This window comes from Ostrea edulis, chromosome 5, assembly GCF_947568905.1.
Source record: "Ostrea edulis chromosome 5, xbOstEdul1.1, whole genome shotgun sequence".
NCBI classification, from domain to species: Eukaryota; Metazoa; Mollusca; class Bivalvia; order Ostreida; family Ostreidae; genus Ostrea; species Ostrea edulis.
In genome coordinates, this window is record NC_079168.1 from 31,048,338 (window position 1) to 31,336,695 (window position 288,358).

At 35.3% G+C, this 288,358-nt stretch overlaps 6 protein-coding genes and 3 long non-coding RNA genes across 24 annotated transcripts in view; 4 read left to right on the plus strand and 5 right to left on the minus strand.

The window, feature by feature from the left end:
* Positions 1-1,323: 1,323 nt before the first annotated feature.
* Positions 1,324-34,726, minus strand: LOC125649901 (codanin-1-like). The gene is made up of 26 exons (XM_048877749.2): positions 34,569-34,726; positions 31,068-31,813; positions 28,863-29,180; positions 26,935-27,128; positions 24,377-24,475; positions 24,160-24,238; positions 23,209-23,329; positions 21,482-21,594; positions 20,900-21,065; positions 20,561-20,658; positions 19,827-19,986; positions 19,080-19,136; positions 18,183-18,326; positions 17,718-17,884; positions 17,508-17,583; positions 17,289-17,384; positions 15,554-15,608; positions 15,214-15,341; positions 14,755-14,955; positions 9,638-9,720; positions 8,972-9,117; positions 7,071-7,357; positions 4,576-4,639; positions 4,230-4,375; positions 3,777-3,884; positions 1,324-1,918 (listed from the first exon to the last, which is right to left on the minus strand). The coding sequence occupies exons 1-26, from the start codon at positions 34,668-34,670 to the stop codon at positions 1,523-1,525; spliced, it is 4,350 nt and encodes a 1,449-aa protein (XP_048733706.2). The 5' UTR covers positions 34,671-34,726; the 3' UTR covers positions 1,324-1,522.
* On the plus strand, positions 13,694-30,904 carry LOC130054837 (uncharacterized). Its single transcript, XR_008803167.1, has 3 exons — positions 13,694-13,975; positions 30,447-30,594; positions 30,761-30,904. It is a non-coding gene; the product is annotated as an uncharacterized LOC130054837 (long non-coding RNA).
* A 186-nt stretch (positions 34,727-34,912) lies between the features above and the next one.
* On the plus strand, positions 34,913-48,085 carry LOC125649928 (nuclear nucleic acid-binding protein C1D-like). The gene is made up of 5 exons (XM_048877793.2): positions 34,913-35,178; positions 42,165-42,231; positions 44,846-44,901; positions 46,906-47,092; positions 47,733-48,085. Exons 1-5 carry the CDS (start codon positions 35,038-35,040, stop codon positions 47,810-47,812), a joined length of 531 nt encoding a protein of 176 aa, XP_048733750.2. The 5' UTR covers positions 34,913-35,037; the 3' UTR covers positions 47,813-48,085.
* LOC130054838 (uncharacterized) lies at positions 38,125-41,286 on the minus strand. The gene is made up of 2 exons (XM_056165760.1): positions 40,222-41,286; positions 38,125-40,100 (listed from the first exon to the last, which is right to left on the minus strand). The coding sequence occupies exons 1-2, from the start codon at positions 40,573-40,575 to the stop codon at positions 39,228-39,230; spliced, it is 1,227 nt and encodes a 408-aa protein (XP_056021735.1). The 5' UTR covers positions 40,576-41,286; the 3' UTR covers positions 38,125-39,227.
* A 3,493-nt stretch (positions 48,086-51,578) lies between the features above and the next one.
* On the minus strand, positions 51,579-67,004 carry LOC125649910 (cilia- and flagella-associated protein 36-like). Its single transcript, XM_048877768.2, has 8 exons — positions 66,859-67,004; positions 64,133-64,197; positions 63,871-63,981; positions 59,240-59,481; positions 58,234-58,390; positions 57,801-57,917; positions 55,315-55,554; positions 51,579-54,675 (listed from the first exon to the last, which is right to left on the minus strand). The coding sequence occupies exons 1-8, from the start codon at positions 66,959-66,961 to the stop codon at positions 54,391-54,393; spliced, it is 1,320 nt and encodes a 439-aa protein (XP_048733725.1). The 5' UTR covers positions 66,962-67,004; the 3' UTR covers positions 51,579-54,390.
* Positions 67,005-67,272: 268 nt separating this feature from the next.
* Positions 67,273-145,142, plus strand: LOC125649900 (protein unc-79 homolog). 7 transcript variants are annotated; one of them, XM_056165761.1, is made up of 51 exons: positions 67,273-67,425; positions 70,812-70,932; positions 71,364-71,524; positions 71,859-72,029; positions 75,906-75,992; positions 77,152-77,207; positions 79,446-79,575; positions 79,706-79,770; positions 80,325-80,483; positions 81,738-81,952; positions 82,445-82,631; positions 83,870-83,936; positions 84,838-84,875; positions 85,979-86,082; positions 86,907-86,994; positions 87,636-87,724; positions 87,832-87,961; positions 89,466-89,774; positions 89,885-90,182; positions 94,138-94,253; positions 95,068-95,216; positions 95,387-95,544; positions 96,501-96,682; positions 99,278-99,479; positions 104,807-104,980; positions 107,672-107,713; positions 109,995-110,108; positions 110,256-110,377; positions 112,611-112,664; positions 113,034-113,116; positions 114,169-114,211; positions 116,117-116,299; positions 117,809-117,956; positions 118,230-118,516; positions 119,225-119,660; positions 121,113-121,266; positions 124,151-124,384; positions 126,869-126,907; positions 127,009-127,124; positions 127,215-127,300; positions 127,952-128,191; positions 131,136-131,246; positions 131,371-131,475; positions 133,276-133,455; positions 135,434-135,609; positions 135,897-136,086; positions 140,502-140,552; positions 141,055-141,195; positions 141,421-141,441; positions 142,579-142,701; positions 144,225-145,142. In XM_056165761.1, exons 1-51 carry the CDS (start codon positions 67,404-67,406, stop codon positions 144,396-144,398), a joined length of 7,131 nt encoding a protein of 2,376 aa, XP_056021736.1. In that variant the 5' UTR covers positions 67,273-67,403; the 3' UTR covers positions 144,399-145,142. The 7 variants fall into 7 exon arrangements, with proteins under 7 accessions (XP_056021736.1, XP_056021738.1, XP_056021737.1 ...); XM_056165763.1 differs by having other exon boundaries at positions 67,279-67,425; positions 99,278-99,458; XM_056165762.1 differs by lacking the exon at positions 141,421-141,441 and having other exon boundaries at positions 67,279-67,425.
* On the plus strand, positions 72,627-74,733 carry LOC130054839 (uncharacterized). The gene is made up of 3 exons (XR_008803168.1): positions 72,627-73,068; positions 73,939-74,024; positions 74,125-74,733. It is a non-coding gene; the product is annotated as an uncharacterized LOC130054839 (long non-coding RNA).
* Positions 145,143-155,485: 10,343 nt separating the features above from the next.
* LOC125649376 (regulator of G-protein signaling 7-like) lies at positions 155,486-241,601 on the minus strand. Of its 10 annotated transcripts, none has more exons than XR_008803170.1 (17): positions 240,123-241,558; positions 212,868-212,964; positions 206,583-206,633; positions 203,082-203,188; positions 191,313-191,364; positions 189,433-189,574; positions 179,935-180,016; positions 179,570-179,656; positions 176,752-176,838; positions 175,038-175,099; positions 173,417-173,530; positions 171,879-172,010; positions 169,976-170,050; positions 168,355-168,469; positions 167,672-167,764; positions 159,026-162,614; positions 155,486-158,714 (listed from the first exon to the last, which is right to left on the minus strand). XR_008803170.1 is itself a non-coding variant. In XM_048876883.2 (17 exons), exons 2-17 carry the CDS (start codon positions 240,252-240,254, stop codon positions 162,543-162,545), a joined length of 1,500 nt encoding a protein of 499 aa, XP_048732840.1. In that variant the 5' UTR covers positions 240,255-240,803; positions 241,403-241,601; the 3' UTR covers positions 155,486-162,542. The 10 variants fall into 10 exon arrangements, 8 of the variants coding, with proteins under 8 accessions (XP_048732840.1, XP_048732841.1, XP_056021743.1 ...); XR_008803169.1 differs by having other exon boundaries at positions 158,904-162,614; XM_048876883.2 differs by having other exon boundaries at positions 155,486-162,614; positions 240,123-240,803; positions 241,403-241,601.
* Positions 241,602-284,013: 42,412 nt separating this feature from the next.
* The window catches only part of LOC130054840 (uncharacterized), a 7,942-nt gene continuing 3,597 nt past the window's right edge, over positions 284,014-288,358 (minus strand). The window contains exon 2 of the long non-coding RNA XR_008803171.1: positions 284,014-288,358. This exon is cut by the window's right edge and continues 794 nt beyond it. This is a non-coding gene — a long non-coding RNA (uncharacterized LOC130054840).

Consider the following 288,358-nt stretch of genomic DNA (forward strand, 5'->3'; position numbering starts at 1 on the left):
ACAAAATAGATAGTTGAGCAAACATGGACCCCAGGACACGAGAGACATGGAATCAGGTGCCTAGAAGTAAGCATCCCCTGTCGACCGGTCACACCTGCTGTGAGCCCTTTACCTTGATGAGGTAAACGAAGTTATCCGTAGTCAAAATCTGTGTGTCAAGAATGGTCTATCAATCTATGAATATGAAAGCTCTACCTTAAATAGTTCAGGCGATATTGAATAGGTCAGGGTTTTTTTTTCTTAAAAAAGTAGGCCAAACTCCAAGATCAAACACCATTGTGTACAAGGTCTTGTCATAAAGAATCTACGTGTATATACAAAATATGAAAGGCCCAGCTCAAATAGTTCCGGATATATATCTAATCGGTTATGTTTTCTTAAATGTAGGTCAAATCAAGTTCAAAAGTCATTGTATGCAATATTTTGCCACAAGAAATATACAAATTAAATATACATACAAAAAACTCTACCTTAAATAGTTCAGGACATGTTGAATAGATAAGATTTTTATCCAAAAATAGGTCAAACTTCCTGGTCACACACCATTGCATTACACGAGGTTTTCCATAAAGAATGTATACACAAAATCTGAAAGTCCAAACTCCAATAGTTCAAGAGATATTTTAAAAGATTTTTCCTAATACTTTGATCCCTTATTGTGACCCCATCCTACCCCCAGGGACCATATTTGCATCTACTCTGTGTCGGAAAGCTTTCATGTAAATTTCCATTTTCTTGCCCTGTGGTTTTTGAGAAGATTTTTAAAGATCTTCCCTATATACTCGCATGTAAAACTTCGATACCCTACTATGGTACCAACCTACCTGGGGGCAATGATTTTAAATCTGCACTATGTCGGGAAGCTTTCATGTAAATTATAACTTTCCTGGTCCTGTTATTCTTGAGAAGATTTTTAAATGACCCTAACCTATTTTTGCATTTTCTTGATGTTCTTCTCTTAGAAGGGAGCATGGACTTTCATATGATCAAACTTGAATCCCTTTCACCCATGGATAATTTGTACCAAGTTTCATTGAAATTGGCCCAGTGGTTCTGGATAAAAAGATGAAGATGTGAAAAATTTACAAACAAATGGACAGACAGATAAGGTGATCAGAATAGCTCACTTGAGCTTTCAGCTCAGGTAGCTAAAAGCTTGTGAACTTTTGATTCGAAACTATATCTTGAACAGACTTCCCAAGTTTGATGACTATCGATAATGAACAAAGCTTTCTCTTGCTGGCCGAAAACTTCCCTGAAAATGGCAGCATGTATCGCATTTAGTACATGTTGTAGAAGTGAAATAAAAGCTTCACAATGCAATTCATTTCATAATCAGTTTACTTTATTGCAATACAACCATACCGATAAAGAAATGTAACATTTTCTCTAAATGAAAGACTTCTTTAGTAATCTCTTCTGTCACAGAACACGGACTAACCATGCACTGGTATCTCAGTATCCGAGCTGTCCAGTCTAAGACTAACCATGCACTGGTATCTCAGTATCCAAGCTGTCCAGTCTAACAAGGAACTCCTTCAAGGTGTTCACTATCATTCTCTGGACATTCACTTGTTCGATCACATGATTCTTTGTCCCAATTTTCACAGCGTAAAGACATGGTTTGCACAATACATGTTTTGCTTGTGATGCCGTTTTTATCTTGATTGTCCTGTAAGGTTTCCACTACACTGGTTTTCGTAGTGACATTGTCATTATCCAACCTTAAAACCACACAGGGCGGTACATCCAGTTTCAGAGTCTGAAGTATGTACTGTGAAATTGGGGCTTCCACCCCACAGATCTGGTAGATCCACTCCAGAATATCTCCTAAATCACATTCCTCCGTAAACTCAGGATCACTGTCAAGTTTCTCTATTATGTGGCACAAACAAACAGCTAAATTTACAATGATGTCCTGGGGAGAAAAAAGAAGAAATTTTAAATCTACATGGTCATGTTGTTGGTTTTGTATTTGTAGCACACAGAAAATATGTGTCACAGCAGGTGTGCATGATAAATATCCTTCCCTGCTCAAAGGTCATAATCACCGAGCGTAGGCCTAAATTATGCAGCCCTTTACCAGCAATGGTGACATTTCCATACGAGTGAAAAATTCTTGAGCCGGACATTAAATAACATACAACCAACCAACCATCTACAGCCCCCCCCCCCCCCCCCCCCCCACATGTATTTCAATCCAAATATTGACTTGTATTGCATATGTATCCCCCCCCCCCCCCCCCCCCCCATTAATACATATGTTCCTAAATTTTTGTCACTCTTCTTGTCAGGACACTTAAGGTAATTCCATCCTTCTAGAATTATAGGTTAAATCTTAATATTTGATTGTTTATTCTTCAAATAATATATCTTAGAAACAAATAAAAATTATAAAATAAGTATTTTGAGGTATTAATAAAATTTTTTTTTTTATCAATTACTTTAATTAGCACATATATACCTGTATCAATGTCAGAAAATTGCAATTTTCCTTAAACAGCATTATCAAAATTTCACAAGAACTGGTTAAAACAATATAATAGTATTCAAAACAATTCAATCTAATTAAAATCAGACTTCTTAGATCCACGCCGTATACTCTGCGTAAGTAGATCTGACATAACCCGATTAGGGGTCATGTTCAGATGAACTTTATGTCAGCCAATCAGTGCGTCGGCTTTGAAATTGTCGGTGTTCACAGTTCAAGGAAAATGGCTGTGATTGTGTGGTTTGAAAGAAAACACATCGCAGCTAGATGCGATGTCACAATGCACTGTTTACGTCGACTGGCGTTATATTCCTCACGTTATTTAAGTAAACCATCTTAAAAACTATTCAAATCGTACCTATCCCTATTCGTACACAAATCGGAATTCACAATTAATTTAATTTGGAAGTAATTCATATCGTACGTTTTGTTGTTTGTATGAACGGAATAGATTAGGCATTACTGCGAAAGTTTAAAATTCGTTATGCGAGAATATACAATTTTACAGTGTGGAATAAACTTCGTGGGAGAGGGGTTACAGCAATTTGTTTACGAATTGCCAAGAACCGCCTAAATAGCCATCATTGTCTGTATGGCGCAATCTGGCTGGCTGATAGTTCTCATGAATATTCCAAGCGAAAGGTCATGTGGACATGACCAACTATGGGGTTATGTCAGATCCTATTGTAGCGATTGTGAGCGTATTCTAGGATCTGATTTTAATTAGATTGCAAAACAATTTTATGAAACTGTTTCTTATAAAATATATACTAAATGTTTGTGAAAAATAAAGGAAATTTATCACAAAATGGACTTGATAAATAATTTAATGATAACAGAGTTATTACCCTTAGATTCACTATTTTGAAATATATAATTGATTATTAGTATATAACTTCGACTTTTGAAATATTTCATGGTTAACAAGATTTTTTACAATAGCTATTGAAAAAGACTCCAACAAAATTTATGTTCCTGTCATACGTAAATCTTATTAAATCATTGACTTTGCAGAATCTTATGACATCATAGGAGGGTGGAACTACATTAAACAGCGCTGTTGTATACATGTACCTGTGACAACACTTAAACAGCGCTGTTGTATACACGTACCTGTCAGGACACTTAAACAGCGCTGTTGAATACACGTACCTGTGTTCCTGTCAGGACACTTAAACAGCGCTGTTGTATACACGTACCTGTGTTCCTGTGACAACACTTAAACAGCGCTGTTGTATATACGTACCTGTCAGGACACTTAAACAGCACTTTTGTATACACGTACCTGTGTTCCTGTGACAACACTTAAACAGCGCTTTTGTAGTTCACTTGTACTCAGTAACATCAGCCGAATCAACCTGAGGAGCAGCTTCTCGAACTTCATCCACGCCACCTACAAAATGGAAACACAATGCTAGAGCTAAATTCATTCAGACGGCAGAGATGACCTTGGCCTTTAGCAATAACCAACTTTTACTTTGATGTTTAAGTTCACCAATAAGAAGCCATGATCTTGTATAGTTCAAAAAGTTATGACCAGGGCTCTAGTTGCACACAGACAAAGACAGAGTACAATAACTATCTTTATTTCAAAGCATATACAACATAAGTTTACTCCAAGTAATACATTAATGAAATTTTCTATAAAATATGAAGTTTGAAATATCTTGATGAAAAATTATCCTGTGTCATCTTGCAATCAATAATTCCACACTTAGTCTATCATGCAGACACAAACCTTTGGATTTGGAGATTCCTCCAGCATTTTCAGATAGTGGCTGCAGACCACTGAGGAGAAAGGAATGGCTGAATTTAAAGGACCTGTCCACAGCTCCTCAAAACCCCTCAGATTCTCAACTCTCCAGTCCTCAGGGAAGTGACACACTGAATAGCCAACAAACTTCAATTTTAACTTCTTATTAGTTCAATCTCGTAGTAGAGATGAAGAGGCCATTTAAAGATCTTCATTTCAAAGATTTTCATTAATCATCAAATCAAGTGTAATATTGCATACATGGTCCCTAACACTGCAAATATCAAAATCTCCTCGAACAGTTTTCCTTCAAAATAATTTATAATCTTACTCAATGAAAGACAAAGGTCCAATACCAGTTGGCCAAAGGATTTGAAAATTCCAGGGAGCCAGTCCTAAAATTGGAAAAATAAAGGTTAAAATTAGAAATATGTCCGTAGGACATGAATGCCTCCGCCCGATGTAACATTTGTAATGCAATATGAAAGTAAGAGACTCATGAGTCAACTTGGTCCATATTAAAAAAAAAAAATCTTCATTATATTTGCATGTAAAGTTTTTATCCCTTATTGTGATGCCAAACTACCCCATGGGCCATGATTTTTACAAATATAAATCTGCACTATGTCAGAAAGCTGCCATGTAAATTTGAACTTGTCTGGACTAGTGGTTCTTGAGAAGATTTTTAAAGACTCTTTCCTATATATTTTCACGTAAAACTTCGATTCCCTATTGTGGCCCCACTCTACCCCTAAGGGCCATGAATTTAACAAACTTGAATCTGCACAATGTCAGAAAGCATCCATGTAAATTTGAACTTTTCTGGCCCAGTGGTTTTGGAGAAGTCGAAAATGTAAAAAGTTTACAGACGGACAAAAGGTGATCAGAAAAGCTCACTTGAGTTTTCAGTTCAGGTGAGCTAACAATGGAAAGTTTTGATCAGAAACACTCTGACACATTATTGAGCCTTTGGCTCAAGTGAGCTAAAAAACCCAGCCTAGAGATTATCGGTACCTTCTCGTGGCCCGATATTCTCCCCCATTCACAATGGAAAATAGGTTGAATTTTTCATTTTGTGGGAAAAATGAAAATAATTAACACTTTTTTCTTTTAAGAAAATTATGCAGATTAAGGACGACCACAAGTGCGATTGAAGGGAAATATCTTCTTCATGTAAAAAAAACTTTATATCTTTTTAATGGAGAGGGAAAATCACTGCACACTTTTCCATTCACCTTATCATGAATTAGAAGAGAAATGCAGTGCTTTCACAATAGGGAATACACTTTGTTGTGTTAGTATCAGGGTTTAAACCTTTAGTGCACTTAGTCTGGTGTGGTGCTAGCCTTTATACAGGTAAATCTGAGCTGTGGTCAAGTCATATCACAAATGTATGCAATATAAAGAGGACCTTTGAAGTACTCTACTATATGCCCTGGTCATATTCAGAAAGGGACAAAAAATTCTTCATTAATTGCTTTGAAACTGAGCTAAACACTAAAATAGAAAATCAGGGTGTCAAGTCACTTTTGGTCTAAAAAATAGAGGATTATAGGAATTTTTTTTTGCAATTTATAGGGCAAATATAGGGATTTTTACAGCAGATTTATAGGGGAAAATGGGAGTTTTATTAAAGAATTTGTTTAAAAGTTTATTGTTTCTGTATAAAAATCTAGCAAGCATAGTATCTTACTGGAGAAGAAATAATATCAAACATTAACAAAGATGAAATCCTTTCAGATGTGGAGTTTTCCATCCAATAGACAGTTCTTATACAATCATCAGAGTATTCTCTTCATAACAATCCAATTAAATATCAATCTGGCATCAGCTCCTGGATTTTTTGGGGTTTTATTCTCTCTTTTTTTATTTTTTTTTATTATATCATTTTTGAAAATAGGACTGTCATTTTGGGGGGGGGGGGGGGGGGGGGGGGAGGGGGAGATGGGGATATATAGGGCTTTATAGGGATTTTAATGACTTAAAGGGAAAATATAGGAACCTTTAATTTTATAGGAAAATATAGGAATAAATAGGAACTTGACACCCTGAGAAATGGTGAGGTCAAGGTCATAAAATAACACCACAGTTGAATAGTTACCACTAATGTATCAGTGTAAGAGTTTTCATAAAAATATTGTCAATAGTTGCTTTGAAATTGAGCTAAACACCAAAATAGGAAATAGTGAGGTCAAGGTCACAAGGAATGTCAAGGTCATAATATAATGCCACAGTTGAATTGCTACAATTAATATGTATCACCATTTGAGTATATATAGTCATAAAATTTCAGTAGGAGGCCACAGTGATCTATATTTGGGTTGTGACACAGTGATCTATATTTGGGTTGTGACACATCTGTCTCCTAAGACGCATCAGCTGACCAAGTTTACACAGTCATAGGTCTCACAGTGTGAGTGACCAAGACATGAAAAAGCCGACCGACAGATGGAACAACCCAACCACAATACGGCCACACGATAGGTGTAGTATAACTCTATGTTCAGGAAGTAAAATGTACACTTCACATTAGGCTCATGGGCTGACTTTGAGAATCGTTGCTCTTTAAATATGTCCAGTTTCCTGAATAATTTTTCAACATGAATGAACGAAACGCAGACAGACATGTACACACAGACAGACTAAGTGAAATCAATCAATAGCCCCAATAACAGATGGATGAACATGTACATGGTGAAAACTGTTAACCCCCTAAACTTGTTTGTGCCAATGGGGGGGGGGGGGGGGGGGGGGTAGATACTGGTAAAATTCCCCCTCCCACCAAAAAATCATGAAAAAATGACATACAACACTCCTCATCCTAACCTGTCTTCCCTCCAGTATAATTCTAGTCTCCTCGAGAAGTTCCCTCACGGCTTTCTTCCCAGGGTTGACATTCTTCAGTAAAATGAATTTCAACATCTCTTTTATGTCTATAAGGACATCAGAGGGAAACCTCGTATTGTCAGCATGCTCCGTGGCAACAACCTCAAAGCTTGATTCAGCATTCCCTGGGGTCAAAATCTCTGTGGAGGTTAAGACCCGACTCTGATTCAGGAGCTGGGATTTCAATACTCTCTCCAATTCCAATGTCAACTCTGACTGAAACATTTCTAGAAATAACAAAAGGAATTTTCATTTCTTAATAAACCCAAACAACTCTAAATTGTCTTGCATTCTTTATCTACATGTACATACTGTACTCTCCTTAAGAAATTCAAAAGATGAAATTCAAAAGATGAGACGAGATTCCCAAAACCAGGAAATTCTCAGATTATTGTGAACTTCGAATCTTACAGGAGCACTTGTTTAATTGCAGTAAACTATATTATAAAATCAATCATTCAGCCAGTCTTTTTAATTTAAACGGTATCATAAAATCAATCATTCAGCCAGTCTCAAATGGGTTTTTTATTTCTTGTTAAATGACTTACGGACTGTGTTGTGTAATGACGTATGGACTGTGTTAAATGACTTACAGACTGTGTTAAATGACTTACGGACTGTGTTGTGTAATGACTTACGGACTGTGTTAAATGACTTACTGACTGTGTTAAATGACTTATAGACTGTGTTAAATGACTTATGGACTGTGTTAAATGACTTACGGACTGTGTTGTGTAATGACTTACGGACTGTGTTAAATGACTTACGGACTGTGTTGTGTAATGACTTACGGACTGTGTTAAATGACTTACTGACTGTGTTAAATGACTTATAGACTGTGTTAAATGACTTACGGACTGTGATGTGTAATGACTTACGGACTGTGTTAAATGACTTATGGACTGTGTTAAATGACTTACGGACTGTGATGTGTAATGACTTACGGACTGTGTTGTGTAATGACTTTTGGACTGTGTTAAATGACTTACTGACTGTGTTAAATGACTTATGGACTGTGTTAAATAACTTACATACTGTGTTAAATGACGTACGGACTGTGTTGTGTAATGACTTTTGGACTGTGTTAAATGACTTACTGACTGTGTTAAATGACTTATAGACTGTGTTAAATGACTTATGGACTGTGTTAAATGACTTACGGACTGTGATGTGTAATGACTTACGGACTGTGTTGTGTAATGACTTTTGGACTGTGTTAAATGACATACGGACTGTGTTGTGTAATGACTTACGGACTGTGTTAAATGACTTACAGACTGTGTTAAATGACTTACGGACTGTGTTAAATGACTTACGGACTGTGTTAAATGACTTACATACTGTGTTAAATGACGTACGGACTGTGATGTGTAATGACTTACGGACTGTGTTAAATGACTTACGGACTGTGTTAAATGACTTACGGACTGTGTTGTGTAATGACTTACGGACTGTGTTAAATGACTTACAGACTATGTTAAATGACTTACAGACTGTGTTAAATGACTTACGGACTGTGATGTGTAATGACTTACGGACTGTGTTAAATGACTTACGGACTGTGTTAAATGACTTACGGACTGTGTTGTGTAATGACTTACGGACTGTGTTAAATGACTTACAGACTATGTTAAATGACTTACAGACTGTGTTAAATGACTTACGGACTGTGATGTGTAATGACTTACGGACTGTGTTAAATGACTTACGGACTGTGTTGTGTAATGACTTACGGACTGTGTTAAATGACTTACAGACTATGTTAAATGACTTACAGACTGTGTTAAATGACTTACGGACTGTGATGTGTAATGACTTACGGACTGTGTTAAATGACTTACGGACTGTGATGTGCTTGTTGATCCAGGAGTGAACCTTCTCCTGTGACAGCCTCGTGGATATCGCGGTGGATGTCTGCTTGACATAATCCGACTGCTCGTCTGGCAGCAGTAATTGCACCAGTGCTCGGATTCTTTCTTCACAATAACTGAAATGAACACAGTGGTTAGATACTGACACCCAGTTGATTTTTAGACCATGTTTAGTATATGCAGGAAAAATCTTGAATTTTAGAAACCATTAAAAAAAATAAATTCACATGCTGCACTACTTTACTATGGGATCCACCGGCTAATTTTCTATGACTATGCCATCTAAATTTAACCATTTCAATAAAATATTACATATATATTACTACTCTCTCTAAACATGCTTTCAAATTACTGACAATATCTTGCATAATACCGGTGCTATTTCATAAATGTAAACTTTCGTATTCTACCCAGCAGTAGCTATTTTTGTTTGAATTCTATTTCTCAAGACGCTAACAATCACATTCATGTCCTTTGTTACAATAAAATTCACTTTTTCTGTTTTTAATGTTGTAAAGTGCTTTGGATAAATTTCTCTTCTTAAATCAGGTGTGGTGTAAATTCTTTTATTATTATCACTATATTATTTTTGATCCTTATTAAACTTCAATATTTCCTTCAGAATCTTACACTAACCTGCCCACTTCCTCAGACACCACTGCTTTTGCCTGTATAACATGATCTTGTGCAATCTTCAAAATATCATGCTGCAATTTGTCCTGAAAATAAAACACAGATTATTTTTTTTTCTTTCTACTTCTACAATTTTTTTCTTCTCTTGTTTCATGGTTATTTTTATTAGTACATATATATTTGATTATCACCAGTGTGAGATCGACTTTACCCATGTGAGACAGCCATGTGAGATTTTTCTGTCTCACACTGCTGCGACGTCATTTGATTGTGACGTCATATATTTTCTATGATTTATGTTACACGGTGAATATTTACGTTACACGGTGAAGTAAAAATATTCTGCATTGTTATCTTTAAATTTTAATGTATATAGCTGGACAACCTTGGGTTTTTTAGTTTACACTTATAGTGTAAACCATTTTTGGGTATGCTCTTTCTGCCTATCTAATTAGTTTTTCCATCAAAGTTCAAATGAGGATTTTGATAATTTAGAATTTTCTCAAAGCTCCTAAATTTATACACTAAACTGTAGGTAAAATGTGAGAAAAATAATCCTTCATTATTTACTCGTGTGGGAAAGGGAAATTCCACCTCTGGAACAAGATTCACTGTCTAGGACTCGGCAAAGCCTCGTAATAGACTGCAATTCTATTAATCTCTTGTATTCATATATTATATGTACATAAGTACATGCGTTTGATTCATTGTGACCTTGATGTAGGGAGAGGCTGAAATAAGCTATGCCTGCTGCCTGATCCCATTCACTTATTAGTGAATAAAATATTGTTTAAATAAAACATAGATATATTGGGAGTTTTCAATATCATCTAACCTTCTTAAAAAATGCTAAAACTTAAATCCTTCCTTTCTGCTACTGAAAAAAATATATTAAATTGAGTACTTTGATATTAAAAGATAATACAGGTAGACTATAATGGGTAACTAGTATGAAGTATAAAAAAATAAAAATAAAAAAAATGCAGATAAAGACACACATGTAATTGAGCAAGTATACACCAAATCCACAATCAAACAGATTTTAATCATACCACACTAATGGTTTCCATTGCTCCATTCATATTAAAGGAGTCAAATTATACCTATCATACAATAGCTATGGAAAGTATGTAATTGTTGTAATCACATAATTACAAGCTTAATCCCAACACATCAAAGACAACCCTGTCCTCAGATCTACCTGTGGTATCTTTTGATGTGTTATTGGTTATTTCTACAACCCTGTCCTGTGAGCTACTTGGAATATCTTTTGATGTGTTAGTGGTTATTTAGACAACCCTGTCCTGAGACCTACCTGTGGTATCTTTTGATGTGTTATTGGTTATTTAGGGTTTGGTTTGAGTAGTAATGCAGTGCAGGTATAAATTCAGTACTACCAGTCAATTCCTTCATTATTTGGAATTCATAAAACAGTGTACAATGGAAACTAAGCAGCTGGTGACCTGTGCCATTGAGCTGAACAGTCTACTTGTAAAACATCAAAAAGCTGAACAACAACTGAAATCTATAGGTTTGATTTTAAAACTCCTTTTCTCATGACACAGTCTACTTGTAAAAAACTAGAAAGCTGAACACAACTGAAATCTACAATTTTGATTCTTATATATCCTGTATGTGTAATTTCCTCCATCCTAACAAATGAATCCTGATTGTGAATTTGATACAAAATGATGAGAACTGATTGTAAACTAATACCTTACTTAAATGATCGCCACAAAATGATGAGAACTGATTGTAAAGTAATACCTTACTTAGATATTATTATTATTATCACCACAAAATGATGAGAACTGATTGTAAACTAATACCTTACTTAGATATTATTATTATTATCACCACAAAATGATGAGAACTGATTGTAAAGTAATACCTTACTTAGATGATCGCCACAAAATGATGAGAACTGATTGTAAAGTAATACCTTACTTAAATGATCGCCACAAAATGATGAGAACTGATTGTAAACTAATACCTTACTTAAATGATCGCCACAAAATGATGAGAACTGATTGTAAACTAATACCTTACTTAGATGATCACCACAAAAGTTTTGTTCAAAATACTTTTAAAAAGTCAATGAAAGCACATGGGAGTAATTTACCACTAAAATCTCCATTCACAGACTCCTACATTGACAGTTTGTCTGCACGGATTTTCGCCTCTCATCTACAAGAGCAGGAAAGTATGTACACCAACTTACTTATGAAGAAGTCAGTGGCAAGTGGTCTCAAGAAAGTCTACCGAAACTTCAAAGAAAATACCAGGAGGAACATCAATGCCTTATCTCATGAAATTATCAGTATTCTACAACCAGGGATCCAGCTTTCTTCTGTGGAGGATCCATTAGAGGTGTTGTCAAGTTTCAGGGATATTGACGATTTTGTAGGTCAAGCAACAAGGACTTTCCTCGTCTTTTCACGCAATTCATAAAATATCCAACCGAGAAACTTTAACATGTGAGAGCCCGCTGGAGCAGTGTGTAAATGTTAGCAGTTCGATGTACAAAACTTTAACATGTGAGAGCCCGCTGGAGCAGTGTGTAAATGTTAGCAGTTCGATGTACAAAACTTTAACATGTGAGAGCCCGCTGGAGCAGTGTGTAAATGTTAGCAGTTCGATGTACAAAACTTTAACATGTGAGAGCCCGCTGGAGCAGTGTGTAAATGTTAGCAGTTCGATGTACAAAACTTTAACATGTGAGAGCCCACTGGAGCAGTGTGTAAATGTTAGCAGTTCGATGTACAAGTATAAGTGGAAAACCTTTAATTTGTGATTACTAGTGCTTTTTAATTTCTCTGTACTAACTATACCGTTCAGTTTTTTTAAAATTAAAATTTGTAATTATGCAATTGTTATTCTAATTCCACAAGACTTTGTATTAGTTCATTCGTCAAGGAATTTCACACATCTGATTATGATGAAAAAAACTTAGCTACCACTAAAATTTTCAGTATTAGTACACCTACATTTATAAAGCTCGAGTATCTAAAACTCGTCACAAAAAAATCAGTGTAGAATAAGGCAGTGATCTGAATCTCACTTTATCACTAAACGATGTAGTGGTCTCCCAATCACCTTTGATCCACCACAAATAATGTTGAATCTCTATACCACATAGTGGTTTGAGCAGGGAGGGATTTTTATTGTGTTACACCTTCTGTGACATGGGGCCTCAGTTTTTGCGGTCTCATGCCCCATTTAGTCACCTCTTATGACAAGCGAGGGGTACGAGGATCTATTCTAACCCGCAATGAAAGAATGTAAAAGTGATTATAAAACAATTAGTTGGAATGTCAAAAGATTGACAATTACAGATAAAAAAAAACCTCTCCGAGATCAAATGGGTACAGTAAAATAAGGTCATTGTGAACCTCCAAGGCCAGCAAAAAACAGTTCGTTATAACCAAACTTTGTTACAGTGGAACCCCGTTATTACGTTTTCCATTTTGTCACGATAAAATAACGTAATACCGGGGGCAACGTAATAAACGTTCCCAGTTAAATCCATTAAAAATATCATTTGGAAATTGTATATCGTTCGTTGGTACTCCGTGAAGGGGTGTGTGAATATATCTTTACTGTTTCTTTGTTTAAAAGACTATGATACTTTGTTTTATTTACATCTTATCTTTAATGTTCGTAATTCTTCATGTTCTTATCCCTTTTCTTTATTTCGGTGTACGATACATAAGGATGTTTTGATAAACGTTGCTTTTTCTGCATTCGTTTGGACCGCCATTTTGTTCAACTTTAAAACAATGCGTTCCTGTAAATTTCTCTCAATAACTCGTTCCGGTTCGTATTCAACATTCGTATTAAAAAATAACAAAACATCGTTTTTATTAAGTTCTCTAATTACACAATACACAACACAATAAAAAAAATCCCACCCAAAAAACAACAAAACTATAGACACAAAACGCACACGATACCCAACACTTGCACACTTCTCACCAACGATAAACATGCACGGAGAACAATTTAAGCGCAATCCACATAAAAAAAAAAAAAAAAAAGATGCACGAAGATTTCATTTATAACGTTAAATGATGGCACTAAAATCACGTGCGCATCAAGGGATTTTAAAATATTCACTGAGGTAAATGCCGTGCACAAATCGGCCGATAGATTGGTGTATGTATGGACAAGATTTACAAACACCCAAGCTGCATGTCCAAACAACGAACAATTTTTTTAATTGAACACCTTTAGTCACCTATGTCCAAGCAGTTACCCAAGCGGTTGTAACATTGCTGCAATAAATTTTGTCTTTCTTGTTTGGTACCAAAGCTGTCTGTGAATAGAGTTTTAATAGCGAAGGTAATCACACTATGCTGAACACGCAGGTGGTTGAGAAATTATTTCTTTGATTATCAAAATATGAAAAATGAAGTAAATTTCATAGAGTACAATTTCTAAATAAACATTATTTAATTGTTTATCACTGGCTTCTATACGGGGTATTCACCTGTATTGATGTCGCTAGATCTATCGAAGCGTGATCAGTCAAGCGTCTCTAATCCCCAAACAGACCAGGAAATTTATGTGGTGACTGCCTCAGGCAGTCAAGGTGTGAATGGCTCATTATTTTGAGAATCACTATTGAATAATTAGGGGTTTATTACGTTTTTGTCGGAATATTTACAACGTAATACCGAGTCCCGGCATTTTAGGACAACGTAATAACGAGGTCTATTTTATATAGGTTTGTTAAGAAATGGTTTTGTGCTTTGAAATTCCAACGTAATATGCGGACTAACATAATAAAGGGGGAACGTAATAACTGGGTTCCACTGTATATCCAATAAATAAAAGTTTTGTTATTTTCCTCTAATGGGGGGAATGGATATCACTTTGCAAAAAGTGTGATTTCATTATAAACATCTTCAATATAAGTACATTTTACAGTAAACATTTATGTCACTTAGATGCAATTTCATTCAGAACAAAAGACAGACAGATGTCAGAAAAAAGAGATCACCATGTCTCACCAACAATTGCAAGGACACAAAAATCAACTGACCCTAGCGGCCTATCTTTGCTTTCCCACTAGGGGACCCCCTGTCTGAGACATCAGATGGATGTTTAAAGCGGCCTACCTTTGCTTTCCCACTAGGGGACCCTCCAGCCTGAGACATCAGATGAGTGTTTAAAGCCCCTTTACTGTTGCTGAGGGACTTCTGCAGAGAGGTGGAGCGAAATCTTTTGATAAAGTTGGAGGCTGTTCTCTCGGCCACAAAGTCTACACATCTCCTAAGGGAGGCGGGGTGATTGTGGAAGAAATTTTCCTCTAGTTGTAGCTAAAAGAGGAATGAAACAAAATCCTTGCACAAAAATTCAATATAATTATTTTTTTTTAATTCAATGCATGTTCTCTGAAAAAATAAGACCTCTGTTCAACTCGAAATCAATTGTCAGAAACAAACTAGCCTTTTCTCTAACCACAAACAAGTTAATCAGCGACATAAGCAGATACATCAGCTGATATCAGCTGTTATTATACATGTATATATGTATCTGTCCATCACGTGTCCTACAAACAACTGATATAAACTTACCTGTATCTGTACATCAGAAGGCTTACAAACAGTCGTGTCATCAGCTGATATGGGGGTAATTTTTCTGATGGTTGAAGTTTTACTGCTGCATCCTACAGCAAACTCTGTCAACAAGGTCCTGAGTTCTACTGTTTACAGAAGACAAAGTTCTGAGTTATTAATACAAAACAACGTTCTGATTTCTACTATTTACATAAAACAACTCTATTGTTAACATACACATGGCTCTTGATAGTTCAACAGACCTGATGATAGACATTTGATATTGATAAACTGAGAGGTATCTACATCATTTAAATATTACAATATTAATGACACATTTCTAATACTGTTTACTTACATAAGTATGGACAACAAGAATAATACGCGCTCTGATCGATAAATCCCAGCATATCCTGTGAAAATATACAGCCATTAACTAAGTTATGTAAATCCCAGAGTAACCTGCTCAAAAACAAAGATATACAGCCATTAACTAAGTTATATATTCCAGTCCCGTGGGGATCCGGGTTAGAATAGGAATAGGCCACCCCTTGCTTGTCATAAGGAGACTAAATGGGGTGGTCCTTTGGATGAGACCGCAAAAACCAAGGTCCTGTGTCACAGCAGGTGTGGCACAATAAAGATCCCTCCCTGCTCAAAGGCCATAAGCGCCGAGCATAGGCCTAAATTTTGCAGCCCTTCACCGGCAATGGTGACGTCTCCATATGAGTGAAAAATTCTCTCGAGGGACGTTAAACATAAATATAAAATCAACCAATATACAAATCCCAGGAGATCAGATATACGAGGGTTGTCTAAAAAAGTTTGTGGACATGTATAATTTATTTCTTCTAAATAATGACAATAGCAGGAATGTATATAATCTAATATAGGCCATAATACTTTAAATGTGTAAAAATTAGCACAATGCATATTCGTATACCAAAGTTATCAGCATATTTACTATGCCTATGCAAGCTGCATGGCCCAGTCTGATGCTGAAGAAATCAGCGTATTTGTAAAGTCAATGTCCGATATTTTTCTGTTCCCTGTTCGGTTCATTGTTACATGTGCATCGCTGACGTCGGTTTTTTTGGGAGTTTCTTAAAACATTTTTTTTTTTACAGTGTTTTCTTTCAAAATTCTTTAATTGTGACATAACCGAAACTAACAAGGTAAAAAAAAATGACAAAATCTAAGTCACTAAGAAATTTTCTTAGGTTCCAACATGTGTTACAAAATCTGTAACCATTTACATCAAATTTTTTTTACCCTTGGCCGTGTGCACCTTCTTGGGGTCTTTAAGACACTGATTTTTTTCACTCAAGATTATTAAAATGATTAAAAACCACTGTATTTTGAATTAGAATTTTACAACAAACATTTTGGTATACAGAATATATATCTGCACCCAATAAAAATGACAAAACGAAATTGTCCAAGAACTTTTTGGACAATCCTCGTACAACCATTAACTATTAAAGTCATATAAACTGAATTGGTGAAATGACCTTAACTGAAGACATTCCACATCTCTGGGTGACGGGAAAAAAAAAATCACTCTCAAGTTTTCAGTCCCTCCATACTATTGTTGACATAATTTGACTTCTGAGAGTTGTGACCTTAATTTAAGATCACGACAGACACATCTTTGGCTGAAGGTGCAACAACATACTCAAATTTGTAGTAATTCCATGCTATGCAAGGATAGCAGATCTCAAAGTAATGTCCAGAAACCAAAATCCCCCCCCCCCCCTCCATGTACAGCAGCATCATTTGTACTTGTTACCCACATATCCACTACTGATGAATACTAGTCTACTTATCATATCATATGAGTAGAATTTTTAGCAAGGATTTAATTTTAGCATTATTAGCGACAGTGTTGAGATCGAATCTCGCTAACAATTTATTCTGCATCATAGGTAATAGTTATCTTTCTTGGAATTAAAAAGTCGCTAAAATTAGCTCTTGCTATATTTATGGAAAAATCTCTAAATTTGTGTCTTGCAAAAAATACCACTTATACATCATATTATAAGAAATTTTGGAAAGAAAGTTAGCAGACTTCTGCAAGAAGAGAAAAATCGTACCAGCTGTGTTCTAGGTTTTCTTCTGACTGATGACACAACGTCTGTCACATCCTTAGGAATTTCAACAAAAAAGAAGCCCTCCGGAATCACTGAAATCTGAAAATTTACAACATACACATTCAAATAGGATGGTTTTCTCCCAACAGTCAACAATGAACATTTATTTCTGTATTTTCTTTTGAAGATCACCCAACAATAAACAAGAATATGTCGCCTTACATCTAACAGCCAGCTGATCATTGTAACGATGAGGAGGTAACCATAATTCTCACGCTCAAGGCTTCTCCAACACGATCTTCAAAATATACAAAACTTTAGTATATACAAAACTTCAGTATTTTCAATGCACTATCAACTTTAAATTGAAATTCAACAGCTGTATAAGAAAAATGTCTCCGTTGTGTGTAGTTTTGATTATTTTGTTCTCACCTGTGAATAAGCAAGAGTAAGAACAGAGTGTGTTGAAAGTGGTCCATTTTAGGGGCCACCACATCCATCATGCTGAGGAACTCCACTACCCAGGGGACCGTGAGGGTAAGGCGATGAAGGGACATGGCTTCCTTAATGCATTCCACCAAATCCAGGTATGGCAGGTGCTGACAAAATATCAGTAAACCATGGATAAACTACATTGTACATATACACACTGGTCAAGTCTATTGACTATGTACTATACACACACAGGTCAAGCCTACTGGAGAAACATGTGGGTATATCACAGATAGTTGGAGAGTTACATGTATCTGGACAAAGTCATTATTACTGGGTTCTAGTATCTTTCATGTGGGACATCAACTTTTCAGGGGCATTCTATCCACTGCCCTAAGTCTAAAACACACTAATACAGATTTATATTTGAATACTTTTTTTTGACAGAGTTTAGATATTACTCACATTCTTCCTTAGTGACAGATATGTAGCTTCAATTTCATCTGGCAGTTTTGTAGTGGTTTGATATGGTAGAAAGGTCACAAATCCCAGAAACTTCCCCAACAATCGCAGCGTAAACAGACTAGAAACGAACATTTCCTTATGTTCCTGTAAATTACAATAAACTGTAACAATCAGGTATTTCACAACAATCGCGGCGTAAACAGACTGGAAACGAACATTTTCTTATGTTCCTGTAAATTACAATAAACTGTAACAGTCAGGTATTTCACAACAATCGCAGTGTAAACAGACTGAAAACGAACATTTTCTTATGTTCCTGTAAATTACAATAAACTGTAACAGTCAGGTATTTCACACATCTTCCAAATCTTATTTACCGTATATACTCACCTATAATTCGGTTGTGTAGTTTTTAGGTTATTTTGGAGGGAACTGCCATTGACTCATTTATAAGTCGGTCTAACTTTTTTCAAGAATCAGTTGACAATTTCAAATCAATGCTCTAATATTTTTACCTGTGTTTCAAATAATATATTTTGAGAAATGTGCTGATATTATTATTTTATATTTTTTCCCCCAACAAATCAATTTCATATCAATACTCTTATGTATTCATCTGTGTTCCAATAACGTTTTGGGATATAAAATCGAAATTTCACTTTTTATTCTCAACAAATTAAACAGTTACTATTTAGTTTATTTCGTCCATGTTTAAAAAATACTAGGCTATACATTAAGGCCATCCAGAAAAATACTAATCTTCTTAGGACACTCCTGTAAGTCGGACATAGAGTTTTGGACCAAAATTTAACTCCCAGAAATGCAACTTATAGGCGAGTGTATACGGTAGTAGATGTGTGGAGACATGGTAGTGATGGTGCAGATTTCACAACTTACATCATCTGAATCTTCATTTCCAGCATCCTCTTCCGGGACAAAACTTGCTGAGTTCAACTACAAAATTGAATATTTCATTCATGCGTATAATTATGTACATGTATATGTGTGTGAAATAGCACCAGAAATTTAATACACAAGTATCCAAGGTATTCTTCCTCCCCATCTTAACTCTCACTAGAGGAAAGAAAATTACAACTTTCACTTCTTAAACGAAGGAAAAGAGAGTTTATCATACTGTAAAAATAAACCAATATCTCCCCCATCTAATTTTGAATAATTTCTATGTCACCAGAATACTGTATTCTGATTGGCTAGCAAGCTATTCGAAATAAACCAATACCTCCCCCATCTAATTTCTATGTCACCAGAATACTGACCTGTATTCTGATTGGCTAGCACACTATTCAAAATAAACCACACTCATGGCTGAAGTTGAAAGTAAATAAAATAAATCTGATTTCCAATACATGCAAGGTTAAGTTATTTTTCTACACATTGCTTTTTGCTCATTGTTTTATTTCTGAGGAAATTTGTTACATACATGTATATAATACATTATGAAATTAATTCATAATTTTGGTCACCGACAAAATGCTTTCGTCACAAAAGTCTAATTTCATATCTATACTCTTGGCCTTTGGGTGTATTAAAATACAACTAGGAGTAATTTAGACCTAGACACATACAACTGAAAATACAATCATTCAAACATTTTCTAAGACTTTCAAGACATTTAGAGCACACCTCCACAATTTTTGATGCAAAGGTATCACTCAAGTGCTGATTGAAAATGGTGCTTGATGCGGCAATGATGAAATCGCGGAAGAACTCCTGACATCCAGGAAATGATGGGACTGGACAGGGTCCTCCAAAACTTAATGGCTTGAAAAACCTCTCCTGGAGTCTGAAAGGGTCATAAAAACAACACAGTTTCAGCAGGAAGCAAAATGTACAGTGACAGGGTAATCAATGTGTACAAATCAATTGTTAATGCATCTTTAAATCTTTCTATACCAGTAATATGCAATTACAGTGAAACTTCTCTAAACCGGCTGGCTCTCAGACCAGAAAAAAAAAAAACCCCAAAAAACAAACCTGGCAGCTTTAGAGAAGTTTCACTATCCAAATTGACTCTCTGATTTTGAATGGCACTGTACATTTTTCTTCTGTCCATTACATGAACTTTTGATCACGATGAATTGGTCAACACATGAAAATTAAAATTTGTTATGACACCATAGAAAACATTCAGGTTAATTATGATTTAAATTAAGCATTATCTATAGGCCTGGTTGGTTTGACCCATTTATTCAGAAAAGATGATAGAAAATGTATGACTTAAAGGGCACCTGTTTACACTGATCATATCCAATGCTGCATTACAACACTGTGTGTCTGCACAAACTGTATAATAGTAATGTCCATCCGTGATTGCTAGAACTACATACAATGCTTTAGGATTTACTCTGATGACTTACTTTTTAAACTTTTCTGGATTGGAACGCTTTAACTGACTCAACAGCGCGATATCATCGTCCCCAGTGTCTGCCATTACACCTCCGTCTCCTTTACACATCTGTCAAACAACTCAGACAGTTATCATAAAATTTCAACATAAAACGTCAGAGCAAGAAAACTGATGACTTAACAAGCTTACAGCGATGAGCTGCAGAAAACTGTCCACTAAACAAGCTTACAGCGATGAGCTGTAGAAAACTGTCCACTAAACAAGCTTACAGTGATGAGCTGTAGAAAACTGTCCACTAAACAAGCTTACAGCAATGAGCTGTAGAAAACTGTCCACTAAACAAGCTTACAGCAATGAGCTGCGACTGGAAGAGCCGGGCAAAGTGAAGATGATTGGTGAGTTCTGTCTTTGAGCTGACCAGTGCCCGAATCCTGTTCCCCAGAACTTCAGTAAAGGACCATCCTGGGACCATGCGATGCCTCTCCCACTCACGCAGAATCTCGTAAAATCCATCCCTGAAATTACCGGTTTTGTTAATGCACTCAAGAAGGAGCAGATGATCTCTTTGCATGAAATTTGTATTCCCATCATGAACACAAGTCATTTAAAATGTGTTTTATATCAATGTGCTCTTTCACAACAATTTCTTTTGGTACATTTCCTGCAATACTTTGCCTAACAATTGAAATTCCTTTGTGTGGTTTCGAATGAATTTTCACAGAAACTTTAGTTTTACCTTTGTTTTTTGAACAAATGGAATGCCTTGTCATCAGGGAAATTCTTACCTTTGTTTTTTGAACAAGTGAAACGTTCTGTCATCAGGGAAATTCTTACCTTTGTTTTTTGAACAAGTGAAACGTTCTGTCATCAGGGAAATTCTTACCTTTGTTTTTTGAACAAGTGAAATGCTTTGTCATCAGCAAGTTCTTACCTTTGTTTTTTGAACAAGTGAAACGTTCTGTCATCAGGGAAGTTTTTCCTGTTATCCGTTTCGGCTTGGAAAGACACACTGCCGATGGGAGACTTGGGGTATACAGGACCAACCTGTCAAAATATAGTATCATGAATGCATACTGTGGATGCATCTATTTTTAAGGATCTTAAAATTCATGGATTTGTACAAAAACTATGCTTTTGATGATACAGTACTTGTACTTTATGTTGTAAGTTTATGAGCAAGAATTGTATTTTGTTGATCACTTGATCTCGTAGACTGGCACAGTCTCAAAAGCAAACAAAACTGATAGTCAACAAAGATGATAAAATCATAGCATTACAAATTAGGAAGGGTAATTTACTTCATCTTTCCCAAACTGGAACATGTAAAAACAAGAATAACACTCGCGCTATATACATGTATATACCCATTCAATATATTTAGTAATGCAACAGTAATCAAAGAAAGGATAATGTCCAAATAAGTCATTCTTTGGTATAACAAAGAGCTCTGCGAGACAAGGCATTCTCAAATTATCACCGGTATGAGATCGACTTTACCCATGTGAGATTTTTCTGTCTCACACTGCTGCGACGTCATTTGATTGTGACGTCATATATTTTCTATGATTTACGTTACACGGTGAAGTAAAAATATTTCGCATTGTTATCTCTGAATTTTAATGTAGTATAGCTTTCTGGTGGACAACCTTGGGTTTTTTAAGTTTACACTTCCAGTGTAAACCATTTTCGGGTATGCTTTTTCTGCCTATCTAATTACATATAGTTTTTGCATCGAAGTTCAAATGAGGATTTTGATAATTTAGAAGTTTCTCAAAGCTTCTAAATTTATGCACTAAACTAGGTAAAATGTGAGAAAAATAATCCTTCATTATTTACTCGTGTGGGATTGGGAAATTCCACCTCTGGAACCAGATTCGCTGTCTAGGACTCGGCAAAGCCTCGTCCTAGACTGCGAATCTTGTCCCCTCAGTGGAATTTCCCTATCTGACATTCGTAATAATGAAGGATTCTATTAGTCCCTCGCAATGTCGGCAATCAGTATATATACATGTAACTATCTTGCTAAAAGCAGATTTTGTGACCTTGACCTTTGGACCCAAAATCAATAGGGTTCCTCTCTTGATAACAAAGCTATGTGTGAAGAATAAAATCAATCAAGCTAACAATGCAGTTCTAGAGAGTGTCTACAAGCTCAGCGTTACATATACACATATTCATCCAAATAGGCAAATACTGATGGTCCCGTTGCCATATCACCCGTTTACAATGAATTGTGAGGAGATAAAAATGCCTCTGATACTTTTCTTTTGACACTTCCTCCAATATCCGAGAGTATCAATAAAATGTTAGATCTAAGATGGCCATGTTTAAAATATCGAATTAAAGATGAATGAAATTCTGCTGAGTTGCATATATGGCTTACATTTAAAAGTCAAAACTGATTATTCCAAAAAATAAGATAGATTCGTAAATGGTGAAATTTATTGAACCTAGAAATTTGCGGAAGCGGAATTGTTATATAATAATAAAGAACAGATTTTTCCAATCCAGAAAGCGAAATTCCACTTTAAAGTGGAGAAAAATCATGTCTGTGTATAAAAAGAAACATATCATAAGAGTTCCCGGTGCTGTTCCCATTATGACATCAAGGGGAACAGAAAACATTTTCTTTGTATCCTACATGGAAGCACCACCTACCAGTTGATTTCTGCTTTCAACAATGGTTGTCAACCAATCACTAAAATCTGGAGAAAACTGCACAATTCTGGTATTTTCTGACAAAAGTCTCAGTGTTCCTTTATCTAGGCAATGTAGCAACCTATAAACAAAAATTCATTATTCACTTTCAATCACCATAAATATACACATATGATGCATTTAGTACATTTCTCAAATTCACATCTATGTGTTGCAATAATCATTTAAAACAGAAAATCGACCTTACTTATCATAAATAAGAGGAGCGACATAAACAAATTTTTCCTTATATAACTGGTACCGATAAACGGTACCATTCCCAATGCCAAAAACCATTGATTTTTCCCAATTTTGAGACTAAAAATTCCCAATTTACTTGCCGAAAAATAGACCGCTGACATCGTAATTTACTTAGTCTGACACGTTGTACAAGTTAACTTAAAAATGTTCACTTCCAGTATTAAATCGGAAGTACAGATCATGGCAGTGCGCGTGTTTTGTAGAGCTATGACGATTCTAAAATGAGGATACGATGATTCCTTATGTATCACAACAGCAAATATTACCGTAAAAAAGTTTTTAGAGGGATGACTACTTCTTGTTTTGTTCTCTTTTTTCTTTTCTTTTAGTTGAAATCATTTGCCGATACATTGGTAGAAAATTCCCAATTTGTTCGATTTTGACGCTACTTTTTCCAATTGAATGGGTACCGGTACCAATACCAGTGAGTAGAAAAAAATCCCTGATAAAAATAGCAATATAAAAATAGTATTCAGAATCACTGTAGGTGCACTGTACATTTTGATTGATTACCTTGTCATTGTACATTTTGATTACCTTGTCACTGTACATTTTGATTACCTTGTCACTGTACATTTTGATTACCTTGTCACTGTACATTTTAATTACCTTGTCACTGTACATTTTGATTACCTTGTTTTGGTTGATTACCTTTTCTGTTGTTGTAGAACACAGATAGCAAAGTAGACAGCATTGTGGACGGTTGAAAAAAAATTGTTCTCCAAAACATCTGAAAAGATTCCAGAAGACTAAGCTACTCAGTGTAAAGCTGAAGATTTTTTTTAAAATCACCCAATATTAACTAGTGAAAGAAAAACATACAAAACATCATCATAGAGGGAGACAAACAGCATCCTTGATTACATACCTTCACCACAGACAGCTATCAGCTCCATATCTATGCTGCGTGACGTCAACAATTGCATAAGAAAGTACAGCTCCATCGACAGATTTGGAAACAGATTTTCTGTGAAAACAGTAACAAAAACATTCAATATATATATACATGGACTACTCCACATTAACAAAATAAACTAGGGTTAAGACTCATTCTAAACTCAACAAGTTTTTAGAAATTCCACTCAGTGTTCAAACCAAAAATACACATGTACCAAAGAATCAAAATTCAAATGTTGCCATCCCACCCACCCCAACCCCCAGATACAAGTCCAACCTGGTAATTGCCTTTAATTTACCAGTGCAAAATCAGTTGTTAATTTCCTCTATTTATAAAACTAAACGGGGAATGTGCACTACGAACACAAATCTGATGACAGTAAATTGTATGTGTTCAGTTTATACAGCTGTTACTTCTATACGTGTAACTGGAACACAATTGTAAATATAGATTTAAAGCCAGCCCTAATATACATTTTACTTGAACAAAGTAAAAACTTTGTGTCTATGCTTTGAAAGAACTTGAAAAGCTAAATCTTCAGTGATGGGAATTGGTGAGAATTTCGTAATTGAATTGCTGAAAGTGTTCATAAATATTTTCCGAGTGTACAGTATTTGATTTTTCTTTAATTTTCTTACAGATACAAATCTTCATACTGTATACAACTGAGAGATAAATTTCATTTTCAAAAACACATGAGGGTATTGTGCTTCATGAAATGTATGTGTAGTTCACACCCTCACACATTTTCAAATATGAAATTCATTTCTTATATTTACATTAATTTCATTATTCGTGGCTGTTAAAATAGATTCTACTTATCGAGATTCATACACGTATTATTCACAACTGCAGAAAATGGTTATCATTACAATTTGTACAGATAAATATATTTAAAAATTTGAAATGTAAATATTATCATGATAAAGCCCCATTGAAAGTATTTTCCATTCAATACCAGATATACCCTTCTACAAATTCCATCAAGTCAATTTCTTAATCACAAAATTTAAATAAAAAATAAATATTTATTCTGTATATACATACATACAAACACACATACATAAATACCAAGGATAACCCATGAAAGCTCGAAAACTTATTTCCGATGGGGTCCTTTGATGCACAAATGTTTGCGCTAGGGAGTCATTTATGTGGGAGGAAACCGGAGATCCCGGAGGAAACCCACGTGTCCAAGCGGGCGACCGCCATACCCTCTCACATACAACCACTGTCGATCAAGGGGATCGAATTCGGGTCGCAGAGGTGAGAAGAGAGAACGCTACCTGGACATCCTAATTTCTTTGTTTGGACAATAAAATTAGTATTACTTAACAGGAAGGAACAAAATTCAACAAAATAAGTAACTTAATAGTAAGGAATAAAATTCAACAAAATTAGTAACTTAATAGCAAGTAATAAAATTCAACAATATTAGTAACTTAATAGTAAGGAATAAAATTCAACAAAATTAGTAACTTAATAGTAAGGAATGCAAGGTGAAGATAACGAACAGTGATCAATCTCATAACTCCCACAAGCAATACAAAATAGATAGTTGGGCAAACACGGACCCCTGGACACACCAGAGGTGGGATCAGGTGCTTAGGAGGAGTAAGCATCCCCTGTTGACCGGTCACACCCGCCGTGAGCCCCATATCCTGATCAGGTAAATGGAGTTATCCGCAGTCAAATCAGTGTGCCAAGAACGGCTTAACAATCGGTATGAAACACGTCAGACAGCATATGACCCAATGCGAGGTTGTATTGACGAACTAGATCGTTATAACGACCATAGAATTTGCGAAATGCTGACTTCAATCGAGACTGTTGAAATCCCTGTACCATCAACTTGTTTGTCAGTAGCTTACCTCGATTTAAAAACTAACTATACCCAGAACAAGCTCTTGCATATCGAATCAGTTGAGATATATAAACACCATATGCAGGTGATAATGGAATATTGCTACATAAATGTGGGAAGTTGACGATGGAGAAGCTGAAATCATCCCGTTTGTCATACAGTTGAGTTGTCAGTTTGCCGTTAATGTCTACTTTCAATAAAATATCTAAGTATGAAGAAAATTCAACAATATTAGTAACTTAATAGTAAGGAATAAAATTCAACAATATTAGTAACTTAATAGTAAGGAACAAATTCAACAATATTAGTAACTTAATAGTAAGGAACAAAATTCCATAAACAGAGCACATCCATATGTGCTTAATTTATCAAGTATGAATATCTGTCATTCACTTTCATGTGTACTGGTATTATGATTTATAAAACTGCTAGCCTTTTAAGGGACATGGACACAATTTGCTTCAAAAACCCATGCTCGTTGAGAAAACAAAAAAACCCCTAAAATCTGGTTGTATGAAATGAACTGATTTTCAATCATAATTGATAATAGGTACATAACTATAAATCTTAATGACTAATAGTAAAGTATTGAAACAGAAAATCTTTTCTACATACACTGTAGACAATAGAGAAATATCCAATCGATCAATGACAGTTTTCTTACCGCTGAGGCACGACGAGTAGAGCTGTACCAGTTTATCGAGCTCGAGTTTGTGTGTCACCTCGGCAACATCAGCGACTACTATTTCACTGATTGAGCGGTCCAACCCCGGCTTCGTGGGTGTACAACACACAGGGAAGTGGGAACCGTCTGGCTTGCTTTCAACTTTGTTTTGAAGACGTTTCTCTCTCTCTTTCCTAAAACATTAATTAAGAATTAACCCTGTGGCTCATATTTATTTGAATGATTAAGGTTATAACCAAATTGTTGGCCAGAAAACTATCAGTGACAAGGTGCATTAGTTTTCCGTCCTATTATACAATCAACCCTAACTGCACTAAGAGGCATTTCTTACCAATTCATTCCCTAAACCAATATTAGACCCATAAGCAGTAGAAGTACTTCATTAGGATGTAAACATTCTGAACTGTCCATCCTGTGGTGTGATGTTTTACAATAATAACATTCTGAACTGTCCATTCTGTGGTGTGATGTTTTACAATAATAACATTCTGAACTGTCCCATCTTGTGGTGTGATGTTTTACAATAATAACATTCTGAACTGTCCATCTTGTGGTGTGATGTTTTACAATAATAACATTCTGAACAATAGCATGATATCATAGCCCATTTTCCATTTGATGTACACTATAAGTATCAGTGATTTTTTTCTATCCACTGGTACTGGTACCTATTCAATTGGGAAAAACTAGCGTCAAAATCGAACAAATTGGGAATTTTCTACCAATGTAACGGCAAATGATTTTAACTAAAAGAAAAGAAAAAAGAGAACAAAACAAGAAGTAGTGAATTTGTAATTTTTAGTCTCAAAATTGGGAAAAATCAATGGTTTTTGGCATTGGGAATGGTACCATATGATTCCGAAGGTCCATCGGACATTGGCAAATGTCCGGTAATATTTGTTTTGGTCCGATCAATATCAGTTGTTGGCCGGACCAAGTGTCCGATAATTTCCCCCCCCAATGAAATACATGATTAGATAAATTTTCAATTTTTAGCAGCATATCCCAAAATTTATTCTGATCTTTAATCATTGCAAACAGAAAACGTGTTTCAAATAATTACCCCGAGAGGGTGATAATACAATTGAGCGATATCCCGTGAAACTACAGACGTTTTTGAAGCGTTTGAATTAATTAGGTAATAAATAACACGTAAATAAAGCATTTAAACTATATTCTGATCAAGAAGTACTTGAACGACATGGACATGTTTGATTGAACAATTTGAGTTACGCAAATTGCTCAAGTTTAAAAAAAACCCATGTATTTCATAACAATGTTGTTGAACACAGGATGAAAATGTTTACTCCACTGACGAATCTGAAGTGAAATGCTTGGGTTAATAAAGTACGTCGCCGATGCCATTCTGGACCAGAAAGTTCAAATTTACATAAAAGCTTCCTGACATTTTCTTAAAATCATGGCTGCCGGTGGTAGGGTAGGGCGACATTAGGGGATCAAAGGTTTACATGGGAATATATAGGGATCATCTTTAAAAATCTTCTTCTCAAGAACCAATGGCCAGAATGTTCTTACATGAAATTTTAAGCTTCCTGATATAGTGTAAATTCAAGTTTGTCAAAACTATGGCTCCCAAGGGTAGGATGGGGCCACAATAGGGGATTAATTTGCATATAAAATTTTGGTCTGGTAAAATGTGATATGGTCCAGTAATATCTCAACCATTACAGGACCAAATGTCCAGTAAGTACCAGAAGACCTTGGGAAGCACTGTACCAGTTATATAAAGAAAAAAAATCGCTGAGTATCAACAATTTTTTTCAATTGATCAGAATTATTGTATCATTGTCATCTAACTAAAAATAAGATGTCTTTTTAATGCTAAATGGTAATCTGATCAGTAAACATAGGCTACCTCCCATACACTGGGTCTATGTACACTATACCTTAATAATTCTCGCTCCTCTTCTAAGTGCCCCTGATCAGTGGTAACACGGGTTTCCTTGTTCTTCGTGTCCTCTTGTTCTGTGAAGACATTTGTCTGTGTTCGGAATGGTTTCCCAGACACTGGCGTGGGGTTAATTCTTCTGGAGGGTGTGGCAGAGGATTGTGACATACTCTCCTGCAATATTGTGGTGAAGTTTATCCTACGAGACTTGGTGATGGGGTTAGATTTCCCTCCATTTGAAGCATTGTCAAAATTGGGGGAATTTCTTAAAATTACACTCGTCAGATTTCCCTTTTCCACTGCCAGGTCATGCCTTCTGCAAGAATAAAAAAGCTTTCTATTATAAGATGCTTATATACTGTACAGGGTTTGAAATTACCCCATGTCCATAAGTCCGAGAATTGGAAAAAACAGGTTGGACTAGTAAACTCTCTATGACGCTAGTCTGCATGGACTAGTGAAAGTCCAGATATCAATCTTGAATTGGTTGAGATTTTAGCAAATATATTCGAACCTCTTAGATGACTGAACTCACGTTCAAATACATGCATACTTAAGCATTTGACTTGCTGACCTTCCACACATGTGGTGGTTTATAAGAGGGGGACTGCATTACATTATGACATGCAACCCACATCTTCATCTAATTGCACGCCAGCACTCTCTATGAATGAAATTTTATCCATTATCTTAAGATGCAGAATGTTGAGTCATAGGAAAACCTGCAGTGCATATATCTAAATTAAATTAATCATTATTACATAATCAGTTATAAACCACTAGTAGAACAATGTCTTATAATTGGTATTCATCATATCCATTTCAATAATTATCTATTTTTGTACTTGTAAAACAAAACATACTTTTGTTAACTGGTATTTATCATAAATATGTAAAGTATATTTAATATGATTGAAGTGTATACAAGCAACTTTCACAGATTCACAAAATACTGACATCTTTTGCCCCACGACATACTGTAAAATCCTTTTATTTCTGTGGGGGTTTAAGTAATAATTTGTATTTGTTGTTTTCTTGTTCCGCACATATACATACCTTATACCCCAGCCCCAATAAGCAAGAGAAGCTACAAAACTATAAATGACTCCTAAATCACAAGATCATCCCCCCCCCCCCCCCCCAATGTCATGAACACATTTATTTTTTGCAAATCATGAAAATTTTACCCCCACAAAATTTAAGTGATTTTACAGTATAATTTGTATATATAGGTAATCAGTATCATTTGTTTTTAAAAGTATTAAGTATCCGCAAAATGAACAGATCATTTGTTGACAAAAGTATTGAACGTAAGTATTCCGCAAAATGAATGGATAATTTGTAGACAATAGTACTGAACGTAAGTATTCCGCAAAATGAGTAGATCAGTCTTTGAAATTAAGCGGTAGTCTGATGACCGTGGCTAGTAAAATCGGAATCGGGCTACCAAAAATTACTAACGAGCATGCCCGGTGGGCCAGTACATATTTCCAGCGGAGAGTATGATTCTATATCAGTATATGACTATTAGAGTACGATTCCTGGTAGGAAATATGTGAAACAACCAGTTTTTTTTTTACAGAGGAACAGAAAGTTGGCGCTAAGAAGTATGAGGAAACAAAGTGACAAAGAGAATGATCAGAGTGTTTGGCAGAAGAACTGCCCCTGACTTGAATACATTGATGGTCTCCTATTTTGCATCTGGTGCAGAAAGGAAAGCAGTGCAAATTGTGAGTTTGAGTCTGGCTTGGATAATTCAGAATTGATTCTGTAAGTGAACACGAAAATAGAAAATGGCGTAAGCATTTTACCCCCACGTAAAAAACCAAAAGTGGCCTCATCAGACCTTCAGAATGTATGAATATTAGTTAATAGCCCTAGGTTTTACTTTTTTAGGATGAGAGTGTTGATGAAGAACTACAAGAATTAAAACATTGAAAGATTCCGGAGAATATGACAGAATTAGAAGTTGAAAGAGGGCTTGAACTCTCGTCTTAAACTTGTATTGTAAATACTTAATAAAAATGTTCAATCTTGAAATTTTGAATCATTCTTGCATAGCATTTGGGCTACCAAATATTGCACTCTTACTTACCCGATGAGCTTGTGGTAAAAATCATTAAGCGCGAAGATTGGTAGATCATTTGTTTACAAAAGTATTGAACGTACATGTAAGTATTCCGCAAAATGAGTAGTTACTGACCTTGGTGTGACTAGTCTGACATCACCTCCTACAGGCGGAAACTCGTCAGTATTACCCAGGCTAAACACGGGCGCTGGGGAACATGGTCGACTATTTTCTGACTCTGTTGAGAGCCGCTTCTTGTGTCCAGACTTTGAATTTGTTGGAACAGGGGAGGGGGTGTTCTCTAATGATCTATCATTCTTCCTTCCTGAAGAATACGGGGAATTCTTTTTCTTGCTGGAGGAAGTGACGTCTGGCGATATGATAAACTCACCCAGACTGAGTTTGTGTCGAGACCGGCCATCTTGATTACTTTTGTTCCCACTATGTGAAGCAGTGTTCCGGCCTGCTTTAGACCCCCTGTGCTCCACGCCACCACGTCCTGTAAATGATGAATTACTTACAGGAGTAGATTTCTTGTCTTTTTCAACATGGCTTAGACTTGTGGGGGTCTTCAAAGTCGGAGTTGTGATATCAACAGATGTATTTGGTGAAAAAAAAGAACCATTTGCAGGTTTAATGTCATCGTTTCCATCTTCAGGACTAGCTCCAAACAGCTGAATTCTCTTCGACGAGGATGAACCCTTTTTGCCTTCGACACTTTTCTTAAGCTTCTGAGCAGAAGGAGTTTTGGCGGGGGAGGGAGTAGATGATCTGGAACTTTGCAGAAGATGGATAGTTTGATCTCGAAGGTAATTCAGGAAGAATGGAATAAATTCTTGGTGAATGTGTTGAAAGTCTTTCACCTGCTTTGGAATGTTCTCCTGAAATTAATGAATAGTCCTCATTGTTTTTAATTTATACAAGACTTTTAATATTCAACATGATTACAAAATTTTACATGTCTGAAAGCAAATTTTCCATAATGTATGAAACTTTTTTTTATCTCAATTTTAACTAAAATTTAGATTTTCATTTTATAATCTTGTAAGTAAGGAAGGTACATCCTCTAGAATTCCACATGATGACAGAATTTGACCTAACTGCAATAATGTAGCCCTCTCTAAAAAATTTTTTAATAGAATAAACAAAATTGTAGAGGGCTACATTATTGCAGCTAATTTTGATCCAACTGCTCTTTGATATTTAGGATGAGATACATTTCATTATTAACTTCACATAACCTGTATGTCTATATCATTTTTTTTCTGCAATCCTAATCCCAATTGCAATTTTCTAATTTACGAATGTTTAAATTGTATACGTGAGTAGGATCTGTATAAAGTTATTTAAAGCAGAAATGGATTAAATACTGTCCTGCAGCACCAACTCTTGCTTCTTTTAAATGAGACGTCCATGGGACACATTGCTCAACTGAGTCACATTAGCCCATGTCGTAAAGATTTTCCCTATATATTTGTTAAGTAAAACTTTGATCCCCTATTGTGGCCCCAACTTACCCCGGGGGCCATGATTTTTACAAACGTGAATCTGCACTATATCCGGGAGCTTTCATGTAAATCTAAACTTCTCTGGTCCAATGATTCTTGAGAAGATTTTTGAAGATTTTCCCTAGATATTTGTATGCAAAACTTTGATCTCCTATTGTGACCCAACCCTACCCCAGGGGTCGTGATGGTAACTAACTTGAGGTGAGCAAAAAACAATTTATTTTGCAACTATCTAGGTCTTTTTAAAAGTGTGACGATCTTCAGGATCTGCATTCTGATTATATTTTGATCAAATTGGCAGAGAAACAATGGTTAGGAAATGAGTCAGAATGTTTGGCAGAAAAACACTGGTTAGGAAATGAGTCAGAATGTTTGGCAGAAAAATACTGGTTAGGAAATAAGGCAGAACGTTCGGCAGAAAAACGATGGTTAGGAAATGAGTCAGAATATTCGGCAGAGAAACAATGGTTAGGAAATGAGTCAGAACGTTCGATAGAGAAACAATGGTTAGGAAACGAGTCAGAACATTCGATAGAGAAACAATGGTTAGGAAATAAGGCAGAATGTTCGATAGAGAAACAATGGTTAGGAAATGAGTCAGAATGTTCGGCAGAGCAGGGCTCGAAATTAACATATGTCCGTCAGTCTGTGACTGGCTAAAAGTCTGGCGGACTGACTGACATTTGCTTTAGTCAGTCCGATGGGACTGGTTAATTTTCTAAAGCATCATTTTGGAAAATATACTTAATATGAAATTTCATACACATTTGGCATGCTTCGATCTGTTTAATCAATCGGACGAATCTGATTCGTAAATATAAATCCCACATTTAAGTGTTACAATATTGTCTAAGGCATAATGAGTTAAATTTCATTTTAATGATATCAACAAAATATATTTGATTATTTCTGGAAAACTCTGTTGGACTGGTAATTTTTTCTGCGGACTGGTTAAAATTATACCCCATCAGTCCGGTGGACTGGTGACATAAAAAGTTAGCTTCAAGCCCTGCAGAGAAACAATGGTTAGGAAATGGGGCAGAATTTTCGACAGAGAAACAATGGTAAGGAAATGAGTCAGAATGATCAACTGAGAAAGACAAGCTTAATGTTGATGATGGATGATTGGTGTATCTATTAAAAGAACAAATGTTCGACAGGCTTTGCACAATCTACTGGATACTTATTTGATTCTGCAACACATTGTAAACAAAAAATATTTCTTAAACTAATAAGTCCCTTTATAGGGAGAATTTTGATTCACAATTGTCAATTTAATGTTTGGGATTATTTAAAAGTTGTTGTGCAACAGTTATCCAATCTTCAGAATAGAATATATAAGTCATTGAGGATCAACAGAATAATGGATTTTTCTAAACTGAGATCAAATTATACATTGTAAAGTCATCATACTTATCTATGCTTCAACGCACACAGGATAATGGACAGCTAACAACACCAAAAAATTCTCTTTTTATGAAAAATCTTAAAAGACATAGTGTTGTTATGAACTTTAATAATTTAGAGTACTTTGTGCTGTGGTAATAGTTCAAATGTATAAACACATTAAAAAATTATCATGCGACTTTTGCTATACTACTGCACTGAGAACATTCAATCTCAGTAAATCTAAACTAGCTTAATCAAGCTATATATAGCTAAATAAAAGAGATTCAGATTGTGCTGGACCTGGTAATGGCGACGCGACTCCCATTGCATTGTTTACATCGCCATTTTCAAAGCAAAGCTTAATGAACAGATGGAAATTAATATTACTGGTTGAATTCCTATCTTGAAAAGATTAAGATTTGAATGAAATTTTTACGTTTCAGCTAACTTTTGTGGGGAATTGCTTAATTGATGTATAAAAGTGACATAATATTTTGATCAGACTGTCGAAATATGGGCACGCAGGATATCCGACATGTCCGGCTGGGTACTAACTAGGCAATATATATGTAAATCATCAGCCATCTGATCATAATGTATCTAACTGCGCTTGCAGTAATAGTAGCATCAACAGAGTGAAAAGTATCACCTGTAAACCGAGTCCCTATTGCCGTATTGGTTGCCACATATGTCCCCCCCCCCCCTTTTGTAACAACAAGTTTGCAGATCCGTGACTTACTTTACATACAAATCCATCATTGCCTGTGTCCTTTTTCAAAAAAGACACTAACGTATCCACATCGAGTTCTCCACTCAGCACATACTCTAACACAGATGCCATATTTCTTCAAACATAACAAATTACTCTTTTGTATTCCCGCCATCACCACATAGGTAAAGCTACTTCCGGTATTAGACTAGTCGTTCTTTATTTAATGTAAGTTTTAAAATCGGAATAACTCACCAATCAGATGCTCTAATTATTTTTTTTTCAATCATTCATTTGATAATTTCCTAAATGTATATTTTATGTGGAGTGTCTTGAAATGATATCCGTAATGTTAGATCTAAAAAGTCTAAAATTACTTAGCATACAATATTTCCGGTAATATGTTACATTACATGTGCCTGTTCTGTATTCAATCATTATGTTTCTAGAAATGGACCATTTTTACAAACAGCGATTGGAATGATGATAAAAGTCAAACATGGCCAAATCTAATGAAAGTACTTCAAATATCCCAGATGAATTGAAAGAGAAACTGGCATCTTTAGATACAGCTTTAACACAAGTCGAGTCTATCTTCCAGCCTTTGCTGGGAACTAATCAATCTGAGCTCTACGAAAAGGTAAATTTTTGCAGAAATGCTTAATTACTTATTAGTGATTCAAATGTAATTTGTGTTGGTCCACAGAACCGGTAATTTGTCTGTAATATGTCTTGCGGCGTGACTGTTTTTGAGGGCGAAGCCAAAGTATTGATAGTTTTTGTGGAAATGAGGGGGTTATTTATATTCGGTCTTTCCTATCGATTGGAAAGACCGAATATAAATAACCCCCCAGGGCTCAACATTAACTTTTTTCCTACTTGTCCATTCGGACAAGAGACAAAGATATTTACTTGTCCGAACTTCAACTTCACTTGTCTGAAAAATTTTCTAAAAAGGATATAATATCGTCAACTTGAAAACTGTATTTAATTTACTTAATATATAGTCTATTTTTATACCTGCTTGATTGATTTTTTAAAATCTTATTCTCTTGATAAAAACAACAAACGCATAAAACAAAATTTTATCTAGACCTCCCATCTTGAATCAATGACTTCGTAAGATCCATGGATGCATTCTCTCACCAGAGGGTGCTCTACGTGGTGGAGAGTAGTGTAACGCTCTCTGGTAAGAGATTGCAATGGGTGATTGAAAGTAGTACGCAATAAGTGAACACCAATCCTGATTGAGTTTGACTCAGCTAGTTTACATAGCGATCAAAGTTCATTTTCCATGCATTATACATGTACTTCCGACTCTCAACTACCGATAAACTTTTCACAAAATTGTTTGGAGACTTCTTTACATAAAAAAGCACTTGTCCAATCGGACAAGTGCCCATCAATATTCACTTGTCCGAAATGTTTTTCCACTGGTACCGGACAAGCGGACAAATGTAAATGTTGACCCCTGCTCCCTCGTTTCCACAGAAATTAAAGTATTGACATCTATCAGGTTGGTAACACTTCCCCTATAGCGAGATATTCTTGCAAAAACACGATTATCCCTCTCTAGCAAGAGTAAATATATCCTGTACAATAGATAAAAACACCCATGGAGTACATCTCTTCGTGTTTCGCGTGAAAAGAAGAAAAAATGCCAAAATGTCCGATACTTCTGCAAATATATTAATCAAAACAAAAACACACACGATGTGCATTGGATTTCAGTCTCCTTCCCTCTTACGCCGCAACTTTGATATGAAGTTTCTTGACTGTGTTGTCAATTTTATAGAGACAATTCGCTTCATGCAGAGTTGTGGAAAACATTTTTAGATAACCAGTCATTTGGACTGACAAGAAGGCAACATAAGCCAGTCCGAAATAATTTAACTCAGTCCGAAATCTAAAGTTACAAAATTAAAAAAACAAAACAAAAAGTACACATTCAACATTTATTTCCTTTATTAAACATCGATATACTTCATAATTACATTTACTCAGTCTCCATTTCTATGCTTGTGAAATCTCCACAGCTCCTCGGTTAAGAACAGAATTTTCATGATCTCTTATAGAAGAGTACCTGTATTTTAATGAGGCGATGATAAAATTTTGTAAGCGGTTATTTGGTACGCAGCCGGCAGTCTGTCAATGCAAATATTGCATGCCATTTTAACACCATCGAATTTTAACCATTCCCGCCCCTCTGTCCAATTGTGTTTGAATTCTCTTTGTCGAGATCTTTCGTATTTAACCTTGTTAAACCTTCATCTGTTAGTTTACATTTTTTACCTGGTTTCGCTCCAGCTGTAAATTGGGCCACACGGCCATGCTTGTTTCGCTTTCATCAGCCTCGATCTTTTTAAAGGAAAAAAGTATTACGCAATTGCATTTTAGTTTTACAAGATAATTGCGCTGAAAAATGCTCCGATGCTTGCAGGAAACAAAACAAAAACAAAAAACCAGGCCGGTCATTTGGACCGACATCAATGGCGTTTATAACGGTCGCAAGCATTTTTAATCGGTTTTGCCGGCATGACCGGCAGTTTTCCACAACTCTGTTCATGCTGAGTGTGTGTCGCACTTATTAGGCATTGTTTACATCTCGCTAAAGAGGGATAATCGTGTTTTAGCAAGATCTCGCTAAAGGGGAAATGTTCCCAACCTGTCTATAGCCATATTAAACAGGAACAAAAATATCCCATAGTTAGCACTAAATGTGTGAAGAAAGCACCCTCCTAACTTTAATAGACATTTGATCCGCCTATTCATTGAACGCAGGAAACATAACGCAATTGATGGAAACAGTGCATTGTGACGTCATATTCAGCGTTGGTGTTTAGCAAATTCACAAACATAGGAGACATATGGTACAATCGCATTAATCGAGGAGTGATTATATGGCTAAGAAAATAAGATTTACATGCATGCTTTCATAGATTTTACGTAACATCTCAGAACGACGTGAACTTGGGTACACGAGATTCAATATGGAGAAATACATGTCCATGTGCTTGCATTCGAATCGGCACCATTTGGACCAAAATTTTCAAATTCCATAGGTATGGTTTAATTTTTTGTTAGTTTTCTATATTTTCCTTAAAACATGTTACCTATAGGGAGAGCTCCCTTGAGAGGGCTTTGCCCTCTAATAATAATAGGGCATTAATTTAGGGGTCTATTCCATACCAAAGTTAAGGAATGAGTTTTACTCAAAACTTTGATTCAAATATATCTCTAAAATTCATTTTTCAGGCACCTCAAACTTCTCTCTGATCAAGTCATCCCTATGTTTATCCAGGGGTGACTTTGGTTCGTACTCGGGATTTGATGAGGTTGGGTCTCGGGAACACTTCCCCTATAGTGAGATATTCTCGCTAAAACACGATTATCCCTCTTTAGCAAGAGTAAATATATCCCATACAACCGAGAAAAACACATGTGGATTACTACTACATTTCTTCATGTTTCACATGAAACGAAGAAAAAGTGCTAAAAATGTCTGATACTTCTGCTAATATATGAAATTTATCAGAACAAAAACACTCACAATGTGCATTGGATTTCAGCCTCCCTCCCTCTGATGCACGAAGACTCTTCTGTGAAATTATGTGACAAAGAGTTTAGATTTGTTGTTTTTGGTCTATTATAATGAATTCTGAAAATCATTAAGATGTAGCTTTCTTTAGTAGGGAGATATTTCATAAAGATTAACAAATCTTCTCAATCCCTCGGAGCTGCCAATGACGTCAGTAGAGGGCAGCACTGATGCTGTAGGACACATTGTAGTCAGCACAAAGTGAATTAAATGTGGGACATCAGTTTGAACCTGATTTTACAGAGGAAGAAATCGTTTCTCAGAATGATATGCCTCTTGGCCAGCAGTTGATTTTAATGAGAGAGGAATTTCCCTTGATGTGCTTGTGGAAATTGTAACTATGTACATTCAAGTGGTGTCTGTTGTCATGAGTTTGAACATTTTGTGTCAGATTACATAGATATACACATAAAGTGCAGTTCTGTTCTGTGTGTCTATAAAGTCCTGTATGGTGCTCCTGATGAAATTAGACCGTATTCTTTTGAACCTTTAATTCGTAATGATTTAAACCTTATTGTATTCTAGTTTTTGATTGGCCAAATTCAAATTGAAGAACACAGGTTATTAAGGATATGTAGCCAGTATGAACATCAAATTTAACTCAGGTTCCAGCTTTATATATTATTTATTAATTATATGTAGAAAAAACTTGTAAAATTCACATAAAACATACACAGGACAGACATAGACATTTTATATTTGCTGTAAATTAAACATAACATTTTCTTATACTGGGACACCCTGGAGAAATACAATGCTTTTGTCTTGCCTTTTGAAGGCAAGGTTAGGCTGAGAGTGCTCGGGTAGAAATTGTGCAGTGGGAAAAATGCTACTAGTTGCATGTCTGTCATTTGATTGGTCAGTGAGTTCTTAATCATATATCACATGACACACACCCACTATTTACATCAGATACAGATATGGGTACAAATTCTCAAACATATAACTTCTATTCTTTATCGTTTTCTCAATCAACCACCTGTCATTCATGACCCCCCCACCCCCCCCCACCCCCCCACTATGACTTCAATACTGTATCATTTTCTCAATCAACCATGTACATTACAGCCAGCATGGGAGTGTTTCTCTGGCTATGGCACAGCTTGTGACTGCCATTTATTGGTGTGACCATTCTCACATTTAGAAACAGTTGATATCATGCTGCCTTTGTTGTATACAATAGAAGGAATACATCGACCACAACATATCTGACATACAGACAGCAGCTTATGAAGAGAACTTTCAGAAATCATATAATATTTTTCTTCAGATGGATTTTCTGTGGTTTGTAGTCTGTAATTACATGTTGCCTCCTCCTCATATTCTTCCTCAAACTCTGATAATTCCTCATAGTCACTCAGGCTAAAATCCGGATCTTCCTCAAACTCTGATAATTCCTCATAGTCACTTGAGCTAAAATCCGGATCTTCATCTCTGTTAATAATGGAATGACCTTCATCATCATCGCTGTTAAAATCTTCATTTTCTTGAATCTCTTCATTTTTCTCAAATTCCAAGCTTTTCTCGAATTTTTTATTTTTCTCAGATTGTACACCTTTTTCAAATTCAAGATTTTTGGGGCATTTTTGACACAAGAGACTGCCATCACACTGGACTTGACATTTGTGACACAAGAGACTGCCATCACACTGGACTTGACATTTGTGACACAAGAGACTGCCGTCACACTGGACTTGACATTTGTGACACAAGAGACTGCCGTCACACTGGACTTGAGAGTCAGTCATATGGAAGTGGATGAAGGACTTTCCAGTTTGTATTCTCCGTGTCCGGGTTCTGACTTTTGTGTCAGGACTGGATACCTGCACAGCTTTATCTTCAGTGTTATAAATTTCTGAATGACAGGAGTCTGTTACAGGAGTTGAAAGGTCAATTGAATTGTCAGATTCTAAAGCGCCATCTTCATCAGCATTTTCTCCTCCTTTCATTACTTCTTCTAACACCTGACAATTTATCATTCAAATATAATGAAAATTAGATACTAAATATAAACTTTAAGATGCATTTTGGAAAATCTTTAAATATATATTGCTTTTAAATCAAAATTGTATCTTAAATAATTACCTCTAACTTTCGTCTTTTTCTGTATGTTCCGCACGACGCTGATTTTTTCTTATTCTTTATTCTTGTACTTTTGTTCTTGGTTACCCATGGTACATCAGGCGCAGCATCTTGTTTTAGCTGAGCACGGGCGTTTGGGTACCCAAGTGCAGCTAATCTGGAGGGATGTCTTGAGTATTGACTCGGAGAAAAGTGCTTGCTACATATCTTACTGTGCTTTGTCACAACAAAATCTCTCCTTCGACAATAATGAATCCATAGTTTTTGACGAGTATTATCCTTTGGAAAACCAAAAAATGACACATTCTTATCTACATTTGAAGAGGTAGAACAATTATAAACCACACAGTACACCATTTTTACTACACCAGAAAGAGAGAGGGGATTTCTCAACTTAATAAAATCTTAATCCTGTTTATTGCATGGGCTCTAAAACCATAAGTGTCTGAATTAACAACATTTGTTTGCTCTTCAATAATAGGTAGAAATAATTTAGTATCTTTCTTGGTGGAAAGATGCAGCTGCTCTGCAGCTTTAGTCAAGTCTGACGTCACACTGGGAATTTTCTGATCTTAGAAGCTACAGATATGCATATTGAGGTTGTGCGTCTTATCAATTTAAATCAGTGATACAGCAACAGCTTTGAAGCAATCTGGAAGTGTATTTGGGGAAACTATGCAGAAATTTTATCACATATACATTTTCTGATATGTTGTGAAGTGTTTTTGTGATTATGTCACATGTCCTTTAAATAACAAGTAAGAAAAACACCAAAAAAAATGAAAAATACATTCTGTATTCACATGTATGTAAATCTATATAAACATAACATGCCTTTTGTACGTGTGATAACATTTCCAATTACTCACACAGGTGATAGAATACAGTAACAATTCTGTTGCAGACATGCTATCAAGATTTATGGCCTACAGACAGTTTATCAACTAGGTCAGATGAAGTCAGCTTCTTGGAGAAAAAATCAAGTGGTTTTACCCTCATTTGTTTTGACGAAAATTAAGGAAGCATTTCCTAAAGGACACTGCAAATGTGAAGGGTCTCTCTGATACAGATTCTGAATAATTTAGTATTTTTTATTGTGTAAAATAATTGATATAATTGTTAATTACATCACCAAAATTTACCTGTGGTTGGCCATGTACATCGATTATTGTCAATATATAAATTACATGACAATATTGCAGTACTTTTACATATGACATAGTCACCTTAGTTATCTCCACATATTTTTAAATCTAATAAAATTAATTGATTTGGAATCTTGAAATATACACAGTGATTCTGAGTAAGTTCAGAAGTTGGAGGAGCTGGAGATATTTTGTGGGGGTGTTTTTTTTCTTCTTTTTCTTGATGCATTATTATTAGATTTGGTTTCAATTCTTTTTACTCAAAAACTGTATCCATCAATTCTGATATGAATCCATAATCTTCTGCTGTAACAGCATTGAATGTGTCGATCGATCATCTATGTCAGAGCACAGATGCATGCTGGGAAATAATGGATGACCTTCATAAACCTTTCACTTAGAGTGTTTAATTGATCAAATTATCATGATAAAAACTGTAGCTCTCTTATAAAATATTGGGACAGATCAGGGATATCTCTGATCCAATATTTTCTCAGAACTACTGTAGAGATCTCTGATCTGTCCCAATATTTTCTCTGAGACCTATAGTAGAGATCTCTGATCTGTCCCAATATTTTCTCAGAGCTACTGTAGAGAGATATCTGATCTGTCCCAATATTTTCTCAGAGAGCTACAGTTCCACATGTCCTAAGGTGATATTTTATTGCTTGACGCAAGTTGTATTTGATATATCATTTAGAAACAAACATTAAAGGTTTGACTGACGTTCCCCACCTTCATTAATGCTGAAGACAAAAAAAAAACATGGATAATTTTGTAATTTTGTATTTTGTTTTACAGTTAAATGCAATGGACAAAGCAAAATTAGAGCTGGCAGGAGTGTACTCCATCAACTCATTGTTCTGGAGTAAGTACCGAATGTAAAAGTAGAATTAATGTTTTAAGATTGGTAATTTAATTGTCTCATTCTTAATATGCACTTCTTGAATAATTGATGTTTAGATGTTAAATATCTAAACATTGATAAACATAAATATTGATGTTTATTGTAAATATTGATGTTTGTTGGTATATTAAATGTGAATATTGATGTTTATTGTAAACGTAAATATTAACATCTTTTTGGTAAATGTAAATATTGATGTTTTTATCAATGTTTATTGGTAAATGTAAATTATTGTTTATTGGTAAATGTAAATATTGATGTATATTGTAAATGTAAATATTGATGTATATTGTAAATGTAAATATTGATATTTATTGTAAATGTAAATATTAATGTTTATTATAAATGTAATATTAATGTTTTTGGTAAATGTAAATATTGATGTTTATTGAACTTTTGTGGAGTGTAAATATTAGTGTTTAAATGTTTTCCTTTCAGAGTATCTAAAAATTTGTAGAGTGTAAATATTGATGTTAAATTGTTTTCCTTTCAGTGTATCTAAACATTTGTGGAGTGTAAATATTGATGTTTATTGTAAACGTAATTATAATGTAGTAGTGTTAAGGTGGGTCCTTAGTCCTGGATTTTTGGGGTTTAGGTAGCATTTTTTGGTTTGGAATCAATGGATTAACATTCAGAGTAATGAGAAAAGGCAAATTAGTTAGGGATTTCCATATTAATTTTCATTACAGACACTACTGAAGTAATGTACCCCTATGTAGATTTTTATGAAATTCGTTGGAAACAGTTATCTGTTGTTATTTTAAAATAAAAACAACAACAAAAATTTAAATTGCATTTATTTATCAGGAAACATGTCAATAACTAAAACACATGTCATTTTCAATATGTTCATCTAGTTTTAGTATAATAAGTGCAAAATTATTGAATTAGCCTTGTTCTCCAAAATGTTAAAAAACAAACAAATATGGACACAATTTCCCTATAGCATGGTTTACATATCATTTTTTCTGTTTATAATAGTAGATGTACATCTGTTATAGTTATTTATGGAAAAAAATCCATACCTTTCCTTAATAATTTCAAATCTATAGCTTCCAGAGTATGTATACCCCCATAAAAAACCTAAGCCTTGCACCATACAGCTGAGCTATTCAAAACCATTCATGGATTAAAATTGTATGTAATTTCATGAAAAGACAGGGATAATAATTCCTTATCACCTTGGTAAAATGTTTGTGAAAAATATAGGTAATCTATTGCATAATGGACTTGATAAATAATTTAATGAAAACAGAGTTATTGTCCTTGGATTCAACATTTTGAAACACATCATTGACTATTCAAATATAACTAAGACTTTTGAAATATTTTATGGCTAACAAGATTTTTTACAATAACTATTGAAAAAGACTCCAACAAAATTTATGTTCCAGTCATTAAATTATTGACTTTGCTAAATCTTATGACGTCACAGGAGTGTGGAACTACGTTAAATCTAGGATCTAGAGAGGGCACACATATATTATGTTCAAAAGGGCACTTTTCGTCGCGGTAAGACAATTTCGGGGCACTTTCATTGTATCATACTATGATAGTAATAGAATAATCATTTAGCCTCTTTAAAAGTTAATACGTGCTGCCTTGATTTTAAACTTTTCAATCAACCTTGTGAAATAAAGAACAATTGTTTATATCAACAAATATTTTTAAAAATAGAGAAAAAAGGGCATGGTGCAATTAAAAAGGGCATGGTGCCAGCCAAAAAGGGCATGGTGCAGCGCCTTGCTAATTTGCTATAGATTTAACACTATAATGTTAATGTTTTTGGTAAATGTAAATAATGATGTATATTGTAAATGTAAATATTGATGTTTATTGTAAATGTAAATATTGATGTTTATTGTACATTTGTGGAGTGTAAATATTGATGTTTATCAGTGTATCTAAAAATTTGTGGAGTGTAAGTATTGATGTTTTAATGTGTTTTCCTTTCAGTGGATCTAAACATTTGCGGAGTGTAAATATTGATGTTTATTGTACATTTGTGGAGTATAAATATTAGTGTTTAAATGTTTTCCTTTCAGAGTATCTAAACATTTGTAGAGTGTAAATATTGATGTTAGGATATTTTACTTTCAGTGTATCTAAACATTTGTGGAGTGTAAATATTGATGTTTATTGTAAACATAATTATTGATGTTTAGATGTTTTACTTTCAGTGTATCTAAACATTTGTGGAGTGTAAATATTGATGTTTATTGTAAACATAATTATTGATGTTTAGATGATTTACTTTCAGTGTATCTAAACATTTGTGGAGTGTAAATATTGATGTTTATTGTAAACATAATTATTGATGTTTAGATTTCAGTGTATCTAAACATTTGTGGAGTGTAAATATTGATGTTTATTGTAAACATAATTATTGATGTTTAGATGATTTACTTTCAGTGTATCTAAACATTTGTGGAGTGTAAATATTGATGTTTATTGTAAACATAATTATTGATGTTTAAATGATTTACTTTCAGTGTATCTAAACATTTGTGGAGTGTAAATATTGATGTTTATTGTAAACATAATTATTGATGTTTAGATGTTTTACTTTCAGTGTATCTAAACATTTGTGGAGTGAACCCAAAGGAACATGGTGTAAAACAAGAATTGGTAAATAAAATAATGCATCTTCATTTTTTTGATGTCCTGGAAATTGAAGACTGCCTACTAAACTATTTGTCCACACTTGAAATTTGGTCATAACTTTTGAACTATGCTATCAATTCCAGATTTAGAAATCGGAAAGGTGAAAGTGACATGTAGGGTAAATTTCAAATCTGCTGCAACAGACAGGGCCATGGTATTTCACAAATCTGGCTGTTCCAGATATGTCCCTACTTTTTATACACCCGTCTTTAGCAGTCTTCACGAAAACTCAGTGGTCCGAAGACCGAGGCCAGTGAATTTTACGGTCGGGTCAGTGAAAATAAAAAATCAGGAAGTCCGATGGGCTTGTAGACTTTTTGTAAGTCACATTAAATATAATATTGGATTTAGATATTCTAAACGTCTTATTTGCTTAAATTTACCATCAAAATAAAAATAAATCAATAAATAGCACATAGAGTAAGTGTTTGGACATCGTGGTTTGTTTCCTTAAAGTAAAGAACGATAACTATACTTGTAATTGTCAAGATAACTTGTACCTTGATCACATGAATATTCAACGAACATCTACACACCAGTATTTGCTGCTTTATTGCATTGTCCAATTAAAATAAACTTCGTCAAATGCAGTTATCTCTGATTTTATGCAATTTCTATAGTTTAATATAGAATTAATTGTTTGCATTTGATGTTGGTAGAGAAGGCTACTCCCTAAGGTGCACTCGGGCTGTTTTCATGTTTGTAAAAAATACGTGAATTTGTAGTATTGTTGTTTGCGGCGGAGAGAGAGAGAGAGAGAATACCGTGTACGGTGTTGTTTTTCTGGTATCAACAGAAAGGATGTCTTAGGGTGGATATGAATACGAGTAATAACCTTAATTTCAGTAAATTAATCATACAATTTTACAATGCATTCCATAATGTATGTGATAAACATGTACTATGAAAATTTGGGGGGCCAGTAAATTTTACTGTGGGCCAGTAAATTAAGACAGTTCACTGGTCCGACTGGCCAGCAAGTTTTAAATGTTTTCGTGAAGACTGCTTTAGACCATCCGTCCGTTTTTGTTTGTTTGTTTCTAATTGTATTTCTCTGTCTCATGTCAAGCTGAAACTTGCTATGTAGCTTCTTTGTGGATCATTCTAGATCTTGTTGCAATTCTTATCCATTTTGACCTCTCTTGCAGGAGTTTTGCCCCTTTCATTTAAAAATTGTGGCAAGGATTTTAATTTTCTAAAAATTTTTAAGAAAATTACAGGTTGTTGAACTTAGTCCATTTTTAGGAAATATTCATATTATGCAAAGAAAGTATATGTTACAGTCTGATGATGGCTGATACTACCTGAAGCAAACTTCTACAAATTATGGCTTTAAAAAAAACACCCTATGTAAGCAATTTCACGAGCGTATTATGTACCGTTTGTGGTACTCTTGTTAAATGATTGATATAAGGCAGTAAAGGACTGTGTATTTGTACTTGTATTTCGCTTCCCCATCCAAATTGATGGCCTGATAAATGTATTGTTTTTATGCCCCATTTTTGGTGTATGTCTGTTCACAAAATCTTTAACCTTGACCATAACTTGAATAGTTGGTGATAGGGCTTTCATATTTCACATGTATATTAAGTCATTTTGACCAACCTTTTATAAGATACGTAGCAAAAGATTTAACCTCATGACTTTGACATTTGACCTACTTTTGAAAACTTTAACCTTGGCTATAATGTGTGAATAGTTAGTGCTTGGGCATTCATATTTCACATGAGTATATTCCTTGTGACAAAACCTTTCTATGTGAACAGTTAGTGCTAGGGCTTGAACATTTCACGTGATTGCATATTCCTTGTGACAAGACCTCTCTTTTTGTACCAACATTTTTGACGTCATGACTTGGAGTTTGGCCGTACATAGGCATCAGTGTTTTCAACGTTTTGCTGTTTCTGTATTGAAGTCTAGACAGACGATTATGTCAGGCTGGATATCAATGATTATGTCTTCTTGTAGGACAGGGTTAGGAGTTACATGGACAGAGCAAAAAACATAAAAGACAGGGAAAAGGCTCCAAGAGTGGACAAGGCAGCCTCCAAGAGGTTCGTCAAAAGTGCACTGTGGAAAGCTGCTCAGAAACAACAGAATCCTGCTGAGAGCGAAGGGGAGAGTACTCCAGGTCCATCACAAAACGTGGAAGAGGGTAAGTTACGGACAGGGCAAGATTTGAAATGATGTTAAATTTGCTAACATTTTTTAGATGGTGTGGAAATAATGTTTGAATGTTTTACTAATCATGAAGAGATTAAAAAGTTCTATTTTGATTTTATGGTTGTCAATCCATAATGAATATTATTTCAATGTGTAATGGAAGTTATTTAAAAGAAAATTGAAAGTTGTTATAGAATGAGTAAATCATTTCAAAATTATATTCTTTTTATCATTTTCACATGTTTGTTAGGGTGAACTATCAAGAACTATCAAGAACTTTTGGCATGTACTATGTTTTTTACATGAGATGTCTACCCTTGTCAAAACAAAGCTATCTCTTTATATATTTTGATATTGGCAGAATTTGTGCTTTTCTTGTAAACTTTAACATTAAACCTGGGAATCAATCTTCATCATCAACCGGAAGTAAAATATGGCCTGTATGGATTGATAATGTTAAATAAAATTGCAATTAATATTGCATTAACTGTTTAGATGCAGGATTCGGAACTGAGCAATTCACTTTCACAATATACAGCACACAATAATTGATTTTTGCGTGTGCATGATTGTATGAAATCCTGTTCAACATTTCATATTCTGAAAATGTTTTATTTCTTTGTGATTTCTAGCTCCTTCCTCTTCAAAAGCTGACACACCTCACACGGAAGACACCACAGAACCACCCACCAAAAAAAGGAGGAAACAATGAGCCTTCTCTTATATCAGTGCCAATAAGATGAAAATTCCTTGTTCCATGATGCCATGTTTACATGACGCTATAATTTTTAAAAAATCGTGGATAATATTTGTTTGACATTATTGCTAAGATCTCTAGTTATTTCACTGAAGCTGCTTAACCAGGAGCACGAGATGGGCATTGTGTGATGTATGAACAGAACATGCCATGAAATGAAGTCCAGACTGTATTGTTTAGTTTGTTTATACATGACTAAATAACTGTACATTAAATATTACAAGTGTTGTTTGATTTTTGGCAGAGAAGGGCAGAATATTCTATGGTTTTTTAATGTATAGGAAGTGATATCTGATATATCTGAATGCACTGTTCCATCGAGTTTTAAGGAAGCATTGGTTAGACAGCTGCTTAAAAAACCAGGCTTGCAAAAAGGTAATTTAAAAATTATCGACCTGTTTTGAACTTACCTTTCAGTCTAGTTCAAACGCGAAAGTAAATCAAGGTTTTGACATAAAAATCTATATACAAAATATTAATTCTATTCCTTAAATGGTTTGGGAGATATTGATTAAATCAGGTTTTTAAGAAAGTATGTCAAGGTCACAGGATCAAATACTATTGTATCACAAATTTCTTATGAGGATACTTTTAGAAAAGAAGTCTGGAAAACTGTGTTGTGGAAGGACAGACATGCCTCGACCACATTGTGGTGGGGGCATAAAAATTGAAGCCCCTCCTAAAATGGCTCCAAATATATTTGATTGTTTTTTTTATAGTAGGTCAAACTCTTGAGTTCAAAGTCAAAGGTCATGAAATGAAATGAACTGTCTTGTGATAAGAAATATACAAAATATGAAAGATCTACCTTCATGACGTATTGAGTAGGTACTAAGATTTTTATCAAAAGTAGGTCTAACTTCCTTGTCAAGGTCACAAAATAACACACCATTTCATCACATGAAAGGCCTTTCAGTTAAAAAAAAAAATGTGAATACAAAATATGAAAGCCCTAACCTAAATAGTTCAAGATATATCCTATATATAAAACAGATTATAACACTTGTGATCCCCTACTGTGGCCCCACCCTACTCCCGGGGTTTCATGTAAATTTCAACTTTTCTGGTCCTGTGGTTTTTGAAAATATTTTCCTTATATACTTGTATGTAAAACTTTGATCCCATATTGTGGCCTCAACCTTTGATTTCCATTGTGAATTTTGCAATTCAAGGGTTTTGACTCTAGGACAGGTCCTATCGTACAAGTGTTACATATACATGTATTTTGTTATGTCATCGGTATAGGCACTTTTGGGGGCATTTAAAAATTGAGAATACATCTTGTTTTAGACTTATTTAATATATTGGATGCAGAACCCCCATATTTGTTTAATTGATATACAGGGGTATTACATGTTAAAATTACCTGTAAATTAAAAAAAAATCATGATATGCAATAATGCACTTGTGCAAATAAATAAAACAATTCTGCACTTGTTATATATTTGTTATCTTGTTATATATTTGTTATCTTCTATTATGTGAAAATCATCTTCAAAATGTCTATTTTGGCCAAAAAATGTAAATACAGTAAAATATCTCTATCTCGAAGTCCGAGGGACCTCGAAAAAACTTCGAGATATCGGGGGTTCGAGATATCCAAAATCGATCTTGGGTATTTTTTTAAGGAGGATATTTGATGCATAGTATGGGATTCGCATTATAAACAATATAAATATCCAATTGAATCCACAATGTGTTTCAAAATTAAGATGATCGTGCCTATATGCTTACTTTAAGTTTACTGATGTCCAGGCTCGACTGGTATGTAGTTTTTGCGTTATAATGAAAGAATCCATCATGTAAGAAACAAAAAAGACGGATTTAAAAAAAAACAACTTTTAAATGTCTATTAAATAAATTTTCGTGTTTTCTCTGTACTAGTTTTAATGATGAAGCGTGTATTATTAAATGCGATATCGTTATTAAGAGTGTAAGCTTCAAGCGTACTTCGACGATTTTGTGCGTTTATCTAACCCACATGTTAATGATAGGGCATGCGTAATTCAAAACACCATACCTGGAATCGGGTGATTTAGTTCATAATTGGCGGTGAACTTTAGCCGTAATGTTGGATGGCTTCACTAATCACCCAATCTGTTGGACTATTTGATGCGACCTGGGTCTGCTCTGAAAAGCGAGTGTGGATTAGCGGTCATTAATTATAATTGATGTAGCCGCGGGTGTGAATGTGTGACTTAACGACGCCAGGTATGGTAAGCAGAGCGGAAAATTGACTGCACTTCGAGATAAACCAGGTGAATTTAGGGTATGAGACCTTGAAAATACTTCGACATAAGCGGAGTATTCGAGATTACCGTGTTCGAAATATCATAAGTTTTTTAAAATCATTTTATAGGGAAAACGGCCGGGACTGGCGGTCGATTTCGACTCAAGCGGGGTATTCGAGATAAACCATATTCGAGATACAGATATTTTACTGTATAAATTGAGATGCTGTGAAAATATTATGCTGAGAAAGGGCAGATTTTTTAAATGTATTTTAACAAACATTCATATATGAACATAATATGCGAGTTTGAATGAAAAATGTGACAGGAGGTAGATGGAAAAACCAAGAGCTCCGTGTAAAATATGTATACTAGGTTAATGTCTATGTACCTCTCCATTCTGTACAATAAGGAAACGCTTGCTAAGAGAGAACTTGGATGGACAAACCATGCACTCACTTCATATTATACCTCAGTATGAGAATTCTATGCAACGCGTAATCTGATTGGTCTAGACAGTCATGTGCCAGGGATGATAAAACTTCATATCTCCCTCTCAAACATCATATCTTCCCCATCATATTTACCACTTGGGCAGCCTCGTGCATTTTCCATGAATTGAACGTCAAGATAGACGAAGTGTATTGCGATGTCACAACAAGTCCAAGTCGTTCTACTTTCATAGTTCGTAATTTTTTAGGCACAAAATATGCGGGTCTACAGTTTTAACGCCCTCGGGGGAATAAGATTTTTCTTGGGTGAATAAATCTTCATATCTCCCTCACCATCATGCAATAAATGTATAATATTTCCTAAAAACTGATCAAGTTCAACAATCTGTAATTTCCTAAATAAAAAAAAGAGGAAGAAAATCATATTTCTTGCGACATGTACATCCTCAATACCCATAAAACAATTCTGTAAAATGAAGTTCTCCCATAAAACAATTCTGTAAAAAATAAGGTTCTCACTGGGGGATATATATACTAGAAGGACAAATCATGTACCCTCACTATAACCATAAATTAAAAATAGTGGCAAAACTCCTGAAGGATTAAACTTGAAACACGACCTCGAAAGTAAAAACCTCAAATGAACAGACGGAGGAATTAATGTACATCACTACTGTACCACAATACGTCTACAGACAAGCGTATACTGCATTACATCCTGTCTACAAGACAAGCGTATACCACAATACGTTCTGTCTACAGACAAGCGTATACCACAATACGTCTACAGACAAGCATATACTGCATTACATCCTGTCTACAGACAAGCGTATACCACAATACGTCTATAGACAAGCGTATACCACAATACGTTCTGTCTACAGACAAGCGTATACCACAATACGTCTACAGACAAGCGTATACTGCATTACATCCTGTCTACAGACAAGCGTATACCACAATACGTTCTGTCTACAGTTAATTTTTCTGAACACAAAAACATAAATTCAGAAATGAAGTAATATGAAAACAAACTCATATAATTTCATTTACATGTATTTATCACAGAGTTTTATAAAGTTGGGAATGTTGAAACAAAAATTCCACACAATTATGCACAATCATTATTCACACACTGCTCAAATACATGTGTAATTTCATATAATAATGTAAATATATGCATCAAACCTATAAAGAAATATATATTACACTAAGAAAAAAATTTATTCCACTTTTCAGTTTCTTGCAAATATCTCTTGGACAGCACTCATGATCAAAATGTGGGAGGGGGTTACCAAATATACCTTTCTTTGCATATGCAAGTAACAGAAAATGGACATTGTTAAAAAAAAGGGGGGGGGGGGGGGGGCAGGTCTGTTCTTTATAAGACTGTTCAGACTGGAGGGGGGAGGCCTGTTCTTTATAAGACTGTTCAGACTGGAGGGGGGAGGCCTGTTCTTTATAAGAATGTTCAGACTGGAGGGGGGCGGGGGAGACTGTTCTTTATAAGAATGTTTAGACTGTCACTGCTGGAGATTTGCCTAATGACAATATATTCATCCATCATTAAGAGTCAATGAATGTATGAACAAATTCAATATCAGAGAGAAAGATATTCAAACATCGATGGCACATTCCCTTTGTCATGTATACTGACAACTTGTACAACCATAGCCATGACGCAAAATAAAAATGCGATGAAGCACCATGTTACAGAGGTCTAGGAAAAGAAATAATAAAAATCTGTTTTACAATAATCAATCAAGTTCTTAAACGAATGTTGGAACTGAATCTTTTTCCCCCCACTTTCATGTCATTTTCCTCTTAAATCACTCTCACAATGCCAAGTAAATATGAATATATCAATGAAATGTAAAATAAACAAGAGTCCAAATTAAATAAATACCAAAATAAATATTGTTAATTAGTATGGATGGATTCTGGAGATATGTGCAGAAAAATTCCCACATCATTTCCGTCTCAGGAACAAGCACTGCAGTCCAAAACAGTACACCGTGTAAAATTACAATGATTAATATTGCAAATACTGATACCAAAAGTCTATAAAAACTTATTCACGAGATAATTCTCTCGAAAAAAAACATGACAATGGACTTCTGTCTGAAGCACAGCAAATGAGCATCCCTGATGAAGGAATCCGTCAACTTAAAGTTGTATGGTCCGAATTATGACAATTTTTTTTCATCTTGTAAAAACGCAATTAAATCATCGCACGGATGTAGTTATGAGACTGTACGACATATCATACATTATTTCACCTGCTTTAATCAAATTTATCTGATTTCAAAATCGGTGTTTACAAACAACTGCGTCACTCTGCCATTTCAAGTGACAGTCACATGACCAGTTCAAACTTTCAGATCAATGGTCTTATCTGTGTAAAGCTGTGTATTTTGTTACATCAGTACCGTGCCATAAGTTTAATAGTAATAAAAATATCAAATACCTCTTAGTAATTTGTTGTTTTACACTCTTTCAGCCTTAAAATTAGACAGTTGCATCTGAGTTCATATATCATGTTGGGATTCCCCTGAAGCGCATGGGGCTATTTAAAGACGCTTAAAAAGGTATACATGTAATTTATGCGCCATCTGGAACACTTCAAGCCTCTCACTGAAAAACACTGTGTTTTCGGTGAAAGACCCGAAGTGCTCCGGATAATTTTATATGTACCACACTTGTTTACTTTCTAAATAATCTTCTCGCTGTTTTCTTTTACATGCAAATGTTTTCAATCATATAATTAAGGAAACGTTTATAACTTTTAACACTAATTAATCTGCATGAAAGTAATTATGTACAAAAATAATACATGAACATCGGATCATACAGCTTTAAGCAGTTAATGCACTGTACCCTTTGATTGTAAAAACTAAACTAATGGTTTTAATATGGACAATTCACTCAATGGAAAAATTTAATTTGCTGACAAATTTAAAAGGATATGTGAATTGGGACGGTTTTCGGGATACATGTATTTCTAACTACGAATAACAAACATTGCAGGAAATTCTACAAACAAAAGAGTATAAATCCGATTAATCTATACCGTCAATCATTCCCATACATACACAATGCAGCTGATGAATTATCAATTCGTACTCTAAACCTACTGTAAAATAAGTTACTAGGTACTTTCAATGAAAAGGTGTGGATCAATAAATTTTTCTAAGGGGGGGGGGGGGGGGGACTATTTCTAAAAAAAATTCCCAGATTTTGGTATTAGGGTTCTACAATTTCATATTTTACACCTGAAAGTGCTAAACAAAGAAGCAAATATGGGTCCGCTCCTATCAAATATATTATACTATTTCAATCCAATAAATTCTTTAAAAAACTCGTAACACAGAGTAGGAACCCAAAACATGAGAATATCACCTAAGACAGGACTTCATCACTAGTATGTACCGGTAATTCATTTTAAATATGTACAACAATAAAATGATACACAGGCTTCTACAACCACATCAGGATTTCCATGGATTAACCATAATTCAACCAGACTCTCAATCAGACCATTGAATGAACATTGTCAAGAAGTTCTAATGACTCAATATTTCAAAGTAACAAAGCACAGTGGCTTGCAGTTATTTGTGTCAATTGATCTCCAAGTGGCAAGGAGTCAATCTTGCATTAAAATATTCATCAAAAATCAAAACTATCCATAAAATGATACAAATTCATTTATCATCCTCAAATTATCTTGACACGTCATTCAATTAACTCACATTCAATGTATAGAAGAGGATTTAATGCATTCCCTTCTTCACAGCTCTAATATACACATATTACAAATTAAGTGTTTAATAACACAATCAACTTTCCTCCCCTATTTTCCGAGCATTTCAGCCTTTAGTCGATCTGCAATTGCTTTTCTCATGGCCATTTTTTTCTCTTCCTCAGGACTAAGTTTATTGGACCCATCCGTTGCTCCATCTTGCATGGCTGATTTTGCCATGCGGGCAGACACTGGGCGTTTTGGCTGCGACTTTTCGGCAGCCAACAGCTGCTTTTCCCTTTCTTTTTTCTTCATTTCTAGCAGTTTGTCTCGCTGTTGCTTCAGATATTCTTGTCGCTTCTTCAGTTCCTCTGGATTCATGTTTGACATGGCCACCTAAGTTTGAAAATGGAGAGACATGGTAATAAGCCAAGATGTTCACAAGTCTCTAATTTTTGACTTCTTTAAATTTTTTGACATTTTATATGTAGAATTTTTAGCAAGACATAAATTCAGTGATTTTTCTATAAAAATAGGTACATGTACATATATTCAGCAACTTTATAATTTTAGAAAAGATAATTAATATCTCTGATATAGAATAAATTGTTAGTGATATTCAATCTTAGCGATCTTATCGCTCTCCCTAATATTGCCAAAATCAAAGCCTTGCTAAAAATTCTGCTTATGTACAGTTGTTGGTAACACATTGAAACAATGTCAAAACAAAATGAAGATCTCTCTGTATTTCACAAAGCACATAACAATAACATAAACACATTAATTGGAGCATAACAATAACATAAACACATTAACTGGAGCATAACAATAACACAAACACATTAATTGGAGCATAACAATAACACAAACACATTAATTGGAGCATAACAATAACATAAACACATTAACTGGAGCATAACAATAACATAAACACATTAACTGGAGCATAACAATAACACAAACACATTAACTGGAGCATAATAATAACATAAACACATTAACTAGAGCATTGTAGAACATGTATGCGTAACTCACAGCGGCGGCTTGCAGGGCTGAAGACGAGGCTTTGTTTTGTGTGGGCGTGTCGTCAGACTGTTTTAGCCAGTTCGCTGCAGCCTCAGCACTGGACACCTGTGGCTTCTGTTGACCGACTGGCGGTAATTTCTGGGAGGCGATGGCAGCGGTGACACTAGCGGCAGGGACTGGATCTGCTGGTTTTGGGGTAGGGGTGGGGGTGGGGGTTGCGCTTGGAGCAGGTGTTAATGTTATACTGGGCTGAAAAGATATACCAATCTTACTGTCATTTATAAATCATGTTACTTCATGAAAGGTGGAGATAATGAACATTTATCAATCTCATAACTCCTATAAGGAATGCAGAATAAAGAGTTGAGCAAACAGACCCCTGGACATACCAGAGCCACATGGGATCAAGTGCCTAGGAGTAAGCATCCCTTGTCGACCATTCATAAAATCAAATCACAAACATCCGATCAGAAATATTAATGATTATAAAAGTACAGTCAAAACTGCCATAGCGACCCACTGTATTAAGCGACTCACTGTCGTATGTGACCATAAAAAGTTCCCCCCAAGACGTTACTCTATATATTGCACCTGTATTAAACGACCACCTGTCTGACGCGACCAACGACCATGATTTTTACAACCTTTTCGTGTATTTTAACGAAATTTTACCTCTATTTGACGACTGTACATTTTTCGATTACAACGTGATTACTACTTTCGATTTCGGTTGAGCCGACTATTCTGGGAATTATCGCCCCTAATACTTTCGTTTTCAAACGCACGACTATTCTGGGAATTATCGCCCCTAACACTTTCGTTTTAATACGCACAGTTTGGCGATGATCTTGATTAGTCGGCCCTCTGAATAAATCATTATACCTAAGCTGTCAACATGCAGTATCCTGTGTGGTTAATTAATATAACCCTCATTGTTGTTTATTTAACAAAATCAAGGATCAGGGAATCAAGGCCGGTGTATTTGAAGGTGTGAATTTCGACAAACTTTAAGAAGTGCCGGGTAGGCTAGATCGGAAATGAAAATCTACCACTTGTTATACCATTATGATCAACAGAGTAAAAAATTTGCCCGATTGCGATATAAATCAGGTAAATATTGTGCTCAGGACTAAAATTTTAAACGGAGTATTCACAGTTTTCCTGCATGAGATACTAGAGGTTTCCAGAATAATGACCGGAACTAGCGGCTCACTTCGAAATGTCCCGAGTATATGACATGTCCGAGTTCAAATAAAATTGCCTGCATTAGTTCTAAGCTTAAAAGATTTGCTGTGCATATACAATGGATATATAGTGATTTATTTAATGTTTCTCAAATTGAATAACATTTTTCCAGCACGTATTGTACAAAAGGAGACGCAACACATCACCATTTGTTTTCTTACCACTAGTGCTGCATTTTTTAGTTACACTGTACAAGTAGGCTATACATGAATACCCTTTACAACAAAGTGTTTATAAGTTTTAGAAAATTTACATGCAGTTCATAAATAATTTTTAAATCTCATGTAAATGTGTAATATGAAATGCATGAAAAGTTTATCATTCTTAAATAGATTAAATGTAATTTTGATGAATAAAAAATTATGATACAACACATTGTATTCTAGATTTTTAACTACAGTGTATTATTAATTTTATTTTACAACTATTAAAACCGTACTTGATATTCTTAATGATAAATTCCAAATACATGTAGTCATTTACTCCATTGTATAAATTATTTGTGAAATTTTATCCATTAACTGCGGAAAATAGGCAACCTGTATAAGAGACCACCTGTCATATGTGACCTTTTTTCCATTCTCCGTTGGACGGTCTCTTAATACAGGTTTGACTGTATCAACACAGGTTCACCAAAACACTAGCTGAATAGACAGTCTTTAAGATTTACCTCACCATAGACTCATACACATACAAATTAGAAAACACATAAAGCTTGGACTCCCTGTAAAGTGATGAACAATGTCTCTGCCTGTCCCGCCCACTAATACACATGGTACTGTGGACTGGTTAGTAGTGATAATGAGATGATAAAGACTGTCTTTCTACGATGAGAATGTAGGCGTGTGAATGATGCTCGGAATAACTGTTATGTTACACAATCAATTACTACACACACTGTAACATTATACCTAAACATTTTCCTCAACACTTGAAGACCAGCTGTACCTCTACTGATGAAGATGGCCCTTTTTTTATTTTTAAAACAATGGGTTTTTTTTTTATTGCTTTCCTTGTGTTTTTCTGTCTGTGGTTTTGCTGGTGGTGTCCCGATGGCCTATTCCCTGATGTTTAGTATTTTTATACTTACCGCTGACTTGAGATCTGTCTGTGGTTTTGCAGGTGGTGGTTTTGAGCTTTCTACTGGTGGTTTAGTATTTTTATACTTACCGCTGACTTGAGATCTGTCTGTGGTTTTGCAGGTGGTGGTTTTGAGCTTTCTACTGGTGGTTTAGTATTTTTATACTTACCGCTGACTTGAGATCTGTCTGTGGTTTTGCAGGTGGTGGTTTTGAGCTTTCTACTGGTGGTTTAGTTGAAGTGGTGACTTGTGGGGCTGATTCACTCAAAGAGAGTCCTAACAGAGCCTATAAGTATTGGATATCTTGTTAAAAAAATAATGATGTAAAATTTAAAACTTCCGGATGATCTACCTTTGAAATAATCTTTACATTGAAAAGGTGAAATTCTGAAAAATGTAATAGCTTTGGTATCTATTAAAAAATAATTACAAATTTTCATAGAAATTATCCATGAATCAAATTCATTATGAATACAAAAAGTAAATTGCTAATGGAGACAAAACTGTTCAAACATAGAATAAAAAAAAAAAATGCACAACTCAGTTACGAGGAATTTGACATGCATACAGTGGAACATTTTTCAATGTTGGCGTATTCTGACCTGGTCTAATTTGGCTTTCTCTTTATTTTTCTCCTCCTCCAGACGCGAGTTTTCCACCTGGGAAATCTGGATTATACTTTCCATTTCTTTTTTCGCTACCTCCTCCTCCTTCGATTTCCTCTTCTTCTGTTCTTCCTCATATTCTCGTTTAGACTGTCTAGTAGGGAAAAAAAAAAATGCTTGCTTTTCAACTTGATGACAAAAACATGCAAAGGGCTTACATGAGCAGAGTCCAATTGGTTATGTAAATAAATACATAATATCAAATAATCTAAATAAAAACAAATGGTATTCAGATATCATTATAATCAGAATCAACTTCTGACTAAAATCTGTCTCACAGATCCTGTTAAAGCAATAAAAGAATGTTCTTTTGGGAGATTTTCCAAGTTTCTTCTTTTAAGGTATTCAATGTATAATGACCATATTTCATATCTAATAAATGGATGGTGGAATTTTTGTAATCATGGTATCATTTTGAAGTGTTCATCAAATAAAAATAATCCACCATAGGAATTTTCAAAATGTTGTTTACTGCTTGATTTATTTCACCTAGAATTTAACATTGAGGTATATGGGAAAAGCATGTTTTATTACAATATTTTAAGAAGAAATTATATTTTCACACAAATCTCTTGGTAGGAAGTTACATACACTTTCTCTTAATGAAAATATGAAATAAAATTAATCATTGACATCGCACATTTTTAGAAAATTAGATTTTTCTTATTTTTACAAAGGGCAGACAACTCTTCCAAAAAAGTCTTAAGTGCAAAAAGGTCAGCTTCTAATCATATTTACTAATCATGTGAATTTCATCTGCTTCACTTTCATCATTATCTAACAATAAACATTTATGTTGATCTAAATCCTTCAAAAATGTTCATTATCCTTTCATTATACATGCAATACCTTAACATGTGACGTATACATTAATTACCATGTTTTTAAAACCAAACTAGAATGATTACATTCAAGATAATCCACACGAAGGATGACGACTTACTCTAGGACCGCCCTTAAGATTTCTTCCTCATTCTGAGCCCCATACTGTTCGTTGGATGGGGCCTGGGGTGGGGGTGGGGGACGAGGAGCCTCAGACTTCCCATCCCTCAGGCTATCCGGGAGTCCTCCCTGAACCTGCATGATCATCGCCAGAGCCTGTTGTTGTAGCTCGATGTTCTTCTGCACCATTAGACGAACAAAAATTCGATAATCCTCGGCAGCAAAGAACTGCTCAAACAGGCTCTGTAAGGGGAAATATATATGTGTGAGAAGTGATTCAGGGGTTTCTGCAGAAGAATTAATCTGTTAATTCCTCTAAGTAAACTTTCAGTCATGATGCATAAGCATAAATTATATATATATATATATATATATATATATATATATAAAATCCAAATAGAAAGAGTTGATATCACACAGTCAAAATAATTAATTCAATAAAAAAAGCAGGAAAATATACAGTTCCGAAATATATTTAAATCACTAGCGCTTTCTGGATTTTAACATCCATCCTCAGGTGAATACAAATTAATAATGTATATTAATATATTTTGGAACTGTATATTTTCCTGCTTTTTTTATTGAATTATATATATATATATATGATATATATATATATAAAACCCTCAAACAGTATTATTTCATGCCTTTTTCTATCTATTTATTGTTCTTTGTTTTAGTTTGTTTTTATTGTTTTACAAGTAAAGCGCTTCAAGGTAATTGTCTTAACTAGATAAAGCGCTATATAAATGTATGATAATAATATTACGACATGAGGCTTAATTGTGTTGTTAAAAACAGGTGATTATATATAAATATCAATCAGGAGACAAATTCAAATCAAACTTTTAGCACGATGTGTTTGTGAAACACTGACGTTTCCATAAAACTCCAAGATAATGAGACCAAAAATTTAAAGAAGCGTCTTCTTAAAAGGAATACACATGTGAAATGACAGCCCCTAGCATTAACCATTTAAAAGTCATGGTCAAGGTTAAAGTTTTTCAAACGAAGGTCAAACCCCAAGGAAACGGTCACAAGGTCAAAAATTTTGGTATTAAAAGAGAAGTCTTGGCACCTGAAATACCAAATTGGAAAAATGAAAGCCCATCACTGTCCATTCAAAAACATTTTGCAAAGGAAAAAAATAGAGGCTGAAAAATGGATAGATAGGCAGATGAAAACTATAAATGGTGGTCTATTTATAGGTCACGGTCAGCAGACAGCAATATACAAAGTCAGAAATGGTGGTCAATGTAATGGTCAAAGTCAGACATGATTCAGGCAGACATTTATCTCTCCTTTCTATAACTAAAATTCAAAGTTTTAGAATTCTATCGTCAAATAATAGTAAAGGTATGAATTGATTTTCAAGTCTGAAATGATCAGAAAATAAATTATGTTTATTTGACTTTTAATGCCTAAAGCCAGATAGTTTTTCTTATAGTTACCATGAAAGGTGAAGATAATGAACAGTGATCAATCTCATAAATTCTATAAGCAATACATATTAGAGAGTTGCGCAAACACGGACCCCTGGATATACTAGAGGTGGGATCAAGTGCCTAAGAGGAGTAAGTATCCCCTAGCCCTATATCTTGTTTTTAGGGAGAGGGCTTAAATAGGTTATGCCTGCTGCCTGATCCCATTCACTTTGTGAATAAAATATAGTTTAAATTAAATATTTTGTTTTCATTTAAAACAGGAAATGTTTTCATTTCAAAAGTTTTTTTTTCCTGACAAGCATTTGATGCCTGTCCAGCTTTTACTGTTTAATACATACAAAATAAATATATTTCACAAGCGAAATGCAAAGTACTGCAGTCATTTTAAATCAATCTCAGAAATGCCGAAAGACATTGTGATCTAGACACAACACACATGTATAAAAGACGACAATTAAAAGTTATTTGTCAGTGAGGAAACATCACTCAGACAAAACAACAAAGTGAAAAATGTACAGCTTAATCTTTTAAACTGCTGAATAGTAGACATACAAATTTGGTGAACATCAAAGACTCACAATTTATCGTGAAATTTTTTAACACAGGTGTTTGACTTACTCTCCAATACTCCATCTCTCCCTGTTTTTTTTTAATACATTGGAAACTAAGTTTATTGGTGTTCTTTCTATCTATAATAATTTCAGGCCTGGATTTCTCGAAATAAACTTAAATCGAGACTCGGATTTAGGTCTGAGATTTTACTCAAATTTTGGCTTCTCAAATAAAAGAAAACTTGAGAAATCCAAACCAGAAATTTTAAACAACATCCCCTCTTTATTTTTCTCATTCACAATATTGGAATCTTTAACAGACTTTTAAAGATTTATTATGGTTAATTTATATCAGAACAAATCATGCATCATGTGTAATAATACTGTACAGTTCCGGTGAACATCATAATGTGCTCAGAAAGTTAATCATTGAATAGACTTGTAAGTCAAAGTATTACCAAACCCCGCAAAAAGGGAATTTTCCCCTTATATCTAAGTTCATAAAATTTCCATGTCCTTTCCAAATTTTGTTGACTAAAATACAAACAAAAAATTTCAGGACAAATTTGGTGCTATTTTTTGTAAAATTGTTATTTTACCCATTTCTAAAAAAAACATTCTTTCCCTTTTCTTGGCTTGGTTAAACATCCTCCCCCTTTCACTTCTAAACCTTTTGTGATCATCATTCATGATTACATACTTAGTGTAAAACACGGCTACTGGTATGTATACTTAATTCTGTGAGTGCTAGCTAGGTATCAATATCATTGGTACATAGAGAAACTTACAGCCCTTTACAATGAGTACTTTGACGAGATTTATTGCGAACGTGAAGAATTCCTGCAGGGCACAATGGTCTAAGAGTTATTGAGTCCCTTAGTTTATTATGCAAGAAATCAATGCAAACTTTCAAACTGTCATCTCTATCTAATGGACATCTAAGTAGGTCAATTAATATTGTATGAGCTAATAACAGGAATGGAATCAGGTCACTATGAAGTGATGACTGAAATTCCATTTCAATGAGTATTCTGCATTTAATCAACAAATTGCAATCACTTTCAAATCAGAAATTCTAGTTTGAAGAATAAACTCCGAGTTATTTGATTCATTTGAAACACTTATGAAAGTACAATATCACAGGCAATTATATCGCTCGAGTTTGAATTTACTATTAAAGAGCACTCTTTGATGGTAAATTCGAACCTAAGCGATATACATGTAATTGTCTGTGGGTACAATGCAAATTTATTGAAACAAGAAGCTATTTTTTTTTTACCTAATATCTCTTTTTTAAATCTAGAACACTGTCACTCTCAGTGTAAGTATAAGAGAAACAAGAAATGTGCTAAGAACATGAACCCTGTGTAGCAATATCGAAAAGGATCAACTTTAAATTAAGGAGGTATACTACATCGTCATAATGACTGACTTCCTTTTAGAACATGAATGGAAATATAAATATCAGCAATATCTCTCTACTCTGTTTAGATTTAATTTACCTAGCTGAGTAACTCAGTAGGTTAGCATGTTGACTGCTGATTTGTAGATTGCAAGTTTGAGTCCAGCAAAGGTTTCAATTTTTTCCCCAGATTACCTTCTACTAAAACTGCATTTTTGACAAAATAAAGTAATTTGTAAGTTTTCAATTTCAAAATATTGATGTTCATATCTTCTACTTTTCATCCATATAAAGTTTTTCTGGTGTAGTATTCCTCCTTAAGAATGTCTGTAATGATAGTGAAACATACAAGTTTTCTACTACCCAGAATCTCCATCATACAAAGGGTTATTCTCTAAATACTGAGCAGATCCCAATAACCAGTCATTTGAATCATGACATTTGACTTTGTGATGTGAAAAACCAATGGGGGGTTATAAATCTAATCTTTAAGGGGGATGCCAGTGTAAAAAGTTTGATGTCGTTCATGCAAAGCAGGGATTTATCAGTACCTTCTCAGGGGCCGATATTCGGCCCTATTCCCAATCGAAAATAGGCACAAATTTTCCCAATTTGCAGCTTAAAATTCCCAAAAATAAAATTTTGAAAAAATTGTGTTGTTTTTTAATCGCAAATCGTGCATTCTGTTTCCTGGAACTTCTTTGCATTGTTCATGTCTCTACCGCCTCTGTAGAGAGAGGCTTTTCCTCAATGAATATTATTTGCACTCCATGCATTAATAGACTTGTAAACACATATCTTTGGACAGTATTATTAGAATTTGCTTATGCGGTTTGACCATGTACTTAACACTGTGTTGTGTTTCTGTAAAAATTAAAGGTTATGTTGGAATTTAATCTGAAATACATATGAAAACAAGTATATATATAATTTTGTTATTTTTCCCAATTAAATTGTCGATTAAATTTTCCCAATTTTGAAAAAATGGCGTTTCCCAAAATAGGCTGATAAATCCCTGCAAAGGGTCAACAAGATAATGATCAGAAAACATTTTCTGATGTCAAGAGTAATTTTGATTCTTGACCTTTGACTTTATGACCTCAAAATCAATAGGGGTTATCTTCTCCTTAGGATGTACCAGTGTACCAAGTTTGACACCTGTCAAGCAAAGGGATATTGAGCAGACAACAAGTTCAATGCAAGTCTTGAAATTCTGTTAATTACAAGTTCTCACCTGAAACATTTCTTTGATGTCTTGCTTTCTATTCATGTCATGAAGAGCTTTAATGATTTGATCATGGCTGATGCCTGTGTCTTTCATAAAGGCATCCAGCAATTTCTGAATCTGGAGAATATATTTCGATAAAACAATTGGATTTTGAAATTCTTTCGGAATGTGTAATTCATTTAGATTATCAAATATACCTGTACCCATATTTTACAAATATTATCAGCTAATCAGTCATTTGATACTTCCATTACAAAATGATACTTACAACAGCTTTGTATTCTTGATGAACTGTTTTGTATTCATCACTGTCTTCAGTACTTGGGTCAAATACTAAAATGTAAAAAATAAAATTAAAACAGACTGTCAATATCTACTTATGTAAACTGTTATGGAGGGGGGTGGGGGTGGGGGGGTGGGGGTGACAGACAGACATTTTTTTTATGCTAATTTGGTTCGCAAGTTTTCTCAATAGTTCTGCAAAAATAGGCATCAGTTAGTTAATCCCTATATCTACACATTCCGGTAGAATGATAAGAATCAGAGCACCGAGAACTATAAGTACACTCAGCAGCTGGAATGACAGGGTAAAAAATGGAATATTGTTTAAAATGACTGTTTTTCATATACTGGGTATCATTCTGGTCATTCTATGCACCCCAATTCAATACGCAATTTCCGAGTTGCCCAATAGTTCTTTCCCTTTGTGGAACTCTTAGGAACAGTGATACACAAAACATGCTATCGTCCACACGCAGTGGGTACAAATGCTTATTGCTGCCTTCATATATTGCCTAAAGACCGATTATCAGACATCATGCAACAACCCAATCTGCAGGGACACACAATATTAGTAAGTTTGTAGTATTTAATAATAAAAAATAATTTCAAACTTAACTTAATGGCTTAATTCAAACAAATATTATAGTTGATATGGACAGTTTTAATGTATACCAACAGCTGCAGTCTTCACGAAAAACTTTGTGAAGCACCGGCCCTTCGGGCCTCCCAGTATAATAATTTTGCAAGCCCGAACAATATTTTAATGGCCCAAAATGTTTTTTTTTTCTAATTCGACCACTTGTCATTTGCAAGGTACAAGCATGTTCTACTATAGGAACCATGGTTAAAGAACAACTGACATTATTATATCTTATTTTATTTTTCAACAGATGACATCAAAAGCTCATGTTCTACTGTGTTTTGTATACACCACATACAAAACATCGTTTTCTCCTGAATTAAATCTCAACAAAGGCCCACCCTCGGTCCAATGGGGCTTAACTTTTCGATCTCTTTTTCTCCTTGTACTACTGGTTTTTGTTTTTGTTTTTTAATTTCTTTGGATCTGATGGTTGTGATTGTGAAATACGCTTGTGAGGTTTGGAATTTCACTGATGAGCCCCCTCCCTACATGGGTTGAATATTATTATATGTCCCTGTTGAAAATATTTCACTCATATGGAGACGTCGGCAGTAGGGCTACGTAATTTAGGCCTATGCTTGGCGCTTATGGCCATCGAGCAGGAAGGGATCTTTATCTTGCCACACCTGCTGTGACACGGGACCTTGGTTTTTATCATCTCATCTGAAGGACCGCCCCTATTAGTCGCCTCTTACGACAACCAAGGGGGTACTGAGGACCTATTCTAATCCGAAACCCCACGGGAATCCCAACACGGACATTGGAAGTTAACGTAAATATATAGTATGTGCATGTAATTTTTATATATGCACATACTATATATTTACATTAACTTCCTGGACCAGTGCTGTGCCTCCCTATACTTCATAAAAGGCAGGATGGTTGATCATTTTTTCAATGCGAAATTTCATTGCTACATTCAAGTCATGACAAAGTCTGAGTCAATCTCACGTTATATTTGTAATATATACAAAACATACAATAAAACATTTACAGGCCCTCCGGACTCCTGGGTTAAATATTTTTAGAAGCCCGATCCCGATCTTACTGGCCTCGGGCATCGGGCCACCGGTTAATGTCGAAGACTGCAGCTGATATAAACAAAATTTACATTTTCATTACCTTTATCAGTATTTACATAGGTAGTCTATAGTATAAGTGTATGTCTTGTACCCACCCAAGCGTTCAACAGAACACGGAATGTACCTCCATCACAGAAGAGCTGGTATCTTGGAAGTTGCGTATTATTGAAAAAAGTATTAAGAAAATACACTTTTCTTTAGCTGCACGTTTGGTAAGGATATATATGCATGATAATGAAATATAGGGGGAAACAACTAATCATACTCATTGATCCAAAAAGGGAAATAATTTTTGCATATGTGTGTAAATCCGCTATAGGCCTATATATATTTTCTGCATGTCCCCTGTCCCAGGTTTACGTTAACTGGTCTTGGGAGCTGTCACAATGGGGGACCAGTTAAGAGAAAAGTAGGCTGACGTAATCAGAGTAGTGATTTAAACCCGGGACAGGGGCATGTTGAAAATGGATTAAAAGCAAGTAAGTGTTGATTTCCTTGTGATGGTTTTGTGCATTGCTGTTAAATGTTTGAAAACGTTGTATATTGTGTAAATCCAGGCACATCTGGGTCGAAACGTCGGTCGAAGCATAAACCGTCACCGACTCTGGCATTTACACGTTTTTCAGAATCAAAACATGAATTCTTGCAAAGAGAAGTCGATAAAGGCTATGCCTCTCGACTTCTCTAAAGAGAATGTAGGCCTATATAACGCATACAAGTCACCTCTTTGATTACATTGCATGGTTACATTTAAACTCTAAATCATGTCAAAAGTACAAAAACTTAGATAATTAGAATCACTCAAAGTCATTTAATAAATTAAAAAATTAATTAGCCTACATTCTATGAGATGATTTTCAAGCAGGATGAAAAAATCGATGACATGCACTATATAGCCTGCAATTTGCAAATACAATGTCACGTCACGCGAATGTCATCATCGAAGTACATTAAATTAATATCTCAGCATGGAATGTAATGTCTTACTTAAACATTTGGACTCCATAAAAGTTAAGACAGGAACCTGGAAGAAAGGATTGCCCAAGAAACACAGCAATTCATCGTAAACCCAATCACCTCGTTTCGCCATCTTGTCAAAATGACGCCAAGTCTCGCGTTTCTAGGGATTTTATTCGGAGTTTTTCTAGATTTTTTATGACACGCACTTTGCATTTTGATTAACTCGTTCAAAAATTATTCGTGTTTAATGTAAACTATTTCTATCTTAGAATTACGTATTTTTCTGTACATGACAAAAATCAATTTTTAAACACATTATTCTTATATTTCATTTACTTTCATGCTGGACATAGTCTTGTGAACAGGTATTAACTCCAGGATACATCGAATATCGAATCCCGTACGGTGTGTGCGTTAACCTCAGTTCCAGCATCAATCTTTCGGAAACCTCTCGTGTTTTCATTTATCTCTCCTTTTACGAGAAAGTAATGAGATGAAGATAAACACAGGTCAATTTTTGCGATTGTTCTGAGATTCTTGGAATGAAATTGAAGTGAGAAAAGAGAACAAGAATGACCACCCGCGCAGCAACCTGTATGTATTTTCAAATGCAAAATGTTGCATAATGTATCGTTCCATTTTAGGAGTTTTTAATCAATTTACAAATGAGAAACAAGCATGAATCCTACCAATGAGCTTCGTATATTTTCTTTTTATTGATAATTTTTGCCGAGTCCTGTGTAGGGATATTCCTACATATATTGCTATTGCATTTACACTGCATCCACAAGCTCTGTGTGCAGCAATATGTGACAGAATAATCATATGTTTAGTTCAAATAACGTACATTCTAAATGCAGATCTTTGCAGGGAAACAAGGCTGTTAATCAGGCCAAAAGTAATGAATAATCTCAAGATGATTATTCTGACCAATTTTTGAATCCAATGGTTTTTACTTATAAATTACTTAGTGTTTATACCATGGGAGCTAGTGCAAGAATGAGTTTACTTCTAATATTCTTGCACTCCCATGGTATAAACACTAAGTAATTTATAAGTAAAAACCATAGATGTTTTGCACACTCGGTGCCGCCATATTTAATTACCTAATTATATATGCGTGTCAAAGGTCATAGGGGAAAAAACGACGTAATCATGGACGCAGCCTTTTGACAAATCAACGATGTATGCTTTTCCCCCCAAAGTTTTTAATGATTTATCTCTTATATTATGATAGAATTTGTTTACATAATAGATAAAGAGGACCAAAGGTTTACTTTAGCATATCTTTTATGGAAAAGTTCCTTTCTAGAATTTCTATGAGAAACTATTTATTGGCACTAAAGTTGCTTTTCATACCCATGTTTGAAGATTCCATTTCATAATAAACAATCATTTTTACACTAAAAATCTTAATTCTGAATTGTACAAAAATGTAAAATTTCGATAATAGAGTCTACCCCTCTACCGACTACTGGACCCATTGTATTGTGATGTTTTTAGGGACAGGGGGTGTTCATTATTAATGGTAATTTTACAAAGAAAATAGATTATAATGCATTACAACAAGTCACGGCAGTATTATCCAGGCACATCATAGCGTCCCATATCAAGGGGAGGGAGGGGGGGGGGTGCAAAATATAAATATTGACAACTACTATGATCTATACAGATAATATTTTTAAAAAGAAAATTTTACAAAAAAAAGGGGGGGGGGGGCGAGATTATACGCACGACGACAAATTTTGAAAAGCACTTGTAGTCTATATAGTTAGTGAAAGTCAGGAATAATTCAGGGCTTTTCCAACCCCCTTCTCTCCTTACACTCGTCAAATATACCTCCATCTCTTTACATTCGTCTAATACAAACCCTCCTTTCTTAGAATCGTCAAATCCCCCCTCCTTTTCCTTACACTTGTCTTACACACCCCTTTCTCCTTACACTCGCAAAGAGAAGTCGGTTGTTTAAATCAGACGGCTGAAAATGGATTGACTAACAGTTGGGTATTGGGTGGTGAACCTAAATTGCCTGGTTTATAATTAGTATCCTTATTATTTGCAATAAAGTTTCTAGCTTTAATATATATAGGCCTACATATGTTATACCTAAAAGTGAACTTTGAACTGGTCATTTGTCAAAGTTAGAGATAAATTAAATAATTGTGTAGACATCTCGGTTGTTTTTTTTAAAATATTGTCAGAAGCTTATAAGATTTAAAATCATACAAATGAAATATATCTCTCACTCTGTCTCATGGGCTAGTAGAAGAAATTTATAATTGGGAAAAGAATATCGTGCTGATAGGAGCTCTAATATAAGCGCGACCGTCGTTCGAATATTGAAAATGATTGGCACGACAATGATGCTGATAGACACTTAAAAAAAACACCCAACCAAACAACTCGTAAAACTTACTTCAATCCAAACTTCAAAATCCTTAATTGTGTGAGGGGTGACTTTAATTCATAGGTTCAAACTTAATTACTACTCAGTACTGCATACCACAGAAGAGAGAGAGAAGAGGGGGGGGGGGGGGGTATGCCGATAAATCAAACGACTTTGTCATTTTAAAAGAAAAAAGACACATTGTCAATAAAATTATTGAACTGTTATCACTTCTCTATGCAATGTACTACTTCACTGGGTTAATTTTAGAGAGCTAATGACTGTAATTCGATAGAAAACATCGCAAGTGAAAGTAGCGAGCAGACATAAACAACCTATACTTCACCAGCTAAAATTAAACAGATGTGAATGAAACATTCTAATCTGCAACTCTTAGTGGTAACTTTAAAGTGTATTTTTTACGAATGTTATATTTTTATCATCTTACATGCTTAAACAAAGTATATCTCACCCGTAAAATGTTGGTGAGTAGCCGTCGTCGTTCGCTGTTTCACATTGACAAAGGACCTGGATGTACGATTTTTTCCCCCTATGACCTTTTGACATAGCATGACGTTAGAGTGTGCAAAACATCTATTGGATTCAAAAATTGTACATGATGATTCAAGCTAGTACTTTGACATGCAGGGTTTGACATTTACTTTTTTGAGCACTAGACCAGTCAGGCTTTTTCAAATGATTTTACTGGATCTGACCTTACATCCACTAGCCCTGACCAACTTTCCAGAAAAAAAACCCCTGATAGATTCTCCATATATATCTAAATACTTAATTCAAATTACAAACATTAAGTTTGAACTAAAACGTATTTAATTGTCTCAAACAATCTTTAATCTCATCATTCAATTTGATGCTTTTATTTTCAAACACGTTTCTGTTTCTTTAAATTCTACCCGTCACGGAAATTCTTTTGTCCATTTAGAATAGAATGACCTCAACCTTTCTTCTTCTTCTTTTTTTATTTCTACTTCATAAGCCCTGCTTTGTTTCTTCCCAACTTTTACCTTTTTTTTTTTCTTGTGGGACATCTTTCCTTGAGGAAGAGAAGTCATATTTGAATATAGAAACATCCCCACACATATTTCAACAATGATAAATGGCTGTTTAGGACGTAATTTATTGATTTGATAAACACTTTCTTATTAATATTTAATTCAATTAAGCTGGGTTTTTTAAAAAATGAAAATGAATTCAATTTATATCTATTTATCTGAAACATAACTTTACACACATTAATATCGAGTAGATGTCGTAAAACATCACTTCCGACCACGACTTATTTATTAGAGCTAAAAATAGAGATTATGACACCAATCTCAAAATTGCTCTCAAACTCTTTGCAGTTATTTTTCTAGTAAATATCTTCTGGTTTAAAGTAAAGTTTCTTGTTTATTTTTCTAACACGACCAGTCAGACTAGTAAATTGACATTTTACCCGACCGGACCTATCATTTATTAGACTCGGTCGGTCGGACGTGCCTTAGTGTCAAACCCTGACATGGCACACTGTTTGGTGTTATACAGGGCCCATGCACTATTTACATTATTATCATATATTTCATTTCATCTTCAGTCAATTCAAAGATCAAGAACCTGAAAGACTACAGATTTCGGATACTGAACAACTTGACTCCTCAGCCCACTGGAATCGAAATCGAGAACACCCTTAAATATTTCTCACAAACTCTGAGAAGGTATAACGTAACGTATGTGCATGTGGATCTATTTCTCTGTTATACAGGGAGAAGACATCCTATGTTACAGAATTATGTGTAAATGCCAATGAAATACTGCAGTACATATATATAATTATACTTATTTTAGCAGGATTCAAATTTTTGTGGCTTTGGCGGTGAAGCAAGATTGCTACTTTATAGATGTGCTAAAACATGAAAATTTCTCTTCATCCATTTACATGCACAGAAAAAATGCTAAATCCTGATTATACAAACTAGTGCAATAGCTCTGACTGCGCCATTAAACACGCTAAAATAATTACAGTATGTTTAAAACAGCATCTTCACCTCTCTTGCATTTGCCACATTTTTGTGGACAAAAAAGCAGAAGAATGAAATAGTTTGAAGATGGAGATGACATTACAGCAATTTGTTGTATTGTTTTTTAGTGTACTTAAAGATGTCCCCAACATTCCAGCGGAGAGCTATGGACCCCGACAAAGAGACAGTGTTCGACAGTCTGTGTTTCCTAATCTCAACTACACAGGGTTATACTATGCCATTTTGAACATGATAGACATTGTCCCAACAATGCAAATGAAACAGATAGGTACATGTACAATATATTGTTTATCTCGAAAGTGAAATGTATATCAATCACAATCCAATGTCTATGAATTAAAGGCAGTGTATGTTTCATTTAATTTATCTCATAATGTGATGCCTTAAAAATGGTTAATCTCTTCAACTGTAGTTTAGTCATTTATAGAATGATAATGAAAACTTTTTTGGTCTGTTTGAAATACTTGGAAAAAATACTAGAATATTACTTTCAGAAATAGTAAAGACTTACAGAAATATGAGAGTATGTTGTATATTCAGAAATAGGACAGTATGTTATAAATACTTACAGAAATAGGACAGTATGTTATGAATACTTACAGAAATAGGCGAGTATGTTCTGAAGGTGCTAGGCTGTCTTGTTCCGTTCCTGGAACACGACCTACTGGACTCCCTTCCTTACACTGTGGCTTCCACTCTTGCCATTTTTCCTCCGACATTACACAAGGACACAATCGATCTGCTTTGTAGCAATATGCTCCCAATGACCCTGGGTAAGTAGTCGTATATCAGTACTTCTGCTGTAAAACATTTCTGAATTCGCATACGTAATGTACAGGTTACCGAGGTATCAGGGTACTGTAGACCTACTTATAGTCATGACGACTTCATTCAGTGATTTTTTTCTACGTACTGGTACCGGTACCCATTCAATTGGGAAAAATAGCGTCAAAATCGAACAAATTGGGAATTTTCTACCAATGTAATGGCAAATGATTTTAACTAAAAGAAAAGAAAAAACAAAACAAAACAAGAAGTAGTGAATTGGGAATTTTTAGTCTCAAAATTGGGAAAAATCAATGGTTTTTGGCATTGGGAATGGTACCGTTTATCGGTACCAGTTATATAAGGAAAAAAATCGCTGTCATTTCACAATTTACCAGTAATGAACTTGTTCATTGTGACTAATTTTCGAGAACAAGTTTATCTTAAGCAAATACAAGAGACATTAAAGGATTGTTTTGTGGCCAAAGTATTTGTGACATCGAAGTTCTCATGAACCTCGTAAGCATTTCTCTCGCGTGAATAAAAGTTGGCTTACAATATCTCATTAATGCATGCTACACATTGAGTTGAGTTAAGGTGGCGACGGATAGCAACCACGTGATCAGTAAAAATTGTGTATTTTCACGTGAATTCATTTTCCGGAATTCCTTACTCCGTCATAGAATAGTCGAAAAACAAAAAGGGGTTCCGAAAGTGTTCTGTTGCTGTGACTGACTCGCCTACAGAAAATATGCACATACCACATAAGTATACGTCAATGTCTGTAATAATGGTAGATCAAATGTTTCATCTGTGTGAAACTTTTTGCTAATCGAAATGTTAAACCAACCACCAATCCATGTACATTGATGCATGATGCGCTACGTAAACAAAGTTGTTGATTGATGCATCGTAATGTCCGAGTGCTGCATGCTGCGAGATTAAATACTGTTTATACAGTCATTTAGAGGCTAAACAAAGTTTCTTGCAAGAAGAGGAAGTTGGTGGATGCATTCAACTTGGACAACGAAATCATAGTTTTGTTTGGTGAGTGAAAAAAAATGCCATAAATTTGTATTCAAAAGTTCAACTCACATTTCCTCTGCTATTTCACAACGCAATTTATAATAACATATGTAAGTTTAAACACACGACATACAGTAGATGCATTATTTTGTATGTATCCATGTGTGCATAAAATATAACTCCCACCTGTGCATGTGATTGTAAACGAACGGATGTCATGTAAATGTATACCACATTTGTAAACATGGGCTCTCACAACTCTTTTATTAAGAAAATATCGTTATGAAAATAACCGTTACGAAAATAACATACCTTGAACTACATGTATAAAAGTAATAAAAAACAAATGACTGTATAGACCTACTATCTAGGGGTATGAGGGAACCGGATAAAAAGTGGAAAGGGGGGGGGTGGCATGTGATGAATTATAATTCCCTAGACTATAGTATACATATACTATTACTTTGAAATTTCAGTGACCTAAGAAATATATCAAACCTGAGGTTTCGTGTTTCACACAAACATGTAGGTTGGCAAAACCTTTTTAAATAATGTAAATTAATCACAAGTCTGCATATGCCCTCTCATAGGCAAATGTATGCACTGTATGTATAAGTAAGATATGTATACTACACGTATGCCCTTCTCTTGACCCACATTTTGTAAATAAAACAGATATGATAAGTCTATGGCAGTTTATGAAAACATATATACATGTCATCTCATATTGCAATTTATGATTTTGAAACATCAGTATTTAAATTTTAACTGAATACATGTATGTGTTGAGACACAGTTTTAAAATTCACATTGTCTGACACAGTCTAATTACTCAATGGTATAATATAGACCTAACTGTGCAAATATCAATTATGATGATCTTTTTTCTAGGCATCAGCCTGAAGACCGAGGGAGGTTAGATAGGACCAGTGCAGGTTGAAATGGATTTCGAGTCAACAAGTATAACAGCAAGAGAGGTACTATATTTTCTTTTGATAAACATTTATAAAGACAATTCTGAGTATATCAGATATTCATCTTTTTTGCTATATTTAAATATATTTATATTTTGAACAGGTACTCCATTTACAGTGATGATGACATATCCCCTGGACCCCCACAACTCCATAAATTTAAAAATGTTTGATCAAGTTCCGAAGATTAAAGAACTACTGCAAAATTTGGGACTGGATGAAAAACATTAATTCACTTATATGAGCTCAGAGCAGTGGATGTTGTACAACATACTTTAAACTAAATTGTGAATTTAAGGGAAAACAAGTACATGTACTCGTATATTACATGTACATGCCTTTTGAAAGACAATAATATTGCATAGATGTAAAGGAAATTTCAATGTTGATTATTCTTTCTTAGATATATCAGTAATAAATGTGCACATGATAGAATATCAATTTTATAACTTCAATCAATGTGTTTGAATTTTCCTTGTAATTCAAAATTTAGTTGAAACATACATCATTGATACATTAATGTATATCAAATTTTTAGAAAAGTTTCATAATGGAACTAATTCACCCCCCCCCCCCCCCTTATACATACAGTGAACATAGACCTTCACCTGGGGAAAACTTCAGTTAGTTAATGCAATATACATGTACATGCATTCTCAGTTATCCAATAGTGAGTTTTTGGTTCATTTTGAAACTACAATTAGAGATCTTAAACTTATGGAAGACACACCTATCTGTGAGGGCAAGATGACTCAGATGGACTTGCATGTAGTGATCCATGGGCAGTCCATGGGTCTCTTTCCATTGATATAAATTATTTATTGAAATATGAAATGGTTATTTAAACATATTTGGTGTATTATACTGTATAGTGATATAAATTTCTATCAAAAAATATGTATAGGTAATAGATTTGGTCCAGTTATTACAAGAAATTGTATGAAAAATAACTAAATATTTAGGCAATCATTGTGAGTGCGAAAAGGTCAACTGCAATAGCACACACTATATATCATTCTTAAATGGCTCATAGAAACTTCTAGTATTGTGAGTTTGAATGCTCAATATTGTAATTTGGGAATGCTTAATCATTTAAGGTCAATAGTTTATCTCTGCTGACTGTATCTCTTAAAATTCATTTCTAGAAGGGAGGGGGTAGGGTTACAAAATCTGACATAGTTTCAGATTAAACCTCATTTGGTATATTTTTTTCTATTCAATATTTTAGATACTATTTGACTTATTGTAAAAATGAAATAAAATCAAAAATTTTATGAGCAGAATTTTGTTGTTGTCAGAAAATGTATGCCTGATAGTATTTGAGAAACGCCATATTTAGGGTAAATTTGGCCAATTGCCAAGTCGAATCATCCCAATGTTTTCCTTAGATGCATTTTGAATTTCTAATCAATGTTGATATTTTATCTGTTTGTGTTTAATTTACATAACTATATATGACAAACAATATTTCTGGTGTCAATAAAATTTTTATTGGCTTTTGTGTTAATTTGCTCAATTTTGGCATTTTTTGCCTTTATGGGCTGCAAAAGAGGGGATTTCAATCTCGCTTTCCTCGAAAATTAACCTGATTACGTTTGTTGATTTTTTGATATGTTTTAGGATAAAGTCAAAATGTTATAATAAATAAAATTGAAAAAAATTCAATGAGCGGTTTTTTTGGGGCTAGCTATCAATAGCTACCTTAATTAATTCATAATTATGTACACACATTTCACTGTTTAGTGTTTATGAATTAAAAATATGTTCCTGTATTTTAATCGGAAGATTTCAAAACATCTTACATTGTGATCTTTCATGGGTTTTAGACTTAAAATTATTTAGTTTTCTAATTTCAAATTCAAGTTCGCTATTCTTACATTTCAGGTTATGATGGCTGTTTTGAGCCGTCGTATGCCAGTGAATCAGCAGCTGCTATCATAACAATGGTTCTTCAGCACACGGATAATGGATGTAAGTTCTCTATATAGAAAACAGCACACATATAATGGATGTAAGTTCTCTATATAGAAAACAGCACACAGATAATGGATGTAAGTTCTCTAAATAGAAAACAGCACACAGATAATGGATGTAAGTTCTCTATATAGAAAACAACACACAGATAATGGATGTAAGTTCTCTATATAGAAAACAGCACACAGATAATGGATGTAATTTCTCTATGTTAAAAACAACACACAAATAATGGATGTAAGTTCTCTATATAGAAAACAGCACACAGATAATGGATGTAAGTTCTCTATATAGAAAACAGCACACAGATAATGGATGTAAGTTCTCTATGTTAAAAACAGCACACAGATAATGGATGTAAGTTCTCTATATAGAAAACAGCACACAGATAATGGATGTAAGTTCTCTATATAGAAAACAGCACACAGATAATGGATGTAAGTTGTCTATGTTAAAAACAACACACAAATAATGGATGTAAGTTGTCTATATAGAAAACAGCACACAGATAATGGATGTAAGTGTCTATATAGAAAACAGCACACAGATAATGGATGTAAGTTCTCTATGTTAAAAACAGCACACAGATAATGAATGTAAGTTCTCTATATAGAAAACAGCACACAGATAATGGATGTAAGTTCTCTATATAGAAAACAACACACAAATAATGAATGTAAGTTGTCTATATAGAAAACAGCACATAGATAATGGATGTAAGTTCTCTATATAGAAAACAACACACAGATAATGGATGTAAGTTCTCTATGTTAGAAAACAACACACAGACAATGGATGTAAGTTTTCTATGTTAAAGACCAACCAATAGATAAATAGTAAATCTAAAAGAAAAGCATACACAATCTGGATTCAAATAAAAAATATAGGATGCAGATATTGTTTATCAGTTGTTTATTTTAAAACTTACTACTTGTTATGTGAAATGTTTGAGACTCTCCAGTACATGTACATGAATTTCTTGCATGTATAGGTCTGAGGTATTGATGATAAATGATAAATTCTAAGAGATAGTAAACCATTCTGGACAACATTCTTATTAGAAGTCACTTCTCTACTGATTTTCAGGAGAGTTTAATTAGTAGAAAGAATTAATTGAAATGAAATAATTTCTGATGAATGGAATTTTGTGTTGCAGCTTTTCACTCCCAGATTCTGGAGTGTTTTATGAGCATCAAAAGAGACCTGATTAAGGTAATGAAAATTGAACTTGTTTTCACTTTGGAGTCCAGAATTTATATTTTAGCATTTTCACAAACTGAATGACTGACAATATGTAGTTTCCCTTAAAGACCCAATTTTAAGTTACTACCCTCAAATTGTAAACTGCCTGTAAATCAAACATTTAACAATAGATCTCAGGTGGAGTGACATCTGCAGACACAGGTCTGGAGCTACCCCAGAGAGGTGTTTTGATAACAACAGCCAGTACCAACAGGCATTCTTTATATCTTGAGGAAGCCCAGTATACCTGAGTTTTAATAGCATTGACCTGTCCACAACTGCTATTTTCTAGTAATTCAATTGTTTTTAAAAAAGACCCCTGAACAATACAATTTCAATATAATTGTAATTTCCCCCCTCTATATACATGTATTATAAATTACACAATCAGAAATCAAACAATAATTTGCACAATAATTTCTAAAACTTGTAACTCATTGAAACAATTTATCTCATCAGTTTATGATACCTCTATATTCATAACGGAAATTATTCATTGAGTCAATGACTGAGAGTAAGAGCGAGAGAGAGAAAGAGGGGGTGGATATAAAATGTGTCAGCTACCCATAGGAATACAACCATTATTCAAACACTGACCACAGAAACTCTGCAGAGGTCCCTGAAACAGGTCCTATGTACATCAAAACTATAAAAAAAGCAGGTAGATTTCTACCATGTTCTGTCTCTTGTGTATTTCTTTGAGTGCCATGGGATATAGCAATTAACACCTTGGTAGACCCTGGCCACTCCAGGTAAATAACATCTGTTTAGATTAGGCTCCGCCTACATTTTCACTGACCATATGGTCATGAGATGGGCCTTGAAAAGGTCCAACAAAAAGTTGATCAGTTTTCTGAGATATTTTTTACTACAGTAAAACATGCTGATAATGAATACATTCAAGCCTATTACTGTGATATTTATTCTCCCCATGAAAACAACAAAAATCTTACATTATCTATATGATATAATGAAGTTTGGTTACAACAAAATTTTTCACAGGTCCTGGAGGTTCACTATAACTGTGTTTTACTGTATAACAAAGTCTGGTTAGAGTAAACTTTTTTGCTCGTCCCGAAGGTTCTCTATAGCCATGTTTTACTGTATAATGAAGTTTGGTTATAGTGAACTGTTTTTCACTGGCTCTGGAGGTTCACTATAGCCATGTTTTACCGTATAATGAAGTTTGGTTACAGCGAACTGTTTTTCACTGCCCCTGGAGGTTCACTATAGCCATGTTTTACTGTTTAATGAAGTTTGGTTATAGCGAACTGTTTTTCACTGACCCTGGAGGTTCTCTATAACTGTGTTTTACTGTTTCCTTTTATTTCAAAAGAAGATTTTTGTAGTCTGCTTATTGGAAGAAAGTAGTGCAGATTTGAATCATTTCATGAGACATGCATACAACTTTAGTACAAGTAAATTTTAGCTCAAGTACTAAAAATGCTAACATCATGTAGAATTTATATTCTTGATATCGATCTATCAATGTAAATGCGATTCACGATTGCTGGAAACATAAACAGAGACAGAGGACCGTATAACACGACTTTATATATTGTTAATCAGTGTTATCATTTTGTAATGTAATACATATTGTATTATTGTAGGTGATATAGAGGGGGTATGTACACTGCCCACTATAAATAAGTATACACTTACCAAAATAAGTTACTTGCACATACAGAATATGGATTACGTCATAGATACAGGTTTTCCTATGCAAAATACATAACTCTTAAGTATGAGTAGATGACAGGCCTTTAACTTTTTATATCCTCATTTTTTATCAAAATACTTCATTTTCTGAATTTTTGAATTTTCTATAAAGAGATATTATGCAAACTTTTATCTTGAAACCATTTCAAACTAATTACTCATAAATATTATTGTGTATTTAATGTGTACTGTTATAAGACCTTTTGATTTTTCACCTTGAATAACTCCATGTCACAATTTAATAGACTAAGCCAAAAATATTGAATGTCCATTATTGTTTCACATATATTGAAGTTGTACCCTTAACTGATTATTTTACTGAGATTAATTGAAAGTTATACACGTGAATTCAGCTCTTTTTCATTATATTGCATATATTTCATTCCAAAATGTGTAAAAATCTTATGTGTATACTTATTTGTGGTGGGTAGTGTATACTGTATTATTGTAGGAGATATACGAGGGGGTATACATACTGTATTATTGTAGGACATATTGAGTATTGTGGCATATGGTCCATTCACTGCCAGAGCACCTGCTGCTAACCTGCTGTTTTATTACTGGCCTCAACTAAATCCTGCACTGACTGACAGAAGAGGAATTCATTATAAATACACAGGTTGGCCACCTTAATGTTCTGTATATCAATAAAAATCCTGTCAAATCTTTATCATTAGATAAATAATTCATTGAATTTGAAAATGAAACTTCAAACATTTTAGATTGAAAAATTTGTTTGTGTATTCCAGCTTGGCCCCCGGTGCTGTGCCAAAGACAAGGCTGTGTAAACTCAGGGAACTGTCAGGCTGTCAAGGTAAGATAAAACTCAGGGAACTGTTAGGCTGTCAAGGTAAGATAAAACTCGGGGAACTGTTAGGCTGTCAAGGTAAGATAAAACTCTGGGAACTGTCAGGCTTTCAAGGTAAGGCGCAGGCAAAACTCAGGGAAGTGTCAGGCTGTCAAGGTAAGGCACAGGTAAAACTCAGGGAAGTGTCAGGCTGTCAAGGTAAGGCACAGGTAAAACTCAGGGAAGTGACAGGCTGTCAAGGTAAGGCACAAGTAAAACTCAGGGAAGTGACAGGCTGTCAAGGTAAGATAAAACTCAAGGAACTGTCAGGCTGTCATGGTAAGATAAAACTCAGGTAACTGTCAGGCTGTCAAGGTAAGATAAAACTCAGGGAAGTGACAGGCTGTCAAGGTAAGATAAAACTCAGGGAAGTAACAGGCTGTCAAGGTAAGATAAAACTCAGAGAAGTGTCAGGCTGTCAAGGTAAGATAAAATTCAGGGAACTGTCAGGCTGTCAAGGTAAACAGTATTTTGTGAGCATTTTCTTTTTTTAATATTTCACCTTTCTGATTATATTGTAGATGTGTTTAAATCCTGCTCTAGCCATTCACTCCGGGGACAAGCCTCCTCCTCTGTACATCTGTAGTGACTGCGCCGACGAATTGAGAAAGGAACACAGCGAATACATAACTGACATTCTACTGCCAATGTCACATGTCTCGACTGTATGTGAGAATAAGGTAAGTCTATTCTGCTAATGTCTCGACTGTATGTGAGAATAAGGTAAATCTATGCTACCAATGTCACATGTTTCAATTGTATGTGAGAATAAGGTAAATCTATGCTGCCAATGTCACATGTCTCGACTGTATGTGAGAATACGGTAAAGGTGCTTTAGTATAGACATATGATTATCTGATATAAGTGTTGTAGTTTAGTCATATCATCACCGGTTATAATCCCGTGAGGATCCGGCTTAGAATGCCTCCTCAGAACCCCTTGCTTGTCGTAAAAGGCGACTAAATGGGATGGTCCTTCAGATGAGAGCGTAAAAACTGAGGCCACATTTCACAGCAGATGTGGCACGATAAAGATCCCTCCCTGCTCAAAGGCCATAAGCGCTAAGCATAGATCTAAATTTTGCAGCCCTTCACCAGCAATGGTGACGTCTCCATGTGAGTGAAAAATTCTTGAGAGGGACGTTAAACTATATACATGTACATGTACAACCAAACAATCACCGGCATCAGTATTATAGTATAGTCGTATGATTACCTAGTATAAGTATTATAGTATAGTCGTATGATTACCTAGTATCAGTATTATAGTATAGTCGTACGATTACCTAGTATAAGTATTATAGTATAGTCGTACGATTACCTAGTATAAGTATTATAGTATAGCCGTACGATTACCTAGTATAAGTATTATAGTATAGTCGTAGGATTACCTAGTATAAGTATTATAGTATAGTCGTACGATTACCTAGTATAAGTATTATTGTATAGTCGTACGATTACCTAGTATCAGTATTATAGTATAGTCGTACGATTACCTAGTATAAGTATTATAGTATAGTCGTACGATTACCTAGTATAAGTATTATAGTATAGTCGTACGATTACCTAGTATAAGTATTATAGTATAGTCGTATGATTACCTAGTATAAGTATTATGGTATAGTCATACGATTACCTAGTATAAGTATTATAGTATAGTCGTATGATTACCTAGTATAAGTATTATAGTATAGTCGTACGATTACCTAGTATAAGTATTATAGTATAGTCGTATGATTACCTAGTATCAGTATTATAGTATAGTCGTACGATTACCTAGCATCAGTATTATAGTATAGTCGTATGATTACCTAGTATAAGTATTATAGTATAGTCGTATGATTACCTAGTATCAGTATTATAGTATAGTCGTATGAATACCTAGTATAAGAATGATACGTGTATTGTAGTGATATTTTATCTTTTCACATGTAGAACTGTAAGTCGGAAGACAATCTAGCAGTGTGCACGTGTTTCTCTATTGAGTGTGCCAGCTACAATGGTAATCGACCAATCAGATACTGCGAACACTGTGACAATCAGCGACACAACTCGAAGAGAGGGGAGCTACACATTTATCACCGCAGTATTCCGGAGATTTGGGACTGCAATATGGAAGTTCAGAGATACTTAACTGACGGAATCGTAAGGTGATCATTTCTTTGACTGGACATTAAAGTTTCATTTCATAAATGTTCGTTTTGCATTTGTATTAGATACTGAAACTATAGTATTCATAGATATTTACATTTACAATGGTCTTGTGTTTAGTGTCTATACAAATTTTATTGATAGTCATTTCCTCATGAATGTGATGCAGATGTAAATGATGCACGTATGTATACAAATAAATATAATATGTCTATTTTAACCGCTGGGAACAGAAATGAACATAAAATATAAATTAATATAAAAAATATGTATTTTTGAAAGTACATGAGGGTATAAACTGCAACACTTCACACCGGCCTACTTTTATGAAGTGCTAATGCTCATGTATTTTCCAAGATGAAATCTATTTCGTAAGGATCCTTTTCCGTGGAGTATAGGTAATGTAAACAAAAGTGAATATATTTCACACTCTGGACATGCATTCTGTGGGAGTGTTTGACTGAAATTTGAAACTTTGTCTTTCTCTTCAGCTTACTGAAAGAGGCTCAACCAATAGAATCCAAGCGTCTGCTTGAGATGGGTGAAGACTACCAGCAGACTACTGCAGAGGAGGAACAACTGCTGCTGATTGAAGAGGCAGGCGAGAGAAAGTTACTGAGTCGATATGGAATCTGGCTGCTGGTGGAACTGTGCACTCCGAGAGACGACATCTCAATCGTATGTCAGAGAAAAAAATGATAAAAATGTAATAGAGAATGTATGACATGGTCATGTGAAATAAGTAATGTCAGAAATTTGGAATAAGTACCTACAGCATTGTTATAGAATATACAGTAAAACATGCTTATAATGATCATGCTTATAATGAATTCACACTTATTCTGAAGGGATCTTTATTCCTCTATGAGAGGAAAATAATGAAAATTCTACAGGATATAATGAAGTTTTGTTATAACAATTTTTTTCGCTGGTGCTAGAGGTTCACTGTAACCATGTTTTACTGTATAAATTGGCTGCATACACATCAAATTGTACATGTAACTTACCCTATTCTGCATGTTCAAATAGACAGCTGGTTTTGCAATCTGTAAAACAAATGCAGATCTCAGATAAAGTCAATGAGCAGTTGCAAGAATTCATTTCACCATAAGGGGGAAGATATAAAAACAAGTAAAATGTTATTGGCTCCATCTGGATCTGTATGATTTAAACTGGTATGGATCCCTTTGTTGTTGACTTTGGCATGCAGTAGTAGTAGGCTCTCCAGCTTTATTATCGATGGGTCTCTCTCTCTCCTGTCTCTTTCCTCTCTCTCACTCTTTCCTCTTTCTCTCTCTCTCTCCTCGCTCTCTCGCTGCTCTCTCTCTCTCTCTCTCTCTCTCTCTCTCTCTCCTGTCAGTTCCTGTCTTTCTCTTGCTTTCTCTCTCTCTATGTATAGACTGTCTCTTTTGCATCATCTTAATATTTCATTATTATTTTGCAAAATTTTCCTTCAGGATGTAGATTTCTATTCTGTTTCAGTTTGCATGATGATGTTTGTAAATGTGAGATTGTACCTGAAGTTCGTAGTCTTACAAGGTAAAAAAGGTCTCTGTCTGAGCCATATCCTGAATAAATATGTCCGAGTTATTCTGCTGTATTCAGTAAACTTGTGAAACCTACACAGAAACACAACTAATTAAATGGTGTTGTCCTGCAATCAATGGCTTCTTTAACCAAACATGTTATTTTTTGTGTCTGTAATTTTAACATGTAAAACTATTACTGTAAAAGTGGTTATTTGCGCTGGGTTAAGTACGCAGTAATGGAATATAATACATATTACATCGAATATTTATAACTATACGCACGGGGAAATTTACGCACTTATTATGTGACCACGTGATTAGTGTAAATTTCCCACACACTTAAATAACTACTTAAACAGTATGTTAGGTTTTGTTTTTGTTTTGTAGGAGGTGCTCGGGCGGTTATTGGGGATGCTGTTTCAGTGGTTTGATGCGACCGCCTATCTTCCAGATGGTAAGACTTTACTTTTTAGCTCACCTGAGCTGAAAGCTCAAGTGAGTTTTTCTGATTGCCTGTTGTCCGTCGTCTGTCCGTCCGTCTTTCTGTAAACTTTTTACATTTTCAACTTCTCCAGAACCACTGGGCCAATTTCAACCAAACTTGGCCAAAAGCATCCTTGGGTGAAGGGCTTTCAAGTTTGTTCAAATGAAGGGCCATGTCCCTTTCAAAGGGGAGATAATCACCAAAATACAAAAATAGGGTGGGGTCATTTAAAAATCTTCTCAAAAACCACTGCCAGAAAAGCTGAAATTTACATGAAAGCTTCCTGACATAATGCAGATTCAAGTTTGTTAAAATCATGGCCCCCGGGGGTATGATGGGGCCACAATAGGAGATCAAAGTTTTACATACAAATATATAGGGAAAATCTTTAAAAATCTTCTTCTCAAGAACCACTGGGCCAGAAAAGCTGAGATTCACATGAAAGCTTCCTGATCTAGTCCAGATTCAATTTTTGAAAAAATCATGCCCCCGGGAGTAGGTTGGGGTCACAATAGGGATAAAAGTTTTACATGTGAATATATAGGGAAAAAATTTAAATATGAGCCAAGGTGACTCAGGTGAGTGATGTGGCCCATGGGCCTCTTGTTGTTTGACTGGTTGCCTATCTGCCTGATGGTAAGATTTTACTTTTTGTTTGACTGGTCGCCTATCTGCCTGATGGTAAGACTTTACTTTCTGCTTCTAATTACACGAACTGGTCGCCTATCTGCCGGATGGTAAGACTTTACTTTCTCTTTGTGACTACATGAAATGGTAAAGTTCGCAATACTGTATTATATAATGTTTTTGCAATTTGATACATACCACCTACATTGTTTCCTGAATTCAATACATTAACATTTCTTTTCAGACAATGTTGGGAATGCTTTGGAGAGGTTGAAGGATGAAGTAAGTTAAAGTTTTAGTTCTCAGTTTTAGAATGGTTGGTTTATGGGAATATAAGAATTGTTTTCATTTTTCATAAATTTATGTTTATATCGATGATTTTGTCAGCTTGATGAATGACACTTAGCCATATTTTGTTTACCATATAATCTTTAAGCCCTTCACAGTCATGATCGGTAGAGAATTATATATATGTTTGTGTGATCAGTGACTTTCACTAAGGACTGGCTAAATTGTCACCAATATCTGCTCTTTTACAGTATGTGTGTGACTTGCTAAATTGTCATCAATATCTGCTCTCTTACAGTATGTGTGTGACTGGCTAAATTGTCATCAATATCTGCTCTCTTACAGTATGTGTGTGACTGGCTAAATTGTCATCAATATCTGCTCTCTTACAGTATGTGTGTGACTGGCTAAATTGTCATCAATATCTGCTCTCTTATAGTATGTGTGTGACTGGCTAAATTGTCATCAATATCTGCTCTCTTACAGTATGTGTGTGACTGGCTAAATTGTCACCAATATCTGCTCTCTTACAGTATGTGTGTGACTGGCTAAATTGTCATCAATATCTGCTCTCTTACAGTATGTGTGTGACTGGCTAAATTGTCATCAATATCTGCTCTCTTACAGTATGTGTGTGACTGGCTAAATTGTCACCAATATCTGCTCTCTTACAGTATGTGTGTGACTGGCTAAATTTTCACCAATATCTGCTCTCTTACAGTATGTGTGTGACTGGCTAAATTGTCACCAATATTCACTCTATTACAGTATGTGTGTGACTGGCTAAATTGTCACCAATATTCACTCTATTACAGTATGTGTGTGACTGGCTAAATTGTCATCAATATCTGCTCTCTTACAGTATGTGTGTGACTGGCTAAATTGTCATCAATATCTGCTCTCTTACAGTATGTGTGTGACTGGCTAAATTGTCACCAATATTCACTCTATTACAGTATGTGTGTGACTGGCTAAATTGTCATCAATATCTGCTCTCTTACAGTATGTGTGTGACTGGCTAAATTGTCATCAATATCTGCTCTCTTACAGTATGTGTGTGACTGGCTAAATTGTCATCAATATCTGCTCTATTACAGTATGTGTGTGATTGGTTGGATGAAGTGGCTAAAACTCACTTTGAGGTCATTGTGTCCTGCCTATTGCCACACCCAGTGGAGTATGCCAGGGTGGGAGGATTCTGGTAGGCCTGTTTACACTGTTATTCAATGTACATGTCCGTAAGATTAATTTTATTTTAGTGTGTCCATGGGAAACAATTTTCATGTCGTAAGATTAACTATGTTAAGTTATATGTTCAGTATACAGTAAAACTCGGTTATAGAGAAGTGCTGAAGATTAACTATGTTGTTATATGTTCAGTATACAGTACAACTCGGTTATAGAGAAGTGCTGAAGATTAACTATGCTGTTATATGTTCAATATAGAGTAAAACTCAGTTATAGAGAAGTGCTGAAGATTAACTATGTTGTTATATGTTCAGTATACAGTACAACTCGGTTATAGAGAAATGCTGAAGATTAACTATGTTGTTATATGTTCAGTATAGAGTAAAACTCAGTTATAGAGAAGTGCTGAAGATTAACTATATTAAGTTATATTTTCAGTATACAGTAAAACTCGGTTATAGTGAAGTGCTTAAGATTAACTATGTTGTTATATGTTCAGTATACAGTACAACTCGGTTATAGTGAAGTGCTGAAGACGAATAATGTGGATTTGTTTTAAACATGATTTGTTATATACAATAAGTTCATAATATGTTTTGTAACTACAGGGAATAAAAATCACTTCACTATAAGTGTGAATTCATTATAAGAGTGCTCACTGTAACTGTGTCCTGCTGTAGTAAGGTAGATACATAAGTTGTTCCCAGTTTGAATTCCAGTGGGATCACTTGATTTTCAGTGTGATTTCCTTTTTGCTTATAAAGATAAACTTATCCATACAGTATTTTACATTGATAATGTTCAGGAATTTAAATGTACAGGTATTTCCTTTTGTAGGGACACCTTGTGTTCCAGAACTGTGCAGATCAAAGAAGGCCTCAACTGTTTCTTCTGTTTGGTGCCGTATGATGTCATCACTTTTGAGGCATGTTGAACAAATAATCGTGTATTTAAAGAACTCCTCGTTTATTTGTTCCAAATACAGTTGAACTTCGATATCTGGAACACTGATATCTCGAATACCATGGATATGTTGAAGTGATTCGAAAGTCCCAACCACATATTCTTTAAGTATTTTATCCTCGATATCTCGAATACTCAGGTATCTCGGAAGTTTATTTTTCTTTCACATTGAGTTTGGGATAATGAGGTTTGACTACATGAAACCAAACACTTCAAAGCACTGTATACTTCTGTGTATATGTACTCTGCGATTAAAAGGTCATTTTGTTTGAATTTTTTAAGATTTAAAATGAGTCCAAACGACTCATGCAAATAATTTCCTGTAAATAATAGCAATTCTATACATTTATCTGCATTTATTTCGTTGTTTAAAACAATTATAATTTTCAAATTACATCCCCTGAATTTTGGCCTCCTGGACAAAATTTCAATCTGCTATATAAGTGGGCTCCTATTGTAACTGAAGCATGTAATCATTTCCAAATTGATAAATATTCATTTATATATTTTTTTTTTTTAAAAGTATTAGAAATAGATAAAATGATATTAGGTAAAAGAGAAATAAAAAGATCTCTACCATCTCTTTAACACATTGTCTTGTAGATGTGGGACTATGTGATGCCCTACTGGTTGGAAGCCATCAGAACAGAAGTTCCCTCGGAAGACCTGCGCCACCTCAAAGTCCTGCTGAAGTTTGTAATCAACACAGGAACTAAGTCTCTAGAACAAGCTGTAGTGTGTTTTGCTTTCATGTTCTATTTTCAGTCTTGATACAATAATTTCTGGGTTTTTTTTGCAGTAAATCTTTCGACATGGACCTCTGTCCCCTACCCTTCGGAACAGATTCTGACAAGATGTACCACTTTATTTCGGAGAGATTTGATGATAACAGTGCATATGTACAAGAGCAAGCTTTACAATGGCTACAGGTTTGTCATCAGTCTTAATGCAGAGGAGATTAGTTGCTGAATGATTTATCTTTAAGAACTTCTTCAAACCAGAACAGTAGATAAAAAAAATTTCATTTTAGATCCTCTCCTTGCTAGATATTGTCTTTGTTTTAGATCCGCTCCTTACCAGAGATTAACTTTATTTTAGATCCGCTCCTCACTAGACATTGACTTTATTTTAGATCCGCTCCTCACTAGACATTGACTTATTTTAGATCCTCTCCTCACCAGAGATTAACTTTATTTTAGATCCGCTCCTCACTAGACATTGACTTATTTTAGATCCGCTCCTCACTAGACATTGACTTATTTTAGATCAGGTCCTCACTAGAGATTGACTTTATTTTAGATCCGCTCCTCACTAGACATTGGGTGTGTTCAGAGTACTACCATTGGTTGACATAAGGTACCATTGGTACGACAATGGTACCAATATTTTCCAATAAAATTTGCCAATGGTTAACATTTCTGCAGACAACCTAGAGCTCTGTTAGCGTTGGTAACTCTATTTATGACGTAATCAAAAATGACGGGCATCGCATACACACTGAAAGAAACCGATTTTGTATCACATCTTTCCCCCTTATATCATCGTAGACATCAGCTAAAGACAATTTCAGGCATATTGCTTCAAACATAACCCTGCATCTTCATTAGCCAAAGGGTTTTTGGTCCACCCCGCTTCGCATTTATTGACTGAAAACTCTTGGATAGCAAAAATGGAGAAAATAATCTGGAGTAGAAAGTATTTATATAGGACATCAAATTATATTTCTAAACGCATCTTCTTGGTGCAAAATTATTCACAAAGGTGATATGAGCGTATATCTTTGACATTTCGTACTAATTGATCAGTTAGTGGTATACCGATGGTACCATTGTTGGATTTCTCACCATTTGTAACCCAAACTCGTTCAGAGTACACAAGGATCCAATGGTACCAATGACTTAAATATTTACCATTGGCAAATCGGTGATGATACCATTGGGTTTACTCTGAACCTTTGACTTTATTTTAGATCCTCCCTCACTAGACATTGACTTTATTTTAGATCCTCCCTCACTAGACATTGACTTATTTTGGATCCTCTCCTCACTAGACATTGACTTATATTGGATCCTCTCCTTACTAGACATTGACTTTATTTTAGATCCTCCCTCACTAGACATTGACTTATTTTGGATCCTCTCCTCACTAGACATTGACTTATATTGGATCCTCTCCTTACTAGACATTGACTTTATTTTAGATCCTCCCTCACTAGACATTGATTTATTTTAGATCCTCCCTCACTAGACATTGACTTATTTTAGATCCTCCCCTCACTAGACATTGACTTATTTTGGATCCTCTCCTCACTAAATGTTGACTTTATTTTAGATCCGCTCCTCACTAGACATTGACTTTATTTTAGATCCTCTTCTCACAAAACCTTGATTTTATTTTAGATCCTCTCCTTACCAGAGATTGACTTTATTTTAGATCCTCTCCTCACTAGACATCTATTTGCCAATCCACATGCTACTAAGTATGTTTATATCGGGGGTGCAGAACATGACAGTCACCCTTAAACAGCAAAATACAGCCGAGTCTGATTCATCCTGTCCCAAAGAAGAGACGAAGTCCTCCCATCACCAATCTTTCCCCCAGAATTCCCCGGAGGAGGAGTGCCCTCCACCCCTCAGTCCTGCGAAGACTCACGTGGTGGTAGAAGCATTTGAGATTTATGATCGGGAGACAGAACTTGTGCTCCCATGTTACATCATGATGCTGGATCTAATCCTGAAACAGGTTTTAATTCATTTTTAAAAATTGACATATTCTTATAGATATTAAATTTAATCTAAGTAAATCATTGTTGCCTGTGTTGTGTAATTAAAAATGCATTTGAAATGTATTAGTTGGAGCTGCAGAACTTCCCTAAATACCTCGGCCTGTACAACGAGACGAGTCGGCAGATCATGCAGCTGTTGACGCTGATGCTTGGAACTCCCTGGGATGGCACACACATCTGTTCAGATGAACAGCAGGCCAATAGTTGTATGTTCTGCCAGAACACGGCCCTGTGGCATCAGGTCACGTCACAGGTCATGCAGAACTTCTGTCCCCTCAGCCAGTTAAAAATTCCAACAAAGGAAATCCCACGAGTGGACGAGTCAAAACGGATGTCCTCCACCCCGATGTGCATGTCCAGAAAAAGTGAGTAGAGGACAAGACTTGTTACAAGTCTTACACTGGCAGTTCTATAATTAGACTAGCAATTCTATTATTAGACTAGCAGTTCTATTATTAGACTAACAGTTCTATTATTAGACTAACAATTCTATTATTAGACTAACAGTTCTATTATTAGACTAGCAGTTCTATTATTAGATTAACAGTTCTATTGTTAGACTAGCAGTGCTATTATTAGACTAGCAGTTCTATTATTAGACTAACAGTTCTATTATTAGACTAGCAGTTCTATCGTTAGACTAGCAGTTCTATTATTAGACTAGCAGTTCTATTATTATACCCCCCGCAACAAGTTGTGTGGGGGGGGGGGGGGGTATACTGGAATCTGTCTGTCCGTCCGTCCGTCTGTAGACGCAATGGTTTCCGGGCTCTAAAGCATTATCCTTTCCACCTACCATCACCATATCATATATATGGACTACCCATGGGATAAAGATGTTCCCTATCGATTTTGGGGTCAAAAGGTCAAAGTTCAAGCGCACTGGACATCGAAGTAGCAATATGGTTTCTGGGCTCTAAAGCGTTATCCTTTCCACCTACATTCACCATATCAAACATATGGACTACCCATGGGATGAAGATGTTCCCTATTGATTTTGGGGTCCAAAGGTCAAGCGCACTGGACATCGAAGTAGCAATATGGTTTCCATTTAAATTCTTTAACGGCTTTTTTCATCGCATGGAGATGCTGTGTTCCTAGATACCTTTTGGATCATAATACTGAAGTTTTACCTGTTACCAACACCCTTTGGGAGATTGGGGTAAGCGGGGGGTATTCTTAGTGAGCATTGCTCACAGTACCTCTTGTTAAACTAGCAGTTCTATCGTTAGACTAACAGTTCTATTATTAGAGTAGCAGTTCTATCGTTAGACTAGCTGTTCTATTATTAGACTAACAGTTCTATCATTAGACTAGCAGTTCTATTATTAGACTAACAGTTTTATCATTAAACTAGCAGTGCTATCGTTACACTGGCAGTTATGACTTTTGATAGTTTTAGCATACTCCAAGGTTTCTCAAACAAGAATTCAAAGCAATGACTTAGGATGTGCCTGTCTCTTTCAGATTTGTAATTCACAATTACCATAAGAAATGAAGTGACAAAGATCATATTGTCATTGCGAAGTTAGTACTATCGATATACAGGGGTCTCCATCATTTCAAATTTTACTGTGTTGCAGACTGCATGCGAAGTGGTTCATGACATTTAGAAAATTCCAAAATCTTCTTCTCAAGAACCACACACGTGTAAGAAAAACTAAATGCATGGAAGGCCTTTACCAAAATTGTAAATTTCATGATCCCCGGGGTAGGGTTTCTGACCCCATGGTGGGACCAAACTTGGTATATAGTGTTTATGTATAAAACACTTAAATAACATCTTCTTTAGTGCTGTTCATACTATATTGAAACTGAATAGATATTTAGAAAGAGCAGGTAGTCCTTTACCAAAATTGTAAACTTGATGATCCCCAGAGTAAGGGTTCTATAGGGTTTGGTGGAGCCAAACTTAGTATATACATGTAGTATTTATGTGTAAGTTTGCTGATACTGTATAAAATCTAAATGCATACTTAGGAATAGCAGAAAAGGATGTACAAAAAATGGTGAATTTCAATCAAAACCCCAGGGTTATGACTTTAGGATGAGTCCAAATTAGTCATCTTTTGATGTTTTAATGTTAATACACCTTTTATTTAAAGCCTTTCATCAGTGTATGCACTTTTGAAGGCAGTGAAGTTTTAAGAACTTATCTTTTTTTATACTGTTGCTGAACATTAGAATTTAGCTTAGATACTCAGAACAGGAAATTTTTTCTAGTAGTGATACTTTTTCACTAGTATTCAGGTGACCGATAAGGCCTGTGGGCCTCTTGTTCTGCGAAGCTGCTGTGAATGTCAATTATCTATTTCAACAATTCAAAATGAAGTGGCTAGTACTGTTCCTTTCACACCTACTTAGTACTTACTGTGTATAGTATCAGTGGAGTTGTTCTCCATTACGTAATATCACCGCTCTGAGACATGGACCACTGTCCCACACTTGAACTCGAGTCCACTTTAATGTAGTAAACAATAAGGATTTTCTCTCGTTGCCCTAGTTTCATTCACGATCGACGTAGATCTTACTGTATTTTTAGCTCTTCTGAGCCGAAGGCTCAAAGAGCTAATCATATGGCCATATGTCTGGCGTGCAGTGTGCGTCAACTTTTTGGAAAAAGGGCTATATTTAAAAAAAACCTTGGCCAATTTTCGTCAAATTTGTCACAGGGTATCCTTGACCCAAGGGCTTTCATTTGTACTAAAACTAGGGTTGTGACCCTTTAACAAGGGGAGATAATTAGGAAAATGCAAACAAAAGTAGTGGTTGCTAAAAATATTCTCAAGAACCACTGGGCAAATTATCACCAAACTTATGCATAAGGATGAGGATAGGTTGTAGATAAAAAATTGTTCAATGCATCATCCTGGGGCAAAGGGTGTGGTCTCAAGGTCACTTCAAAGTTGACCTTAAAGTTCGTTTTGTTAAAACTTTGATATTTTGCTTAGTATAAGGACTAGGATCATCAAATTTTGTCAGTTGATGCATCTTAGGACCAAAATATCATGTTGTCTCAAAAGTAGGTCATGGTGACCTACTTTTTGAATTTCGCAGGTAATTATTATTAAATGGATTTTGATGCATATCTTAGACACTTTTGAGCCTTTGATCATCAAAAGTTGTCAGTTGATGGATCATGGGACCTTGAAGTGCATCATGTGAAAAGTATGTCACCATGACCTACTTTCTGAATTTTATGGCTAATCATTTATGAATACATTTTAGGTTGTTATTTCAGATACCGAGAGGTTTAGAATCATCAAACCTTGTAAGTTGATGCATCTAGAGGCCTCAAAACATATTTATAAAAAAGTATGTCACAGTGACCTACTTTTTGAATTTTGCAGACATTCAAATTTCACATTTTCAATTTTAGATGCATATTTTGGACACTATGAAAGCTAGGATCATCAAACTTTGTCAGTTGATGCATCTTGAGTCTTCATAGTTTGTTGACCAAAAAGTAGGTCACCGTGACCTACTTTTGAAATTTGACGGCTATATTTTGATATTTCAGATACTATTTGACTTACAATTATCAAACTTTGTCAATTGATGCATGTCGAGTCTTCAGAGTGTGTTGACTAAAAAGTAGGTCACCGTGACCTATTTTTGGATTTTGACGGCTATATTTGAATATTTCAGATACTATTTGACTTACAATCATCAAACTTTGTCAGTTGATTGGTCTTGAGTCTTCAGAGTGTGTCGACCAAAAAGTAGGTCACTGTGACCTACTTTTGGAATTTGACATTTATATCTGAATATTTCAGATACTATTTGACTTCAATTATCAAAATTTGTCAGTTGATGCATCTTGAGTCTTTGGAGTGTGTCGACCAGAAAGTAGGTCACTGTGGCCTTCTTTTGGAATTTGACGGCTATATTTGAATACTATTTGACTTGACAGTTGATGCATCTTGAGTTTTCAGTGTGTTGACCAAAAGTAGGTCACCATGACCTACTTTTGGACAGTTACATTTAAATTTTCAGGTACTATTTGACTTAACATCATCAAACTTTGTTCATTGATGAATCTTGGTTAGTGAGAATTTTTGCCTGTTCTACAATGTATCAGAGGAGCAATTCTAGGCCCATGGGCCTCTTGTTAATTTTTTTGTGTTGCGTACTGTGTTACATTGCCACTGTGTCAGGTGAAAATTGTATGGTGTCAGAGCCGCACAGTAAAAACCATGATGGAGAACCCTGAATATGTATGTGTTTTTTATAGGCTCAATGACTTAGAACCCTGGGTATGTATGTGTTTTCTATAGGTTCAATGACTTAGAACCCAAGGTATGTATGTGTTTTCTATAGGTTCAATGACTTCTAATGATGACGTGGAAAGCACAGTAGAAGAGAAAGAGGAGGATCCAGGATTTGACATGAGCAATATGCCACTACACCTGCAGCTCCACCATGCCTTCCTACAGGTAAAGTGCCCAAAAACAATGGCAGATGAAAAAAGGCTTCATTTTCACATCTGATACAAGAATTGAATAATGGCATGAAACTGGTTCTAAGTATTGTTGTGGTTTTCTTTCCACTCAGTAATTAAAATTTAGGAAAATATAGTCAAATCTTGAACATTTCACTTTTTAAAAGGCTAAATCAGGTCCTTATCATATCTAGTTCTTTAATGGAAAATGAAGGTATGATGATGTTTTATTTTGTTAGGAGCTTGGTAATGTGACAGACTCAGATGCAGGATTTGTTGATGTTTTATTTTGTTAGGAGCTTGGTAATGTGACAGACACAGATACAGGATTTGTTGATGTTTTATTTTGTTAGGAGCTTGGTAATGTGACAGACACAGATACAGGATTTGTTGATGTTTTATTTTGTTAGGAGCTTGGTAATGTGACAGACTCAGATGCAGGATTTGTTGATGTTTTATTTTGTTAGGAGCTTGGTAATGTGACAGACACAGATACAGGATTTGTTGATGTTTTATTTTGTTAGGAGCTTGGTAATGTGACAGACACAGATACAGGATTTGTTGATGTTTTATTTTGTTAGGAGCTTGGTAATGTGACAGACTCAGATGCAGGATTTGTTGATGTTTTATTTTGTTAGGAGCTTGGTAATGTGACAGACACAGATACAGGATTTGTTGATGTTTTATTTTGTTAGGAGCTTGATAATGTGACAGACACAGATACAGGATTTGTTGATGTTTTAATTTGTTTAGAGCTTGGTAATGTGACAGACACAGATACAGGATTTGTTGATGTTTTATTTTGTTAGGAGCTTGGTAATGTGACAGACACGGATGCAGGATTTGCTTTGTTGACTTCGATGAAGTATCTCATTCTGAATGGAGAATGCCTGAATTACACCGTGACACAATTTCCTGATTATGTTAAATTCTCACTCAGCAAGTACTTAATTCCCAAGTAAGTCTAATATTGATGCAAATATAGCGTTTAAAGTTTTGCTAATGTCGACCTATCAAAGTCGGACTTTTTGTCTCGATATAGAAAATGTGCTGTATTCCGTCAACTTATACAAGAAATCAAGACTTTTGAAGTTCTGATTTTTATTTAAAATTTATGATCTTGTTTAGTCTGTGGAAGCTGCTGAAGGGGAAGCAGTCCCAGCTGGCCTATGTAGCTGTCCCCCTCCTCTTACACTGCCTGACCCTCCCCACTGGATCGGATATTTTCTGGAAGCTAGTGGAAGAGGATTTTACAAATGAGGAGTGGAAGATCAGATTTGCTGCAGGTAACGAATGCTGTTGTCTCAGCATTGTAAGATAATGATTGGTCACAGTGCATTATATTGTACATTGGAGGTTATGTACAGTGAAACATGTTTATAATGGACACACTGATAACGAATTCATGCTTATTGCAAAACGATGTTTATCTCCTCCCATCGGGGAAAAATAACTAAACTTTGATTATATTTAATTATAGTGAATTGCTATTCCCTGGCCTTGAAGGTTTGCTATTACCATGTTTTACTGTATAATGAAGTTTTGTGATAAGGAAATGCTTTTCCCTGGCCTTGAAGGTTCGCTATTACCATGTTTTACTGTATAATGAAGTTTTGTGATAGGGAAATGCTTTTTCCTGGCCTTGAAGGTTCACTATAACCGTGTTGTACTGTATAATGAGGTTTGGTGATAGCGAACTGCTTTTTCCTGGCCTTGAAGGTTCGCTATAACCGTGTTTTACTGTATAATGAAGTTTGGTGATAGCGAACTGCTTTTTCCTGGCCTTGAAAGTTCGCTATAACCGTGTTTTACTGTATAATGAAGTTTTGTGATAGCGAACTGCTTTTTCCAGGCCTTGTAGGTTCACTATTACCATGTTTTACTGACATGGTAATGTGCTGTTATTGATTTGTGTTTTTGTTTTCTTGTTTGTCATTAGAAACTGTGAAATGATATTGTTATAAAGTTATGTTTACAACATTGTTTTTTTTTTCACATTGAAAATAGTGAAGATAAAATGGCAGGAAAAACTTTAAAAGCTGTATTCAGTGTGTCACTATATGTATACAGTGTCACAGTGTGTCATTTGAAATCTATGATGGGAATAAAATTCACCTCCTTTTTCAGTGTTTTTCTTGATTGTAGTGTGAAATGATCACTTTTGTGTTGTGAAATAAAGATTTATTTAGAAGAGATGTTACAGTGTCAGGAATAAAAGCCTGTTCTTTGTTCTGATTTGTAGTGGAGAAAGTGACAGTGCTTTCCAGATTTCTAGAGACCGACGGACTACAGTGTAACCAGATTATACAGACAGCCCTGGCTCATGCATTCTGTCTCCTGATTGGTTCCGTGGAAGATATCAACACAGCTGTAGCACAACGGGCCACTCAGTATCTAGAGACGATCAAATCCGCGGCCATCAAGGTACTGTGTACATTGTCACTCAGTGTTTAGAGACCATCAAATCCGCAGCCATCAAGGTGCTGTGTTCATTGTCACTCAGTGTTTAGAGACCATCAAATCCGCGGCCATCAAGGTGCTGTGTTCATTGTCACTCAGTGTTTAGAGACCATCAAATCCGCGGCCATCAAGGTGCTGTGTTCATTGTCACTCAGTATTTAGAGACGGTCAAAGCGGCCATCAAGGTACTGTGTACATTGTCACTCAGTATTTAGAGACGGTCAAATCCGCGGCCATCAAGGTGCTGCGTTCATTGTCACTCAGTATCTAGAGACCATAAAATCTGCAGCCATTAAGGTACTGCGTACATTGTCACTCAGTATTTAGAGACCATCAAATCTGCAGCCATCAAGGTGCTGTGTTCATTGTCACTCAGTATTTAGAGACGGTCAAATCCGTGGCCATCAAGGTACTGTGTACATTGTCACTCAGTATTTAGAGACGGTCAAATCCGCGGCCATCAAGGTGCTGCATTCATTGTCACTCAGTATCTAGAGACCATAAAATCTGCAGCCATTAAAGGACACATCGCATGTTTTTAAACTTTTTAATTTTTTCAGCAAAATTAATTCATTTCATGCCTAAAACTACTTTACATGTGTTTAAATGAAACAGTTTGCGTAGTTTTCGAGTTTGAAAGCGATGAAATTCAAATCTTGCGATATGCACATTTTCTTCGATATTTTACGCGCCATTATCTGTGACGTCATATGCGACCTCGAGTGAGAAGATTTGAAAACAGTTGATAGCCATTTCATAAACAGATTAGATTTAATTGACAAACAAACAATTATCACATTAACAGCTTGTAAATAACACTGCATTAGGGTGTTTTGTGCCGTTTAAGGGTGTACTTGCTGTCAGTAGAGAGGATTTGGACTGTGTTTTTTTCAATTTTCGAAGGAAGGTATAATATTTTTTGTCGGCACAACGACTTTGCCATAAAAACCCCCAGTAGGATTTGTCCCTGTACTTTTTCAAACAAGCACTTGGACAAAGACGTAGATAAACTGCGAGAAAATTGTTCTATCGAAGCTACGCACTGTTACATATAGGCCTACGGCATATGCTTTCCGTTCTGCTCTCGAATTCAATACACACTCGCACCAACTGACCTTCACCTTGTAACAACATATAGGCAGAACTTTGCTAGCAGTGTCTACCAACTGGTAGTTTTAAAAAAGAAATTTAAAGATAAAAGATAATTGAACTTTCAATTATAAATAATAAAATATAGTATTTCCCGACTTTGAATTGAATTATAATGCTTTCTTCTTTTTTTTTAAGGAACGCGTACGTGTTTACAACAACAGCACGCTGCATACACTGCGCTCCCACTTCTTAAGTAACAACGTGTTGATAACATAAATAATGATTAGGCCTAATAAAATTGCTTTAATAAAATAATTTAAAAGTATTGTGATTTTCACAATAAGTTTGATCATTATTATTATTCCCCCCCCCCCCCCCCCCCCCCCCCCCCCCCCCCCGCGAAATGCACCCGTGACAGTAGGCCTAGTTGTCAATGATACATAACCGTATCATAATTTAGGCCTATCTAACTTCTCCAAAAATAAATTTAATAATTATTGCACTGTTTATTTTAGAAAAACAACAACTCTAATTACAGTTGTTTACAGAAATGGCATTACCAAATTGTGTTTAGACAGTGATCCCATGTAAACATTATTTACTCGCAAATTTATGCAGATTTCATACTCGCTTTTCTCGCTACATTTGGGTCGCTATTTGTATGCACTGGTGGCTAAAAGATATAAGACTCGGGAAATTTGTCAACATCGAAATAAATGTTATCCATGGTAAATAAATTAGGCCCCTAAAACCCGAGTTTTTAAAAATATCTAACACTACTTTTACAACAAGTTGATCGACAAAGGTCGCATATGACGTCACTGTACCACGTGACTACCTATCTAATTAACTAGGCTTTTTGAAATCGGGGCTTAGATTTAAGTCCGTATTGTGGCTAATTATCGCAATACTTCAGCGAACGAACTATTACAATTAATTTCTATAAGCATAAGGAAGACAAAATGCATATAATTCTGCATATTTTGAAAACACGAGATGTGTCCTTTAAGGTACTGCGTACATTGTCACTCAGTATTTAGAGACCATCAAATCCACAGCCATCAAGGTGCTGCGTTCATTGTCACTCAGTATCTAGAGACGATCAAATCCGTGGCCATCAAGGTACCGCGTTTACTAGTTTAGGACATTATGTACAAGGCGTTGTCACTTCGTATCTAGAGACAATCCATCTGTCCTGTACTTGCACTAATGCATAGCATTACCATTCATTATGTGAGACATTGTCAAGCAATGTTGGAGCATGGGGTATGTGAGCTTGCTCATTTTTTCTTTCATTATGTACAGTGTACAGGATTATTTTGATAGTAGAATGTTTGTTTGTAAAGCCTTCTAATACTTCTATAACATACGGTAATTATGTACAGTGTCCAGGATTATTTAGGTAGTAGGGTGTTTCTTTGTAAAGCCTGCCAATAGTTCTGTACCAGTCTTGTGATTACTTTTCAGTGCCTGTGTAAGTGCCTGGAGTTCCAGTTTGATCATGTGATCAGCGATCGGATCATGATCCTCCAGAGACTGCACCTGCTGTCGAACATGCTGAGGGACTGCGACATCCTCAACTGGGAATTTTTCTTGGCGCGGTTTGATGCTCTCTCCCTTGAGGCTCAGATAGATCTGGAAAATAGTGGTGAACTAGCTTGTCTTACAGGTTATAATGATTACAACAAACTCCCAGGAAATGGTCTGGTTTCGGGTTTTTAGCTTTGGCGTGATGTTTTTCTTCTAAATGGTTTGCTCTCCTCTGGAATTTTTTGTCTCCATTTAGAATGTAAAACAGATATATCCTTGGTGTTTTGCTGGTTTGATTGGACATTCTGGCTGTCTTCAAGTCTCTGCATGTATAAAAAAAAAAAAAATATTACACCACACACAAATCTGCAAAATACATCTGGAAGTTTGCATAAAAAACACACATGTTTGTAAACACGAATGGAAAGTTACTAGTATTTTCATTCATGTAAATTTATTTTTAACACAAAGAAATATCCAAAACTTCCATCAAAATCTGTCTTAAATACTCCACAGTACATGTCTATAAATACCTATCTGTTACGTAGCACCTGTGTGACCCAGCTGCTGTCTTTATTTAATGTCTTCTTTTCCAACATATTTTGGATATGATTAGATAAATTAAATTGCTTTATATCAATGAATTACCATCACAAAATCCAGATTGTATTATAAGTTTGCTATATAAATTCAATATACTGAATTAATTTTCTTTAAAAAGCATGTTATGATTTGAAATGAAGAAAATCAAATGTGTCTTTGTTCATTATGTTGTCCTTAATTGTATAATTTCTTAAATCATAATTATTCTACTTCAAAGTTTTTCCCCATGCTCTAGGATTTAAATCAATGTTTGATACATTTTGAAATAAGCAGTTGAATTAGATTGACTGTAATATGATAACTGTGGTACAGCCATGTCAGATTTGAAGAGTTCAGAATGTCCAGAACACTGCATATATCCATTTCTTGTGATTTGTTGTGGTTAAATGAAGTCTCAACACTGCTGCTTGAAATTCAGTATTTATTCCAGGGAGTCCCCATTTGGTGAATATTTAATGATATAAATTTTTCAATTGGGTTTGAGGCAATAGTCAGTTTGTCAGCCTCTTGACACAACCTGTTGCCCTAGGGCCAAAGCAGTTCTTGCATAGAGGCTGACAAAATGTCTATAGCTTAAATCCAATTTTTCATAAGTTCCTTTAGTTTTGTTGACTGGTATGATATTAAATTGTGTGTCCGGGTAGGGTAGTGGTAAACACACGTGCTTCTCACCGCTGTGACCCGAGTTCGATCCCCTGATCGACAGTGGTTATATGTGAGAGGGCATGGTGGTCGCCCATTTGGACACATGGGTTTCCTTTATTCATTCACAGAGAAAGCTGATTGCAAAATTATGATTTTCATATTTTATGCTGACAAATGTTTTATAATGATATAAATGATTCGGGGATTTTTTTTTCTGGTTGTACGGCGAGTGTTGAGATTTCTCTTGATGTTTTTTATGACGTTTTTGTTACAGTAACTGTATCAATATTGATTGATTATGAAATGATGTTGCAGCAGATATTATTGTGATAATCTGGAAGCATGCTAAGTGAATGAACAAACTACATCTAGCGCCAGGTAACAAATTCTATTATTTACTTATAAATACAGACTTTTTACTCGTGTGATATTAGGGACCTTACAATCGCTATATCGAGTCTAATAATAGCTATATCGTGTCTAACAATAACTATATTGTGTCTAACAATAGCTATATCGTGTCTAACAATAGCTCTATATCGAGTCTAACAATAGCTATATCGAGTCTAACAATAGCTATATCGTGTCTAACAATAGCTATATCGTGTCTAACAATAGCTATATCGAGTCTAACAATAGCTATATTGTGTCTAACAATAGCTATATCGAGTCTAACAATAGCTATATCGTGTCTAACAATAGCTATATCGTGTCTAACAATAGCTCTATATCGAGTCTAACAATAGCTATATCGAGTCTAACAATAGCTATATCGTGTCTAACAATAGCTATATCGTGTCTAACAATAGCTATATCGAGTCTAACAATAGCTATATCGTGTCTAACAATAGCTCTATATCGAGTCTAACAATAGCTATATTGTGTCTAACAATAGCTATATCGTGTCTAACAATAGCTCTATATCGAGTCTAACAATAGCTATATCGTGTCTAACAATAGCTATATCGTGTCTAACAATAACTATATCGTGTCTAACAATAGCTATGTTGTGTCAGATCGGTATGACGATTCATTATAGATTTGTAATTATACATTTTGTAAAATTTCCATTTCAAACTCTTCCATTCTGGTATTAGTCCATTAAGGTTGATCTTGTGGTGTTATTATATTTGAACTTTTCAAGCAATCTGATTAAAATAAGATCTTTGATCCGCTCCGTTATAGTTATGTCGCTACACAAAGCGACATAACTACATGTATAATGGAGCGGATCAAAGATCTTACTTTAATCAGATTGACTTTTCAGGTTTTATATTTCCATTAAAGAGGGAATTTAACTAAATTCTGAATCAGTTAGAATTTTGATAGTATTTCTTTTGTTTCTGTTTATTTAATTTTTTGTTGTAATGATTATTATTAAGTATGTAATAAGTATTAATAAAGCATTTTTTTCTGCATCACCCCCCCCCCCCCCCTTTATAATCCTCAAATTATATCACAGAAAGATTAGATGATACTAGCAATCTATGATTTTTTGTTCTGTAGCATGTGTTTCATACTGTTTGTGTGTAGAAGTGTCTGATTTTGTCATGTCTGTCCCTGCTAGTAATGTACCTGTATGTTATAAAATATGTATAAATCTACGTAAGATGCAAGATATGAAATATGTATAATTCTACATAAGATGCAAGGTATGAAATACGTATAAATATACATAAGATATAAGGTATGAAATACGTATAAATAAATGCAAGATGCAAGGTATGAAATATGTATAAATCTACATAAGATGCAAGGTATGAAATACGTATAAATATATGCAAGATGCAAGGTATGAAATATGTATAAATCTACCTAAGATGCAAGGTATGAAATACAATGTACGTATAAATATATGTAAGATACAAGGTATGAAATACGTATAAATCTACATAAGCTGCAAGGTATGAAATACAATGTACGTATAAATATATGTAAGATACAAGGTATGAAATATGTATAAATCTACATAAGATGCAAGGTATGAAATACGTATAAATATATGCAAGATGCAAGGTATGAAATATGTATAAATCTACATAAGATGCAAGGTATGAAATACAATGTACGTATAAATATATGTAAGATACAAGGTATGAAATGCGTATAAATCTACGTAAGATGCAGGGTATGAAATGCATACAGATATGTGCAAGATGAAGTCAAGGTAACCATACCAAGATATTTAGTAATAAAGACATTTCATTATCACCATAAAAAAATGATACCTAAGTAGCTCCACCCTTATGTGCATTTTAGGTCTTTGCAAATTCTTTATTTAATTAAACTTTGTGCATGATAGAAATATATCTTTTGGGGGATTTGTATTCACTTGGTAAAATAAAAAAAACTTGGTAAACTATTTGATGCTGAAAAGGTTTATATTTTCTATAAATAATCAATTAAATTTTATATTATTAAAGTGTAGTCAAGGGTAATAACTCTGGTATTTTCGCTATTGTAAATCTGTTATATCATGATTTCCCTGATATCCATAATTCACAGGTTTTTGAAAATGTTGAAATTAAAAGTTTGTCCCAGATTTTGATATATATTTCTAATGAAAATGTGCGATTTTCTGATGTTGACAATAATCTGTTTATAAGTACAGATAACATATACATTTTCTTTGGTTGTTGATTAAATAAAACTATATTAAGAGGAAATTGATACTGTTTTTCTACTCTGAACCATTAAATAGATCGTTAAAATTCACAAGAGGTTGGAGCTACTGCTGATACTATATTTTCATTCATGGTTTGAAAGGACTTAATACCACCGCGGTGGTCTAGAGGTTAGAGCGTTTGTCCCACATGCGAAAGACTGAGGTTCGAATCCCAGCCGCGACAGACCTAAGTCGTTAAAACAGGTAGTGACAGTTCCATTGCCAAACACTCTGCATCAGGTGTGAATGTCACGGGTCCTTGGATATGACCTTAAAAACGGAAGTCCCGTGTCACTGTAGGTGTGGCACGCTAAAGAACCCTCACTGCTCAATGGCCGTAAGCGCTAAGCAAAGGCCTAAATTTGAAGCCCTTCACCAGTCTTGGTGACGTATGTCTCCATATGAGTGAAAAATTCTCGAGGGAGACGTTAAACAAGATGCAATCAATCAATAGAAGGACTTTATTCAACATTAAATAGAAATCTTCTCAAACATGATTTTTTTGTGTATTGTAATTGGCACTTGTTCTTTCATCGTAGAAAACCCACGGCTGGTCTCGCTCTGTTAACCTCCCTTAAACGGAGTGCAACCGACCGTGGGTTTCCAACGATGGTTTTCTTTAAATCATACATAATAATGATGTGTCTACAGAATGATACGCGGTGAACAGTGTAAATTTATAACAAACCAGGAAGAAGAGGGGGGAGGGGGGTAACATGTTATTAAAATTAAAGAATCTCGATCACCAAGACTCGGGGGGGGGGGGGGGGGGGGGGGGGGGAACCCACACAACTCCATGGATATAAATCATATCATACCACAACTATGGGAAATCCTATATATATAAACCAGATATTTCATTAATATGAAAAGGAGGGTTTTTAAAAGTCACTTGACTGAGATTATACACATATTTTAAACAACTCTAGTTATTTGTAGATTAGACACAGTGTGTTGGTTGTTTATTTGTGGCTGTAGTTCCATTTTTCCTTTCTGCGTAAATCTAAGATACTGTTGTTTCATCAGTTTTCATGGGCATGGAACTTCCTACATTTATAAAACACTACAGAGTCATAGATCCATCATTTCTCGAATCTTTATTCCATGTTCTTCCTCACAGGCTCTCAACGTTTTAGATATCTCTTATTAAAAAAAATGGCTTTACATAAACAAACTATTCACTATTGAATAGCTTGTTCATAGGAAGACGATTTTTTTTTATTATTGGTTTTCAAAACGTTGAGTGCCTGCAGTGTTTGTGCTTTTATTTCGATGACTTGATTTCGCAGTCAGGAACAACCGTGTAAAATGGTATCCAACGAAAAAAATGATGAAACTACAGTAGTGCATCATTAATATGTACACCTATACATTATATACCATTGTATGATCTATATAGATAATGAACATACTTAAGATATGTGTGTTTAGACACTGCCTGTTTTGCATGGGATGTGTGCATTTTAGTTTTTGAATTTCACAGTAAATCCTTGAACAGTGAATCTATATATATGTGGTGTGTATCAGCAGGACGTTTTTTTTATCTCCTGCAGACTTGACCAGCAGTGAACGAGACAGCGAACACTTCCTGAGGAAGTTGAACCGTGCTCGATTTGCCTTGGCAAGGACAGACAGCATCCGTTCCGTCAGCAGCAGCGTGAAGCCGCCGTACAGACGAGCAGTGTCCGTTCCCATGCACTTACTGACCAAAACTACCCCTCCCAAAGGTACAGAGAAATCATAAAACACAAACTACTCCTCCCAAAGGTACAGAGAAATCATAAACACACAGGATATGAAATCTTAAATACTTAGCTCGCTTTTTTCTCAATAATTAGATTTGTTCAGATTTATCACTAAATTGAATAACTATTGTGCATTTTAGGCACCTGAGTTTTTAGCTATTGCAGTTGGTTTGCGTCCGTCGCCATGCGTCATGCATTATCAATTGAACATTTTTAACGTCTTAATAACTGCCATTCCAGTTCTTTTCATTGGTATGAAGCGTATTTAGGATGTCACATTGGGGACATACATTGTAAATTTCAGGACTCCTGCATCCCTGGGGCCTTAGGAGTGGGTTAAAAATTGACCAATTTTCAAAAATCTTCTTTACAACCACATATATTTTAGAAAAACTAAATGAATAGTGATGTGGAGCAGGAAGGCCTCACCAAAATTGTATATTTCATGAGGTTCTGAATCAAGGGCAGGGCCAAACTTGGTATATATAGTGTATATGCGTAATACAATGATGCTATTGATACTAAATTGAAACTAAATAGATATTTAGAAGGAATAGGTAGTCCTTTACCAAAATTGTAAATTTCATCATCCTAGGGGGTAAAGGTATTGGTTCCGGGGGGGGGGGGGGGGAAGCAAATTACTATAGTGATTATTGGCCATATCATTTGAAAGCTTATTAAGTTTGCTGATACAGTATAAAATTAGGAAAAGCAGAGGAGGATGTACCAAAATTGTGAATTTTGCAACCCCAGGGTTTTGATCCTAGGACGAGTCCAAATTGTGAACATGTTAATACATACACATGCATTATATTATTCTTTCATCAATGTATGCACTTTAAAGGGCGTTGAAGTTTTAAGAACACAATCTTGTTTTTTGCTGTTGCTGAATATTAGAATTTAAATAGCTTAATAGATATTCAGAACAGGAAATTTTTTCTAGATTTGATAGCCCTTGGGACTAGTGAAACTTTTACTAATACTCAGGTAACCGATAAGGCTTGTAAGCCTCTTGGTATTTTATTTGGGGGGTGGGGGTGTATCAATATGTATGTGTAGATCTTGTCTTAAAGTATGCTTTTGTTATCAATATCAGGTAAATTTGGAGATGATACATTCATATATTTGCAAATACATTTAATTTAGTTTAATCTATGAAGAGTTTGAATTGGATTTTTAAAAAAAACATTCCTGATCTCGTAGAGTTCTAATAAGTTGTTTTCTTGTCATAGTGGATTATGTTTTTTACCTTGTATGTGAGATAATAAGTTATTTATATACATGTAAATCTGACCGGACAATGATTTACTAACTGCTTTGAGTATTAGAAATTTATTTTCTTTAGTTTGTGATTTTCATTTTTTTTCTCGTCAAGTAGACGTACATGTATTTGCTAATATAAACTTCAGATCTGTTTTTTAAATTCCATGTCATAATTTGAAATTTGTGAGTGTCATTAATCAAATTTAACTAACATTTGTTTACATGACCAAATTGGACTCGCTTTGCAGTGACAACTAAGATTGAATTGTAGTTTTGAGATGATTTTAAATTTTTGTGTTGCTATCATACAATGATTACTTTAAAGGGATAGTAAAAGGTCATTTTGTTAAAAAAAAATTGAAAGAATTAAAATTGAAACTCATACACATTATTTTCTGTAATGAATAACAATTTTATACATTTATAACAATGATTACCACCTTTAAATTATTTCCCCTGAATTTTTACTTCCTGACAAAATTCCCTCTGCTCCTAGCGTAACTTGTCGAACATGCAGTCATTTCGAAGTTGAAAAATATCATTCATATATCTTTTTTGAATTATGTTAGAAAGGAATATTAAGATGATTTGAGCTGAGAGAAAAAAATCATTAAAATGAGCTTGACAGTCAGGGGCATTGTTTTTCCTCTTTCAAAGGAAATCCTCTGATTGGCTCAATTTTCGAAAATATTAAACACCCTGGGTTTGATCTTAAGTGACAGGAAATTATTTTTTTTTTGTTTGAAAAATTATCATGAGAACCATCTGTAATTATATAGTAAGATAAAGCTAAATTGTTCAAACTCTGACCCTTGTAACTAAGGCAGAGCCACAAGAAGGTTTCAAAGTTAATATAGGATTATAAAAGTTCTTTTTGAGAAGCACAAAATTACAATTTGTCAATGTGATATACATGCATCTATATTCAGTATTGAGTTTCACCATGACTCATGGGGGTCATGATGGGTCCACAATAGGGCTTTAAAGTTGACAGGAAAAATAGTTTTAAGATCTACCAGGAAAATTGTTTAAAGATCTACCAGGTACTCAAATTCCATGAACATACCTGTTTCTTGATCAGCAAGCATCCTATTGTAAGGTAGATTCAAATTGACCATACCATGATCTCAAAGACCAGTGGGGGGGGGGGGGAGAATACTAAATAGGGGTTTACTTTTATCAGTTATCAAAATTTGTTTCCGCAGAGCAAAGACAGATTACATGGGAAGATGCTTTTGCACAAGTGAGCAATGTGGCCTACAGGCCTCTTGTTGTTTAGTCAAGCGAGACTGATTGGCATGTTAATAGATATTTGTTGACCACATAATTTTTGACAGAGAGTAGTTTTTGTCTGTACATGTTAACTTGTTAATTGACACATCAAACTGTAGCTTGTGACCTTATTTGCAGAAACTCATAGTAAATGGAAGCTGCTTATGTATAAGGTCCTGCGTAAGTCTAACATCCTGGTCTTCTTTTAAAAGCTTTGGCTTTCCAAATCTAACAGCTTATCAAAATCAAGACTTGATTGCATGCATCGTTTTCCAGTGCAGAACCATTTCCTAAATTTTTGCTGATTGAATTCTGTTTGTGTTATTAGTTTAATTGATTAGGATCTTTATTTCATCAAATTTGTGTCAATTTCTAGCTCACTTCAGCAATATTATATGGACATACATAATTAGTAATGGAATAATTAACCAAGATTGGAGAATTGATGTTCAGATAGATATTGCTGTGTATGTCTATATATAGAAATATTATAGATACAGAGGATAAGGGTTGTAACTGTTTTATCATAAAATGCTATGAGTGTATGTATTAGTGCATGTCTGTGTGTTTTAAACAAGTTACTGTTTTGTGATAAAAGTAACTTACAAGAATTCAGGGCTAGCGTACAAACGAAGGTACATCATGTTTCATAAACTAGCGAGTTTTATGTCACACTCTGTGTCTGAAATTTAGCCTTGTTTGTTGATTTTTCCATATTTTATACGACCTTTCTTCTCTAGAGCTTCTGAACTAAACTCAAACATTCAGAATGAAGGGCCACACCTCCGTAAAATGGGAGGTCATTAGGATAGGAAAAAAGATATAGTCAGATATCTTCTTGTGTTAGTGTTTCTGGGTTATAATAACTTTGAGTGAGTTACTAGGTACAATAACTTTGAGTTGAGTTTCTGGGCTGCAAAAGCTCTTAATTTGAGTGTCTTGGCTGCAGTAACTCTGAGTTGAGTTTGAGTTGTTTCTGGATACATGCAGTAACTTTGAGTTATGTTTCTGGGTTATATTAACTCTTGATTTGAATGTCTGGGTTACAATAACTCTTGATTTGAGTTTCTGGATTATAATAATACTGATTTGAGTTTCTGGGTTACAATAACTCTGAGTTGAGTGTTTGGACTACAATACCTCCGAGTTGGGTTTCTGGGTTACAATAAATCTTGATTTGAGTTTCTAAGTTACAATAACTTACTGTCTAAGTTTACATACATGTATACTGTCATTCTGATCTGTTGAATGATATCTTTAAAGCTGTATGGTCCGAATTACAATATTTTTTTCCATCTCGTAAAAACGCTATTAAATCATCGCACGTATGTAGTTATGAGACTGTACGACATATCATAAATTATTTCACCTGTTTTAACCCAAATAATTTGATTTTAAATCGATGTTTACAAATAACCGCGTCACTCTGCCATTTCAAGTGACAGTCACGTGACCAGTTCAAACTTTCAGATCATCGATGGTATCATCTGTGTAAAGCTGTGTATTTTGTTATAACAGTACCGTACCATAAGTTTAATAGAAATAAAAATATCAAATACCTCTTAGTAATTCGTTGTTTTACACTCTTTCAGCCTTAAAACTAGACAGTTGCGTGTGAGTTAATACATCATGTTGGGATTCCCCATACGCGCGTGGGTCTATTTATAGACGTCTATTATGGAATGATTTATATATGTAGCCACTATATTTACTTTCTAAATAATATTCGCACTGTTTTCTTTTACATGCAAATGTTTTCAAGCATGTAATTAAGGAAAAGTTAATAACTTTATAAAGTAATTAATCTGCTTGAAAGTAATTATGTACCAAAAAAATACATGGACATCGGGTCATACAGCTTTAAATTCAGTTTTAAAAACAACAAACTGACAATTGGTCAAATTGATATGCTTTCTGATACAGTGTAGATATTTAGTGTGAGATTATCTCAATAGGGTCACTGTTAGAACAAGGTCATTCTGACAACTCAAGGTCACTGAATCTTTAGTTACTGTTGTTATGGTATCAATATACATGTATGAAAAAAGATGGGGGAAAAGTTTGAACTTCTAATTTAATTGCCATGTCGACTTTGCTTGCAGTGAAACTTGCCAATTTCAAGTCAGTGTGATTTGTGATGTGTTAGGCATAATGTTTTAATATTATAGAAAATGGAGATATGGATGTGTTGTATGCTGAATCTGATTATCGTATTGTTCCTAAAACAATTCTGAATTGACATTGTCCATTTTATTTATCGTGACAGGACTTAAAAAATGTTCTTTGTTTGATCGTCCATTTATTTTAAATGGTTCATGTATATTGTGTCTTTTTGTTTGAATTCATAATAATGCTATTGATTCATACTCTCTATCCAAAGCAAACCCAGCGTGAGTGTTTTGTGTCAGAATGATTTGGTTTAAGTGTAAATTAATAGTGAGAAATGTCTTGCTGATTTCAGTTGAACAAGCCAAAGAGAAATCGTGTATCAGGCAGCAATCAGCTCCTCATTTTAATCTGGGTCGACGAATGACTACAAGGATGCAGTTCGGAGCATTTAGCAACATATTTCCAGGTGAAGTTACCCACTGCAATGGTGGAAAATATCGGTTATCATTCAGTTTGAAGCAAGCAATGCTTCATAGATATTATAGTAAATGTAGTATTTCAAAAGATAGAATGACAATAAAAAGAGATGAGCTGGAATGCATTCATTTGATAGGGGGGAACATTAAGGAGTTTACCGACGAGGAGAGTAATTTTACCGCCCTGCTGCAGAAAGCGATGGACCTGGAGGGGGTGGACAGAGACACTGTGTACCAGCTAGTGGCTTTGCTGATGAGGGTGGGTGTTTGTGTGTATTCAGATGAGGGTGGGTGTTTGTGTGTGTTCTGATGAGGGTGGGTGTTTGTGTGTGTTCTGATGAGGGTGGGTGTTTGTGTGTGTTCAGATGAGGGTGGGTGTTTTGTGTGTGTTCAGATGAGGGTGGGTGTTTGTGTGTGTTCTGATGAGGGTAGATGTTTGTGTGTGTTCTGATGAGGGTGGGTGTTTGTGTGTGTTCAGATGAGGGTGGGTGTTTGTGTGTGTTCAGATGAGGGTGGGTGTTTGTGTGTGTGTGTGTTCTGATGAGGGTGGATATTTGTGTGTGTTCTGATGAGGGTGGGTGTTTGTGTGTGTTCAGATGAGGGTGGGTGTTTGTGTGTGTGTGTTCAGATGAGGGTGGGTGTTTGTGTGTGTTCAGATGAGGGTGGGTGTTTGTGTGTGTGTGTTCAGATGAGGGTGGGTGTTTGTGTGTGTTCAGATGAGGGTGGGTGTTTGTGTGTGTGTGTTCAGATGAGGGTGGGTGTTTGTGTGTGTTCTGATGAGGGTGGGTGTTTGTGTGTGTGTGTGTTCTGATGAGGGTGGGTGTTTGTGTGTGTTCTGATGAGGATGGGTGTTTGTGTGTGTTCAGATGAGGGTGAGTGTTTGTGTGTGTTCAGATGAGGGTGGGTGTTTGTGTGTGTTCTGATGAGGGTGGGTGTTTGTGTGTGTTCAGATGAGGGTGGGTGTTTGTGTGTGTTCAGATGAGGGTGGGTGTTTGTGTGTGTTCAGATGAGGGTGGGTGTTTGTGTGTGCTCTGATGAGGGTGGGTGTTTGTGTGTGTTCAGATGAGGGTGGGTGTTTGTGTTTGTTCTGATGAGAGTGGGTGTTTGTGTGTGTTCAGATGAGGGTGGGTGTTTGTGTGTGTTCAGATGAGGGTGGGTGTTTGTGTGTGTGTGTTCAGATGAGGGTGGGTGTTTGTGTGTGTTCTGATGAGGGTGGGTGTTTGTGTGTGTTCAGATGAGGGTGGGTGTTTGTGTGTGTTCAGATGAGGGTGGGTGTTTGTGTGTGTGTGTGTTCTGATGAGGGTGGGTGTTTGTGTTTGTTCAGATGAGGGTGGGTGTTTGTGTGTGTTCAGATGAGGGTGGGTGTTTGTGTGTGTTCAGATGAGGGTGGGTGTTTGTGTGTGTTCTGATGAGGGTAGATGTTTGTGTGTGTGTGTGTTCTGATGAGGGTGGGTGTTTGTGTGTGTGTGTTCAGATGAGGGTGGGTGTTTGTGTGTGTTCAGATGAGGGTGGGTGTTTGTGTGTGTGTGTGTTCTGATGAGGGTGGGTGTTTGTGTGTGTTCAGATGAGGGTGGATATTTGTGTGTGTTCTGATGAGGGTGGGTGTTTGTGTGTGTTCTGATGAGGGTGGGTGTTTGTGTGTGTTCAGATGAGGGTGGGTGTTTGTGTGTGTTCAGATGAGGGTGGGTGTTTGTGTGTGTTCAGATGAGGGTGGGTGTTTGTGTGTGTTCTGATGAGGGTGGGTGTTTGTGTGTTCAGATGAGGGAGGAAAAAACCTATTGTTTTTCAAGGTCATACACCAAAGATCAAACTTTCATTGGTAACTTCTTAAGACATTAAAGAAATTAGAAACAGTAGTGTTAAGGCAAGGATAATCAAACCGCTGATACACACTGTCAGCCGATACACACTGTCACCCGACACACACTGTCACCCGATACACACTGTCACTCGACACACACTGTCACCCGACACACACTGTCACCCGATATACACTGTCACCCGATATACACTGTCACCTGATACACTGTCACCCGATACACACTGTCACCCGATACACACTGTCACCTGATACACACTGTCAACCATCATAAACAGGTTGTATTAGGTTCTCAGTATGTCTGTCTGTTGTCTGTGCTTCCATCAGCATCTTGTGGGAAGGATAAAAAGAGTTCTAATAAAGCTAGGATAATCAAGCCTCATACATGTTTCCCATGGTGAAAGAAAGATGCTTGTTATTTGTCAAGGTCATATGACAAAGGTCAAGGTTTTACTTCATGGGTAGTAATCATACAGGAATACTAGTACTAATATATATTCTATAGTTCTGCACGTATGCATTCCTCTCTGTATGAGATGATTTATGATCAACATGATCGGATAGCTGTATCTTCTTAATTATGACAATGGTTTACACTCGGCATACATATAGACTAAATGCAAATATAGCCGTTATGAATGTTTGATGATTTGTATATTATTTATTGTTTTAGTTTATGGTGACAGTGAAACAAGATGATGACAAAAAGAAGGATAATAGAATTCAGGTGAGTGAAAGTTTAGAAAAGAAAAACTAATCAAAATGCATCTTTGATGAATAACTTATATTAAGATTTTTAATTGTTTTAGAACATCGTACTTCGACATTTGAATGTTTTTGATTGTTTTAGAACATCGTATTTCGACATTTGAATGTTTTTGATTGTTTTAGAACATCGTATTTCGACATTTGAATGTTTTGGATTGTTTTAGAACATCGTATTTCGACATTTGAATGTTTTCAATTGTTTTAGAACATCGTACTTTGACATTTGAATGTTTTGGATTGTTTTAGAACATCGTACTTCGACATTTGAATGTTTTCAATTGTTTTAGAACATCGTACTTCGACATTTGAATGTTTTCAATTGTTTTAGAACATCGTACTTCGACATTTGAATGTTCTTCTGGGATACAACCAGACAGAGAAATCCTTCAGCGTACCGCCGCACAAACTCAGGTACAACGGCTAGAATCGTTCTGCACATTTTTAGCTCACCTGAACTGAAGGTTCAAGTGAGCTTTTCTGATTGCTTTTTGTCTGTCTGTCTGTCCGTCAGTCTGTTAAACTTTTCACATTTTCGACTTCTTCTCCAGAACCACTGGGCCAATTTCAACCAAACATGGCCAAAAGCATCCTTGGGTGAAGGGCTTTCAAGTTTGTTCAAATGAAGGGCCATGTCCCTTTCAAAGGGGAGATACATGTAATCACAAAAATGCAAAAATAGGGTGGGGTCATTTAAAAATCTTCTTCTTAAGAACCACTGGGCCAGAAGAGCTGAAATTTACCTGAAAGCTTCCTGACATATTGCAGATTCAAGTTTGTTCAAATCATGGCCCCCGGTGGTAGGATGGGGCCACAAGGGGGGATCAAAGTTTTACATACAAATATATAGGGAAAAACTTAAAAAATCTTCTCAAGAACCACTAAGCCAGAAAAGCTGAGATTTACATGAAAGCTTCCTGACATAATGCAGATTCAAGTTTGTTCAAATCATGGGCTCCGGGGGTTGGATGCCCGGGGCCACAAGGGGATCAAAGTTTTACATACAAATATGTAGGAAAAATCTTCTTCTCAAGAACCACTGAGCCAGAAAAGCTGATTTTTACATGAAAACTTTCTGACATAGTGCAGATTCAAGTTTGTTCAAATCATGGCCCCCGGGGGGTAGGATGGGGCCACAAGTGGGGGGGGGGGGGGTCAAAGTTTTACATACAAATATAGGAAAAATCTTTAAAAATCTTCTTCTCAAGAACCATAGGGCCTAAGAAGTTGACATTTACATGAAAGCTTTCTGACATAGTGTAGATTCAAGTTTGCAAAGGGTAGTTTGGGCTATAATAGGGACTAAGGTTTTACATGCAAATATATATGGAAAGTCTTCAGATATGGGCCAAGGTGACTCAGGTGAGCGATGTGGCCCATGGGCCTCTTGTCATAATTCCATCAGAGTTATAAAAAGTATTTTCTGGTATTTACCCATACTTAATCAATATTTATTCTTGTTTCAGATCCTCTGCTGTTTTTAACGCTTTCCTTAGTGGAGTTCCGTTTGTATGTTTTTCTCTTTATTCCAATAGTAAGAATGTAAGACTGCCATTCTTTTGTCATGAAATAATGATATTTCATTTTATATACAGTCAAACTTTGTTATTTCAAACTTGATTTTGGCTGAGAAAAAACTTTGAGATATCCGAGGGTTAGAAATATTGGGTTAACATACATAAAGAAAATGTATTTGGGAATTTTGATTGGGTAGATTTTGAAATTAACATGATGACTTTATTTCACTATGATCACAATTCCACAAAATTAAACTCATAGTGAATGATATGTTAAAAATATTTCAATGCATTCATAGTCAAAATTTTATAAGTAGATTTTCCTGTATCATGAAATTAAAACCATGTTAAACTTTTCGTTTACATAGAGATAACTTAATTTATTATATACCCATCAATGTATCGTTCTTTGATACTGTGGATTTCACAGCGTGTGATCCGGTTTTCCGGATCACCACACTGTGGTTTTCTGATTCCGTATCAGTATCCTCTGAAACTGATGCCGTCACAATGACGTCACAATGCAACAACGCAACGTTATTTGTGGAAAATATTGACCACGTCACAAAACAAAAAAGTATATCTGCGTACACAAAACATAATTTCACTGTATGTCTGTATTTTTTGATAATTTGGATTACATTTAGTATCTTATAAATGCGGATTTAAAACACATATAATAAATTTATCATTACTACAGTAACTTGATCCGAAGAGTTGGATCACGTCTCATTGACAGGCGCGGATCATCAGATCAAACTCGACGCTTTGCGTCTCGTGTGATCTGATGATCTGCGCCTGTCAACTCGACGTGATCCGACTCTTCGGATCAAGTTACTGTAGTAATAATAAATATAGAAAATATGTTTAAAGCAAAATGAGATGTGACAAACACTAGAGACTGTTTAGTTGTGTTCAGAATTCACTTGTAAATTGAAAATATCTGCTTTAAACGAATCTTTTGCTAGACGTATATTTATCCTATATAAACAAAAACATGACACAAGCTTTGTTTACATAACAAAGAATTGTAAGATCTGTATCTCTCTTGTAACTCAACAACTGACATTCAAATTTTTGCTGACCATTAGAAATGCCTTAATTTAGCATTGTAAACATTAAAAATGGAAAAGTAAAACTTGAAAATTTTCAGTATTTTCAATTGTTCAGTTATCTGAAAGATTGTTTTCAGTATTCAAAGTTTTGAGATTAACAAAGCTCAACAGTTACTATACAACAGCAAGAACTGTCCAGTATAAAAACTTCTCATGTTGACATTATTGAAATGATGTGTGCTTCTCTATCCCTGAAAATTGCAGGTCCTAGACTGTAACTTTATCCCTGACATTGCAGGTCCTAGACTGTAACTTTATCCCTGACATTGCAGGTCATAGACTGTAGCTTTAACCCTGATATTGCAGGTCCTAGACTGTAACTTTAACCCTGACATTGCAGGTCCTAGACTGTAACTTTATCCCTGACATTACAGGTCCTAGACTGTAACTTTAACCCTGACATTGCAGGTCCTAGACTGTAACTTTATCCCTGACATTGTAGGTCCTAGACTGTAACTTTATTCCTGACATTGCAGGTCCTAGACTGTAACTTTGACCCTGTCATTGCAGGTCCTAGACTGTAACTTTATCCCTGACATTGCAGGTCCTAGACTGTAACTTTGACCCTGACATTGCAGGTCCTAGACTGTAATTTTATCCCTGACATTGCAGGTCCTAGACTGTAACTTTATCCCTGACATTGCAGGTCCTATACTGTAACTTTAACTCTGACATTGCAGGTCCAAGACTGAAACATTGACCTTGACATTGCAGGTCCTAGACTGTAACTTTGACCCTGACATTGCAGGTTCTAGACTGTAATTTTATCCCTGACATTGCAGGTCCTAGACCGTAACTTTGACCTGGGCAATCAGATCCTTCCGATCACGCTGTTGCTGCTGCAGTACGGCCCCTCCCCCCAGAGATACGCCAGTGACTACCAGCCCCCCAACTACACTCTGTGGTACCTTGAGCCCCACACCCGGATCTCCTGGCTGACAACACTACTGGTAATACTGTACAAGGTGGGTGTCAGACGGACAGGATTAATGTGCTTACTTATACTGTACAAGGTGGGTGTCAGACGGACAGGATTAATGTGCTTACTTATACTGTACAAGGTGGGTGTCAGACGGACAGGATTAATGTGCTTACTTATACTGTACAAGGTGGGTGTCAAACAGACAGGATTAAAGTGCTTTATAAAGGACTTAGGAACACTATGGTGTCCACAGTTAGGGCGTTCAATGTCAGAGAGACCTCCCAACTTCTCTTATAGAACTGGTACCGATAAATGGTACCATTCCCAATGCTGGAATACTATTGATTTCTCCCAATTAATAGGCTAATAAAATGCTCAATAACAAAGTTAAGTGCTTTGACATTGTAATTCGAGGCTTGTAATTTGCTTTGTATGTACAAGTTACCAACATCTTCATTTTGATCCTCTTAAATAGAAAGTAGAAGTCAATAAAAAAGTGCGTGTTTGTAAAATTGTAAACAATGAACACTGGTTTATTCTTTAATATATGGCTTATTCAGTGTTAATTTTAATGTAGATTTCGTTTGTTGATATGAAAGAAAATTCTTAATTTGTTCTATTTTGACACTATTTTTCCCAATTGAATGTGTATGGGTATCATTTTCAAACGATGGGAAAACACCTGCTGCCTTCAAATCCGCAGGAAACTGGTTTGGATCCTTGTGAAGATCCCCGGAGATGGTTTGGTCCATCTCTATAAGTGGGTGAGGGTTCCAAGTGATACACTCATGATATTTTTGGCAGAATAAGAAAAGTAGGGGCTTGTGCTTTTGGAAGGGAAGAAGTTTTGAATGCTGCAAATTTGCAGGAAGTCAAAGCTTACACCTGCTATCAGATTTCAAAACTTTTTTATGAATTATCAAACAATTATTTTTTTGTTATTTAAAATCTTCAAACCCCCCCCCCCCCCCCCCCCCCCCCAACAAAACCAACAGCACACACAGAAGATGTGCTCAGCAAAGAAACACAATTACATTTAGTGAAACCCCCCCCCCCCAACAAAACCAACAGCACACACAGAAGATGTGCTCAGCAAAGAAACACAATTACATTTAGTGATTTAGAGATGTTTTCATGTGGAATAATCTTTTAGTTTACTAAGTCTTGGGAGGAGAAATCTCAGGAATTTGAAATACTGCCAATATACAATTTATCACATGTAATATACAAATTATAACATGCAATATACAATTTATCACATCCAATATACAATTTATCACACACTATATACAGTTCATCACATGCAATTTACAATTTATCACATGCAATGTACAATTTATCACATGCAATGTACAATATATCACATGCTATATACAATTTATCACATGCTATATACAATATATCACATGCAATATACAGTTTATCGCATGCAATATACAATATATCACATGCTATATACAATTTATCACATGCTATACAATTTATCACACACTATATACAATGTATCACATGCAATATACAATTTATAACGTGCCTTTCTTTTCTCTGACAGTACCAGTTTTACACATCCCCAGTGTCTGCCATTATTCAGACCCTGGTACGAGTTGTCATCAATACAATTGATGCTCAGCATCACCGCTGTACGAAATCTCACGAGGACGGCTTCCTCCCACCTAGTCCCTCGATGCTCAGAAGTAAAGGTGGGTAGAAAATTAGTGTAAAAAAACAAAATACAGGTACTCAACCTCATACATGTATTGGGCAAAGTGGAAACTTCGAAACACTTATGGAGTTCATGGCTACATTTAGGTATCAATGCTCTGCCTTTTTTCAAAGTTAATTTTAGATTTTTTTCCATATGGTCTCACAAGTTTTTCAAGAATTGTGTTAACATTCTGCTGTGATGTAAAATTTGTGATCTGTCTTGCTCATTTCATGTCAGGGAATGCTACAATTGTGATTTTTTGTTTCAGATTCCACAAAACTTAATGACTTGGAAAATATTCAGGAAACTGACACACCTCCGCAAAGTCCAAAGGTCAAAGACACAGTGGAGGTCAACTTGGTGTCACCTCCAGAGTACAGCACTGTCCAATACAAGACAAATAACACAGAGGGCGTGTCTGCTTTAGAAGAGAGCCACAGACAGGTGGTGTCTGAAACCCCAAAAAGACCCTCCAAGCAGAGGAAACCTAGGAGAATTGTGGAGTATACAGAGCCGGAAATGGACAAAAATCTCAAAAGAAAACAGTCACCAAGGGTAATATTAATTCTAAGATTGTACACAGGCGTACACACTCTTAGCCTTAGATAATGTTCTCACACTCCTTCTGCAGTAATGAATATAAATAAATGAAATAAGATGAAGATAAAATGTAATGAAAATAAAACAAAGAATACTTACATTCATGATAACATAGACTAAAAGTTTCGCTGCTGAACCTGTAGCTGGCTGGAGCACTGGCATACTGTCAAATACCATCAAATCTACAACTTCGTAATCCATTTCACAGAATTTCAACCCTAACGCTCATTCCCAACTCTCTTTTCTTTCCTAATTTCTTTACACTCTGCAACCCAACATCTTATTTAATCTGTCATTTGTCTCCCAGCATACGTCGGATAATGCAAGTTACTCTGCATATACAGTTGAACTTCGGTTTCTCGAACACCGATATTTTGAATACCATGGATATATCGAAGTGATTTGGAAGTCCCAACCACTTATTCTTTTAAGTATTTTACCTTCAATATCTTGAACCCTCGGATATCTCGAAGTTTTTTCTTGGTCACATTGAGTTCAAGATAACAAGATTTGACTATATTTAGGTATTTTCCAGACCATATTGTACTAAGTCTAAGCTTATGACCATCACTGACTACCCTGTGTGAATAGTACATCAAACTGCAATTTCTTATCAAATGTGTAAAAACTGATTTAAAATTTACACAATTTGTGGAATTCTAGAGAGCTGCAGAGATTAGAAGGGGTCACCCGAACATTCTGCCCGCTCCTGAGAGATCCTCCTCCCCGGCTCTAATAGAGGCTACCCAAACTTTTGAAGAAAAGACGGACATCCCTTCTGTAGACGTTATCATGGCCAAACAGTTGAATGAATTCTGTAAAAAGGAAGACCAACCAAAGATCAAGGATACATTTATTGCTAGTCCCCAGATTTCTCAGGTAACGGACACCAGCAAAGTGACCCAGTTTAGTAGCAATGATGCCTCAAGCACACTGACGGGGCCCACCACCACAACAGAACGCAGCAATGACCTGACATCTGAGGTTGAAAGTGGAGCAGAAGACAGTGAGAAGCAGACGACGTCGGACACAGATGGAGAGAAGTACACAGGGGGAGCCACAGATTCTGGGGACGCTGACACGCAGGAGGAGGGAAAAGGTAAATGTCATGAACTGTGTAAATCTAGATTCTGGGGACGCTGACACGTAGGAGGAGGGAAAAGGTAAATGTCATGAACTGTGTAAATCTAGATTCTGGGGACGCTGACACGTAGGAGGAGGGAAAAGGTAAATGTCATGAGGTGTGTAAATCTAGATTCTGGGGACGCTGACACGCAGGAGGAGGGAAAAGGTAAATGTCATGAGTTGTGTAAATCTAGATTCTGGGGACGCTGACACGCAGGAGGAGGGAAAAGGTAAATGTCATGAGTTGTGTAAATCTAGATTCTGGGTACGCTAACACGTAGAGGGAGGGAAAAGGTAAGTGTCGTGAAGTATGTAAATCTAGATTTTGGGGACGCTGACACATAGGAGGAGGGAAAAGGTAAGTGTTATGAGCTGTGTAAATCTAGATTCTGGGGGACGCTGACACGCAGGAGGAGGGAAAAGGTAAGTGTCATGAACTGTGTAAATCTAGATTCTGGGGATGCTGACACATAGGAGGAGGGAAAAGGTAAGTGTCATGAAGTGTGTAAATCTAGATTCTGGGGACGCTTGACACGCAGGAGGAGGGAAAAGGTAAATGTCATGAATCTAGGAGCCTTACCCACCACAGGTACACAGTCCATACAAAGAATCACAATTATACTCCATCTCAAGGAGAGGATACTGTACTTCCATTTATCAGGTATTTCTGTATCTATTTTTATAAGAAACTACATATATTTTTGGATAAGAAACTACATATATGAATTATAGCCTCTTTATATTTGTTACAAGTGTGCTTGCATTATTTTGCAGGCATTGAATATTGTATGTTTACATGTACAATATATACAGGTGACAGTCTATTTAAGAATTAGTTTGTTACAAACTTTCTCTTGTGATGCATTTTCTCTTCTCCTTTCTTTTCATATAATGTACAGTAAAACATGGTTACAGTGAACACACTTATAATGAAGTCACACTTACAGTAAAACATGGTTACAGTGAACACTTATAAGGAATTCACACTTACAGTAAAACATGGTTACAGTGAACACACTTATAATGAATTCACACTTACAGTAAAACATGTTACAGTGAACACGCTTATAATGAACTCACACTTACATTAAAGCACAGTTGCAGTGAACACACTTATAATGAATTTACACTTACAGTAAAACACAGTTACAGTGAACACACTTATAATGAATTTACATGTACATTACAATAAAACACGGTTACATTGAACACACTGATAATGAATTCTCTCTTTCAGGAAAGTGATTTTCATTCCCTGAATTTTTAAGAAATATGGTGAACTTCTTGGGTATAATGAATTACATATATAATGAATCAGAGTCATTCTTCCCCAGCACTTCGCTATAAGTGTATTTTACTATACATGATTATACAATTTGAGAGGATAGGTACATAAAGGCTCATGCTAATTGTTATCTCTATCCAGGTTTATTACCCACAGCAAGCCTGTTGAAGGGTACACAGCCCAGGTTCAGAGCTCGGAAGCCGAGGAAGACTGGCTTGATCACTGTAGAGCTACAGAAGGCTTTCCCAGAACTGAATGAGCAACTCCAGGAGGAGGCTGTCATCAAACCGGGAGGGTACTTATTGTAGCTTATCTCACAAATCAGAAGGGTACTTATTGAAACTTATCTCACAAATCAGGAGGGTGCTTATTGTAGCTTATCTCACAATCAGGAGGGTGCTTATTGTAGCTTATCTCACAGTCAGAAGGATACTTATTGTAGCTTATCTCATAATCAGGAGGGTACTTATTGTAGCTTATCTCACAAATCAGGAGGGTACTTATTGAAGCTTATCTCACAAATCAGGAGGGTGCTTATTGTAGCTTTTCTCACAATCAGGAGGGTGCTTATTGTAGCTTATCTCACAATCAGGAGGGTACTTATTGTAGCTTATCTCACAATCAGGAGGGTGCTTATTGTAGCTTATCTCACAAATCAGGAGGGTACTTATTGTAGTTTATCTCACAAATCAGGAGGGTACTTATTATAGCTTATCTCACAATCAGGAAGGTACTTATTGTAGCTTATCTCACAATCAGGAGGGTGCTTATTATAGCTTATCTCACAATCAGGAGGGTGCTTATTGTAGCTTATCTCACAATCAGGAGGGTACTTATTGTAGCTTATCTCACAATCAGGAGGGTACTTACAGATTATCTCACAATCAGGAGGGTACTTATTGTAGCTTATCTCACAATCAGGAGGGTACTTATTGTAGCTTATCTCACAATCAGGAGGGTGCTTATTGTAGCTTATCTCACAAATCAGGAGGGTGCTTATTGTAGTTTATCTCACAAATCAGGAGGGTACTTATTGTAGCTTATCTCACAACCAGGAGGGTACTTATTGTAGCTTATCTCACAACCAGGAGGGTACTTATTGTAGCTTATCTCACAATCAGGAGGGTACTTATTGTAGCTTATCTCACAATCAGGAGGGTACTTATTGTAGCTTATCTCACAATCAGGAGGGTGCTTATTGTAGCTTATCTCACAAATCAGGAGGGTACTTATTGTAGCTTATCTCACAATCAGGAGGGTACTTATTATAGCTTATCTCACAATCAGGAGGGTGCTTATTATAGCTTATCTCACAATCAGGAGGGTGCTTATTGTAGCTTATCTCACAATCAGGAGGGTACTTATTGTAGCTTATCTCACAAATCAGGAGGGTACTTATTGTAGTTTATCTCACAAATCAGGAGGGTACTTATTGTAGCTTATCTCACAACCAGGAGGGTACTTATTGTAGCTTATCTCACAATCAGGAGGGTGCTTATTGTAGCTTATCTCACAATCAGGATGGTACTTATTGTAGCTTATCTCACAATCAGGATGGTACTTATTGTAGCTTATCTCACAATCAGGAGGGTACTTATTGTAGCTTATCTCACAATCAGGATGGTACTTATTGTAGCTTATCTCACAATCAGGATGGTACTTATTGTAGCTTATCTCACAATCAGGATGGTACTTATTGTAGCTTATCTCACAATCAGGATGGTACTTATTGTAGCTTATCTCAACTGCAAGTATATATATAGTTATATATGTATATATTTAGGACTTTATTGTAATTTTCATGTTCCCCCGTATAGGTGTTCTGACCGCAGGGCAGGGCCAAACTTAGTATATTGTGTTTATGTGTAAAACAGTTAAATAACATCCTCTTTAGTGCTATTGATAATAAATTGAAACTAGAAAGAGTAGATAGTCCTTTACTAAAATTGTAAATTTGATGATCCCAGGGGTAGGGGTTTTGGTATCAGGATGGGACCAAAATGGTCAGTTGTTAAATGTGTGAACAATAGAAATTTTTAACTTCTTGATAACTATAAATATGATAATAATATCCTTTATTTATACAGGATTGCACAATAAGTTATATTAACTAGTTTACATTGTGGTCCTGTCTATAACATATATACATATCGAGAACATATATCACAAAGCATGGAAATATCACAATTTATATACATACAGATAAGAACTAAATGAAAAGAGACAATAAACACACGAGTATCATTGAGGATCAAAATAATGTTTTAGATAGGGCGATTTGAAAGATGTGGTAGTTGTGCTTTTCTTATAAAATCTGGTAATGAGTTCCATAAAATTGCTGTTGAAATGATAAAAGGTATTCTAAAATATTCTGTTTTGGCTCTTGTAACATAAATAAAATTAGTAGAGCTCTGTCTTGTATTTCTTGTGTTTACTTCATTCACAAATCTAAAAACATGCAAATACTCTGGAGTCATATGATGTAAAACTTTAAACATAAGAATAATTTTTCGATAAATAAAATAGTCAATCAAAGGCATCCATCTCAAATTCGATAGCATGCAAGAAGTTGACACTGAATGAGGTACTTTAATATGTAAAATGATCCTTGCTGCCGTCTTTTGTAATTTAAAAAGCCGATCAATATTTGTCTTGTTCTTTGTGTCCTGCCATACTGTACAACAATAACTAATGGAAAAGTGCCTCCTTTGACATAAAAGTACTCAATCTCCTTAAAACACCTAGTTTCTGACTAAGTTTTTTACATAAGGCATCTGTGTGATAAGACCACGTAAGACATTCATCGATGTAAACACCTAAAAGTTTGGCATATTTGACATTTTCTATAAAAATTTCACGAACATTAATACAAAGGTTTCTACATTTCGATAATTTCTGTGACGTTCCTATCAAAATACATTGTGTTTTCTTTAAATTTATTGTCAATTTGTTCTTATGCATCCATTCCATAGAATTTATAAGATCATCCTTTAACTTTTTTTCAATCACATCTAAAGATTTTTCAGAAATTAACATTTAAGGGGGACATAAATTGTAAATTTCCAGGACTCCTACACCCCTGGGGCCTTAGGGGTGGGGCAAAAGTTGCCAAAAATTTACCAATTTTCAAAAAAAATTATTCTGTACACCTGCATATCTTTAAGAAAAATTTTTATTAGGAGAAGAGCCAGGAAAAGTGAATTGCTGTCGAAACAAAAAGCTGCCAAGAAGGCCTCCTCCTCAAGATACGGAGACAACATAATGGTGGAACGCTGCCCAGAATGTAGTGCTATTTTGGAGGAGTATGATGAGGATACGATTGGTTATTGTGTGGTTGTCTTGGCAACCTTTATACACCGAGAACCTGCCCTGGCTACACCGCTGTTGCTGGAAACATTACAATGTGTATCAAGGTGAGGTCTAGTGAATTATTATATTTATCTAGGTGAGGTCTAATGAGTTAATTATTATGTTTATCTAGGTGAGGTCTAGTGAGTGAGTTATTATATTTATCTAGGTGAGGTCTAGTGAGTTATTATATTTATCTAGGTGAGGTCTAGTGAGTTATTATATTTATCTAGGTGAGGTCTAGTGAGTTATTATATTTATCTAGGTGAGGTCTAGTGAGTTAATTATTATGTTTATCTAGATGAGGTCTAGTGAGTTATTATATTTATCTAGGTGAGGTGTAGTGAGTTATTATATTTATCTAGGTGAGGTCTAGTGAGTTATTATATTTATCTAGATGAGGTCTAGTGAGTTATTATATTTATGTAGGTGAGGTCTAGTGAGTTATTATATTTATGTAGGTGAGGTCTAGTGAGTTATTATATTTATCTAGGTGAGGTGTAGTGAGTTATTATATTTATCTAGGTGAGGTGTAGTGATTTATTATATTTATCTAGGTGAGGTCTAGTGAGTTAATTATTATGTTTATCTAGATGAGGTCTAGTGAGTTATTATATTTATCTAGGTGAGGTCTAGTGAGTTATTATATTTATCTAGATGAGGTCTAGTGAGTTATTATATTTATCTAGATGAGGTCTAGTGAGTTATTATATTTATCTAGGTGAGGTCTAGTGAGTTATTATATTTATCTAGGTGAGGTCTAGTGAGTTATTATATTTATGTAGGTGAGGTCTAGTGAGTTATTATATTTATCTAGGTGAGGTATAGTGAGTTATTATATTTATCTAGGTGAGGTCTAGTGAGTTATTATATTGATCTAGGTGAGGTCTAGTGAGTTATTATATTTATCTAGGTGAGGTGTAGTGAGTTATTATATTTATCTAGATGAGGTCTAGTGAGTTATTATATTTATCTAGATGAGGTCTAGTGAGTTAATTATCATGTTTATCTAGATGAGGTCTAGTGAGTTATTATATTTATCTAGGTGAGGTCTAGTGAGTTATTATATTTATCTAGGTGAGGTCTAGTGAGTTATTATATTTATCTAGGTGAGGTCTAGTGAGTTATTATATTTATCTAGGTGAGGTCTAGTGAGTTATTATATTTATCTAGATGAGGTCTAGTGAGTTAATTATCATGTTTATCTAGGTGAGGTCTAGTGAGTTATTATATTTATCTAGGTGAGGTCTAGTGAGTTATTATATTTATCTAGATGAGGTCTAGTGAGTTATTATATTTATCTAGGTGAGGTCTAGTGAGTTATTATATTTATCTAGGTGAGGTCTAGTGAGTTATTATATTTATCTAGGTGAGGTGTAGTGAGTTATTATATTTATCTAGGTGAGGTCTAGTGAGTTATTATATTTATCTAGATGAGGTCTAGTGAGTTATTATATTTATCTAGGTGAGGTCTAGTGAGTTATTATATTTATGTAGGTGAGGTCTAGTGAGTTATTATATTTATCTAGGTGAGGTCTAGTGAGTTATTATATTTATCTAGGTGAGGTCTAGTGAGTTATTATATTTATCTAGGTGAGGTCTAGTGAGTTATTATATTTATCTAGGTGAGGTCTAGTGAGTTATTATATTTATCTAGGTGAGGTCTAGTGAGTTATTATATTTATCTAGGTGAGGTCTAGTGAGTTATTATATTTATCTAGGTGAGGTCTAGTGAGTTATTATATTTATCTAGATGAGGTCTAGTGAGTTATTATATTTATCTAGATGAGGTCTAGTGAGTTAATTATCATGTTTATCTAGATGAGGTCTAGTGAGTTATTATATTTATCTAGGTGAGGTCTAGTGAGTTATTATATTTATCTAGGTGAGGTCTAGTGAGTTATTATATTTATCTAGATGAGGTCTAGTGAGTTATTATATTTATCTAGGTGAGGTCTAGTGAGTTATTATATTTATCTAGATGAGGTCTAGTGAGTTAATTATCATGTTTATCTAGGTGAGGTCTAGTGAGTTATTATATTTATCTAGATGAGGTCTAGTGAGTTATTATATTTATCTAGGTGAGGTCTAGTGAGTTATTATATTTATCTAGGTGAGGTCTAGTGAGTTATTATATTTATCTAGGTGAGGTCTAGTGAGTTATTATATTTATCTAGGTGAGGTGTAGTGAGTTATTATATTTATCTAGGTGAGGTCTAGTGAATTATAATATTTATCTAGATGAGGTCTAGTGAGTTATTATATTTATCTAGGTGAGGTCTAGTGAGTTATTATATTTATGTAGGTGAGGTCTAGTGAGTTATTATATTTATCTAGGTGAGGTCTAGTGAGTTATTATATTTATCTAGGTGAGGTCTAGTGAGTTATTATATTTATCTAGGTGAGGTGTAGTGAGTTATTATATTTATCTAGGTGAGGTCTAGTGAGTTATTGTTTCTTGAGTTATTGTGTTTTAGGAGGTATAGAGTTGTTTTCGGAGAAATTAAATCATTCTACAGACTTTTGAGATGTTATTTTTATCTTTCCAGAATTGCTGCTAGCAGTCCTTATGTTTGGCAGGTTGACAGGTAATTTACAGAACAAAACCAGAGACTTTGTACACTGTCACATTAATATAAATAATTACACATCGCTATGTCGTTTTATAAATGACACTGGGACCTTTCAGTAATGTTATGGTGCCGGGAAACAGTGTAAGCATTGCCAGGCAGTTCATCAGATGCGTTTTACATCAGCTTGCTCCCAACGGAATCTTTCCCATACTCTTCCAAAGCAACTTTGAGGGTAAGAGTCTCCTTAAAGGGGATCCTCATACTAAGCTGTTTATTGACAAATGTAAATTTGTTTCTATGAGACCATAACAATCTTTTGCAGATGTTCACTTCTTTAAGACCATGGCAGCTGCCTTAGCTGACTTTACGGAGCTGCCCTGTCATGCCCCGATACAGCTTCTTCTGGAGGTCTGTGTGTCGGTTTAGCTTCTCACTGGAAATGTAGATCAGGATTGTTTTCTAAAGTTTATCCAAGTAAAAACGTTGATGATGATGCTCAATAAATCATGAAATTTCCTGATTCCCATGTAGATTTTAAATGAAAATGGAGAAATAGAAAAAACATCTGGTGTTGAAGATGTTTCAACACCAGTGCAGTGGTGATATTTAACCCACTGTAAAATTACATCTATTGGCTAGAAATGAGAAGGAAAATAAAAGAAGAAAATGTTTTATGCTCCATGCAGTGGTAGGATTACTATTCAATAAGTACATTATGGTACACATATTGCACTGCAGGTACCATATACATGTAAGTGGAATATTTAGCGAGACATAAAGTTAGCGATTTTTTCATAAAAATGGTATACAATATAATTATATATTTAGCGATAATCAATCTATTTTATAATTCCAGAAAAGGTAACTATTACTTCCAATATGGGAAAAATTGTTAGCGATACTCAATTTTAGTGACCTCATTACCCTCGCTAATAATACCAAATTAAATCCTCGCTAAAATTTCTGCATAAATACGGTATTATACCGAGCAAAGCTCGGATGGACCAACAGTCGTACCATATATACATATACATATATACATATTATTGGTGTACACAGGGACTGAACAGCAAGAAGAGTGTGCCTGCAGATACCATTATCTTGCTGCTTAACAATCTGGCTGACTACATGAACTGTATCTCCCTGGAGACGTCAGCTCCGATGTGGAACAGCATTGTGGGTAGTTTTGAGATCTTCCTGAGGAAACTGCACACAGTGCTTCTAACTCCTTTTGATCCTTCATCACTTCTGAACATCATGATTTCTATCCTGAAGGTGTCGGGGATTAGTAACTACAGGGTAAGAATGGAATCAACTTATCAAATTATTCACGTTAAGGAGGTACTCTACATCGTCATAATGGCCGTCTTCCTTTTATAACAATTTTCATTGCCTAGCTGTGTAGCTCAGTAGGTTAGCTTGTTAACTGAGGAACTGTAGATTGCGGGTTCGAGACCAGCAGGGGTTTTAATTTTTTTTCCAGATTGTTTTCTACTAAAACTGCATTTTTTAACTAAATCAAGCAAATTTGAAAGTTATCAATTTCAAATATTGTTGTACATATCTTCCACTTTTCATCCATTTCAAATTTCTCTGGTGTAGCATACCTCCATAAGTTTAGAAAAAGGTGTCAACTCTATCTGTTAACTCGTACATGTATATTTAATAAGTAAACAGTACATGTATATATATATATATATATATATATATATATATATATATATATAATTCAATAAAAAAGCAGAAAAATATACAGTTCCAAAATATATTTAAATATATTTTGGAACTGTATATTTTCCTGCTTTTTTATTGAATTATTTTGACTGTGTGATATCAACTCTTTTTATTTGGATTATATATATATATATACAGACCCTGAAACGTGCTATTACACCTTAAAAATGAACCGAACCGTTCCGTGCAAAAAACGAACCGTACCGTTCAAGAAACGTACCGTCCCGTTCAAGAAACGAACCGTATCGTTCAAAAAGCGTACCGTACCGTGCAGGATAATATTATGCAAACCCCGCCCCCAAAAGCCCGAAAGCGTACCGTACCGTGCAGAAAGCATGCAATTTATGTCACGTGACCCACTTTTTCAGCCACAGTATATTATTTTCACAATGGCGCCCGATGGGAAAGGAGGTCGTAGACTATCGCTGGCTATTCGAAACTTTATCCTCAAACATCACGAAGCTGGGTTATCAACTGTGAAAATCACCGAGATGCTTAAAACAAAGTACGATTTCAAAACTACGCGGCAAAGTGTTAGAAGATTAAATGTGAAGTGCAGAAAATAATCATTGTGTCATTTGCGACTTTAGTGTATTCAAAACAAAATTCACTTCTTCTTAAAAACTTTTCCAATTTAGGCACTGTAATTTATATCCGGAAACTTAATACGCTTTGTTTTTACACTTACGCATGCCCATGTCGGGGAGCAGTTCATGTAACAACTTTTTATAAAATCGTAAATTAATAAATGTCTGATGAGAAATGAAAAACAAATTGAAACGTAATAACAACCATTAAGACTTAGACTTAAGCAAATTCTAAAAACTTTTATTCATAACTTTTATGTACGTTATCAATATGGAATTATTCCATCGAAGCAATCAAAAATAACGTCTCATTTCCCCATGTGCACATTCTAACACAACCACAAATCCTGCAGCCGATAATCAAAGAGCCGAATAAGACCGATCGAGTGAAAACAAACTATCGAAACGTACAATTTATACGAAGTCAAAGCGTTCAGGCCACGCCCACCTCATTAATAAAACGTGCAAACCGTTCACAAAGCGTGCAGCTATTTTTAGCAAACCGTACCGTGCAAGAAGCGAACCGTACTGTTCAAGAAGCGTACCGTACCGTGCAAGAAACGAACCGTACCGTTCAAGAAACGAACCGTACCGTTCAGAAAACGAACCATACCGTTCATAAAGCGTACCGAACCGTACCGTGCAACTGGTGTAGTAGCATGTTTCAGGGTCTGTGTGTGTATATATATATATATATATATATATATACACCAATATGATCAATTATTATTAATGCCTTCTCTGATAGATGTGTGGACCAATCACCACCCCAGTTATAAGTAAAGTGATCTGTTCATGTCCTTGAGTAGTCATCAGTATAGTTGAAATAGAAACAGGGTATAGAACGCGATCATTTCAAGACTGTTTACAGAAGGGTGTGGAACGCGATCATATTAAGACTACTTACAGAAGGGTTGACTTAAAAATACCTGGCTTTTGTCAATTATCAGCCAGTAAATGTAAATAAATACACCCCCTTGGTGGTCAGACACTGCTGGAATGGATGTCTGGATGGGAAGTAATGGTTGTTAAAAAATGGACTTGAGGAGAAAATTTCTTACAAAATTGAACAAGTAATCTTTTGGACTTAAAAAATGTTTCATTTACTGCAGTAAATCAAAGTTTTTAATGTTTAGTTTTTTGATTAAGAAATATATACTAAGATATTTTATCATTAGTACCTGTCCACCAATTTTGTTCTCTCATAAAACAGAGTATCACCCCCCTCCCCCCACACACAGTAAATAAAAGTAGCCATTGTATACTGCAAAAGTTTTCATGACATAAACCAAAGTATCGCGAAGTTTCTACAGAAATGTGAATAAATACATTTATGTTTTTGACATGTCTTTGAGTCAATACTGGGGCCCTTTTAATACATTTATGTTTTTGACATGTCTTTCAGTCAATACTGCAGCCCTTTTAATACTTGTATGTTTGTCTTTCAGTCAATACTGGGGCCCTTTTAATACTTGTATGTTTGTCTTTCAGTCAATACTGCAGCCCTTTTAATACTTGTATGCTTTGTCTTTCAGTCAATACTGGGACCCTATTAATACTTGTATGTTTGTCTTTCAGTCAATACTGGGACCCTATTAATACTTGTATGTTTGTCTTTCAGTCAATACTGGAGCCCTTTTAATACTTGTATGTTTGTCTTTCAGTCAATACTGGAGCCCTTTTAATACTTGTATGTTTGTCTTTCAGTCAATACTGGAGCCCTTTTAATACTTGTATTTTTGTCTTTCAGTCAATACTGGAGCCCTTTTAATACTTGTATGTTTGTCTTTCAGTCAATACTGCAGCCCTTTTAATACTTGTATTTTTGTCTTTCAGTCAATACTGGAGCCCTTTTAATACTTGTATGTTTGTCTTTCAGTCAATCCTGGGGCCCTTTTAATACTTGTATGTTTGTCTTTCAGTCAATCCTGGAGCCCTTCTCTAAACTGTTAAGTTTCATCATTCTGAACTGTGCATTCAAGCTACAGCAGGTTCTGGATATCTGCTCCTTGTGTAACAGAGTCTTCTCAAAGGTAAGAGAAAGTGATGGTCGTAGAGCACGTCACTACAAACGTCAATTTTCATTCATTTACGATTACAAATTCTATTCTTTAGAAATGTTTTTGGTGATAACTAATATATGTATTTGCTCTACAGGAGAGAGACAAATTATACCTGACTAGAACAGTTATCTTTGAGCTTGTCCAGTCTCTGAAATTCAAACACAGCTTGCCAGATGAAAACTTCCTGCTCTTGGTTCAGGTAAAAAAAAAATTAAGTAAAAAGGAATTCAATACTACACAGTAAAACACAGTTATAGTGAACCTCCAGAGCCAGCAAAACATAGTTCATTATAACTAAACTTCATTATACAGTAAAATACAGTTATAGTGAACGTCCAGAGCCAGCAGAAAAAAACCCTCATTATAACAAAACTTCATTATACAGTAAAACATGGTTATAGAAAACCTCCAGAGCCAGCAGAAAAATGTTCATTATAACCAAACTTTGTTACATAGTAAAACACAGTTATAGCACACCATCGAAAGACAGTTCATTATAACTAAACTTCATTATACAGTATAACATGGTTACAGTAAACCTCCAGAACCAGTAGAGAAAAAGTTCATTATATAATCAAACTTTATTATACAGTAAAACACAGTTATAGTGAACCTCCAGAGCCAACAAAAAAAGTTCATTATGACCAAACTTTGTTATACAGTAAATCAGTGATAGTGAACCTCCAGAACCAACAAAAAACAATAATTTGTTATAACCAAGTTTCATTATATCCAATAAATTTTTGTTATTTTCCTTTCACAGAGAAATAAATATCACTTCACAGCAAGCATGAATTCATTCTAAGCTTAATCGTTATAAGCGTGTTTTACTGTAGTACAAATTGTAACAACGAAATGACCCATCGACATTGTGAGTGAACTGATACTTTATTTCTCTCTTGTCACAGTTTGTATTGCTGGACGCTGGCGGTACTCTGGGCACCACTAACATTATTCTCTTGTTATAGTTTGTAGTGCTGGACGCTGTGGTACTCTGGTCACCACTAATATTATCATTCTCTTGTTACAGTTTGTATTGCTGGACGCTGGCGGTACTCTGGGCTCCACTAACATTATTCTCTTGTTATGGTTTGTAGTGCTGGATGCTGTGGTACTCTGGTCACCACTAATATTATCATTCTCTTGTTACAGTTTGTATTGCTGGACGCTGGCGGTACTCTGGGCTCCACTAACATTATTATTCTCTTGTTACAGTTTGTAGTGCTGGATGCTGGCGGTACTCTGGGCTCCACTAACATTATTATTCTCTTGTTACAGTTTGTAGTGCTGGACGCTGGTGGTACTCTGGGCACCACTAACATTATTATTCTCTTGTTACAGTTTGTAGTGCTGGATGCTGGCGGTACTCCTCAAACATTATTATTCTCTTGTTATAGTTTGTAGTGCTGGATGCTGGCGGTACTCCTCAAACATTATTATTCTCTTGTTATAGTTTATAGTGCTGGACGCTGTCGGTACTCTGGGCTCCACTAACATTATTATTCTCTTGTTACAGTTTGTAGTGCTGGATGCTGGCGGTACTCTGGGCTCCACTAACATTATTATTCTCTTGTTACAGTTTGTAGTGCTGGACGCTGGCGGTACTCTGGGCACCACTAACATTATTATTCTCTTGTTACAGTTTGTAGTGCTGGATGCTGGCGGTACTCCTCAAACATTATTATTCTCTTGTTATAGTTTGTAGTGCTGGATGCTGGCGGTACTCCTCAAACATTATTATTCTCTTGTTATAGTTTATAGTGCTGGACGCTGTCGGTACTCTGGGCTCCACTAACATTATTATTCCCTTGTTACAGTTTGTATTGCTGGATGCTGGCTGTACTCCTCAAACATTATCAGTCTTATGTCACAGTTTGTAGTGCTGGACGCTGGTGGTACTCTGGGCCCCTTTAACATTATCATTCTCTTGTTACAGTTTGTAGTGCTGGACGCTGGTGGTACTCTGGGCACCACTAACATTATTATTCTCTTGTCACAGTTTGTAGTGCTGGACGCTGGTGGTACTCTGGGCTCCACTAACATTGTCAGTGAAATGCTGATGTTGTACAACCTTCAGAGTCAGATGTTGATCAGTACGTGTGCTGCGGAGTGTATGAGGGACCACCTGCACGAGTGTACAGAATTTGTAGCAGATCTTCACACACTGACCAAAATCAAGGCAAATATTTGGATATTCTGTGTCGCTTATCAGTGCTGTCTGTAGTCAACTTTTTATGCCCCCGAGATCGAAGATCGGGATGCATATTGTTTTTGTCCTGTCTGTCATTCTGTAATTCTGTCATCCTGTCTGAAACTTTAACTTTGCTAATAACTTTTAAACATTAAGTGCTAGAGCTTTGATATTTCTCATGAGTATTCCTTGTGACAAGACCTTTCCGTGGGTACCAACATGTTTGACCCTGTGACCTTGACCTCGGAGTTTGACCTACATTTTGAAAATTTCAACCTTGCTAATAACGTTTGAATAATAAGTGATAGAGCTTTGATATTTCACATGAGTATTCCTTGTGACAAGACCTTTCTGTGGGTACTAAACCTTTTGACCTTGACATTTGACCTACTTTTAAAATGTTTGACATTGGTCATAACTTCTAAATGGTAAATATTAGAGCGTTCATATTGCACATGAGCATTTCATGTGACAAGATCTTTCTACTGGTACCAAGATATTTGTCCTTGTGACCTTGGCCATCTTTGGAATTGACCATTATTGTGGGCATTTGTGTTTCACAAACACATCTTGTTTGATATTTTTCAATTTTTAAAATTCTGATAGATCAATTTTCACTGAAAATAGTGAGAAGTACCTTTTTTTTCGTAGGGGAACAAAAATTGTGAATTTAATGTTTCCTCCCCAAAGGGCAAATATGGAATAAAATAGATGAATGTAGAAGTATAGGAAAGTGAAATGGAATATCACAAATCTTGGCTGGTCACATCAGCAATGGTCATTTCTGCATGAAAACCAAAGCTAGAGCTTTATACAGACAATGCACATAAACCTTAATGCCTAGCGTGCTGTCACATGATGCAATTTTTATGCCCCCATAATCGTCTGTCTGTTTATTTGTTTGTCTGTCCGCAAAAACTCTAACCTTTGTTATAATTTTTTAATGGTTTGTGATAGGGCTTTCATATTTCACAGGTCTATTTCTTGTGGTAACACCTTTCTTTTGGTATCAAAATGTTTGACCTTGTGACATTCACCTTGGAGTTCGACCTACTTTTGAAAAACTTTAACCTTGTCTATAGATTTTTAATGGTTTGTGATCCTACCTCTGGTGTATCCAGGGGTTCATGTTGGCCCAACTCTTTATTTTGTATTGCTTATAGGAGTTACGAGATTGAACACTGTTCGTTATCTTCACCTTTCATCGGGCTTTCATATTTCACATGTGTATTCCTTTTGGCAATACTTTTTTATGGTAACAAAATTTTTCATTGTGACCTTGACATTGGAATTTGACCTAGGAAGCATCAGTGTTTCACAAACACATCTTGTCAATTGATATTTCGGTTTGAGTCAGTTTCAGCAAAAAATTGTATCACATAAACACTTTAAGGAGAATCTAGTGAACACCTTTATTGTGACGTGTGAACACCTTTATTGTGACGTGTGAACACCTTTATTGTGATGTGTGAACACCTTTATTGTGCCATGTGAACCCTTTATTGTGCCGTGTGAACACCTTTATTGTGCCGTGTGAACACCTTTATTGTGCCGTGTGAACACCTTTATTGTGCCGTGTGAACACCTTTATTGTGATATGTGAACACCTTTATTGTGCCGTGTGAACACTTTTATTGTGCCGTGTGAATACCTTCATTGTGCCGTGTGAACACCTTTATTGTGACACATGAACACCTTTATTGTGATATGTGAACACCTTTATTGTGCCGTGTGAACACTTTTATTGTGCCGTGTGAATACCTTCATTGTGCCGTGTGAACACCTTTATTGTGACACATGAACACCTTTATTGTGCCGTGTGAACACTTTTATTGTGACGTGTGAACACCTTTATTCTGATGTGTTAACACCTTTCTTTCTGACTTTCCTAACCTAGTCATATTAGAAAATCATTATCATGATACCACTCCATTAGAAATAGAAATATATTTGTTTATATCTGCAGAACAACATGAAGGGTGGAGTCAGCAGTCTGAATGAGGACACACTGGGGAATCAACTGAAGTCAGGGATAGCTCAGTTTGTTGCCTTGGAGATCACTAGAGGCAATGGTCGAGACAATAGAGCCATTTCTCGTTATCTGCCATGGCTCTACCACCCGCCATCTACTGTACAACAAGGGTGAGTGTCAGACGATAAATTATTTCGTAATTATTTTATCACCCGCCATCTACGGTACAACAGGGGTGAGTATCAGACGATAAATTGTTCCATGATTATTTTATCACCCGCCATCTACTGAACAACAGGGTGAGTGTCAGATGGTTGAGTTTTCTGTCTTGAGGTGACATTGTGTTCCATAATTAGTAACAATTTTAAATGTTATCAAAATGAATCCAATTTGAAAGAAAATTGTTGATATTTGTGTGTATATATTGTACTAATACTGCTCTGTTCTATTTTGGCAGCCCAAAGGAATTTACAGATTGTATTGGTCACATCCGTCTTCTGTCATGGCTTTTGATTGGTTCCCTGACCCATACAGGTATGACAGAAGGAACTGCCCCTATTTCCTGTCAGCCAATCCCATTGGATGCCAGCTCCTACATTGCAGAACATGTGTTGGTTATCATGACTGGATTTGACGAGAGATCAAAGGTTAATAATCTACGATTTCATTATATCATAAAGAGCTACTGGTATATGTGATAAGGGCCTAAAATTATGATTTGAAATGTATTTTTTCAAACCCCAATTCTCTGTTGACAAAAGCGTGATATTTACAACCAGTTTCATGCCATTTCTTGTAAATTGACATCACAAATGAAGTATTTTTTCATCTGATATGGGCTCGATCTCTTTTTAGTGTTTGTTGCTTTTAACAATGTACAGTCAACTCGGGATAAATCGAGACTCAGAGGACCAGCTATGTGTCAATATTTTTAATATTTCCGAAGTTCAACATAAGGGAAGTAACTGTTGATGTCTCTCATCCATTTTGGAAAAATAAATCCTGATTTAATAAATATATACAAACTGGAAGCAAATTGGTAATGGTACCTTCACATTCACAGATTTTTTTTTACAGATCCTTACATATTCCACAAATCCGTAAAGGTACACGGATTGTTACGATTTAGACACAGATACCGACAAGTGATTTACGAATGCTTGCGATTGACTACGAATCGGAGATCCGTAAGGACTCGTAAGAAAAATCCGTGAGTGTGAAGATGGTATTAATCAAAAAGTTTAAGTATGCACTCGTAATGTAATCATGTCTATACGTAAAGCGCTCGTAATGACTCTAAACAATCCGTAAAGCGATTGTAACCCAACGCGAATGAAATTGTAAATATCACTTAGGCATTCGCAATAATTCGTAAACAACTCGTAGACTATCCGTAACATATCGTAAACGAAACTGCAAAAATTCGTAAAAAGAAAAACGTTAACGGATTGTTACGAGCACTTTACGTGTTCTTCCGACCAGTTTACAATACTTACGGATTGTTTCAAGTTATTTACGGGTTATTTACGGAAAATGAAATCCGTGGTCAATCATGAAAAATTGCCCCTACTTTCATGGATCCTTACGAGTGTGTGCGAGTCGTGACGAGTTATTAACAGATACCAACAAGTGATTTACAAATGCTTGCGATTAACTACGAGTTGTAGATCCATAAGGACTTGTAAGAAAAATCCATGAGTGTGAAGGTGTTATTATATATAGTCACAAATGTATTATTTTGTAGACATATTGTGTAAATCAAGTAAATTAAATCAAGTTTTCCACTTAATTATATTGAGTCCAGATAATCATCTGCATCAAAATGCGTAATGCATCGGTACTTTGGGAATCGGTATTTCTCACCGGTGTGTTGAAGCCAAGATGAAGCAGCAATCAGTGAACAACAAGTAGCCTTTAAGAAATTAATTGGAATTATAAAACATGCCATAAAAAGGTCTCAGGTCTTGGGACAATTCTCTGCCTTCATGATTACAGATCCCGTGGGGATCCAGGTTGGAGTAGGTCCTCAGTACCCCTTGCTTGTCGTAAGAGGCGACTTAATGGGGCGGTCCTTCAGATGAGACTGTAAAAATCAAGGCCCCGTGTCACAGCAGGTGTGGCATGTGAAAGATCCCTCCCCGATCAAAGGCCTTAAGCACCAAGCATATAGGCCTAGATTTTGCAGCCCTTCACCTGCAATGGTAACGTATCCATATGAGTGAAAAATTCTTGGGCAGGAGTTAAACAATATAAAAATCGTGATTACAGATTCACTGACCATGATGATGACCGATGTGTAGTATTTGTCAATAGAGCCGTTATAAAAACAACTCGCCGTGAACTCCGCAGATTGCTACATTGCTTCAAATTAAGAGTTATTTCTATATTTTAATACAAAGAAAGACTTGTTGAGGAATTACACTTTATATTAGAAATGAGTGATATTTCAAAATAACTGACTTCAATACAGAAAAGTAATCTTCCGATGGTGTTCTCCAGTTTGTAGTTTATTTGTAGAATATTGTAAAGTATGTGGAACAAAAATTTAAATTTTTCATCAAATATTTAAAAAATTCTGTGTAAGGCCTTACATTTATGATGTCATATTTTAAGATCACCGGCATTTTCTATGAATGACAGAAACTGTGCATACATAAAGACAACTTCAAAAACTTGCGCAATTTTGAGGGGACAAATTAGGTTCATATCATATATAGTCCTTTGAATGACATGTGAGTTAAATGCAACATTAGCATAAATTTGTATACTTTATTTTTGTTTGATATTATGTATATTTATTATCACTGAAATTTAAAAATGCAGATTTTTATTTTAATTTGAACCATTCCACTTTCATATTAAAGGACATGAAGGTATGAATGATATTGTATTCTTGTAGTCATTTTTAAGTGTACTGCACCACTTTAACAATGACATTTAAACCACTGCATGTCAAAAAGGATCAACAAGTTGGAAAATAATTTCTATAAATGTTCTTTTCCCATTGCATTAATAAAACTGAGAGTTGTTTTCTCAGAAATTTTTAATAGATATGCAAATTTATAGCTCTCCTGAGCCTTTATCTTTTCTTATCAATATTTGTCTCTCTATATAGGTATATGTTATGTTGATTTTCTGCATTTTTGACATCTCCGGAGCCAGTCTTAATTGTACTTGCCACAAGGCATACTTGGGGGAATGGGATGCCTTTTTGCAATGTCCGTGTCATGACTTCCTCTCACGATCCACTAGGCCAGCTTCAATGAAAATTGGAACAAAGCATATTATCATGTTTGTTCAATAGATTTGGGCCATGCCCTAGTTCAGTGGAAGATAAAGAGAAATGATGAAATTCAAAATAATCTATCAGGAACCATTTATACAAAAAATGACTAAACTTGCTTAGAAGCATTTTAATATATTGTGTATATATACAGTGTATATATATATATATATATATATGTAAGACTCCAAAGTGCGATGGAACTCCAAAGTGCGATGGTCACGCCAAACCCCGATGGTCTGCGCCAAACTCTGATGGTGTGACACGCCAAAGAGCGATGGTCGACACTCATGCGCCAAAGTACGATGGTCTGACACGATAATGTGCGATGGTGTGACACGCCGAAATCCATTGGTTTGTAAACGACACAGTGTTTTGGTACAGACTGTACCAACCGTGTGTTGTTTCACTAAAATATCAGTGCAAAATTCATGCATAAAAAATAAGAAGTTCAACTCATTTCATTACCATCTAGTTGTCGTGTTATTAAACACAAAATTTTCCAACGCGAAATCGTTTAGAATGTTTTGCATTATAGCATATCCCCAGGATTTTATTACGTGTACGTCACAAGTAATAAATGATCATGAATTAAAGAATGTTTGGGCAAAGCAGATAGTTCGACAACGTATGTACTTTGCCGTTCTCACTATCCTCAGTAGTGTAAACCTTGCCGTTGCTGTCATCCGTGTTGCATTCATTCGGTTTCATTTTGAAAGAATGACGTCACAGTGACGTGACGTCACAAACGTTACTGAACTCCACACCATCGGACTTTGGCGTGGCCATCGCACTTTGGCGTCCGTAACGTTAAGAAACCATCGCACCTTTGGCGCAGACCATCGCACTTTGGCGTGACCATCACACTTTGGAGCGACCATCACACTTTAGAGTCTTACATATATATATATCTATATCTATATATATATATGTGTGTGTGTGTGTATGTATGTGGGATTCCTGTGACAGCTTCCTCATCTTGTTAGTTTAAATGATATCCCCCCTCCCCCTCCAGCTTTGACCCATAATGAGAGAAGTAGGAGTAATTGGGGGAAAGTTTTAAAAATATGTTAAATTTAATTTTAGTGTAGATTCAAATGAATTGAAACTGAGACCCTTTGGGTCACGGTAGGCCCACAGTATCAGTTTGAAGTACATGTATATGTATATGAGAGAAAGAAAATCTTTACAATTTGGCAGAGTAATACTACACTAGCATCTGTAGCACAGGCACTGGTTTCTGTAAATAACTTATGACCTCTGTATACTAATAATAACATTATTGAGTTATTTACAGAAACAAGTGCCTGTGATCTGTAGGTACAGACTGTGTAGGAGTATATTTATAACAACTTATGACCCCATGGGCCAAAGTAGGCTTATTGCAGAGATCCAAAGAGATTGCATGTAAATTGATGAGCTTTAGTAGAAATACAGTCTTTACAGTTTGTTGAAGTAATATGGATGCATCGTAAGAGGCGTATTGTACATCATTGTCAAATACTAGCATGTTGTGGCTTAGTGTGGAGCTATTATTAGTATTCCAGTCTGATGATTCCTATTTCTGTATGAGGTGCCTCAGGTGAGTGTTGTGGCTCATGGGCCTCTTCTCATTCTGTGCTGAATGTAAACCAAATCAAGATACTAGGATATATATCATTGTACGGTCACTTTTGTGGTGAATCATGGCCGCTGGTTATCTTCCAAGCTTTCACAATATTTGAATGACATTTTGCTATCAAGTTGTTGTTTTTTTAATTTACATAAAATTAATTTCAGGATTCTGTGTTGCACATGAGTTCTCTCTTCCATGCCTTTATTCTGTGTCAGGTGAATATTAAGTACATGTTTATTCTACGTCAGGTATTGTAAATATTAATTACATGTTTATTCTAGGTCAGGTATTGTGAATATTAATTACTTGTATATTCTGCATGAAGTAGAAAGAAAGGTGATAATGAGATTTTATCCCAAATTTTTTTTTACTTCACAAAGTGAGCACTTTTTTTATTACAAGAATTGAAATATATACTGTTAGATCAAGTATTATTATGTGCAAAAAATATTTGTATCCCTCTTCAACTCCAGATACAGTGTTTGTTGTAAGAACCAGTCAAATTAAATGTTTTAATGTTGCCTTAATGGTGCAATCATGCTTTGTATAAATCCTTGCAAATCAGTCTTAATTTATAGCATTTCACATACTCGTATATGACAGTACGGAATGAGAGATGTATTTACAGCGTGGTGCCCTGCACATCGCCTGTATCTAGTGTTAATCCACTCTCCTGGTGAAGTGTAGTCAATCTTGATTGAATTATTTTTGCCATAGCTGTGGACGATGTACTGTGAATCTACTGCAGCCCAGTACCCGATAGACACCGAAAGCCACAAAATGGCCTCTACCATGGTGATGGACTTCTGGGGGCGTGTCACTCCCGGCATTTTACAGATGTTGAATACACCCAAAGAGGTTACAGTTGTTTTTATTCCAGCCTGGTGTAATTTATACTGCATTTTAAAACTGCTATGCACTGATTGTCACATATTAAAACACAACGTGCTAATTTTTGAAATTTCCTGTATGACCAGCCTTCTTCTGACTAAACGGTTTTTCTTGGAAATGAATTTTAAATTCAGAAGTTTTTGAGTATTTAAAGTTTGTGTTGATCTTTTAATTGCATCATGGGGTTAATAGCATGAGCGCCCACAGCGACAGGTTTGTTTGATGTTTTTTTGCCCAGTGAAATGCATGATGGTAGACGAGTTTTTAATTAATTATGTCATCCTGTACAATTAATTGTAGCTTAGAAATTAGTGTATTCTGTGTTTTTAATTTTTTTCACCCCAGATGTATTGTAATAAAGTATATTAGATGAAGAATTTAAAGTAGAACCATCAAGTGTGTATAAGAATTTTAATTTGGATTCAATTAATTTAAGTGTTTATTCAATAAAAGAATCTACTTTGGACCCATTTTATATGATGTTTTGGGGCAATTCAATCTTGTAAAAAGCATGAATTGCCCTTAAGGGAGCTCACTACATTAAGATTTAGAGATTTTATGACACTACATCACAAGATGCCAATTTAAATGTTTTGTGAGTTACTTGCATTGATTGATTTGTTTGTATATAGATCTGCGTTATGCTCAGTGGATAGGATATCCGATTTACTGACCCACAGATCCCGAGTGTCGGGTCACTAACCCACAGATCCCGAGTGTCGAGTCACTGACCCGCAGATCCCAAGTTCAAATCTGCCAGTGTCTTTTGTGTTATTTAATGAAAAATTTTGAAAATTGCATATTTAATGTCTTTTTGACCTATATACTTATCACATATAATCACATCTTTCATGATTTTATCATTTTGTGCTGATTTGATCAACTCTTTCAAGGTGTAGTGAGCCACCTTAACCAATTTATATCATATAAAATGAAATTTCATTAATTCCTCATAATTCAATTCTTAAAATGAAATTCAGCGAAAGAACATTTTATTTTATTTGACATAGAGCAATATTGCCATAGCAACAAATGGAAACAGGGGAGCCAAATGTAACTTTTAGAATGTTATTCAGCGCGACACAACTTCCCAGTTTATACAGACATATCAAAGTGCATGAAATTTTAAAATGATGAGAAATCTGAAATGACAACATCAAGTGTTATGTCAATTTTTGTAATCTAAATATGGCCAAAAAAAATCTTGCATATTTTCTTAGATATAATATTCTGAACGCAGTTGTTGTGTCCATTTACTGTATACGAGAAAGAATGAAGTTATTGTAAGCTGTGTTCTTGGTTAACTAAGGGAGCTAACTGTGTTGTGAAATGTATGCTGTGTGTTTACAGTTAGCAGAAATGGTGAATCTTCATTTCCTGAGTTTAATGGAGGCCTTACGGGAATGCAATTCTTCTGTTCTGGCCAAACTTTATCCCATGTGGACTTCAATTCTGTTTACCTACCATTCTCAGGTAAATTTTTCTTCCACTACATTTGTAAGACAGGGTGTCAAGTCCCCATTTATTCCTATAATATTTTCCTACAAACTTGAAGGTTCCTATATTTTCCCTATAAGTCATTAAAATCCCTATAAAGCCCTATATATCCCCCCCCCCCCAAAAAAAAATGACTGTCCTATTTTCAAAAATGATAAAAAAAGAAAGAAACAAAAAAGAGAGAGCTGATGCTAGATTGATATTTAATTAGATTGTTATGAAGAGAATAACTATGATGATTGTATAAGAACTGTCTATTGGATGGAAAAATGTCCATATCTGAAAGGATTTTGTCTTTGTTTATGTTTAATATTATTTCTTCTTCAGTAAGATACTATGCTTGCTAGATTTTTATGCAGAAACAATAAACTTTTATACAAATTCTTTAATAAAAACCCTATTTATTCCTTTAAATATGCTGTAAAAATCCTTATATTTGCCCTATAAACTGCAAAAAAAATTCCTATAATCCTATATTTTTTAGACCAAAAGTGGCTTGACACCCTGGTAAGATAATATGTTAGGGTATGTAGATGAGAGAAAATAAACGTATAGTCAAAATCAAGTAATTGCATAGCAATGATGAGAATTGTTCTTAGTCAACTAACAGAATTTATCGATAGTCAGAGGACTAACTATGACCTTGGAGTTTAATTGTCAAAGGATAAGCCCATTTTCTGTCCCTTTAGTCAAATAAGACTTGTATTACTCACTCAGGAACTTAATTATCAAGTAATTGAGCTATTTCAACTCTCAGCCAATAATAGCCTTAAAGAGGAATTTTTATGCTTCCCGGAAAATTTCGAGGGAGCACATATACACTGTCATGTCTGTCCGTCTGAGCTCATATCTCCTAAACCTTTCATCAGAAATCGATATAATTGATCACAAATGTTACTTGAGACAAGGAATAGGAACAAGGTGATTATGGAAAGGTCAAGGTCACTTAGAACATATAAGTTCCTTATTTCAACAGTTTTTGATATAAAGATTCCCATCTCATAAATTGATCACAAATATTCTTTGAGATGGGGACTTTTGGACCAAGATCATTTTGGAAAGGTCAAGGTCACGCAGAATATATACCTTATATAAGTAAAAAGTTCTTTATTTCAACAGCCTTTGAACATTTATTGACCATACATCACACAAATAAGTAATAGGCAAATGGCTTTTAGACATAGGTCACTCAAGGTAATTTTTTAAAGGTCAAGGTCACTCAGAACATATATCTTATGTATGATAAAATACTTCATTTCAAAAGTACTTCAACAGTTAAAAATCATTACGTAAGTCAATTAGTCATATGAAGTAGTTCATTGGTTAGATGCATTTTGGGGAGCATCCATCAGTTTTACTGATATTCTTGTAGTTCCATGGTACTTGTTTGGAACCAAGCTGTTTGTGCAAGCATATTTAACACTGCTGATCCTAAGTACGGCTTTTTATTCAAACATTAAAGTTGTACGCAATTGAACATTTTGTAAAATTTTTCACAGTTGCCTGGACATCTGCAGGTGAGGTTACAGACTGTGGAGAACTGGAAGCCACCCAGTACATCCAAAGACCAGCCCTCCTTTAACATCCTACTGACCTGGTTAAAGCGGATTCAATTTAAACTCGGACAGGTGGAAGTTCAGTCTTCAGCCGCAACACAGTTTTACTCAGTGTGAACAGCTATAACACAGTTTTACTCGGTGTGAACAGCTATAACACAGTTTTACTCGGTGTGAACAGCTATAACACAGTTTTACTCGGTGTGAACAGCTATAACACAGTTTTACTCGGTGTGAATAGCTATAACACAGTTTTACTGGGTGTGGACAGCTGTGACACAGTTTTACTCTTTGTGAACAGCTGTGACACAGTTTTACTGTAGTGACGGACATATGGGGCTCAAAATCTTATTTTAAAAATGAAGAGAACATATGTAGAAACACCTGGAGACAAACCAGTGTTGTTCAGAAGAACAGATGAATATTTCACTGTGGGCTCTTCTCGGAGCGGTTTATTAATTGTTAGAATTGTTAAGATAATGGTATATATTTGTTTGTTTTGGAATCGAGAAATTTTTATATACATGTAAGATATAAAGTTGATGTACCGTAATTAATTCTATATTGTGCAATAATTAAATCTATTGACCCATAATCAAATTTATTATACAGTGTATGGAAACAAACATCAGCACAGAGGCAGTGCATTCAAAAATGCAGCTAGTTTTAGCTGATACCCATACTAAATTCAATACTATTTTTAGAGTAGTGTGGTATTTTTTTAGTAGTTGTCTTTCTGTAGAATTCACTGTTATTTGTTTACATATTTTACCGAAGGTTGTGCAATAATACATGTAGATGTAATTGTTGATGTGTTGTGTTAAGAGAGGACATTTTAGAATTAAATATTTGTCCCATGCATCATTGATTTTGTTGATAATTTGATAACGGGATATTTATGTGTATCACTTCCTACGGCAATATTGACTTACAATCCGTTATCCCCCACCTGATCAACCTAATATTCTCAAGTATTTGTCTAACTCAGTTGTTCACACATCATTATTTAGTGTAGCTTTTCCCCCCCATTTTAGTACAGACTACAAACAGTACATGAATTTCTGTCCATCTGTTCAGGGTTTTCTGTTTTTATTTTTCTGCGTAGCTTCTTTGTGGGTTTCTTTAGACCATTTCCAGTTTTGATCCATTTTGACCTCTTATGCACGAGTTTTGCCCCCTTTAGCTCCCCTGAGCCTAAAGCTCAAGTGGGCTTTTTTTTCACTTTTTGTCTGGTGTTGGGTCAGACCATAACTTTTTATGAAAGTATTCGTCTGAGAGCTGTTGATGAGCTTATCTTTGTCCATAACAACAGCCTGTCTTTTTATGGCAGTATTACCCCAGTTTTTCAGTCTGTCTTTTTATGGCAGTATTGCCCCAGTTTTTCATAGTCTGTCTTTTTATGACAGTATTGCCCCAGTTTTTCACAGCCTGTCTTTTTATGGCAGTATTGCCCCAGTTTTTCAGTCTGTCTTTTTAAGGCAGTATTACCCCAGTTTTTCACAGTCTGTCTTTTTATGGCAGTATTACCCCAGTTTTTCACACTGTTTTTTTTTTTGGGGGGGAGGGGGGGGGGTTGCAGTATTACCCCAGTTTTTCACACTCTGTAAAGCTGACATTTCTTCTTCGTTGAGAGCGTTTTGTTGATTTCTTCCTTAAACGCATCAATATAAGACTCCAAAGCTCTGTGTTTGTCTGGAGGTGGTTCTCGAGTACTTTTCGATCTGTACAGAGAGGGTGCTTCTCTAAGATGTCAATTGCATCTTGGGATTGGAATGTTAAATAGTGTCCACTCATGACTAGAGCAAGATATTCAGATTAATGAGCTTCAAAAGCCAGGTACTTGTGAGAGAGAGATCCTTTGTTTTACTAAATGCAGTATCATAATTGATTGATTTGCGAGTCTATGGCTTTTTTTCAAAGATTCATTATTTCTGTCTGTCATGGATTCGATCACACTGGGATTTCTTCTTTTGGACCTTGTTGTAGATTGTGACAATTCCTGAAGAAATGATGCTAGTGAAGTTATGTCATTTGATCCCAAGAAAGAGGGACACAGTTGTATAGAACACCACCTCGGTATGGAGCTCCAGCGTCTATATAGGGCGATTTTCATTGTGACAAAAATTAACTTGCAAAGTTTGATATGGAGCTTGGTATAAATGATTTTATGATCGTTTTTTAATTCATTTGAAGATACCGTTAATTATTTACAACGATTTTGTGTGAGGAATAAATTCATGCAAGCATCAATTCTTTTAAAGAGGGCAACAATTCAATTAAAGACTTTGTAGATATATGAGATATGTGACTATGTTGAATTGAAGATATCTCTTATCAAATAATATTGCTCTCTCTTTAAGAATTATTGCATGCATTAATTGATGTGCGCAATAATTCGATCATTGTGCACATCAATTAAAGTGCTGATATCAAGAAGAGAGCAACAATCCCATAGAGCACAACAATTCAGCAGAATAATTAATGCTATTAACAATTCAATTAATGCACGCAATAATTCAGAATTAAAGGCATTAATCCTTTTAAGAGATCTTAAATTGATTTGTTGCGCATATCAAATGAATTGATGATTTTTTAAATAATCAAAGATATCTTCTATTGAGTTTACATTAATTCGGGGCTCCATATCAATTATAGTAGGCCTATGCCTATTTATAACGACTAGTAGGAATTCCCATAGGAATGGTTTCTTGAAAAGTAGAATATAGATCTAGGTAGGTTATATAAGAAAATATACATTTATGAAAATGCATGATGGTATGAACTGCAATGCTTCAAGCTGGCATACTTTCATGAAGCGCTGCAATGCAATAGCAGTTCCGAAAATCCATTTTGTGCAAGTTGAAGCAAAACGCAAGCTGTAACTGACGGTAAATAAATTGAAAAATATTTGAAGAACAATTCAATAGAATGACATATTTGTGATTGAATATATTGATCAGGGTGGGTTTGAAGCAGTAAACCCGTCAAATCAGCAGAAAATATCGATTCATTCATAATTGTCTTTTAGACGGTAAATTCCAGTTCGTAATCTATTCTATATCCGTCTGAGGTTATGACGGTTTAAATACAAAACAATATTCCCTTATTTATTTTGCTGAATTTTTCATCAGATCTTAAGGATTATAACATTTATACCGATAGGTATTAATTGATGCATACTTGGAATCCCCCCTTTTTTCATAAAATTTTGCTTAAAAAAGTAAAAGGGTGGAACACCCCAACCCCACCCCCTTTTTTTTTGAAAACCTAAACTGATGATAGGACTCCCCCCCCCCCTTTCAAAATTTTTTGGATCCGCCTCTGCATGGATAGTTGAAAAATATCGTCAGTTACAGCTTGTAGTGCTTTAAATTTATCAGTGGCGGATTTAGGGGGGAGGGGGGCAGCCGGCGTCCTCCCCCCTAAATTTTTCAAATTTAAGGTAAACCGTGGTCTCTTGTTTAGAAAAATGTAAACGATAAAAGAAGCAATAATATCTTCCACTCTCAGAGAAATAGAAGACAAAATCTTTTGATCACTTTTATTGGAAGAACTTGCATTTCCCCCCCCCCCCCCCCCCCCCCCCCCCCCCCCCCCCCCCAAAATCCCTTAAAATTTGAGCCATTTTATTAATTTCCCCTTATTAAAGATGACAATAGTAAAAATGACTACATAGGAGACATATTTCAAACCCTATAAATTCTGTAAAACCCAGGAGCCTCAAGGCGGCCCCCAGACCCCCTGACTCATAAAGTTGCGCCCTCTCCCTAACCGCAGTTCCTGGATCCACCCCTGTTTATAACAACAGACGGCGTTATTTGGAAGAAATATTATACGTAACCCACGCCGGTTAATAAGACCTGTGATGGGCAATAATTTTATCTGTATTCTGGTGTTGAAAAATCCAAGTATGGAATTTCTTTGGCTTCTTCAAATTACCTATTCAAACTTTCTGTAGAACGGAGTAAAAGTTTTGTGCGAATATGATGGAGAAGCAATATTTTCTGTTGACGAGTAGTAAAACTGATTCAAGTATTTTGTTTTTAGCACCTGAGCTGAGATAACATTTCTGTTGCAATTAGTTTGAGGTTTTGCCAATACAATGTATATGGCTAGATAGACTATTCTAATCGCCTGTTGTCTGTCCGTAAACTTTTTATATTTTCGACTTCTTCTCCAGAACCACTGGGCCAATTTCATCAAAACTTGGCAAAAAGCATCCTTGGGTTATCAAGTTTCAAATGAAGGGTCATGCCCCCTTTAAAGGGGAGATAATCACATAAATGTAAAAATATGGTGGGGTCATTTAAAAATCCTCTTCTCAAGAACCACTGCACTGAGCCAGGAAAGTACAAAATGAAAGCTTCTTGACATAGTGCAGATTCAAGTTTGCCAAACCCATGCATCCCCCCCCCCCCCCCCCCCCCCCGAGGTAGGGTGGGGCCACAGTAGGGGATCAACGTTTTACATACAATCAATCAATACATATAGGGAAAAACTTTTAAAATATTATTCTCAAGAACCACTGGGCCAGAAAAGTTTGAAATTACATTTACATGAAAGCTCCCTGACATAGTGCAGATTCGAGTTTGTTAAAACGGATGTCGTCCTTGGTACCTCATTGTGACATAACAATAACGGAGCGGATCAAAGATCGGATTTTAATCAGATTGTAGGCACCGGATCCCACCTCTAGTGTATCCAGTATCCGTGTTTGTATTCCTTATAAGGCAGGGGATTATGAATATATGGAAACATTGTGTCTTAATTAATCTAGTAATCTTCTCGTTAGTTGTCTGTCAAATGTGGTACTTAAAGTTGGACTGTAATGTTAAAATTTTTCTAGAATTTTAACCCTCATGGGCAGTATACTGTATATCGTTTTGCCACTTTAATCATCAAGGGACATCTATATACATGTACATGTGTATTGATATCTCACAAGCGGTCATCTCTAAAGCTTACAGAAGGTTGAAACTGACTATTCAGAACGACTTATGAGGGTGATCGGTGGGGAAATAACATATTTTGGATAAATTATTGGTTCTGTATAAAAATAATTTCTTTCTATAGAAGGGTGGGGGTGTACATAAGATCTATACAAGCTATATACCCTTTCTGAACGACTTCAGGAATGTATTTTATAGTCTCCTATGTAATAATTTTACTATTTTCTGTCATTCTTAATGAGGTGAAATTAATAAAATGACACAATTTTTGTTTTTTGGAATAAAATAAAAGTTCTCCCCCAAAAAGTAACAATAAATCAAAAGATCTTGTCATGTATTTCTCCGAGAGTGAAAAAATGACTGTTTCCAGGGGTGGGGGGATGGGGGGGGGGGGGCGCCCACAGGTATTGTATTTCCATATATATATATTATATATAGAATATTTTCTCATCTCCTCTTCTTCCTTTCTTAGGAAATTTTCTGATATTTGTAGTAGAAATAATTAATTGTATGCAGAGGAACTGTTCGATGTTGATAGCTGAGGCTACTTCTTGAGGTACACTCAGGCTGTTTACACACACGTGAAAAACACGTGGGTTTGAGAGTGGTTTTGTTTGCAGGTAATTTTTTTTTTTTTTTATAAATGCCATGTTGGGTGTTGTTTTACTGGTGTCGACAGGCAACATAAAACACTTCCGACTGCGTTATTAGGCATCAATTTTACAAACGGATTTTTTTCCCTCTGTAGTAATATATGGTGAAAATAATTACTGGTGTGATGCATGTACCTTAAATGCACCACTGTCTGTAGTTTTCATTCCGAGTACCTCGATTTTTTTTTCTCGCCTCGAAGCTTTCAGCAAAAGGATATACTGTATTCAATGATTAAAAATGCATAATGTAATTTGAATATTGGACACTATTTTTTTTTTTATAATGTGTCACACCACTGTCAACCCTCGACCAATATCAGCGATTGGACTGAAATTGAATCATATCGGGTTATCATGGTGTGCAATACAGATTTTGCTATAATTATTGTCTATATCGAAATAAGGCGTCTGTCCAGCCGGATTCCCTCCTTTGTTGAAATCAAACAAGAGGCCCATGGGCCATATCACTCACCTTAGTCACCTCCGTCCTGCCGTTGTTCAAGATCAACACAAAAGTATAACAAGGTCTTGCCATAAAAATTCTCTATACAAAATATGAAAGCCCTACCGTAATTAGTTCAGGAGATATCAAATAGGCCAGGTTTTTCTTAAAGTAGGTCACACTCCAAAGTTTAAAGATAAAACACCATTGTGTCACAATGTATTGCCATGACGAATCTCTATACAAAATATGAAAGCCCTACGTAAAATAGTTCCCGTTATATTTAATAGGTTATGATTAAAAGTAGGTCAAACTCAAGAGTTCAAGGTCAAAGGACAAGACATGAAATCAAAGGCCTTGTCATAAGAAATTTATATACAAGATATGAAAGATCTACCTTTGTTAGATCAAGACATACCATATTGAATATGTCAAGATTGTTATCAAAAGTAGGTCAATCTTCCAGGTCAAGGACCATTGGATAATATGAAAGGTCTTTCCATAAAGAAAGTATACACAAAATATGAAAGTTCTAGCTTAAATAGTTCATAGGATATCTTTAAAGATATCAGCATATAAAACTTTGATCTCCTATTGTGGTCCCACCCTACCCCCGGGGACCATTATTTTAGCAAACTTGAATCTGCACTTTGTTAGGAAGCTTTCATGTAAATTTGAACTTTTCTGATTCAGTGGACCTTGATAATTCTTTTTAAAATATGACCCACCCAATTTTTGTGATCCCCCCCCCCTTTTCTGAAAGGAGCATGACCCTTCATTTGAACAAGCATTCTGAGAGTATTGCATGACAATACATAGTCCCCTACAGGTTGCAAAAATTACTGTACCACAACAATATTCAAAGTTCATTATGTAGGTTATGGTAAAAGGTAAACTAGGGGAACAAGCATAGGAATGGTTGGAAATCAACTACTATTCGAGCAGAGACTAGACCAAGAAAAAAGATAAATTTATAATTAGGTTTAGGTCTTTAACCAAGTCAATAAACTGTGACATGCAGATGATCATGAATAATTTAGCTATATTGTTGCATTACTATGCTAGTTTTAATGAGTGTAGTATTCTTAATTCTTATCTACAGAGATACACATGTAAGAAACTTGGATATAAACTAAGAATTCATGCTATTTTTCAAAGTCCAAGGGCCATCACTAAGTGAAAAATCAACGGACTGAGACGAAATTCAAACTTGATCTGTAACTTGTTATAAGAAAGCAATGTACCAAATATCAAATTAATATCTGCAAGCACAACCAAAAAAAGTCCGGAAAACTGATAATCCATGCTATTTTTCTAAGTCCAAGGGCCATCACTAAGTGAAAAATCAACGAACCGAGACGAAATTCAAAATTGATCTGTAACTTGTTATGAGAAAGCAATGTACCAAATATCAAATGAATATCTGCAAGCACAACCAAAAAGTCTGGACAACTGATTATTCATGCTATTTTTCTAAGTCCAAGGGCCATAACTAACTGAAAATCAACGGACCGAAACGAAATTCGAACTTGATCTGCAACTTGTTATGGCAAAGCGACAAACCAAATATAAAATAAATATCTGCAAGAACAGAGAAAAAAGGTGCGGAAAACTAGACTGACAGACAGATGGACGGACGAAGCGCAAACCTAAAGTCCCCTCGACTTCGTCGGTAGGGGACTAATAAACTTAAATCCCTTTCACCTAGGAATGCTTTGTGCAAAGTCTGGTTGAAATTGGCCCATTGGTTCTGGAGAAGATTTTTAAAATTTCGCTGTTATCTCCCCTTGGAGAGGGGTGTTGCTCTTCATTTGAACAAACTTGAACCCCCTTTCCCAAGGGTGTTTGTGCCACGTTTGGTTGAAATTGGCCCAGTGGTTCTGGAGAAGAAGTCGAAAATGTGAAAAGTTTACAGACTGACAGACAGATGGACGGACGAAGCGCAAACCGGGTGATCAGAAAAGCTCACTTGAGCTAAATACTTAGGTTCCTCCCGCGTCAATCAATGGTGAAACAAACTATATCTACACGTTAATTCGTACGTATGTATGTATAAATATTTGATGTAAAGAATTAAAAATAACTAGAAATATGTCCATTTGGACACGAATGCCCCCGCCCAATGTGACACTTGTAATGCAATATGAAAAATTCAAATGATTTATTGTTACCTTCTCATGTTCCAATATTCTGCCTCATTTACAATGGAAAATGGGCTGAATTTTTCAATCATGTGGAAAAAAATTACAAAATTTCTTTTAAAAAAAGAAAAGAAAATTATGCAGATTGAGAAAGACCATAGGGGCGATATCTCCTTCATGTAAAAAAAACCCCCAAACCTTTATAGCTTTTCAATGGATAAAGTTGCTAAACACTTAATCATTCACCCTTTCAATGAACGAGATGAGAACTGCAGTGCTTTCTTAATAGAGAATTCACTTTGTTGTATTAGTACCAGGGTTTAAACCTTTAATGAACTTAGTCTGGTGTGGTGCAAATTTTTTTTTTATATGTAGATAATATAAATCAGAGTTGCGTTCAAAGTCATGTCACAAATGTATACAATATGGAGAAGCTCTTCTCCATTGTTATTTACTAGATTTATAAGCTAAAAGCTATAATACAGTTATATCTCATTTATCTACAATTCAAATCACATAATATAGATAAACAAGAGGCCCATGGGCCACATTGCTCACCTGATGAACCTTGGCCCTTCCGTTTTTCAGCATTTGTGTTTTGTCTAACTAAAGAATCAATCTTTATTCCCAAATGAAATTTTTCACCCGATATTTAAATAGTTCTGAAGATATTCAAGTAGGTTAAATTATAAGGTCACCAGGTCAAAAAATGAAATGAAAGATTTTGCCATCAGAAATCTATAAGCAAAATATGAAAGCCCTACCTTTAATAGTTCAGGAGATAAAGAATAGGTAAGATTTCTAAAATGTAGGTCAACTCTAAGGTCAACGTAACAAGTTCCAACTACCTAAAATAGTTCCAGATATATTCAATTGGTAATGTTTTCTTAAAAGTATGTCAACCTTCGAGTTCAAGGTCACAAAGCCATATGATAGTTTTTTTTGTTTTTGTTTTTTGCCATGTGGAGTATATATTCATAATATGAAAGATCTACGTTTATTAGTTAAAGTAGTCCAGTGGGGACCCGGGTTAGAATAAGTCCTTGCTTGTCGTAAGAGGCGACTAAATTGGGCGGTCCTTCGGATGAGACCGCAAAAACCGAGGTCCCGTTTCACAGTAGGTGTGGGACGATAAAGACCCCCCCCCCCCCTGCTCAATGGCCATAAGCACCAAGCATAGGCCTATTGCAGTCCTTCACCGGCAGTGGTGACGTCTCCGTGTGAGTGAAATATTCTCGAGAGGGACGTTAAACAATATTCAATCAATCAATAGTTAAGGAAACACTGAGTTGGTCAGTTTGTTTTATTCCAAGCCAATGTCACATGATCATGCACCATTGGATCATACGAAAGATCTTGCCGAGAAGAATGTATATATACAAAATATGAAATCCCTAGCTTATATAGTTCAAGAGATATTTTAAAAGATTTTTTCCTATCTATCATCATATGTAAAATTTTGATCCTTATTGTAGCCCCATCCTACCTCCGGGAATCATGATTTGAACAAACAAACCTACGCTATGTCAGGAAGCTTTCATGTAAATGTAAACTTTTCTGGCCTTGTGGTTCTTGAGAAGATTTTCCTTATACATGTATATTCGCATGTAAAACTTTGATCCCCTATTGTGGTCCCACTCTACCCCCGGGGATCATGGTTTGAACAAATTTGAATCTCTACTATGTCAAGAAGCTTTCATGTTAATTTCAGCTTTAAATTTATGGTCCAGTGATTCTTGAGAAGATTTCTAAATGACCTCACCCTATTTTTGTGATTATCTCCCCTTTGAAGAAGGATTGGTCATTCATTTGAACAAACTTGGATCCCCTTCTCCATGGATGACTTATACCAAGTTTGGTTGAAATTGGCCCAGTGGTTCTGAAACAGATCTCCACTGTGTAAGGAAGCTTTTATGTAAGATTTCAGCTTTTCTGGCCCCGTGGTTTTTGAAAAGATTTCTAAATTGCTCCATCCTATTTTTATGCTTATCTTCCCCTGTAGGGGACATGGAACTTTATTTTAACAAACTTGAAGCCCCTTCACCCAATGATGATTTGAGCCCAGTTTGGTTGAAATTGGCCCAGTGGTTCTAGAGAAGATGAAAATAAGAAAAGTTTACGCCAATTACAAAATTCGATTAGAGAAGTTTACTTGAGCCTTTGGCTCAGGTGAGCTAAAAAGAAAAACTTTCAAACACTCTCCCTTATCAATCTAATGCATTGTTTCTATGACAAAGTAAGTGTTCTAATTAAAAATGTCACTTTTTCCTCAAAATGTTTTTTCTAATTTTTAAACTTTTTGACTAAAGTATCATCCATTCATTTTACTCTTTTAAATTATTCAAGTTACCAAATTCTAAGAAAATTGCAATAAAGCATTTTACATTGGTTAAATGTTTCCTAGCTATCAATAGAAAGGTTATCATTATTCAAAATGACTTCCAACAAAAGAAACAAAAACTCAATTTATACTCACATGAAATGCAGATCATGGATATCACAAACGGACATGACACACTCAAAGGGCAAAAAAAATCTTCATTAATTGCTTTGAAACTGAGCTAACCACCAAATAGGGAATAGTGAGGTCAAGGTCACAGGGAAGGTCAAGGTAAAAAAAAAATTCCAGTTCAAAAGCTACCGCTAATATGTATCAGTGTAAGACTTTATCAGTGTAAGACTTTTCATAAAAATATTGTCAAAGGTTGCTTTGAAATTGAGCTAAACATCAAATATGGAAAAGTGAGGTCAAGGTAAAGGAAATGTCAAGGTAAAAATATATTGATGCAGTTGAATAGATGTCACCAATATGTATCAGCACATAATGTTTGATAAAAAATATTTTGAATACAAGTAGTTTCTTCAAAACTGATCTAAACGCAAAGTGTGACAGGAGGACAGACGGAAGGACATGACAAACACTATAGGCCCTGGCCAAATTTATGGCGGGGCGTAATAAAAATGTGGAGTATGGAATCCATTTTGACAGCTACCTCGGGCGAACAAAGAACAAGGCAGGTCTTATTGGTAACTTTATTGCTATCACTGACAGTAATCTCCTCCGTCCCGGAAAAAATCACCATAATAATAAATTATCAAACAAATATAACGTTACATATGTATATTAGAAAGAAAAAAATAGAACAGATAATTTGAAGATCATATGCAGAGGATTCTCCATCTTAAATTATTAAATGATGATGAAATGGACTCAAGTCTTTTAATTTCTGACATCATGCGCTCTGTCAACCATTCGGAGAAGAAGAAAAAATCTTTCCATTCTTTTCCACCCATTCACGTTGACATATTTCTCTGGCTCTAGATCTAACCATGGTTTCCTTCTGATTGATAACAAATTCAACAAGCAGTACACATTTCTTCATTTCAGTGACACACACACAACAGATGCTGGAACGCCATGGTCATTGCGGATTCCAATATCTGTAGGCGTCACCACCAATTCACAAAAAGTTAAACAAAAAGTCCATTAACTGGATTCATTTGCCATGTACTACTTAAATCTTACAATACAAAACTAAAACCTGTTCGATTTTGGATTATGAAGAATTTGCAATTTTTTATTTAGTTTCTCTAAAAAAAATAAAAATAATAATAATAAAAAAAATTCGCACAATAGGCAGCGGACATTTTCTGTAGAAATTCAATATTTCCCAACAGAACCGCCGACAAGGGAGATTATCAATGATGAACATGGGTAGTCTTGACAATCTCTTCAAAACAATGTAACAATACCAACTGTATACTCGTTGCAAAAATACACGTTTTAAATACATTCACTTTAAATACATTCACATATATAGAATCCCACTCAACTGTTTCTAGATATACACTTATATACAGGTATTAGATATATACAGACATCCAGTTATCAACATGATATGGTCAAAGACGAGTTACACGGACACTAATAACATACGTGTAATGGATGCTGCACGTCTAAGCTAACTACCCTTCATGAATGTTGTACAAAACATTGAGACACGTGACCTAACATCACCCTCGAGGAATTCTGTAAAAACGTAGCAAGGGCCACTGGTCATTTGTATCCATCTTTTGAATGAGAAATATCTACATTGTATTCAAGATGAAGAGTTACATTGACACTCATAATATAACTCTCTATAAACAATCATTAGCACCAACTAAACAGATATATAACAACTACTCCTGTCAGGGCCGTATACCTTTCATCATCTAAAAAAAATCAATTTTATTTATATACTCTATCCATTTTCTAAAATTCGTTTTTTTTAAAAACTTGAACCGATTACAATATCTTATTCAGAAGTTTTTTCTTCTTCTCATTTTAATTTAAAACCGACCGTGCAAAAGTCAGTATTAATTGCGACAAATTTGACCTTGGTCAGTGAGAATTTGACATTGGCCAGTGATTTATAATGACCATGAACTTTATGTTTTTTAAGTAAGGCATCTATATCGTATAGTTCAAAAGTTATGACAAAGTTTAAAGTTTAAAAAGACGAAAAATTTTGAAAAAAGACACGACCAAAATCGTCCATGTCATGGTAAAAAATGTGATGCATGTACCGCCATTGATTATTCATAATGGATATTTTACTTTAGCAATCTGATTGAATAATTCACTCAAGATATACAAATGATATTAAAAAAAATTTAAACTTCCATTTTGTTTACCCGGCCCCTTTTCTATCCCTAGCAATGTTCTTTCGACATAATAACAAATTATATATATATATATATTTATCAATTATTCAAAAACGCAACTATACATAATTTTGAAAATTTAAATGCATGGTTATAATATTTAGTATGAAATATAGTATTTAATGTAAAATCACAGAAAAATACCGTGCATTGGAGTTTTTAGTGACCATTCATCTCTGGTATTACGAGTGTCAGAACCCAACACTTCATATCTTTGGTATCATTAAATTGATTTTCCGTCTTTCATATAAATTCACTAAATTTGGCTGAAAAAAGTAATACTTCATTTAGGTAAGAATCGCCCAACTTACGACTTGCTAAACGATTCCATAAAAGGTTTGCATAAAGATGTTTGTTTTTCTTTTTTTCAGGAAATAGAGAAAGACTGACTACTACTAACATAATTCTACATAAGAAAATGATATCCATGAAAATCATATTTTCTTTTCAAATTACCGAGAAAAATCTGAATATCGTTATTGATACAAATAAAACCCAGGAACTCACTTTAAATAAAAAGTAATTATTGCAAAACCCTTGGTCCCAAAAGATGTTCCTTAGCAATGACACATACAAGATGACCTATATTCGTTGTGCAGCAATTTTGAAATTTTCAGAGAATAATACTTTTAATCGCACTATATGGAGTGCAATGTATATCCCCCTTTTCGTTTGTACCAATGGTAAGTTACTAGTGCGATACTCTGCATGAAAACTTAATCAAATGTACTCACATTTGGCCAACACTTTTTCAGTCACCAAGATATATACGGAATTCGCGATTGAATAATGTATAAATTAATTAGTGCACTTCTGCGATGGAGAATTGCACTCTGAATGCCCCAGAACAAACTGACTACTACGGTAGCACCACAAAACACAGTAACAGCTATTTCTAAATCTGAAAAAATAAACAGCTAATTCAAAGATGACTGGTAATTCTAAAGATACAAAAATCTAGCAAGTCATATATAACCCCATATGCCAATTACAGTACTGAGATTTTGATATGTTTCGACAAAAATATATCAAATTTTAATTAAATAGGAAAATCAATTCATAGCAAGTGAAAATTGAAAATGCTCTGTGACGACTTCTTTTCATTTCTATTGTCAAATTTTACTGCAGTACATCACAGTACACTAAAAGATCCATTTGGTTTTTGTTAGAGCTTATCACAGTCTTTTTCTATAATTAAACAAAAGTAGCGATCAAAATATAATGCACTCACTAGGACATAACTAACCTCTCATAAAGAACTGGCGATCTTGAATATAATGAAGATCATGGATCTATTCAATATTGGGTGGGAAACAGAAATTTAAACTAAAGCATCTGCATATGATTAATTTCTTCATAGACTTAACACAATTTTTGTTTGATAGCAATATCGTGATATTTAACAGGTACACTAAAAACTAAACAAAATCCGGAGCTTTTCCGGTGAGAATTGGAAGCCGATTTAAGTCATTCACACAGTCGTCTTAGAAATCACATTCTGGTCAAACGGCCACTTTTCTTATCTCCAACCGTTTACGACTCTGTAATTGAGTAAACAAGCGTGACATCAGAAGTATATTTCTTCATTTTTAACAAAAATCTATAAGTATTCCAAAAGACACCCAAATTTATCAACCACTTCTTTAAAAAAAAGAGAGAGAAAATTTCAGAGAATCGACTACGACAAATTGAGTGAAAATTATGAAAAGAAATATACATGTTAAACGTACAATACTCCTCAGCTGGCGTACCATACAGCCTGATTTGTTTTGTTTCTTTTAATCAAATCTAATTTTATATTCAGCAGTTAAGTCTGAGTGTAAATCCTAAAACCATACAGCGAATAACATACGGGTAACAAGGACAGACACAAAAAGATGTGCAAAGCAGTTACAGCCAATCGGGAAAAAGTTCTTGGACAAAAGGAAAGCCATTTTGAATGCTGAGTGATGGGATGTCGAATTGTGCATTAACAAGTTCCATGCAAGCTCACTGTCCGCCAAGATTTAAACTCGGTAACTTTGGTATAATGGATCTGGTCTGTCGGAAACAAAAGGATAATTAAAAATACACAATGTTAAAAAACGAGAACTGTTAGTCACGGGAAGAAGCGAATGCCTTTGATTATCACAGAGAAGAATGTTTCCTACTAATGGTACTAGATGTTTTGTACATAAACACAAGCATCATAGAAATTTGGCTTGGTTTTAACTGGAGTCTAAATTTATGTAGAAATCAGTGTAACTTTTGTTAGCAAGTAAAATCTCGCCAAGATTTAGATTTGTGACACAGTACTTGGTCTTTCCTGTGAAAGCTTTCTCATTAGGTATCCCCTCCAATAAAAATATCTCACCATACATTCAGGAAGACAAACCTAGTGTCAAATGCACCTGATATAATCGTAAAGGCATCCGCTATCCTCGTCACACAGATTGGTTAGTAAAAGGCCTTGTAAGAAGTTAATCATTCCATCATATTTAGTATTAATGTCAATCAAAAAAGTGGAAACACGTACATGTACAGTGAATACAGCGAAAAGAACAAGTACATTTTGTCATAGCCAAGAAAATGAAAACATCACTGAAAAAAATAATCAACCACATATATCTGAAGGCAAGCTGGAGGCTTCAATTCAGTTAAAATTCATTTCATCGTAAATTTTCAAGGGATACTAAATTTTCAATAATTCAAATTTCCCGCCTCATCAAACTAAGGTTAACGTTAGCGTTTCCATATCGAGCACGCACGAAAAGCTGAGACAAAATAATCAAAACAAATACAAGAACAGCAGACAAGCAAATTAAGGTCACTCATGCCACAACTTTACTGCTGAATAATATATTCAAACTTTTACAAAATGTCACCAGAGAGAGAGAGAGAGAGTGAGAGAGAGAGAGAGAGAGAGAGAGAGAGAGAGAGAGAGGGGGGGGGGGGGGCTGACAGCCTTATTTCCTTGCGTCTGCAGAAAGTAAAGCCTAAGGTAGTTAATTACTAATCAGACTACTGGAAGCATACAAAAACACTTTCAAATTACGATTATATTAATCAAATTTGTCGATCTTTATATATACCTAACTAAATTACCTCCTTAAATAATTATATAAAACATTTAAAACACGCTCAACACCATTCTCTTTCAGTACATCGATTATATATTTGCAAAATCTTGTGCAGAATTAGAAGAGTGTATATCATTCAAAGTTCTTGCTGTCAAATTGCAAATCTTTAACAACTATGGAAAATTTGTTTGATCAAAAGTTCAAATTATACCCAATACGCAAGCATATTCCAGTCTGTTGGCAGTCTGGTGGGCGTTGCCTTTACATGTAAAAGGCGTTATTGTTCTACAGGACACTTGCTACTACACTGCTCTTTGAAGTGTTTCAACACGTTCTTTTAATTATCCTCCCAACCCTGTCCTAGATGGAGAGATATTGCTTCTAGTGTTCGTCTCTTTGTTTGTCTGTAACTTAACTTTCTTGGTTGTAACCTTTGAGCAATAGAGACTCCATCATTGATGAACCGAAAAGCCGAAGCTCATGCAGATCGAGTTGTCGTTCCTAGTTATAATACACCTTAATTTAGAGTCAAAATTTCATTCGCAATGTGGCAAATTCCTCACTACAATGGTCTAAAAACTTCATTTAACAATATTTACATTGGTTTTTTCTTCTTCAAAATTTAAAATATTGTCATATGGCAACACCTGCGCGACATCATAAATTATATCCTTCCAAGAAAAAGGGACAGTCATGACGTTTACTAAAGACTCGTACCGTGACAGTTTCCCGAACTTTTATATCTGGCTATCCCTGAAGCTATTGAAATGAAAATTTAAAGTTTGATTTGGGATTTTCTTGACCCATTTTTGAAAGATAACAGATTTTTTGGGATTTGACAGTTTACCGATCTTTTTCGTTTGAAAACTTGGATCTACACATGAACTTATATCAATGGCTGAGCTTTTTTTCTTTTTACCTATTTTTAAAGAGTTACGGACCTTGAAGTTAGAAAATTTCATATAATTGACAGTTTTCTAGTCTTTTATTTTTTTTCTACAGCTATTGAAAAATTACACATTAGGATTGCAAATCCATCATAACTCAAAGCCGGCCATTTTGTGATGCTTTCCACCACAATGATATCTAGTTTTAATTAATTTTGCTTAAATTTCCATGAAGAAAAACAAGACAAGCTTGCCCTCAATTAATGTTTACGATTTCTAGTTCTATTTGTTTCTTGAAAAGTATTTTGGAAAAAAAGTTCTATTTTTAAAGAAATTAGGGGACGGTTTAAAGATCAATTCATAAAATTAAGACAAGCAACCAAGCATGACATGAAGAGGGTTAGAAACTGGGCTTGAAAATGTAGAAGATACGAAGCCAGCTTGACTTGGAAAAAGATTACAGTCTGTTGAAGAAAACAGCAGGGAGCTCCAATCTTGAAGCTCGAATTACTAATTGTAATTGTAACTTTTGCGTGGCCAAGTTTAATTGTGGTCAATTGGAAAATTACTTTAATCCTAAATTTTTATCAATCACATAGCTTTTCACCTTCAGTTCATCATGTACGATGGGGTGCAATTATCTTGTATACACATTTCAAAAGTTATAATAAAAGTTAAACTGCGGACAAAGAAATACAAAAACAATATAAACTACACCCATTTTCGATCTTGGCCGCACAAAAAAAGAAATATGAATATAAAACACAGGGATAAATTCTTATACAAGAGCAACACTTAAAAAGTAATCCACTCCTGAATAATATCCAAAAGATTTTAAGGATTCTATCAAGTTCCTTTCCATTTTCATGATTAACACACACTCACTCTACTTTATTCTAAGAGAAAGTTTCTGTGGTAACTAATAGTGCATGAGCGTATTGGGAATTTCATATTACGATAATTAACCCATCTGAAATTCATAGTGGTCTAGACATGTGGGTGGACAGGTATGTATTTGTGAAATTCTACACAACACACTTATGATTCATACTTAGAATTACAAACAAGTTTTGAATATTTTGCAGTATAATATCAAATCTATACAAAAATTTCTGTCATGTGATTCAAAGATACGATCAGAATTTGGGCCAAATTAGGCTGTTAAATGGTCCTAGTTCTTTATGAATATCGTAATTTGTACATAGTGTACATGTATATTTAATATCTGGTTTTAGATATGAATGCAAATGACAGCAAGAATTTAAAAGTTTGAGAAAGGGTAAAAAAGAAAAAATCTCCTACTAAAGAATAGTTATAGATGTGAAAGGTACACACTCTCTTGTATAGATATGAGGCTCAAATATGACAAACTTTGTCAATTTTTGAAGCTATGCATAGCTATATGACAACATTAGGTTTAGCATTATAATGATACACTGTGGTAGTTAACAGCACATCTAGAACGAAAATAAAAACCGACCTTCATACGAACAAGCTGCAGATTGAAAAAAATTAAACAATACATATAATTAACCCAAAATACAAATTTAGTTCTATGCATCTATTCTATACAGCCTGCATTCTAATCTAAACACATTCAATTGACTGTAGCATCAACACATCTGTGGTAAACGCAACGGAGACCTCTTGGCTATTCATTAATCTTTATTAAATAGATGTTTGTTTTCATCTGTTTTTCCTTTCCAAACATCACATGAACAAAAAGAAACCAAAATTTTAAAATATTGGTCTGGCAAATGATTGGGGAGAGACATATATATATACATAAATATTCAATAAAAAATCGATTGTAATTTCAATATCTGTAATAAGTAGCATAGGGTTGTCTTTCCAGACCATGTTAATATATATGTAAATAAAAACAAAAGCACACACTAGAGTAAAATCAAGATGTATTTATAACAATCAAACTGAAAGGTACCTGTATCACAGCAGATATATTCTTTTCCATGACAATATTCATGCAAGCTTGTTTATATCTAGTACCAAAACAATTCATAAACAATTCTTCCAGCATAACTGTTTGATTTTCAAAAGTTTCATATTAAGGAAGAGAATATATTCAATATGGAAAATTTCATCATTTGACTTTAATATGGAAAATTAATGAGTGCAAAACATAAATTAAATTTTTTACTATTTCAAAATTCTTTTGGTAATAATGTTAATCAATGGAAAATATTTTTGTCAAAATACAGCTGCATCTGAATTTAACTACAGTTAAACTTCGGTGTCTCGAACACCGATATCTCAAATACCATGGATATGTCCAAGTGATTCGGAAGTCCCAACCACTTATTCTTTAAGTATTTTCCTCTTGATATCTCAAATCCTCTAACATCTTGAAGTTTTTTCTCGGTCCCATGGAGTTCGAGATAACGAGGTTTGACTGTTTATTTTTTTTCTTTCCGTTTTGGCACATATTTTTAACTCTGCTAATATATAAGTACATATACATCAACTGATTTCTTCTGTGTAGCTGTATATCTAAGGATGGATTCTTACCTTAATTCAAACAAAGAAGGTTATAAGCACTATATGAACATGTATTTTCTTCCGTTTTGAAACATTTGGATGATGGTGGCACGCTTTTCTTTCTTGATTACAAATGTTGAATGGGGTCTGGAGAATTTGAATTATGCGGGCCGGACTATATTTTTGGTGGGATGAGCTGTATATTAAGTACATGTAATACACATATCACATTATTCCTCAGACAATTGAAAAAATTAAAGGTAGCCAGTTTTGTCTCCAGTGCTAACCTCTTCAAAGGTAATGTTTGATTTTAACTGACATTTGACTTGCCATTAACCCTTATATTTATAAAGCATTAACTAGATGACATCTCATTAAATTAATGAACTTTTGTGCAACAGAGTCTTGAAAGTAGAGTACAAACATATGAATTTCATTTTGAATTGTAGAAAATTTGCATATTTTGAACAAGCTACCTGTCCGAAAGCCATTTCAGATGTCATAACTACCCCTAAATAATTGGAAATCATTTTCACAGATGCTTAAGGAAATTCAGTCTTGTTAGTATTTTTTGGATATGATTTGCAAAAAGACAAAAATAAGTTCATAGACAGTTTATGCATTAAATAAGCCACTGTGACAAGTAAATATAACTGATGTCTGCTCTAACAGAATTTCAAGGTCGCAACCTTGAACAAACATTGACACAAAAACATGATCTGGGACACTCATTGTTTTCGAATGGTTTGCATGTAAAGTATAACAACCCAATATGTCCAATATAGGGGCGGATCCAGAAATTTTTGAAGGGGGGTTGGGGTTGGGGTTTCTACCACTAATTTTGGTTTTTAAATGGGGTTCCACCCTCAAAATGCATTATTTTTACCTTTCTAAAGCTAAATTTTCTGACAAAAGGAGGAGAGGGTTTCCGATCCCTGCCACCGCCCCCCCCCCCCTTCTGGATCCACCACTGTAAAATATACGAGAAGAATCCATCCTCAAACATGAATTGCTATTTTAATTCAAATAGTAGGAGAACAAAAATTAATAGGGAAATCTCGAAATATCAAACAAGTCTTGCATAATATCAAATAGCAATCACATATTGTATAAAAAAAAATAAAAAAATAAATAAATAAATAAATAATATGGACAAATGTAAGAGAAGACAAATGATTAAAAAATGAAACTAGCATCCTTGTACATAATTGCCTTAAGTAAACTTCTATTAATTTAAAAAATGAAAACCTATACCTGTTAAGAGAGATATTCCACTATAACAAATATATATATTGATCATTCTTTCTGGCTACATAAATGCTATAAAAACTTATTAAAGAAGGAATTTTGTAAACAGTATTTTCCCCCTTAACATTTTGAAATGATAAAAAAAAAAAAAAAGAAAAATTTAACACAACAGTATGAATTACAACACAGGCAACTGATGAAAAACAACAACATAAGGACATGTTAACAATAAATCAAAACTCGTTACTAACTTGTTATAAAACAGATGTATTAAGTATATGGATGAATATTAAAATATATTTCTGATAGCTGTGGTTCCCTGCTTAGAATGTGTCAAACTGTCTCTGAACTGCTATAAAAAGATTAGTTCTGTAAACGACTTGTGTATAAATAAGTGTTCTTTATAATCCTCACAGAGCGAGACTGACGTTACTCATGTGAGACAGCCATGTGAGATTTTTCTGTCTTGCACTGCTACGATGTCACTGGTAACAGCATCACCTATAATCTACGGTATTGGTGTAAACAGAAAATATTTTGTGTTGTTTTCTCCAAATTTCAATTTGATGTTGCTTTCTGGGTGGGGGAGGATTAAGTCTTGAGATTTTAGTTTACAATTTTAAGTATAAACCATTTTACAGTATGCTCTTTTTGACTGTCTAATTAATTTTTGCATTTCAGTTTAAATGATGATTTTGTTAATTTAAATTTTTTTTATAAAGCTCCTAAATTAATGAACTAAATTATGGATAAGATATGAGGAAAATAATCCATTTTTTATTTACTCGTGTGGGATCCGGAGATACAAGCCTGGGAGCGAGACTACGGCTAGTCCTTGTTGTAGTCAGTAAGTCTCTCTCCTTGGTAGAATTTTCCTATCCCACACTCATGCTAACAAAAGATTTGATTAGTCTTTTAATGGTCCTTCGAAAACACAAAAATCAAGATAAAAAAAACTATATCAAGTTTATATAGATGGAATTTCGAATTATATTACACTTAAAGGGGCAATAGATATATGAGATATCAGAGACAATTTATGTGCAACTGCATAAGACATGATCTCTGTTATGAAATTTAAGGAATATTTAGATTTTCTTTAAACTTTTATAATTTTGAGTTCTACATGGGCCCAGAGCCAGTCATCATATAGAGTCCTTGTTTTATACATGTAGTATTGTTGGGCATTCGTTTTATCAGTTTCTGTCATATTTATTAGAAAACCATCATTTTTGTAATTGCTTTTACCCCCCCCCCCCCTCTATCCACACTTTGAATGTCTTTAATTTACATCACCTGGTAGTGATCTTTCTCACTTATTAAAAATAAAATTTCATGCCTCTTATGAAAATATATACAAAACTGTTCCTCTAGAAAATAATGATACCAATTTCCTTAATACACATTTAGTTAAAAGTCACACAATTTTAAAGTTTTTTAGTCTTGAATTTTTACAAAATGCTTGCCTTTATATAAAAAAAACACCCCAAAACCAAAAAAAAACAAAAAAGAAAGAAAAAAAGAGGACCATGGGCCACATTGCTCACTTGAGTCACCTTGGCCCAAATCTGAAGACTTTCCATATACATTTGCATGTAAAACGTTAGTCCCTATTGTGGTCCCAACCTACCCCTGGAGGACAAGATTTTTACAAACTTGAATCTGCACTATGTCAGAAAGCTTTCATGTAAATGTCAACTTCTTTGGCCCAATGGTTCTTGAGAAGAAGATTTTTAAAGATTTTCCCTATATATTTGTATGTAAAACTTTGATCCCCCTATTGTGGCCCCAACCTACCCCCCGGGGGCCATGATTTGAACAAACTTGAATCTGCACTATGTTAGGAAGCTTTCATGTAAATCTTAGCTCCTCTGGCACAGTGGTTCTTAAGAAGAAGATTTTTAAATGACCCTACCTTAATTTTGCATATTTTTTTTATTATCTCCCCTTTTAAGGGGACAAGACCCTTGTTTGAACAAACTTGAAAGCCCTTCACCCAAGGATGCTTTGTGCCAAGTTTGGTTGAAATGTGGTTCTCCAGTGGTTCTGGAGAAGTAGAAGAAAATGTGAAAAGTTTACAACAATGACGCCGACAGACAACGGACAAATTTTTATCAGAAAAGCTCATTTGTGAGCCTTTGGCTCAGGTGAGATAAAAAAGGCCAAACAATTATATCAAAATGATTAGAGAAAATTCCTTAAAAAAAATACTATAGTCTCTTTTTGTGAGCAACTGCTAAACTTGCATTAAATTTAAAATTAAAATTGCATTAAATACTAAGCATGTGGTTGATCAGGTAAAGATAAGGAAATAATGCTATGTACCTGTTCATATGCAGACATGATTAATTGTTCAGTGTATATGCATTGAATTTTTCACATCATCAGTTTATGGTATTTGGTCACAACTCAAGCAATTAAACTTGTTCAGACTATATTTTTGTCTTCTTTAAGATCTTTGCTTTGGGGGGGTGGGGTGGGGTGGGGGGTGTTAATGAATTTCACCATTTTGCAGTTCAAAACAGGCTATTTTATTTTAAAAGTATTTGTAAAACCACAATATAACATACACTTAGTGTAAGGCAAAAATTACCCACCACATCGCATTTTGTCTCTCATGATTCCAATCTGTTAATGATAATAATGTAAAAACCACAATACTGAACAATTTGCCGTACCGGCAAATAAAAAAAGGCACAAACTGTACCACAACGGTCTATATCAGCAGGCACGGGGTACACCAAACACACGGACTCATGAGTGTTTGAATGCTGAGAAGTTGCTTGCAATGGCAGGCAATAGTCTTACTTTTTTCCGCGTGCCACTTAGGAATTCCTTATATTGGTCAGATCGTAGGTATCGACTGTAGCTGTCGCTCTTCATTAATTTGAATATATGGTCCTGGAATTGCGAGAGAGAGAGAGAGAAGAAAAATTAATAAGCAAAAGGCGTTCAGAAGAAACAACAAAATTTATAGAATACTGTAAACCAACTTCTATTCACGATGACTTTAGTTTGCTATTCACCAGTGATAAACTGGTTTACAGCCATTTAATTTGATTTTTGCAACCAAAATTATCTTAAACAAATACAAGATACATTAAAGGACTGTTTTACTGCAAGAAATATTTGTGACGATGAGGATATCGTGAACCTTGCTAAAATTTCTCGCACGCGCATAAAATTTGGTTTACAGTATCATAGGCTCTAGAATGTAAATATTTCAAGATAAAAACTTGATTCATTTTACAAAGCTTACATGATTTTCTTAACATTTTTCTGTTAACACTTTGAGATAAATCCTATTTTGCAGTATGCTAAAAATAATACACAAAAGACCGAATTAACTTTTAATTGCATATTTTACACCAACAAAATCATTCTGACAAATGAATGAACCAATTCCTGTCCCATGTAGCAATCAGGTGGTGGATTGCTTATTAAGTGAAGGATTGGGAAGTGATTTCTTTAATTAATTTTCTGCACTGTACCTGAGCTTCATCAAAAACATATCTTGTCGGGTTAACCTCCATCCGGTTCCTGACAAGTTCTGTGATAGTCCCGTCTACATTGACTGGATTGTGTGCACCAGGTGCCAGAAATTCCCTAAAATAAACCACGCTGATTAAATCTACTCCTGACTTACTCGTCAATTATGTAAATCTAATTGTCTACTGATGGACCAGTCTATCCCTCAATGATTCAAAATAGCTAAAAGCCGCACAATTACCACTCCGGACATTTCATGCAGGAATAATGAAGACACATAACATCTGTTACCTCAATTTTAGTGCTGATAACTCCTTTACCTCGATTTTAGTGCTGTTAACACCTTTTCTGCAGATAAAGGACTCTTAGTGATGTTAAGCACCTCTTTAGCGGATAAAGAAATTCTAGTACATGAAATGTCAAATTCCTATTTAGGAGATGAAGAAACTTGGTAGTCTTATAGAGCAGTTGTAGAGATTTTTCTTACCCCCCCCCCCCCCCCCAACCCACCATTTGTTTCTTTTTAATTTAACCAGCAACATTAGTTAACAAGAAATATTACTGTTTGTTATACACCTAAAAGACTTCTTATATAAAACTAATACGATTTAGAAGTAACATTTTTACTGTTAAACCAACTCTCACGCTCGTGGTCTAATGACCGTTCAACAGTTTACGAACTGTTGACTGGGCAATAGTCTGCTTTATTTCTATTGGCTATGTAAGTAGCGTGGTTCTCGGTCTGCTGCTTTGTTTACGAATTGGCGAGGTTCACTGATGATAAAATACAAAATTTATGAGATGGAACGCAGAACTGAAACACAAAAAATGTAATTATTGATTATTAATTAGGATATTAGGTAGGTTTTCTTTTAAACTAGTGGATGTGTTGATTGATTGATTGATTGATGTTTTCCGCCACACTCAACAATTTTTCAGTTATCTGGTGGCACCCAGTTTTTATTGGTGGAAGAGAGAACCAAGATACAATGTAACTGGGAAGAGACCACCGACCTTCCGAAAGTAAACTGGGAAACTTTCTCACTTACCGGCACGAGCGGGATGTATACAATCCCTCTGTCATGCTTAAAAGTTCAAAGTCAACAAACCATGTGTATCTAGTAAAACATCCTAAAAATTGAAAGTGTATAACAAAACAGTTATAGACTGTGTCCTCGGACAACAGCTGTTTTGTTTGACCCTCGAATAAATCTGTTGCTCTCAGCCTACGACTTTGGGCAACAGACCCGTTCTCGGGTCAAACAAAACAGCTCTTGTCCTCAAACCCAGTCAATAACTGTATATCAATTTTTATGTATATAGATATTACATTACAACTACATAAATTTTTGCAGAATCTACAAATTTTTTCAGCAACATTAACTTGAAAAAATGCATAAAAGCATAACAAATTTTGTCATTACTCTTTCTGTTAGTTATGCAATTTTAAAGAAAAAAGCATCAAAAACCTTGCAATGTTACTTTACAAAAGGACAAGTCATACAAAAATGTTGGCAAATGAAATTACTTTCCAACAATAATGACAACAAAATAATTCTAGAATCAATTTTAGTCATCACTTCATGTTAAACTGCATGGTTACCTTACATTTGAAATACTTACGTAAATATTTCATGTACTTTGCGATGGACTTCCCTGATAGGTAAACCTTTCAATTCTTTACAAGCCAACCAAAATCTGTTAGAGATATTGATAGATTAGATGATTCCCACAAAACTTAATCACATGAACTTGCATTCTAAATCTAGAATATCACTGTAAAACTGATGGACATTCTAAAACTAGAATATCACTGTAAAACTGATGGACATTCTAAAACTAGAATATCACTGTAAAACTGATGGACATTCTAAAACTAGAATATCAGTCTGTTAAACTGATGGACATTCTAAAACTAGAATATCACTGTAAAACTGATGGACATTCTAAAACTAGAATATCAGTCTGTTAAACTGATGGACATTCTAAAACTAGAATATCACTGTAAAACTGATGGACATTCTAAAACTAGAATATCACTGTAAAACTGATGGACATTCTAAAACTAGAATATCACTCTGTAAAACTGATGAATGCTCTCCAAACTGTTTTCAACCAATGAACTTCTTCATATTACGAATGACTCGCACAATGACCAATAACTGTTAATTTTTTTTTCATAAATAAGGTATATGTTCTGAGTGATCTTGACCGTTACAAAATGACCTTGAGTGATCTTTTTCTGAAAACCATTTGTCTATTACTTGTTTGTGATATATGATCAATATTTGTTCAAAAACTATTGAAAAAAGGAACTTTTTTTTGTCCTAAAGTCATTTGAACAATAAATGTTTGTGTAATAAATAAATAAATAAATGTTTATTCGGTATATACATACATACAAACATACATAGATACCAAGGATAACCCATGAAAGCTCAAAAGCTTATTTCCAATGGGGTCCTTTGATGCACGGAGATTTGCACTAGGGGGTCATTTATGTGGAAGGAAACCGGAGTACCCAGAGGAAACCCACGTGTCCAAGCAGGCGACTGCCATACCCTCTCACATACAACCACTGCTGATCACAGGGATCGAACTCGGGTCGCAGCGGTGAGAAGCGAGAGCGCTACCTCTGTGCTACTCGGACACCCATTAATAATATTGATATATAATCAATAGCTGTTGAAACATTTTTGAAATCAATTTTTTTTTCATCTATAAGGAATATATTCTGAAACACCTTGACAAAATGACCTTGATGATCTTTGTCCAAAAGTCATTTGGACAATGATCAATTACTGTTAAAATATTGTTGAAATGAGTTTTTCAAAATTATAAAGTATATATTCTGAGTGACCTTTGTCTGAAAGTCATACATGTACACACAATAATCGATAACTATTGAAATATTGTTGAAATGAATTTTTTTTTTCAATTGTAAAGTGATATAAAGAAGATGGGAAAAACGTGGAAGGAAATAGAAAAGATGGCTTTGGATAGAAACAAATGGAGGGATCTGGTATCAGCCTTATGTGCCAATGGGCACGAAGAGGATAGGTAGGTAGGTAAAGTATATCTTGAGTGACCTTAACCTTTGCAAAATGACCTTGAATGACCTTTGTCTGGAAGCGCTTTGCCTATTACTTATTTGTATGATCAATTTCTGATGATGATATGAACTCAGAAGGATGGAAAGACACGACAGTGACCACATGCTCCCCGAAAATTTTCAGAGAGCATAAAAAATATCACTTAAAATTTACATTCTAATACAAATCATCATGTAATATTTCTATTAGACCTACATCGAACATACAACAGATGAAGAGTAGATTTGTTTAGTTATATAGAGAGAAAAATCGGGACCATGATTTCATTTTGAGAGATGGAAGTTCGAACAATCAAGAGTCACCTGTTTACAATCTATTACATATATGCATTCCATCTATCATGTTCAACCTGTGAGTTAGTGCAATATATATCATACATGAAAGAATTAAAATCTCAATATCATTACACTTACTTTAGATTTTCCCCACTAAATTCCTTGTCTAAAAATTTACTAAATTGATCCTTTCCCGCGGGGTCTTGGAGAAGTTCGTCTATATTAAACGCCCATCGCTTTACTCTTCGCTGTGGAATATCTCGTGGATTTCTATATTAAAAACAACATATGAATGCATGCTATGTTCTAGATAATCAATGCAGAGAGAGAAATAATTTGAGCCATAGACCCCTGCTCGGGCACCAATAATCTTTATCCAGTGAACATGATTTTCATAATTGCAGTGGAGGCCTTCTTGCTTATCATACATATCCACACAGTTTGTCTGCTGCGAAGAAGCAATTCAGAAGATGAAAATGTTCATGACACATTATTCACATTTCCAATGTTTCTGTTTGAAGTTTGCAGAATGGTCTACATGTTTCAAACATACAAATGTATGCTCCACATATTTTTAAAAACATAATTATGTTCCCCATATGATAATAAAATCATACTTTATACATATGATTTTACATATGATTAAAATGAAAATTCTATCACATGTTAAAGATACGTTATAATTTTACCTATATACCATGTCTGTAGTAGAGCAAAGTAATGCTCAGTCACTTTACTCATTTTTATTTTCACCAATTACAGTCCCGTGGGGATCCGGGTTAGAATAGGTCCTCAGTACCCCTTGCTTGTCGTAAGAGGCGACTAAATGGGGCAGTCCTTCGGATGAGACCATAAAAACCCGAGGCCCCAATTAAGTCATATGTGTACGATGCTCAAAGGCTGTAAGCGCCAAGCATAGGCCTAAATTATGCAGCCCTTCACTGGCAATGGTGACGTCTCCATATGAGTGAAAAATTCTCAAAAGGGATGTTAAACAATATAAAATCAATCGATCCAATTATTTTGTTGATTGTAGACTAATTCTTGAAGTCATCTTACTGGGCCCTCGTAACTCTGCCCTGCCCATTGGAGGGGTGTGTCTGAGTGTCAAGGTTTGCAAAAGAAGAGAATCTACACTGTATACAGGGCGATGCATGCATATCATTTATCCAAAATTGTCCATTGTCAAAAAAATATTTTCCCCGTAGATTCCCAGACTAGGTCTGATAATAACCAGTTGTAGAGCCCTGAAATTCAAACTTTCTTTGAAATTCAGTAATTTCCATGTTGAAATAGTAGTTACACACTAATACATGTTTCCTAAAACTGATTTCCCTTCGTAAACATGATGTCAGGAAGCGGTGAAGCTTTGATGCAAGTTTTGGCTTTTGTAATTCAATGGGTTTTCGAAAATATTTTTTAAACATCCCCATTAAACCCCACTTTCACTTTTCTTAATTATCTCCTCTTTGAAGGAGGAATGACTTTTCATATGAAAAACTATCCTTAACCAAAGGGTGCTTTTTGCCAAGTCCAGTTGCACTTGACAGCTTACACACCAAGAAACTTGGATTAGGAAGGCCAAAGCTAAGATTTCAATTCAGGTGTCAGCTTTAAAATCTTTCTTTGCTGAATCTTTTCAATATTTCTGGTACATTTTATATTGGTTTACTTACAGGGTTTTTTCCTGCTCCCAGAAGTCTGTGCTGTCTGAGATCCAGGGATTGGCCGGGTCAGGAGCCGTAATAAAAGCATCATATTCAGCAAACTGCTCATAATACGCTAAATAACTACAAAAGAAAATCAACTTACATTTGTTTTTTTATAATTACCAGCTTACAGTTTTAGAAGACAGAAAACACTTTTAAATACAGATTTTCTAAATTTCTTTTCCCTGTAAAGTGTGTTTGTGATATACTATGTTGCTAAGATCTTAGACTGTATATAGGGTGTGTTTGTGAAATACAACCTTGACCTGTAAACAGGATGTGTTTGTGTTGCCCCTGTAAACAAGTTGTCTTTGCAAAACACTATCATCCTCATGTGTGGGCTTGTTCATATACATGAAGTTTCCATCTTACATAGTCCAAAACTAATCACAAAGGTCAAAACTGCAGACAAAATCCTTAAAGAGACCAAACACTGCCCCCCTCCCAATCTTGGGGGGGGGGGGGGCATAAAATTTTCATGAAACTGTACCACTTAGCCATAGAATGAGAGTATATGCTGAAAAGAAATCCCTGAACAACACAACATAGATCTTGTGTAATTATTCTGTAACTTTATTTAATGTCATAAAATACCCAAAGTATGAAGTTGGACTGTGCTGTGTTTATGAGGGATTTTCTATTATTTAATCAAACAATGTAAATCTGTCATCAACACATGAAATGCACCTGTGTCCAATAAAAAGATGTTTTTGAAGGATTAATTTCTATTTTGGGGTAATGTTTAGCTGCAGAACTGTAGCTCTCTGAAAAAATATTGTCACAATATTTTTTCACAATATTTTTTCAGAGAGTTACAGTTCTGCAGCTACCTTACCTCTGTAACTTTTGTACTGATAATTAATCATTAATCAACTACCAGAATCTCCCTACCCCTGTAACTTTTGTACAGATCGATAATTAATCATTACCACCAGAATCTCCCTACCTCTGTGTAACTTTTGTATTGATAATTAATCATTACTACCAGAATCTCCCTACCTCTGTGTAACTTTTGTACAGATAATTAATCATTACCACCAGAATCTCCCTACCTCTCCGTAACTTTTGTATTGATAATTAATCATTACTACCAGAATCTCCCTACCTCTGTGTAACTTTTGTATTGATAATTAATCATTACTACCAGAATCTCCCTACCTCTGTGTAACTTTTGTACAGATAATTAATCATTACTACCAGAATCTCCCTACCTCTCTGTAACTTTTGTACATATAATTAATCATTACTACCAAAATCCCCCTACCTCTCTGTAACTTTTGTACAGATAATTAATCATTACTACCAGAATCTCCCTACCTCTCTGTAACTTTTGTACATATAATTAATCATTACTACCAAAATCCCCCTACCTCTCTGTAACTTTTGTACAGATAATTAATCATTACTACCAGAATCTCCCTACCTCTCTGTAACTTTTGTACAGATAATTAATCATTACTACCAGAATCTCCCTACCTCTCTGTAACTTTTGTACAGATAATTAATCATTACTACATGTACCAGAATTTCCCTACTTCTCTGTAATTTTTGTACAGATAATTAATCATTACTACCAGAATCTCCCTACCTCTCTGTAACTTTTGATATTTTAACTCTTCTTTTTTCTAGTTTCTTTCTTAATAGACTTATCTAAAATTGAAAGAAATTCTTATTAAGATCACATAACAACATCCATAATCAGAAGGTTTACAAGCACATGGAGAAGTCCAAAATGTCTGCAAGAATACAAACATGATGTCAAGGAATACAGTCAAAAATTGTTGAATTTGGAATTGCCTTATTCCAGAAAACCTCTTTGGATTTGACCTCATCATCTGGATTAAAGAGTTCAATTTACATGTACAACATAATTAAAATTCTGAACTTGCATACATTACAGATTAAACCACATCTGGATGAGACATTTCTGACTGTATACTGCAGCAGTTTGTCGTCTTTGGAATTAGTATAAAAAGTAAGACTTCATCATTTACTATACATTACTATTGATTAAGAAATACCCGTATTTATTCTGCCAAAAAAAAAACATGTTTGTGAAACACTGATGCCCCTGGATTACAACAAAGTAGAACTAGGTCAAAGCTCAATGTTAAGGTCATAAAGTCACGCAACTAGGTTAAGGGCTTCCATAGTAAAATGCACAATAATCATGGGGTGAAATTGCACCTCAAATTCACAGGTATCATTACATTTGTTACGGTTAAACACCAAAACAATACCACCCATATGTTGACTGTGACTGAGCTACCGTAAATTCCCCTCATGGTAATTTCCCATGACGTCAGTTGAATATCACTTAACACTTTATTTTTGGAAATCAGCAAGAGGCCCTACTTGTGAACAAAAGTTCAGGTTCATGCGAGTAACCAGCTGAATTTTTATTGATATACTCAGAAAAAAATATGAAAATCCTTAACATGAAAAGTGTTGGGAGCAAATACATACTTAAACTAACCATGCTGTAATTTAACAACATATCAACAGTCATCAGCGAATTACCGGGGTTGTCCACATTCTTATATATATCAAACCGTTAATATACAAGAGAGAAATTGCTCCCCGCACTTTTCTAGATTATATATCAGAAAAATTCATATTGTTTTTCATAGCAGATGAACCTGAACTTTGCCACCGTTTCCGTAGTATGAGATTATTTATGTACATGAGGGAATTTTTAAACGCATCAGTCATTCAGATTAGGGGTGATTTCAAGGTCACAATATAATATGAACATCACCTTCATGTATACTATATATTAAAGATGGAGAATGATTTGATATCATAAAGGAATAATATATATAATCATTTGACAAGATATGTTTTCACTTATACAGCTTATCACTTGATAACAGTAGTAAATAACGACAAAATATTATGACACTTTCCCTCCGATACAACTATCAGAACATGTATGCTGTGACGTACTTTTTCATTGTGACGTCATATGATGCGAAGTGCACAGAGGTACATTTATAACAACACTGTGATTTTTCTCGGATAGCCTTAACTGAGCTGCGCAAAGATTTTGGTGTCAATAGAAAGATCTTGCCACAAGGAATAAACATACCAGATATGAAAGCTTTACCTCTTATCGTGTAAAAGATATGACTAAAGTTAAAAAAATTTGCCACAGACAGACAGCTAGGCCAAAGACTATATGCCCCCAAATCTTTAATTCCGGGGGCATAAAAATTTAACAACTGACAAATTATACCATTAACTTAATACAAATGCTATCTCCTGAAAATGAAAGTAGACAGCGGATAAAATCCTTTACTCACATCGTGTCGTATATTGTCACACGGGTTACATAATTCAGCCTCGGATATACTAGGACTCAGCCTACCCCCAGGCACTGCGTAATTTGGCTGCGAGAACAAAAATACATATAGTTCAAACCTTACCAGCAATATGGGAACATACAACACTAAAAGTGCTGATGAACTTCTGAATCTTGAACTTAGTTACCTACTTTATCTAGAAAACCTTGGGTCTCGATGGGCTAAATATTTTGCAAGATTTAATTGCTTCTTTCCTTTGAGATAATGGCTTTCATAGCCCTACACCTGACCATACATATCCACTACAATTAAATCATTCTGTACATGCATATAATGTAAGCTAGCACATGTGGATAGTTTAAAAAGTCTTGACCTCAAAAGGAGGCCTATTTACACAGATCAAGAGATTCCGAGACAAGAGATACTATAAGATTCAAAAGACAAAAAATCATCAAATGCAAAATGTTTTCAATCATTTTTTTTTTTTCAAAACGAGTGTCAGATAAAGAAAAAAGCAGTTTGAAAGTTTGCATTCCAGAAGGATCAGCTAGCAATTATATATTGCCTGATAATTTATGATTAATTATTAATTATGTGATAATTAATGAACTAAAAGTGCACAACCTAATTGGCAGTAACAAGTTAAAGGACAAAGCTATCAAGTCCAAACAAAGATTGACTTTTAAAAAAAAAAAGATAAAATTATAACCTAAATAAAAGTTCAAAGAATCTATCCAGATAAAACACAAAGTTCCTTAAAAAATAGTAAACTATAAAGAAAGGAAATATTTGCAAGTCCAAAGAAAAAAGCTTATAATAATTTGTAGAAGAAATTATGCCAACGATGTTAAATAAATTTCTCTGTTATAAATATACTATAAACATTTCAACACATCATGACTGTTCCTGTGTAGTTTTCTTTTCTAGCTGTCATTTCACTGCAGACACTGCATGCCACAAATTTTCACCAAAAGTTTCACACCGATGTTTTAAGACATGTTAGATTTTAAGGACTCCCCACACCAATGTTTAAAGACATGTTAGATTTTAAGGATTCCCTACACCGATGTTTTAAGACATGTTAGATTTTAAGGACTCCCCACACCGATGTTTTAAGACATGTTAGATTTTAAGGACTCCCTACACCAATGTTTTAAGACATGTTAGATTTTAAGGACTCCCTACACCAATGTTTTAAGACATGTTAGATTTTAAGGACTCCCCTTGAGAATATCAGATAAAGTACTAAATTACCAAGCAACCAGAATACAATAAAAATCTCAAACTGTGGAAAATTCATCTCCTGCAGGGTTGTGCTATTTATTAACATCAATTATTCATATCATGTCATGCATATACTGACAAAGTATGTCATGTATATTGAGGAAGTATGTCAATTAAGAAGTATGATGTGTATATTGAGGAAGTATGCCAATTAAGAAGTATGATGTGTATATTGAGGAAGTATTCCAATTAAGAAGTATGATGTGTATATTGAGGAAATTTGTCAATTAGGAAGTATGTCATGAATATCGAGGAAGAATGTCAATTACGAAGTATATATGTCATGTACATTGAGGAAGTATGCCAGTTAAGAAGTATGATGGGTATATTGAGGAAGTATCAAACATACACCAAAAAAATGCGGCATGGGCATTATGTCATGTATATTGAGGATGTATGTCATGTATATTGAGGAAGTATGTCATGTATATTGAGGAAGAATGTCATGTATATTGAATGTCATGTATATTGAGGAAATATGTCATGTATATTGAGGAAGTATGTCAATTAGGAAGTATATATGTCATGTACATTGAGGAAGTATGCCAATTAAGAAGTATGATGTGTATATTGAGGAAGTATGAAACATACACCCCCAAAAAAGTGACATGGACATTATGTCATGTAAATTGAGGAAGTATGTCATGTATATTGAGGAAGCATGTTAGGTATATCCAGGAAGTTGGCCATTTTTCAGTAAAAACAAAGAGGTTTATGTTTATCGTAAATTGATAGAAAACATTGGAAAGTTGTAAATCTCACAAATATATGACTGGTCTCCACATCCATTTAAATAAATACAAAATTAACGAAGAAAATAGTCTTCACTACAATAATGGCCTGTGTGATTCACAACAAAAATTGTAAATCTCATTTCAGTCGCCTTGAGAGGGTTTAAATATTGCATCATTGTAATTTCTGCATGACTAAAATTTGTACCCTTTAATTGCTTTGGTAACAAACTATTACATTAGGTAATTGGCTATCGTTTGATGTCTTTTCGAGAATTTTTCACTCCTATTGAGACGTCACCAGCTGAAGTAACACAAATTTAGACCTGTGCCTAGCGCTTACAGCCGTAGCAGTGAAGGTTCTTTATTGTGTTAAGGCCTGCCGTGACACGAGATCTCTTTAAGGTTATATCTGAAAAACCCACGGTTCTTATTACTAAATGCTGAGTATTTGACAAAGGAGCAAACACTACCTCGTATATATTTATGTCTTAGGTTTGACGCTGCCATGGCATGAGCAGAGCTTAAACTCACGACCTCTCAGTTACGAAGTGAACGCTCTACCACTGAGTTACAGTGACCATTACATTTGGCATCAACTGCGGTATAAGTATTGTTTCTGTAGAAAATATTTAGTGTTACTCGCAGAACGTTTAGAATACCCCAAAATCTACAGATCACTGGAATCGTCATGACATGCTGAAAAATCCAAACAAGTGTGTTCTATACCATATCTACTGACGATGCCGTTAGGATGCCATGCCCCGGCGTTGGGAACAGCTTGGCGGTCACCATGCACTTACCATGCTACTTACACGAGTCAGCTTGGAGTGCCGATTCATTCGACACGCTTTCTTTATGTCCACCTCTGTTGTATTTACACATCCGGGCTAAAAACCAAAAACAATTATTATAATTACAGTATACCATATACAAAAAAATCTCTTCATTCTCCAAAAAACTTTCTAGGTCATAAGTTGTTGGGCAAATCTTTTAATTTTATTTCCTGATATTTACAAAGCTGAATATCTTTCAAGAAGATTGTGCTAAATTTAAGGGAAATCAGCAGATATCATAGATAACATGCTGCTCATCTGTGCCATTCTAGAACTGTTCATGAATATGTTTACACACATTGAACAAGAACATTATGATGTCAGAAACTTACCACCGGCCTGTGGACATCCCAAAAAGCGCGCTCCTGGCTATCTAAGACCTTCCTCTCCAATTTATCTCTTTTTTTGTCCACTCTGTGAATGAAACATAGTGGAATCAAAGATTATATAGCTCATCTCAAAGCATGTCAGCTAGCAATGAAAAATAAAATCTACCTCAAATCATGTCAGCTAGCAATGAAAAATAAAATTTACCTCAAAGCATGTCAGCTAGCAATGAAAATTAAAATTTACCTCAAAGCATGTCAGCTAGCAATGAAAAATAAAATTTACCTCAAAACATGTCAGCTAGCAATGAAAATTAAAATTTACCTCAAAGCATGTCAGCTAGCAATGAAAAGATAAAATCTACCTCAAAGCATGTCAGCTAGCAATGAAAAAATAAATCTACCTCAAAGAATGTAAGCTAGCGATGAAAAATAAATCTAACTCAAAGCATGTCAGCTAGCACTGAAAAATAAAATCTACCACAAAAGCATGTCAGCTAGCAACAAAAAATAAAATCCAACTCCATATGAATCTTCAATATTTTATACTTAGCAGGCTTTTGCTTTTTCACCTAGAAAATAGCATTTAAGGAGGTACTTTACATCGTCATAATGGCTGACTTCCTTTTAAAACATGGATGAAAATATAAATATTAGCAATATTTGTGTATTTATTTCAAAAATCATCGCCTAACTGATTAGCTCAGTAGGTTAGAACGTTGATTGCTGAACTGTAGATCACGGGTTCGAGTCTAGCAGGGGTTTTAATTTTTTTTTTCATATTGCTTTTTACTAAAACTGCATTTTTGACTAAATAAAGTAAATTTGGAAGTTTTCAATTTCAAAATATTGTTGTACATATCCTCCACTTTTCATCCAAATCAAATTTCTCTGGTGTAGCATACCTCCTTAAAGTTAGCAGGATCTTGCTCAAATGGCCACAACATGAACTGACGTGAATTTAAACTACATAAGATACTTGTAACGTCTTTGTGACACTGCCATGGCCCCCATTGTAGACCTGTTCTGACCTACTTATGGACTGGATGAACTTATATCTACATCAAGACGCTCATAATTAACAATTTAAATTATGAGCCATTGTGGTTCTTAAACAATATACTTTTAAAGAATTTTCCAACATACAAATGTATTCCTATGCAAAACTTCAACCCCATCTTAGGGTCCTGGCATCTGGAGTTGTAGTATGAATAAACTTGAATCTGTATTAAAACATTCAGTGATGTAATTTCTTTGTATTAGTTCAGTTTGAGAATTTACCTTTGGCCACTCAATATTAGTGATCAGTCTGATATTAATTGTAATATTTATATAATTTTAAATCTCAGTACTGATATCCTTCAAACTCGGACTGTTTCAGTTAAAGCAATGTTTTAATTATGATATATGCTAACGAGTCTCAAACTGCCTGAACACAGAACTGTAGTCAGCTTACATCCAGTACACAGGCGAGGAGATTTGAATATCAATTTGACAAAATTGTACTCTTGTAGTTTTGTTCCTTCATATAAAAAATGTAAACCCAACTGTAACCCTGTTCTGTTCCCGTAAACCCCACTTTTACCCTGTTCTGTTCCTGTAAACCCTAACTGTGACCCTGTTCTGTTCCCAAAAACCCCCACTTTTACCCTGTTCTGTTCACCCCAACTGTAACCCTGTTCTGTTCCCGTAAACCCCACTTTTACCCTGTTCTGTTCCTGTAAACCCTAACTGTGACCCTGTTCTGTTCCCAAAACCCCCACTTTTACCCTGTTCTGTTCACCCCAACTGTAACCCTGTTCTGTTCCCGTAAACCCCACTTTTACCCTGTTCTGTTCCAGTAAACCCAACTGTGACCCTCTTCTGGTCCCCGAAGTCATGATTCAATCTCCATTAGAGAGAAAAGCCTTCATTTGAGGTTTGGCTTTTCTAGTTCAATGGTTCCCAAGAAGATTTTAAAAACACCCTCCCCTTGTCATTATCTTTATTATTTTGAAGAATGCTACATTAATGATTTTATTATGGAATATGGACATGAAAACACTGTAATGCTTCATGCCTTGGTGCGACACCACCTGTTTCTGCTGTGGATCAGATACTTTCCACACACAATGGTGACCATGTGACATCTAGCTAGCTAGCTGACAAGGGTCCAAAACCCTAGGTCTCCACAATCCAAAGTCTTGATGCTTGTGTGCAAATTACGATTAAGTAAAACGATTCCTTGTGTCACTTAATCGTTAAATATGTTACTCTTTACCTTCAAGAGGACTCATCTAATGAGGTTCAATAATCCTATAGTATGCTAAATATGATCCAAATAGGATTTAAAGCACATTATATGGTAATTTCAGAATGACTCCATTTTATGTCACAAATCGCCTCTCTCCCGTGAGGTTTTAACTGACTAGGTTTGATGATTTGTGACGGATTTAGACAGGATTTCACTATATATATATATATATATCCATTTAATTCCATAATGAGATCACTGTACACATCTGCCCTTGGTCAACATTTAATGATTTGGACATCAGAAAGCTTGCATTCAAGAAAACCACAACTCATCAAATCAGAGTAAAAATTAATATTGTTTATCTAAATCCTACGTAACACAGTCAATTCTATATTGTTTGTCTTAGCTGGTCTCATATCAAATGTAACACAATAAATTGTATATCGTTTATCTTACGTAAAACAGTCAATTGTATATCGTTTATCTTACGTAAAACAGTCAATTGTATATTGTTTATCTTATGCAACACAGTAAATTCTGATCGTTTGTTTGTATTATGTGCAATTTCATAAGTCTTAATTGTTACATCTGAATAATTCAAGACAAAATTCCACATTCATATGCTTTTTAGTCACAGGATCGTGATGCTTCTATATTCACTTTGATTTCACACTGCACATGGTCTTGTTTAATTTAACCTACTCCAAACATGAAGCGGGTCGACCCTATTGAAAGTGTGTCAAGTTAATCCAGACTGAACCGGAGGTGAGTTCTCCCACTATAACTAGAGTATAAACAAGGATCATTTAATTCGTAGACTGAAGCAGACGTCAGTGTAGCTGACATCAGAAGAATTCCGAGGACATGACAAATCAATAATTAGAAATATTAATTATCATTAATCTCCTTTTCGAAAGAAACTTCGATTAGATAAGGGAGGTGTGTCCACAAAGAGCACCTCTGCTCCTTCTCCCGAGGCGACTCCTGCTGGACACACAAATTCCATGATTAAATCCAACAGGGGACAGCTAGTGTCTGTAATGTAAATCTTACTATGGAAACCATGAAACAAGGACATTACATTCATGAATTAAATATATCTACACGATATCATGAAATTCAAATCCATAACACAGAAAACAGTCATTTAGTCACCTGCATCAGCTAAATAAAACAAGATTGGAAAAAGATTCCAATAAACCAAAAACACGAATGAAATCTTAATTCTGACTGACAATGGTGGGACTGAGGTATCAGGTTAATAAAGTGCACTAAGACCATCATCCTAGCTAATCAATATTCAGTTTTAATGACCTACAATGATTTGTGGCCGTCACTATGCCCTGATTCTCAAACTATAGTCTTAAAAACATAAATTCTGAAGGTCTTAGTTCTTTACCATACACAAGAATGTTGGATTATGAACTGATTAATAATTCAATGTCTCTTTTTCAATTAGTTGGTGTTATATGAATCATAATATGCTTAGTGTGAATAAAACAGAGGATGGGCAAGGCCCACTTATAACTATAAACTCAACGGCGATCAGTGATATTTGGGGGCTAAGGCTCACCATGTCAATTTTCAATTAAAATGTAGTGATATAAGCACTGTTCAAATTTCAAATAGATATTTCTTCAGAAACTTTGACAATAGATAATGAAATCATGTCATATTAGTATATGACGTGATATCATTATATTTACAAAATCAGTTTGGGACATAAAACAGAATCATCATGGGTGAAAAATGGAAATCCATACTGGGCGAGGCGAATCGAAGTCCCAAACTGACTGTGTAATGATCGCAGTACACAGCATGTAAGTAAAATGCAACTGCAGAAATCGGAAACGCAGAATAAATTTTTTCATCTTTTGGGGATCACCATCGTCGGTTACCCACGAGTGCTTCTAATGGATTCTCTTCATCATCATGAGGGAGCGTGAGTGGACTCAAAACCGTGGTTTGCAACAATTGGGGATCACAAAAATTTCCACTTGCAGAAAAATTAAATATTTTTTACACAGTATATGTACATAATGAAGCAAATATACATATTAAAGCAACACCCTGCAGAACAAATTTCCTAGCAGTGCATTAGACTGCTCAATTATGCATCTAGGCATAATGATGACAGAATTCTTGCTGCCCTGTTAAAAGCTTGAGAAAGGAAATGAGACCTTTAACTTTAAACTAGTCAATCATCTGGAAAATATAGGTCACATATACATTGTACAACAGCCAAAGCCAGTATCTACATGTAAGTTTGGTCCAAGCAGAGACTAGGATTACATATTGGATAGTGGCAATCTAAAAACTTCCACTTAATTCTCACAACAGTGTAACCTGATCAACACCCTAAGGATGACACATCTGGAGCTGGAATGTTAGAGTACGTTTCTTGATGTTAAATATTGCTAGATAAAATTTTGCAAGATCTATCTCTAGAATGGTGTCTAGGAATGTAAATAAATAACCCTTTCTAGAAACAAAATTTACAGGAATGATGTTTTATTTACAGGAATTAAGTTTTATTTGCAGGAATTATGCTTTAGTATAAATAGACTGTAAATTTTGTGTTAAAGGGACTGGTTATCGTTTTTCGAAAGAATTTTTTTTTCGTTTTTGATGTTAATAAAAAAAATATATAACTCATTTAATGTTGACAACCAAAATTTGGACCTTCTGAATGCAAGAATAAGGGCAATATTTTAGCTATTATTCTGTAGTAAGTAAACAAAGATTCAAGTCTTTTTATGTAAACAAACAAACCTGTGAAACGTTAATTTGTAATTTAAAGCATCTTCATTTTGTACAATCACAAATTTTAACTTTTAAATGACACATTTTACCTTAAGTATACTTGAGATATGATATATATAAGCTTGGATCAATATCCATTTATTTTGAAAACTTCGTAAACAATAACATACCTCAATCTTTGTTTTCAAAACAAATAATAAGCTCTCTATAATGAACTTTTATCATGATAAATAACCTTAATTCTTTTATGAAACCTTCTAAACATATCAGACTGTACATCAATTTTCATCATTTAAAGTGAAAAACAAAATTTGGGGAAAAAATCGTGAATCAGTCCCTTTAAGAAGCACTTTACAGAATTACATTGGATATTACATTACTGGGACTGGACTCTACAGAATTACACTGGATATTACATTACTGGGACTGGACTCTACAGAATTATACTAGATAATACATTACTGGGACTGGACTCTACAGAAGTACACTGAATTTTACATTATTGGGGACTGGACTCTACACAGAACAATTGATATTACATTACTGGGGACTGGACTTCACATCCTATAAACAGGCTCATTCTCCCAAATGAATTCAGCTAACCAGTGAACAAACAACAAACACTACTTTACAAACTTTAATTCCTGCAAGTTAAAAATTTTGTCATTGATATATTTCATTGTAAATAATTTGTTAAATCTATGAATTGTGTATTTGATTTTTGTTGAACTTTGGGGTTATTCTGCCCCTTAGCAATATCTCCATCCTATTTTTCTTATTTATAGATTATCTCCTGTTTGAAGAGATTGTGACAAATTTCAATCCCATTTACCCTTCAAACTCATCCATTACTGATATTTGGACTCAGGTGAGCTAAAAAGGGATCAATTTTAATTTTTTTCTCAACAAAATATATGCATTGGAAGAAAAAGTGAGCAAGTTCACCCCCCCCCCCCCCCCCCCCCCCCCCCCCCCCCCCCCCCCCCCCCCCAATGATTAACCATCATAAGCTAAACATACTGAATGGCAGTGCTATGCATAAAATACATCAATTTCTTAATATCCCTCTTTGCTATATTGTTCTATTTTCATGCATCTAACTAGATGGTACTACTCCAGTTAAAAAGTAATATTATTTAGAAATATAAATTGTGTGAAATTTTAAAACAGAAATATTCTCTTTAAGTACAGCTTTAAAATGCGTTTGATGCAAATTACTCTAAATAATATATTTCAACCAAACGTTTATTTTCAAAAGGACACAACTCCCAAGAAAAAAAGCAAATCAGAATATTTCTATTAAAAGTGGTTTCAGAGGAGTACCAAATCGTGTATTTTGGTCAAACTTCTTTTTCAAAAAGGGACATAACTCCCAGAAAAAAATAAAATCAAAATTTCCTGCGAATATGCACATCTACACAGTATGTCCACATTAACTACAAAGTTACATGAAATTCTGTTCAGCATTTTCAGAGTTGCATTGACACGCTGTTTCTGTAGTATATTTAGTTTTCGCCAAACTTCAAAGGGGCACAACTCCCAGAAAAAGAATCGAATCAGGATTTCCTGTGATTATGCACATCTACAAAATAAGTCCTTATCAACTACAAAGTTTCATGAAATTCTGTTAAGCAGTTTCAGAGGAGTTATGCTGACAAGAAAAGGATATGGCCTGACTGCCAGGTCACATACATTATACACTTTGTTGTGTGGGGGTATAGATATATGCAGAATTTCATTTCAGGTCAGTCTTCATATGAAAATCTGATGACAATTATGCCATTCTTTTTCATATTTGATTTAAAACCTAACAGTAATTAACAGAATTTTAGTTTTTTCTATTAAAACACTTGGGTTTTAAATATATATACAGTGGAGCCTCGATAATCCGGACGCCATTAATCCGGACGCTTCACCTTCCGGACAATTTTTCTAGGAAACGGAATTTTTATACGTTATTTTGCACCATTAATCTGGAAATTCGCGTTCCGGATCCGGATGGTCATTTTTTACTACAAAACATTAAAATGCATTGAAAATTGTACTGTCAATCTGGATGGTAATTTTTTTGAGGGAAGGTCTGTGTCGGACAATTTTAGCAAGGCGTAAATTATAAGAAAACAAGCCAAACTGTCTAATTGAAGCGATTACCTGTACCCCGTCAACACCTCCCTTTGATTAGGTGGTGTGTGATGATATGTCAGTTAGATAGCACGTGCTGATCAAGACATTGTATTGCCAATTTTCGCATATAAGATCTTTATTGCATGTAGTGTTGAATGTTTTAAATAAATCTGTAGCATATCATTTTATAGTCTTGATCAATAGCCTAATAGTATTTTAAAATAAATTAAACATCATGCAGTAATGATATTTTGTTGTTGTTGAACTGCTACACATATCAGTTGTACTAAATTGATATCGGCTTATTCAAATCTGAAAAGTGTAGATTATACTTCTAGATTCTGGATTTTATACTGCTGATTGGCGTGAAATATACATGCATGTTCATGCACATGTATATGTAGTAAGTTTTTAATGTTTAGAATGTCACTCATGTAGAATGTACCTGTGTACGATTGATTCTTGTTACGATGTTGTAGAGTTTTATTGCTTTAAAATTTTAAAACTCTGGTAGAAGTGAGAAAATTACCATTTTAAGGAAAATGACAATTAAATTTTGCATGTACCCGTAATGTTGGTTTCACCCGAGTTTTGTTCCGTTATTATCGCATCATGAAAATAATAGGTGTGAGTGGCTAGATCAAAGCAGTAGTAGGTCTTCATATTACGGGCTTAAATGATTTTGTTCTCCCGATATTGGCTTGGATAATTATAGAATAAGAAATATGGACGATGAATATTGTTTGGACAGACCGCCAAACCCGTGAATCGTGACAGATGGAAATGGCCGGCCTCTTTAAGAAGTAAAAGTGTGATGAAATGTTTGAAGTGTAAATGATTATGTTAGTTACTAATGATTTATTTATTTATTTATAGTTACATATAGTGCTTCATTGTTTTAGTGCATATGGTACACAGTTTTGAATATTTATTTGTAGTGCTAATATACATGTACATGTACAATGTAAGCATAGGCAAATACACTGCACACGTATATTTCAATTTTAGAGCTTTGAAATGCATGTAAATGTTAACATTATCATGATTTATTTACTAACGCAAATGGTTAAATCCAATGATAGAATGTGTTTAATTCACTACGCATCAATAAAATAAGCATGTTGGTTACTTATGTAAAGATAAAAAATATGTGATTCAGTTATCCGCACACTTCACTTATCCGGACGATTTTGCTGAGAACTAAAGTGTCCGGATTAATGAGGCTCCACTGTATATATATATATATATATATATATATATCCAAACCTTAAAAAATTACCAACAAAAGCCAGATTTTCATCTGATGAAGAAAAACCTACAGTTTCCAAATGTATGGATCCCCGTTGTGGCACCTGTCCTTATTTAAAAACAGGAGACTCATTTACTTTTAAATGTGGCAAAACGTTCACTATACATACTAATATGTCGTGGAAATCCAGAAATTTAATATATCGCATGATTTGTACTTCCTGCGGAGAAAACTATATAGGACAGACCAAAACCAAACTAGCCGACCGTGTGAGAGTCCACAAACAACAAATACGGGACCCGTCTGTCAGGAATACACCCTGCAGTGAACATTTCGATTTATGTGCCAATGGAAACTTTTTAATACTGTATTTCCATTTTATAAAGTTTTAGAAAATAATGAACACTTATGGAGAGCAAAAGAGGACTATTTTGTAAAGTTATTCAAACCTAAATTGAAGGTAAATTAATTATTATAGCTTGGATGTTACATTTCAAATCATTGCTTTAATTTTGGCGTCTTATTGACTTTTAACTCGCGCCAATTTGGTATGCTGCCTTTGTGACGTCACAATAACGACGTCTTAACTACAATGTCATAACAAGTACATTGTACTCTTTTTGTAAAAATTGTTACACTCTGAAGAGCCGAACTAAACAGCGAAAGCGCTGAGTGTAATTAATTAAATGTGGATTATGTGTACTTAGTCATCATTGGATATATTTTTTCTACTTATTACCTATACCATGGACATTTTGTGCAATTTTACTATATAAATATATATATATACACAACTGTACTTTGTAAGTAATTAAGATAGCAAATGACATTTCATACTATTTCTATAGTGCATTTTAAGGTGACTTGCTGCCATTGTTAGGAGCAGATAACATTCTGTCATTCACACATCATGCATCCATCCAATATTACTTCCTTCTGACCATTTCTGGTCGACAAACTAATCAACACACACTGATCCACAACAATGGAGTCCTATCAAATGGTGTGGGCCCCAATATCAGTACAGAAATCACGAGAAACCAGGATTAGAGAGTGCACAAAGACCGCGCGGCCAGTGATAGAGTTTGTCATTTAAAGAGATACACCCACGCAGGCTATTGAGAAGACTTACTTTGCTTGTGCTTCGGCTTGCATATATATGAACTCCCACTTTCTGGAGAACATCTTCTGGAGTCTTGCCAAATTCTCTGCCTCATAGTCTGCTAGTTCCAGTCTCTGTTTGTTTTGCATTGTTCTCTTGCATAAGTATACAGCTGTAAAAGAGATCAGTCATAAGTATACAGCTGTAAAAGAGATCAGTCATAAGTATGCAGCTGTAAAAGAGATCAGTCATAAGTATACAGCTGTAAAAGAGATCAGTCATAAGTATACAGCTGTAAAAGAGATCAGTCTGTCAATACGTAGCCACAGTGTATATATACAATATAAAAGAGATCAGTCTGTCAATACGTAGCCACAGTGTATATATACAATATAAAAGATATCAGTCTTTCAATACATTACCACAGTGTATATGTACAATGTAAAAGAGATCAGTCTGTCAATACGTAGCCACAGTGTATATATACAATATAAAAGATATCAGTCTTTCAATACATTACCACAGTGTATATGTACAATGTAAAAGAGACCAGTCTCTCAATATGTTGCCACAGTGTATACATGTACAATGTTGCCAGTGTATATATGTACAATGTTGCCACAGTGTATATGTACAACGTAAAACAGATCAGTCTTTCAATACGTAGCCACAGTATATTATTAGTTACAGTCACTTTGGAACGTAATACGGAGTCATCCAGGGTATGAAATGGAAATCCGTATTGGGCGAGGTGAAGCCGAATCTCAATACGGATTTCTATTTCACAGCCTGGATGACTCCGTATTATGTCCCAAACTGACTGTAACGAATTTATCCCGCTGAAGACCTTCAGAATTTTTTAAAAAGATTTCAGAAACATCTTTGATAATCATTATTCAATCATTAAATTGAATTCTATATACATGTGTCACATTGAAAATCATGTAATCACAACATAAAAACATCGCAGTTAAGCAAACCATGTATATTGAAACTGAATGCAGACATACATTGAAAGCTACGGTAGCTGGAAGACCAATATAGCCTTGCACGGAGACGGTGTATTGAAATTTCGGGGCGTCATGTGATTCGTTAGTGACATCACAGTTGTCAAACTAATACATCCTCTGGACAGAGATGTAATATAAAAAAATTCAGTGCGTCATGTGATTAGCTTTTATCCAATCATTTATCTACAAATTTGTCTGATGCAGGATAAATATACAATGTAAGCAACCGGGATTTCAATATGTTGCCACGGTGTAATTATATGTGTACACACTGGGTTTTTTATTTTCATACAAGTACAATCAAAGTGCATAATATGTAAAGATTGAATAGAACTTGTAATATGATTTTTCATGTGTGAGAGAGAGAAGATTAATTATTCATTCACAATAACTGGTAACTACAGCACACAGTCTGTTCATTTTCCAACACTAACTCAAAGATGGGCTTAATATGCTCTACCTCAAACTAAACAACACTTACCTCAAACTAAACAACACTAACTCAAACGCTACCTCAAACTAAACAACACTAACTCAAACTCTACCTCAAACTAAACAACACTAACTCAAACTCTACCTCAAACTAAACAACACTAACTCAAAGACGGGCTTTATACGCTCTACCTCAAACTAAACAACACTACCTCAAAGACGGGCTTTATACCTTAAACTAAACAACTCTTGCAATTTCCGTATCCATTTCTTTATGTACATAACTATCATATTAACCATAGTGTGCAACACTGACATTCATGTCACATCCACCCACCACACAAAAGACCTAACAAACAACACTAAATGTTGCTTCTGCTGTTCAGGACCCCAGATTCATCCCATTGAAAAAACTTCAATTACCCAACATTTGATGAATTTTGAGAAGACAGAGATTGCAAGACGTACCATAATCTGTGTTTTCTGGTTCTCCGCACCTTGATGGCCAAAAACACGGCGTCTGCAAGAAAATTACTTAATAAATCAATATCATTTAAAATACACATGTACATAAAAAATTACACTACACATATAGTATCAGATGAGGAGAATTCTTTCATATTGCTAATGATGAGTCAATATGTAGGCCACCCATACCATCAAGAATTACGATATGTGTATAAAAATTGCTGAAAAATCTCTTCAATTCTCTTAAACAAACTAATTTTATGAGAACACACATTATGCCCGCTTATTATACCACTTTTTGTCATTTGGCCATCTAAAAGTCACGAGCCAGGCAGTGACCATTTACCCTGGGCCAGGTGTGTGGCACACTGGTCGTTATATTTCTTCGGCACTAGAGATAACAAATACATCGTACAATGAAATCAATTTGCTTTTTTTGCATCAATTACCGGTGAATCGAAACACATGCAACACTTCCATGAATTTGACACGTACGCAATGTATTCAGAAAATGCAACAAAAAACAATTTACATTGCACATCAATTAAACAGTAAAAAAAAAAAAAAACCAGTCATGACATTAAAGCACGTCATTTAAAATCATCAAGTGGAATCTAGGGACAACGCTTCTTATGGATTTACTTAATAATTCCGGTATCCGGTTTCATGCCTGATAATTAGAGATATAAGTTTTCAAATCACAACCAACCATATCATGCAATTTGGGAATTCCAAATTCATTTCTGAAACACAATGGGAATTCCAAATTCATTTTGGGTCCGATGGTGGAAAAGGTACAAAAATCCAAGTTAAATATCAAATTAGTATTTTAAAATAGTTATCAAAATGTTACACATTTGTTTGTAAAAAGTAATTTTATAACAAATTTGAAACAGAAAGTACAAGAAATTCTATGACAGTGATATAATACAAATAATTATCACTTAATGTAAATTAAACTCCATAGCTACAGTCCCATGGGGATCCGGGTTAGAATAGATCCCCAGTACCCCTTGCTTGTTGTAAGAGGCGACTAATGGGGCGGTCCTTCAGATGAGACCACAAAAACGAGGCCCCGTGTCACAGCAGGTGTGGCATGATAAAGATCCCTCCCTGCTCAAAGGCTGTAAGTGCCGAGCATAGGCCTAAATTTTGCAGCCCTTCACCGGCAGTGGTGACATCTCCATATGAGTGAAAGATTCTCGAGTGGGACGTTAAACAATACACAATCAATCAACCATTGTTTGGTCGTAACTGCGTCTGAAAGTTACGAGATCTTAATTTTGGTGCTACATATCTGTTATATTGTCCAATACAGTATCGAGAAAGAGCTCACCCAATGTTAAACTGGCACATCTAAAACGGGCAAATTGGGCAAAAACTTCCCTGTACCGGCAATGTATATATACAGAATACATATTTGTATCAATGTCACTGCAGCACCAAGCCAGAATTTGTGAGGACTTCTCAAATGTTCTTTCCAGAAAATCAATGTGCATCAAGCTATCATGTATACCATTTTCATGTCAGTGTAAATCAAACGTTCAGCTGATCACTGTCAGTTATGTGTTAATCAAACGCTCAGCTGATTACTGATTGCAGCAAAGCACATTCCCTTCTGCATCATCATCATAATTCTTTGAAATCATGAAAGACACACATCACAATACATGCATCTATCAATATAAATGTGTAACTCACTGGGTGCAGCTATTTTTATTTTAACAACACACAAAGTGTAGTTGAAAAATGCATTTTCATTGGTTGAACATGACGTAAATCAAACAGTTTGTTTTCTCCATCCGCTAGAGGACACCATGCATTCAAAGCTACGAAAATCGTCCTAACACAGCCAAGGGTTGTAGAGAATATATAATTAATATATGGGGATTTATTTCCATATATGACCCGACATTTGTATGTGAATTCCAACACAATTACAGCAAAACAAACTTAAAATGTATCCATGCTTACATCAACTTAATAGATATAACAGATTATGTTTATAACGAATCAAAATTATTAATCCCCAGCACTTCTCTACAAGTGTGCTTTACTGTAGCCATGTATAGGGAACAGACCGGGATTTAAAAAGCGTTAATCATTTCCCAGAATGCACTTTCTGACTGTCTAATTAGTTTTTGCATTTTACAAGTAGTTCAAATAAAAATTATGATATTAATATTAAAAAATAATAATGATAAATGTGCCCATGCATACCATGAAAATGTGTGATTCAACAATCGCCTGCGACTTTCGTTGGAAGGGTAAAAAATGATTGACGTAACAGCACAACTCTGGACGGAATTGACCTGCGTGATTCGTTTAAGAGCTTTATCAGCACTCTTCTGCTGTTCCTTTGATTTCAGAAGTGGAAGCAGCCAAACGAGAACAAATAACGACATGAAATCAGTACACTTAGTGAAGGAGACATGGAAAATAAAAAGCAGGTCTTCTGGTCCTAATGCAATCAATACCGAGATGAAAGACTTCCCTTCTTTTGAATACGAGTAGGGTAGAGGTTGTTCCCTGGTGTACGTTTAAGTAAAAAGAGGATAATGATTCACGAAAACAAGGAATCGGGTCTCACTCAAATAAATCTCAAACTTCACGTCCACACTCGACTCAAATCTACACAACGTGTGGATGAACACTTGCTATTTTAATGAATTGTTTCCACCTGGGGTCATGACCTGAACACTCTCTATAAAAGTACGTGAACAAACATCTCCTCTGGCCCGGTGACTCTACCAAAGCGCTTTACATGGGTATACTACTATTTCTTAATCATTTCCATTTCGAAGGGGGGGACGGGGGGGGGGGGGGGGGGACTCTTCATTTGAAGAAATCTGAATGCCCTTTACCTGAGGTTGGTTGACAATATAGTTGCAATCCTGTTCGAACTTTATGAAAAAGAAGTATCAAAATGTGAAGAAAAGCTTTATAAGGCTATTATAGACATGATCACTGCTGTGAGATCACTGAGAGATCAAAAAGCTTGTAGACCAGACAAGTTTTAAAGGCACTCGAGTTGAAGAAATCCTATCTGATTGTGAGCTATTGATCAGATGACCATTAAATGCTGAAACACAAACTGATGAAGTATTTTTAGCAATATAAGAACTCTTGAAGTATTTCAAGGAATTCCAAAGCATTTCAAAGATATTCATATGAAGGTAAAAACCTCAATTTTAATGCGTATTTTATTTGAAGCTCAGACTAAAACCCTGGGAAGACAGCAGTACTGTTTTAAATAAATTCCACATTGCATGGTGAGAACGCTTCAGCATGTAACATTTGCTTAAATGCAATGCAGTTTTAAGTGACCCGCATCAATATTCCTCCATTATCAATCTCTACAAATGACTTCTTTGCATGAAAGAAGACCGTTTAAAATGATCCGCGAGATCACTTTTCCTGCATTTTCTTTGTTTTTGTTGAAATGTTTTACATATTGCATCTCCTGTACCGCTCTTTTGGGACAACTTGAACTTTGAAGAAGAATACAAAAGCAATTCCTGATTTAAATAAAAATTTGTGGAAGAAGATGCTGCAGTACACAGTACAAAGAATTGTTTCCTCTGTAATGCTTATCTTAAGTCTTATTAATTACCGTATTTTGCCGAATATAATACACATCTTTTTTTCAAGAATTTTGGTGTGAGAAAGGGGTGCGTATTATATATCACAATAGGTTTTTTTTTACCATTTTTTCTCCAGATGAAACTTGTGCACTTAAATTTTTCATTTCTCTACCATATCCAAAGCATTGCTTTTACAGAGAGCACTAATTATTTACAGCACCTATTAATGCCTTTGCATAATCATTTTTATAAATTAACAAGAGACCCATGGGCTCACATCACTCACCTGAGTTACCTTGGCCAATATTTAAAGATTTTCCCTACATTTTCACATGTAAAAATCCTTATTGTGGCCCCAACCTATCCCCGGAGGCCATGATTTTTTATGAACTTGAATCTCCATTATATCAGGAAGTTTTCATGTAAATGTAAACTTTTCTGTCCCAGTGGTTCTTGATAAGAAGACTTTTAAAGATTTCCCCAATATATTTGTATGTAAAACTTTGATCCCCTATTGTGGCCCCATCCGACCCCTGGGGCCCGTGATACTATCAAACTTGAATCTGCTCTATGTCAGGAAGCTTCATCCTCTATATTTCTATGTAAAATTTTGATCCCCTATTGTGGCCTCATCCTACCCCCAGGGGCCATGATTTCAACAATCTTGAATATGCATTATATCAGAAAGCTTTCATGTAAATTTGTACTTTTCTAGCCCAGTGGTTCTTGAGAAGAAGATTTTTAAAGATTTTGCCTATATATTCGCATGTAAATTTTTTATCCCTATTGTGGCCCCAACCTTAGCCCTTGGGGGCCATGGTTTTAACAAATTTAAATCTGTACTATGTTAGGAAGCTTTCATATAAATTTCAGCTCTTCTGGCTCAGTGGTTCTAGAGAAGATTTTTAAATGCATTTTGTGATTATCTCGCCTCTGAAGGAGGTATAACCCTTCATTTAGACAAACTTGAAAGCCCTTCACCCAAGGATGCTTTTCGCCAAGTTTGGTTACAATTGGCCCAGTGGTTCTGGAGAAGTTGAAAATGTGAAAAGTTTACAGACATGACTGAGGCAGATGATTGTAATCAGAAAAGCGAATTTGAGCTTCCAGCTCAGGTGAGCTAACGAGAGTTGATATATCGCACTTTTGCACACCACTGGTGTTGTGTTTATTACAAAGATTAATATTCTGATTTCATTTTTACAACATCAACTATTTAATTGATTTTGTTTCAGCAAGGAAAATATCGAGTCTTATTAAAACTTCAATGCTAACAAAATCTCCGTCTTCGAAAACCACAGGTCATATTGTTTCATTCTAATAAACAATTATTATTATAACCTTTGGTTTGCAAAGTCTCATGCTTTGCTGAAATTAACATGATGATTACCCGAGTATTCAGAGAAGATTTAACCACAACGTAGAAAGTCAATCTGACGTCATATCTCAAAAATATAGCTGCACAGTTGGCAATTCTTATTATTATTATTTCCGGAAAAATATTCAATGAAAATAACCGCAAAGTCTATAAAGTTAAGATGACCGCTTGGTCAAAATTGTTGCTGCATATTGTACACACGAAGTGCATTTCCCCCCAATTTTCAGGCCCAAAATGGGAGGTGCGTTAAACACAACTGCGTAATATATTCAGCAAATTATGGTTATTGTTTAATTGGTTTCTGTGATACAACATCTTTCATAACAATAGAATAACATCTTTCATGACATTGTACAATACAGCAATAATATCTTTCATAACAATCGATGTCATCAAAGCATGTTTGTAAAATATATAATTCCCCCTTCCCAAAATTGAAATCCATGTTTAGAAACCATGGTGACCATTTCACCCGATCGAGAATCAATGAGGGTCATCTACCAGTGATCGTCAATGTACTTATGAAGTTTCTTGACTACAGATTCTTGAATCATCAGCCAAACACTTTAGAGAGATCAGTGGCCTTTGAATTGAAAATAAATAGCAGTTGTTTACTCATAATGTCAGCCTGTCGGTGACATTTGATGACCGACTGTCGAGTTAAGGAAACTCTAGACAACAATTACTGTATGTTCTGTAAAAATTAAGTTCCATGACTTTGGACTTGTACCTAGTCATGACTATATGTACTTGTCTCCAGGTCTCTAGTCATTGGTTGAACAATGATTGTTGTACACATGCTTGAAAGCCTAATGACCTTTTTACCTTTGGACCTTCAAAAATCAATAGGTGCCATGACCAAATCTGCTTATGAAGTGTATCCTGGCAACAAAGTAACTTTGTTGATGCTATAAAGATTAGTGAGGCATTTTAACCTGTCATCAAGTTCTTAAATTTTCATTTTAAAATTGTGTAAAGAGATATTTCAATTTCACTTTAATATATCTCACTGCAACATACTCCACTTCAAACAAAGTCAGTAATTTTGAAATATTGCTTATTTTGAAAGAAAACAAAATTCTCCCAACTAGGCCTGAGTATTGTCAGCCACCTCAAGATACGACACATATCACGATACGGTCATGTGATACAAAATATATCACGATACAGTAGTCAATAATGGAATAAACTGAAAATCTTTACATATTGTTGTCTTTTTTACCTCCATAGTATTAGAATTTCTAGAATAAACATCTCAACAACAGTTTACCACCTCAACATTTGATTCTACCTCGTTTTCCACAATTTTCAAATGTTAACATTTGTTAGGTCGTAAGTAGATTTTTAAAGTAAGTCAATAAAAATCAATTTGTATCGTAGCACGATATATACCTCAATACGATATGCGTATCATGAGCCCTTGCGATCAATAAGATTGATGTATCACATTATCGTTACACCTCTACTCCCAACAAAATTTTTTCTTCTCCCTTTTATTATAAAAGTCAGTTAATTTGAAAATATTGAAATATCTCTTACAGTATTTTGAAGTAAATTAACAGCTTGTTGACCTAATACTGATTATAATAAGTTATAGTCTGAAGTATTTTTACATGAGGGTCGTTGTCAGTCATTGAACCCACAGTGCTGCAGGTAAATGAGTGTCTCAAAACTGGGTCTTTACCTGCGGCATTTTCATCGCATGTTTTCAAAATTTAGCAATTAAATTCTAGAGAGAGTCACGATGCTGTTCAATGACCGTTGCTGTCTGATCTTGGTTTCTACAGAGTGGTAGACACATGCGTCATGATCAGCCTTATAGTTCTACGGTGTTTTCCATTTCGATACTGCCCCGGTTCTATGTCCTCGTACATAAGTGTAATTTGAACTTAGTTTCATTTCATTTTATACATTTACAAATAGTAAATCTGTAACTAACTAAATTGGTTCAATTTGCATCAGTTAATCAAATTCAAATCAGGATTGAAATCGAAAATTTAATATTCTAAAATGGACAGATGAGATCAACTTTGTCTATTTTGAATGTTGAATACACTGTATTGAAATTAATAAGGACCTAAATTTGAACTTATCCACCAGAGAGTAGACTGTATTTTTTTTTCAAATTTTGCATATTTTCTAAAATTCTGTGCATGTGGTTGGAGGAAAACACAGAATTCATTAAGGTTGGCTTATCAAGATTTGTCTGAAAAAAGTCCTTCCCATCTTGAACCTACACTATGCATTAAATTACAACACACCCCTAACCCCCCAATTTTGGGCCTGATCTCTCCATTTTTTAGGCTTTATTGAACAGTGAGGCAATCTATTTTTCATAATGGTTAGGCCACACAAAGAAATCCCGCTCACTGCCCCTCTGTTTTGTGCTGACTTTCTGGCTCTGCTCTCAGTACAGTGCCCAGCAATTAAGCTGATGTTTTCCACATTTAATAGTATTAATTATCAAATCTGAGCTCCATGCCGTAGAAAGCTTTTTGCTCCAGAATATTGAAAAGAATGAAACACACAAAGTTTAATCATGTAAAATTGAGTCACTACAATAGCTACCAATTACTTAATATTTATATTACAAATCGCATTTTCCTCCACGAACCAACCCATTTCAGCACACGTACAACACAATCTTTTCATATTGACCACGAACGGATCATGAACTAGTTTAAAGCATGGGACTAAAAATTTGAGAGCATAATAATTTTAAAAATGCAACATTTGTTACGGAGATCTCGCAAAGTCACACCTTGGACTAAGATTGTGAACTTATGTGGATTATCATTCCAATACAGTGCACCAGTAGGCCAATTCAACTCAATAAGTAGATTATCATCTGGGGTCACTAAATAGTACAGGGCAGGTGGGAGGATTTAATTTTTTAATTTTTATTTCCCGAAAAAAAAAATTAATGACAAAAGGCATCACACAAAGTGTTAATCAAGTTAACATTCAAAGAATCCTTGGTAGAAGATATAAAACCAACATTCTGTGACTTTAATCATTCACTCATGTCACAGGCTTTCGAGTGACATTTTGCAAAAAATAAGAGCCATTTTAAGGGCAAAATTATCAAAAAATAAGGGCCTTTTTAAGGATTTTTAAGGGTCTTTAGACAAAAATAAGGGTTAAATTTACAAATCAATAGGAAAGAAAAAATGTTTTACTCACCATTTGCAAGAGCAATAATACAACAAGAGTACCGCAAACGGTACATAATACGCCCGTGAAATGCTTACATAGGGTGTTTTTCTTGTGCTATAATTTGTATAACTTTGATTCAGGTAGTATCAGCCATCATGAGGCTGTGACAAACTTTCATAACAACAAAGGGTCTTAGCTTAAAAATTGAGATTTCCTCAAAATGGACCAAGTTCAACAACCTGCAATTTTTTCAAAAATGGAAGAAAATCAAAATCCTTCACCAGATGCACATCTTCAGTACCTATACAAACACTCCACAAAATAAGAAGGTCCTCACTTGAAAACTGTGGGAGGAGTTGGGCAGACAAATTATGTATCCTTCATAGAATATTAATTTCTAAATAGACTAAGTTCAACAACCTGTAATTTTCTCAAAAATTGTAGAAAATCAAAATCCATCCCACATGCACATCTTCAATACCCATACAAACACTCCACAAAATAAGAAGGCTCTCACTTGAAAACTGTGGGAGGAGTAGGGTGGACAAATTATGTACCCTCCATATAATAATTATTTCCAAATAAAGGGGCAAAACTCCTGGAAAAAAGGTCGAAATGGATCAAAATTGCAGTATGATACAGAGTGACCCACAAAGAAGCTACACAGCAAGTTTCAGCATGATATGTGAAAGGGAAATGAAATTATAAAGAGAAAACCCCGAACGGACGGACGGACAGACATCGCTGTACCATAATACGTCCCGTCTCAAGACGAGCGTATAAAAACTAATTACCCACTCAGAAGATCATACCAGTGGTCATCAATAGCCATATTCGGCATTCAGCACAAACCATGATATAATTCAGGTGGACTCCCATGGCTCACAATCAATGCTGAATATAGCTGATAACCATCAAGATGTCTTCTGAGATGTACATTTAATCAACATATTCATTTTCTGAAGGTATACTAAGACTAAATTTAATAAATTCCAACACTTACTTTATGTCAAATTTATTTAAACTTTCAAAATTTGAAAATGTAGGAATTTCAACAAAAAATTAGGACTTTTTTAGGATTCTAAAGCTCAAATAAGGAAAATAAGGGCTGTTGTAGAAAAATAAGGAAAATAATGGCCCACTTGAAAGCCTGATGTCACTGGGAAGCAAGTTTTGTTTGAAATCGTAATTTTTGCGAAAATAAAAAAAATTGGGGCGGACGGGGATGATAATCTATCAATTAATTTTAATTGGCCTTAGGCCTAATGTTTAACAAAGTGCAATGTCGATGTGTGCTGTCATGTCTACGTTTTGACGTACATCATAATGCAAATGTGACAGAGGTGGATCTAAGGAGTTCGTTTTATCCAACAAAAATAATTTTTTTTTCCCCGTGTAAAAATATAAGAACTGCACAAATCTTATTTACCAGTTTCAAATCCTTGGCATGTCCCACTATTCAGACCTAACAACGATTAAGCTTCCGCAATACCCAGTAGTCACTTAAATTCAGGATAAAATATTAAAGTTACTTTTATTGTGAAGTTTCATTTTTAAAATTCTATTCCTTTAATTCAAGAAACCACTCACTCATTAAATTTGTTGAATTAACAATGCATTTTGTTCATTTTATGTGCACTATATTTTGATGTGCAAGTTCACATTCCAAGACGCTGTTTCAATAAGTAAACTCCCCCGAGGAATATTTCATGACTTATAGAAGCAATGTTTACAAAATGAATATAAATGTAATTGAACAACACTCATGAGCTGTTCATGGTCAATATGAACGGATTTGGGTTTGAGGCAAATTCTCTGTGAATCGCTAGCGCAATTCATAGAATTTGCATCAAATCCAAATCCATTCATAATTGACCATAAACAGCTCAAAAGTGCTTTTGAAATCTGAAATGAATTTAAAAACTCTATATAGTTTGGGCCTTACTGACCCCTCCCCCCTTCATAAATGCAAACATTGAAGAAAATCTTTGAAATATGAAATATATTATTTTCTAGATTTTGTTCTTGTGACATATCCATTAACATATTTACCAGCCCACTCCCGCCATTTCTTGTACGTAGTATGATGTCAGAAATGAATCATTTCATCATCCACTGTCACTTTCTAATCAAGAACTACCATGTAAATTGAGTTGAAAAATGATTGTCTTTTATTTTGAAAACATGAAGGGTGGATGTACAACTTTCCTAATGTTATCTAAAAAATAAATAGTACTAGGTAATCTTAACAAGATCATGTCATTCAATTCAAACGTGTGTTTAATATAAGTTAACAACATTTAGTATAAATTTGGAAAAAGAGTATTGTATTTAGGATTTTTATTTTAAATTTTTTTCTTTTTACTGGAAAGAATCAGTGCATGTTCCACCATGACGTCTTTATACAATCTGTCGATACTATTAGTGAAATGATACTTTGTTGGACCTGCTCGTACCTTATTCTGTAACCTAAATTAGACAATAGCAAATTGTTTACCAGAAATTACCAGAAACAGCTCAATTCTGTGACAAGAAATGAACTAGTTTGATTCGTGCTAGGGTTATTTTTCAATGTTGCTAGGCATTTTAAATAGTTTTCTGTACTTTTATTGGGGTGTATATATACAACTCTGTGATCATAATTCATATCACAGTCCCTGAAATGTTCTACTTTCTCACTAACAGTGAGCAAACGATGAATAGTGAGCAAACCATGAATATAGTGAGTGAACCATGAATGAAGTGAGTGAACCATGAATATAGTGAGTGAACCATGAATGAAGTGAGTGAACCATGAATATAGTGAGTGAACCATGAATGTAGTGAGTGAACCATGAATGTAGTGAGTGAACCATGAATGCAGTGAACACACCGACTGAGCTAATACATTTATATATCTATTTTGTGAGGATATTTCAGCGAGGGAAATACAAATCATTGTACATAACGAAAACGATCATGTACACAGAAAAAATATTATGATGTTTGAGAAAAAAATACCCACTATCTGATAAACCACGGAACTAATCATCTGACACGATTTACGAAATTTAGGAGGTTTCATATTACTGAGTGGACTGGAGTTTTTCTTGAAAATGCACAGCTGATAATGCAGATAGACACTTTTTAATTCAAAATCATAAAATCTGATGTAATATGAAAGTTTCCTTCCATTCTTGTGCACACCTTTCTTTTTGTCCTCATTATGAAGATCGATCCTTTCACTTTTGAGTTCCGAATGGCAATGCAAAGATAAAAGACTGAATGCTGAACGAACATCAAATGCATGGTAAGCGTATCGTGAGCGAACAATATATGTTTTATGAATGACGAACGTGAGCAGATGGTAAATGGTGAACGCATAATTGTGAACAGAGAGCGCACAGAGTGTAAACGGTGAACGCACGGAGAACACACGGCGAGTTAACGGAAAAATGGCCAAGTAAAACGTTTAAGAGACTATACTACTACATAATCATGTAGGTTTCATAGATACATATGTACACTAATGGCAGGAATATTTATTACTCTTAATGTTCATGAAGTTCCTCTGTGTTGAACAGAAAATAATCTTCTTAAGATTACTAACTATTAATTTTCACTGTGTTACAAGTAATTCTACGACTGACGCACCTAGATGTAATTAGTTACCTGGAATCTGTAGTATGTGTTGTCGTTCTTCACGATCAGGTAGTGGTCGTCAATCGGAAAAAAGTAGCCATGAGAAGCCATTAGGGTTGCCACGTGAACTGCCTCCACTACAACAACACAACATGTTAATTAATCTGTCTCCACTAAAACAACATCTTATTTAATCTGCCTCCACTAAAACAACATCTTATTTAATCTGCCTCCACTAAAACAACATGTTATTTAATCTGTCTCCACTAAAACAACATCTTATTTAATCTGTCTCCACTAAAACAACATCTTATTTAATCTGTCTCCACTAAAACAACATCTTATTTAATCTGTCTCCACTAAAACAACATCTTATTTAATCTGTCTCCACTAAAACAACATCTTATTTAATCTGTCTCCACTAAAACAACATCTTATTTAATCTGTCTCCACTAAAACAACATCTTATTTAATCTGTCTCCACTAAAACAACATCTTATTTAATCTGTCTCCACTAAAACAACATCTTATTTAATCTGTCTCCACTAAAACAACATCTTATTTAATCTGTCTCCACTAAAACAACATCTTATTCAATCTGTCTCCACTAAAACAACAAGTTATTTAATCTGTCTCCACTAAAACAACATGTTATTGTTTACTGTGCATCTTTCCTATGTCTTTAGAGTTTTATGAATTTAATACAATACTGAATTGCATTTCAACACGTTCAACAGAAACAAGAAGAGGAACACAAGAGAAGTGATTCATTATGAATGAAAGGGAAACAATTCACCATATTAAGTGTAGCAATGTTATGGCGCGTTTGGTCACCTTGGCAAGTTCGGTCGCCCAACGATGTTGCGTGTGGCACATTTCATCACCGATGACCATTCGTGCTGCACATTTTGTCGCCAGCGACCAAACATGCCGCATGTATCGTTGCATGTATGAGTGCGCAAACACGCATACAATTACACATGAGCACACAGAGTGAAATACAAAACAAGTACTACCATTTGTCATGGTTTGATAAGAAAATGAAATTGGCATAAACAACACTGCGTGCAATTAGCTTTAATGAACATAATATTCATGAACAGCACTTTACCACATAACATGTTAACTTAATGAAAAAAAACAACAAAAAAAGCCATCAGTACTATAATGAACAAAATTTAAAAAAGGAATTTAAGCCAACTACTGTACTAGCGATAAGCATGAAAGTAAAAAATATGAAACAGCTACAAAATTGGTACTTTTACAAAGTATGCATCAAATCGAACAGGTGGAGTAAGCAAATCTATAAATTTGCAACTTCATAGTTATGAAGCACTTTTCATACATGAAATTGGCTCTCTCAAAATAGAGCCATTATTCTTTAAATTAAGTATTTAGCACAAACACAGTTGTCTTTCTCTCTGTTATTGAATTACTACAGTTTTGTGGGTACATGTATATCCACGTCATGTTCTGTGCACACTGTCCAATTGTAGGACTACCCTTTTACGTCACATTTATGAAATGCAATGCAAGATTAGACCTATTCTCTGCACAAATGAAACATGTCAAAGATTTGAAGAGCTGTTTCAAATCAGAATAGGATGTGCTGTGATTTTTATAGGGGATGTCCAATAGCACCTGATTGCTAATCAAAGGCTACTAGAAAGTGCCACATCTCCCTTAGCTATCCTCCAATTCAAACGATTCGTTGTTCCGTTTGATATCAAACTGGAAGAAATTGAAGAAGAATTTGGAGAAGGAGGAGGATTGATTGATTAAATGTCCCTCTTGAGAATATTTCACTCATATGGAGACGTCACCACTGCCAGTGAAGGGCTGCAAAATTTAGGCATATGCTCGGCGCTTATGGCCATTGAGCAGGGAGAAATCTCCACCGTGCCACACCTGCTGTGACACGGGACCTCGGTTTTTGTGGTCTCATCCGAAGGACCGCCCCATTTAGTCGACTCTTACAACAAGAAAGGGGTACTGAGGACCTATTCTAACCCGGATCCCCATGGGAGAGGAAGAGGATTAAAAGGGAGAAAGAGAAGGAAGGGGAATAGGTGCTGGAGGAGGAGAGGGAGAAGAAAAGCAAAGTTAGGGTTTGGGACAGGGGGCTTGGGTGGTGACCATTCGTGCTCGGGTATGGCCTAAAATTGACGACCAATTGTGTCCACCCTCACAGCGTGTTCGGTTGCCTGTGCATGGCGATGATACATGTGGCACGAATGGACTCGGCAACCAAACATACTGCAACAAATTTCTGTTACATATTCTATTGAATATCTATCGACCTGAACAGACCTAGTCACAAATTTCTGTTACATATTTTATTGAATATCTATTGACCTGAACAGACCTAGTCACAAATTTCTGTAACATATTTTATTGAGTATCTATCGACCTGAACAGACCTAGTCACAAATTTCTGTTATATATTTTATTGAATATCTATCGACCTGAACAAACCTAGTCACAAATTTCTGTTAGATATTTTATTGAATATCTATCAACCTGAACAAAGCTAGTCACAAATTTCTGTTACATATTTTATTGAGTATCTATCGACCTGAACATTTCTCATAACTCCTATAAGCAATACTAAATAGTCTGAACATTTCTGTTACATATCTAATTGAGTTAATTCTCCTTTCATCAAAGTTTTGATCATCTGTAAAATATGAAATTGCTTAATAAATGTAAAACTGAAATCAAAATTTGTAATTAAAACCAGATGGATGATATGATCTTACAAAACAAATTAATTTTGGACAGTTTAATTACCATACGATTTTAGGAGTATACAGATTCTGATCTGACTCTTAAGATCTTTCGTGATCCCGGGACCGGATTTCTCGTTGTATTTGACACAGAAAGATGATGCCTAGCAGACATAAGTACAGGTACTAGCCTGAGACAACAAACTTCAAGCAACCCTGATGGATGTTTAATTGATATTATCATACAGTAATCACAATCATACAATATAATTACCTAAATTTCACTCAAGTGTTCCACAAAATATAACCAAGTACATTCCAGCGATCAATGATTGGCAATAAAACACAATTTACCCAGAGCCAATGTCGCCACCAAAAAAATCACAAACAATTTAATGCAATATTAAGCACCAATACTGTTTGCCAATAACATTAAATAAGAGGGGATCGATAAAACTTCTAGAGGTTAGCAAACTGTGGACATGAATATGGCAAAGTTTGTAGGAAAATAGCTAGTCCCTTACTGAATCTAATAACCATCCTTTTTATCTCTATCATCATTCAAACAAAGATATTCTAAATAAAAATGTCTGCACTTTCCAATCGAAACAGAGTAATGTCCCTTTTAAGTTTATCATACAAGTAGCTATTCACTGGCTTGTAGGACTACACAAGACAAGTCAATGGTGGCAAGAGACAGAATATGATTGATATCAATTGGAAATATCTTTGTATATTTGCCTCCCCCCCCCTCCCTGGTTCAGACATAAGAAACATTCAATCATCAAATTCTCCCCACACAAACCTTGATCCTCCACATCGATGTTCTTCATAATCCATGTGATTAAATCAGCACCTGCCAAAAGAGTAAACAAAATGAGTGGTCAATCAAAGCCCGAGACAGACTCCATACATCACCCTAAAATATCTTCCTCTTGTACCGTCTTCCCTTTCTTACATCTAATTACACGTGCCCACATTCTTACAGACCGGCTATCTTATATTAAGACTGGCTATATCATACTATAGACTGGCTATATTATACTACAGACTGGCTATATTATACTACAGATTGGCTATATTATACTACAGACTGGCTATATTATACTATAGACTGGCTATATTATACTACAGACTGGCTGGCTATACTATACTACAGACTGGCTATCTTATACTAAGACTGGCTATATTATACTACAGACTGGCTTTATTATACTACAAACTGGCTATACTATACTACAGACTGGCTATATTATACTACAGACTGGCTATATTATACTACAGACTGGCTATACTATACTACAGACTGGCTATATTATACTACAGACCGGCTATACTATACTACAGACTGGCTATATTATAATTATACTACAGACTGGCTATACTATAATTATACTACAGACTGGCTATATTATAATTATACTACAGACTGGCTATACTATACTACAGACTGGCTATACTATACTACAGACTGGCTATATTATACTACAGACTGGCTATCTTATACTAAGACTGGCTATATTATACTACAGACTGGCTATATTATACTACAGACCGGCTATATTATACTACAGACTGGCTATACTATACTACAGACTGGCTATATTATAATTATACTACAGACTGGCTATATTACACAGGAATTTACATGACAGAATTATAATCTATAGGTCTAGCTAGTCTTCTAATCAGAAGGAAACCCTCCCTCCTTCCTATCAGCTCACTGATTTCCCTCACAAACACAATTAGAAGGAAACCCTCCCATCTTCCTATCAGCTCACTGATTTCCCTCACAAACACAATTAGAAGGAAACCCTCCCTCCTTCCTATCAGCTCACTGATTTCCCTCACAAACACAATTAGAAGGAAACCCTCCCTCCTTCCTATCAGCTCACTGATTTCCCTCACAAACACAATTAGAAGGAAACCCTCCCTCCTTCCTATCAGCTCACTGATTTCCCTCACAAGCACAATTGGAAGGAAACCCTCCCTCCTTCCTATCAGCTCACTGATTTCCCTCACAAGCACAATTAGAAGGAAACCCTCCCTCCTTCTTATAAGCTCACTGATTTCCCTCACAAGCACAATTAGAAGGAAACCCTCCCTCCTTCTTATAAGCTTACTGATTTCCCTCACAAACACAATTAGAAGGAAACCCTCCCTCCTTCCTATCAGCTCACTGATTTCCCTCACAAACACAATTAGAAGGAAACCCTCCCTCCTTCTTATAAGCTTACTGATTTCCCTCACAAACACAATTAGAAGGAAACCCTCCCTCCTTCCTATCAGCTCACTGATTTCCCTCACAAACACAATTAGAAGGAAACCCTCCCTCCTTCCTATCAGCTCACTGATTTCCCTCACAAGCACAATTAGAAGGAAACCCTCCCTCCTTCCTATCAGCTCACTGATTTCCTTCACAAACACAATTAGAAGTAAACCCTCCCTCCTTCCTATCAGCTCACTGATTTCCCTCACAAACACAATTAGAAGGAAACCCTCCCTCCTTCCTATCAGCTCACTGATTTCCCTCACAAACACAATTAGAAGGAAACCCTCCCTCCTTCCTATCAGCTCACTGATTTCCCTCACAAACACATTTAGAAGGAAACCCTCCCTCCTTCCTATCAGCTCACTGATTTCCCTCACAAACACAATTCCTGGCTCATTAAAATGAAGGAAAACATGCCGCAAAGTGTTTAACCAGTTACGCAAAGCCCAGATTTATCCCATGTCAAAACATGACCTTGGTGACTGAACACTTAACAAGTGCATCTTCAGCTGAGCAGTCAGCTGTTTCTTGTTGTTTAAAGAAACATTTTCTTCGTTTTCCATCTTTTTTCTTTGAAAAAAAAAAATTTGGCAGGTGAGCGTACATTTTATGCTGCATCACGCTGTACTCTAGCTGAATTATCTTCAATTTCAGATCAAATCAAAACAAAATCAGAGACCAAAATGCAACTAAATCTCGGCTCCAAAAACATACAGAAAAAAACACTTATCAATGCTTTCACAAAATTTCTGTGATGCTGGGGTGGGGGTAAGCTGTAACAAGTTGTGTTTCTCCGTTTAGTTTACTTATACAGTCAAACCTCGTTATCTCGAACTGGATGGGACTGAGAAAGGATTCGAGATATCGAGGGTAAAATACTTTAAAAAATAAGTGGATGGGACTTCAAAATCACTTTGACATACCCATGGTATTCGAGATATCAGTTCGAGATACCGAAGTTCAACTATTACAGCATGATTTTATATATATATATATAGATATATCTCCTTGACTTAAGAGGCAGGTAATGAACTCAATGGATCATGCTTAATATATGAGGGTTCAAATGGTTCCCACTTCTAAAATATGAAAAACACAAGGGACATACTGTGGGTAAAATTTAGTTCATACCCAGAGATGGAAAATAGCCATGTTAAATAACAAACAATTTTGACTGCTCCATTCTTATAGACATCTTTGTTTGATAATTAAAGTGTCAGACATGAGCATGAGACATTACGATAATTGAATTCATGACACTATGAATGCAGTTGTGAATCCATGATACTATGAATGCAGTTGTGAATCCATGATACTATGAATGCAGTTGTGAATCCATGACACTATGAATGCAGTTGTGAATCCATGACACTATGAATGCAGTTGTGAATCCATGATACTATGAACACAGTTGTGAATTCATGACACTATGAATGCAGTTGTGAATCCATGATACTATGAACACAGTTGTGAATTCATGACACTATGAATGCAGCTGAAGAATTGTGTACAAATAATAACCACTCATTACTACAATCTTTTTTGTAAGATCAAACACATGCACAAAATTAATGTTAATCGCTCATCATAAAAGTATAAATCATAAATCCAATCCAGAAATCTACAAAATATATCAAACGATATTTTTCAATAATTAAGATTCCCAGAAACCCTTTTATCTGTGACTTCTTGTTCAGATGGTGATAAAAGTGTATATATACCCAAACTTAACATTAAAAAACGACCTTCTGCATCTGCCATCAGGTAAATATTTACAAACAGATAAAACCTCAGCACCATAAGGTACCAACACGGGCCCACCAGGATCGCTGATCAGCCTCTAAAAATATCTCCTGGCAATACCAGTGTAGACGCTGCTAAAATCACCAGGACAAAGTGCATACAGAAAGTACTTTTATTTGATCACCCATTTTCATGCTAGCAAAGTTGAGTTGATTGTGGCAATTAACCGGCACAGGTAGTCATTGATAGGAGCCTTGTCTGCTTCATGAGAATGTTTATAGATTGACTGATGCTGCTGCCACTGCAAGCCTAGCATGTCTAGAGAACATAAAACGGTTCTACAGCAGTGACCATCTCAGCGTGGCTTTCTTCATAACAGTCAACAGTAATCTAAACCAGTGATTAGCTGTCCCCAGCAAACCTGATCATCACTGGAGAGCTTCTGCAATATCACAGTCCAAATCTAAAGACTCCATCATCTTCATTTTGCAATGTTTCCTTTCTCAATCAATGGTCTCTTTTTTTTCAGATCTAATTAAACATATCAAACAAAATCTGTACTTTCTGTCAAATTTACTAAAGGAAGGGATCTTAAAGACAATGGTTTAATATATAATTATTCAGAACAATATTGTTTTATCGTTTTTATTTATGGCTTTACAGATTAATAAGATCTCCATCCATTTTTTCTCTCTTTTTTTATGATGACGTTTTTGTGCTCTACATAGAGAAGCAGCACATATATATATATTCCTATCAGTGTTTTACTAACTAGGGCTCACAGCTCATCATTGATAGAATTTGAAATCTCATCTTATTGAAAAGAAACACAGTGTATCTAATATGCAAGAGATAAGCCTGATACGCTGCCACAAGGCCGAGAAGGCAGGGAAAGAAATCAACAAACCTCGGATACTGAGTGTCACATGACCAAGCCAAACTATGAACAGTGAATATAGTTCTGAATTGACTGTGTGCATGGTAATGCAGGCACCAATTTAAATGGGAACACAAAATTTGTCTTCATAACAGGGTCATGTCATCTGATGAGTACAAGTACAAACAATGTGTGTTTACCCTGAACACATACTACATACAAATACATGTAAGAACTGATGTCACCCCCCCCCCCCCCCCCCCCCTGCTCCACCCCCCACCCCCACCCCCCACTTGCATTCTTGACATCAAATATACAGTATCTTGCAAAAATAATTCCAGAACACAATAACATATACAATATCATGTATTCTGTATATTTGAGTAAAAGTAGTACTATCATGATAGAGTTCAGAGCATTTTTTATGTTTAAACTTAGTAGCAGACGATCAAAACAAATATTCCCATGGGGATCCGGGTCAGAATAGGTCCTCAGTACCCCTTGCTTGTTGCAAGAGGCAACTAAATGGGGAGGTCCTTAGGATGAGACCGCAAAATCTGAGGCCTCGTGTCACAGCAGGTGTGGCACGATAAAGATCCCTCCCTACTCAAAAGCCGTAAACGGCAAGCATAGGCCCAAATTTTGCAGCTCTTCTTCGACAATGGTGACGTCTTCATATGAGTGAAAGATTCTCCAGAGGGACATTAAACAATATACAATCATATGCAGGGGAGCTAATAATAAGGCATTATAGTGAGACTTGTCAAGACAGAAGAGCCCAAAGCATACCAAAATATTTATTTAGGATATAATTCTTTTGGCTCTGGGGATATTAAATAGAGACATCAGACATTGATCATTATGGAAAACCAGACATGGAGATAGAGAGGCTCACCTTACGATTGACAAGAATTATACATCATGCATAGATTGGTTTTCCTGATGCAGTCTCATGACAAGATTGCTGCAGTAGGGGGTACACATGTACATAGAAACTGAACAGTACTTAGATATCGGTATCATAACAATTACAACAAGAGTACTGCAAACGGTACATAATACGCCCGTGAAATGCTTACATAGGGTGTTTTTCTTGTGCTATAATTTTGTATAACTTTGCTTCAGGTAGTATCTGCCATCATGAGGCTATGACAAACTTTCATATGAACAAAGGGTCTTAGCTTAAAATCGAGATGTCCTCAAAATGGACCAAGTTCAACAACCTGTAATTTTTGTCAAAAATGGAAGAAAATCAAAATCCTTCCCCAGATGCACATCTTCAATACCCATACAAACACTCCACAAAACAAGATGGTCCTCACTTGAAAACTGTGGGAGGAGTTGGGCGGACAAATTATGTACCCTCCATAAAATATTAATTTCCAAATAGACTAAGTTCAACAACCTGTAATTTTCTCAAAAATTGTAGAAAATCAAAATTCATCCCACATCCACATCTTCAATACCCATACAAACACTCCACAAAATAAGAAGGTCCTCACTTAAAAACTGTGGGAGGAGTAGGGCAGACAAATTATGTACCCTCCATAGATTATTAATTTCCAAATAGATTAAGTTCAACAACCTGTAATTTTCTCAAAAATTGTAGAAAATCAAAATCCATCCCACATGCACATCTTCAATACCCATACAAACACTCCACAAAATAAGATGGTCCTCACTTAAAAACTGTGGGAGGAGTAGGGCGGACAAATTATGTACCCTCCATATAATAATTATTTCCAAATAAAGGGGCAAAACTCCTGGAAAAAAGGTCGAAATGGATCAAAATTGCAGTATGATCTAGAGTGACCCACAAAGAAGCTACACAGCAAGTTTCAGCATGATATGTGAAAGGGAAATGAAATTATAAAGAGAAAAAAACCCGAATGGACGGACGGATGGATGGACGGACAGACGCCGGAATACCGGTGATCAGAAAAGCTCACTTGAGCTTTTAGCTCAGGTGAGCTAAAAATTAAAACCCCTGCTGGACTTGAACCCGCGATCTACAGTTCAGCAGTCGACATGCTAACCTGAGCTACTATATGTACTTAGCTAGGCGATGACTTTTTAAATGAATAGAGTAGACAAATATTGCTGAAATTTATATTTTCATTTTAAAAGAAAGTCAGCCATTATGACAATGTAGAGTACCTCCTTAAAGTTTTTGACACATTAAGTTTTGTTCACCTCACCTGTAAATACACTTGGCACTTTGGACATAAAACTTTTGACCGTTCTGACAGATACCCCGGTACTCTCATCCTGCATCATCTCCACGATGTGCTCCATCTGCCAAAGCAAAGATTCAACATTTCAATAGGTTAAAATTCTAAGTAAAGATCGAATACTTCACAATTCAACATTTCAATAGGTTAAAATTCTAAGTAAAGATCGAATACTTCACAATTCAACATTTCAATAGGTTAAAATTCTAAGTAAAGACTGAATGCTTCATAATTCAACATTTCAATAGATTAAAATTGATCTCATCTCATACTTTAAGTCAAATAAAACAAGAGGCCCATGGGCCACATCATTCACCTGAATCATGTTCCTCATTCCTAGACACTAACTTAAACTCCTATCCTAGGCTGCATTAAAGATTGTAGCGGCTAGCCTAGAAGCAAGTGCCATTTTACACTTTCTTGTCATTTTGTTGTTCAGAGGCGAAAATACAACAAAATGGTATTTGGACAACTTTTCGTCCTGCAATAACAAAAACAACACACCAACAAAATGATGATATTAGCTACTTTTGCCTCAAAATAACAAGAAAAAAAACACATTGTAAAATAGCACAAATCAGCCACCATACCTAGCCCATAGGCTAGCCGCTACTAATGGCACAAATCAGCCACCATACCTAGCCCATAGGCTAGCAGCTACGATCTTGAACACAGCCCAGGTCTCATCCTATAAGAACACTTTCATCTTCTAAACAGAAAACTTTGTCAAACTACAGTAAAATACCCTTATAACAAACTTCCAGGGCCAGCAAAAAACAGTTGGTTATCACCAAACTTTGATATAACCAATAAAATTTTCATTCAAGATTTTCCTCTCATAGGAGAATAAATGTCATATTTCACAAGAAGCATGGATCCGTCTTATCAATTGCACTTTACTGACTATATCCTTGTGGTTTTCTCGCTAATTAAATTTTTAAAGTCCTATTTATTCCAATATTATAAAACTTCAACTCCCATTTAATGAGGCCCTTTCTGAATGACTCGACACCACATAAGGATCCTTGCATACTAATGTGACAAATTGTAGTTTTGTGACTTTTGAGAAACTCTTGAGAGGATTTATAGATATTGTTCACTGGAGCACATTTCTATTCTTAAGCACATTTATAGCAAGGTTTTGTAATCATATGTCTAGCTCCTGCAGAGAGAGTGCATAACTCTGCCCAATAATCAAGAAATTAACATAGATACCTTAATTTCGGCTACACCCCTGAGTTGAAACCTTTCCCAACCAAACATTCAATATAATACACATGTAGAATCTTTCCCACCCAAGCATTCAATATAATACACATGTAGAATCTTTCCCACCCAAGCATTCAATATAATATACATATAGAATCTTTTCCACCCAAGCATTCAATATAATATACATATAGAATCTTTCCCACCCAAGCATTCAATATACAGTCAAACCTCGTTATCTCAAACTCGATGAGACCTTACTATGTACGAGAGTTCTCTAAAGGAAAATAATTCAGACATATCTAAAAAACGGCATGACTTGTTCAATATTCCCATGCCTATATCAGCCAAATATACTTAAACGAAATCCTTCCTGTAAAATTAAGGCTTATACCCTTTCATGCAATGTAATGAATTTCATCCACTTTTAAAAATTCATGGCTCTGGCAGACACTGCTAGAGTACATGCTACGCCTGTCTGCAGCTACATGTACGTAGTGCATATCTATGGTTGCATGCTTGAAATATCTCAAGCCATGATGTTGTCAACTGCAATTCCAAAATGAGGCCATGGTGAACTACTTTTGGGCCATGACGTCACACCCTACCCCTAAAAAATGCATCTTTTAACTGCCAGAGTTTGGGGTTCTAGACCTTACAACAGTGCTCATCATATGAATATCCAGATGATTGTATCTATGTATAGCCATAAACTTTTGAAATGTGACCTATTTTTGGTTTATGATCCACATACTTCCCAACAAATGCATTAACTGACCATGCTTGATAGTCTTAAGGCCTCACAGTCTGAAAGATATAATCTGAATATGATTTGAGTATTTCAAAAGGAACTAGGCCACAGTGACCTATATTTGGTTTGTGACAACCCTCCTCCCCTAAAGAGGTATCAACTGACCAAGTTAGATGGTTCAAGGCCTCACCGTTAGTATGCAAGATATGATCTGGACACAATTTGAAAAATACATCAGCTGACATTTGAGAATCTACATTGTAGGTATCACATTGCGAATGAAATGATTCTGACGTGATTTGAATAATCTTTTAACTAATGAGGTCACAGTCAATTATTTTTGGTCCCCCCCCCCCCCATCCAGACTTAACATCATAAAAGGGCCCATCAAAAAAAAATGAGTGTATCAGGTTGTATGTAGGAGGATTTATACTTTTCATTATAAAACATAATAAAGTGCACCGCCACGTCACATGATACGCCCGTCACATATTGTTAACAGTATAGATTGTACCCATTAAAACATTTTTTTTTTATATCACCTTAATTAAATGTCACAGTGACCTTAAAGTAGGATGCGACACACCTTCTACCTAAGATGCATTAGTTGACCAATGTTGGTGATTCTAGGTCTAATAGTTTTCAAGTTATGAGCCGGACAAGTTTTTGCCATATATGGCCATATCTTCTTAATGAAAAGTCACAGTGACCTGGTTTTAATGTGCGACACACCTTCTACCCAAGATGTATCTACAGACAAAGTTTGATGATTCTAGGCCTTGTAGTATTTAAGTTACGTGTCGGACACGAAAAAGATAACAGACGGACGGACAGACGGATATCTTCTTAATGAAAAGTCACAGTGACCTGGTTTTAATGTGCGACACACCTTCTACCCAAGATGTATCTACAGACAAAGTTTCATGATTCTAGGCCTTGTAGTATTTAAGTTACGTGTCGGACACAAAAAAGATAACAGACGGATGGACAGACGGATATCTTCTTAATGAAAAGTCACAGTGACCTGGTTTTAATGTGCGACACACCTTCTACCCAAGATGTATCTACAGACAAAGTTTCATGATTCTAGGCCTTGTAGTATTTAAGTTACGGGTCGGACACGAAAAAGCTAACAGACGGACGGACAGACGGACGGACATGAACGCCATACCATAATACGTCCCGTCTTAAGACGGGCGTATAAAAAGTAACATCATACAAAAATCCATCAGGATGTCCCTGGGAAAAGTGCTTCCCTTGCAAAAGTGTAACTGCATCTAGATAGACAGAGACAGACAGACAGAACAGCTGGACAGACAGCCGGACAGTAACAGATGCTATGTTGTTCTTTGATGGCTGTATCCATCATGTTCTGCAGGCGACACAGAAAATTGATGATAATAGGCACCTATCAGAGGGCACTTCTAGGTGTGGATGATCATTGGGACATATATAGCAATCATAATTTGTATCAAAACAAATTTGTGTTCAAATTACAAGGCTCTATGCTGCAACCCTCTGCCAGCTGTCATTATCACCCTAACCACAAAACAGGGACTATTGATTGAGGAAGAAATTTTAACACCCATTAGGTCTGGCCTGTGCAGCACCTGCCAATCAAATTATTTTAACATCCAAGTGTTACCTCAAATCCATAGAATTTAATAAAACTCTCTGCTTATTGCAGACGAGTCATCCATCCCGAAATTCCATTATACAAAAGCTTACTTTATACTCCAAACAGATTGAGTTTATTGAGCAGTCAGTTGACTGGTTGGAATTAGTGCTATAATCCTGGTAATGAATAGATCCGGGATCTGCTAAACAAGATGTTACATTCGAACCACAGCGGGGAAAAATCCCTGTACAAACAGGAAGAGATGTCATCATAGAAATGAGTCTGTTGAGTTTTGTCCAATTTTACACATGCATTGAATGTGTGTCTTATTGAATAATTAATATGCAAATGTGGTTCAGTAGATGAACGTGTTACGTGTTTTAATGTGTGACCTTTATGGACTTAAATTTGCATGTGTGGTACAAGTATCATGAAAAATTCAAGATCCATGTTGCTTAAAAGTTTGCTAAATCTAACCGACAGAACTTTACAATTTCTCAACGGGTTAATTGTAAAACAATTCCAACCAACCATCATTTCGGAGGAATATATTACACACCAGAGAAATCGTGTATCGTTGAAAACTGGAGGATATGTACAAAATATCTTAAAATTGAAAACTTTCAAATTTATCTCATTAAAAATTCCGTTTTTATAGTAGGAAGTCACCTAAAAAAAAATTTTAAAACCCTACTGGACCCAAATGATCTACAGTCGACATGTTAAGCGACTGAGCTACCCAGCTTGATGATTAGATTTAAACAGAAATATACCAATATTGTTGACATCTATATTCTGTTGTTTTAGAAAGTTGACCATTATGACGATTTAATACACCTAGCTGACATTTGCATGCAGTTAAACTTAAATGTCAACACCTGTGTACTCTGTTTGCCTGCACAATCCGACCCTATTTTCCTTCTATTTAGTTATCTATGTTCTTTATACACTGCACAATCAGACATCCTGTGTATTCTGACACGAGCACATTGATTTAGACGGGTTTCTCTGTACCACTCATACTAAAGGTCACGAACTCAACACCACAGAGAACACTTCACAAATCATCATAAGCCATATTCAATCCAATTCATTTCTCAATCACATTATTCATAATTTAGAGATTTGATATATATGCTCCAATCTTCATATGGTAAGACCTGTGTTTTTAGCACAGAGGAATTGGGTTCAAACTTCAATGATTATAGTATACTCATAGATAGATCATATAGTAAGAGTTCAAAATGATCCAAATAATCAAAGTTTGGTCTATAAAATGAGATGAATTTTGAAAACAATTTGTCAATGATTTTTTAAAAACACATCAAATAGAATTTTTTATCTACTTTTAAAATACATCATGACAATATGAAGTACTCAAGCTGATTTCAAATTTCAATGCTGGAACTTAAGTTGACACTCATGAACTTAGCCCATTCTTAATGGCCTACTGTTGCATGGAGATCACTGCCATTTATGATCATATAAAAAACTGAAAGACCTTCACAAATCAAATCTATTTTAATTGAAAGAACCTGGCTGAGAAATTGAAGAAAATAATATTAATATCCCCCCCCCCCCCCCAAATCATGCTTAACAATTTTTTAATTCGTTTGGGTTTTGAGAGTATCACGGCGACATCACAAAGTACGTAGCCAACAGCTATGACAGCACACCCTACTACAAGATGTAACGTAGATGTCATTTCTAGTACAGCAGACAGCCATTATCATGATGCGAGGTCACTGACATATATTCATGTGATCACGGTTCTCCTACCCTTAATTGTACATCATTATAAACACAATTGTATCTTTCTCTGTGAATGCATTATACGTACGATATCATCTTTAAACAGGCAACACTAAAACTAAAGAACCTCACAGTTTCATTACATTTCCTCTCTGTACATCATTTGTCCTTGACCTTTTTATCTCTTTTAAATAATGATATTTAGCAGTATGCCAACACAGAATATAAAACAGCTAAGCACCTCTAAGCTGTGTATCTTTGAGTCAGGTGGGAAACATTTCAACATAATATGTACATACCTAAATCATTTCTCAGTTTCATTATGCTCCTATCAATTATGTGTGAAATATGGAAAACAGATCCCGAGGAATGCTGTAGAGGTATTCCAAACTTTCACTACTGTCTCTCATTACATTGATCACTATAGGAGCTGGATCGTGTATCGTTCAAATATCTTCCTCAAGCACAAATACATCACTTATATATACACCCAAATGTCAACATAAAAATACTATAATCATACTACTGTTGTATTGTGTAGCCACTCATTGAAATCTCGTATCAGAAATTGTTGAACTGTAACTTTTATCTTTGAAATTATTTGACCTAGCTGAGTCCAAGTTGTTGAAATGTTAGTCTAAATGAAGTAATATATGACTTCATATTGATTTTTTTTTTTTTACACCTGTTGTGCTAATACAACTGAAGACAAAATAAATGAAATTGTTTGCGTGTTTTAAAAGTCATTTGTATAATAGATGTGAAAAATATTCATCTAATGCTGATATTATTAATTACTTTCTTTGTCAACATTCGCTTTGAATCTTTACATGTATGTGAAATTGACAGAATTAAGAGCAACACCTGGCTCTGTCTCCTTAACACTGGTCAACACCAGTTCTGTCCAGTAGCCACAGTTACTGAGTCCTGTAGCCACATGCAGTTACTGAGTTGCTAGCCCAGTTACTAAGTCCGGTAGCCATGATTACTGAGTCGCTAGCCATGGTTACTGAGTCCGGCAGCCACAGTTACCGAGTCACTAGCCACGGTTACTGAGTCCAGTAGCCACAGTAACTAAGTCTGGTAGCCACGGTTACTGATTCGCTAGCCATGGTTACTGAGTCTGGTAGCCACGGTTACTGAGTCGCTAGCCACGGTAACTGGGTCCGGAAGTACCTACCCTATCCCATTTGACGTAGTGTAAACGAATACAATAGGTGTGGCTTGCGACAATGTATTTTCTGGAGAAGGGCAATGATGGACAACTCAAAATTTGAGGGCTTGATATGTAGTTTAACTGGAAAAATTCAGTGGAATGTAAATTCAATGTGATGAATAAGTTGAATTACGATCCATCTCAGAAGTCCACTGTACTTCTGTCTCATTTAACGGTGTAAAGTTTGAGTTATATGACTCAATTGCAAAGCAATTGTTTTCAGAGCACATTCCCCATCTATTGATGACCAAAGAAGCACATGTTGGACTTGATCATTCATAGCAGATGTCAAGCTGTTATTCATTGTTAACATTTAATAACCCTAAACTCGATCACCACCATGAAAGGGAAAAATAGCAGATTACAGTCAAACACTAATTAGCACACCTTTAATTAATCCTGAATGTGAACCCCACCAGTGATGAGATTTGCAATTAAGCCAAGATTTAGGATTCTGGGAAATTTCTGTACTCGATAAGTAAATGTGAGTTTACCCGACAATAAACTGTATTCATTCAACACATGTTAAAATCACAGAACCGCTTCCTTTCTTTTCCAGGAATTCTAAATTAACGTAATGCCAAATTGTACAAAAGAACACATATTATACCGAGATAGTTTGAAATTATAGCTAATATAGTAAAAAAAATATATAAAAATTAAAAACTGGGCTTGGGCTTCTAAAATATCCCCACCACTGCATTCACGAGTGGTCAGTTAATTTGCAGGTCAGTGCTTTTCAATATAACTTTAAGAAATAAGGACACTCATCACAATTATTGAAGAAGGAAAAACTTGTACTACAAATGAAAATTTGAAACTTTTTAAAACTGATGAAAAAATGTAATACTTTAACTAGGCAGCAACAAAGCCCCAAGTGTAAAGAAAATACTAAATGCCTTAAATTTCTAATTGAGCTTCGATCATCATGCACACACCCAGTCCTGACAATTTTAATTAAATGACAGTATAGGTACAGTAAAAAGCATAATGAGCAATAACATCTGTACCCTTAAGCTAACTTGTAATCAAAAAAACCCCAGTGGCAACTGGATAAGTATTTTGAATGGATATCCTCCCAATACCCCCCCCCTCCCCCCCTCCCCCAGGTGATATCCATATACAGCTGTGAAAAACTGTACCATTTTCAAGTACACACTATACATATATACACCACAATTAACAATGACCTCTAAATGTAGGACAAATCCGGTCCTATTAACTTCCAGCTCCAGTAATGCAGGAGATTCTTCCTACGATTATGACATTTTCTACTGATGCTCGTTTTCATTCCACTTTGAGCTTGGGACTGCAGATCTAATGAAATATTGTAGGAGGACTTGAGGAATGATAATAGCTAGTAAAGTATTCTAAAATCAATGCCACGCACCGTGTCCTTCACCATGACATTTAGTTATATTGTAAGTCTTGTAGTTATAGTTTATGACTTCTAAATCCTCTTATGCTGTGAATTAATGCCCACCCTGTCAGAATTGCCCCATTATCCTCCATTTCCATATACTTGTATTACCAATAAGTATATGAAACAGTAATAAGTCAGAACCATATATATCATTAATCTAAGATTCCTACCTCTCTTACTCAAACTTATTATTGTGACATGTGCGGGGGGTACCCCACACGTCACAAGATAAAGCGGGGGTAAGAGTCAGAGGAATCTAGGATTATTATATCATTTACGGTCTCTCGTGTTTTCATTACACATAACTGAATTGCACACATTATTTTGATATTTTGCTGATTCAGCATTAACACACCCTACAATCAATCTAAAATGTCAAATTTCTGATAAGAAATACATTGACATTTTACATTTCTTTTGGTACCTAAAACAACTTATCTTAATTCTCTAAGTGGACAATAAATATAACATAAATCAAGAAAAATCAACCATACATGCATTAAATACAGCATGCTTATACATCACAGTTGATTGAACATGCTCTAAGTTCGAAAACTTTAATTAAATGACAAAAGCTAGATAATTATTATTTTACACCGAATTAAATGGTCTCAAATGAGTTTGATAAACGGTGTATATTTCAGTGTGTGACGACACCTCTGTAATTATGACGCCAGTGAAGTTCTGATTGCTTTAGGTGTAAATGGTTATTCCACCCAGCACTGATTATCAACGTCTGCTAATACTAGCTCACGTTCCCATATAAAGCCGGAATGTCGTCACGAAGACATGGTCCACAAATATTCTACCACTTAGGGTAAAGATTTTTTGCATAGCAAATTCAACAACGTATATAAATTGATTTAATATTCCTGCTCTTGGAAAAGCTCTTTTAAAAGAACATTTAATTTATCTTTATAAAATTAATCAATTTCAAATAATTCACTCTGTATTGAAAAATGTGAGCCTGTGCAGTAATTAACAATCTATACTGGGAATATACACTAAATAATCATCAGCTGTCATTTAGATGTAGAATGTATCTATTATATACATGTGACACTTGTTACACTGTGTTTTAGTGTCAAAATTATAAATTTCTTCTAAAGTTGAAATAAATAATACAACTAAACTTTCTATTACATGTATAGAGCTATAGAGCCATAGATTTTTACATATTGAAGATATTCATTACAAACACTGTGGGTCACTTCTGTTAAATAATACACCAGGGAAAAAATGGACAATATATACAATAATGTTTTGAAATTGAAAACCTCGGATTTATCTAGTCAAAATGCAGTTTCAGTAGAAAGTAATCTGAAAAAAAAAAACAACCTTAAAACCCCTCATGATCTACACATGTTAAGCAGCTGAGCTACCTACAAGGCAATCTTAAAAAGGAATATATATGTACAAATATTGCTGATACAGTGTATTTATATTTTCATTCATCTTTTAAAAGGAAGTCAGCCATTATGACAAGGAGTTATTCCCCCTTAAGTATCTTTGGTCATAATGTGTAGGCCTACAGGGAGCTTTTATACTGTTATTTTCACCCATACTCACTGGAAATAAGATTTCACCTATAGTTTTAAATTTGCCCAAAGACCCCCTTCTAAATAAGCCATGATAAAGTTTATCGATATGTCTGGTACCGTACACTAATAATGTAGCCCAGGACTCTAGTCACACTGGTTTAAACCGGATCTACTCTTCATGAAGATCTTGACAAACTGCACCTTTTGAGGTTCTTGGCTGTTATTGAGAAGATTGATTGTATAATGTTTAACGTCACACTCAAGACGTCACCATTGCTGGTGAAAGGCTATAAAATTTAGTCCTATGCTCGGGGATTACGGCCTTTGGGCAGGGAGGGATCTTTATCATAACACACCTACTGTGATATGAGACCTTGGTTTTCGTGGTCTCATCTGCAGAATCATTTTTTAGAATTACACCTTATTTCCCAATTATCCAGTCTATGCGAAAGTTTTTTGGACCACACAGGACATTCGGTCCTGTGTAATCAATGAACACACCGGACCGAACCAAATTTTGTCATGTTTATTATACTAGTAATACTATACCAGGGATCCCTCCCATATAATACTTTAGACAGTCCATGCGGTTTTAATCACATTCATTTACGTATTTGGATTCGTGTGCTATTTTTTACTTATAACAAACATTTAAATGACTCCGCATCAAAATAGTAAAGCTCAAAACCGGACACTGAGACATCGGACATTCCGGTCTGGTGTAAAAAAAATGATGCATCGTACCTGAGGCACTGCACATCGGTCAGGTCCGACGGTCCGATGTCTTTCGCATAGACTGAATTATCCCCCTTGGAAGGGAACACAGCCCTTACATTTGTACAAATGTCAACAAAGGATGCCTTGAAATTAGCCGTGTCGGTTCTGACAAGTTTGATTGACATTGGCCTTGTGGTTCTAGAGAAGATCAAAGTCTAATGTGTGAAAAAGTTAATGACAACGTGGACTGCAGATAACAGTGAAAATGCAAATCTGATCGCAGAAAGTTGGATTTATTGTTTAATGTCCCTCTTGCTAATCTTTCACTCATATGGAGACGTCACCATTGACTGTGAAGGGCTGCAAAATTTAGGCCTATGCTCAGCACTTATGACCTTTGGGCAGGGAGGGATCTTTATTGTGCTACACCTGCTGTGACACAGGGCCTTGGTTTTTGTGGCCTTATCCGAAGGACCGCCCCATTTAGTTGCCTCTTACGACAAGCAAGGAGTACTGAGGACATATTCTAACCCGGATCCCCATGGAAAAGTTGGAAAATTTGAAGAATTTTCAGATAGCAAGGATACAGGGTTATTATCGGGGCAAATACGGTAACGGTACTTGTACTGGAATTCTGTATTGAGGAAACTTAATCTATAATATCTGAAATATACAAATATCAGACAAGCAAATCAAGGATCAGAGTACTTACATGTAAATCTAAATACGAAAAATAAACAAATGAACTGGAGTAATTTAAATTAGGATGCTTTGAAACCATTCAATTACAAGGTGAAACAGAAGCTATCAGTATAAAAACATACTTTGATCTATAAAAAGATGACCATGAATTGATGTATTGATAAAATATCAAACCTTTTAAATCCTAAACACCTTGATGTGAAACCACAGATTAAATCAAGGTCGATACAAAGTACATTACTATTTACCTGCACAAAACCTGTATGCGGGGAGAGAACTAGCCCTGTAAGGGGAAAGAATTAGCCCTGTAACCAGGGAAAAGAACTAGCCCTGTAAAGGAAAAGAACTAGCCTTGTAAAGGAAAAGAACTAGCCCTGTAAAGGGAAAGAACTAGCCCTGTAAGGGGAATTTGTCAATCACTCCCTTGACTTCTTAATGAAAAAGTGTGGAAAACTGATTTGCCTGGCTGACAGACAGAGTGCAAACTTAAAGTCCTTTTTGACTCTGCCGGTTGGGGACTAATTAAAACAATTATAACCTAGATGCAAGAACTAGAAAACTGACACCATCCAAAGGTGCTGGTGGACAGGACTTCCGGTACCCCCCTTCTTGTACTTTTGAATGATCAATTCCTTGGGTATTTCAGGTGGGTTTTTATCAAAATATGTAACTTCAGAGTGTATCTATTTCGATGGAATACACAAATCTTGCATAGAAACCATTTTTAAAAATGTCATGTCACTATTCACTTGATCATACTAGAAAAAAAAGGGGGAGCCAGATTGCAGGTCTGGTTATCATCAGACTGGGGGTACTAAGGGCCTATTCTAACCTGGATCCCCACGTGATAAAGCTGTATGTTAAAACATGACAATGTATTAAACTTGAAGGTTTGTGACCTTGACCTCCGACCCTGTAAAAACAAAATCAATGTCTTTCTATAATCATCATCTGCCTTTGTAAACAACATGAATGGTCTATCTTGAAAATTTTTCAACTTGCTGAGTCACATGAAAGCACATTCAGTAAGCTTTATGTTTACTCAAGATATTAATGTCATAATAAAATTAATGACAGACAGATGGATGGATAGAAAGATGTGATTACTATAGGGCTCCCACACTTTCAATGCGGATCCTAGTTCATCATTAAATCTAAGCACTTTAAAACTTTCCTGAAAAAATTCAATCAATATACTTGTTTTACATGACCTCGATAATCCTATTGTAACTGAACTGAAGACAGTGTATGTTCAGTACACTCTACCATTAAAAATTAATATGAAAAATCGACAGTATTTTCTCAAATCCTGTGAAAATGATGTACTTTCCTTCTGATGAGATTTTAACTGATCGGACAGCAACTATAGAACTTCAGTGTCAAAAACATACCTGTGGTGTACGTTTGTTCTTATGCATTGGGAAATAGGATACTGAACAGGATATACTGAAGCGCAATTGTGTCAAAAATTTGGTGTCATTCAGGACGCTTGATAGTACAGCTGGTTGATTACCAGACAAGTTGTGTGGAAATAAATCCTTACTCACTAAAACTATATCAGTCCTAATAAAACGTAAATTCCTTCCACATCAAAACTGATTCATATTTGAATATTTACATTTCCAATGTTTTTAACTCTTAATTAATATCCTTACTTTGTAACGATAGCCATTTCCTCAGGAATGTGAACAATGTGCGTATGAATCTTGATAAAAATAGTACACATATTCTAACGGCTGGGGATATTCCATGCTTTATGAAGTACGCTGGCGTAAGGTGTTGCAGTTTATGCCCTCCCTTGTGTATTTTCAAAAAATGCAATTTATTTCTTATAACGCTACTTTATTCTTCTGTCGGTACAAATCCATGCCCTACAAAGTACTATACCAGAGAAAATTAATTTACTCTGGATGGCCAGGTCATATCACATCTTTAAAAGGTCAAAATGAAACTTAAAGTTGAGAATGATGATCTGATAATCTAGCACTGAAGATATCAATGGGAAGAGAATTTTCCAAGTGACCTTGAATTTGTTAAGATGACCTTGACATGGGTATCTAATTGGTTACAATGGTGTATTATTGTTGATAAACTGGGCTAGTCCAAAGGTTAAGAGAACCAAAGGTACTCACAAGTAAACAAGTACCGACTTATAAAGGAAATATGATAATAAAAATTTCCATGAAAATCAGCAATTTTGGTAAGAATCAAGATTGCCAACAGTACAATTTCATTCTGCAATAAGCCTTAGTGTGGTCCGTTCTTTAATTGTAATGGGACTATAGATCTACACTAGCTGCCATTAAGGGTTTTACGTCCACTCTGCTATCAAAGGGTTTATGGGAAGCGGAGTGAAACCCCTTGGCTAGTGAAGATCGCACTGAATATGAACTTCCAAAGTAACAGATAATATCTAGCCAACTATTATCCAAAATGCACCCTCCTCAATTTGGTAAACTGTGTCTCATGGCAGACAAAAAACCTTACATTACCATGATTATGCATCATTTAAGTGTTTGCAATACACCATACTTTAAATTTATTACCTTTTTGTCAACTTTCATAATTTTCCGAAACTTGTGATAGATAAATCATAAAGCCATACTCCAGACCATGAACAGATGCTTTCTGCCTTAATTTGTTTTTTTTTTGTACATAGCAACAAAATGGTTGGTTTATAAATTTGAGTTGTACAGAACATACACGTGGGTTATGTGTTAGTGCTCCATTCAGTGGTGCAGCCATCCAAGCACACCGCCTCAGTAATTGCCTTTAACATGACCACGGAGATAAAAAGATTCAGGTTTCTTCATTACAGATATAACTAATCAATACACAGTCATCTTCAATAAGGACACAGGCAATATCTGATCGTCATCACATCCACACACAGTGAACGCTGGAAATCTGCAGCTGAAATAAGCCTACTGCTGTACCTATTACAAGATTTTAACAGTGGTTGATAACATTGGCTTTGTTTCATTATATAAATGTACTACATATACACAAGTATATATCTTATTAAAATTTTCTTGCACGTTAATATACTGAAGGGGACAAATTTTTCTATTAATTCCGGGGGAAACATAGCGCAATTTTTACTTTAAGCCTTATGATCAACACAATTATCAATATGAAACTCTGAAATCAATAATTTATGACCAATTACTTTAATTTGAAACTTTGTAATAAGTAATTCATGATTCACACAGTACTAATCATTATAAGAGACTTTAATAGATTGTTGGGGTATCACACAATGAGTTTTAAGTATATGCAATATCAATTTTTATTTAAGGTGCTAGGACTATAATACATGTATATTATCATAATAATGAAGCTACGCATAAAATTACTAATTCATTATCAATGTTATGAAACTCGTTAACTTAATCAGAACTCGTTAACTTACTGAGAACAATTATGAAAGGTGAAGATAACGAACAGTGATCAATCTCATAGCAGTTACTCCTATAAAGAATACAAAATAGATAGTTGGGCATACACGGACCCCTGGACCTACCAGAGGTGGGATCAGACAAACACGGACCCCTGGATATACCAGAGGTAGGATCAGGTGCCTAGGAGGAGTAAGCATCCTCTGTTGACCAGTCACACCCGCCATGAGTCCTATATCTTGATCAGGTAATCAGAGTATTCCATAATATATGACCATAAAAATGGTGTTAACTTCAGAATGGCCCAATAAGAAGTGTTTTTTCTATCACATGAGAGTGCAAAGTTGGAAAATTTTCAAATATCCCACTATAATGCATGCTTTCTAACTTTTGGGGCCGAAATGCAGTGGGAACGGCATACCAGTTTCTTTGTGATCAATCTCACAATGAACAACACTAAAATCAACAATTACTTATAATCAAAATTATACACAACTCTGTAATGATTGTTTGCAATGTATATTATATTCCTACAGTTACACTTAATTATTATGCATAAAACCATATACAAGGTACAACACAAAAAAATATCACATATTGACTGGTTTTATTTCCTCAAAGTCTCAAAAAAACTCATAGAATTCCTTGCACGCTTGCCAAATTTTCATTTGGTTACTTAACTTTAGTTCAGAAATCCCCCATACAACTATTTTATGCAGTGTTTCTATAATCTCTTTGTTAATGTTTTGTCCTCCATGTTTACTGAACAAACCATTAAATCAATCTAATCTAGTTAACATGGATATATGAAATTGCTTTATTTTATGACATCAAAAGAAAACTTGTTCCAAAAATGGTGTCCAACCATTTTCAATGATAAATGAAATTGCATTGTAATAATACCAATATTCTTTACATATATAGATTGCATTACAGAAATCCCAGTGTGTGACCCATTAACACTTAGGCCCTCCAACAATGACAGCTATTTTGTTTGACCACTGTCACTGTCTGCAATTAACAAAACAATATCCCCTCCTCACTCAAATGGATTTTTCTTTTTCTTTCTGGCTTTATAACAGAATACTGGCATGGATAGAAAATGGAGATTTGAGAACTTTAAAGCTGTCACAGTCTGATATTTTGACAAATTTTGTCCATCTGATAAAAATTTAAAAAAAAAAAAAAATATGTCGCATTTATGAAAGGTTCTAATATCACATGTTTGTTTACACCTGTAATCTATTACATAGTTTATGCGAGTCACCTAGTCATTTATTCATTGCTTGGGTTCTAACTGACTGATTTTAGTAAAGCCAAAGGACCATTGTAGACATCAACCAACACAGATCAGCGGGTTTTTTCTACCCACTGGTACCCATTCAACTGGGGAAATAGCGTCAAAATCGAACAAATTGAGAATTTTCTACCAATGTATCGGCAAATGATTTTAACTAAAAGAAAAAAAAAATCGCTAAAACGCATCAAAGATGCATATCGCCGAGTTGCAGTTTGGAATGTGTTCGGCCACAATAGGTATTTAGTGTGATAATGATCTTGACCTTTGGATTTCAAAAGCAACATGAATCTTGAATGTCATCAGGATTTGAAGTCTGATAAACATGCACCAGCAACTACATGTAAAAAAGTTAGAGGCAAGCTCAAATCTACAGTATATAGTGAAAAAGAGACCATGACCTTTTGATCTCAAAATAAATAGGAACCTTTCTCTTTTGGATGTGATCAAAATATGTAAGTCTGACAAAGACGCACCAAGTAGTATGAAAGTTAGAGACCGGACAAGCTCAAATCTATGGCATTTATTGACAAAGAGACCTTGACCTTTGTAATTTTGACCTCAAAATAAATAGGAAACTTCCTTTTTTTGATGTGATCATGACATGTAAGTTTCACAAAGATGCCCCTAGTAGTATGAAAGTTAGAGACCGGACAAGCTCAAATCCATGGCATTTAATGACAAAGTGACCTTGACCTTTGACCTTTTGACCTCAAAATAAATAAGAACCTTCCTCTTTTGGATGTGATCATGTTATGTAAGTCTCACAAAGATGCACCAAAAGTATGAAAGTCAGAGACCTGACAAGCTAATTGTGGATGCCGCCTGCCCAACTGACTGGACACCCATCCTTCGCCAAGTTAAAAGCCGAGATTTGCTACGCAACTCGGCTAAAAAGTGAACAAAACAAGAAGCATTCATCTCTACAAACCTTTTTACGGTAATATTTGCTGTTGTGAGACATAAGGCATCGTCGTAGGCTTGTTTTAGAATCATCGTAACTCTACAAAACACGCGTACTGCCATGATCTGTACTTTCGATTTGATATCAAAAGTGAACATTATAGTTAACTCATACAATGTTTCAGACTTAAGTAAATTACAATGTCAGCGGTCTATTTTTTTGGCAAGTGAATTGGAAAATTTTTAGTCTCAAAATTGGGGAAAATCAACGTTTTTTGGCATTGGGAATGGTACCGTTTATCGGTACCAGTTATATAAGGGGGGAAAATGCTGCAGATACTGAAGAAAGAACATTTTGAAGTGCTCGAGACTGCACACATTTGTGTAAAACAGTTTTATTTGTGACCAAACTGAAATCTGCACTACAGAAATTTATTACGATACATAATATTCCTGTTCTTCTTAAATTAATAAAGTGATGATTTTCTTCCAGTATACTTATATATATGGAAAACATTACATCTGTATTTAATAGGCCTTTCCGAAAACGTGAGTAATCTCTCTTTGTATTCTTACATATAGTGTGAATATGACAACTTCCGGGTAGTAACACACTCAGACTGCGCATATATTATAAGAGTTATATTAGTATGGGTGCTGTTCAAAATCGAAAACAGTTGAAATCATTTGTACGAGAGAGTAAGAAAATGTTAATGGAAACAAAAACGAATTTCTTGATCGAGTTGGGTGTGATTTTTGGGGGGGGTGGGGGGGGGGGAGGGGGGGTTAAAAATTAAATTGGAAATCAAGCAGACATTCGTTTACATATGTCTCCAATAATGACTGACATAACTATTTTGTATGAAATCAGAACAGAACTTCTGATTCTCAAGAGATGACGGCATCTCATCAACTCAAAGCTCGGGTTTTATGAGGATCGACACACGTGCAAAGATCTTGCATAACATCCCCCCCTTCCAAAATTAAAAAAAAAATCAATTAAATTAGGAAATCAACACTCTCATTGTTTTATCAGGGCTAAAATTATTCCACCAATACCAATTGACTCTTTCAAAAATAAACCAGATGTGCACACTATTTGGGTAACTTTCTCCAAAGTACCTGGACCTGTTCAATTCTGTGTGCAAATCATTTGTACACTGCAGCATGAAGCTGGAATTGTTAATATCAACTGATATGTTTAAAATGCAGAAAAATAGGTAATTAAATAATTTTTTTAAAATTAATTTTGTTCAATATTGCTCGATTGATATAAATTATTTTTCATAGACCTGTGCGATCCCGCGGGAGGGGGGGGGGCATATTCTTAAATGTACTCTCTGGGGGAAGGTAAGTTTAACCTCCAATAGAATGCTTTTGACGTCTCTATATCTTCCCTCTTTTATTCGTTTTAGCCCCCTTGCAATGTACTTGATTATGTATAGGCACGTATCGTGTCATAACAGAAATTGCAATGACAGATTTAGACCCCCCTTTTCGCCACAAATTTACAAAATAAATTTAATAAAACTCCAAATATTTTACCCAAAACGGCTGTATTTACAGGTACACATTCTTGCCGACTATAAATTTAGGGCGTTCAATCATAATTAAGTTATTTTATTTTCAAAACATTGCATGTGTAAATGTCAGTTTAAAGAGGGTTTGTGACGACGAATTTCTTTATGGTTATACTTGTATTTGAAACTGTATAAAATTTGTGGGCAGGCAGCTGGAAATCTGTCAGTGGCCTCTCACTTACAAGTACAGGTTGGGATAAATTTTACTCGCCAATCGAAGAGATGGACATTTTCAAAATCCAGGTGTCAGTCCGACATACCAAGACGTAAATCGTGGCAGAACTTTTATCGCTGAATGTACTACATTGATATTGAACAAGTAACTTCTGATATTTTATTATAAATCTGACTGTATTAAAACATGGGCTAAAGATCCAGAGGAAATGTATGCAATATATGATATATACTAATTTCAGTCATAAAACATGTGAAATCCTGGAAAATGGGGGGGGGGGGGGGGGGGGGGTAGTTAGAATAATCTAACTGCGTCTCGGGACAGGCCCGCCGTAGGAAATTACATCACTTTAACGATAGAACATTCTATCGGGGAGGGGGGTGTCCACTATTTACAACATTAATTTTCTATTATTTCTACATACACAGTTGGTTATTTTCACATGTATGAAGTAAACTTATGCATTGGGATTTTTTATTAATGTTAACATATTTGTTGGTGTAAAATTATACAGCAATATCTTTGCGGCCTTCTGCACTGTTGATAATGACGCTTCTCGAATATACTACCCGGAAGTCATAAAACTATTGTTACGTAAGCGCACTACGTTAGGGATCAAGGAAAGATAACTCATGTTTTCGGATTGGCCTATAGTGATGGGCTGATTATTGCCAACAATCAACAGTCAATTGCTGAAGGCCTTCCAATTTTGATTATAGTTTTCATAATCGATTACATGGAGAAAAAAACACAGTGTAAAGCATAAAATACCTACAAATAACTTGATATTTTTCAAATTCATAAAGAACATGCACTGTCATAACTATTACTGAATTCATTAAGAACATGCACTGTAAAACTATTACTGACAACCACATTCTCACTGGCCAGCATTTTGTTTGTTAAACATGCGAAACTAAAAAACAATGACCCTTACTTCCCTTAGGCAACATATTTGTCAGATTGCATTTGAAAGGTTAGAAATCTCACAGCGGGGAAAAAAACCCACCATGATAGGGTTGGGGTAAAATGAGGGTCCACCAGATGACACTACAAAAGTATACATAATTTACCCGGTACATGAAAATATACCACTATCTGACAAATCATTTGGATTGGTTATGGTTAAAGAGACACATGAACAAGGTTTTGGGACTTCACTTTTTTAATACTCCCCAACCCATCAACATATCCCTTGGGTCAAATAACTACAAGTCATTCAATATTCCTATATAGGCTAGCATTAATTGAATCTGTTGTAGTTACTGTAATACAGCAGAGGTTAAGGCCTAAAAAATAATTCTGTGTTCCTGGTAACCCAACCAGTGATTTTTCAACATTCCTGTGCAGGGTTTGACACTAAGGCACGTCCAACCGACCGAGTCTAAATGATTGGTCCGGTTGGGTAAAATGTTGATTTACTAGTCCGACTGGCTGTGTTGAAAAAATAAACAAGAGACTTTACTTTAAACCACAAGATATTTTATTCTTAACTAAAATAAATTAACTGTAAAGAGTTGGCGAGCAATTTTGAACCGCATGATGACATAATCTTTATTTTAAAGTTGCGGTCGGAAGTGATGTTTTACAACATCTCTTCGATGTAAATGTTTGTAAAGTTATGTTTCCGATAAATAGATATATAAATTGAATTCATTTTCATATTTCAAAAACCCAGTTTATTTGAATTAAATATAAGAAAGTGTTTATCAAATTAATAAATTGCATCTTGTGTCGTAAACAGCCATATTTCAGTGTTGATATATGTGCAAGAATGTCTATATATTTAAATACGACTTCTCGTCCACAAGGAAAGATGTCACAAGAGAAAAAAAAGGAAAAGGTTGGGAAGAAATAAAGCATGGATTATGAAATAGAAATTTTAAAAAAAAAACCAGTTGAGGTCAATTTTTATTAAATGGACTAAAGAATTTTGTTGCCAGGTACAGTAAATATTGTACATGTCATTAGTGATTGTCTAATGGCACAATACTGTAGAATTTAAAGAGATAGAAATGTGTTTGAAAATAAAAGCATCTGAAGATCGATTTTATATTGTTTAACGAACGTCCCTCTCGAAAATATTTCACTCATATGGAGACATCACCAATGCTGGTGAAGGGCTGCAAAATTTAGGCCTATGCTCGATACTTACGGTCTTTGAGCAGGGAGGGATATTAAACGTGTCACACCTGCTGCGACACTGGGCCTCGGTTTTTGCAGTCTCATCTGAAGGACTGCCTTATTTAGTTGCCTTTTTACAAAAAGCAAGGGGTAGTGAGGACCTATGCTATCGGATAAAAGCATCAAATTGAATGATGAGACTAAAGATTTTTTCAGACAATTAAGTTTTCCTGGAAGGTTGGTCAGGGCTAGTGGATGCAAGGTCGGGTCTAGTAAAAATCATTTGAAGTACTAAGCCCAACTGGTCTAGTGCTCAAAAGAGTAAATGTCAAACCCTGAATGGCTTTTGAATTGGGAAAAATTGTCGACATTTTGATCAAATTAGGAAAACCTAGACATTATTGTAAACATGTTAAACATATATCCAACAAGAAATGAAACACAAATTGATGTCATTCTTCTTCTATTTTACATCATATTTAAATTTCTTTCCTTTCAACTCTTAAATTGTTTTGACTATTCTTTCTAAATCATCTAGAATTGATGCGTCTTTATCATGCCATACATAAACTATTCACATTAAACTTAAAAATTCGTAATTTTTGGGAGGGGAAAGGGCCAACATTTGGACCTAAAATGGGTCTTAAAAAATCACTGCCAACTAACTGTATTTTTGAGCCCGCTACCCCAATTCTTTGATGGGTCGGCGGAGAGAGAAAAAAAATCCAGAATTTCGGGGTGGGAGGGGTGGTTCGACATAAGTTTTAATGAACTGTAATCACTTTCTAATGTGGAGGCTAAAAACTATACAAAACAAAAGGCATGGCCATCACCAGCTCAATATTAATTTGAGATTCCTCTGACTTTTACCACCACTTATTATAATGTGACGTGTGTGGGGAATTCAGAGTGAACTCCATATTGAAAAGTGGGAATGTCAGCGACACCAGTTTTACAACTTTATTTTGATGGTCTACCTTCCAAAACATGAGAATTCAGTACAAGTTATAAATCATGACTAATATGATGTTATTGCCATTTAAACAACCTTAAACATTAACAAATGAAGCATCAGTTTGATTTGGGTCACATCCCTGCCACTCTATTCTTTTGCGCATGACAACAGCACACAAAATTCCAATCAGTGTCAAAGTCGGTATGATAAATAGATCATTCGATAACATCTTGCGCCTTGGAAGGTAGATCAACGAAATTAAGTTGAAAAAGGTAGGCATTTTCAATATGGAATCCGCTCCAACTTTTATATCACAATGTAAAAGCGTGGTAAGAGTCAGAGGAATCCCCGATTAGTTCGATATTTGCAATCAAAATTGCAAAATGCAATTATTAATACGCACATGTATATAGAATTTAAAAATGTGCTAAAATCCTTGGAGCACAATCAAAGTTTGACAGACGTATTTGAAGAACATAGGGACTGTTTGCGAGGTGAAATATTTCAAGAATTTCCTATGTATATTTTTCACAAAAGAAAATTACTGACCCACCGACCCCTAATTTTGAAGATGTTTAAACTCATACCGGAAACACAGATTTTAATAGGCCTAATGGTGAATGTTCTCATCAATGAAATTTTCTAGTTCATAATAGACTTCATAAAGAAAAAATCTTGTTTCATTTCAGTTTGAGCAGTTTCCATTAATACTTCCCTCACCATTACATTGGTTAAGTTTGCCTTCATTTACACCAAATCCATTTAAAAAAAACTTGTGTTTAGGCCAATTCAACTTAATTGATAGATTATCATCCCTGCCCACCCCTCAAAAATTGGCCCACCCTGAATTTTTTTATTTTGCGAAACTTGCAATTTCCGGAATATTTTCATGTCTGACTCCGGTATTTACACTTCTTGTTCACATTTCTGGTAGAGCAACGTGAAAAGCCATGTGACGAAAATAGATCTATATGGTTTTCTTAATTTCTCGCGTTCTTACAGACGTAAATCTTGAAGAAGTTAGGTATATTTCTGTTATATCCTTAAATTAAAGCCTAACCTGGAATTAGTCTATGAAAATAGCATAGATTGATATCCATCTGCCATTAAATGATGCGGATCTGTTGAAATAAAAACTCGTTTGTCTTTAATATTCTTCTCAGAAAATAAAAAATTAAAATCCTCCCACCCGCCCCATACTTTTTGCTGACCCTGGATGATAATCTACTAATTAAGTTGAATTGGCCTTATGCTAAAACTATATAAAGATGGCATAATATACATATATGTCATGTTTATAATTCTTATTATGTATTGTGATAGTTACCGTATTACATGGTAACCCCCCCCCCCCTCCCTTTCCCAGCCAAGCACATGATCTCCTCCACGTAACCATGGTAACTATGAGTCAACTATAAATTAACAAAAAAAATGTTGAAAATCATATTCTTTTTTAAAATTCTATATCCTCAACAGTAGTTCTGGAACGCATATTGAAATTAAATGCAACACACTGCACTTACCACTAGCCTATGTATATATATATATATATATATATATAGGCCTATACACACAAGTAGGCTACAGTACTACAGCTTCAGATCGACCATCGTAAAGCGGTCTGATTTCACTGCCCATCACTCTACATCAACTCTAAACAGACCAGTGTTATTGAGTTTATGTATCGCCAGTAATATAATATACTAAAGTCCATAAAGTACTATTGACATTTTATGGATAAATTGCCTTCGGCTTGAGCATTTGGGAATATAAAATCTCACAAATCAAATCCATAACCCAGTCACATGGGATGTTCGCATCAGCAACTACGTCATAAAACCAAACACTGACCAACTTATTTCCGGATAAAGTTTTTATGCCCTTTTTTTTTATCTATATATAGGCAATACAGTGAAAAGCATATGCTATCAGGCCCATCAAAAATAACTACATTGTGTGCAAATATAAATCAGTGTGGTTCTAACTACAGGGTTAAGTACATTTGATTTCGTTTTTGATAGCCACGCTTTTGCTTGGAGTGGTACGGCCATCATTTGGAAATTGTCATTGATTAGGCCTATAAATTACACTCATTTTTTTTTTATATATAAAAAGAACTCAAATCTCCCATACATAACGTGACGTATAATAGAAATCAAAGGTCAGCAGTAAGCTTTAGAAATTTTAGTGGCATTTCAAGTATGTCCAGTCTGTACCCTACAAACACATCGTAGCAAGAAAACAGTTCGATTTGAAGTTCTTCATTTTACGATGCAATTTTCAATTTGCTTCATTACTGATGGAAGCTGTAGACCAACACCGACTAAGATACAGGAAGAATTTATTACCCTTATATAAATAGTGCAATGTAAAAAAAAAAAACCAAAAAAAAAAAAACCCAACACCTCCTCCATATTTTTCTCATGGAGAACACTACTGCAAACGGAATGCTCACTAAACTGAGACATAATTGTGCTTTAAACAAAGATTTATTTAGATGTAATATCATTGAAAGTCCATTGTTTCTGTGTTCAAACAGAAGATGCCTACCACTTCTTTATCTCTTGTGTACAACATTCCACTCCTAGAAGCGATTTATTTAATGTCATCTTTAAAATGAAAAATTTACGGTACATACTAGTGGATGCTTGTGTACTACTTTGGGGAGATAAATCCATTAGTATTAAAGAAATTGAAAATTTATTTTCTATTGTACAATTATTTTCAAAGAGATTTAGTCGGGTTTTTTTGTTGTTTTTGTTTTGTTTTGTTTTTTTACCTTTACGCGCTATATAGGCCTAGTACTTCAATAATGTATATCATATAAATAATATTTATATATAAATTTGTGTATCAACTTCTTCATGTAAGAAATGACCGATGATACCATGCATACTATATTGTATACATAATGAACATTTCTGTAATTTGTTGTTTATACAAATTAGGAGAGGGCTTTTTAAGTTTAAAGCAATACAAGCTGTAACTGACGGCATATTTTTTCAACTATCTAATTATGAATCAATTACCTCCTATCGGTATAACTGATATAATCTCCAGGATCTAAAGAAAAATTCAACAAAATAAACTAGGGAATATTGTTTGAGAGCATACCTACAATCAGCGTTTCATATAAACCGCCATTGCATCGTATACACGGACGGACACGGGAACGATGATTGCCGAACATAATATTGGGTTGCTGAGACCGACGTCATATACAAAGACGGAATCTGACGTGAGTAACTACATGTTTGGTTTGTTTAAAATATTACATCGTTTCATGAATGACAAAAAAGTACTATAAGAGTAAGAAAGTAATGATTACGTAAATGTGCAACTCAAATAAAATTTTGATAGTGAATTTTCTATAAAATTGGCATGTTAAATTGTTTACAAATCTGACACGTGCTCAGTGCCTCTCTTTCGCTTTTTTCCGAACTGGTGACCTCCGAGGTCAATGCACATCGGAGATTACGAACAGGAATTACTGACAGGATGACAATGACTCATGAATCGACATTTTCTGCTGATTTTGACGGGTTTATTGCTTCAGATTCACTCTGATTCTAGATCAAGTTGTATGTATATAATAAAAAAACAAAATGTTTTATTGTACATAAATTATGATGTCCCCATTTACAAAATCAGTTTGTTTCATGCATTAATGACGGGTTAAATATTGAACAGTTAGGAAATGCTAATAGGTTATAGACTTTGTATGGGAAAATATGACGACCGAGTTTTTTGGCGCGTCTTTTAAAGAAAAAAGAAGAGATGAAATTGAAAGTATATAATAAATGTTGTTACTGCACACTGCCAATATTGATGAATCCTCGTCTATTTTGGATAATTTAACAACTAAATACTTAGCTATATAATAAAAGGGTTATTGAACTTATATAGGTGAATATTGACACTCGTTGGCTGTCAAAATGTACTCGCAAGCTCGTGCATTTTGACAGCCAACTCGTGCCAATATTCACCAATATAAGTTCAATAACCCTATAGTATTGCTTTAAAGAACTTGTGCCCAAACATTTTGTCGTTCATATATTGACAATAAAATATATGTTCAATTCAGTGCACAGTATACTTCCCATTCAATCCTTTTTCACGTACCTCCTCTGAACAAAAAGCAATTAACATCAAACATAGACATTCAAATCGAGCTGAAATCATGCTAGTGCCTTCTCATTTAAAACGATAACACCGGCGTGGCCAGATTTTTGTTATTCTCCACGAAAACCAGTTGTATATTTTGGACATAGTTTGGGATCAATAACCCGTATATTGCAGGGATCGTTTCTCTAGTTAGTCGTAAGGAATATCGCAATGAGGAAACGACAGCATCTTGTCTTCTGTTAGTCGTCTGATAAGAATACGAAACTATGGAATCCGCTGCTTAACTTTGAAATCTACATCCTCGTTGTGACGATACATTTTTCATTTTGGCGATACATCAGAAAAGTGATTTGCATCTGATTGGGGACTGCAGGTTATTTAGAAAGATGCATGGGGGAAAAGGGAGAAACACCTAGATGCAAGTTTTCTTTTTACCAACCTTTCAGAATTTTGAATAATTCTAAGAAAGAGTTCGTCTGTAGGATTTGGCAGACGTTGTGCAACAAGAAAGGAGCTTGGGATGATAAATATCTGTTCATTTTAACAGGTCTGAGTCATGTTTGTATGCAAGCAGTTTGCTTGTTTGAAACAAAGAACTTGGTTTGTGTACACAACCTCTCTCTCTCTCTCTCTCTCTCTCTCTCTCTCTCTCTCTCTGACGTTGTGAGCGTAATTGGTTAGTTTTACCATATAAAATTTACCCATACATGAAAAAATTAAACCGTGGTCATATGAACCGGATAGAAATATACAATCTGTGAACACTTGATCCCTAAAGAGACAATCCTAGTGACGTCGTGAATATAGAGGCCAGGATCATCCAATCACATGATCGACATCTCATCAACTGTCTACAACATACATATAAACTAGAAATGTACGGTCGACATCTCATCAACTCTCGATAACATACATGTAGACTAGAAATGTACGGTCGACAGTTTATCAGAACTCGACAAAATGCATATGAACTAGAAACGTATGGTTGACATTTCTTAAGAAGTCGACAATATATAGATGTAAATTAGAAATGTACGTTCGACAGTTCTTCAGAACTCGACAAAATGCATGTGAACTAGAAACGTATGGTCGACAGTTCGTCAGAAGTCGACAATATACTTGTAAACTAGAAATGTATGGTCGATATTTCTTCAGAACTCGACAACATACATGTAAACTAGAAACGTATGGTCGGCATTTCTTCATATAAGTCGACAATATAGATGTAAACTAGAAACGTATGGTCGACAGTTCGTCAGAAGTCGACAATATACTTGTAAACTAGAGATGTATGGTCAACATTTTTTTCAAAAGTCAACAACATAAATGTCAACTAGAAAGTGTAGCGACCAATTGTTCACTTTGTTTGTACCTGTTTCCACACATGTAAACAACATGTAGAAATGTAAACTGACCAATGGTTGAAACATATCATCTTGAAGTATTACGAATGCATGTTCAACAAATAATGTTTGGACCAAAAACCCACTCCATGTAGTTGACCAATGGTGAGAACAAAATCTTTTTAGATCAGGTAAGGTGACCATTGGTCAAAACCATGTTGACTATTTGGTTAAGTATCTCTTCGTTAAAACAGACAATTAGCGAATGGCTTCCTCATATCTGTTGTCCTACTAGTTATCGAACTAAATAACGAGAGTTTACAAATTATCAGATTGTTGAAAATTAACTACCAATATCCAGGAAAACAGCCCACCGGCTGCTCGGAGACCTACCTTTTTATACACTAGATAGTTTGGATTATCTTCTGGGTTGATCTGTCCATTTCCAAACATTACAGACGTAAGCGTGTTTGGCAGCGATTCTGTCCGCTGTTTATACAAAGGTCTACTTGAAGTCAACGCCATTGCTTGTAAAGATCTCTCAGATCAGCTTTCAATTACACATGTATATCAACAAAGAACAGCCTTTTTGAATTTTACTGGGTAGAAAAATCATTTTTTTTCCAGATTTATTTCCCAGTCTGATTTTTTTTTTTATTTCGGGAAGCACACTCTTTTTGGACATCCACACACTATTGGATCAATATTCCATCTGCTGGTCCAAGGCATCCGATGCACTGACTGTAATAATCTCGCGGATACTGCCAATAAAACACCACTTTGAAATCTTTTGACGTCCACGGAAGAAAGGCTTTTTCCCACTCTTTCAATGTGCAAATAATCATCCAGTGAGGGGAGAACGTTTAACACATTTCTTTCCCTTTTTTATTGAACTCGCTGAAAAATGTAATGCGAATCTGTTAAAACACCATACGAGTTTTCGCGATCACTCCGATTGCCAATCGCCCGAGTTTGCTTCGCACACTGCTGACAAATTGTTTTGCCAATCCATTTTCTTTGCAGCGTACATCTATTTCTGATTTTTTTCTCCCTCTCTCCTTTTAATTGATTGATCTGGAAACAAGATATTTCAAATAGAATTCCTTGCAATTAAACTCGATTTTCATCTCCGCAGAAACGAGAAGCATCTTGTATCACTGTGTTAGAAACACTCATCGAACCCTTTTCTCAAATTCATATCAGCAGCAGAAACACGAAATAATACAAGCGCTTATCGGTCGGTAAATACATTTTCTTTTCAGAGTTTTAAAATTCAAACACTTCTATGTACACAAGAATTTTAATTACCAGTTTCCACGATTAAAACATGATTTGAATCAATTATTTGAAGCCCTCGAGCAAACATACTTTGCACTCAATAGTCGCATTGTCATACACGTTAGTGTAGGGGCTCGAAGGGGTTCCCAGAACACGACAATCAATAGTCAAATTAAGCAATATGGTCTCATTCAATTTAATCAGATAAAAGAGAATCTGGAGAAACGAGAGAAAAAAATCTTGTAATCACTCGCGCGCGAGAGAGACCCCCTTCTACTCTCGTCTGCAGCTGAAGCAAGTTTTGAGATTCAGTAGAAGCTAATTAGATCCGATTTCAACAAAAACACACAATAGCATTCCTAAACATCATATCAGTAAAGACCGTGGCTAAATACCTGCACATACACTGGTCAAACACAACCAATTCACAGACGGAGCGAGGGCGTCGAACCACCGCATGCAGAAGTTCCTCGTACGCGCCATTTTGAATATCATAAACATATTGAATGGTTTTGCTGAGTCGATCGATACGCACGTAGGATAATGGTTGGCTACTAAACAGCGTGTAGAACTGATGCCGCTAAACAAGATCATGTGGCAGCGAGTTGTTTAAATTTAATTTACGGAACAGAACCTGCACGTGTATATAGATACTCTACAGGATATATATGATTTTACAAATGACCATGTAAAACTGCTTGTAGGTGCGCGTGCATCATCTTCAAATATTTTGCTCAATTGTCAAATGGACGGTGCAGTTGGCGGGGTACTTATTAACAAGGAATTATTTTATTACAGAAAATGCTACTGCATATTGAAGATAGTGCACAGTTATAAAACTTGAATTCTAGAAATTAAGTATTAAAATTGAGGACGTATATGTACATAATTATATTGTATGACCATAGATAAAATTTACAAGTACAACCGTTCAAGATTGAACTGAATTTGACATGCATAAAGTGTTGACGTGTGCAAAATGTGAGAATTAATGAAATTAAAATGTTATGAGTAAAAATATTTCACGTGTTTTTTACTTATGTATACATAAATATTGACATTTCCAGTGGTTTCACCTTCGATATCTCTACCATTTGAAATGATAGCCATTTCCTCCTGAATGTGAACAATGTGCGTATAAATCTCGATAAATATAGCGCGGCTATTTTAACGGTTGGGAATATTCCCACATAAATGAAAGTAAAAATTTAAACATAAAAAAAGAAATAAACTTCATTTTTGAAAATATATGAGGAGATGAACAGCAGGGCTTCACGCAAGTACACTTTTCATAAAGCGCTAACAATTCACATTCGTATGTTGGCATAAGGCCTCGCAGTTCACGCCCTCGTGTATTTTCAACAAAAATATATATTAAATATATCTACATTTTTGTTTTTGAGTAATAAATCTAAGCTGTTTCAATAAATTTTAATTCTCGCTTAAAAGAACTACCCCTTCTACTTGACATCCAAACTTCGATATTACAAAATATAAGGAATAAATGAAGGGTATATAAAGGGATGAGAAAACAGTGCAGATTTGGCTGATAATATACATTTTGTGTAAATATAGAATTTAGGTCCCAAGCTTCAAGTGTTTCTATTCGAGCTAATAATACTGACAACCTAGGAATTTATTTTTATTTATTGAATATCACCATTAGGAATATTAACAATCATTGCTTCTTCGACATGTGGTAGAGTACCGTTTATCAGGAATTTTACGTGTGTCAAATGTCGGCTTTATTTGCGCGCATCCCGTGGTTCGGTACAATGATAAACGGAAATTTCCCAAAAGAAGGCAAAACATACTGATGTCTACTACCCCTCCTGGGCAATAGGCCGCCGATAAGAGAATTAAGAGTATAAAATGACTGCCCTACAAGCCTATTACGTATATAATTTACAGCATTCCCGTGGGAATCCGGATTAGAATAGGTCCTCAGTACCCCTTGCTTGTCGCAAGAGGCAACTAAATGGGGCGGTCCTTCGGATGAGACCGCAAAAATCGAGTCCCCGTGTCGCAGCAGGTGTGGCACGATAAAGATCCCTCTCTGCTCAATGGCCGTAAGCGCAGAGCATATGTCTTAATTTGCAACCCTTCACAGGCAATGATGACGTCTACATATGGGTGACATATCCTCGAGAGGGATGTTAAACAATATTCAATAAATCATAATTTACAGCAGTTACACCATTTGTGAATAAATAGTACACATACACGGTACTGATGCCAAACCAACAGTAACAAACAATATGTCTCCGACACTCTGTGTTCGGAGACATAATAACAGATCTTTACACGAGAAAATCTATGAGAGCCCTTTAGATAAAAGAAAACATTTCAAAGAATTAAAAAAAAAAAATCATAATTCTAGCTACAGTGCTATCGAATAGTTAAAGACTCTGCTCTAATCGAATTTGGATGTGTTTCTTACATGTATTGACGTGTACGAGGGAAGAGAAATGTTTGTCATATGCTGATTGGAACGGATATTCTTATACTCTGTGTAATGAATTTATTCTTTGTTATTGATAAATGCACAGAGCGGTAATTAGTAGCATTCAATATTGTCTTTGATCCTGGACCCTTCCTGAATTAACATCAATACCAAAAGAGCGGAATTCTTAAGCACGCAAATCGAGACATCGTACAATGTGTAGTAAGCAGATCAATGTCATTATGAAGCTTGATTCTGTCTCTCCAGTGTCCGCCAGTTAACGCTAAACATCACCGGTAATCACGGCGATATATGTAATCTTCTACATATTATCTCCGAGTAATGCAAATGGCTGTGTAATTATGTCGCCGACTTTATTTCGTAGCCAATAAAAAATACATCATCTTCCCATAATCCGTATACCACATACCTGTACTACTGATGAGAAAATCAGAAGTATTTTATACATACTGATTACACGAACCTTTTAATTGTAAAATATTGATGCTCTTCTGCACGTAGGTATAATACACAAATATGCTAAGGTTATGCAAAAGGTCCGTGGACAAGTTAAATTGCTGACGATAGCAATTTTCTTGTAAAAATGGTAATTTGGATGAGAAAATTCACTAACTCGATTTCTGGTGTATTCCCAAACATACAGTACAATATAGCTCTCGCAGAGTTGTTGTTTAGTGACAAAATAAAGCAAAAGGCCATGTAAAGTAAATGAATAACCTGGAGACATAAAGTCACCTTATATTGACCGACCGACTTTTCTACGTGTGACTCGTGTATCTGACAGGTCTGAAAGGGAACACCTGACTTTTGTCTTGGAATTCTGGAATTTTCTGTCCAACACAGATCCCGCATGAACAAGGCAATGCACACGTTTGATTTAATCTACTTTGCACTTTGGATCGATCATAATCATTAATTAAACGCCTTAATTTCGGTAGGTTCACATGTAACTTTTCTTCCAATGAATATCGGAAATATTTGAATCTCTCAGACGTTTGCTACATGTATATGACGTAATATAGGCGACGATTGTATGCAACAACACGTCAATTGAAGAAAGATATGTTAACGGTTGGGAGTAATTACCTCTTTTGAAAGTTTTATCGAATTAAAGAAAAAAGTACTGAAAAATGTGTACAACACGCTTCTTTTAGAATACATACCTTTTCATGAAGAAATACACATACAATGTACATGTATTTCTTCACAGACGCACAAAATCACTTTCAGTTGATTTCCCAGGCAAATAGCTGCATTGCTTTTCAAATTGTCGTCGGAGAATTATTCTACTTTACAACAAACGGGGTACAGTTAGCTTCTCCATCTTCAACTTCCACTAAATTGTGTAGAAATATTTCATTATCAGCTGTATATGGTGTTTATGTCTCTCAACTGATTCGATACGCAAGAGCTTGTTCTGCGCATGATCAGTTTTTGAATGGAGACAAGCAAAGAAGTCAGCATTTCGCAAAACCTATGGTCGTCATTACGATCTAATGTACAAATACGACCTGTAAATAGGTCAAATGGAATCTGAACTGTTTCATAGGTCAATTGCTAAGCCATTCTTCACATACTAATTTTGAATACGCATTACTCCGTTTATCTGATCAAGATATATGGCTCACGGCGGATGTGACCGGTCAACAGGGAATGCTTTCTTCTCCTAGGCACCTGGTCCCACCTCTCGTATGTCCAGGGGTCCATGTTTGCCGAACTCTCTATTTTGTATTCCTTATAGGATATATCATATTGATCACTGTTCGTTATATAGGATTGATTGATTGTATATTGTTTAACGTACCTCTCGAGAATATTTCACTCATATGGAGACGTCACCACTGCCGGGAAATAAGAGATTGACCACTGTTCGTTAGATAGGAGTTATGAGATTGATCACTGTTCGTTATTTTCGCCTTTCCTGAGGTATGGGATAGATTACTGTGCGTTATATAGGAATTGTGAGATTGACCACTGTTTCTTATCTTCACCTTTCCTTATAGGAGTTATGAGATTGATCACTGTTCATTATATAGGAGTTATGAGATTGATCACTGTTCGTTATTTTCGCCTTTTCTGAGTTATGGGATAGATTACTGTGCATTATATAGGAATTGTGAGATTGATCAATGTTCGTTATATAGGAGTTGTGAGATTGATCACTGTTCGTTATTTTCGCCTTTCCTGAGTTATGGGATAGATTACTGTGCGTTATATAGGAATTGTGAGATTGACCACTGTTTCTTATCTTCACCTTTCCTTATAGGAGTTATGAGATTGATCACTGTTCATTATATAGGAGTTATGAGATTGATCACTGTTCATTATATAGGAGTTGTTAGATTGATCACTGTTTGAGATATAGGAGTTATGAGATTGATCACTGTTCATTATATAGGAGTTATGAGATTGATCACTGTTTGAGATATAGGAGTTGTGAGATTGATCACTGTTTGAGATATAGTAGTTGTGAGATTGATCACTGTTTGAGATATAGTAGTTGTGATATTGATCACTGTTTGATATATAGGAGTTGTGAGATTGATCACTGTTTGAGATAAAGGAGTTGTGAGATTGATCACTGTTTGAGATAAAGGAGTTGTGAGATTGATCACTGTTTGAGATATAGGAGTTGTTAGATTGATCACTGTTTGAGATATAGTAGTTGTGGGATTGATCACTGTTCATTATATAGGAGTTGTGAGATTGATCACTGTTTGAGATTGAGGAATTGTGAGATTGATCACTGTTTGAGATATAGGACTTATGAGATTGATCACTGTTTGAGATAAAGGAGTTATGAGATTGATCACTGTTTGAGATATATGAGGTATGAGATTGGTCACTGCTATTTAGTATTTGAAAATAGTACAGTCTATATCTGTTTCAATATTTTGATTTACCAAACAATGTGGACTGTCTATCCAAATTAATTAGATATCAAATTGATTTAAAAACTATTCGTTGGTACTGTGCCACAATTCTTTCACATGTCAGTTTTCTACAAATCGGTGATCAATTGTTCGTATTTCCTTTCTGCAGAAAACACAGGACAGTGGATTAATTACTTTTGATTTTATATATTAAAAAAAGTAATTTGTTTGTATGAATCTATGCAGTAATTAGAATTTTATCCATTGAAGTTTGGTTTCTTGTGGAGTTTTAAAAGATAGTTTATATAATATACACCAATTCATATACGGAAAAGAGCCCCCCCCCCCCCTTTTCATTCCATTTTAATAATTTAAAAAAAAAAAAACGGTCTTTTTTCGACACATGACGGGGGATTGATTGCTGTTGATTTGAAAAAAGTAATTTTGTTGGTATAATTTGTTCACAAAGAATTCATCTATTAGAAGAGTTGTTAATTTTGGCAATTCTGGTCCAATTAAGGAAACCTTTTCCCAAAAATCATTGCGTAAAGTTTTACACAAACCCAGACTGATAGCCAAACCCTTCTTCACAGAGCAGTAATATCTGTATCACATGATTTGACCCGCTTTGATTCATCATTTTAATTCTCCATATTCATGCTTGTGAATTATGCTGGGGTTCAATAACACTGTGGACCTTACTTCCTCATCAGAGAAATATACTTCCTTTTTCCAATAACTTCATAAAGTGTGCTTATTTCTGGATTTGGTAAGACAAGTATGAGGTGAATAATGTTAAGCATTATCAGGGTTTACTATACACTTTAATCTACCTATTGGGGTTAATTTACGTAGTCTTCAGTAGCTAAACAATCTTTGAAATGTAAAGTTGAAGTGAATCATTTTGTGAAGATTCAATGAGAATTTATTTCATTAATTCAAAATTTTGTGAGGTAACTACCATGGGAAGAAATTAGTCAAACGGTTTCCGGTTGTTTTAGGTATGTGGTAACAGTGGTATGGGTATTAACATAATTATGTACATGTAATACTGGTTATCTCTATGACATGTCAAGCGTTGCAATATTTGTTTTTATAATTTTTGTTATATATTTACAATTTGTATTACATATAATTTTCCATTTGTATTCTATTTTTTCTATTTATATTGTATAATTTTTCACTTGTATTGTATATCTCCATTTTCATTATAACGGTTTTAATTTGTATTTTGTAATCTTTCATTTGTATTGTATTCAAAGGATACTTTATTTTGAATTTGTTATTAAGGATTTCATTGGTCAAGTTTCAACCCGCATCGTGTCTTCGTTACTGTTTGTGTTGGACTAACACATTTTCCAATTTGTTCTCAAACACTTTCACTCTAATTTGTTTATCAATTTCCGTGTCCTTTGTTCACCCTCTGTTTTCAGTCAGATCATATAGCGCTTCAGTTGACGCACTGCAGAATTTCTAGATTCAGTACAGTTCATTGCAATGTTTGACCAACATATTTTCCAAGATTTTTCTCTAAGACTTTCATTGAAATTTTCCATCAATTTCATCGTTAGTCCTCAATGTTTTTGATCAGATTGTATGATATTGTAAAAATAATCCAAGCCTTTGTTTCGGTTGACACATTGCTAAATTTCCCGATTCCTTTGCGGGTTGATCCAATGATCAATGCATCCGGATGCAGCATTCTTCTAAGATATTAGAAATGTTGAACTTTTAGATCTTGTCCAGCTACCTGGTCTTCTCATCTCATGTCATCTCGCCCTCTATTTTCTTAATCTTATCTCTTTTTTTTTTTTTCAAGGATGCTGCTATCTCTTGTACACGTGATAGCAGGAACATAAATAACTGTTCTTTATGCCTCGATGATGTTAGATTTATGACATCAGTTTGATATCATCAACAAAATTCAAATCATCCAGATGTTTCAATATATCACACTGCGATCCGCTGTTTCCATGGTTAGTACCGGTAATCTACATAATGTAGTTCACGAAACAGTCAATCAAAATGTGAAGAAGGGATAGGTGATCCTGTGCGTTTGTTTTACTCCAGATGTAATTTTTAGTTTTTAGTTTTAACCCCTCTGATTTCTTTCCAACAAGTTGTATATATGTCTCTCAGAATGTTGAAGGTCTTACCAAATCTTTGAATGATATTCAAGAAAGAGTGTTTACATAAGTGTCAATTTTAAATGTTTTTTCAACAAAGTTAAAATAGTAGCATAAGATAGAATCCCATTCCCGAATCTGTTCAATTTCGTAAGTTTGCGAACTAAAAAATTATTGAATCTTGTACAATGCTATATTCAGCCACTCTGATATTACTACGCAGAGGAACTTCCCCAGAACTGATACCCTGTCAAGTGTTGCAGTCGGTATGATTTTCTTTTGGAAAACTTTATATGTGATGCTTTTGTTTCCTTCATTATAGCTAGTGTGTAGCTACTGTACTTAATGTGTTGATAAGTGTACGGGGTATTGATCTTTTCCCTTCGTCATCTAACCAAGGAGACTTAAAATTATTGAATAATACACTGTAAGTGTAAACTAAAAATCCCAAGGTTGTCCACCAGAAAGCTATACTACATTACAATTTAAATTGTATTAGATAACAATGCAAAATATTTTTACTTTACCGTGTAACGTAAATCATAGAAAATATATGATGTCACAATCAAATGACGTCGCAACAGTGTGAAACAGAAAAATCTCACATGGCTGTCTCACATGGATAAAGTCGATCTCACACTGGTGATGATGTGAGAAAGAAAAATCTCACATGGCTGTCTCACATGGGTAAAGTCGATCTCACACTGGTGATAATGTAAAACAGAAAAATCTTACAATTTGACTCCACTTTTTTGGCACGCTGTTTTCCCCTATAATAGCTCTAAAACTTCATTGTTATTTCGGATTACAAACATTTCGGTTGAGCATCACTGAAGAGACATTATTTGTCGAAATGCGCATCTGGTGCATCAAAATTGGTACCGTATAAGTTTTACATTATGACCCCTGGGTCGAGGCCTCTGCTGGTGGACTGTTAGTCCCCGAGGGTCTCTACAGCCCAGTAGCTAAGTACTTCGTTACTAGCTTGAAAATACGGAGGTATATTTAATTGCTGTTATACAATTTAGAAATTCATTTCAAAATTAAGGATTATCTCCCTCACGCATAGCTCTTATCCTTAGACGAATTTGACTCCACTTTTTTGGCACACTGTTTTCCCTTATAATAGTTCTAAAACTTCATTGTTATTTTGGATTTCAAACATTTCGGTTGGGCATCACTGAAGATACATTATTTGTCGAAATGCGCATCTGGTGCATCAAAATTGGTACCGTATAAATTTTACATGGGTAAAGTCAATCTCACACTGGTGATAATGTGAGAGAAGACGTTTATTTGGCAGTGTCTTCTTATCTCATACGGTGATCCCTTTGCTATTAAAAAATCTTACTGAAAAGTTCTTTCCGTCTTAACACAAGTGTTTCCCGCTTTCTTCCCCCTTAATGATAAAACTAGATTCTTTTGTGATGTTTTAAAACATCTTCATGAAAAGGTGATCAAACTCATAACTCCCACAAGTAATATACACTGATTTTGACTACGGAATACTCCGATTACCTGGTCAAGAAATAGAACTCATGGCGAGTGTGACCAGTGGACATGGGATGCTTACTCCTCCTAGGCACCTGATCCCACCTCTGGTGTGTCCAGGGATCCGTGTTTGCCCTGTTCTTAAGTATTCCTTATAGGAGTTATGGGATGAGCCACATCCAATTATCACATAATTCAGTCTGTTCTGGTGTAGAAAAATCCAAAGTATGGATTAGCTTTGGCTTCTTAAAAAAAAGTACTCAAAACTCTCAATGGAGGAGAGTAAAGTTTTATGCGAATATGATGTGGACCTGATTGTCTTTTGAGGTAAGGTTAAAGGGAATCATGTGAGACATCGTGTATGTTTGGTATTTTATATGAACGATGTCCATGACTATATTTACGTCGTTTGAGAAAATTCAGCCTCGTGAGGATATACAAGGTCAGCTAGTAAAGGAAAATATTTCTTACCCATGGAAATTCCAATTGAAAGACCTGATCTCCAATATTGTCAATGGCGAACTCTGGCATTTTTATGCCAATTTCATAATATACTTGAATGTAGAATCAGAGTGAAGTTTTTGGATGACTGATCACAAGATATGAATATTTATGAGTCTCATTCTTATTCGGAAAGCAGCTATATTTATTCACGATGTCAAAGAGCCTTCTTTAATTCATTGTGAGGAATGATGGTGTAAAATGTTTAAAGAAAAGTTATACGTTTTGATGTTGTTGATTTTGGATAAATATTGTGATTTAGATTTTTTCGTGATTTTTTTCCTGAATTTTTGAAAATCCACTGACATATCTCGATTATTATTTTCGTAAGGGGTAAATATAGGGGTTTGGTAGAACATTTACTGAATCCTTCAACGACAACTCTAATGCGTTCTGGGATATTATATCTGTGCAAAACTGAAAAGTGATTTTAAAGAATTTGGTCTTTTGAAAGGGAAATTTGAGTATAAATTGGATCACCAAATAAGGAATTAAAGCAATTTTCTTCTAAAATACTATTGTAATAATGAACCTTACGAAGAAAATGCTGTTAGAAGCTTTGTCACCGGAACAGGAACATATTCATTACGTTTTTATGACAAAGAATGTCGCTTAAGTTAGCGGCATCGATTCCTTGGTCCGTAAATATATGTTTACGGAAATGACGGCATCATTCAGGAGGATTATCATCCGGAAACAATGTTGGTTTTAAGAGCCTGTGATGGACAACATCAATGATAATATCAGATTTCGGTCTGAAGGCTGGTGTTGAAAAGTTCAAGATTGGAACTGTTCTTCAATAAACCCATTCAAAAGTTTAAAAGAAACAATTCAAAGGAATGATTTTTTATTTTTGGTGTATGACTTACCACTTTTGTATTCAAACTGGTTTTACATGCCTTCTAAATGATAAAGCTGGGAGTTAGAACATTTCCCTGCAGTTCGTTATTTTTCACCAAAACAAAAAAGTAAATGATTGTTTGGTTTGGTTTGATACTGTTAAGCGTTCCTTTCAAGAATGTTTCACTCATATGGAGAAAGGCGAAGATAACGAACAGTGATCATTCTCATAAATCCCATAAACAATACAAAATAGATAGTTGGGTAAACACGGACCCCTGGAGACATCAGAGGCAGGATCAGGTGTCTAGGAGGAGTAAGCATCTCATGTCGACCGGCAAACTAACTCAGCTTTATGACAAATGCTGTCTGACGTGTTTCATACCGATTGTTAGACCGTTCTTGGCACACTGGTTTTGACTACAGGTGACTCCGTTTACCTGATCAAGATATAGGGCTCACGACACCTGATCCCACCTCTGGTGTGCCCAGGGGTCCGTGTTTGCCCAACTCTCTATTTTGTATTGCTTATAGGAGTTATGAGATTGATCACTGTTCGTTATGTTCACCTTTCCTTATAGGAGTGATGAAATTGATCACTGTTCTTTATCTCCACCCTTTCATAGTGCTTTACAATTATTTTTCATGTATCTATTGCATCCAAACTTTTTGATTACCTATATAATAGAATACAATATCTTTCTATATGTTTGAATATTTCTTTCAATCCAACTGTCATTACTAAAGTTACTAATTTCAAAAGGTTCACAATTCAGAGAGTCCCGATTTTTCAATTGGTGACCGAACTTTATTATGAAATCGGTCGATGATTATGCCAGACAGTGGGCTACATATGAAAAGAAAGAACTTGATATCTTGTCAGAATGAATAAAAAGGATTAATGGAAGAGAAAATATCGTATTAGACGCATTAAAACAAAAATGAATACCATATATCCTTTTGTGATCATTGAACCAGAAGTAATGAAAGAAACAGGTTACACGAGGAATATGTACTGGTTCTGGCTGATAAAGCTTGTAACAACATCGTCTTTGTTTGTAAGACTTATTATTACAACGGCATTATAAAAAAGCTGACTTTAATTCCACATTTGGTAATCCAACGTATACTAAATTTCTTTCCAAACGACGAAAATCTTCAAAACCTACGCTTCAGTTTTAAACACATTTAATATCTCAGTCAATGGAGGCAAATTAATGATTATCGGATTAACGGAGATCCTCATTGTTGATATCTAAGTGCTGTCTGTTGAAATTCTTTTGGCCACGAATTGATGACCTGTTTTTGTGTTCTTATGAAACCGAATTTATTCAAAAGCTTGTACATCAGAAGAAAAAAATCTGTTGCCCTTTAAATACAGAGACAACATTTATCATTAATACTTAGTTTCATTCATACATGTGAGTCAAATCACAATCTTCCATAACTACTTCATACTTAAATATTTTATTGAATATAGACGTTAATGGCAAACTGACAACTCAACCTCAAGACTTCAGCTTCTCCATCGTCAACTTTCCATAGTCATGTAGTACTATTCCATTATCACCTGCATATGGTGTTTATGTCTCTCTACAGATTTTATACAAGGGCTTGTTCTACGTATGATACATTTTAAAACCGAGACATGCTACTGACAAGTTGATATCACAGGGATTTCCACAGTTTCGTTTATAGTCAGGATATCGAAATTTGAAGTTCGCTGTAATGATATCATTTACAATACACAATTTGTGATTAGACTGATTGCTGTCTGCCGTTCTTTACGTACCGATTTTGACTGCAGTTTACTTCGTGTACCTGATCAAGATTTAGGGCCCATGGCGGATGTGACCATCAACAGGAGATGCTTGCTTCTCCTAGACAGCTGATCCCATCTGTGGTGTTTACCGGTCACTGTTTATTATTTTCAATTTTTCATCAATGAAAGACAAACTGACTAAAAGAAAGAAAGGGACATATCGATCAAAAGCCCTGGGAGCAATCCGTTCCCTTGAATTATTTTGATAGTACAATTAATATATTATATGGTCAGGTTCGCCGCTGACCCTGCGCTACGATAGTCCTCAACAAAAATAATGAATAGTCTTTAATGATGTTCACTTGGATGCTTACTCCTCCTAGACACCTGATCTCACCTCTGGTGTGTCCAGGGGTCCGTGTTTGCCCGACTATCTATTTTGTATTGCTTATTGGAGTTATGAGATTGATCACTGTTCTTATCTTCACCTTTCATGTACAAGTATACTCAGTTTGTACCAAGTTGTGATGAAATTAACACAATGGAGCTTCCAAGGGAAATGTAAATATACATGCATCATCTTAAGAAGCTCTAACCGTAACTTTGACAAGATTTAAACTTTATTTCACAAAGATATAAATTTCATTTTAAAAAAGGAAATTAAAGTTACATATGCGATATGAAATAGAATACTGGCATTTTTTTTTAAAAGTTGAAACCCCGACCAAATATTTTTTTCAGTTTAATGAATTATGTAAAAAGGTAATTTCTGACAAATTCGACAAATTGTTAATCGGTATTAACGAAGTATTGGTCTTTTCTGTGCAAGGGGGAAACGGCGATTTTTTCATGCATATTTATGAAGAATTAACGTCGATGATGGATTTGCGCATGTTGGTGGGCAAAAGATTCAGAGAGTGAAGGAAGTTCATAGTTCAACACGAAATTTAGCTGTCCTTTCACGCGATTCCTTCGTTTAAAAGTGGTTGCCATTAAAGACCACCTCCCTATTCGTTGCCTGTCTCATTGTCTTTTTCTTTCTTTCATTACATAACACATTATAAGCCTCCAACAGCAGATTGCCGATTCTTTCGCATTCCCATATTTGTTCACTTTTTTAAATTCAGCTTTCGATGTCCAATGATCATGGGCATTTTTACTATCTGATCAGAGGATTGAATAAATGGCGAATTTCTCAATCCAATAAAGTGAAACTGTATAATTTGTAGAAAGCGTATAACGTAATTCTATTAATAAGGCATGTAAAGCTTAAACTTGCCTTCCTCGTACTTGCTTATCAAAATTGTGTTTAGATAGAACAATAGATGTTTATGATACACGGGATTGAAAAGAACAAAGAATTGAAATCATCTAAGATTTTTTTTTCTTACCACTACAAAAATCAGGGACCGACAGAGAAATATTTGTGACAGTTTCTGATGAGCCATTCTGGGAAAAAGTTCCGAATTATTGCGTCAAAATCAGAGACCTTTAATTGAATTATCTGTGCTTTGGAATAGTTCATTCTGTTTAATACATAGCTATTAGGAGAATGATAGTAACGGTGCTTATGACGCCATTGAAGGAAGTTGACATTATGTGACATTTGATGAAAGATCTAATCGTCCTTTTTAAGCTTTTGTCTAGAACCAGCAAGCCCAAAAATAATGTTACACTTTAATGAATGGTTACATAAACTCAGGTATCGCAATAGATACATATAAAAATAATCTATCTAGTTTTTTATAAAAATATAGTTTGACTGTCTTTAACAGGGACTTAAGATAACAAATACCAAAAAAATTAAATACTACCTGTAATCACCTAAAAGCTTTTAACTCTTTAATAATTTAAGTGTGATATCGCTTTAAAACGATTGTAAAAATAGTCGTTCTTTTCTTGGAAAGTTCCTAAAGCAGAACCTTAAATTCTTTCACTTTTAAACCGTCATGTCTGAACAGTTATTATCATTGGCAAAATATGTAAGATGTAAAAGAAAGATTGAATAACTAGGCAAATAATCAAATAAACCATTTTCACTGTTTTCCGATTTTGACAAAATCAACAAATTTACGTTCGTGTTTGAAAACTAATATGCCCCTCAAAAGCCACCTGACATAGTTAGCTGACATGCAGGATTCCCAATGCAGCACCACGGTAAAAACCCTTTTAAGTCAAATATTTTCGGCATGCCTAAACGTTGAAAGAAAAGACATTAATGGTCATTTAACGTCTCCCAAGTGGTCTTAAATCCTCGCCAAGATTTCCGATAAGTAAATTAAATGTGCTAATGTATTATTTTTGAATGACTGCACGATTTATTTAGCCCCCTTTCCTCACTTTCACATGTAGTGATCATTTTACTCTCTTTGAACTAATGAGTGCATTTTCCGCTTTAAGTCTAACATGTTGATGGTGTTATCTTTAGGACGAAAGCTACATGTACATATGCACGCAGGGATCCAGACATTTTCCCAAGGAAAGTGAATTCCACTCCATGCAATTTTTTCCAGGGGTCAACCTTTACTAGGAACTAACACTTAGTATTTTACAACTGAAAGTGCATAAAACAGGCAAATATTTTTTCCCCCTACAAATTTCAAAGACCGGTCGACAGGGGATGCTTACTCTTGAGTTCTTAACACACTGATTTTAACTACGTATAACTCCGTTTACCTGATCAAGATATAGGGCTCACGGCGGGTGTGACCGGTCGACAGGGGGTGCTTACTCCTCCTAGGCACCTGATCCCACCTCTGGTATATCCAGAGGTCCGTGTTCGCCCAACTCTCTATTTTGTATTGTTAATGGGAGTTATGAGATTGACCACTGTTTGTTATCTTCACTTTTACAGGAGTTATGAGATTGATCACTGTTCGTTATATCCACCTTTCTCTTAGATGACCTACTGCTATTAATCTGCGCCTGTATCGTCCGTCGTCCGTTAACAATTGAACATTTCTAACTTTTTAATAACTCCTTTTAAAGGAGCATCTTTGGGATAAGGTTAACCAAAATTGTAAATGTCAGGACTCCTGCACCCCTCGGGCCTTAGAGGCGGGACAAAAACTGTGAAAAATTGACCAATTTTCAAAAATATTCTCCACAAATGCACATCTGTAAGAAAAAACAAAATGCATAAACATTTAAAACGAAAACCTCTACCAGAATTGTAAATTCCATTATCCCCGGGGTAGAGGTTCTGACTCCAGGGCTGGACCAAGCATGGCATCTAATGACTAAAACGTGCAAAATAATCCAAGCTAAATCTGAACCTTTGACAAGGAACTTTTTTGACACCAATCTCTGAAGTCCTTCGTCAAAAATGGCGGAGATCTCGCAAAGTCACACTTTGGACTCAATCGTAACAACTCGACTATTTCCGTAACTGCAAATGAACCTCGTATGTGGATCGACGCTATCAATGTCGGTTGCTATGTGCACAGAACTGTAACAATGACGTCAAAGACATGCATTACAATGTGAAACACAAGCTTTGGAGTTAAAACAAATGCATCTAAGATATCATACATATCTAATATATTCTACCACTACCAATTTCTACTTATAATATGATGCAATCTTTGCGCTGATCCATGTGCGAGTCTTCTTACCGGATATGGAAATGGACGAATTATGGCGTGATCCGATTGACATTGGACTAATATTGTGAACTTACGTGGATTATCATCCCAATCTTGTGTTCTCCTAGGTCGAAAGTACAGTGCACCACGATGTGATACGTCATGCCTACGCTTTGACAGCATATTACGTTGGCTGCGCTACATCAAACGTAAACACCGTCAGCATGTTATTGAAGATAAAGGTCAACTTTGTATTTGCTTGTAAGATCATTTTGAGCAGGTTTTTAAAATATTTTTTTTAAAAAAGTGTTGGAGCTCTGGTAGTTTTGAATAGAACCTTCCTTATATCGATATAAACGCGAATCTTATATTCCACATAAATCAATCTTGCCAGCTTGTCTGGCAACTGAAGTTGGCAGGAAAAGGTCCCTTGTCGATTTTTAGCACTACATCATGTGCGGTCTGATCTATCTATCGCAGGACTCGATATCCAACAGAGACATTGATCGCAGGCCTTTCGTTTGCATCGCTTGGTCAGCCAGGTTTATTTGATATATATAACACCGCTGTCAATAACTCAAATGTGTCTATCAAAATTATCGTACAAGGTTAAAGTTTTAGCTAATTACAGCGATGAAATATACAGGGTGTTTCCATATATATATATATATATATATATATATATATATATATATATATATTACATAAATACAATTACCTCACTACAACAACAGAATAACGCAGTTAGTCATTAATTTTTTTAATCCTGGAGTTTACCACTATATTTCAATGTATTTTTATCAGGAGATATTTCATGCAAAACAAATTAAATTTTGGAGACAAAAATCAATGAATTTTAGTTGAAATGAGATTCAGTCACATCAATCAACTGTGCAGGTCGAAATTAAAAGGTAATTATTAAAAAAATATACTCTCAAGAGTATTACAAAGTAAAGAGCTAGGTTTACTTTATGCATGAAATGGCCTTTTTAATTTCCTGTTTCAATAAATTTTTTCACCCAATTTCTAGCAACATTATATAGTACAGACTCTGTACATTAATAAGATATCAATCATTTCTTTATTGAAGAGAAGTGCGTGGATATTAACATACATTATTAAGATTTTGAACATGGGCATGTCCATAACGCGGAAATAATAAACGACAGCTCTCCCAATAACAAACCCTAAATATATGGTCGCAATCTGTGTTGTGATCATTCTATCGATAAATACTTTCCACCAATATCTGTGGCCATTATCAATGAAAATCTGTATACATGACAAACGGCATACTATTTGAAACAATGATAGGAGATTCTTCCTCTTCCTAGGCACCTGATCCCACCTCTGGTATATTCAGACACCTGATCCCACCTCTGGTATATTCAGACACCTGATCCCACCTCTGGTATATTCAGACACCTGATCCCACCTCTGGTATATTCAGACACCTGATTCCACCTCTGGTATATTCAGACACCTGATCCAACCTCTGGTATATTCAGGCACCTCCCAACTCTGGCATATTCAGGCATCTGATCCCACCTCTGGTATATTCAGGCACCTGATCCCACCTCTGGTATATTCAGACACCTGATACCACCTCTGGTATATTCAGGCATCTGATCCCACCTTTGGTATATTCAGACACCTGATCCCACCTCTGGTATATTCAGGAGTCCGTATTTGCCCTACTCTTACTTTTATATTCCTTATTAAGAGTTATGAGATTGATCAGTTTCTTTTCATATTTGAATCCCATTACGTCATAATCTTAGAATTGTAGTTATATATATATATATATATATATATATATATATATATAAAATAAAGTAAGTACTATGCGACCCTAGTTCTTAGTTCTAATTATATCAAAAACCTACTTATAATTTTTTGCTTAATTCTTAATTCTATTGACAAACAAGTAAACCGAACCAAAGAGATGATAACAAATACAAATTATAAAAGCCTTTCATATTACTATCTAATTTACATCATGCATATATAACAAACATCTGGAATCTAAACAAGAATTCTGAGAACATTGTAATAAATGTATAAATTATAACTATCTAGTTCGTCAATACAACCTATCATTGGGTCAAATGCTGTCTGTCTGACGTGTTTTATACCGATTGTTAGGTCGTTCTTGGTACACTGGTTTTGACTACGATAACTCCGTTTACCTGATCAGGATATAGGGCTCTCGTCAGGTGTGACCGGTAATAATAATAAATTCTTTTATTTAGACAGGATAGCACAATTAGTACAAATGACCAGTTTACATTGTGGTCCTGTATAAAACATATTCACAGACAGATAAATGAGAGAATAGAAAAATATATGACATAATATAAAATATATACATAAAATATACACACGATATCACTGGGGGGAAAATATACATATACATCATATCTATATATCACTTATTTGAGTAATAATGCTGCAAATATGCTGATTTAAAAGATGTAATAGAACCACAGCTTCTGACAGACTCGGGCAACTGATTCCATAAAATTGTGGAGGATACCTTAAAAGACCGTTTATGATATTCAGTTCGAACTTTTCGTAAATATAAAATGCCACTATCGCTACTTCTTGTTGTTCTGGAACTAACTTGGCTGACAAAACTAAAAACGTTCATATATTCTGGTGTCATGTTATTAAGAACCTAGTTTTCTATATACAAAATAATCATGAACAGGCATCCATTTAAGAACACTAAAAATATCGGCTGTAGAAGTCTGAGTTACTTTCACCTTCAATATAATTCTGGCTGCCCTTTTCTGTAATTCAAAAAGTCTGTCAATAAAAACCCTGTTTTTGACTGAGCACCAAACTGTGCAACAATAATTAAAATTGAGAAAATATAAACAGTGTTATAAATTTTCAATAATGCTGCATTTGACATAAACGTTTGCAGACGACGTAAAATGCCTATTTTCTGTGAAAGTTTCTTGCATAAAGAATCAATGTGTACAGACCAGATTAGACATTCATCTATTTGTACACCAAGAAGTTTGGCCGTTTTAACAGTATCTAAAACAATATCTCCTACTTTGATACACATTTTTCTACACTTTGAGAGTTTTTGTGCAGTGCCAATCAACATACATTGTGTTTTCTCTAAATTCATCGTAAGTTTATTACTTTCCATCCATTTCATAGAGTTTAAAAGATCATCATGTAACCTTTGCTCAATAACATCAATAAATTGATGTGAAACATCCTGAGATGTATCATCTACACCGGTCGACAGGGGATGCTTACTCCTCCTAGGCACCTGATCCCACCTCTGGTATATCCAGGGGTCCTTGTTTGCCCAACTATCTATTATGTATTGCTTATAGGAGTTATGAGATTGATCACTGTTCGTTATCTTCACCTTTCATGTACCTAACTTCACTTTCAGGAAGCAAATATTTGATACAATAGATACAGTAATAATACTTGTGAATTAAAGAGGCACGATTTTAACTTTCAAAAATTATTTTCCACATTTTTAATGTTTAAAATGCTTAACTAAGGTATTTCTAACGGTCAGCAAAAATTTGAAAGTCAGTTGTGGAGTTACGCGTGTGATATAGCACTCACAATTCCTCATAATGTAAACAAGGCTCGTGCCACATTGTTTACATAGATTTACTTCATAGAAAACATCATGTTTAAAAAAAATTTAGATGTGACAAACACTAGAAACTTCAATTGGGTTCAGAATTAACTTGTAAAATGAAAAATCTGCTTTAAACGAAGCATTTACTAGTATATCTAACCTATGTAAACAAAAACATGGCATGATCCTTGTTTACATAACAAAAAATTTCTCTTGTTAACTCGAGAACTGCCATTCAAAGTTCTGTTGACCATTAGAATATATTAGTTAAGCATCGTAAACATTAAAAATGGAAAAATAAGATTTTAAAATTTTCAGCTCGAATCGTGCCCATGTCATTCTAAGTGGACCAACCGTGAATAACGAAAGCGTAAATTCTGAAATTGTTCGCTAGAAAGCTATATGTATACACATGTTTCTCAGAAAGTTACCCAAAAATATAACACAAGCAAAGGACAACAACTCTTCTAAATGTGGATCAAAGTGACGTCACAAAAAGATGCACGAACTTTGCAAACAGAAAAAAAGATATTGGTCGAATAAAGGACTCTGTAGTTGATCTTCAATGGCGCTGGGTGAAGAAGAATTTAGTATTTACGAGTTTAGCTGGTGAAACTAAAGAAGATACGGAGGCCAAATTGCGTGAATTTATCTACAACACTTCGAACTCGAAATCAACTGGAAACTGGACTTCGGAAACGTTCATCGATATGGACGATTTAACCAAAACAAAAACAGGCCGATCGTCGTACGGGAGTGATCGTGTAAGTGTACTGGAGAGAACACACACACATTAAAAGGATCAGGATTTTTGTACGGGAGTGATGGTGTACTGGAGAGGACATACACACATTAAAAGGATCGGGATATTTTTACGGGAGTGATGGTGTACTGGAGAGAATACACACAATAAAAGGATCAGGATTTTTGTTCGGGAGTGATCGTGTACTGGAGAGGGTACACACATTAAAAGGATCAAGATTTTCGTACGGGGGTGGTGGTGTACTGGAGAGGGTACTCACATTAAAAGGATCAGGATTCGGGATGCACGAGTAGTTTTCGCACCCGAATGAAGAATGTAGGAAACAGTTAGATCCGATTATAACTTAACTGAGACCCCAAGGAAATAGAGCCAAGCTGGTAAATGAAAGATGAAGTTAACGAATAGTGATCAATTTCATAACTCCTATAAGCAATACAAAATAAAGAGTTGGGCAAACACGGACCCCTGGACACACCAGAGATGGTATCAGGTGCCTAGGAGGAGTAATCATCCCCTGTTGACCGGTCATACCCGCCGTGAGCCCTATATCCTGATCAGGTAAACGGAGTTATCCGCAGTCAAAATCAATGTGCCAAGAACGGCTTAACAATTGGTATGAAACACATCAGACAGCATTTGACCCAATGATATGTTGTATTAACAAACTAGATCGTTATAACGACCATAGAATTTGCGAAATGCTGACTTCAATCGAGACTGTTGAAACCCCTGTACCATCAACTTGTTTGTCAGTAGCTTACCTTGATTTAAAAACTGACTATACGCAGAACAAGCTCTTGCATATCGAATCAGTTGAGATATTATATAAACACCATATGCAGGTCATAATGGAATATTGCTACATAAATATGGGAAGTTGACGATGGAGAAGTTGAAATAATCCCGTTTGTCATACAGTTGAGTTGTCAGCTTGCCGTTAATGTCTACTTTCAATAAAATATCTACGTATGAAGCAGAAGTGGACGACTCTGTGGTGTCCTTTATTTCGAGCTCACAGGGATATATCAAATCGACATATGAATGAAAGCTATTATTGTTAATAGACAAAACGTCATCGATCTATCTAAATGTCGAATTGAAGGCCGCAGCGAGAGATTTTTTCTTGCCACGTAGAAGTTTTTGAATAAATTTCGCTTCATACGAATATAGAAACATGTCAGCTAACAAAGGAGCACAATTCGTGCCCATGGGAATTCCAACAGACTGTTAAAAGACCTGATCACCAAACACCACGAAGATATTATCAATGAGGAACTCTAACATATTTTTTATTTCAACTTCAGAGTACTTGTGCGTGGAATCAGAGTGGTGTTTAACAAAGTAAGCTTTTGAATGACTGATCACTAGATATGAATATTTCCGTTTTCCGTTTTTGTTCAAGAAGCAACTGTCTATGATATCAAAAAATCTAGTCTTTAATTCATCGTGAGGAATGGTCGTGTATAGTGTTGAAAAGTCATAGGTTTTAATGTTATTGATTTGGGAAAAATTCTGCAATTTCAAGTTTACTAAAAGTTCTTTAGAATTTTGTAGAATCCACAATTGATTAATACCACTTCTGGCATATGTAGTCGCACAGTAAGTTTGAAGTTTCTCCTTCACAGCTGTTAATAATTTCGTCAGGAGGAAAGATAGGGGCTTCGTAGAGCACTTACTGGATCCAGCAATGTATCTTTGTAAGAGTTGTTATGTAGTTTAAGAATCCAGTATAGGTACGGTAACTCATATTCATTCGCCCCATTGACTGAGATTTTAAATGTGTCTAAAACTGAAGCATGGTTTTGAAGAATTTCATCTTTTGAAAGGGCAGTTGGAGTATAAGTATGATTACCAAAAGTGGAATTAATACCAAGTTCGTTTAAAATACAGTTGTAATAATGAGCCTTACAAACAAAGACAATGTTGTTACTAGCTTTGTCAGCTGGAACCAAAACATATTCCTCATGTAACCTATCTAATTCTTTTATCACTTCTGGTTTACTAAATACAGAAGGATAGATGGTACGTAATTTTGTTTTCTTATGTCTAATGCGGGATTTTAATATCCCTCTTATACTTTTAACCCATTCTGACAATGTATCAAGTTCTTCTTTTTCATATTTAGCCCATCGTCTGGCATAATCTTCGACAAAATTCACAATAGAGATGAAGTTCTGTCGCCAATTAAAAGACCGAGGTTCTCTGTATTTAGGACCTTTTAGAATAAGTGATTTGAGGTCCTCATTTTCAACTATATCAACATCACCAGTAATGACATGTCCAGCTGGACTATAGTTGAAAGAAGATGAAGAACAAGAACATGTTGGTTGATTACGTATAAGATGGTCTATATCTATGCACTGCAAAGTTTGTTTATAATTAAAAAGTTTGGATGCAATATCAAGTAAACGGAGTTATCCGTAGTTAAAATCAGTGTGCCACGAACTGTCTAACAATCGGTGTGAAACACGTCAGACAGCATTTGACCCAATGGTTGTATTGGAAAACTAGATCATTATAACGACATACATGTAGAATTTGCAAAATGCTGATTTTAAACGAGACTGTTGAAACACCTGTAACATCAACTTATTTGTCAGTAGCCTGCATCGATTTAAAAACTGATCATAAGCAGAACAAGCTCTTGCGTATCGAATGAATTGAGAAATGTAAACACCATATGCAGGTGATAATGGAATATTGCTTCATAAATATGGGGAGTTGACGATGGAGAAGCTGAAATCATTTTCATAAAATTGAGTTTTTGGTTTGCCGTTAATATCTATTTTCAATAAAATATCTAATTACGAAGCAGTTGTGGATAACTCTGTGGTGTCTTTTATCTGAAGTTAATAAAGATATATCGGATCGACATATGAATGAAAATCATTATTGATAATAGATATATCTAGAAGTAGAGCTGAAGGCCACAGTTAGAGATTTTTTCTTCTCATGAAAGGTGAAGATAACGAACAGTGATCAATCTCATAACTCCTATAAGCAATACAAAATAGATAGTTGGGCAAACACGGACCCCTGGACACACCAGAGGTGGGATCAGGTGCCTAGGAGGAGCTTTTGAATAAATTCTGCTCCACCAGAATATAAAAACACGTCAGATTCAAAGGCATTCGACGTTATTGATAGGTCAGAGTTATGGCACGAGTTTGAAATGGAGGATTGTGTTATGAAGTCTCACTTGATAAAACTGTTTGAGCCTGTATAAAACCTCAAGGGGTTATTTTTCATTTCAGCTGGTGTCTTACAAGGCGAAATTTTGTCACATATATTATTCTTCATGTACCTTAATGACCTTGGAAGTCATTTCATTGAAAGTGATTGTGCATCAATTGAACTGCAATTGATTAATTTGTTTTCCTTATATATGCCGATGATACAGTTTTGATAGTGGAGTTACCTGAAAGTGTACAAGAAACTTAACTGTAAATGTACAAAAAACAACAACAAAAATTGTGATATCTAAAAATAGTGGAAGTATAAAATTCAGAGAAGCATGGAAATGAAAGGCGAAGATAACGAACAGCGACCAATCTCATAACTCCTATAAGCAACACAAATAGACAGTTGGGCAAACACGGACCCTTGGACACAACAGAGGTGGGATATAATGGTACTAATGTAGATGTTGTGAATCAATTTATTTACTTAGGAATGTTGTTTAATTTTAACGTAAATTTTTTTACCCACGAAGAAATATCGTGCGACATAGGATAATTAAGCAATGTTTAGTATCTGTAGCAAATTGAAAGATTTAAATTTCAATGTTGAGACCCAACGTAGTGTGTTTGATACTTATGTCAAAACTGTGTTAAACTACGATGCAGATATAGGGGCTGTCATAAAGGTTAAGAAGTTGAAAAAGTACACATTAATTTTTGTAAAAGAGTACTTAGTGTAAAGAAAAGTACGTGTGATAAAAGCACTTTATTATGAATCAGATAGAATCCCACTTCAAATGGATAGGAAGATGAGTTTCACGTTTTACTTGTATGTCCAGTTTTTCGTAACTTTAGAGAAAAATACGAAGGTGAGTCAATTAGTAACCAGCCTATCCCATTTCTGATTGACCGAGACGGTCACGATTTTCATGCCTTGTCTCAATACATGTTTTATACCTGGGTACAAAATTGCACGCGTATCGAGTCATTCGTTAATATAAGATATTGAATGTCAAACATGGCTAGTGATGCAAAGGCATGCTTTTCATCTAAAGTGGAGTACCGTGCTATAATTCCGTAAAACGGGCAAGGAAATACACGGCGAGTTAGCCGATGTTTACTTGCTTCTGCATCATCTTATTCTTAGATTAAATTCTGGGTAGGGGAATTCAAACGTGGTAGAACGTCTTTAGAAGATGAAGCCAGGTTTGGACACCCACTGGATGCCACTGACGAAGATATGTGTAAGAAAGTTCGGGATCTGGTATACACTGATAGGCGAATTCAGGTGGAAGAAATAGTGCAGGCATTGGCATTTTACATGGTAGCGTTTCAACAATCTTGCATGATCGTTTAGGTATGCGCAAGCTAACAGCTTGTTGGGTCTCCAAATCCCTTGGCAATGAACAAATGACAACCAGAGCATCAGTATGCAGCACCTTGTTGAAGCGTTTTAAGTCAAAAGATGGTTTTCTTTTGCGTCTGGTGATTGTAGATGAGACGGGTTCATGAATAAAGCTCAGAGCCGTCAGTGGGTAGGGCCTGAGTCCTCGAGGCCAAAGAAGTTCAAGACGCAACCATCTCCTGGCATGGCGATGGCCACAGTATTTTGGGACGCAAAAGGCGTTATTATATGTTGGACGTGTTACCCAAAGAGAAGTACAATAACTGGAATGTACCACGCAAACTTGCTAGACCAGCTGAGAACCGCCATCCGTGAAATACACCGAGGGTGTTTTGCTGCACAGGACAACTCAAGAGTCCACACTTGCAAAGTTGCAATGGATGCTGTAGAGCGAAACAGGTACCGGGTATGAATTAATACCACACCCTGCCTATTCGCCTGACCTAGCTCTTAGCGATTTCGTCCTATTCCCAAACTTGAAAAAGGATATCCGTGGACGTCATTTCCAGTCTGACGAAGAAGTCGTGACGGCAGTTGAGGATTCAGTCAATGGAAAGGATCCTGACTTTTTCATTTCTGGGCTGATGGCACTTGAACACCGTTGATCTAAATGCATCACACTAGAGGGCAATTACATCGAAAAAGAAGTGATGGATGTCAACCGGAAATAAGATAGACTGGTTACTTATTGACTCGCTCTCGTATTTTTATATGTAACATAAAATAACTACTCCCGAAAACCAAGTGTCTTCAAGTTATTACAGATGTTTACTTGTTATGTAGCACAAATACCAAAGAATCAACTAACTTAGGAAAATATTTGTTTCTTGCCAAAAAACCCCCAAAAGATTACAATATTTACAAAATTAAGATTTTGTGATGCTATTACACCTTGCACGCAACTGTATTAAATATTTATACTTTGTATACATATATGTATCATAGTGCCTATGAGATGTTACGTCTCGTGGAATGAAGAAACTAAAACGAAAATAATAAGTGCGGGAAGCATGGGACAGACAGTTGAAAATTTTGTATGAAGGAGGGCGACACCTGGCTATACCTATAAAACAACGATACTTTTTATAGCACAACGCGTCCACGTATGTAGTTTATGTAACGAACTTATAAGCACAGACATGGATGGATATCATTGCCAAGGACCGCTTCCTGTTGTCATGGAAGAAGTCAGGCGACCACTGTGCATATCAGAACTAAACATAAAATAAAATAAAATTTTCTCTGAAATTTTCCTCAACTTTTGCACGCTCTTTAGTCTATAATCTGACACTGTATGCTCTTTAGTCTATAATCTGACACTGTATGCTCTTTAGTCTATAATCTGACACTGTATGCTCTTTAGTCTATAATCTGACACTGTATGCTCTTTAGTCTATAATCTGACAATGTATGCTCTTTAGTCTATAATCTGACACTGTATGCTCTTTAGTCTATAATCTGACACTGTATGCTATATTTTCTGCATTTTTATTCAGTGTTTTGTTTCGTTTCTTTTTTTATTCCGCTGTTCACTGCATGACTAAATTGCCGAAATGTCACAAACGATGTTCACATTATTTATCAAATTCCTCAACAATAATTTATGGTTTAAAACCATCCGTCTCATCTTCTTTATAAACAAATGTAAGAAACATATTATTTGTTCATATTTGACCTTTGTTGACCTCAGGGACATATCCTTGTCTAGGTACTGAATGAACCACTCGCTGATGAGGTGTTTAAGGAATAATGGCCATCACATCGAGTAGATTCACCTCCTTTGATTGTTTAATGATGTCTGTGAAACTTGGCATATCTTGCCCTTTTGGTGAACTTGCGTGTTGGTATTAAAGGTCGCATGATCTGAAATATATTCCATAGAAGACGGTGACAAAATTAATCTCCTCTTCAAATGGTTGATCAGTGGAAATCTTAAACAGAAATGTACATGTCTTTATAACCTCCTACTTAATTCTAAAATTATATCTCTGCATGGTCTCTTTCTGGCATTTACAAATATCACAAAGAGGCAGTGAACTTTTCGAGTTGTTCAACCCAATGCACATGTTAGATGTCCTCTCCTGAAACGATTTTAAACAGCAGAAACAGAACACAACATGCAAGCAACACCATTGATCGAACTACAACGCATTGAAATATCACATCTCTTTTATCTCATTCAGGTTTTATGCGTATGCCAACTTACTACCGGTGACATTGACTTAAAGTACACAAAGTATACAAAATTACATGCATTTTGTCTTCTTTATGCTTATAGTACTTATTAACCAAAATACAGACTTAAATCTAAGTCCCAATTTAAAAAAAGTCTAGTTAATTAGTTAGGTAGTCACGTGGTACAGTGATGTCACATGCGTCCTTCGGATTGTGGAAGTACTGTAAAACTCAGCTTTTAGGGGCCCAATTTATTCACCATGGGCAACATTTAAATCGATGTTGACAAATTTTCCGAGTTTTATATGTTTCCGCCACCAGTGCATACGAATAGCAATGTAAATACCCAAATATAGCGAGGAAAGCGAGTATGAAATCGGCAATATTGCCGAGTAAATAATGTTTAGATGGGTCGCTGTCTACAAACTGCTTGGTAATGTTATTCCTTTATACATCTGTAAATGGCGCTGTTTTTCTAAAATAATTAGTACAATCATTATTTATTTTTGGATTAGACAAATTATAATACGTTACATTGTTGACAACTAGGCCTAGGCCCTAAGCCAAGCTACTGTCACGGGTGCATTTCGGAAAAAAAGAAAAAAACCCACACAAATCAATAAAAATAATCAAATTTAAACTGGAAATCACATTATTTTATTTTGATAAAGCAATCTTATTATTTTTGAATTGTGATTAGCGCGTCGTTAGGAAGCGGGAGCACGGCGTTATACTGACACACTCTTCAAAGATTTTACGAGTTCGATGAGGAAATAATTTTATAATTCAATTCAAAGTTAGGAAATACAATATTCTATTACTATATAATTAAAAGTTCAATTATTTTGTTTCATCAAAATTTTTGTAATTCTATCAGTTGGTAGAAACTGAGACAGAGCACAAGTTACATTGTATATGTTCTTACAAGGTGAAGGTCAGTTGATCCGATGGTGTATTGAATTTGAAGTATGCTGTAGGCCTACCAGTGCTTATAGCTTCGATATATCTATTTTCTCGCAGTTTATCAGAATCTCTGTCCAAACGGTTTTTGAAAAGGTGACTGGGTGTTTGTTTTTAAGGTAGAGTTCTTGCTCCAACAAAAAATTATCCACGTCTTTCTTCTCGTACCTTCCCTCGAAAAATACCCAGGCTAACCCCTTTCTACCGACAATTAGTACACCCTAACACGGCACAAAACACCTTAAGGTATTCCATGTATAATGAAAGGATAATGAACAATTTTGAAGGATTTAGATCAACATAAAACTTTATTGTTAAATAATGATGAAAGAGAAGCAGATGAAATTCACATGACTGGTAAATGATAAGAAGCTGAGCTTTTTGCACTTAAGACTTTTTTGGAAGAGTTGTCTGCCCTTTGTAAAAATAAGAAAAATCTAATTTTCTAAAAATGTGTGTGGTCAATGATTAATTTAATTTCATATTTTCATAAAAAGAAAGTGTATGTAACTTTCTACCAAGAGATTAGTATGAATATATAATTTGTTTTTAAAATATTGTAATAAAAGATGCTTTTCCCATATACTTCAATGTTAAATTCTAGGTGAAATATATCAAGCAGTAAACAAAATTTTGAAAATCCCTACCGTGGGTTATTTTTATTTGATGAACCCTTCAAAATGATACCATGATTACAAATATTCCACCATCCATTTATTAGATATGAAATATGGTCATTATACATTGAATACCTTAATGCAAAATCATTTACAAGCCGTTAACGTGATAATTGCTTTTCTGTCGATTAAATCTAATCTGTTTATGAAATGGCTAATAGATATCTAGATGTTTTCAAACCCGAGGGCGCATATGACGTCACACATAATGGCGCGTAAAATAGCAAAAGTAAATATATGCATATCGCAAGATTTGAATTTCATCGCTTTCAAACTCGAAAACTACGCAAAATATTTCATTTAAAACACATTTAAAGTAGTTTTAGGCATGAAAAGAATTAATTTTGCTGAAAAAATGAAAAAGTTTAGAAACATGCGTTGTGTCCTTTAATGACAAGAGCATTTGCTTTTTGATCAGAGGGTTGAGGATTCGAGCCCCGTTCAGGCCTTGGCCGCAACCGACCTAAGAAGTAAGAGTCGTTATTGACTGCTAATTCGCCACATTAAGTGAGAGTCGTTAGTGACTTAATTCGCCACATTAAGAAGTGAGAGTCGTTAGTGACTGCGAATTCGCCACATCAAGAAGTGAGAGTCGTTAGTGACTGCTAATTCGCCACATTAAGAAGTGAGAGTCGTTAGTGACTGCTAATTCGCCACATTAAGTTAGAGTCGTTAGTGACTGCTAATTCTCCACATTAAGAAGTGAGAGTCGTTAGTGACTGCTAATTCGCCACATTAAGAAGTGAGAGTCGTTAGTGACTGCTAATTCGCCACATTAAGAAGTGAGAGTCGTTAGTGACTGCTAATTCGCCACATTAAGTGAGAGTCGTTAGTGACTTAATTCGCCACATTAAGAAGTGAGAGTCGTTAGTGACTGCTAATTCGCCACATCAAGAAGTGAGAGTCGTTAGTGACTGCTAATTCGCCACATTAAGAAGTGAGAGTCGTTAGTGACTGCTAATTCGCCACATTAAGTTAGAGTCGTTAGTGACTGCTAATTCGCCACATTAAGAAGTGAGAGTCGTTAGTGACTGCTAATTCGCCACATTAAGAAGTGAGAGTCGTTAGTGACTGCTAATTCGCCACATTAAGAAGTGAGAGTCGTTAGTGACTGCTAATTCGCCACATTAAGAAGTAAGAGTCGTTAGTGACTGCTAATTCGCCACATTAAGAAGTGAGAGTCGTTAGTGACTGCTAATTCGCCACATCAAGAAGTGAGAGTTGGGTTTTTTTCGGACGAGTCCTTAATAATCGATGTTCCGTGTCGCGAAAAGCGTTAGTAAGATAAAGAGCTATCAGAGCTATAGTCATGGCCGTCATGATTGATTGATTGTATATTGTTTAACGTCCCTCTCGAGAATCTTTCACTCAGGCCATTGACCAGGGAGGGATCTTTTTTGTGCCACACCTGCTGTGATACTGGACCTCGGTTTTTACAGTCTCATCCAAAGGACCGCCCCATTTAACCGCCTCTCACGACAATCAAAGGGTACTGAGGACATATTCTAACTCTGATCCCCATGGAGGCTGAGCGTCATGCATCGGTTTAAAGTGGCACTTCATCTACAGCCGGTGACGTCTCAGCACGAGTGAACAAGAGGATCATGAACCTTAATGGTCACCTGGGTACCATGCATCACATTTTCCAAAGACCATGAAATTGGTTAGAATTGGTTGAACCGTTCAAGAGAAGAAGCTGAAAATGTTCAAACGTATACGACCTACGCACTGTTGACCTAAAACTTCTCGAATGGATGTGAAATAAAGAAACCTTCCATTAGCACACATGACGTGTCTCTACTAATAGGGAATATTCATATGCCTCTCACACACTAGACTCCAGTCATACCCTCTAGTAGGCTCTACGTCTCATACTCTTTCTAAGTTCTCCAGGTGCATGGAGTTCGTCTACAGCTCAAAGGGTCGTTGTACACCAAGCAGCAGAAACCAATGGTACTTTTGAATGCAAAACTTATACGGTACCAATTCTGATGTACCAGATGCGCATTTCGACAAATAATGTCTCTTCAGTGATGCTCAACCGAAATGTTTGAAATCCGAAATAACAATGAAGTTTTAGGGAAAAACAGAGTGCCAAAAAGTGGAGTCAAATTCGTCTAAGGATAAGAGCTATGCAAGAGGGAGATAATCCTTAATTTTGAAATGAATTTCTAAATTTTATGACAGCAATTAAATATACATGTATATTTAATATATAGTATATATAATGTAATTTGCTTTCGTCATGGTTGTTGGCCATGTTGTACAATCAAAAATATTACCAATGATCTGTACTGGTAACTTCTGATATGAATATTGAATAGCATGAAAGGCGAAGATAACGAATAGTGATCAATCTCATAACCCCTATAAGCAATACAAAATAGATAGTTGGGCAAACACGGACCCCTGAACACACCAGGGGTGGGATCAGGTGCCTAGGAGGAGTAAGCATCCCCTGTCGACCGGCCACACCCGCCGTGAGCCCTATCCGTAGTCAAAAGCATATAAAACCTTATTACAATCAGAGACATGTTCCGGTATATACATGCAGTTAAACTTTTATGTCATATTACCTTGCTTGACAGGTGTAGTTTTCCGTCTTTTTCCAGCTCCGATCCGCATTTTCGCTAGTCAAGGTTTTACGATCCGCTCCGCATCTTAGCTAGCCAAGGGTTTACGATCCACTCCGCTTCTCTACAACTCTTGGCTGCGTTTGAACGATTTTCGTAGCTTTGAGTGGCATCCTCTAGCGGATGGAGAAAACAAACTGTTTGGTTTACATCATGTTCAACCAATGATAATGCGTTTTTCAGCTACACTTTGTGTGTTGTCAAAATAAAAATTTTAAATATGTAAATCATTTAAAATCAATAAACTTTTTTTTCGTAGGCAAAGCCTCATTGCACAGTCTACACACCACCATGTTGTATGGAAACTACGAAAATCTTATTAAATGGAAGCGTTATGAAGACAATAACTAATTGTTTACACATCCCTTCGTCTTGCACGTGTTCAGACGTAACACGCTCTCTGCAGGGGACTTGGCCTATATCTAATCATATGCAGGAAATTGTTGTCACGAAAATCTTGCTAACGCAGCCAAGGGTTGTAGAGAAGCGGAGCGGATCGTAAACCCTTGGCTAGCGAGGATGAACTTCTATTGCAATGCTGTATTCTGAACTTTTTTCATCTGGACTTCTTGTAATGCAACCTTTTTCTTGTAAGGCCCCACTGCCAGCCCATGCTGGTTAACAACTGAATAGTCTATTAAAAATAAGCACCAGTTCACTTCAATAATTAGCTATCGAGCTTAAAACAAAATGTACTATCACATTATGGGTAAGCGGTATCATAACAAATTTTACTCGCTCAGTAATTAGCATTTTTGATTAATATATCTGATATTAAATTATGAACGCCTTTAAGAATTATACAAGCTCTATGACAATGACATAAGATTCTGAACTTTCTATTATAATTTGAATTATTGTTTCATTTACTTCATCAGTTGTGCCATCTTGATCAAGAATTTGACCTACTGCATGATGGATACCAGACATTGATTGTTCCTTGCGAAAATGACTACCGCTGCTGCAACCTCCTGTCTTAACACTGTGTAATTTCTATAAAAGATGAAGATAGCGAACAGTGATCAGTGAAAGGTGAAGATAGAGAACAGTGATCCATGAAAGGTGAAGATAGCGAACAGTGATCTATGAAAGGTGAAGATAGCGAACAGTGATCAGTGAAAGGTGAAGATAGAGAACAGTGATCAATGAAAGGTGAAGATAGGGAACAGTGATCCATGAAAGGTGAAGATAGGGAACAGTGATCTATGAAAGGTGAAGATAGGGAACAGTGATCCATGAAAGGTGAAGATAACGAACAGTGATCAATCTAATAACTCCTACAAGCAATACGAAATAAAGAGTTGGGCAAACACGGGCCCCTGGATATACCAGAGGTGGGATCAGGTGCCTAGTAGGAGTAAGCATCCCCTGTCGACCAGTCACCACCCCCCCCCCCCCCCCCTCTGCTATTCAAGAGACCATGAAGTACAGAACAGTCATTATTCAATTCTTGAGTGAACATCAACATTGCAAATGTTCTTGGATTCTTTAGCAGCCAATTCATTCACCAAGAGGCACATATCCTTCTCTATGGAATCTAAAGCAATTTCCCGTAAGTATAGATTTACACCTTTTCATTGTCCATTCACAATTCTTGATCTCACTCCAAGAGACTTTCCCAGATATGCAATCTAAAATATAGTACATGTATTCCTTGTTTAAAATCATCTCTGTATTCAATATAGGATTGTGCGATAAAGAGGGTCAGGGACTCAGCCCTCCAAATCTTTCACTGATTTTATTTAATGATATATACAATGTATATATCCGTGTTTGCCTAACTCTCTATTTTGTATTGTTTATAGGAGTTATGAGATTGATCACTGTTTGTTATCTTCACCTTTATAGGAGTTATAAGATTGATCACTGTTCGTTATCTTCACCTTTATAGGAGTTATGGGATTGATCACTGTTCGTTATCTTCACCTTTATAGGAGTTATTAGACTGAACACTGTTCGTTATCTTCACCTTTATAGGAGTTATGAGATTGATCACTGTTTGTTATCTTCACCTTTATAGGAGTTATAAGATTGATCACTGTTCGTTATCTTCACCTTTATAGGAGTTATGGGATTGATCACTGTTCGTTATCTTCACCTTTATAGGAGTTATGAGACTGATCACTGTTCGTTATCTTCACCTTTATAGGAGTTATGAGACTGATCACTGTTCGTTATCTTCACCTTTATAGGAGTTATGAGACTGATCACTGTTCGCTATCTTCACCTTTATAGGAGTTATGAGACTGATCACTATTCGCTATCTTCACCTTTATAGGAGTTATGAGATTGATCACTGTTTGTTATCTTCACCTTTATAGGAGTTATGAGATTGATCACTGCTCGTTATCTTCACCTTCATAGATATGTAGTGACTACAGCACTGATGTGTGTGTTCTTATGTTATGTGTGTATCTTCTATGTTTTATGATCTTATTTTTCATGATTACGATCTTATTTTTCATGCTTATGATCTTAATTTACATGCTTATGATCTTAATTTTCATACTTATGATCTTATTTTTTCATGCTTATGATCTTATTTTTCATGCTTACGATCTTATTTTTCATGCTTATGATCTTAATTTTCATGCTTATGATCTTAATTTTCATGCTTATGATCTTATTTTTTCATGCTTATGATCTTAATTTTCATGCTTATGATCTTATTTTTTCATGCTTATTATCTTAATTTTCATGCTTATGATCTTAATTTTCATGCTTATGATCTTTGAATTTTCATGCTTATGATCTTAATGTTTCATGCTTATGATCTTAATTTTCATGCTTATATGATCTTAATTTTCATGCTTATGATCTTAATTTTCATGCTTATGATCTTATTGTTCATGCTTATATGATCTTAATTTTCATGCTTATGATCTTATTTTTTCATGCTTATGATCTTATTTTTCATGCTTATGATCTTATTTTTTCATGCTTATTATCTTAATTTTCATGCTTATGATCTTAATTTTCATGCTTATGACCTTTGAATTTTCATGCTTATGATCTTAATTTTTCATGCTTATATGATCTTATTTTTCATGCTTATGATCTTTGATTTTTCATGCTTATGATCTTAATTTTCATGCTTATGATCTTAATTTTCATGCTTACGATCTTAATTTTCATGCTTATGGTCTTAATTTTCATGCTTATGATCTTAATTTTCATGTTTATGATTTTATTTTTTCATGCTTATGATCTTAATTTTCATGCTTATGATCTTAATTTTCATGCTTACGATCTTAATTTTCATGCTTATGGTCTTAATTTTCATGCTTATGATCTTAATTTTCATGTTTATGATTTTATTTTTTCATGCTTATGATCTTAATTTTCATGCTTATGATCTTAATTTTCATGCTTATATCTTACCCTAACACTGTCTATAGGAGGGTCTCGGAAGAACAGCCCTTTTCTTTTTGTGGGTTTTTTTTTGGTGTATCCTGTGGCACCAAAAGTCTGTATAAGTTGGTGATTTTGAAAGCGTGCGCAAAACTTGGCATTATGTAGCTTTATTTAATTTCCGAGAGGTAGGACTATGAAGGTATTTCATTAAAACAAACACAGCATGTGTTCTTGTCAAAATTTGCCATTTAAACATTCGAAATGTTATTTACATGCTACGTTCATTATATTAGATAAAGAGTCTAGGAATATTACGAATGGAGAGGCGCTCATTATTTATGTTTGTAACGTAGTCGCTGATTGGTCGAGCAATAAATTGCCAACTTTTAGATAGTTCGATCGACCACGGGTTTATGGGGAGCGGAGTGGACCAAAACCCCTGTGTAACGAAGATGAAAGTTGTGGGAAGGGAACCAGACTACAATGAAATTTTCTCACCAGAGGGTGCTTATCGCAAGCTTCCTTTACACTTTTGTCAACGTTTTATCTTGAACGAATTCTTGTAATAGATTTAACAATTTCCGCTTAATTTCTCGACGCAAAATAAAGTACTCAAATGATGGAAAGCTGTAGTTGTTTTAAATGAACTACGGGAATTCCTCGCTGAAGCTAGCAGCCACTAACCATGTCTCCAATAAACAGACCGACCAATGAAACACGTCATTCATAGGGTTTGACTGAAAAGCTTCATCTCTCAGATTCCTGTCGTTTACTTTATAAATGTTTATACACTTTTCTCACAAACAAGTTTGCCACATTGTATGCATTGCATGTTTCTGTTTATATCACGTGATTAAATTGTCACGTGATGCACAAATTCTGGTATGAGAATGTGACTAAACAAAATATATGATTCTATTTTACCTTTGGACATTGTAAAACCATCATCTCATTCTGAAACACCTCCATACAAAATGTTAATACCTTGAGTAGACACATTGTCCCGCATGAGAATCTTTTAAGGAGACGTCACCATTGCCACTGAAGGGCTGCAAAATTTAGACCCATGCTCGGCGCTTACCGTCTTTGAGCAGGGAGGGATCTTTATCGTGCCATACCTGCTGTGACACGGGACCTCAGTTGTTTCGGTCTCATCCGAAGGACCGCCCCATTTAGTCGCCTCTTACGACAAGCAAGGGGTACTGAGGACCTATTCTAACCCGGATTCCAAAAGAAACTGGTAGATATAAGAAAAAGCTTACACGGCAATTGTGAACACTTGGTATTTTAAATGGTCAATATATTGTTGATGATGAGCGTCACATCTTTTTGTGAATTACATTTTGAATAAAAAAACAACAACAAAGAATACTATCCTTATAACTATCATTTGCAATTTAAAACTTGATTTTGTTCTCGGTCTAAATTCAGAGATAATTTACCTTTATCAAATTTACGACAAAGTACCGGGAAAGGTCTACTTTGGTGTCACGCGAGTAAATGTTGGATATTGCCGGTTCTTTTTCATTATTATCCTTATTCGTCTTTATTAGGTATCTGTGTATTGATGATCCCAGATGCAATAAATATTTATTGTGATTATATTGCAGGGTTTTCCAGGTCGACCTGTGTAGCCTGACCTTTCTGTGTTAGATTTCCGAGGGACGCAGATCTCTGAAGTTACGGCAGTCTACCCATAACGAAGGTTATAAATTATAATAGAATTACAAACAGTGTACTAAGGTTAAGTGGTTGAACTATTTGCACTATTATTCATATTTATATCTCTGTCTGCCCTTTTCTTCTTCTTTTTTTTTAAATTGATACCCATTCATTATTAACCGTGCTCATTATTCAACTCCGGAACATCCCACTCTTTACTGAAATATTCCTTGATTTATAAAGATTTTTGATCTTGAAATATTTTTTGCTGACTTTTATTTTTCCTTTAGACTTCAGTGCTAAACTGATGACATACATGTGATGAGTATTTGGGGTGGGTGGAGATGAAAAGAAAGTGAGCAAGCTCACATATCTCCCGCCCCACAAAGAATAACAATGCTATGCATAAAATACAACAAATTCTTTTGCCTCTGTTCCATACTGTACTATTCTTACCCATGTGTGTATGATATGTAAATTGTGTGATCTATCAAAACAGAAATATTTTAATGACACGTGGCATGAAAACCAGTTTCACACAAGTTGCACCAAATAGTATAGTTTTTTCAAACTTCTACATGTACGTTCAGCGGTTTCATCAAAAATTGAATTCAATGAAAATTGCTCTCTATATATATATATATGAAAGGTGAAGATAAAGAACAGTGATCAATCTCATTACTCCTACAAGCAAAACAAAATAGATAGTTGGACAAACACGGACCCCTGGACACACCACAGGTGGGATCAGGTGCCTAGGAGGAATAAGCATCCCCTGTCGACTGGTCACACCCGCCATGAGCCCTATATTCTGATCAGGTAAACGGAGTTATCGGTAGTCAAAATCAGTGTGCCAAGAACGGTCTAACAATCGGTATGAAACACGTCAGACAGCATTTGACCCAATGATAGGTTGTATTGGCAAACTAGATAGTTGTAACGACCATAGAATTTTCGAAATGCTGACTTCAATCGAGATTGTTGAAACCCCTGAACATTTCAATAAAAACACTAGCATTTAATTATTTCAAACACTATTTAATCTCAAATCAGGCACATGAATATGTAATTGTGGTGAATATCTAATTATTCTCTGGCAAACCAATGATTCTTCCTTATATATTTCTTTACACTAATAGCTGTTACCTTACGTAGTTTTCTTTTGTTTTTGTACAAAATGAATGGCTTTATTAGTCATAAATACATATTCCTTTGTTTTTGATATATTTTGAGAGAGAAAAGGTTAACATCACTTTCACAGGTAATGTCCCTTTAAATACAAAGTTACGTGATACTCTGTTGAGTGATTGCAGACGAGTTGCGCTGACAAGAACATTATATCCTCCACAACTCATTGCGTGGAGACACAAAATGTTTTAGTTGAATCATTTTTTTTTTCTTCATATGTTCAAAATATGGAAAGGTGATGCTTATATGCACAACACCATATTCAATGCAATACAACGGTTTTAAGTAGCAATCCGGATAATTTCCTTCCATGTTTACTTTATACCAGATTCAATTGTACACCTACTTTTAAACGTGAAAATTCTAGTATTTGTTTGTGTATTACTTTTCTCCACGTTCGAGAAAATTTTACTCATGTCGAGACGTCACTAGTTACGTACAACAATAGTTTACCTCTGCATGGCGCCCAATTTTGTTGGTTCTTTAACGTGCCAATGCCTACCATGACTCGGGAGTTCATATGTGGGCGACTTCGGTTCATACCCGAGTTAGTTAGGTAAATATTCCAATGTTCTTTCTTACTCCCACGTATATTACTCCAGCCAATCACATCCATCGTTTGAAAACTGACACATGCGCAGTATTATTCCAAGACCGACATATTGCTACCACCCTAACCCTCATAGAAGGCAGGTTAGTTGAGTAGAGTTCAAATGTCACAATACGTCATATACATAAAAGAGTTGAAACTCTCTCCGTTCGGTTGCAACTCGGGTAGCCCGAGTTCGTACACGGGTACGAACCGAAGTCGCCCTGAAAGATTCGTGACTTTCATTCCCACTTCCGGGCGCTTGGCGAAGAAACAATCACTACACATGTTAAACATCTTCAATTCTACACAGAGCCAGGACCGAGAATCGAACTGGTCATTTCGATTGTGAAGTGAACTCCCTAATAATGAGGCTACGGGACTTCTTGGTGAAAAATTAAGATAAAGAAAGTGATCAGAACTCCTATAAGTAATACAAAATGTCGAATTGGGCAAACACGGATCCCTGGATATACCAGAGGTGGGATTAGGTGCCTAGGAGGAGTAAGCATCCCTATAGACAGGTCACACCCGCCGTGAGTCCTACGGTATATCTTGATCAGATAAACGAATTATCCGAAGTCAAAATCAGTGTGCCAAGAACGGCTTAACAATCCGTATGAAACACATCAGACAGCATTTGACCCAATGATAGGTTGTATTGGCAAACTAGATTGTTATAACGACCACAGAATTTTCGAAATGCTGACTTTAATGAGACTGTTGAAATCCCTGTAACATCAACTTATATTATATATCGATCCATCGATTGGATATTCAGCGTATCGGTATGTATAACATATAGGTTATTTGAAATTGACCCAGTGGTCTTCAGAAAATATTTAATTCATGATTGTTGACTTTTCTTCCTTGGAAGAGAATTTAAACAAATCATAATTTCCTTTACCGAAGGATACTATGTGCAAATTTTGCTTTAAAATGGTTTAATGGTTCTTGAGAAGAAAATTTGCGAAATATAGCATCCAAGTTGTCATAATTCACAATTATCTTTCCTTCGTTTCAGCAAAAACGGATCCCTTTCACCCAAGGATGCGTAGTGCCAAGTGTGGTTGACATTGACCAATCTGTTTTTGAGAAGTTAATTCTGTGGAAAATTAACACCAAAAATGACAGATTTTGTTCAGAAAAGCATGATAATCCAATACACTATAAAGTACCATGAAACAGGGTGTTTATTACATACAGTTAGAGGGTTATTTGCATAATTATATTCATTGATTACTTCACAGATATGAAATTGAGAACTGTTATAGATGTTCTATGTCGACATTGAATGATGCTATTTCATATAGCCTTTTCTTTGCGTGGCTTCTCCTCTAAATGCGCCGATGAATAACTACTCATTCGTAGATATCGTAATTTTTAAAAAACCTTTTGTCAATATTCTTTATCAATACACTTCGACAAATTTTCATAATATAGGGATTTACATGAGAATTTACTGAAGTGATAAAATGATACCTCTGTAATTTCGCGAAAATCCGCTTCACGTATTTCGAATATCTTCCCCTTGATAATCAAGTTACAATATTAGTGAAACGGCCGTCTGGTACATTGTGGGCAGGGCCAATATAAGACAGGTACATTGTGAGCGGAGCGTTTTTCGTTTCATGTATTGTTATTTTTGTTTGTGTATTATAGATTTTTCAAATTCTTTATATGATAAAAGTTGAAATGTTTACATTTTAGAAATATAATTCAAGGAGTTGTACATAATAATTAGAGTTTTGTTATATTCAGCGAAATTAAGTAGTATGCTAGTATCTTCAATAGAATAAAATCTGACTTCCATTTTGTCCATTTGTGGTCCTTTTGGGCATTCTTATGAACCAAGCTTTGGTACACATTCTTAAAAGTCCGACATACCGAAGATGAGAAAACTCTGGAGACTGTATTTGCCATGAGACCCGCCAGTTGTTAATAGGGACTTGCAAAACGAAAGTAAGGACGCAGGATCTTTATACGACCACTCCTCACGACAAATTAAAGACTAGGATTTTTGGCATCATAGACAGCTGTTTCTCCAATAAAACTATCTATATCATGTGATCAGTCATCCAAAAATTATTCTGCTTAACACCATTCTTATTCTACGCATACGTGTATATACTCTGAAATGTATACTTTTAAAAGCATACATTTCAGAGTATATACATGTATGCGTAAAATAAGAATGGTGTTAAGCAGAAATCGACATATGAATAAAACTGATACAACGTAGTCGATGCACATGTATCTAAATATTGAGCTGAAGGCCACAGTGATAGATATTTTTCTTCTCATGTGCATGTAGAAGTTTTTCAATAAAAATCTGCTTCATAAGAATACAAAAACAGAAGCACAATCTATGCTCATGGGAATTCTAATAGACAGAGGACATGATTTCCAAAGACAGTAGATATTGTCAATGAGGAACTGTTGATCAGCTGATCATATGTCGATTCGATATATCACAATGAACTAGAAATTAAAGACACCACATCTGCCTTATATTTGGATATTTAGTGAACACAGACGTAACTGTAAACTAACAATAGCAAATGAGATGATTTCAGTTTCTAAATGTTCAACTTCCCACATCTATGTAGCAATATTCCATTATCACCTGCATACAGTGTTTATGCCTCTCAAATGATTCGATTTGCATGTTCTGCGTGTGATCAATTTTTAAATCGATGCAGTCTACTGACAAATAATTGATGTTATGATGATTTCAACAGTCTAGTTTAAAGTCAGCATTGGCGGTTATAAGGATCTTATTTGCAAACAATCTGCCATTAGATGGACTGCTGTCTAATGTGTTTCAAACCAATGATTAAACTATTCTTTACATACTGGGTTTACCTACGGATTACTCCGTTTGCCTGATCAAGATATAGGATTCACGGCTGTTTACTTCTCCTAGGCACTTGATCCCATCTCTGGTGTGTCAGGGGATGCTTACTTCTCCCAGGCACTTGATCCCACCTCCGGTGTGTCCAGGGGTCTGTATTTGTCGATTTTGTAACCCTGTATTCCTTTTAGTAGTTATGAGATTAATCACTGTTCGACATCGTGGTCTCGCAAGAATCCGGGTTAGAATAGGTCCTCAGTATCACAGCAAGTACGATACGATAAAAATATCTACCTGCTCAAAGGTCGTAAGCGCCGAGCATTAACCTAAATTCTGCAGCCCTTCACCGGCAATGGTGACGTCTCCACATGAGTGAAAAATTCTCGAAAGGGACGTTAAACAATATAAAATCAATCAATCAATCAATCGTTATTGTGTTCTTTTCATCATGCGATGGATGTTTAAATCCGTCTCAATAACTGGAAGGTCGGACATTATGTGCAGATGTTTGTGGCAAACGAAGTAAAGGATGAAAGGAGCATGGATATGTTTTTTGATTGATTGACATTGAAAAAAAATTATTATAAAAATAAATTCTATCTTCTATGGTGGTCATATTTCCGTACAGTATGGTACACACTTTGATGAGGGGGAAATATTCCCAGACTATATACAAATTGTTGGCCGTTTTGTAAATGTCGGCAATAATGGGTACTGTTACGTTCCACCAAACATTATTTAGTGAAAACCACCACATTAATTTTAAGATGTAGCAAAAAAGGCCCCTTATTGCCCCCTGTTCTTTCTATTTTTCTAACAAAGACAGATATACACACTGTAGATTCCTAGATATACGCGAGGGTTTTATCATCGCGTAGTTTTGCGAGAGGCATCACTCGCAAAATAAAATTACTAGCTTTTAATTTTCTGTTGCTAAAATACATGTACGGTCGACAGGGGATGGTTACTCCCCCTAGACACCCGATCCTACCTCTGATGTGTCCAGGAGTCGGTGTTTGCCTTATGAGATTGATCACTGTTCGCTATCTTCGCCTTTCATGTAAGAACTCTTGGTTAACAGACGACACGCGAATTCATGTTCACACCATTTGACGTATCCGAGTTATTTGCCATATTAAGTAATCGCGTAAAATAAGAAATCTATACAGTACTAGCAACTGGTATGGCTTAAGTCATGAGATATATATCTATGTGCTGGTAATTAATTTCTATGGTTCTAGTAAAAGATAATGGGACCACGTTTAATTTGTATGTTTCTAGGGTGGACATTGACACGCACATAACAATTAGTATACTAGTTTTAGCCATGACAACAACACACTGGTTAGTGGTTATTTATAAACCTCCACGTGTTGGAAATGTATAGTTCTCACATTGACATTAACACATTAATTCAGGGAAGGATCCAGAAAATTTTCAGGTGGTGATGATGGGGGGATAGTGGGTTGCAACCCAAGTTTGTACTTTTAACGCCCAATAAGCGGTAGGGGTGGGTTGGGGAACCCCCATAACCGCCTTCAAGATCCGCCACTGTATCGTAAAGTTTTTAACAAGGTCAGTGGGAGGTATTGGCTATTTTTATGGTTCTAGCAAAGACAAAGGTAACTCTTTTTTGTCACATAAATCCCCGATATAATTTGGAAAACTGTCTTACGACTGCCACTTGAATTTTGTAGACACCATTAAACACAATACCTTGGACTTACTGTAAACCAACTTTTATTCGCGACGATCGACTTCATTTCGCGATTTATCATTGATAAACTGGTTTGCAGTGACTAATTTTCACTACCGACAGTATCTTAAACAAGAAACATTAAAAGTTCGCGGCAAGAAATATTCGCGATGATTAGGTTCTCGGTAACCTCGCGAAAATTTCTCACACGCAAATAAAAGTTGGTTTACAGTATAAGCAACAACAATACAATATTCATTCTGGAACGAAAACCATTGCGATGTAGTTATATGCATGATTGTATATAAGGTTGTGCTGTGCGGTAGTTTACCCTCCAATCATTTTTTACATGATACCAGACTGGAGTCACTATAAACCAGGGATCAGGACGACTATATGGTAGGACTGGAATGAGAGAAGACTAACTTGTATAACGACAATATCTCAGTACTTCTGTTCTTGATAGCACGAGTATTTGACCTACCTGATAAACAAGAACACGATGTGAATATCGGGGCGACCCAGACTTGCGATTCACATTAGTTTGATATGGAGTTCAACGTAGGTCTCGTGTATTTCCTAAGACTAATTTTGAATGAAGAGCATTATCAATTTATGCACAGCTATATTCTTCTGAACAATAAAGGACTTGTTTGCTATTATGGGTTACATGCATTTTTAAAACTCGCTGTCGGCGTAGTGGATTGTACAGAAATTACACCCATGATTCCATTGTTTTCAAGACCATCATAATACTAAATAGACTTTTAGTCATTTTGTAATTCAACTTGTTTTTCATTAATATGGGATTTGTTTTTATTAGCCACTTGAGTGATAATGTTAATGAGAAAACAAACAGAGTCGGTCTGGATTTTCCCCGCACGGTTTTGTTGTGAATCAGAATATAATTATCTAATTTCTTACGCAACACCGACAAGTACAAACGCACCATTGTTTACAGAAATAAAACATTTTGCATTATACACGAAGGTGGATTGGTAAATAACAAAATAATTAAATTCACATAACATGTAATCAGAACACGTGTATCATGCTATGTTATGTAAAACACAGTTGTCATGGTTTTAACACTTAGTGCACGAGCAGAAGGGGACAGCACTGCTTGTCGAACTCCTGATCATTAGGGGCAGCCGATCTAGTTATGCTTGTGTTTATAGGAGATGAGGAATCTTTCTTTTTTTATTATTATTATCATTTATGATTCCATTTAATAACAAAGATATAGAAAAAGGTCTTTTAAAATTGTTGTAATCAATACGTTTCATTTTTATTCATTACTCAACAAATATTATGAATTTTCGGTTTTATGCAAAGTTTTTACAACAAGTACCCCCAGAAATGGCAGTTTGCACGTGTAAAACATAGAATCCATTCATTATGGGTTTCCAGATATTAATTAAATAAATGAGTTGATAATGATATACTCGACTGATAATTTTCTGATACTACTACACTAGGCTGAAGCTAGCAGCATTTCTGAATTTTATAGATATAGCAAGCACTGAAAACCAACAACACTCAACATTTAAAAAGTGTCGGATATAAATAATGGTAGATACGAGATCAAATAAGGATATTGATAAAACACTACAATGACCAGATACGAACAATATTGAATAATTGTCAAATTTTCGAAAACATGTTAATTTTGATGCAAAGCATCAAATTGGCCTATAAAATTTTGTATATTCTAAACTATTTCCAAGGAAACGCACGGAAGTTGTAATGTGAAATATTCTATTTAGAAATGGAAACGAAATTAAGAAACAATTTAATTTGAAAGCTCAATTTAAAAAAAAGCATAATTTATGTTCAAATATATAAACTTTTAAAAAGGTTTCACAGTTTATGAAATTAGAATGTTCGTGTGTCAATGTCTCCAATGCATCACCTTTTATATGATGTTTCATTCAACAAAGCACCCCACAGACATAGAAAGGAATAGCCGCCCAGAAAATAGTATGTTATGTATTGTGTTAAAATAACTTTCAGGAAGCCTGATAATTTACAAGTATAGGTGAGTGACCAAGTGAAACCTGCAAATCGATTCTTTAGGTGGGTGAAAGTTGGTCAGTATGGGTCAAAGTAGGTCAGAAATCCAACCATATTGACCCAATACCTGGTCTTGGATATGTTGTATTTATGGACAAGTCTTCTGTTCGTCGTCTAACATTCACACACACACACACACACATCACTACAGAAGACTGGGTGTAAGTTCCATGATAAGACACAGCTGGGAGAGGAATTAACTGATTGTAGACCAGAACTAGTTCGGTACTAATGCACTTACCAGAACTATTGAAGAAAAATAGCATAATGCAAGACCCTAAATCACAAATGTGTATCCGTATGAGGTAAATCTAAATGTTTTGATTGCAAAGGAAGTAACCAAAGACGCATTGGTTGCAAAGGAAGTAAACCTAGGCGTGTAAATTGCAAAGGAAGTGAACCTTAACGCGTTGAATACAAATGGAGTAAAAGTTCCGAGGGGATCCGGGTTAGAATAGGTCCTCAGTACCCCCTTGCTTGTCGTATTAGGCGACTAAATGGGGCGGTCCTTCGGATGGGGCCGCAAAAACCGAGATCCCGTGTCACAGCAGTTGTGGCACGATAAAGATCCCTCCCTGATCAAAAGCTATAAGCGCCTAGCGTAGGCCTAAATTTTGCAGCCCTTCACCGGCAATGGTGACGTCTCCAAATGAGTGAAAAATTATCGGGTGGGACGTTAAACAATCAATCAATCAAAGAAAGTATATCTAGGCGCGTTGATTGTAGAGGATTTAAACATAGACGTGTTGGTTGCAAAAGACTAAATCCTAAAAAAAATATTTATGCATCCACTTGCTAACTACACCTAAACTCAGTCATTAAAGAGTAAGTTGATTGAATTTTCTCTTTGTTATGACACAGTTTGACTTTGGCAGTCTAAGCCTCCGATTTCATTTTGAAGGACAGATCCCCTGTTCTTGCACGATTGTGTTCCGTTATCATGGGGGACGTTATGACTTCATGACGACAAAACAATCTTCTCCAGTTTACATAAGTAGGTTATCTTAGTCACAAGCATTGGTATTTAAGTATCCCATCTTCTGAATTATAAAACATTGGTCGGTTAGAACTCTCGAGGATGTTTTCTCTGCTTGCCCTTCTGGTTGTGGTCGGTGCTGTTTATGCACAGGTCCCTCAACCTTGCCGTAAGTAGAAAAGATTTGTAATCATTAACGACTCTTGCTCGAAACAAACTTTTTTTTAAAAATTATGAAAGTGAAATTTAATAATTTTTTGATTTTATATTGGAATTAAATACAATTTACGGTATGCAATCTAAGTTATTCCCATGATTTTCCAATTAGGTCCAAAACAGTGAGGGAAAGATATGGGGAGTTAATAAACATCGCAGAAAATTACAATTCCATTCTTTTTTAAAGGAATTTTATTTCTGTATTAAAACCAAAATAATGAATATCAACATTTTGTTTTTGTTTGTACCAGGTGTCTGAGATGAAATCAAATGTTTATTTATCATCAAGCAATTCTATTTACAAGATCGAGTGTCGGAGACGTTTGTCCTGCTCCAGAAAATATTTTGGGAAAACTACATCTATGTATTTTTATAATACGAAATCGTAAATCAACTATATCTATTCAGTTGCAAAAAGAATACTATGACTGTTAAATCTTTCTACTTCAGAATCCCCTCCTCAATGGGAATGCCGGGAAGTCAAAGTAAGTGTGAATAATTCTAATTCCGGTTCACATATATCTATTTCTCGAATATGAAAAAAGAAAGAAATGGAAAACTTCTATATCTATGCAACAGTGTTCAGTTTTTCCATTTGTTATATTTTGTCTCAGACTTCCTTTCTGACTGATTTCGTTATCAAGGTAGACCCCTCGCAGAAGTTTATGGAACGGCGTCGTCTTGTCTATGACGCCACGAACAGACGCGAAAGACGACTGGAGGAGATTGACCTTGGAAGCGACAGAAGTTTTTATGATGAACTCATTTTGTGGAATGAGGTATGAATTCGGAATACCATGCTGCTTTTTACAGTACTTAACAGTCCCTGATGATATATCCCAATTTATAGAACGAGTTAGAAGAGATAAACCACCGCACGTGGGATTTGGAACAGTAAAATTAAAATGATTTCTACCTATAGAAAATGATTTTGATCATTGTAAACGTCTTCAATATTTAGACATTTTACGTACAGTGCTAATTTTCTGTGGAAGAACATACAGTATTGTATTTTTCTGTGTAATATCTAGCGGTACAGATTCCTTGAACGGAGATCTTTTATAATTTCTTTAAGAACAAGATGTACCGTGTAGACCTTAAAACCAGAAAGTGCAACGTCACCGTCCCCTACCGACCTTTCTTCCAACGTGGTACCTTCCCAGGTGAAAAGTTTGAATTCGAGGCCGTGATCGGTGGTGCTGGTCTTCCCAATGAACAAGTTACCGTTCAGCGGTTCTCCATGAACACTACAGGAGGTAGGTCAAAGTTCAGGACAACTACAGTAGATGGCCTACTCAAGACTATTTAAAAGGACTAGATATCTATAGAATGATGTGAGATAATGCTCAGTCATTATCAGTCTTTCGAAGAGTCTTATTTCCAGAAATAGACATTAAGATGTCATGTGATGTACTTTTTAAAAATATTTGAGTTTGCTTAAGATACCCGTGTATCTCCATTTTACAAAATGGATGATGTTAGTTACATGGTAGCCAAATCATTGGGAAGAAGAATGATATACCAAAATAAATGTAATTTGTCTTATCAACTTTCTTCCAAAGATTCTTTTGGGGGGTTATTTTGCTCAAATTTTCTCTTTAATCACAAGCAGTATTTCAATTAAAATCATCATCAATTTAATATCAATGTAAATCAATCTGTTTCAGAGGCCCGTGTGTCCCTGGTGACGT

Bases quoted from the DNA above. Each gene is read 5' to 3' on its own strand.
- LOC125649900 (XM_056165761.1), top strand. From the start codon at position 67,404: ATGACCACCCGCGCAGCAACCT. The intron at 67,426-70,811 runs GTATGTATTTTC...TTTCATCTTCAG, and splicing joins GACCACCCGCGCAGCAACCT to TCAATTCAAAGATCAAGAAC. The intron at 87,962-89,465 runs GTTTGTCATCAG...ACTTTATTTTAG, and splicing joins AAGCTTTACAATGGCTACAG to ATCCTCTCCTCACTAGACAT.
- LOC125649910 (XM_048877768.2), bottom strand. From the start codon at position 66,961: ATGGCGAAACGAGGTGATTGGGTTTACGATGAATTGCTGTGTTTCTTG. The intron at 64,198-66,858 runs GTAAGACATTAC...TTTACATTTTAG, and splicing joins TATGGAGTCCAAATGTTTAA to TATTTGACCCAAGTACTGAA. The intron at 59,482-63,870 runs GTGAGAACTTGT...TTCCCCTTACAG, and splicing joins ACATCAAAGAAATGTTTCAG to AGCCTGTTTGAGCAGTTCTT.
- LOC130054838 (XM_056165760.1), bottom strand. From the start codon at position 40,575: ATGGTGTACTGTGTGGTTTATAATTGTTCTACCTCTTCAAATGTAGAT. The intron at 40,101-40,221 runs GTAATTATTTAA...ATAAATTGTCAG, and splicing joins GAAAAAGACGAAAGTTAGAG to GTGTTAGAAGAAGTAATGAA.
- LOC125649928 (XM_048877793.2), top strand. From the start codon at position 35,038: ATGGCCAAATCTAATGAAAGTACTTCAAATATCCCAGATGAATTGAAA. The intron at 35,179-42,164 runs GTAAATTTTTGC...TTTGTTTTACAG, and splicing joins AATCTGAGCTCTACGAAAAG to TTAAATGCAATGGACAAAGC. The intron at 42,232-44,845 runs GTAAGTACCGAA...TTTTACTTTCAG, and splicing joins CATCAACTCATTGTTCTGGA to TGTATCTAAACATTTGTGGA.
- LOC125649901 (XM_048877749.2), bottom strand. From the start codon at position 34,670: ATGGCATCTGTGTTAGAGTATGTGCTGAGTGGAGAACTCGATGTGGAT. The intron at 18,327-19,079 runs GTAAGTTGTGAA...TGTAATTTACAG, and splicing joins GAAATGAAGATTCAGATGAT to GAACATAAGGAAATGTTCGT. The intron at 17,385-17,507 runs GTAAGGCGACAT...GTAAATTTTCAG, and splicing joins TGATCAGCTGGCTGTTAGAT to ATTTCAGTGATTCCGGAGGG.
- LOC125649376 (XM_048876883.2), bottom strand. From the start codon at position 240,254: ATGGCGTTGACTTCAAGTAGACCTTTGTATAAACAGCGGACAGAATCG. The intron at 191,365-203,081 runs GTAACTAATTAC...ATTTTCTTGCAG, and splicing joins ACACATACTACAGATTCCAG to ACGCCGTGTTTTTGGCCATC. The intron at 180,017-189,432 runs GTAAGTCTTCTC...TTTCATTCACAG, and splicing joins CAAGCCGAAGCACAAGCAAA to AGTGGACAAAAAAAGAGATA.